Raw genomic sequence first — 259,970 nt, 5'->3', positions numbered from 1 at the left:
GAAAGTAAATTTGATGGATCCCGCATCACATGAACTTTTTTATACATATATTGAAATTGTTTATTGTTTTTATGCACTCTTGGGGGAGAGGGAGAGGAGGTCGAGGAGAGGACTGTATTCCTCACTTGTCTCGAGCTCACTGACACGGTGTCTTTTAGACCAGCTTTTTACCGCGGGAACGTTATAAACTTTCAATTTATCAATCAGTCGCAGAGATCATGACAATACTTATGGGACATGCCCCATATAGTATATGTGTATAAGAACGTACAAGATCTTATATGGAATATCCATTTGTTCATATACTCAACATGGAGCATCGAATGTAGCGCACACGTCCAATATGGTACATGGGAATATATGGGCTTTTATATAGTATCGCAACGCGTTCATGTGGAATTATTGTATGTGGGGCATGGTTTTTTTTTTTCAATCCGGGAGCACATTCGTTAAGCATATTATGTTAAATGTTATAGCAGCATGACAAAAGTACCAGTGGGAACATCGACACTTGTTGAGTTCTCGCTATTATTTCCATTGTTATTAGTTCTGCAAATCTCATCATTTGTCTGCGTTACACATGTCCCCCCAGAAAATTGAAGCAAAACCGCATGCACAGGTCCAGTAACTTCGCCGAGGATTATGTGGATTCGCCTGTTTCTTTCCTCGAGAAGGCAAAAGACGCGGCTGCCTTTTTTTTGGCCTTCCCGATACGATTCAGAGTTTAATATTCAATATTTTAATATCAGAGATCACAGGACAGGGCCTAAAGTTAGCATAAAAAAGTGAGAACTGCAACATAGGACAAGGTTGAGATTTAATCGTAAACTTCTCGCATTTCTTGCTTATCTTTACGTATCAGTTAACCATATTGAAAAAAGACATGTTATGTTTTTGTTACGTGATAAGTCAATATCAAACTGCGGGGTATGAGCTTATAACGTCCCGAAACTGGACAGCGGGTTATGAAGGACGCCGTAGTGGAGGAGGATATTAAGCACCAAGAGTTCTTTAACGCGAAAGCAAAAGCACGCTGTATACGAGGGTCTTTGCATTCAACCATCATCAAAATGCGAACGGGAATGCGTCGCAACCGTGAGTCGAACCCATGACCTCGTTCGGCCTCGTTCTCAGCGACAGGACGCCATAGTCACTAAGCTACCGCGGCAGGCTCATTTCATGATAGTTGCTAATGAAAACGTGATTATCAGCTTAGTAAGTGGCGCTCTGCGAACGTATACTTCCTTCGTAATGTCAACGTAACTCCGCAGAACCCACATGACAACATCCGTAGGCATCAAAGTTTTATTCGTCGCTGTCACTGCACATACTACCCGTTGACATTTCGTTCGCAAGTATAACAATGAAGGCGACCAAAGGCTGCAGTGATTTTGTCATCGTTTTATTGCTCGCACTTAACACAAAGCGCGTCCGATTAATATTTCCATCACATTGCTAACGCAATGAGATCATAAGAACTATTGCATCAAATATTTTTTTTCTAGCGAAAGCAGTCTTTCAAGCAATGAGCTGCATTTCCGTATTGCAATGACCGGCGTTACATAAAGGTCAATATGTAGGGAAGAACAGGCAACCGTCAAGCGACATACCTTTAACATGTAACATTATTATGCTTTTGCTTTTGCTTACGCGAAGGCTAAAATCGAAGTCATCTTGCGGTAAATAAAAAGAACTAGCTGTGACTATGCATGTGCATGGGCTGCATGAATTCACTCTTTATGGCAGGCTTGGCCGATGCCACTGAAGTTTACCCTGTTTCCGCCATTGAACTAGAGAAATAATACTTCGGTTCACAGGCCTGACCGACTCACAGCACTGAAAATCTTACTGCTGGGTCCCCGTATCGCGTTCTATCTGAAGATATAAAATAAGAAATAGCACATAAGTAGAGACTAGCATGAGCAGTCTGCATCAGGCCTCAGGCAGAGTGCTAAGCCTTATCATAACGATAAAAGTGTACATATTAATTTTAGTCGCACGACAAAAACATGTACACCCTGATGACACAGTTCTGCACAGACAACATACACTGGAAGCCAGCATCCTTTGTGGTTGGACGGCGGCCATAGGAACTTGTAGCCCAGTTTTTCACTGTGGCAAAGGCAGATAAATTCTCAAGCAATCAAAGAACAAGCAAAAAGAAGAGAGAGAGAGAGAATTGCAACGCGTTACCGCCACGTCATTTTGAGCAATAGTCGTCACAGAGTAATCACAACAAAAGACGACCTTTCTAAACTTGGACGGGTATGGTTCTACATCATAGGGAATGGCAGCTAGAATTAAGTGTCGTACAAGCCCTTAAAACAAGCCCGTGATACAAGGCCTTGAAACAGTGAATTCTGACCAACATGAACACTCGAAGTTACGCTGTCAAACTTACGCTACGTGTACTGGCACAAAATTTTTCTCGCACGCATGTAGCTTCGCAGAACTCAGTTTTATTTGAAGTAAACATGTTAATTTGCGCCTTTGCGCTAAACATGATATAATATAACGGCGAAGAGCTTCCTATTTTATTAAAGTACACAAAAACTGTATGCGTTTTGTTAGAAAAAAATGCGTGAACAAAATAAAAGCATCTATATGAAGGACATTGTAGAATTGAGCGCCATTAAACTGGAAAGTAGCGACGAAATTTGTGCTCTTTCTTTGTCTTTTGCAGGTTGTTTTAGCTTCCCTTGTCAAGCTCTTCAGAGCTAAAGGTACGCATTACAAATTACAGCCCTTTGCCAAGTACTTTCAAACCACTACCTCACCACTACGGTACTGAAGTCCAACAGTGTTTCCAATATGCGGCAGCCTGGCAGAAGCCTCCGTATTTTCGAGCAAAGACAATTCAGTACAACTGTAGACTGAATCCGACTAAACCTTCTCCACTTTCTTGGCAGAGCAGTCGCGAACATTTGCTTTCTGGCACAAAAATGAATGTGAATGACACAACTTACAAACATACACTAGAATGCATTGCGTATAGAAAAGGAGATATCAACGTCGAGTACAACTTGAGGACGAATGTATACTTCCATCACACACATTCAGCCTTCCCTCAACGTTTTCCTGTGAGTGCTCGTATTCTACAGTATTGCTGGGCTGGGTCTAACGACCTCTGCTCTTTATTTTAACTGTAAGATCAGCACAACGAAGACGTTAACGGGAGCACTCATACTTTTCTGTTGTTTTCTTCAAATGTTAGCCTCGTCTTTTTTGTTGCGCTTCGCATTATCATCATTCCAACGAAATAGTTTAGATTCTCACAGCTGATAAGCTAGAAAGTCGGAGAGAGCAAAGCTAAGGAAAGGCAGGCAGGATGTGACCAAACCAACATTGAAACAAGCCCTGTACGGAGACCTGTGAGGCACATCGAGTAAGATATGAGTAGAGTAAAAATACTAAACAACAATAAAAAAGCGCTGGATGAACACTTGTATGTGTCTACAACTTGGAAAGGAAAGCGAGTTGGTAAAGGAGAAACCCTGTTGCAGTTAGTGCCAGCATGGGCGGGCGCTTATTCGACTTTGTTCACTAGTCCAATGAAGAGGATATCTCCGATCCGTGTGTTACGGATGAAGAACAGGAACGGGTGGTCAACGTGGAACACGACCGGATGGGACGTGGTGCGCGTGTTGATCTCGACACCGGTAACGGCGGCCGCTTCACTGCCTTCCTCGTTGACTTCCACCACAGCCTTGTGCAACACCTGGTCCACGAAGAGGTCCCTGCCTCCATTGATTCGGGACAGGTCAGCCTCGCCCGCATTGAACACCCTTTTGATGCCCAACCTCTTCAACGGCTCCTTCAGCTTGTACTTCTCCTCCAGCCTGAACCTGCAACAGGCGCGGACAGAAACGCTCGTCATGACTGTGATCTCCGTGTGCGTACACTTTATGTTGTCAGTGTTATCAGAAACTGCCTATTTAAGACCGTTGCAAAGCATAGGTTACCACCAATGATCTCCGATTATCATTGTGTTGCATTAGCTGAGTGTTTCCTCTGCCTGCGAATTTTATAACTTCGCTGCACTACGTATAATCTTCTGCCACGTATGGCTTCGTTTCCCTTGTCTTGTGACTCATTCTGTTATTAAATAAACCCCCTGGCCATATTACTTTTTTCCACCTTCCTTTTCAGGAGTTACCGTTACGACGAAATACCTGTAGATATTGCATAACATACTCGCGATATCTTTCCTCTGCTCTTCCACGATGCAGTGCCTTCACGACCGCAGCTATTTATACTGAATCGCACGCGTTTTTGCAAACATTGAATACTTTTATGGGAGTTGGTTATAATATTACGCAAACATCTTCATTACCAGATGATGACGTGGCTGTAATTAAATGCGGAAGATGTATTTCCAACGTTCGCAAGTTTTCTGGGCTCGTTGAAATCAGCGGCTAGGCTACTGTAATTTTCTCCAAATCTGCCATGGTGGATTTTTTTCCCCAACTGAAATGAAGGTAGTAAGTCTATAACTGTGCAATTTGTTGTCATCCGCTTTCTTGTGAAACAGTATACGCCGATAATATCCTTCGCTACGGTTGCTTTTGAAGTCATGAGCACTGCTTATATATGGTCGCAATCTTCCCGAGTACAAGCACCTTCGCAGTCTTCTGTCAGATCCTCTACATGGTATTCCATTTTCTGATGTGTGAATGGCGTGTTTGTTACACGCGCGCAAACTCCTGCTCCCAAAATCGAACGCCCGCGCGTCATCGACAGTTCGTTGCTGGGCAAATTGACCTCAAAGTTGCCCGAAACACAGCCACCACCTTGGGCTATTCTGAAACCCGCCGTAGACTCCACGTGATGCATATATACGCCGCCTATACCCGAGCCGCGGAGTGCCCTTGAACGCAAAGTTGCGTTTCCACTGGCCGGCACCGTAGAGTGCTCGTCGGGGATTTTCCACAGCATTGAGGTGAAATCGTTCTTCATAGCAAGTAACTTCGCGTGAGAAAACAAAGGGGATTGCTTAAAGGAAGGTTTCGGTGAAAACATGGACTAAAGTTCTGTGGCCAGGCCACTTGACCACGCCTCGAGTGAGCAAATAGAGGATCACTAATTCATCGTAACTTTGCGGTGTATTATTCTAATCCAGCCTCATTCTTTCGGGTGTAGAACTTCATGTCCGTGTGGCGCGTATGAAAACTGGCAACATCTTAAGCACGACTCTCAATGCCGATGTTGAAACCCCGTAGAACACGTGATGAAAGGAACTCAATATTGGAAGAAGCATAGGCGTCTGAATAGAGAGAGAAAAAAACACGATTGGGAGAGGATGCAGAAACAGAAATTGCAGTTCATGCTTTCTACCTTCATTAACGTAATTTAGAAATTCGCGGAGAGTGGATTTCAGTTAATGGAAACGTACAGTTTTTTTTATGTAATTAAGCGATGCCAAGGAGAAATTTTCCCAGTTTATTCCGTGACCTCAAGCCTGTCTATTGGGAATCACACAACTTGCTTTAGGTGCGCTCAAACCTAATCATCGTGTTGATAATACAGAATGAAGAATGCACCTCCCGTTTTCCTATTTTCTTTAAGAAAGAAGGTATCGCAGCTTAATATAACAGACGACTGATTTCTCAGTTGAACAAACTAGGTTCGTGTCCCTGAAAAATAGAATTTCTAGACTGCGTCTTTATCGTGATACTACCTGCAGGTACCAGTAATCGCTAGTAATCGGTGACGACATTCTTATTGCTCGCAGGTAATATTTACAAAGCTAATAGAACGCAACACTGGCCGTATGATTTGCTCGTGCCTCGGCTATCGCATCGTCGCTTATTGTAATTTATTTCCCAGCGCGTGAGCGCTAGTCGGCAAACCGCTGCACTTACGTAAAATATATTTTTTTTGCGAATTTCTCCCCACATATGCACTTTTCCTGGTTATGAAAATGAACAAAGGCACTCTTTAGACTAGGTGGAGTCATATTACATACCTCTTTATTTCCTATATACTTCTTTATTTACTTTCTTTTCTTTTCAGCTACTCAATGGACGACGATACGCAATTCTTTTGTAAAGTGTCCTCTCTTAAGCCCATAAATTTTGTATAAGTGACGTCGGCTTCTTGTTTCAAAGGGGTTTGTAACGCGCATCGACGCGTGGGATGCGTCTCAGCCGGTGTCTTGGTGCCGGCCGGGAAACGCGGGAAAAATAAAAGTTGGGCGGCGCGTGCTCGATTCGAAAGCTCGGCCCGCGCAGTGCTGTTCTAGAAGGCTGCTTCGCTGGTCCTCTTGGTCGGGCGCTCGCGCGGGATCGAATCCCGGCCACCGCGGGCGCATTTCGATGGGGGGGGGGGGGGGGGGGGGGGCGAAATGCGAAAACGCCCGCGTACTTAAGACTTAGGTGCACGTTAAAGAACCCCAGGTGGTCCAAATTACCCCGGAGTCCCCCACTACGACGGGCCTCGTAACCAGAGCGTGGTTTTGACACGTAAAGCCCCCCTAATTAATTAATAATCTCATTCGACCCTTCGGTTCCTTACAGCTTCATAGTCCGTTAAACCAAACGAAACCAACAGACAGTCAGGAAAAATAAGCATAATGTAAGTTAACTGCGATATTAACATAAATCCAAGCATAAATTTTCAGTAAAAGCTAGTTATCTTCTCAGGCTTTCCTTGGCTTCATTACCTGTTCCCTTGGACTTGTGGTCACTTAGAATAAATTGAGACCTTCGCTCCTCCTCTTAATCTTATATTATAGCTGGTAGGCTGTCCACTGGGAAAATATTTACGATATGGAGGCTATAAGCAGGATGTCCCAACTATCACGCATCAAGTTTTAAAGATATACAAACGCGACTTAGCTGGACAGAACCAAGGTAATGTTGTTTGCCATCTCTTGGAGATACTCAGATTATTTTTTTTGCATTCCGTCTAATTACATAATTAGTCTTAAATATTTTATGAACTTATCCAATATTATAATTGGATGAAAAGTGTCAATGAGAAAATTGTAGGGCAACGAAAAACTCCCGCTACAGGCTTCTCTAGCTCAATATGTGCTACATAAAAGTGTTTTTTCCAGCGTGACAGATGCCCGCGAATTCACGCAGTTTCTTGAGCTTCCAATCGCGCGGCAATTTTGCGTGTATTCGCTGGTCACGGTGTAGTGGAGCACTACCGATTAATTTTGATCACTTGGCATTCTTTAACGTATGCCTAAATTTAAATGCAAGAGTGTTTTCTTTCAATTCCCCCCACTGAACGAAATGCGCCATGGCCGGAAATCAAACCGAGGACATCGTGCTCGGAAGCATCTATGTAAATAAATTTACAGAAGCAATGTACACCAATTCAGCTCCAGACACAGTGCTACACATACATCAATGGGGCACACGATTACGCAATAAACTATATGGTTCCACCACTGTAAATTTCACAAAGGGTGATGCCAACTTTCGGCCTGGCGAAAAGTAAGAAAAACATCCCAACACGGGTTGCTATTACGGTTATCTCAGATAAAGCCAACGGCTACCTATAAAACACGAAAACGCGCATTTTTGTAGAACTTACAATGTCCAGAGCCTTTGTCCTACATAAAAATAAAAACCGATCATCGTACTTCAATTTTTCTTTAACACCATGTTCGTGTCCGTTTTCTTTAACTTTAATGAAACTTGTTTAACCTCAGTGGAAGCATGCCATCTTACCTAGGGAGGTGAAGTTGAACCTTAATTTGGCGAAGCCGGGACAGAGCATTTCTAAGCACCTCCAGCTTCAGGGCCCTCTTCAGCACTTCGACATTAGTCCCGTTTCGGGGGACCAGTATCGACATGCTGTAGTCGAGGCCTTTGTAAGGTAGATCCAGCACTGTGGCTCCGATATCGCTGGCATAGGCGTATCCCGCCTTGATAATGCCCTGCATGGTGTCGACGCTGGTCGAGCGACCGTCGCCCGTGTAGAAGGGGGCCTTCGCCGTTTCGGACCGGTTGAACATTGTCAGCCACGTCCCTTTGAAGTAGACGGCGTCCACAAGCACCAGTCTGGTGTCTTTGGAGAGCGGTTCGTCGAACAACTTACTGATCTTCTGTTGCGTCTTCTGATTCACCCACGAGTTTATGACGTTCACGGCTGACTGGCCCGCTCCAATGAAGTCAACCTTGAGAAGCTCGGCCCCGAAGCCGGTATTCAGGGCGTTCACGTAGCTCGGCAGAGCGTTAAGCTTGTCGTCCAGTACCGCTGCGTTGGCGATCTTTAGCGTCGAGTTGGACGGCGCGAGCAGACGACCATTGTGCTCAGCGTGCGCGCTCAGGACTTTGTCCTGTGCGAGACTCACTATGTTGTACCTCAGGGATTCGTGTAGTTCTCGAAGCGTCATGCCGTCGGCACCGGCGTAAACCATGGCCAGGGCTGTGGTCACGCTGTACGGTGAGTAGAAGACGTTTTCGCTCTGGGAACCCGACAGCAGTGGGAGTAGTCGGAAAGCGAAGTCGTTGCTTGCGGCAATCACCCTGACGTGGTCTTGGGCCGAGGCCACAGCGAGGAAGACCCCGACCAGGCAGAAGACCGTGAGCTGCATTCTGCGAACCTTTCGGAGAAAACGGAGGGAAGCGCGGCGGATCTTAAGCACAGCACAGCTCTTGCATCGCTATGCGATTCGTCGCAAAACGTCGTCTTGCCATTCCTTTCGGCGTTTCCCGCAAAGAAGCTAGCATAAAGCGTGCCTCATGTTTTGCGGTTACATTGACGGCCTCGGTCGGCAGTGCCTGCACCTTCGCAGAAAAACACTTACCATACGCATTCCTGTCTGCGTGTGCGATGGAAAAAGCGAAATCGAATGACGCAGGGAAAGATTTATGCCCTCCTATGAAAGCTTCGCGCATGTTTTTGAGCGCTAACATTACAACACTATAACTTGGCGCCATAAAAGAACTAAGAAATATATCCCATCTGTTGCTTATTTGAATTGACAAATATTGTCACGACTATAATTCTGACACACAAGATACTTTTGACGCACGCCTCCAAAACGCTGAAAGACGGCCGCTTTCGGATGGTTCAAAAACTATCGAGCCCATAGTATAATGGTGCTACTCATTAACACTGTCGCTACACAACACAGCTTACTCTGGCACCTCAATTCATTAGGCCATCGGATGCTGCAGCCATCGAGCGAAATAGTTCATTTGTCCTCGTGCGACCTCCATCATTTTAGGCTTAGACGAAAGCTTTAGAGCAAGCTCCCTTGCTGCAGCTTGTTATGCAGCCCTGTTCCGAGAACGCCGCTGTAGATTAAAGATTACCGGCTAATTGCCCGTAGAGGCCCCGAGAGAGCTTACGCCAGCTTGAGTCACAGGGAGGGAGACAGAAAGCGACTATAATGTCGCCCGCGAAGGAACCGAGGCTACAAATAAGCAAATTGCAAGTCAGCGTTGATCCAATTCTCATACAGCCGCAGTAGCATTGCTCCTTTGGTCATTATTATCATCGCGTACTTCTCTCCATTGCTGAATCACGTCTATACTATACGTTTTATCATTCGTGAACATAGCTACAAGCAACGACAAATATATTAACGAAGCAAAACGCGAAATGCCCGTCAGGTACGATAAGCGAACGCCTGCAGTACCTCTACAATTACGTCACGGTACGGCTATAATTAGATGGCGAACTGGAAATCACCTCTTCGTTGAGGAAGCCACTGTCAGTCGCCTTATTGCTGGACTTCTAATGAGCAGGCTTTGCTGAATTCATGTGCACGCTACAGCCATGCGGCGCGTTTGCGCTCGAATATCGTGCGGCGAGTTCCTCACACCCCCCCCCCCCCAAAAAAAAAAAAAAGAACTCATTAACTTAATGGCAGCACCCGTCACAGCTATAGTCATGAATACTGTGCGCGCGCTCTCTCGCGCCTCGTTCGACATTCCGGCCCCGGGCAAAAGAAAAAAAAAACACGACGCACGGTTTTCTTTCACGCTGTCTTGGTGGTCCGTCACAGACGCTCTGGTAGGCACCGCGGACGGGACGATGTTCGACTCGAGCCCGGGTCCCGTGTGCGCTGGGTTGGGTGCCTGCGATGTGCAATGTGCGATGTGCGGTGGCCCACGCCCAGCTGTGAATTGTTGTACACCTGCTAGTCTCGCGCACTTGTCGACGCGCGTGTGCTTGCCGACACTGGTCGAAAGGGACCGGTTTCTTTCTGCCTTGCGGACGTTTCGCAGCGGTTGGAAAAGTGGAATGTGGGAGAAAGAGTGGCGTGTTGGGAGAACGGCAAGGAGGGTGCGTTGCGTCGTCGCGCCGTCTTCCTTTTCCCAGACGACAGGCAGCCGTGCTGTTGCTGCTTCGAAAATCCCCTGACGGGCACGCGCGCGGCCGGCGCAGCCTTGGATATCGACTAGTGTTGCGTAGATGAGTGCGGCCGCAGCCGGGCACACAACATGCCGTTCGTGGAAGGTGAACGCTGCGTGATTTTCTTTTTACGCTTCTTTTGTCACGTGCGCCCGGCATTCGATATCTCGTTTTTTCCGCTGCGAGAAGTAACGGGAGCCGCAGAATAAATGACGCTCGCGCAGGGCGCGTGATTTGGAAGGCCAGTTCGTTATTGCCCAGCATGGTCGTCGTTATATGGTCGATAAGTAAGCCGAAAAATAAATGGCCAACTAACATTTCCTCCCTCTTTTTCAATGAAGAGCAGAAAGTGAAGATGCTGAGAAGAATGATGCGCTAGTTACAAGGTTAAATAAATAGCCAAGACATTTGTTAGCAAGCGTACGTTCATTGTCTGTGCCACGTTTCAGCTGATTACTCATTCTTCTGTTGCAGTTATTTTCTCTTTCGATTTAACTTCTGTTTTCCACGTCACCTACTCTTTGTCACTCTTGAAGTTTTATTTCCGGTCATCACTCGTCATAGTCTCTTCGGCCAGCCTATTGGGTATGAGTCATATATTAAATAATGACGGCATTATCGTGTTCCGCACACTTATACACCACACGTATTTGAATTTTTTGTTGTCGCAGGAGCTGCGTATAACTGTATAACTTGAGTACTGCAACATTGATGGTGTGTCGAGTCCGAAGGTCTTAGCGGCAGCTCGGGGCCGGCAGCTGATACCTGATGATGATGATACGTATGCTAAGATGCAGGCGATCTCGATGACGAGTTTAGTGTAACGCATCTTGCAAAAAGGTCAGGTTTATCCACATTTAGAAGGTTAATCTAGAGCTACAAGTTAGTTTCGCGGGGTGAAAACGGGTTAAAAAAAATCCGGCAAAATATTCCGGCGTGGAACCTAAACTAACCGTGCATTGAGGGAGGCACGCAAAATAATTTGGCCATTGTTGTGGTTAAAATTTGGAAGCTTCTTTACGCATATGTTGTTACTTTCTAAAAAAAGAATCTTCTTGTAGCATTCTCTTTTGTAACAGGCGGCAATTGGGGCTGCTTAAGCTTTGCTGCCTGGAGTAAATTAGCAGGGAGTCACGCCATTGAAATGCCGGCGTGCTTGTGTTGTCCTTCTTGTTCTTTCTTGTGCTTGGGTTGTAACGTGCATCCTACGCAGCGGGTAGGGTTATCAGTGACAGGGTGAACTTTGTAGTTTTCCGGTTTTTGATGAGAGGGGCATGGAGGTGGGGGGGATGCATGAGTCAAGGAGAACTCCTCCATGGGTGTATACCTTGACAATGGAACATACATGAGGTACTCTGTAATTGCTGCGAATTTTTGTGTAGGGACTTCGGTTTGAACGGAAACACACGGTCTAATGGTCTGGTGCGTATACGTGGAGTTCTTCGCTTACCGGTAAACCCCAATAAAATCCAAATTTTGCACCCCGAACAAAATTTATAAAAATCAAGTTGCAGTAAAGATCGATTGCATTGTATTGGTAAAGAGTCAAAGACTGAATATAGTAAATTGTGGTTACTCAGTGGCTATGGCGTTGGGCGCAGAGCACGAGGTCACGGGATCGACTCCCGGCCACGGCGGCCGCATTTCGATGCGGGTGAAATGCGAAAACAACCGTGTACTTAGATTTAGGTGCACGTTAAGGAACCCCAGATGGCCGAAGTTTCCGCAGCCCTCCACTACGGTGTGCCTCATAATCAGAAAGTTGTTTTGGCACGTAAAGCTCCATAATAAAAAAAATATAATAAGTTTCGGCAAAGTTTACTGAGCCAGCGTGGTCCAAATATGAAAAAAAAAACTTCGAAATCCGTGACGTCACTCTGACGTTTCAAAAATTGAAACATTGACCTTCGTTTTCTTTTCGAACAATCAACCTATTATATCTAAATTAACGGCAATGTTTCTCACAGAATGATTTATCATTCTAAACTGAATTGGTATTAGACTTTAGTGTCCTTTTAAAGGATATTAAATGCAGTTATTACAAAACTAGTGAACGCTGCTTCACTTTTGGGACCAAATGATCCTGACATATCATATAATTAACATTAATTGTATATATATATATATATATATATATATATATATATATATATATATATATATATATATATATATATATATATATATATATTCATCGTCTGAGGCATTGCGTGAACTAAAGCTTGTTGCTTTTTTTTTAATAGCCACGCTTATATGAATGCGACGTTGGTACATAGCATTGCATTTTCCACACGTCGCGCTCATGTAAACGGCAGTAATGCTTTAGGAAGCGAATTAATCCAGCGCTGATGACCCTTTGCATTGCGAAAAGTAGCTGTGACGCTGGGAGGATGTTTACCCAAGTGCGTTACGTTCAAAGAAGTGTGGTTGATTTGTTTAGTTGGTATCTGATTAATTTGGTTGCAAGATGTTGCAAGAACATATGTTAGAAACAAGTAAAACAGCACGACAAATCGACAACAGACAAGAGCGACAGGCCCGACAGGTCTCTCCCTGGATGGACCCTTAAATGCTCTCATTGCATACGATAACGTACGTTAGTGAAAAAAAAAGCATCACACTTCCTGCGAAGCATGCCCTTGTGCACTACTCTTTGTGCATTTTTTTTTCATTTGGTAAAGAAGTGTAGAAAATAACATAATGATGGCATCGCCAAACCTGCCTTTATTTGTTCTCTTTTGGTAATGTGGTCTGTTTTAAATACATTAATACCACCTGTCAACAAGGATTTGTAGAGATGCGATCGTCACATGATTTGCGGGCACCTCATTTTGCCATTACCTGTTTATGCGAGTGATTTAACTTGTTTAAACAGAACGTCCGCATCCAGAAGAATACCATCCCTTGTAATAATAGTTCATAAAGGTTACCAGCAAAATCCGTAACGTTCGGCGACCAGACAACAAAACATTACATTTCTCCCAGTATCTCCTGCCAGACAGCAAAACGCCAGATTTCTCCCGTTTCTTTATTTTTCGTCGTTAACGATAACAGCCAATTTTTGCCTCTGAATTTCAAAAAATATGAAACCAAGAAACGAAGGACCCTACCTATATGCTACAGTGACGCAGGAACTCGGAGCCCAGCATCGAGGCCATCTACAGTTTGGTGCAACGATCTCGGAAACCGTTTGCTTCACCTAATACTCTTTCGCACTGTTCGCGTGGTAGCGCGGCATATTTGCTCGTTTCGCGATCCTTTTCAGGCTTAGTTCCAATACGAAAAGCGACTGCACGTATTCCGAACTGTTCATTCGATGTGGTTCACTATTCCAACGAAGATTATGTCTGCCGTTCTGGTATTGCGGATAAAAAACAGGAACGAGTGGTCGACGTAGAAGGTGACCGGGCCAGAAACGATGCGCGTCGCTGCTCCGGTAACCGCTGCCGCCTCGCTGCCTTGCTCGTTGACTTCCACCACAGCCTTGTGCACCACTTCGTCCACGAAGAGGTCCCTGCCGCCGTTGATGCTTGACAAGTCGGCCTCGCCCGCGTTGAACACCCTCGTGATGCCCAACCTGGCCAGCACCTCATTCAGATTGTACTCCTTCTCGAGCTTGAACCTGTATGGCGGAAAATAATTACTTCAATCACGCGCCTACCACTCATATCAGTGACGAGCTAGTAATGAATAGTCTTACGCCGTTTGCATACGCATTGACGAATAGCGTGATTAAGATTGCGCAGTTCGCTGCACGTGAGCACCCGTATTCGTGAAATCTGCTGCAATGATTCTAAAATTCCGTTTAGAAAAAAGAAACTTCTGCTATCAAGCTGTCAGGAATGATAAGTCTAACCTAGGCGCCGGTTTTTTCGATTGTGCTGGAAATGCGGAGTCTTATGTACCATGAGCCAATTTAAGAAAATAGAGAGAGGGAAAGCAAGCTGAAGCAAGGTAAAAGGAGGTCGACCAGACTAGCGTCGGGTTTCCTATCCTCAAAGGGAAATACGGGAATGCAAGAATATAAAGAGGAACAGAGGGAGAGAGTGACCACTGCGGACACGCAGGAGCATGCGCAGAAGGACTCAATCTTTAAATACTCCAGATCCGCGTTTCCCTCAGTATCTTTCTTACCCTGGTGACACTGCCATCTGCAGAATTGTTTATTTTATTCCTTTGCAGAACTTGCGCATTTTGTGAATGCACAATACAGGCGGAATTTAATTCAGAGGTTTTACGTGTCGAAACCACTGTTTTATTATGAGGCACGCAGTAACGGGGGAGCCCAAATTAATTTGGGCCACCAGAGGATCTCTAACGTGCCCCACCGTGCACAAGACGCGGGCGTTTTTGCATTCCGCCCCAATTGAAACGCTGGCACCGCTGTCGGGATTTGATCCCATGACCTCGTGCTCAGTAGCGCAACACCATAGCCATGAAACCTGATACGCAAACGCAGGAGATTTTCTTACACATTTCGGAAATACGCGAACGAGATAATTATTTTTGTCAGTCGAACATAGGTATCTGCTTTTCAGCGTAGGCTGATTCGCAAAACGTGAATGACTTTTAATATAGAGTTATCAAACAGCAATCTTCTGTCTCCAGTAGTTGATATGCCACGAGATTCCCGTGCCTGTAACCATTGTAACTAAGGTAGTGCTTACTGCTGTTTATACAGTGACACGTCAAATTGATCATTTTTGTACACATTATAAGTAAGGTCATTAGTGATCACAACAGCTCAGGGTGATACGTAAAAGGTGAATGCCTTGCTAATATAGCTCTATCAAACGTCAACTTGCAGTCTCCGGCTAAGAATAAGACACGAGATCTCTGCATCTATAACCATAGTGAATCGACCTGTACTTTCTACTAGAGTTACACGGTGACAAGCCCAGTTAAACATTTATTCTGCCCATTAAAGACGAAGCTTTTAAAAAGCGATCACAAATTTCCGCAGCGGTCCCGTAAGGCACCGCAGCCGCATTTGTAGCTGTGACTGCAATGTGTACGTTTATATGACTGCACAATGGTACGTGGTGTTTAATATTTTACAACGAAGTTGTTCGTGCGAGTAAAAGCACCTGACAACGCTATATGCGTATTCTTACGGTGTCCCCAAACAACTAGATTATTAACCGAGTCTATAGTTTGAGGAGATGGGGACCGTCTGAGGAGTGATATGGGGGCATATTTTGGGCCCTGGGCCCCGTCAAGCTGTTTTCTTGCAGCTTTTAGCCCAGGAGTCCAACCAGGATATTTTCTGGTGAATAAAGAAATTGAATTGATTTGAATTGAATTGAATTTAATTGAATTGAAGGGCGCGGGTTAATAGGAAATATATGGAAATTGCGTAACCCTCATATTCGCCTGTTCAGAAGCGTTGTGTATGAAACACCTATAAAGTTTCCCCACTGCCGTGAAAGAACCAAATGCAGCAGAAATTTTATATTTGAAGATAATTTGGGCGATGTGATGATTATGCCGAAAGTTTGAAACTTATAAGCTAATTACGTACTTTTAAAATAATTACTGCTTACTTGTTGAGCTGTCTAAACCACTCAGAACCGGCTACTGTGTATCACTCCTCATAGCCCGCGACTGGGTGCAGCTGTGCAATGAAATAACATTATAATTGGTTTTCACGTCTTACCACATGTTTTCGTTGCAAGTGTACCACTACAAAGTTGAAGCATACATGAGTAACTTCGTGTAGAGTTATGTGAACCTACCTTTTTTTTTTTTTCTAGCGAAGTGATCGAAAAGACGTAGTAGGATTTTTGGCACGATCCCGATAGAAATAAGAGTTCCAAGATTGCAATATCATGGAACACGCGAGCACAGAAGTGCAATTTTGGCATGAAAGAAGAGGAGTGCAAAAGAAGAGAAGAATCAAGATTGGACTTGGAAAATTTTGAAGGTCTTTCTATTTTCTTGTACAACTAAGCGATGTCTAAGAGAAACTTTATCACGTAGCTTATTATGTAACTATGTTACATGTCGAAGGACAGAAACCTATCAAGACAGCATTGAAAATTTTCTATGAACAAGTTTAGGCTGTCTACAAACTTACAAAATCAACTGTTCAGAAGTGATAGTGCACGTAAAATAAGGTACACATTCTCTTGATGCTACGCATTCTTTTTGAATGTAGACTGTAGACTGGTCGAGCGTGGACCGGTCCCAACGGAAGTGCGGTCTAACGCAGCATCTCAAACGGTGACTTAGGATCGCATTTGGAGCACACAGCTACAATCAAGCACCCCTATATCACTCAATGTGACTTCCAGACTCGGTAGAGCGTCGAGGAAACAATGTTCAATTCCTTACCGCTTCACAAAGCCGCTCTCAAATTCTAGGCGTAGCATGCACCTGGGTTCTTCCACGAGTACGCATGGGCCTCTGCAGTGACGCATATTGAACTTGGTATACCTTAATCGGTGAATCTACCAGTGATGTCACCGGTCAAGACGCCGTCAGAACCACAATCAGTGAACCCGATGGACATTAAGTAACTATGTTAAATGATGCACATACGCATAATTGTACATGCTCTAGCTATGTAAAATAGTAAAATACTGCATAATCATCCTCTCTAATAATGCACTGTCATTTAAACATTTCATCTTCCCAACCTGCGGTGTGCGTTTCTCTTCATAAAATCGCCATGGTTAGCAGGTGCTCTTCTACTATCAAACAGCAACGCTTCGCATTACGCGGCGGCATACTGGAATTGTAGCTACCAAATTGTTACGAAAGTGAGAAAGTTGAACAAGATAGAAAGAGGATCAGCGGAATCCACACCAAAGCGTGGTTATTCGGGCCCAACACACAATGGTGATGGAACTTCAGTGAGGTTAAGTTTGAAAGCCGGCAAACACTATATGTTCCCGCATTTTTCAAATAAACGTCACAAGCCACCAGACAAATAGAACAGGCCGTCAAGACCGCTCAGTGATAACCCGCATGGCGTCGCGCTGCTAAGCGAAAGGTCGCGGGATCAAATACCGGCCGCATTTTGATGGCAGGAAATGCAAAAAACGCCCGTGTACCGTGCATTAGGTGTACGATGAAGACTCCAGGTGCTCACAATTATACCGGAGTCACTCACAACGGAGGCAATCATAATAAAATCGTGGCTCTGGCTCGTAATGCCCTTGAATTTAATTATTTAATTTGGATATCTTCCTTATTACTTGACATCACCAACAGCTAACCACAAATGATGTACTGCATGCACGTGGCGATTCGCGGCCTCTTTGATTGCGCTTTTCCGTAACCATTTCCAGGCTTTCAGTGTGTACTTTCCCTCCACTTTATTTTCTAATTCTGCTAACCTGACTTAACTGACCCCAACTTCTTGCCAGCATCTGTTTCACTGCTCCTCTCGTTTCATCCTTCAGTACCCACTCACCTCGGGAGGCGAACATCGACCGTAGTCTCGTAGAGTTGGCGCACCGCATTACTGAGTCTTTTTAGAGTCAGGCCCCTCCTGAGGCTTCCGAAGTTGTCAGTGTGGTCGGGAAGCAAGATCGTCATGCTGTAGTCGAGGCCACTGTAAGGCAGCTCAAGTAGCGAAGCTCCGATGTCATTGAGGTAGGCATATCCCGCCTTGGCTGTGCCCTGCATGGTGTCGACTTTGGACACCCGACCGTCGCTCGTGAAAAAGAAGGCCTCCACCGTGTTCGACCTGTTGAACATTGTGCGCCACATCCCTTTGAAGTAGATGGCGTCAAGTAGCACAAGCTTTGTGTCACCGGGCAAAGGTGTGTCGAACAGCGCACTGATCTTCCGCTGCGTCTTCAGGCTCAACCACGAGTTGATGGAATTCACGGCCTCCTGGCCTGCTCCGGCGAAGTCAACCTTGAGAAGCTCGGCCTCGAAGCCAATCTCCAGAGCGTTCACGTATCCCGGGAGAACGTTCAACCTGTCGTCGACAACAACAGCATTGGCGATCTTTAGCGTCGAGTTGGACGGCGCCAGCAGTTGACGATTGTGCTCGGCGTGCGCGCTCATAACTTCGGCCTGCGCGAGTCCCGTCGAGTTGTAGCCGAGGGCCTCGTACAGTTCGTGCAGTGTCGGGCCCTTTGCGCCAGCGTAAACCATGGCAAGGGCGGTGGCCACGCTGTACGGTGAATAGAAGACGTTCTCATACTGGGACCTCGACATCAACGGAAGGAGCCGGAAGGCGAAGTCATTGCTTGCGGCGGTCAATTTGGCGTCGTCTTGTGCGGAGGCAACAGCGACGAGGGCCCCGACCAAGCAGAAGGCCGTGAGCTTCATTCTGATTCCTTTTGAGAAGTGAGATAAAGGCACGTCCTCTTAAATGCTGCTTCATTTTAGCCTTGTTATGCATTAGGCTCCGCTAGAGAGCCATATAGATAGGGAGATAGGGAGAAATGGAGTGTAATGGAGAGTGAGAAATTCAGTCTCACTTATGACAAGCTTAGAACGACAGAAAGCTGAGCTAGTTGGTAAGGATTCATAATGCAAAAAAGGTGAGGCGTGCAGACAGGACACAAGAGTAGAGAAGTGGACAACACGAACGCGTTCGAGTTACCCACTTCTCTGCTTTTGTGTCCTGTCTGCACGCTTCACCTTTTTTGCATTATGACAAGCTTTTCACATAAGTATACATCGAGTGGAAATGAGATAACGAAAACGAAACGATATAAAATAAAGGAAGAAAGAAAGACAAGTAATGTTTAAGGAAATTAAGGATACATTAGCAAGAGAAAAGAACAACCTAAAAGCTGCACTGACGTGAGGTCTTGAGCTTCCTTCTGGGGTCTTTTATGAAGCGAGAGAAACGCCAATCTTTTTAGTTGTCACAAATGGAACCTGTCATCATAAATACTTCGTAACCGCGTCCACAAAGGTACGCAAGCGCATGCCAGGAGCAATAGCGCTTGCGCTACACACTCTCAAGTACGCAGCCCTTGTCGAACCACAAGCTACGCCACTGCGTGACCAGGCGTTGGCGTCTAGTGGAGTCGAGTGTCCGTCCAACGTATAAACTCAGTGCACCAGCCAATCCGGCATGTAATGCAACGATGTTATTTCTTCATCGAACTTCGCCGAGTCTTTGAATGTTCATTATGCATAGTGAATACGAGTGGCTAATTGCCTGTCATTGCACATGTAGACTCCGCCCCTTATGTAATATCCCCACGAAGGCCTTTAAGGAAATAAAAAAGCGAAGTGGTTGATTAGGAGGCAGTGGAAGGAAAACCACGGTAAGTGTCTCGCTCAGTGATGGCCGCCTTAACCACTGTGCAAGACGGTGCAGGGAGTTGGAGAAAAATATATAGAAAACGGGTGGGACGAAAGAAGATAATGGTAACTGCGGCACGTGGCCAGTTCTATGGTCGCGGAGTGAAAGCACTGACGGAAGGAGTACATGCCAGTCCAGTACCGTCTTTCTGTATGGGCCGACACACACATGGACATAAACTCGAGTGGAAAGATTCATGTTGCTCGGACGTACAAGGATAACTTTCAATATGGCACTAGTCGGCTATCACTTTGGCCCTGCGGCTGCATTGCGGGACAGGTCAGTTGTATCACAATCCTTTTCCAAAATATGTGTTACAGCGGCAGATTATCATTTATGGATATATATACAGCATATACCTACAATCAAGGAGCGATAATAGTGGCGGAGTGATATCTAAGCAACGGGTGCGATAATCAAAAGTCGTGCATGCAGTAAGCCACGAACTCGAAAAAATTAAGCCACAAACTCGAAGTTGAAGATCCGCTGGGGAAGCCACTGGGGTAGCTCGATGTGTAATAATTAAACTTTGCTTAATACATTTATCCGCTAGCCATGCGTACGTACCTGCGCGCTTAGACGTACCTACATTTTTCTCACCAACAGCTCCATGCGTTAAGGGCAACGCCTTTTACAACGTTCACGAACCGTGTGCACACGCACTGTCTCGCACACTTCGCACTCGTCAACGCCAGAGAAAAAAACATTCAATCGAAGGGATTTCGTGTTGGCACTATACTGCAGTTGCGCCGGCAAACAGCTCAGACGTGTGATGTCTCGCTTGAGTCGCGCGTGATATGAAGTTGGAAGTGTTCGCGTGGACTAAACCGGACGAATAGGTGCACGCCGGCTCAGACGTTTACTTAAAGAAAGGCGCGTAAGACAGCAGAGCGAATAAAGAACAAATTATGTCGCTGTATCTTTCTGCAGCTTTCAACAAGAGTGAAGTACGTTGGAACACACTAAATAATTCTTGGTTAACCCCACCACCTTCCCACACTGATCACCTTCTCACTGTGCGCGACTTACCTGCGTACTTTTCAGTGCCACGCACTATAGCTGGCGACCACGAGTGCTTCTTGCATTTTGTGTGTTTGGTGACGCCGGCGCACATGCGCCGCTTTCTCGCCACTTGCGGATGCTTCGTTGCAGCGGGAAGTGTGCTGCGGTGAAAAGGTGCGAGATGGGAAAGGAGGTGGTGTTATTTCTCCCGTATTGCGGGGACGCTGTGTACGTGGTTCGTGGCGATGGGGCCCGGTCTTCCTCCCCGGGACGATAGCCGGAGAGGTGGTGCTGCTTTGGGTGCGACCGGCACGTGTCATCGGCGCGCGCCCCTCAAGTCTCGCGTCGATTCCCGCTGGCCTGGGGCGTCGCAGGTTTTTGCAGACGATTTTGCGCGTGCCTTCCTTCTCCATTTCCCCTGGGCAGAGTAGCAGTCCAGAGGCAAAGCTTCGCCAGCTGACCTCTCCGCTTTTCTACCGCATTAAAATGTTGACCCGCCGTGGTGGCGTAGTGGCTGTGACGTTGAGCTATACTAAGCCCGAGGGCCCGCGATTGAATCCCGACCGCGGCGGCCGCATTTTGATGGAAGTGAAAGGCAAAAGTGCCCGCGTACCATACATTGGATGCACGTTAAATAACCCAAGGTGGACGAAATTAATCTGTTAAAGTTGTGATTAGTGGCAGCAGAAAACTTGAAATTCTGCGGGCCCCTATTTTGACGACTTCGGCTCGTCGTTGTCTCTCTTGCGTGGTCTTATCTCCTTTCAAAAAAGAAAAAGAAACAACCTTCTCCGGGTCCCTGCTTGTAAACAGCTAAATAATCTATGGAAGAGCAGGGAAGGCTGTGGAGGCTTCAGATGGCTCCTTACGTATACTATTATTATCTTCTTTTTTTATTTTGCAAGGACAACTGCACAGTGAATGCTTTGCAGGATTTTGGGCACTGTGAGCTGTTAGGCGTGCGTATTGAAGTTCACCGGATGAGTCAAATTACGTTCAAACAGTGAGATGCTGCGGTAATAGCAGCCGCGTTGTGCGTAGTGGGAAACTGCGGACGCGTCAACTGCGTTCGTGACACGTGATCTTATATTCTCTATCTAGAAAGGCCTTTTATTCTATTCGCATTTATATGTTCGACCTTCATTGAGCAGTAAGAAGCGGTTTTCTCGCAAACCGAGCGATGTCACAAACGACGTCTCGCACATACACAATACACAAAGCACAGATACGCGCGCGCGCACGCACACATGCACGCACACACACATGCACGCACGCACACGCACGCATGCAACGCACACGAGTACATACACACAGAGAAAACGAGAAAAAAATCATGACATCATTCATGCAATTCTACCATATTTGGTAGTTTCATTTGCGTGAGTATCGAAGTTTTCATTTTGATTAACTGTACCTGCAGACATTGCGTCGCCGATCGCAAATTTCCTGGTCGAATAGTTGGCGACGAAAGCGGAGTTAAATTGGAGTCGAGAACATACTTGCATTTGATATCGAAGTCGATGTCGCAAGTAAGTCGGAGTAGTGTATACAGATGATATCGCAGCTCTTGGGATAAAGCCAAGGACTCCGCTAGTTCCCTCTTTTCTTTCTCACGAATATGGAGATGCGAAAAACGCACCTTGGAGCAGGATGCACGAAATCCTGTTGCCTAAACACGGCTCCGTGAAACTAAGAGAACAGCCGGCATCAACGTTGTGCCATAAATTAAACGTCACTAAAGAGAGCTTCATTAAAGAGTCACTGAAGGGAGCGAGTGAGTCAGTTTAGTTTGATTCGTAGGTCACTATTTGTGAACTCGATCTGTTTCGTTTTTCGTCAGAGAAGCCCGTATATGTCGTTTGTGTCTCACTTCGTGCTCGTCTGCTTAGCGCTGTAACCTATGTTTTTAAGCATTCATAATTTATTCAGAATAAGACGAGTCGACTTGTATACTTAACATCTTGCGTGCCAAGGGGCACACTGATCGCATCATTCGGCCTTTCCAAGGTATGTTCAAGCGTTTATGTGCTTTCTGTGAACAATCTATGCACGAATGTTTTTAGGTGGCGTCTTATGTAATATTAAACTACTTGCTAGCATTTTTTATGGGGTTTTACGTGCCAAAACCACTTTCTGATTATGAGGCACGCCGTAGTGGAGGAGTCCGGAAATTTTGACCACCTGGGGTTCTTTAACGTGCTCCTAAATCTAAGTACACGGGTGTTTTCGCATTTCGCCCCCTTCGAAATGCGGCCGCCGTGGCCGGGATTCGATCCCGCGACCTCTTGCTCAGCAGCCTAATGCCATAGCCACGGAGCAGCCACGGCGGGTTACTTGCTAGCATTCTAAAAAACATTAGCCTAACTATAGTTAGGCTATAGTGGCGTCGGGAGAGCTGCACAGTATGGAAATAGCAAGGGGCTTGCCGCCACCAGTCTTCTCATCACGCCGGCTATTTATTTATTTATTTATTTATTTATTTATTTATTTATTTATTTATTGTTCGAAGTTATCCACACAGTGTTCCGAGTTATAACGCCAAAGAACTCTATTAATCGTTCACCGTATACATTGCTGCAATAAGGAAGGTTTAAGTTAAAGTTAGTTGCTTGCCTGGTGTTTGCACGTGGGAATTTAAATATGGTGTTGGGTAAGGGAAAGTTGGTGTTGAGTATTTTGTGAACTAAACAAGTGATCTTATAATTTCTTAACGCCGTGAAAGAAAGAATACGAAGGTCAGTAAACAGAACGCTACTTGGGTGATGAACAGAGGAAAAAGTTATTATTCTTAGGGCGCGTGAGGCAGAAGAAGAAGAGGCCGAGGAGTGCGGATGTTTTCATGTCGGCTCCGGCTTTCTCAAATGTTATCGCAGATTTCTCTGTGATTAGCGACCTAAAGTTTTCACCAAACGATTCTTGAAGTTCTCCGGACTCTGTGGACACCTCGCTTTCAGGTGGGACTTTCCATTTTCCTGGGAACCGCACCTTTTCTCCGCCCGCCACGTCGCCGCCGCGCTAAGCCTAGCTGGCCGGTCGTTAAGCCTCCGACTGCACCGACTGGGTCTCGGCGGCGTGTCGCGCCTCGGCGCGCGGCGTTTGCATCTCCTACCAGAGTGATCCCGCACCTCTGTCTTCGCTATGGAGATCCAGGTCGCCGGCCAGGATATTTCGCCAGATGAAGTGACCGCCCAGTCTGGCTGGCTCACTGCACGATCCCGCCGCTCAAAACGCGGCACGGACAACTTGACCCCGGCCGATGAATCATCTCAAGCTCCAAGTAGCCGGCCCCGCTCTCGGGTGAGGCAGCCCGTTAAAGCTCAAGTTTTGAAGGCGGGCCGCATGCCGCCGCTTCCGACGGAGGATATCAAGATTGTCATCCGCCCCAAGGGCGCCCTTCATATAGCCAAGATCGGCAGTCCCGTGGTAACCACCGCCATTCTCCAAGCAGCCAACCTCACGGACGAAGAAAGCTCAGGAGACACTGTCTGCCCGAATACGCAACAAAACATCGTTGTCGTCAGCACACCTCGCCCGGACCATGCAGACCGGTACGCTCGCATCCGCTCTATCCATGTGAACGGCGTCAGCCACGAGGTCAATGCATACGAAACCGCAGCTGAGCACACGACGAAGGGGGTCATCCGTGGGATCCCACTCACGGAGACTCCCCGGCAGATCTACAACAAAATTGTCACTGCCCGAAACCCGACAGCCTTGGCAGCCAAGCGCATCGCTTCTACTAAAACAGTGATAATCGCTTTTGACGGACATCCGTAGCTGGATCTACATAGACCCTATCCCTAGAAATATGCACCCTGAATATAACAGGGCCCGGCGCCAAGCTCGGGCCGGAGCTATCATAAAAGCCCTTGCCCATGTACCTGGCGTCACATTTGTTGATGCAGCCCAATACTCCCATGGCACACGATTTGTGGCCGTCGCCACACGCGATGGAGCCCTACACCACGCCTGCAGCGTCACTACCCCCACTTCCGAGACGGCTGAAGAAGTGGCCATTGCCCTGGTCACTTTAGATCTCACCTGTCACACCATAGTGTGTGACTCTCGCTCAGCCGTTACTAACTTCAGCAAAGGCCGTATTTCTCCCCAAGCTCTTCGCATCCTCTGCCAGGCACCACACTCTAAAGACAGCATAATCTCCCTAACATGGATCCCGGCCCATGCGGGCCCTGTACACCCACACCTCCCCAATATCAACGAGGTCACCCACTCCATTGCGCGAGGTCTAGTCAACCGCGCCGGAGTCGCTGGAGATGAGTTGGACACCAGGGACAGTCTGACAACTTATAACGATCTCGTTAAGGCCTTTCACCTCAGTCGCCGAATCTTCCCCCCGCCTCACCCAAAGTTCAGCCGGACGCAGGCTACCACCCTGCGTCTACTACAAACAAACACGTACCCTTCACCCGCCCGCCTCCACCTTATATTTCCGGACGTCTACACTACCCCCAACTGCCGGTGCTGCGGAATTCACCCGGCTACGCTTCCGCATATGCTATGGGAGTGCCCAGCACAGTACACCCAGACTAACACCACGACTCTCTCGTCGAGGTTGCATGAGGCTCTGCGGAGCTCCGCCCTCGACGACCAAACCTGGGCGACCCAGCACGCCCGCGAGGCGGCGGCGAGGCAAGCCCTCGACGTCCCTTCGTGGGAGGCTTAGGCCCGGCCATCATAAAGTGCTGGTTCTACAATAAAAGTTTATTGCGTTTTTGCAACTGCACTATAGGTGTTAAGTAAGTTTTATATGTTAGGCCCCATATTTCACAGCCATAGCTCATGTGGGTATGAAACAACGAAAAGTATATGCAACGAAGCAAAGCACGAGGAAAATATTGCCGGGCACGGGCCAGTGTGCAACAGCTGAAAGCGATTTTTCTACAGACAACGCTAATTTGTTCTCTCCAGTGCAAGTGACTGTCTAAAGTAACACCTAAATATTTAAATGAATCTACACAATCCAGAGTTCGGTTCGGTAGAGTCAAAGTGAACTCACTGTAGTCTAGTATTTTCCTGTTAGAGTGAAATATGATATACTTAGTTTTATCAGTATTTAGGGCTAGTCTATTTTCTGAAAATTATTTAGCTACTTTTAGCAGTTCACCAGATATAGTGTCTTGTAATGACGAGAGGGAGTCCCCTGAGTAAACTAAGGCGGTATCGTCAGCGTACATCAAAACTTTTGGCAGGTTAAGTGCGCCCGGTAAATCATTGACCCGCGTAATCACAGCTTGTTGAGCTCTCCCACAAACAGAATGCCGTTGTTTTGTGTGCACCGAATGAGAAAGAGAAACGGGTGGTTATCGCGGAACAGTCGCGGAATCGCCATAGCTTTTTTTTTTATTATCCATCCCGGTGACGGCAGCAGCCGTGCTTCCGGCCTCATCCACCCTCACGACCACCTTGTGCACAACTTCGTCCAGGCTCAAACCCTTGCTACCCGTGATGCCACACATGTCGGCTTTCCTCGACTGAAAGAGGCGGCGCACCCTAATTCTGGCGAACGCCCCTCTAAGGTGGTATTCGGCCTTGAGTTCGATCCTGTGCAAGGCACAAAGACGACCAATGCAAGGTGAAATGGTGATCAGAAAAAAGAAGAAAAAATAATATTTCCAGATCTTCATAAACATCCATCAAACGGCGCACCTCAAACAGCGAATGGTCTCTTATCGCATTCATTCCATTGTGCCTTGGCTGTGTTCCTAATCACTCAATTTTTAAAATACATTACCGAAATTGCAATGACGACGACAAGGTGCGTGTTGTGCGCGTTTATGCTTGGCCGGATCGCCCGTTAGGTTGTCATGATTGTTTAGGGTGCCTCAGCTACTTTATTCGTTTGCAATGTTTATTTAACAGTGCGAGCATGAATGACAATGCTTGTAATTTTCATAAATGATATCTCTACTACGAATATACTATTGAATTAAGGCGAAAGCCTTAGATGAGATGACTCATGGGAAAGAAATCCGATGTCCGGCGTTATGGCACCAAAACTCATGGAACCGAAATTCATAGGGAGTCGAACCCTCGACCTTTGGTGGGAGAAAACAAGTAACAGGAAGTAACAATGTATTAGAATGAAAATGACAAGTACTATAATGAATGTCTCGTGAGCGGGCGGGATTTCGCCTTTGTCCTCTTTAGCAAACGCTAAAGTGACTGTCACCTTTTTATTCTTCTAAGTTGTATGCGTTTTGTTCAATATGTCGTTTTGTTTTTTCTTCGTCATTGTGCACAAAATTAGAAAGCTTTCTGTATGCTGTTTCGGGTCACGTAAATGAGCAATTCAATCCCAACACGTTCTAGTGCGTTATGCCCTATTTTAAACTGTTGAATACATGTTTATATTACACAACACCTTTGTTCAAAGCACTATCGAAAGTGCATTTCTTTAGAAGAATATTTTTTTCCACTAAGGCCACGTTTAGGTTTTTCATCTAATTACCTGTGCAAGTGATGCTATGAGTAACGTAAGGCAACGTTGGAAAATGTATGAGCGTTGCAAATGACATGCTCTGCGACTTTCCCCAAACACGATGTCAGAGAAATGGGTCTGCGATTTTCAAGGCCTATGGCCTTCCCATTTTGGGTATCAGAACAGTAGTTCCAAGTTTCCACTCTTCCGGGAAAGAGCCTTCCTTCCATCGGCTATTGATCTCCCGCGTAAGGAACTCAATTGACCCGTCGTCTAAATTCCGTAACATTTTATTCGTAATGTCATCCGGCCCTGATGCCGATCGACCATTAAGATTCTGCAGCGCCATCCTTATATCACTTTCAGTAAATTCCTCATCCATAGCTGCATTTTCGTCCCCACTATATTCCAAATTCACGTCAGGCGTATTGTGCCAAGTCTCCAACGGAAGGTATCTCTCAGCCAAATCCTTCAGCAACTCCTGCTTCGTGGAGTCCCGACACACCTGATAGACCAGCTTACCTATCACAGTCCTCTGATTAGATTTAGTGTTTGTCTCATCTATTACATGTCTGAGCAAACTCCAGGCGCCGGCCCTCTTAATGCGACCATCAATATAATTGCATACTTCATCCCATTGCTGCTTGCACAGTACCCGACAATGGTCTTCGATTTCCTGATTAACCACTGCTATACGCTTTCTAAGCCTTCTATTCAATCTCTGACCCTTCCATCTCGCTAACATCGACTGCTTCGCTTCCAACAAATGCGCCAGGCGACTAACCATGTGTTCCGTGTCAATATCGGTCTAAATAGGGGACGCATCAACGTCACTTTTAAGCTGACTAGTCTACTGTTCCAAGGTCAACTCATTTCCCTCATCTTCGGTTCTCTACGCTCTTTGTTTCCTAAAGGCGCCCCAGTCAACCATCCTGAATGTGCGCTCCTTTTTATTAGCCACTACCAAAGTAATCATAAGTATGTAATGATCGCTACCAAAATCTATATTACAATTGGACCAAGACGAATCCCCCACCCCCCGAACAAAAGTGAGATCAGGTGTCGAATCTCTACATGTCGACGTGCCACATCTGGTGGGATACGAAGGGTAGGCAACCAGAGTTAAGTCCAAGTCTAGTGCCTGCTGCCATAGCCTCTCTCCCTTAATAGTGCTATAAACATGCTTCCACACATGACAGGGTGCATTGAAGTCCCCTCCAATAAGGAATGGCGCATCCTTATCCAGATTGGTTGCCTTGGTCAAGAGAGATTTGAAACTCCGCTTCGTGTCCCGGGGGCTACTGTACCGGTTAAGCAGGTAAACGCTCCTCTGACATGACATTTGCTGACCTAAAATTACCTCCACCATAATATATTCAATCTTGCAATCCGCCATGTGTAGATGTTACGCCAGCCTCCTATAAATGAGAGTAGGCAGTCCTCTGCCCTGTTCATTATCCTTAACTTCCGCTTTGAAATTCGTTAAGGTCACGTTAGACGTCAGTGTTTCCTGTAACGTGATGACTTGAGGTTTCACACCATGCGTTCTAACAAACTGCTGCGGAAACGCCTTCTTATGGTTGAACCACCTACAATTCCACTGCCAAATACTCAATGAACTATTTAATAGAGCCATCTTGGCCACGGAAATTTGGTGAACTAGATTTGAGCTCCAGTCCACTCGGCGACTTTTTCTGCTGGGCTAGCGGCCGAGTGCACTCCCGCTCTTTAACAAGGACCACCGTCTCGTTTAGATATATTTCAATTTTGCCTAATCTCTGATCCGTGATATTTTCCCGCTCTTCTATCCGCTCCAGTCTACTAATGATCTGATTTACACTTTCTTGCAATGTCGCCATCATTGCTTTAAGCTCGGAACAGACTTTGCCCTGAATCCGCACCGTCGAGGATGGGGCCCTCTTTTTCGGAGAAGGCGTCTCCTCGTCCGCCATGTTCTCTTCTGCGACCACCACAGACCTCGGTACCTCAACCGAGTCATCATGTTTTCTAGCCTGTCCTGAGCTATCGCTGTTACCGGAATATAAGCCGTTGCTAAGTTCAGCTATCTCTTCGATAAGCCCGTCAATGGCTGCTTTTAAGCTATGGTTCTCTCTCTCCAATTGCGCAATCCTATCCCTATTCCTATTCCCATCCACATGCTCCTGGCGCTGCTCACGCGCTCGCCCGGTGCTGATGCCTTGACCTTGTCAGCCCAGGTGGTCTGGGCTCCAGCTGCGCCGCCGCCTCCACCAGCTGCAGGAAAGCGCACCCGGGCCTCCCTAGAAACGGAGCGGCTCCTGGTCGTTGGAGTCCCAGTCGATGGCCGCTGCCTCGACCTGGAGCGGCTCCTAGAGCGCGAGTGCCCCTTAGAGCGTTGGCGGGCGCTCACCCGCTGCACCATCTCGGCTGCCTCCTGTTCCGCCGTTAGCTCCGCCCTGGCTCTCTCCTGTCGGCCAACACGCACGACGTAGGGAAGCTGGTATCGTTGTCTGCATTGTTTATCCGCGGTCAGGTGTCGTCCGCCACAAAGCTTGCAACAAGGTACACAGTTGTGATCCTCTTCAGGATTCCGAGCCCCGTATCCTCGGCATTCAGAAGAATCGGGCACCGGACAGACATCCGTCCGATGTCCAAGCTTGCCACACACATAACATACATCCAACTGCTTTCGATACAAGAAGCACCGGACCAGGGTTGGCCCATATCTTACGAAATTGGGCACCTTTAACCCGTTGAAAACAATGATAACTGATTCTGTGTTCTTGATTCGTTTGACCGTCATAGCCAGCGGATTGCGATCGTTAACGATGTAGCGCTCAAGTGTCGCTGGGCCATCCATAATGTCTACATTGCGAATGACCTCCTTACATGTAGTGTGTGGGGCCGTCTCGTACGCACTGACTTCAATATCCTTGTCTGCCACTCTGATTGACCTGAGTTTCGCATATCGTTCAGCGTTGCTCCTTTCTGGCGTACTAGCCACCAAGATATTTTGCATAAAGTTAGGGCAAATAACATCTTCCCTAATCTGCTCAATACTGAGACCTGCCGCCTCTACAATTGCCTTGCCCACCGCTGTAGAGCTAACTTTCTCCAAATTCAGTCCACCCCGTGGGCGAATGACTATTTTGATGTGTGTCTTGTGGCATCGGTGGCGTACGCGGCGCCTTCACAATGCGATTCTTGATTGCCGAGCCTCCATGCCGTTCACCTGCGCCCCGTCATTCAGGCATCTCGCTTGGCGAACCGACATCACCCAATCCAGCCTCGTCGTAGCTTCAGATTTTCGGCTGGACACTGTCCGCCATTCTAGGTCTTCAGTAAAGTCCTCTGCCAGCAGCACTTCCCCTTCAACGTGCATTACTGCTATGCCGCGCTAGGTCTACCAGGCGCTAGCTCTCCGCCAGCCTGGCGTGAGCACAAAAGTTCCAATAAAGTCCAAAAAGGGATGGCCCACCTCAAAATCAGGTATCCGCTGAATCCTATCGTCTTCACGGATCCGATGATATCAAGTTTGCACGACTAGATGACCAAAAAAAGTTCAGAAGCCTCGAAAAAGACGGACCCATAAAAGCCCACAAGCCTCCTTCGAACTTCGTCGTCGTCGTCCTCTTCGTGTCTCGGTGTATATGGCATTATTGTGATTCATTTTGCAGACGGTTAAGTTTGGGGCTTTATAGAGAGCACCAAGTACACAGCTACGCGACGATCATACTTCACGATATAATTGATTAGGCGTAAAAATGTGTTTTCTAGATAGCCTACTCGCAATTTCGTGTTATCATGGCAGCACGTGGTCAATCTCGGTCGCAGATCCCGAAAGCCACTCTCTGTCATTGTTAATACATTCACTGGAGGTCGTTGTCATTGAGTGCGCAGAATCCATTTCGGAGTAGTGATTCACGGCCGCTACTTATTCTCTGCGGCGAACTTCTGGTTAAACAGGTGTGAGCATGCTGTTTATTTCCCACAGAAAAAGTGGTTATGTAGAGAAATTAATCTGATATACGTATTAACAGCCAATATAAAGTTGATACTTACAGAAAAATTGTGAATTAACCTGCGGGACCTGGCATAATCGTAACCCAAACCTCCCTCTTCCCCCCCCCCCCCCTCCACACTTTTTTCTCTCCGCGCTACCGCTGTAACTTTTGGTTCTTGGGATAGGCGCGGGCACTTTCAACTGGTTCGCGTTGTGCATTGGACGCTTTCGAATTTTACGTGAACGAGCTGTAGTTCCTTGTGGTCTCTCATTTAAAGCTGAAGCTTGAAATATTGCTGAATATTTTGCAAGATACACATTTTATTTTTTCAGCGTTTAAGTAAGATGCACCCACAAGTCGACAACTCTCGCGGCACCTCTTAAAAACATTGAAACGTCTGGGGCAAAAATTTTAAAAATTTTGAATAAGAAAGGCAACACAAGGGCAAGCCATTTCTGGTGCGTTACCTACTGCTACTTTTAACGGACGTCAAGCTTTCGCAAATATATGTTATCATTTCGCTCAATAATCAAACCAGTTGTGCATAAAAAACAGTAATTCAAATTCGCATAAATCGATGGAGTCTAGTGAGAAACGCGATACTATAAGCGCACAGCTTTAGTGTTCTTATCCCATATTGGTGTGCATTGAAACTTTTTACTGACGTCTAGTTTGAGGTCACAGGCGTGTTTTTCGCGCGCTATTCACTGACCCATAGGCAGGGATTCAAATTCAAACCACCGCAGAATCTAGAGACGTTGCGTGTGACATTATCTCGTTTACTGTATTATTCAATGTACATTTGGGGCACTGCAACATACGTATCAAAATGTAATGCCCGAATTTACGTTTATGTGGCAAAAGGTGCGGAGAAGATGGCGAGAATACTGTGCGTCGTTATCTCTTTTCCCTCCAGTTCCCAGGATATGGTCAGTTGACCGATCTTTTAGTGGTCGAGTTACCTAGAGCCATCCTTTCCGAGCCCTTGTTGTAGCTCGAAGCACTCCGGAAACATCTGTTCCTGACGAATTCTGTCAACTTATATCCAGACCAGGAATTCCGTTAACTTGCATACAATTTAAAAGTTCCACAACACTAGCAGAACAGAAGGTTCGTGCGTGCTTTATGTCACTACACCCTCAACTTGACTGTGAGTTTATTTTGGATGAATTGAAATGTGCTCTTTCGACATGCCGCACAAAGACAACCGCAGGCCCAGACGGTGTTACGTATGTGATGTTAAGGTACCTTGGTCTAGCTGGAAGAATGGCTCTTTTGGAGATATTTAATGATATCTGGACAAGAGAGACAGACTCCTTAAGATTCATGGAAATTAGCTCGGGTAATTCCAGTGCTGAAAACAGGAAAGACTCCCCTTTGTCTTGACTCCTACCGACTCGTCAGTCTAACAAGCTGTTTTTGCAAACTAATGGAGAAGATGGTATGCAGTCGACTGCAATGGTGGTGTGAACACACAAATCTGTTTTCCAACTACATAACCGGTTTTCGACAAAATTGGTGTGCAATGGATGCAGTATTAGACATTGTCACATGCGTCGAACATGAGCGAATGTGTGAAAATGTGACAATGGCCGTATTCTTAGACATTCAAAGAGCATTCGGCACTGTAAGTCACATGCACGTCCTTGCTGATATGTTATAGCTTGGCCTACACAGTCGAACACTGCGATGGGTATCAAATTTCTTGAACGAAAGAAAAATATTTATGGAAACAATTGAAGGATAGAGTAACTATCACAGCATCACGCAGGGCGTTCCGCAGGGCATTGTTCTCAGTCCGTTTTTACTGAACTGTGTCATGACAGCCTTACCACAAGAACTATCGTCTGGTCTGCAGTATTCTCTGTACGCAGATGAAATCTGCATATGGGACTCTGGATCTCATCTAAAAGACATTCAAACAACGCTGCAAGAGGCTCTTGATAGTATCGACACCTATTTAAAAGAAAGAGGCATGAGTCTTTCATGCGCAAAGACAGCCGTACTTCCTTTCACTAGACGACAGCTGAATAACTGCCAACTAACGTTTAGTGGGCAAACTTTGATGTATGTGAAAGAGCATAAATTTCTTGGAGTTATTCTTGGCCGTCAGCAGATATGGGCATCACACATCTGCGCAATTGAAAAGCAGATCAATGCTTTAATAAACGTACTTCGGCGACTCGTTGGCACAACGTAGGGGGGGATCAGTCTCTTCACTATTGCAAGTTCATAACGCACTGGTAGAACAAAACATTGCTTATTCGGCACCTATTCTCCGTGGTTTATCGCAAACTTCCGAGGAACGTCTTCAACGTGTACTGGCAAAGGGGCTGCGGTATGTCTTGGGGTTCCGCAGGCTACCTCGATTTCTCTAGTAATTGCTGAAGCTCGTCACCCATCATTTCCGGTCATACGAACGGTTGAAACATGCCGACATATTTATAGCATTTTAACCCAACACGAGAAGCATCCATTAAACCTCGCGCTTAGCGAACGAAACAAAAGCAAAATTCATATGTTTTTCAAGAACATAAAGCATTGTTACCAAGAGCTGAATTCTGCAAAGTGGATGTTAGTCCTAAAATAGAATTATCGGTCGACGGGGTTATATCTAATAGGCGCATGTTCATGGTAACCGCACAGCAATTGGCACTCTTCCGAATTTACTCATTATATCCCCACTATTTCCACGTGTTTACAGACGGTTCGTGTCAATTCCTCGACTTCAGCATTCGTCATTCCACATTTAGCGCTAGAGCAAACATTTAAATTATCCCGAGAGACATCTTCCACCGTGGCAGAACTATTTGCAATCCTGCGTGCTTTGCGTTTCATAACGTCAGAAAAGCATTCGCAAATATGGGTCATCTTTAGCGATTCGCAAGCCGCTCTCAGATTACTACAAAACAATAAGAAAAATTCTTTGAGCACTTTGCTATTGTATGAGACGCTCAGAGAATATACAAAAGCAACCGCAATGAACCATGTAATTTCACTTCGGTGGATACCTGGGCACTGCAATATTCCTGGTAATATTTATGCGGGCGCAGCTGTGAATCGGGTACGCCATAACGCAGAGACAACCAATCTTCCACTTTTGTGTAGTGAAGCCCGTCTGCTCCTGAGACAGATTCCCTGTCGCCTCAGCAAAACTACCTGGTTTGATGAGCAATCTAAGAACTCGGAGTTATACTTTCCAGACCCATGTATAAACCTGTCAGTTCCGGAAAATCTAAGAGAAAACAGAAAACGTTAAACATTGGTGTACCGCCTGCGGCTTGGTACTGCAGTTAGGAGACACTTCTTACACAGGATAAAACGTGCCTCTAGTCCGTAGTGTTCTTGTGGCCATTCAGACGAAGGTGTGCATCATTTCCTCCTCGAATGCACTCGATTCAAAGCGAACGGTAATTAAAGCAAATTTGTTGCTTTTAAACAGAAGACCATTCCCTCTCAAAAAGATACTTGGTCCATGGAGAACTACGCGTCTTCAGAAATGAGCACTTCTTGCTTTGAAGAAGTTTTTCGAGCACACGAACATTTTGGGCGCAATACAAAGTTTCAGTTGATATTCATAAGCTAAATTACTTATATGTTTGTTGTTCTGGGTCAAAGATCTTTTCATGTGGTGATCGTGATTTTTACGCAGTATGTGATTGTGTTCTGTACTTGCAGTGTAATTAAATGTGTTGTGTGCTTGGCTATTCGAAATATATGTCTGTATATGTGCAAATGTGCACTGAACTCATGCACCAAACTTTGCGATTCATGTACTGTTAGACTGTATAGTCTTTATTCATCTGGTGTACTACTGAGTGCCATATTTTGTGTCATGATTCCCCCTTTTTACGCAAATTTATTTCCTTTGCTAAGTTACAAGGAGTAGCCGGTGCCGCCATAAAGGCGCCGACCTCTCCTAATATTCACTTCAATAAAAAAAAAAGGCGTGGAATGTGATTCGGAGACTTCATACGCACCCCTACTACTGTCCAACCACCTATACGTTCTGTCAACGTTCCAGGGATAATATAACGGAGAAGCGCTCCTTTTTAAGCGACACTAGCCGTGATAACTATGAAGCGTTACGTATGGTGCGCGTCTTTTAAACTCGTTAAATCGAAGATAAATTTATCTGGCGAAATGCCGTAAATAACCCGAGCTCTACGTGACCCCCACTTCATGCAGCCTGTACACCGGTGGTTTTTCCTTCTCAGGTGATTACTAAGATTTGCTTTATTGTCTGCCACGCGTAGAACTGTTCCTTACTGTTAGAGCACTAAATGAGCAAAATGGTGTTCTCACTTTTGAGACGGCTATAAGTATAGCTGCTGACAACGTCATGATCTTGCTAGAATCTTTGTCCGACATTTGTTTCTTAGAATTATCAGTTTTGCATCCATAGTTAGATATGTGCATTTGTTCCTAACGCACTTTCCTGTTCAGCGCCTGCTTCACATTCTTTCACGTCTTACTACATATGTACGAACGAACTAGCCCACCAAGAAGTAGTGATAAATGCACATGCCTACCTTCAATCAGCGGTGCTGCACATTTATTTTTGTCCCCCTCAACTTCTACGTCTTGCAAAGAAAATCCGAAACGAAGGAATGTCCCGAACTATACAGCTTGAAGATATATCTTTTTGGAGATGAATAGAAAATTTTATCCCAATTTCGTAATTTCTGCATAATGGGGACGCTTCAGACTAAGATGCTTAGTACGGATAATGATGGGTCAAAAAGCTTCCAATCTGTTACACTCGGCAACGGCAACTCCGTGCAGTGCAGCATGTCATACAAAGGTTATCCCGCGATCGACTGACCAGACGGAAAGAGGAATTAACGAGGTGTTTTAGATGCATGTCACTGATAGATCTGTAAGGGCGATATGTAGACGACAGAGCAATTGTCAACAATTTCCCTGTTGAAATATATATATATATATATATATATATATATATATATATATATATATATATATATATATATATATATATATATATATATATATATATATAATTTATGGACTGCGTGCGCTAGCAAAGAAAGCGCAAATTACTTACGCAGACACGTTAAGAAGGAAGTAAGTTGTCTGACTTTAATCGCATGTTTCTTTTCTTTTGCGGCCTGTTTCTTCTAGTATATGTTGTTCTTTAGAACCGTACATAAAGCGCATGATGTTACCAATAAATAACCCAGTTGCGAGTTCGCCCCTTCACGTTGTCTTTCTATTCCTGACCAGTCCTTTGTTCCATCTAAGCAGAGCTTTCTAGCCGTGATGTCTCTCCAGCTATCCCCCGTCGCAGCATTACTACAGGGATACCAGTTGAACGACGGGAATCACGGAGGTATTAGCGGCCCATACGAATAGGCCAGGAACGGATTAGCCCTTTTTCTTTATCTGGGGGAACACAGTCGGTTCTGGTTAAGGGTTGACCGGCAGCCTCTCACTGCGTTTCACAGCGTTGGTGAGGCAATGGCGAAGGCAGATCCTCGGTGCTCTCAGATACTTCGGTCGTTCACAACCTGTTGACTTCTCCGACAAAGAGGATGCTGTTGTCGTTTCTTTTTCGAATGAGGAAGAGAAACGGGTGGTGCGCCCGGAACACGCGCGCGATGGAGTGAGACTTGCGCAGTATCGTTGCGGTGGCTGCGGCAGCCGTGCCTCCGCTTTCGTCCACCCGGATCACCGCTCGGTGCACCACTTCGTCCACGTGCAGGCGACCTCTGTGGCCCGTGATGCCCGACAGATCGGCTCTGTGCGGGTCGAAGATCCTCTTCAGGCCGAGTTTTGCGAGCGCCCCGCTTAACAAGTACTTGGTCTCGAACTTGAACCTGAGTTTCATAAAGAAGGGATGCGCGCAATTATTAAATAGATTGGGGAGACATTGCAGGGCATAAACACGATGACACGCATGTTCACGACAAAAAAGAAAGAAAGAAAGAAAGAAAGAAGGAAGGAAAGAAAGAAAGAAAGAAAGAAAGGAAGGAAGAAAGAAAGAAAGAAAGAAAGAAAGAAAGATAAAGAAAGAAAGAAAGAAAGAAAGAAAGAAAGAAAGAAAGAAAGAAAGAAAGAAAGAAAGAAAGAAAAGCAACTTGGTATGTCACTTAGGACTCGTTTTCGTCTTTGCAGCAGTCGACAGCGTGGAAAGTGACGATAAAAAAAGAAACTACCTATTTTGCGGTTAGTGTTTATGATCGTAGTTGATTCAGACTTTTAGGCCACAGCTGTCAACAACTACACCTACAGTCAAATTCAAGAAATAGATAGGCTTTATTTAGGTCATCTAAAGCCTAGCTGTATGAATTATAATTATTATTATCCAAATATTATTGTCTGTGTTGCAAAAAAATGCGCCTGTAGGCGGCGCCTACTACTTCCCTTTTCTCACCGGGTTATTCCGCACAGAACGCTGCAAGTAGTGCGAGCAAACACCCCCCCCCCCACCCCCTCTTTCACCCCACCCTCAAAACAGAAAAAAAAACACGAGCAACATTTCCAATTACACAATAAAATGTCCCTGTGCGTCTGCAAATGGGATCCTTGATGAGTGCCACATTGCAAATACGATTTCTTTGTTAAGGAAACCAGGAACCCGTAATGGTTCCATAATGTCAATCGTATCAGTAACTACAGTTTCCTCCTCTCATCATAACAACTGACAAAACTAACTTTCGTAGAACCCTTGAGTAAGAACACTTAAGGCAGCGCGCCTCACTTACATTCACCCGACTTGAATAGTCATAATTGTCACCACAACTGCCACTTCCTAGTGGAATGCGTATTCTTCTATCTCATGGCTGAATTCGCTTTCTTTTGTTTATATTCCCTGCACACGTACTTTAAAGGAGGCATTTACCTTGGAAGGTACACCTTGACAACTCTCCTGACCATGATCTTCAGCGCAGCTTGAAGGGAACCCAGCGAAAGACGCCTCAGCTTCTTGACGCCCGTTCTGCGCGAAGGCAGAATAATTGTCATGCTGTAGTCTCCGCCTTGAAAAGGCAAATCCAGAATCGCGGATGAAAGTTTCTCGGAATATCCGTGAGAGGTGTTAAACCGACCGCACATCGTCTCCGCAAGCACCGGCGTCTTTCCATCGTTGAAGAACGGCAATTTCATTGTTTCCGACTTCTTGAATTGAGTCTGCCAAATGCCCTTGAAGTAGATGATGTTCAAAAGCACCAGTTTAGAACTACGCGGGAAAGGACTTTCCAGCAGGTTCTTTATGTGACCTCGAGTTTGATTGAAGACCCATCGGTTGATACGATCGACGACTGTGCTTCCGTTCTTATCGAAGTCAATACACAGCACGCGAGCGTCGAACGCTCTTTTCAAGGTATCCACATAGTCACCGAAGCACTGAAGGCTTTCGCTAATTACTACCGCGTTTGTAGTGCTCACAGTCGAGTTTGAAGGCGCCAGCACGTTTTTGGCGTAGGTTATGTGCTCTTCAAGCACACGGTCCTTCGGGATGTGGGCTGACCTGTAGCCCAGGGTATTGTAAAGTTCCTTCTGCGTCGTTCCCCTTGATACAGCGTAGACCATTCCCATGGCGGCGGACAAACTATATGGAGAATAAAACACGTTTGGTGCCGTGGATCGAGGCAGAACGGACAGAAGGCGAAGGCCAAGGCAGTTACTAGCAGCTCGCAGTCCCGTAAAATTTCTTGCTGCGCATGCGCTGACAGCGGTGAGGACGAGTAACGCGACCTTCATCGTGTTTATTTCCTGAAACAAATCGGAACAAGTCACGATGAACATGACAGGAAGAGAGCAGTCAAATTAAATATTTGACGCTGTTCAGCTGGCTACTGCTGGCGAGAGGTTCAAAAGTTGGGGGAGCTTCAGCCCCAGGCACTGAATACCTTTGCAAACCCTCGTGTTTTCGGCGACGCACGACACGGATTGATCGCTGAGATTGCTGCGTGCAAGTTTCTGGCACATGTGCAGCTTGATTTTTGAACGTGGGTTCTTGCAAGCGCACTTACGTGTATACAGTCGTGCAAGCACAAATGTGCTGAACTGCTCTCTCTCTCTCTCTCTCTCTCTCTCTCTCTATATATATATATATATATATATATATATATATATATATATATATATATATATATATATATATATATAAGGCGCACTTTACAAACCGGTAGGAATATATTATTGGTAAGTCATAATGTCTCAGCAGTAAGCTCTGAGCTAACAAAGCTCTTGAGCGCTTCACTAAGTGAACATTAAACGTGTTTGAGTTACCATAGCTATGCCTGTAGTAACCAAGGATGCAACATCAAAGGGAAAAAAACCCAGTAGTTACCTTCGTGTATGGCACCTCATCGCAAATCTTATCTGTAGTTATCTTAAAACAGATGACATCCATCGTGGACGCAGTAAATAAAACGATGTGTACTTATACAGCAAGGTATTCACGGTGCGCAAGTGCTTTTATCGCGTTGAGATAAAAGGCTTCACTTAGTTTTGAGCAGGCTCAGAATAATATGGATAGGCGTAGCCAGCAGTAACTACGCCTAAATATATACATCAGCTTACAGCATGGAGCAATAGCTTCATCAGAGCATAAAATTCTTCAAGAAAACCGGAAATTAATTTCACGACTGGGTGCCAAACTTAAAGCACGTAAGAGCAAAACATTATCTCCAAAATTTTGCTGAATAACACAACTTGTAATGACACAACACACTGCTTGAAAACTTGCACAATGTATAGATTCACTACTGAGATTCGCCATCCTTACGTGAAGGCAATTCTGCAATATCTTTAGCAGTTCCTCTACGTTCACCGTTCAAGGCTTGGACGCTCCGATACACCGCCGTGTTGCCTACACTCCGTCCCAATGCACAAGGCACGTCGTATCCAAAGAATCGCTTCTTAGGCAACAAGAAAGCATCGCCTCGTGAGGAGGGAACGCGTCGAAGTGTGCTCTCCCAATGGCAGCTGTTAAACAGCGCGTGGGGCGACGTTCGCACGTTTGTAATTTATTGAAACCAATCCTCTTTATGTATAGAAGTGTCAAAAGTGAAAGTTCCCGTACGACGCTTTCAAGCTCTGAAAGGCCTGCGTGCATCACTTACCTGATGGCGAGTTCAGTGTCAAATGCGTATACATTGAAGCCACAGACGTCATCATTCGTGCAACCCTTTTCGGCTACTGGTGGCGCATGAAAAGGACGCGTTCGAATTATGGAGTCAATCTGCGCGCTATTTGTGCACCGCTTCAGGGATCAGCTGCGAACTGTGATTTACAACCATCTCATCCACAGGTCAATGGGGTCTTCCGGCTTTACTTCCGTCGTCTAAAGGTTATGCTAGCAACTGCTCAACTAAAACCGTTCATCTAACGTTCGTTTGCATTTCTGTGTATCCAGATGTGTGAGTTCCTTTCAAATATAACTTCACAGGCCTACTAAAAGCTATATATAAATATTACTCAAGAAAATTGGGATGACTAAGAATCACTCACTGGCTACTAGTGGATCCTCTCAGATGTGTTTGAGTTCCTTTCAAATATAACTTCACAGGCCTACTAAAAGCTATATATAAATATTACTCATGAAAATTGGGATGACTAAGAATCACTCACCGGCTACTAGTGGATCCCTCTGTCGTGATATCCAGCTACCCCGCGATGTTTTTATCGAAGCACTAGTGTGCTTGCACTTAAACGTTGTTTGTTGACCTTTAGTTTTAAAACGAATAGGTTGTGTGCAGTCTGTGCAAGGTTACGTTCGCCTTGCAGCCTCATCGCCTCCTTCTTTGAATGTCTTGTTTTCGAGCAATCAGCAATTATCCCCCATTGTTTCAAGGTAACCTTCGGCGCGTGCGCGACGACTCGAGCAAGCAAACCCTTATCTTTCTTGAGGATTTTTGAATTACCAGGTAACAAACAGGCTAGAAACCCCTCGCGCTTTCCGTACTCTTTTATATATTAGCGTACATGAAAGCTGCTAAAGGATGCAATTGCCTAGCGATAGTTTACTATCGCTAGGCAGGAAAAAAATACGTTATAGTGAACTGTAAGAGAAGAACGTTGATGCTCCGTTTCCTGCTCGCCATTTCGCGTGTTGCTGTCGTTGTTTTCCCTTTGAATGCCATTTTCGTCGTGCAATGTAGGCGTGCTTGCAGCGTTGTGGCGTAAAATAGCACCAGGTGTCTTCGTATGAGAAAGATGGCTGTCATATTCTAGTGTAGTTAACTCATTCATAAATTAAGCTATCAAGGTCCACATTAAGATCGCAGTTCGCACGTTATACCATTTTGCAAAAACAGGCATCGGTGAGTCATAATAGCGAGCCTAATAATACCGAGCCAAGGCTGGCGGGAAATGACAAAGAGTCCTTACGAATGCAAAACTTTACGAATTAAGTTCCTGAGCCCATAATCGCGAAAGGCTCTTACGCTAGACTTGTTCGTAAGGACACATTCCAGCCAATCATTATGCTGGGTGTATCATTAGCGTAGGTGGCTGGCCAATAGGAGAGATCATTTTAAAACGAAAAGCTTCGCGAGTTCAGCCGCAGAATGGCGCGGACTTAACTGCTTCGATCCTCATTTATTTCTTTTTTCTTTCCTTTTCTATTTTATTCCGGCAACTATCTTCAGTTTTCGTGGATACTGAAGCATTCTTGCATGTTCGCATCAATGTACGCTGTTCAAGGCTGCGGTCAGGGCAATAAGGAACACTCACTGAGCATTTTTTTATTTGACTTTCTTTTTTTACAGCGATAGATGCTGTGGCCTAACTCCCCTGTTTGTCGGCCGGTGCACTCCGACGTACCTCGCAGGAATTCCAAAATGATTTGCACGAAAATTGCAAAATAAAAAATAAAGAAGAAATATCATTGTGCCGCGAGAATTCGAACGAACGACCAACAAATTGAGTATGGTGCGGTATCTAAATATTGGTTAAAGTTCACTTTGGAGAATGTCCCCGAAGAACACGGCATACCTACAGTCTACGAAACAGCGATCAATCGTTTCAGCACGCGGGCACGAACGGCGGTTCATCGACCATGCCAGGAAACTGCCAAGTTTTGACGGGAAGGGTTGCCAAACCTAACGTAAGGGAAAAGTTTTTACACCTGGAGGAATGATGTTTCGATACACACGCTTAAGTAAATCTATAGTAATAGCATTCCAAGTAAGGTGCACGATAAAGGGGAACAAAGAGAGATATGTCTACGAGTGCAGCAGAAATTTCTTTGCAGGGGCGAGTAAACATAGAAACTAGGTTAAAGCGAGTCTTTAGAAAGTAAAAGCTTTCAGTAACCTCGTTCAAAAAGTTTCAGGAAGTCATTTGTACATTTGTGACAGTGGTGGTTACATTAGCGAAGTTGTAACATTTCTCTTAGGAATGGACTGTTAACATCATGAAATAAGAATAGACGGGAGACTGGTGTCCTAACAAAGGGGAACCAGGCCAAGGCCTGAACTCTCAAGAGGGAAAAAAGCTTGGTTGTCTTGTTCGCTTTGTACTTCAAACGGATTTTCACGCGAATTCCGAAAAATAAGTCTAACATGTTTATATTGCTATCCGATGGGGCTCGTGTATACTCGCCTACGCGGATGGCATCGCCTTGTCTCTGTGCTGATAAGAAAACCATAGAAAGTGCCCTTATCGTAACGTAGCATTTTTGTGCAATTTCCTGTGCAGCTTTCAACATTGTGAAGAGCTCATAGTTTTCGTTTGGTCTATGGCGTACGATGCCAACTCAATTTGCAGGTATTATTGTAATGGTGATCCTTACCGGTAATTAGAAATTGCAGACGTACAGCGTAATGTTAACACTCGGCAAGGGCGGCAGTTTTCTATATTTAGCCAAGCTGAAGTTCGCAATGTGTTCCTAGCAGCTCGAATGGTACATTCCCCGTACTGCCCATGGCTGAGATTGCGAATTTTCCATCGTGTGCTTGCTGCTTTTTGTCTGGAGATCAAGTGTTCAGGCCATGTGGCGTGACTTAGACGCTCTGCCGATGCCTCACCAGTGGGGGAAAAAAAGACAATGCTGGAGAGGGCGATGGCGCCAGCAGCTGCCATGATTGGCTAACGACCGCTCGACATCTGCGTATTTGGATATAGCTGGCATCCTCCCCTCCTTCGTGTTCTAGCGCGTCGCCTTCCGAGTTGCGGAGACGGTCCTATATTAAGTTTTCTTCTTCTAGATATAATGAAAACGAGTGAGCGCGTCTGCGTCTTCATTAGTCTTCCTCTAGCGCTCGGAATCTTCTCATTTTCACTGTATAACGCTTACGTCGTCTCGCGTTCTTCAAGGACAGCGTAGGTAGGAGGAGGAAGAAAAGCCCAGTCTTTCCACTTCAACATCGGGAGGCAAAACTTCCAAAAAGAAATATGACTCGCACTTTTACGCACTTTCAATTCTCGAAAGGAGGTTTCCCACGCGCTCGCTGCGAATGCTCACTCCAACAAAAATCGCACCAAGCAGGTTTACTCTGCATTATTCTTCTCCAGCTGTTGTGTCACTGCTTCGTATTATGGCCGAAACTTCTTTTTTTTTCTGTCATCTTGAGTTCTTTAGAGTGTTCCGTGGAAACCGCCACTCTGAGGCACCCAGCTAGCGCATTTACTAGTTCAGAATTCCTCCAATAAAAATATTCACCATGTGAATGAGGCTAGCGGCTCCTCCGCGGGCTTTCGTGATCAGTCTCCCGGAATATGCGGCTTCCCGTACCCCTAGCCAAGAGAAAGGAAAAGAAAAAAGAAACGATTAACCAACTGCCCTTTACTCTTACGATACGCATGCCTGTCACGTATGGGGCGCTGAGCTCAAAAGAGTCGTTGCGGACTTCACGAACGGCGAAGAGTCAATTAAGGGAGGCTGCCTCGGTGACACTAGCGCTGCAGTGGTAGCAGGGTGGTAGTGGTAGGGTGGTGTGCTTATGTAGGCGCTGGTTCGCGGTTAATGGTTTTTCATTGTCCCGCCACGGACACCAAGTGCTATCCAGGTGTATAGCGAGCAGCAGTTCGTGATGGATTTCGTTCTGGCGATTTGAGCCAGAAACCCTTGGTCGAAGCCACTACAGAAGCCTTCGCAGTGTGCCGCCCTTGCGCGCAATTGTCGCCTGCAGCCGAGTCACGCGGTCTCATTAGGCATTCCGCGAGGGCAGCGTGCGAGCGCGGTGGACATCAAACAACCGACAGACAATCGTTGCGTCATACCAGAGCTAAAAAAAAAGAAAATATGAGGTTTTACGTGCCAAAACTACGATTTCATTATGAGGCACGCCGGAGTCGGGACTCCGTAGTAATTTGGACTACCTGGGGTTCTTTTACGCGCACCTAACTCTAAATACACGGGTGTTTTCGCATTTCGCCCTTATCGAAATGCGGCCGCCGTGGCCGGAATTCGATCCCGCGACCCCGTGCTTGCCATCCGAAACCAGAGCTGTGTGCAGTATGCATGGAAACGGACAGTAATATGGCGCATAAGTTCAAGATTTGCATCAACGGCCTCTGTTGCCGTTAGGCAGTCACCTGAAGTTTTTACAACTGCTGCCTGGATGAGTTCATGCCCTCAGTTCAAGCTACTCTAAATGCTTGAATGTCACCCATCGACTGTTATCACTCAGTGGCTTCAAGTGCGAGATGCATAGGGGGGAGGGGTTCTCGTATAAGAAAGAATGCAGCATGACGCGACGAATAAATGTGGCAAATGCTGCACGTCAACTTTGCGACACGCCCTCTGCATTAGACTGATGTGTTCCGGCCCACTATGTCTACAGGGAGGTCGGCGACGCTGTGGAGTGAGTTTCGTTGAGACTGTAGGAACTATAGCGTACCAGCTATTTCTAGAGTGAAGGGATGGGGGGCCGAACTGCAGACGATCTGACTTATCATCTCTGTAATGTATTACAATTACTATTACAATAATTTAAAGAGCCTCAAAATACGTCTGTCAGTTACACTTACTTTTAACAGAAAGACATATGTATCAATCACACGTGGTGAACCATGGGGGCCCGTAAAATTATTTGAATTTGCATTTATTTCTTGCAACTATGTAAAATCTCAAGATGATACAGGGACAAAATGCAATGAGTACCCCACACTGGTCCCGGATCCCGCCCAGTAGCAGCAACAGCGTATATAAAAATGCACATTTGCTACAAAGTATGTGAACTTGAACAAAGAATTCTACTTGCTGTTTAAGACTACAGCATAAATGTATCACTAGTTTAAATAATAGTACAGTCGAGGTTATGCGCAACGATGCACAAGCAACGTAAATGACTTCCAATTAAAAAGAAATTGACTCGACAACCAGGCCTTGTGACAGTGGATGCCCAGCGAATCTGGACCCCTCCCCCCCCCCCCCACACACACACTCAATTTCCGCTAGATTTGGTATCTGTTGAGTTTACAGTTCTTTCAGAGCAACAGGATAAATTCTTTGTTCGCAAAACACATTCACAAAGCTCCGAATAGCTTACATGCGTAATTTACTACAACTGCCATAATTAGTCCCGTATCTTCGCAGTTTACCTACATATTGCCCATAACGCACCCTTTCGTTCGCCAAATATAGACAAAATTCTTGTTTAGCTCATCGAGGACATCGCTGAAACTAAGACGGGACGTGTTATGACACCTGAAAGTAGGGAAAGAAAAACGACGGCTCATTAATTATTTGCAATGCTTCTAACTGGACCCCGAAAGTAAAAATTTTGTCGCAGGTTACAGTTACTATGTCCCCCTTCCCTTTCCACAAAACATAAACTTGTTGTAACCTACAGCTATGTCGGGACACTGTGAAGCATAGCTGATAGCGGCCGTATCACACGCTCTAACACTTGAATAAGAATTTTATTGCAAAGGCTGTGTTTGGTCAAACCGCATTTAACTTCGCATAGACGGTTCCCATAGTGTACCACCAATTATCGCTAAATTTGGTCTTGGCGACATTTATAGTTCTTCCAGGGCAGCGGGCTCAATTCTTTCCCGCACAATAGACACGTTCAAACACTCTAGAGAGTGCTTGCATACCTAATTTATTCCGAAAGCTCCAATTACCCATCTGTTTCGACCTTCCCTTTCACAGCACTCATTTACCTTTCCTTACAGTCACCAAACATAACGAAGCTGCCTCGTTTAGTTCAGTGAGGACACCAGGCAAAATTAATATATCACGCATGAAAAAGTAAGAAGAAAAAAGATGAGGTTTCAATAATTACTGGTAACGGTTCTAAATAAGCCAAAAACGTTGAAACTATGCGATACATTGCACTCAAAATGCTGCCTATTCCTTCAAAGTACAAGATAACTGAATCGCAGAGTTCTCTTGAGACATTGGGAAACCTAGCTAATACCAGCAGCGCGACACTTTCGAACGTTTGCTTACAATTTTTTAACGCTGTATTTGATAAACACGCATTTACCATCGCACATAAACTTGGCGTATTGTTCCCCTTATGTTCGCAAAATTTGACCTCAGTTGTAGGTGTAATTATGCCAGCTCAGCCGTCTAAGTTTTGCACCGCTCGTAAAACAGACTAATAATGCTATGGACCACTTGCATACTTATTCTACTGGAAAAGGCGCATTTAATCCACCCATTTGCAGCATTGCCTACACCTTATTCATACCATACCGCTAATTTTCCATACATATAAGCAAGCTACCTTGTTTAACTCACTGATGACACCGGAGAAATAAACAACGAATCTCGTAATATCCCCTTCAGTCACGGCGTAAGCGTTTCCGAACCATAGCTTACTTACTAATAACTTACTTTGGCCGTTACTGTGCGGTAGTTGCAATGAATAGGCAATGAACATTAAACTTCGAGTAAATTGAACGTTCTGCTTCCTTAAGTTACACCCATTTCACTTCGGAGTGAAATGTATCGCTTCACACGACCGCTTTCATGAAGGCACTAGCGTCTTTGACGGGAAGTTTAAAGTGGGGCGTTTCGGAAGCAAGCGCGAAAGATTATTTCTTTCCTTGTTGTAATGCTTGTGCCCAATAATTAACCCGCGCATGTAATTCTAGCGGGTGATTCAATACATTCAATGAAGAAACATACCATAACTGACTGTACAATGAATTATATTTAATTATTATATAATTATGATGAGTGATTATAAAATGCAGAATAATTCTGCCACCTTGCTTTCTATATGGAGTATTCAGCACCTTGGGATCAAATTATGTGAATTTCACACATTTATCGACAGTCGTTCGTAATTCGTGACTGAAGGTATTTCACGAAAATACATGAAAAAACGAGGGCTTAGTAATCATCTGCGACACTTGCATTAAAAGCAGGAAAGTGAAACTGTCGAAACGCATTGCGCCTAAAATTTTCCTATTTTCACGGAATTTCACGTCCGCATCTCGTGCGTTGGATTAGGAGCCTAGGAAACGCCTAGATTAGCGGCAGTATGACACCCTGGAACGGTTCAATGAGTGACTTTCTACAAAGGCTGTAATGAACCCACACAGAATAAACATACATCGCTCGTCACAGGGAACATTATTTCGTACTTCGAATAAATATAAGCACCGTGTCCCACAAATTTTATCGGGGATACCAGGGGAAAACAACCAAATGCCGTATATAACGCATAAAAATTATAGTAAAACGACAAGTCAGTTACTATTGTCAGAGTATATAAGCAAACCACACAGTGCAACATTTCATTACACAATACCAAAAAGTGGCTCTCATTTTTTTTTTCAAAATACGATATATCTGCTGTGTTTGCTCTTGCCGCGCACCATGTAATAGCGTAACTCTTATTTAGAAACAGCCTGAAAATGAAATCGTCAGTCGGAAGCGATACACGTCTTTAGGAAAAAATTCAGGTCAGTGTTCTATCGGTATTAAAATGACTCTGCGAGTTCGATCAAGGTCATTTTCACTAGCACATCTTCAATGAGTCGTGATTACACCATGAAATTAGAGAGTTATACTTCTAAGAGGTTTGATTTTATTTTTGATGTTGATAAGATACTTAGACTGCAACACTGCAACAGACACACATTAAATAGTTCCAGCATTCGATAATGCAACAATTTCATGCCGTGAGGCACACCAGTCGTTGGGCGTGGCTGACTATAGTATTGATTAAGGCTTGCGTTGGGGCTAGGAGGAATATAATACTTGTGATTAAAAAGTAGTGCTGCAAAGTTGAACTACAGATACGAGAACCCCAAATACTAAGCGGATCTATCAGTATCTAGCTTTTGCTGCCCAAAATGTACGTCCCTTATTGTTTTTAACAAACAGTTGATAGATGTGCTCTGTATGTGGTGTTCTCGTCTTTGGTTCCACTTTGCAGCGCTGCTTTTAAAGCACAAGTATGATTATAATACTTCATCCGGACCTCCCACTTTTCCGCGTATTGAATATAGCAAGCTGATTGTGTTTCAGAATACGGATATAGTGGTCTCAAAAAACTGGGCATGATGCAAGTTGCGCAAGCTGACATTTTGTTGGGGCGGAAGCTGCCCAGTGCCAGGGGTTACAGGCAACGCGAACGTGTGTGGCGAACCCCATGCGTAATAAAAAACAATCGTCGTTGTCCAAGCAGGGATACGCGTAGTAAGGAAAGGCTTTATTTATGTGGTCACTCTACTAAGAAAGAAAATTTAGCTTCGACGGTAGTTTTAATGGGCTTTCCAGCGTGCAACCGAAAGTGCCAGTTCCCGCTTTCAAAAGTGAGAGGGGGCGCCAAATGACATCCTTTGCCCCCCCCCCACTTTTGACATTGAGGAGGGCACGCGCCCCTCTAGCCCCCCTTCCCCCTGTAGGTAAGCCTATGTGTAGGAATCACACAAAAGATTCGGCATTTGTATGAAATTTGTGAATGAGCAACATTAACCGACTGGTTCTTGGTACACGTTTTACGTTCGTGTTATGGGTAATTCTGCTGCAAGAGGTATGAGCCTGTTTTCTTCTCGCCATAGCCTCTCATTTTCTTTACGCTGTTTATTTTTTGCCCTGCCACACAAGTAATCTGCCGTTGCAGGACCTGTGAATAGCGAGGGTGACGTCCCCAGTTCTCGCGCGTCTTCCACTCCGTCACTATTGGTTGCAGTGATTACTACACTGCTTATCTGTTTCATTAACAGAACTCACTATGGAAACGTACTCGTACCTCTCGATTTCTGCTGAATCATTGTCATGATGGCTTCTGTGGCATTTCTTGTTCCTGCTTTTTCGAGATGCTCGTTTTCTTTTCTATTTATTATGAAAGCCATGAACAAGAGAAAGACATTTTGAAAAATTCATGTATTTCATGGTGGTGAAACTATAAAAGCTAGCGTGAAGAAAACATAAGAGATTTTCTTCAGCGTAACTGCGCGGAACAATTTCGTGCGATATGTTTAAACTATGTTCACTGATCTCTAGCGCTAAATTGCAATTAAACCCCTTTACTTTCAGGACACCTTTATTTTTTTTCGCGCTTTTTATTCTTTCATAAATTAGAGGCCCAGAGCTATGCCTCCTGAGAATTCAGAGTGCCCTGACTTTGTTCTCCTGCCAACAACTCAAAGCTTTGTTGCAATCAGTAATATGGCAGGTTTGGTAACAAATATTTGAAACAGGATCCTGTCATGTTCTCGTTTCCAACTTCAGTGCATATTCGTGGTTAGATCAATACCCGAGAAGACGCGACAATGCACGACGCTGAGGTCAATGTGTTAAGAAAATAAAGCGAAAGCATAGGAGCTTTCGCTGCAGGCTAGAGTAAACAAAAATTAAACACAAGGCCAGCTACTCCTCCGGGATTTGACATATTTGACTTAAGAAGTTGTGACTGGGGAAGGAGCCTCTGGTATATTTGCGGTTTTGTTAAAACGTTTGGCTGAACAGAGCAATAAAATCTTCCGAGGCTGCTATTACTTTTCGTATCTTGCCGATTATTCATTCCAGCATTCATCAGAATGGTGACCGTGCAATAAAAGATCAGGCGAGAGGCGGGAACATTATATTTTATTGGCGAATTTCGCACACCCTAGGAAATTAATCTTCAGCATCTAGTACAAAACCGCTTGAGATATCTGAAGTCGGAACCTACTCAGTAATTTGCATTTCTGGTGACATTCGCATCGAGACAGATGCACTTTGACATAACTCCAACACAAGCTGTGAAAAATAAAACCTCCTCAACGTGCAGTAGATGCAAACCACTTTTTTTTTCACACTTTTGCGTTCATGATAATGTATTGTTATTAATATTATTATTTGGTTTGAAAGCATATATACAGCGAGGAGCAGGATGGCAACAGCCACCGTAATGGGCACACGACGACCCATCTCGTCGGCCGTGTGAAACTCTATCCGCTTCGAAGCGGCGCGGTGGCATGTTGTTTTTTGTGCGCTGACGTGAAGCCCTCGAGAGCCTCTTACAACTGAACGTTCAAGCGAGGTTTTTCCCTGCTGCCCTGTTAACCTAGAGTGATATCCGGCTGCTCATCTTTCTGTGCACGTCAGCATAAAGGTTCTGTGTGACGTACACGGGAGACAGGGAATGCGTTCGTATTTGCGACTGTCGTTTGCCACGAGTCGTTTTACCGATGAAGACAGTTGTTTTCATTTGTTTCATAATGGGCTCTGCTATTGGACAGTGAGTGAGCTGAAGAGACAATTAGCGCTTTAATGCTGATAAGTATTTTTTTTTCAATAAGTTGCAATAAGTTAGTTGGATGAAGTCAGCCAACGCACCCTGACGCCACCTTTTGAAATTCTCTGAATTCCGCTGCGATTTCTGCTGCCACAGTTGCCGCGTTCATCGTTGCAGTAATCGTCCTGTCCCGGAATATGCCGAGCGCAGCTGTGATGCTTCGATGGGGGGGGGGGGGGGGGGGGGGAGGAGGGGGGGCGATGTGCAAAAAATATGCCCGTGCCCTGTGCATCGGGGGCGCGTTAAATATCTCCTGGTGGTCAAAATTAATCCACAGTCCCCACTACGGCGTGCCTGATAATCAAATCGTGGTTTTGGCACGTAAAACACCAGAATTCCATTCACTTCAGTTATGCTGATTGTAGTCGGCAGCACTGTCAGAAAGGGAGCTGACGACCGAAATTCTGGGGCAAATTTTCCAGATATTTTGTTCGTAATTGCTGTTTGCCGTAGGTCAACACCACGATTGGCTGGTATCGGTTCTTAGGAACAGTTCTAGTGTATGAAAGTTGTTGCGGATATGGCAAATGAAGGTAAGAAATAAAGACAAAAGCACCTAGTGCCGCCATATATGACGGCTTAAGGTACATAATTTTTTTGAGGTCAACCACGTCAACTGTAGTGTCATAGACTTCACTATTGAAGAACAACATCAAAAGTTGGACATGGCAGAGAGGACTGTACGAAACGGAGTGACTTCTGCGACTTCTGGGGCGAAGTTGCATTGAATAGAATATTCACGCCGTGTCTCTGAATTTAGGTGGGTAGCAGTGACCATATTAGAATTTTTCCGTCATATAACTGCAGGTGTAGTTTGTGAGGACTGTGCAGACCATTGGGGCGCACAGCCCAGAATACGATTTGCCGGAGTATGCTATTTTTATTATTACCATAAAGACCGTGTAGCAAGCGCTGAAGTCAGGCGACGTCGGCTGCTTGTCGTTCCTTCGCAATACAGAAGATAACACATGCCCACGCCCTCATGAAGCTGCAAAGAAAAGATTATTTTAGTCCACATAGAATCGGGGCACATCTGCGCTCAGTTCACAGAAATTTGAAACGAGCGCGCTAAGTAGCGCAAGACGTAAATCGTTTGCAGGAAAAGTAAGGAAGCAGTCACGTAAAGTTAAAGGTATTAGTACAACTGTCGTGGAACATATGGCCCACTCTCCGCCTTAAACCCATTTGTTAGCCTTCATAAACAGGATCGTCTCGACGTTCACGCCTTCCTTAGAAAAAAAATTGCTATTGAAGTGTGCTCACTTCGACGTTCCCGTGGCAGAGTCTGCTGGACAATAACGACGTGGCGAGTTCAGACTAGCAACATCGCTACATCGCTACTCCCGATTCGTACGAGCCCAGATCGAGCACCGAAACACTGTAGTTGTGTCTGGTTAATACACTGAATGATACACGGTAACGGCGCTACAAACATGCGCTAGGTAAAACGACTGCATCTTGCTACCTGCTTGCTACCTGCTATGTCACTTCCGGTATCTATATATTGCCCAGCCATAGAAAGATATGGGAAATGTGCTACATATGAAACCGCTGCCTATGGTATATCTTATATAGAGTCGCTGAAGGTGGCGTAGCAGTTTCATAGCTATTCGTGCTTCGAGCAGTGGCACATTCTTGGCTTGAGAAGTGCCCCCTGCGCGTGGCCAATAGGGAAGACTCGCTTCTTTCCTCAGGGCACAGGTCCTAATTAGGCTATGTGAAAACATTTAGGGCGCATATCTCGGCGCGGTGTCCGTGTTTTCACGATGGGTGTCGTCTCACATTTCACCCTGCACTTGGTATATGATGCCAGGCCATCGGGTAGGCTAATATAACTACGGTTGCCCGTTACAAACGACATCTCACCCTCTCTTGCCCAACCGTATTTGATGGTGTTGATCACTGTGACGCTCGTCCTGATTGATCGGGCACTGTTGTCAGGGCGGAAATGCTACCAACCAATCGTTAACTGAGCTTTAGACAGCGTTGTGGTGAGCCAAGCTTTCACGACAGTTTGGTTAAGTGCTCTCGGATGTGGAGAACAAAGCAGAAAACGCTTTCACGAAGCTCTGCGGAAAAGCAATAGCTGGTTATTACTAGTGAGCATTGCATGCAAGGAATCGCATGAGACGAGGCTTCGTGTTTAAACGAATGAAGACCCCCAGAGTACACGATGTATTCGACAAACGATACAGTCAAGCGATGACCCGGCAAGCCACCAAAGCATACTCAGCCCGAAAGCATTGGCAATGGAATCCGGAAAGGCTGCACCCTAATTAGAGAACGTAGCCAATACCAATTTCAATTAGGGATTTGAAAAAAAAATATTTACGTTCCTATTTGATAAATATTATACGGTGTGTTTAGGCACGACGTGGTTGCATGAAAAATACGTTCCTTTCTTGTAGCGAAAGGTCCAGAGATAAGTGATGAAACAGTCTGGACTAATTTATCTCTGTGATGAGGAGCACCCGTCAATAAAGACGATACTCCTGCATCCTGCTTTTAACGGTCTAATTTTGCGTGTTATAACATCGATACCATGCAGAACCTCCTGATTTCCTTTAAGTACTATTTTCGCGGAAAGCCCTACAGAGAAAGTGCGAAGCAGCTGGAGAAACCTTGCGAGCGTGTTTTGTAGCACGTTTAGACTATAGGTTATAACAAGCACTCTGTTCTCTGAGAATAGGGATATTGATGCATTGCAGAGAGAGAGAGAGAGGCAAAACTTGCCGCTTTTTTTTTTAAGAACCAGGGAAAATACTGCGCTGTTCCGACAAAACATATTTTGCACCTTTGCGGAAACCAGCCAATACATAATCATTTCTTTCACATTCCAGAGAATACCTAAGATAAACAACCGACCCACTTTACGAATGCGACTACCAAATTCCAACAGCTTTGTTTGGGATCATTATTGCAGTGGCAAGAAATCGAAGAAGTTGGCGAAATCGGAAGAGACCACGACACGCCATCGATGATCCTAACCACAACGTGTGCCCCACTCACAACGCCTGCATTAACATTAGCCAGTTCAGTAACACTTCTCCCAGCTCATACACACACACACACACACACACACACACACACACACACACACACACACACACACACACATATATATATATATATATATATATATATATATATATATATATATATATATATATATATATATATATATATATATATATATATATATATATATAAATATATATATATATTTCATAAACGCCATTTCATTGCAAGAGCAATAAAATCGCCATATGCTGAAACAGAAAAGGCATAAATTCAGCTGCACATTGTGGTGGTCCACTGCGATCGCGGCAATAAATCTTTCGATAAAACGGACGTAGTGCGTCCTCGTGTGTCTTTGTCAAAATGCGTGTTTTCACATCTTTACTGACGCCGTACTTTGGGTCTCTGGGTGCGCGGTGGAATAAAAAACATCTGCATTATGCGGTTGCAGTGCAAACGGCGGCATCAACTTTCCTCCGACATCGACCGTTTTCTCAAGGCGGACCTCCAGTCTCTATTTCCATCATCGTCAGCGACAGGCGTATACCTAAGCTCTCTTTCGTGGCGGAGGAAATAAAACGCCGTCTGCCACTGGCGCAGATAAAACGAAGCGCTGACAAGGATAGAAGCAATCGCGTACACTTGAGGCGGCGGGCGTTGAGCGTTGTGTCTCGCGAGAGGTGCAATCCGAGATCTTCGTCGGTGGTCGCGACACGCAAGAAAAACAAATACGACGGGCAAAAAAAGAAATGGAGGTCATCACGCATCAGTTTAAAAAGAGGAGTCTGCAGCCAACGGCCAGGCATTCGCAAGAACTCTAGCGATGCTCGCCAAATTTGTCCTCCTCGCGTCGGTTCTCGCCGTGGCCCACTGCGAGACCGACGACAACACGCTGCTCGCCAGGGCCCACAACCAGTTTGGCGTGAACCTGCTGAAGTACCTCGCAGCCCAGCAGCCCTCGTCAAATGTATTCTTCTCGCCGACCAGCATTGCCGCCGCGTTCGGTATGGCCTACGTCGGCGCCAGGGGAAACTCGGAGGCCGAGCTGGATTCGGTGTTCGGCCACACCGCTCTCGGTCTTACCGGCCGAGACAGGGTGCTCGCAGCGTACAAGAACCTCTTGGAACTGTCGACCTCACCCAACGTCACTCTGGATGTCGCCAACATGGTCCTAGCGCAGGAGGGCTTCCCCATATCAGACAGCTACAAACAGCAGCTGCGCGAAATCTTCGACGCGGATGTGAGGTCTGCGGACTTCCATAGGGACGGTCCCAGGGTAGCGACGGAAGTTAATGCGTGGGTGCGCGGAAAGACCAGGGGCAAGATCTCCGGCATCTTGCCAGAAGGTCAGCCGCTGGACATCGTGCTCTTGATCCTGAACGCCGTCTACTTCAAGGGCACCTGGGTGTCCAAATTCAACGTCCGTGAGACGGTGGACAAACCTTTCCTCAACCTAGGAACCAACGAAGTGAGCAAACCGGCGATGCACCTCAGGACACGTCTTCCGTACACAAGGGTAGGCGCCTATCACGCCTCTGCCGTGGAGATACCGTACGAGGGAGACAGGTTCAGCATGGTGGTCCTGCTTCCGGACAACCCAACTGGACTCGCGGAGGTCAGGGATGGCATGTCGCTCGACATGCTCGAAGATGTCGGTAGCAAGCTAAGCTTCAGACAGGTCGTACTCCAGATGCCGAAGTTTGAAATGAGCCTTCGTTACGGCCTGGTGCCAGCGATGAAGGCACTCGGTTTGAACTCTGTCTTCGGCGGATCGGCCAACTTCAGCGGTATCAGCGAAAGTGTCCTAGTGAGGATATCAGATGCTGTGCACAAGGCGGCCGTCGAGGTGAACGAGGAAGGTACCATTGCGACTGCAGTTACTGGGCTCACGTTCGTGCCCCTCTCGGCTCACTTCAACCCACCGCCGCCCATCCAGTTCATCGTAAACCGCCCCTTCCTCTACTACATCAGGGACAGGAGCACCAACCGGGTTCTCTTCATCGGAGAGGTTCACACGCTCTGATACGCCGAGTTTTTCCTTCGCACTCCGGTACGCCAGCAATTTCGAGTGATGTAAATGTGCCACTAACATTACAATGTAAGAAGACGCACCGTTTTAAATAAAGTACGCCCTTTTAGTACATTTCCTGTCTATTTTCATTAGGGATAGTAGAATGCCCTTTTCTTGCGTTTTCTTTTCTTTCCTTTTCGTCTTTTTTTTTCCTTCCAAGTACGGAAATTAGGTGGAAAAGGTATCAATGTGCGTAAAGCAATGGCATAAGGCTCGACTTCCCCCCTCTCCCATCCGTAATTTCTTCTATTTTCGTTCGAAATCGCTCGAAGCCTTCAACTTGCCTAGCCCCGTGTTTTCACGCTTGCAAGATGCTTTTTCTACAGCGTTTGGAAGCCAGACGCGATTAAGAATTAAAGGACGTGCGAAACATCACGAACATGAAAGATACGGTAAATACCGATACATTGTAAGCTGTAGTGATCACCCTTCTCTCTCCCCTTTTCTCAAAAATTATCTCCAACTACGCATAACCATATTGAAATATAGCGCAACGTGATTGCGCAACAGAAAGGACGATGAACACATGTTCGTCGTCCCCTCTGTTGTGGCTTCCCGTTGCTCTATATTTACACGCACACGCACACGGCCGAAAAACAAGCACACTCAGCGTCCTTGGTGTACCTGTCAACTACTTTGTATATCGTGCCATAAGTTTCCTTTCATGTTCTCATTTGCACGCGATCACGGCTTACTTACAGGAAAATGTTTTTAAATGTCATGGGACCAATCTTGCAAAATTCTAGAATTGTCTCAGTCGCTGTTTTCTCGGCAAAGGGATGAGTTGTTGCTTTTTTCCTGCTTTGGTCTTTGTGGCAATTCAACTATCTTCGATTCCGACGTTGCCGATCACGTAACCGGACCAACGCCGGGTGAGTATTTGCCTACGCCACACAGACGATGTCGCCTATCTGTCACCAGGCGGCTCAATTTATGGCCTCGATCATACAATGATCACACACGACCACCCGGCAGACAACGGCCAGAAGGTTAAACTACTGATTTGAAGTAAAAAAACGAAAAGAAAACATAGCGGGAGGGGGGGGGGAAGGGCGTAACAGGGAAAGGGTAGCCGCTGCGCTGTACTCTGCCTGAGTTGTGTGCACGGCGATGAAATCGAATCCCAGCACATGGGCGAATCGTTTGACGCGCGTGAGGGTGGATCGATTGGTCCCAACATTGAACCGCTGTCTCATGAATAAGTGCTTTATGGTCAGGACCTCCAGCATGCTCCTGTCAAGCATTTTCAAACGAAGTGATGCCATAAGACAGGCACTAATTTCTGCGATCAGACTATCTTTACAGTGATAACTGGTAAAGCTACTTCAGTCAGTTTTTGTAGCATATGTCGCGTATATCATCATTGCGTTTTCTTGGCTGAGGAAGTAGCGAAAGAGCTCACATTTTCTTTAACCTATTCGATCCCGAGTCGTCTATGTGTGAGCCTTTAGGCAGTCCCTGAAATTGTCGCGACATCATCGTAGCCACGCCGTAGTCATCGTCCGTCGTCGACACGATGTCGTTGTCGTCGTTTTGCTTGATTTTTGGTTCCCTGAAGCTATGCATGGCGTAATGAGTATAGGTGACCGGCTTGGCATGGTGGGTGAGTGGCGGGGGGGGGGGGGAGAGGTCCGTTTTTCGGTCCCCACCGCCGGGCACCTACCGGTCTACACAACGGGGACAAGCAGGCCCCCGGCCAGGTATCTGGCTTTGCGGGAGTGAGTTGCTTGAGAGAGGGTCTACGTTTTCCTTTTGACTAGCCATGCAGCATATTGAAAAATCGCAGGAGCAGAGGCTACACCAAAAGGAAGCCTATTAAAGCAAAACAGGCCTTTCGGAGTGTTTACGACCAATATCTGCTTCGTTTCTTCGTCAAGCGGCAACTGACTATAAGCGTCCTTCAAGTCGATGGTGCTGAATACTTCACCACCGTTTAGGTTTGCAAAGATGTCCTTTATTTTTGGCAATGGGTACTGCTCCGTGACACATGCAGCATTTGCGGTCACCTTAAAATCGCCACACAACAGAATGGAACCATTCTTTTTGATAACGGGAACCAAAGGCGTGGCCCACTCTGCACTGTCGAAAGGCGGGAGAATGCCATGCTAACAAGTCTGTCTATTTCGTTTGACACTTGCTCCCGCATTGCATACGGCACAGAACGTGCATTGCAGAACCGCGGCATCGCATTTTCCCGCAACCGCAAATGGACTGCGTGGCCATCAATTAGCCCTAGACCTGGCGTAAGCAAATCGCCGAACTCCTCTAAGAGTGCGCTAACCAAAGTACTGTCAGGGACATTCTGCTCACCGGAGGTTTCCTCGCCGAGAATGCTGAAGACGGGCCTTCCGCTACGCTCAAATGCGCTGATGACATCTCGCCCGCACAAGTTCGGGCCATCGCATTGCAGTACGGTTAGAGTTACATCTAGGGTCTTTCCCGCGTACGAGACCGGAAGTTTCAGCTGACCCCTCACGGGAAGCTTGCCAAGAAAGCAGGACAACTGCAAGGACGTGTCGCGGAGCGAAGGCCAGGCATGCAGATTCTTGCAGTATGTTTTCCACGTAATGATGGAGACAGGCGATCCGGTGTCCACTTGCATTGTCAGCGGAATTCCGCTCCCGCAGAGGGTGCGAACCACTGGCTTGACCAAGTTTACCGACGTAGTGTACAAACTCAGACAAAGTTCGTTGCCGTCGCTCTCTGAAGAATGCTCCTCACAAAGGGCCACCCCTTGTTTCCATGCACACATCTTAGCTAGGTGCCCTTTACGTCGGCAGCGACAACACTCCACCCGGCGAAACTTGCACTTTGCTGCCTTGTGCTTAGTGCTACTACAGCACGGGCAAACGACGTCTTCGCTTGGTCGAAAAGTGCTCGAATGAGTCTTGTGGTAATACGGTTGACCTTGCACCTTGCTCCTCACGGCATGGACGTCGCCATAATCCTGTGTCCTCTCCATGTGATCAACGTTGAGAGCTACCATCTCTGCTGCTAACGCTATATCTTCGGCTTCTTTCAGCGTCAGCGAAGGTCTGGCCAAAAGCTTCCGACGAACGCCGGCATCACGTAGACTTCAAACAAGTCTGTCTCGTAGCATCTTGTCCCGTGCCTCGCCAAAGTTGCAACTGCAGGCCTTCTTGCGAATTTCCACAATGAAGTCCTTCGTTGCCTCGTCGGGACGCTGGCATCTGGTGAAGAACTTCTAGGACTCCGCTATTTCGTTGCCCTGTGGCGCAATGTGTTCTGCCAGCAGTTCAAGCAGCTTCTCGTAGATAAGGTCTTGAATCTTCGCCGATGCGCACCGTACCGTTATTATGCCGACTGTTGCCGTACTTAAGGCTGCCGTTAGCAGGGCTCGTCGTTTCTTCCAGTCGACGATATCGTAAGCTTCAAATTAGGACTGCAGACGCACCTGGTAGGCCTCAGAACTGTCTTCCGTTTCGTCGAAACCCGGTGGTCCGGCGTGGGCCGCCATGGAGCAGGCACGGCCCGGTGGTGGGCAGCCTCGTCGCCACTGAAGTAACTCGAGAAGCATTTGGCAAAGAACGAACGCTTTATTAACGGTTAGTGTAGCTTTTATAGTCTTTATCTTGTGACGTCACCGCAGCCACTGCCGATTCACAAGAGGCATGGCCGGTGAATCTAACAAAACAAACACGTGTCAGCGGCGCATGCTGCTTTACAACAGGTATGATCTACGTCGGCGCCAGGGGAAACTCGGAGGCCGAGCTGGATTCGGTGTTCGGTCACACCGTTCTCGGCCTTACTGGCCGAGACAGAGTGCTCGCAGCGTACAAGAACCTCTTGGAACTCTCGAGCTCGGCCAATATTACTCTGGATGTGGCCAACATGGTCCTATCACAGGTGGGCTTTCCCATATCGGAAAGCTACAAACAGCAGCTGCGCGAAATCTTCGACGCGGATGTGAGGTCTGCAGACTTCTACGGGGACGGTCCGAGGGTAGCGGTGGAAGTGAATGCGTGGGTGCGCAAAAAGACCAGGGGCAAGATCTCCGGCATCTTACCAGAGGGTCAGTGGCTGGAAATCGTGCTCTTCATCCTGAACGCCGTCTACTTCAAGGGCGCCTGGGAGACCCCATTCAACGCCAGTGAGACGGTAGACAAACCTTTCCTCAACCAGGGAACCAGCCAGGTGAGCAAACCGGCGATGCACCTCAGGACACATCTTCCGCACGCAAGAGTAGACGCCTATCATGCTTCGGCCATCGAGATACCGTACGAGGGAGACAGGTTCAGCATGGTGGTCCTGCTTCCGGACAACTCCTCTGGACTCGCGGTGGTCCGGGACGGCATGTCCCTCGACATGCTCGAAGATGTCAGCAGCAAGCTAAGCTTCAGAGAGGTCATACTCCAGCTACCCAAGTTTGAAATGAGCCTTCGTTATGACTTGGTGCCAGCGATGAAGGAGCTCGGTTTGAACTCTCTCTTCGAAGGATCAGCCAACTTCAGCGGTATCAGCGAAAGCGTCCGGTTTGTGATATCCGACGCTGTGCACAAGGCGGCCGTCGAGGTGAACGAGGAAGGAACCATCGCGGCGGCAGTGACTTGATGACAGTGATGGGATGATCTTCGGCGAGCACGATTGTTGCAGTTATTGATGCATAGCGAGGAAGGCCTAAACACGTGCGCAATGCTTGGCCCTGTAAGCTCTCCAATGAGTGAATATTTGACTTGCACGTACTGGACAACACTGGAAGGCTGTAGAGTAAATAGCCTAAGAATAGAGCTCTGTACAACTGAAGCATGGAGCGTGCAGATGTACCCCATGTTTTCCCGCACATGAATCTAAGTACCTGGGCAATCGACCAGTTTTTTCTTCAGGTAAATACAATGAGGGCTCCAGGAAAGATTTCGGTCGATTATTACAACCAAGAATCGATGGGTCTTTTCATAGGTGATAGTGTTTCCGTTAATGGAGACTGGGTACGGTGTCATGGGTTTACGTGTGAATGCAATTAATACAAATTTCTCGGTCGATACAGTCAAGCCTTGTGTTTGAAGATATGCTGATGTAAAAGTTGCTGCCCGCTGTAATCGCGCGCGAACCTGAAGGCGAGTGACCGCAGACGTCCAAAGACAGATGTCATCTGCGTATAAGGTAGATTGTTTTAGGTAACCTGACAGCTAGGCCAATGAGTGTCACGTTGAACAACGTGGGACTCATTACTCCTCTTTGAGGCACGCTGCAGTAAGTGTAATATTCAGCTGTGGAGTCATCTTCTGTTTGTACAAAAACGACTGGCGAGTTATATAGTCGGATAACCAGTGAATCATGCGGCCTCCAATTCCAATAGCCTCCAGGGAGTTGATGACGGCGTCATGTCCAACGTTGTCATGCGCGCCTTTCACGTCTAGAAAGAGCGCAACTGATATGCGCTTACGGCTTTTCTCCTGTTGCACAAACGTTGTCAGGTCAGTGACGCTATCAAATGAGGCACGACCCTGACGAAAGCCTGCCATGGAAACTGGGTAGATATTGTAACGCTCGAGATACCATTCTAGACGTGCAGGCACCATCCTTTCCATCACCTTTCCGATGCAGCTGGCCAGAGTGATAGGGCGATATGCCGCCAAATCCAACGGAGATTTTACCGGCTGCAGCAAAGGTACCAGCCGACTCAACTTGCATTGCCGGGAAACTGTACCTCTATGCCATGAGTTGATGAAACTGCTCAGAAGCGTTCTTCTTGCTTCTTGTCCAAGGTGTCCCAGGGCAGCATAGGTGACGCCGTCAGGGCCTGGAGAGGATGATCGTTTCGAAATAGCCAAGGCAGGTTCGAGTTCTTCCATGGTAAAGGACACGTCCATTTCTGGTACCCGAGCCGCAGGGAGGTCACTCACATCAATGTTGGTGTTGACAGGCTCGCCAGTGACTCTCGCACAGAACTCCTCCGCCACACCAAGCTCACTTTGGCCAAGATGGAGGTCCAAACCTGCGAATAGGTGTCGCTGTTGCGGGGATGAACGAAGACCACGGACTGTCTTCCAGATAGGTGAAAGCGGCTTGCGAGGGTCCAGTGACTCACAGAATCTTTTCCATCGCTCACTCTCTAGTTTGTTTATGCGACGCTGAACTTTCTTCTGAATGCGTCCTACGTCTATGAGATCATAAACTAATTTAGTGCGCCTGCGTCGTCGCTCTGCACGCCGTCGAATAGCACGAACTCTCTCAAGTTCAATGTTGAAATCCGCTCGGTTTGACGACAATGATAATAAACACTTGACAGATTCCATTTCTTCTACGATGGTGTCGTCGACGTTGCCGGCGAAATCTTCCCGACACGCTTCTTCTATAAGCGACGGTACCATGAGGGAAAGACTGAGTGAGTCAATTAATCTTTAGGTATGTGAGAATGTGATCACTCCCGTGAGTCTCAATGTCGCAAAACCAGTTAACATGTGACATGAAGCTCCGTGACACTAAGGGCAAGTCGAGGCAGCTGCTCTACACCGGACCACGTAGATACGTCGGGCTACCGTCGTTCATGGTGCAGAGGTCACAATCAGAGGCAAGCGACACAACATTCCTTCCCCTTGAGTTGATCTTGGTGCTTCCCCAAAGCAAGTGATACGCATTAAAGTCCCCAGTGATGACCCAGGGGTCATCGGTTCCCTTTATTATATATTTCAGTCTTTTACAGTCAAACTGCCTTGATGGGGAGATGTAACAACCAATAAGAGTGAAAGGCACTCTGTTCTTTCTGACGCAGAGGCATATGTATTGGTTTTAGTCATGAGGCTGAACCGTATGAGAAACATAGGTGGATTCCGTGCGGATGTAAATGAGAACGCTGCTTCATTCATCGCATGTGCAATAAGCAAAAACTTCGTAACCAGATAATCTGTAAGGAGTTAGATACGTTCGGTTCGCCAATAACGAGTATAGCAAACTGATACTTCAAGACAAATTGGCGCAAATCCGAGATGCTATCTTGAAGCCTCTGGCATTCCATTAAAAAATCGTCGCAGTTCTAACTTCAGTGCGAAAAGAAAAGTTTGGGTAAGCCATGGGGCTTATAATAGGCTTGCAAGTACTGGATTCAGTGCATCCAGTATTTGCAATGCGCTTTGAGCTGTTGGTGCCCGGAGCCTGTTCCTTCCTGCGAATCGTATTCGTTAGTGATCGCACCAACATAACCACTTGCCGAACCTGTTCAGCCGATTCGCCGGCAGGACGCGCTCGAAGTAGACTACTTCCGTCGGCGGGCAGTGATTCTGCAGGTGGTTGCCGTGTTGGCAACACAGGCCAGGCTTCGGTGTCCACATTCTTCTCAGTGCCCTTGTCCTTTGTAGCCCTTTCTGATGTGCGTAGCCTGGGTGGCAGTGGAGGAGGTGACAGTGGACGTGGCACACGCGTCACCGACGCAGCTTTCCTTGAAGAACGTCAGCGATGGGAGTATCGCTTCCTGATTTTAGCGGTGGCTTCTCGATGAGAGGAATGATCTCTTGCCATTTCTTTTAAGATAGCAATTTCTTTCTTAATTTTTGGGCAGTCCTTTGATGAAGCCTCATGAGATCCGTGGCAGTCTGGATATTTCATGACAATGGCTGCCCATTTACCCGCGGCGTGTGGCTCAGCGCAGCGGGGGCACACTGTTTCGTCCGATGCCGCTCACGTGTCCTGGTTTCATGCAGTTGCGGCACTGCAGAGGTTTCGGAATGAAAAGCCGGGAAGGATGTCGAAAGTGGCCTACCTCAACGTGCGATGGCATGCAGTTGCCCTTGAACACAATCTTTACGCAACGTGAGTTCCCCAGGCGCAAGACATCAACAATGACGTCATGATCAATCGCTGCTTTGCCGAGAATCGGCAAGTCATTGCTGAGGATGGCCAGGTCTACGTCGTATATGACACCAGGGATGACATCAGAGCCCGGCGAGATGTGATAGCGCACCTGCATGCCATCCAGATGCGGATGCGCTTAGCGTCCTACCTTGCGTAGGACGCTAAGTGCACCCGCATGCAGAATATCAACCATCATCATCATCATCATCAGCCTGGTTACGCCCACTGCAGGGCAAAGGCCTCTCCCATACTTCTCCAATAACCCCGGTCATGTACTAATTGTGGCCGTGCCGTCCCTGCAAACTTCCTAATCTCATCCGCCCACCTAACTTTCTGCCGCCCCCTGCTACGCTTCCCTTCCCTTGGGATCCAGTCCGTAACCCTTAATGACCATCGGTTATCTTCCCTCCTCATTACATGTCCTGCCCATGCCCATTTCTTTTTCTTAATTTCAACTAAGATGTCATTAACTCGCGTTTGTTCCCTCACCCAATCTGCTCTTTTCTTATCCCTTAACGTTACACCTATCATTCTTCTTTCCATAGCTCGTTGTGTCGTCCTCAATTTGAGTAGAACCCTTTTCGTAAGCCTCCAGGTTTCTGCCCCGTAGGTGAGTACTGGTAAGACACAGCTATTATATACTTTTCTCTTGAGGGATAACGGCAACCTGCTGTTCATGATTTGGGAATGCCTGCCAAACGCACTCCAGCCCATTCTTATTCTTCTGATGATTTCCGTCTCATGATTCGGATCCGCCGTCACTACCTGCCCTAAGTAGATGTATTCCCTTACGACCTCCAGTGCCTCGCTGCCTATTGTAAATTGCTGTTCTCTCCCGAGACTGTTAAGCATTACTTTAGTTTTCTGCATATTAATTTTTAGACCCACTCTTCTGCTTTGCCTCTCCAGGTCAGTGAGCATGCATTGCAATTGGTCCCCTGAGTTACTAAGCAAGGCAATATCATCAGCGAATCGCAAGTTACTAAGGTATTCTCCATTAACTTTTATCCCCAATTCTTCCCAATCCAGGTCTCTGAATACCTCCTGTAAACACGCTGTGAATAGCATTGGAGATATCGTATCTCCCTGCCTGACGCCTTTCTTTATTGAGATTTTGTTGCTTGCTTTATGGAGGACTACGGTGGCTGTGGAGCCGCTATAGATATCTTCCAGTATTTTTACATATGGCTCATCTACACCCTGATTCCGTAATGCCTTCATGACTGCTGAGGTTTCGACTGAATCAAACGCTTTCTCGTAATCAATGAAAGCTATATATAAGGGTTGGTTATATTCTGCACATTTCTCTATCACTTGATTGATAGTGTGAATATGGTCTATTGTTGAGTAGCCTTTACGGAATCCTGCCTGGTCCTTTGGTTGACAGAAGTCTAAGGTGTTACTGATTCTATTTGCAATTACCTTAGTAAATACTTTGTAGGCAACGGACAGTAAGCTGATCGGTCTATAATTTTTCAAGTCTTTGGCGTCAACCGCTAGTACATTTTTGCGGGTATTCACTCTAACGTCCATGATTTCGTTGGGCACCACGGTCTCCAGCTGAATCGAGACAGACTGCCTATTAAGCCGCTTCATGTTACCGTTGGGTATCACAGGCATAAACAAGATAGTGTTGGCGCCGGGGCTCCGCGTGGGCTCAACAGTTTACTAGAGGACGAAGAGGTCCTGGGGTTCCTTCTCGTCATCCGAAGGGCCCTCGCTGCTGTGTGAGTAGACGTGGGTGCCTTCGCTGTCGCTGTCAGTCTCTAGCCCGATCCATTTCCTGGAGGCGGCCGTCGCTGACGCCACTAGTTCCGGCAGACGCCCTGGACGGTCCACGTCCATCTACACCGAACTAGGCGCGACGACTGTTAAGTACACTGAAGATATTTCACAAAAATAGCCAGAGGCAGAAAAACAACACTCCTCCAAGAGACACTTCGTCATCGTCGACTCCAGAGAGAGAGAGAGAGAGAGAGAGTAAAGGACGCATAGAAAGGAAGGGAGGTTAAGCAGAGGTAGTTCCGGTTCGCTACCTTGCACGGGGGGAAGGGTTAAGGGGGATAAAAAGAAAAAGAGAGTGGAAGGGGGAGATAGAGAGAAAGAGAGACGAGCACGAAGAAACCACGTACACTAAAGAGCGGTAGGGGGCGACGTTCTTAAAAACTATCGTGAAGCGCCGTAGACCTCAGGAACCTTAATAACACGAGTAAGGCCTTCAGCTCGGATGTTCTTTGGGAGTACTGACCTGAAGCTTTGAGTTCTAATAGTGGAAGATTGCCCAACTGGTCCAGTACTGTGCATATAACTTGCCTCTGGGCACTGTATCGCGGGCAGACACAGATAATATGTGCGAACGTCTCATCGCTATTGCATGTGTCGCACGTGGTACTGCTGGCCATTCAAATAAGGAAAGCATATGCGTTCATAAATGGAACGCCTAGCCACAGAAGGTACAGCATGACCTGTTCACGTCGTGGTAACCCAGGCCTTAGGTGCATTCGTATGTCCGGAGACAACGAACGCAAACGACATATAGTGAAAACGTTCGAGTCCCACAGGGGCAAAGTACGTTCACGGGACATCAATCTAAGCCCAGCCGCAGCGTCTGCTCGCGAAAGCGGAATCAAGATACGTTGACCACTTTCATGTGCAGATCGGGCGGCTTCGTCGGCGTGGTCATTCCCGCCGATGCTGCAATGTCCTGGAAGCAATTGAAGAATTATGTTGCGTCCTTTGTCATGGCTGCGATTATATATGTGTCGAATTTCTGAGGCCAGTTGTTCATTGGGTCCGTGACGTATTCGGCTTTGTATGCACGGAAGGGCCACCTTGGAGTCACCAACATGAAGAAAATGGTAAGCACCGATACACTGTAAGCTGCAGTTTTCACCCTTCTCTTTCTTTCTCCGTCTTGAAAGTTATCTTTAACCAGTACGATCAACAAAGCTATAACTATTCCGGGTGTGCCTACTGCACAATATCCTTAATTTTAACGCAGAAGCATTCCACGCCTCGATGTTCCACCATATTACTTGGAAACATATTTAGCGGGACATATTTAGCTGAATTACCGGAACCACGCCCGCACACACACACACACACACACACACACACACACACACACACACACACACACACACACACACACACGCACGCACGCACGCACGCCACGCACACACACACACACACACACACACACACACACACAAAGACTCAACACGCATGCGCGCTCGACCAAACATATGCATACCCAGCACACATGCGCGCGCGACCAAACATGCATACACAGCACATACACGCGCGCACGCACACAACGCAAAACACACCCGCAACACTCACACACAACAATCCTTAAACGATTATGATTTCGAATCAAACAATCTTTATGGTCCCGGACCAAAATAACCGGAGCCAAATGACATTCGACGCACTGAATGTCATCCGTCGATCTTCAAGTATCGCTAGGGTAAGAGAAGCCATTAATGACTGTGGTATCTTTCTTGCCAACCTTGTGCACCCCTGTACCAGAACACGCTTCCCTGCTGACTCAAATTTGAACATTTATGCTCTCTAATCAAGGGAGAGAGAGAGGGATAAAAGAGATGAGAAAGGCAGGGAGGTTAACAGGAAGATAGATATCCGGTTTGCTACCTTGCACTGGGGAAGGGTAAGGGGAGACAGAAATATATTTAAAGAAAGAAGAAAAAAGTGCACACACATGAAAAGAGTTGAAGAGGGGAAGGAAGAAATTAAAAAACACACACATACAAAGGAAAGCAGGAGTGTTACAGTCGTTCAAGCAGGTCGCTTGACCGGAGAAACCTCAGTAGCGCCTTCACCGCCTTCTGGTGTGAAGATAGCATCAGCCGGCACTCCAAGATTGTCTGCTCAGAAAGCGGTTCATCGAGGCGTGCCCACGCCGTCACGAGTGACTGTCTCTGGGAGGTGTAAAGAGGACAATGACAAAGGACATGTTCGGTTGTTTCTTCGCTACCGCAACTATCACAGGCAGCACTGTCAGTCGTTCCGATGCGGCAAGTAAATACATTCGTGGAAGACACTCCTAGCCGTAGTCGGCGGAGAACAGTTTACTTCACTCGGGATAGTCCAGATGGAATGCGTAGTCGGAGGGATGGGTCCAGGCGGTGCAGTCGAGTGTGTCGCAAAGCGGGCGTGTTCCACATGGATTGTGTCGCATCACGCGCTAGTATACGAAGCTTTGCTGCTGCGTCAGTTCTTGATAGGGGGATAGGTTTCTTCAAGGCATCTTTGTGAACCCACCTAGCAGCTTAATCGGCGTTCTCGTTGCAGTTGATTCCGCAGTGGCGTGGGAGCCACTCAAAAGTGACCTCATGTCCTTTCTGTGCTAGCTGGTGATATATTTGCCTAATTTCTAGAACAAGTTGGCCTTGTGGTTCACGATGTAGAGCGGATAGCAAACAATGCAGGGCTGCTTTCGAGTCCATGAATATGCTCAATCTTCAGGGTAGGTCTTCATGGATCATGCGAAGTGCGCTGCCAAGTGCAGCAAGCTCCGCAGCAGTCGAAGTTGTCCGGTGAGATGTTTTAAACTGAATGATCACGGCTTTCTCGGGAAAGATCACAGCTCCTGTAGATGGTCCACAGTTGTCGAGCCATCAGGGAAAATCTGGAGATGGTCCTTGTATGTCTCGTGCAGCATAAGTAGAGATAGCTGCTTGAGAGCTGGCGACGAAAGTCCGGCTTTCTTTAGAATTGGTGCTGGATATCGAACTTGTGAGCGAGCCAAACACCAAGGAGGTGCAAGGGGCCTCTCTGCAGACGTATAATCTCTAGGGATACAGTCACGGTACGCAGATATCTCCTGGCAAAAAGAGGCACTGGGCTGGTCTTTCGGTAGCGTGGCGACGTGCCTGATGTATAGCGCGGTAGCGCGGCGACGTTGGGGACATGAGCACCACGTTGGAGAAATGAGCAGCACGTTGGAGATCAGTGATGGGCGACAGAGGTGTTGAACGATTCTGCGTTTATCCATTGAATACTCTCAAGGAGTGAAAGAGGGAAGAAAAGGGCATAGAAAGCTTATTCGGTCGGCTGTGAATGAGGGAGACGCTCGGACATGCAATGACGCTAGCATAGTGTGCTCCGATAGTTGAAGCCGTGTTGTAAAACTAAACCATGTACTTTTTTTGATATAGTCCTTTTTTATTCTCTTCGTCGCTCGGAACCCTTTTTTCTGCCGGCACCTGGCACGGCACCATCCACAGAACTTTCGTTGGCCGCACGGACCCCGATTTCACAACAGTGGTGGCAGCGGTGTGATTGACCTCACAGAACTTGGGACGTGCCGACTTCACAACAGACTACACTTTGTCCATTCGGTGCTGGATCTTCTTTTGCGTGCGTCTGGCTATTCTTAGATCATGGATGGACTTTGTGCGTCGATATCTACGCTCTGCACGCTTACTAATCACCGACTAAACGCCGCACTCAGCAGCCGCGTCACATCAGAGAGGAGCTTCGCGCCGATCCTAACTCTGTTGCATGCGTAATCATGCGAACGAAAATAAAATTTGGAGTAGGATATCTCGAAGCACATACGTACTAGAAGAATTCTTCCAAGTGATACTGTGTAGAAATGCGACAGGCTCTAACTTTTCAATACGAACTTAGGGTCTGCAGGCACTGCAGTCAACAAAAAGCTAACTAATCAATTTTAGTTAATTAATTAATTACCCTAACCTTTCTTATTATACAGACCGTCGTTTCCATATATATTAAAAAATGCATAAGCAGTGCAACTTTGTTATTTTTCAACCTAGCCGTGTTCCCGCCTTCAGAGTAAGGTTACATAATGGTTTTTCTTTTCTGGTTGACCAACCTATTCACGTCTATTTCTCCCTCCACAATTAATAGGATCCAGAAAAGTGCTTTATGACGTTCGCAACATTGTATGCAAAAGTTAACCCGTTTATGGCGTCTTTCTAGTACGGCGAACTAATTAACGTTTAAACATATTGTAGAACCTTGAATATCAACAGCAGCAAAGCGGGCGCTAGGGCGTTGTTTACTTATGACTTCAGGGTGTATATCACGAGCAGGTCTTAAGCTCACAGATAAAACTACATGGCGACACCACAGCAGAATTAGCTCTACGATGGTATAGATGCCCCCCTCCCCGTGTCGGCCCCTTCTTCCGCTCCGCACGGCTTTGCACGGCGACGTTGCAGCTCTATGCGAGGCAAGAATGAGGCCTTCCAGTCACAACGCTATACCCTGTCTGCAAGCTGTGGCTTGCAAGCAGTGTGCGTGCGAGAGTGTGCTGCCCCGCAACGGTGAAGCCTGATCGCTATTCATGACGCCGCCGCACGGACGGCCGCGCTCGTTTATCGACGACAGTGGCTATACCCGCAAAGCCTCAGCAGCGCGAGGCACACGGATGTGAGTGTGCACAGAGCTGTCGCCGCGTTCCGCCACGTGGTTGACGCCACTGCGATGCTGATAACGTTTGATGACCTGCGAAGCTTCGAGTAATGACCGCAAAATTTATGGTTTCTTCTTACTTTAGTGCAAGAGCGGGGAAATACAAATGAATCAAGACCATCAGGTTTTTTTTTTTTTTGTACAGGGCGGCGACGGCAGCTGACACGACGGCTTCCTGGACTGAGGAAGCAGGCCAGAACAAATGCAACAACCGCTTCAATAAACGTTGATTCAATCAGTGAATCAATCAATCAATCAATCGCATGTACCCGATCCTATTGATGTAAATACAAATCAGACAGCTGACGAATCGCCACTACCGCGTACAATTTAACCATGTTGGTGCCCATTGAATTCGTATATCATCGGATGCCAAGCGTCGTTTAGTTAGCCCACTTATGGAGACTGTGAGGCATGTTCAAGATGAGCCGGGAATGTCCACCGTGGTGGCTCAGTGGCTATGACATTCTGCTGCTTAACACGAGGTCGTTGGTCCGGTTTCCCAGCTGCAGCAGCCGTGTTCCGACGAAGTGAGAAAAGTAAGCGGACAAAAACTCTCAAAGCCGTTAGTTGGCGAAAACTGTTTGTCATTCGTCGATCGTATTTGAGCTAAGGATAAAATTGAATCCTCCGTTTCGTTTTTTTTTTTTTTTTACATTCCACAGTGAGCTTAGTAACGGACCGTGCGGTTGAGAGACTCTTTTATCGTACAACTTTGAAACGTCGCTTCTACGCTTCGCCTTTTGCACCTGCAGTATCAGGAAACTAGGCACCACCAACATACTGATGCTTGCTGCGACACCTCGGACGCTTCCGTGGGGCATGGGTACACAAAAAGCCCCCAATACGACCGATTGTTGTGACTGTTTGTAAATGACTTTAGTGAGCCAAAGAACTACTGGGGACCGCATTCTTAATTTTTTACCCTTTAGCTGCGTTGACGGGGATAAATGAAATACTGGAGCTGAGTTTCCCGCATGAAATCCACGAGGCCAGCATTCTCTTTTGCTCCGGTGGCAGTGCCGTGGAGTGAATGCGTTTACGGAAAAATTAGGTCGTACCTCCATAGGGAGGTCTTAGGCTACCCGGTGCTGAATATCACCAAGGCCCGAGCACTCCCATATAAGGTGCTCCAGGTTCGCTTGTTCTTTTCGGACCGGGCACCATGCAGGACATGTCTTGTCCGTGTGTTCGCATCATTGTGCTTGTCTTAGGTTTTGTGGGCGACGTTCGTTGCGCTAAGCCGATGTTGGTCTACATGGGAATGGATGTTTGTCTTCCCGCTGATAGGATTTCTGCCTGTGGCAGTCAAAGAGCACTCAGAGCAGTCCTCTCCCAGTGCTTCAGCACATCATCTAAAACAAAACGGCCAACTGCAAGCGTCCTTGCATAGCAGTTTAAACAAACCTGGTATAATGTTCTTTCACCGCGGCTCGTTTTCTTAGACCACGGTCCAAGAACCGTGATCTTCGACTACGGACTTTTTCTTCTTCTTCTTTATTTAGCCAATGATCGGTTCTCTTCACCCACCGTGAATTATGCGCAATCTGATCTCCGTGTCTGTCATCGCATAGGTCCATGCTGAGCTGCGCATGTCACGGATGTCGCGCATTTTCTTTTAACTATATGCATGCGCATGTTCTGGTGTTCGCCTTTAATGTGACTTAACTGTTGCGATTTCATGATATTCAATGTTTATCAGACAGCGGAAGTTTCATTATGTACTGGATAGCGGTCTTCGAGTAATTCAGCGTAGCGAGCGGTATTAGTTCACGACCTGGAAACAGGGTGAAAGAAGTAAAATTAACAGCGTTATTTTTAAATAAATATATTCTCGTGTATGTGTGTAGGTGCTCTGTGACTGCAGAGTTATGGTACCACGGGCGTACTGTCGAAAACTATCATGTGCAAGTTTTATTCAATAAGTGCAATGGAAGCGTGCATGTACTTACGAAAAGGCACAGGAGACGCGTCCGGGCGCGCGAACCAACATTAGTTCGCTCTGCATTTGTATGCAGAGGAGAGTGCTGTATATCGTGCTACGCCGCGCGAACTGGGGCCAGCCTCCGACGAAAAAAAAAGATAAAAATAAGCCTTTCTGTCGCCGACCTAATAATAGGCCGCGTTTAACGAGCTTTACAGCTGGACCATGAGCGAGTGCGAGGATCAGAAATAATTTCGACCACCTTCGTTCTTGTTTCTTCTTTAATATGTGTTTAAGGAGTAGTTGGTGCTTGTTCGAGGCGCTGGCTAGCTGTTCTGTGGTCTGTTGAAGAAATGCACAAAAGTGTCACAGATATCTTACAAGCAAAGCTAAATCGGTAAGAACTTCTGTGGTCAAATGTTACGAAAATACCCCGCGTTCAGGGATCAGAAATGAACAAAGTCTTGAATAAGTGTCCCACCATAACGACACACACCCGTAGTCAGAGCGCGGCCCTGTTGTATTTTGTCTTCATCTGATCGTGGCCTCAGCGGCTTCAAATATAAACCTCCAATTTGTACTCGATATCACAAAGGGACGGCCGCTGGATGCATGGTGTCAAATCCTCACGATGAGCCATCGGTGGAACCATGTTTTTTTTTTTTCTCGTGCTTAGGTCCTCGTGGAGATCTATCAGGGTGAAATATGGACTGGAATTTCTTCTTATAATAGTATCAAAATTAACTGCCTTGAGCCTGCATGTTAATTTGCGTTGGCAAAGAAATGACGTAAGATATCGAAAGACCCTATAAAAGCAAGAGCGCTGATGTCCTTGTTTTTGCTACTCCCGTCACATGCGTGTATGTGTTTGCACTTTTCTTTCTTTTCTTCTTCACGACAATTGAAACTAAGGTACCAGTGCGTAAAGGTGCCGGGAACGAAATTGATATTTGCAAAGCCTAATGCAAGGTCAGCAAGATTGCACTTAATCATACTGGTGACTGCTTCCAGTGACAATGCCGCGTAGGACAATGCCGCCATTTGCCCTCTCTTTTTTTAGCCGAACTAGACACATGCTTATAGCATCAGGGGCCGTGTAAGGCAGAGGGTGTGTCTCCAAGTATGGACGCCTCTTTTTACAGCGAGTACTTAAGCATACGAGGAGTGACACCGCCGATGCGGGAAGCTATATGGCGGGTACGGGACAGAGCCGCACAGCTCTGCAGTTTGAGCATGTCCGCAGAAGGGCACCCTCGTTTGTTGTGGCGGGCGCACAAGAACACACACCTTTCGAGTGTGCAAAACAGCCGCGCGTACAGCACGCCCGCAGAGGAGATACCTGAAAAGGGTGGGGGCGACGCTGGAGCAGGGAATTTTTTCTATTGACCGCCCGTTTTTGCGCGTTGCTTCCTACGGTCGGACGTCCTTTTAATGTATCTCTCTCTCTCCTTCCCACCACCGAACAGCCCTCCTCTCCTGCCTGGTAACGGCATTCGTTCGCTTCTCGTATTGTTTGCTTCTTTCTCGGTTTGCGGCAAGCCCCGCGGTGAGCGCCGCGCGCGCACTCAAGGTACGTGACCGACGACGGGACGTGACCACCGCTCTTTCAGCGACGGGTTTCGGAAACGGGGTCGTAAGCATAGCCGCCGCCGCCATGTCCTCGGCAAATTACGCATAAAACGCACAGCGGGCTAGAAGCGGGTGAAGAGGGGATAGAGGAGGTGACCAGGGAGGGGCGCTTAGCGCGAGTCCCTGTGGCTGTCTGCGAAAAAGCCAAGGCCCACTCTTCCTTCCCTTATTCTTTTTTTTTCTTCGGACTATCCAGTCGCTCATTTTCCATCTCCTTCTTACCCTTCTTTACTTTGCCTGCAACACGCGCTCTCTCCCTCTCTCGCAATGCTCGTGCCGTGACGTCATGGGTGGGCCCGCTTTATTCTTGCCTGTAGCGGGGCCCGTGGCCGATAGGACAACCCCTGCTGTCCAAACGCTCTGTTCGGGATGGAAGGGTCGCTGCGTCGTCGTGCGTCCATTGCACGGGCGCCCTGGGTTTTTCGCTGTCCGTCCACTGCGTAACTAAGGCCCGAATCAGTTCTAGGAACGCCATCGGCAAAGCGTAAATGAAGTTTCCTGCGTCGTGACTCATTGGTCTCTCGGTACGCCAGTGAGAAGAGTGTGTCGTCGAAGCTTCGGTGCTCGGCCCTGAGTCCCTCTGGCACCAGAAGGGTTCTGGTGTCGCCTTGCGCGTCGATCACGAGCTGCTGTCCGCGAAACAATGTGGGCCGTTCAAAACTAGTGGTTCGAGTCGGTCGTTCGCCGACACGCTGTCGGTGTGTTGTTGGTGCTTGCGAAGTGGAAAGTGCGCGCTTGTGTACGTGTGTCCCATAGCGGTCTTCCGTAGCACGGTCGTCATCGCGTGCAGGAGTTGGTGCTCGTGAGTGATGGCGCTCTTCAAGTGAAGCCAACTGTCCGACTCGATCATCATTCAAGGAATATGGGTGCAAGAGAAGTGCAGTGCGTGTGATGGTGTGAGCACCTAAATTCGTCTTTGTGGCGAAACGACGGATTCAAGAAACAAAAAAGAAAAAGTAAGCGTAGGTTCGGCTGAATGACAGCCCGACCAGAAAATGTGAATTTATTCCGCGAGATCGGGGCTCTGACGGGCCTTTCCAAAGTTCTCGAATCAGGATACCTTGGTCCTGCGCAGCAAGCTAAAACGCTCAAAGGACATCTGAGGCAGAGGTCTGTGATAGACTAGCCAAGGGACGGACACATTTGTACGCAGCTCGTCGTTTTTCGTGCATTAGAGATAAGTTTTTGTACGCTCTTTAGGTGTGATGACATTGGCGCAAAAACCTAAAAAACATACCCATGCATCTAAGAATTACTTCCACGGCGCACTGAAAACTCCGTCGACCTTGCTGCTCTAACCCGCCAGTCGCGCTTGCCTGAGCACTCGAAAAGAAAAATGATCGCCCAAAAAAATGAACTAGAAACCGCGTTTCGGCCGAACGGGTACATTAGTATGACGCTCGTACATTCGCGTACTTGAAATAGCCAGGAACAATAAAAGAAAAAAGGACCGCTGAGCGATGGCGTCTGACAACAGTCCTTCGCAAGATGGCGGCCGTCGCCTAGGTAACCGATGGAACTCAGAGGAGGCCATCATGGATCCGATTCGTCTGCTCCAGGAGCTCGAGCGAGAAGCGAACGAAAAGCGGCGTGGCCTGCGCGCAGCCGCAAATGCTGTAGACGCTTCGGCCGCGCAGAACAAAATTTCCAACGGTCCCTTGTTGTTGCTCGACGATATGGCAGCGTCGAACGACAAGACATCGCTACTCAAGGAAACTTCAACACTCAACGGGCCGATCGGACGACGAAAGACGAAGAACAAGTCGCTGCCTCCGCGAAAGAAGCATCCGAGTGTCAAGGAAAAAACAGGTGTCGGTGGTGGAGGTCGTGGTGGTTCCACGTTACCCGTCAACAAGCATGCCAAGACGTCGAACAAGTCCGGCAAGTCGGCGTCGATCAAGCCCGTGGAGAACAACATTCCGAAGGTGAGCTTCGAGGAGAAAAAGGCGCTCACCCCGGTTCCCGAGGAACAGCAGAAGCAAGAGACGCTGGCTCAGCTCGAGCTCAACATTCGCGAGCAACCCGACCAGCTCGTTCAAGAAGGCGACTCTAAGACTCCAGCGATGACACTTGCCGTGCCGGAGGCTCCCGAAGTAGTGTCCGTGGAGCCGAAGCCCAAAGAAAAGACCAGCGTCCTCTCGAGAATGCGGGACGCGGCCAAGAAGATCAACGTGGCGCCGAGCAAGCTGCAGCAGACCGTGATGAACGCCAAGCTTTTGCACAATAGACTGTCACATTCCAAGCCCAATGCCCAGCAGGACTCTTCTGACACGTCGCAGGCCGACTCCGGAAGTGGCCAGCCGGCCCAAGATTCCTCCACCGCGGCTCCCTCAATGGACTTAATCTTCGCGGACTCACCGGACTCCCTGGGCGAAGAGGAAGCTCCTGTGGAGGGCGGAGAGAAAAAGGAAGGCGCCGAAGATGCGCCTGCTGCCAAGCCACCTGAACAAGAACGGCCCAAGGGGGCCACATGGACGGGTACTACGGCAAACGCCGAGCTAGCACTGAAGATCTTGAACATGTCTAGGAGGGGAGACTGGCTCGGTGTGGATGCCCTGCTCAAGCACGTTGAGAAGGGAGACCTTCCCGCAGATCTTGCTGATGAGGTGAGTTCAGTAGCGAGTTTTCGCTACATCCCCACTTGATTATATCGTTCGCGTGCTTCAATGAGGCCAATTAAGCCGCTGTTTGAAAGAGCGACAGCCAGACCGGATTCATGCTACATTGATCATACTTGGCGATATAGAAAGTTAGGTCCAGGCTTTTCCATGGGCTATCTTGTGTCTACTACGAGTGTTTCCCTAAAGTTTTCATAACGCGTGTTAAATTTTTCACGGCTTTAAGTATTGTAGATGCTGAACTGCGTGACTGTAGTACTCGCAGGCAGGAACTGAAACTTTTGAATTCAAATTTCTCAAAAAGAATCATTTGTGTGACAATGGAGAAAAATCCAGTTCTGTACGATAACTTCACACCAAATATGTAAATACCTACCTCCTTCACAATATTGTAACAAGTTCGTTTTATTCCGCGTGTCTCAGGGTTATCTCGCCTATTATGCTTTAATAGGATGCTTATTATGGTGTAATAATATTAGGCTTCACGTCCTGTTACACTTAAATAAGTATGAACCAACTAGCTCAGCAATAAGTAGTAAAAGTTATATTTTCTAGCTTAATACCAAGAAAAAAAATTTGCGGGGGACATCGACCGCGGCACTGAGAAATGAAAAAATGTGTCCTAATCAGACGATGAATGAACAGCTTCTCAATACTATTTGGTCGCCAAATCACGTTTTTGTATTTTCCATGATTGCCAACCATGTATACACATGGAAAGAGCTAAATTGGTAAAGTAATACAGTGGTGCAAAGAAGAAAAGAAGCACATAATTTAATTATTTGCACAAAAGAACTTTACTTAACCTGTCTACATAGAAATGCCAAGAAATATGAAGCAAGGCTGATCATTCTGTAACCCTTGTTTCTCTGTTTCTGCGCAGGCCACTGGATTTACTCCACTTATGTACGCCGTCAAGGACAGCCGTGTGGGTTTAGCCGACAAGTTTATTGACCTCGGTGCCAACGTGAACGCCAAAGCCAAGGTAAGCGCGCGACGTAGAGCAGAACATTCTGAAGTCGAATATGCAAGTCTTTGTTGACATGCTCTAGGTTTTTCATGTAAACCACTGTGCAGTCTGCATGACTTTTCGAAGCTGGATAAACTTTTAACGTCAAAATGATCACACTCATATACCTACATCTATAGCTTCTTATCTTGTTTAGAAGAAGTTTATGCACACCATGCAAGTAGGAACCAATACTACTGTTATATCCGAGTCTCGGCTGTTGAAATCCGTCTCATATATCGAACTCGCATGTACCGCTTGATATTCTCAGCATTTGTTTACACTCTAAGATCCGTTTCAGCGGCATTTTTAACTTTCCGTTGCAAGTCTCCGCTATTTTCCACCAGCCACTGCAAAGGGGAGCGGGCCAATCGCACAAGCGGGCACTTCCCTCCGCATGCAGTTATCTACTTTCACAGCGCTTCCTCGGACCCATCGAAACCCTCTCCACTTCTGCGTGCTTCTCGCTTCTTCTCCACCAATTAGATAAGAAAAGCCTGTCAAGGAAGCAAATGCTATTTGCTCTCAAAGCAAACTAAAGTGACCTCCTTTAAAAAATAGAGAGCATTCCTTCCTTCTCTTCCTCCTTCTCCTCCTTATAACTTCGATAATTTCTTTGTATGCTTCAATGAAACGAATCGCATCCTCAACGGAGCAACTTAGGAATTGCTCCGGCTATGCTGGTGATAGCAGACGACAGCATACTGCGACTCCTATTCAGCTGGTACGCCAATGCGAAATGTGGCAGTCCGTAGTACTTGTACAACAGTGGTGGCGGCGCCCATGACCGCAATGCGCAAGAACAATTTCAGGAATCGCCATTCTCATCTCATTATGACAGACTTAAAATCAGAATGGTTCGGGTGAGATGGTCATTCATAGTGAAAATGTTAAAACGCTTGCAGACGCAAACGCAAGAATGGGTTCAAGACACACGAAGCGCTTGTTCTGGTTTCCGGCACCTGATTTGTTTTAGCACCACTTTGTTGTATTTCCACTGTTTATTTCAAATATCGTAGCATATTTATGAACAGCGGCACCTACGTATATGAAACCAAAACCGAAACCACAACATGTTCCCTTCCTTCTTTTGAATAGGTTAATAGACCAATCCGTTAGGAGATACGTTAGTTGGTCAAAAATATTTGTAATATATTTACATCATTTAAACTCACAGAACAAACGCTAATATAAACAAGTCCAAGCGAAGCAGAAACTAATTCAAACAAGCAATACTTCAATAGCCGTCCCGAAACCCGCCTTCCTGACGGCGGTTTCTTTTTTGCTGGCTATACGAAGTTCATGAGAGGTGTCCATTGTTGTCAATGCATTCCTTTAATCAGCGCAGAAAATGGAGACAACACAAGAATGAAATACACAGGACGAGCGCTCGCCCTGTGTCCTTTCTTTTTGTGTTGCCGTCGTTTTCCGCGCCGATTCAAAGAATGTATCAATTCCAACTTGCCCAGCTTTCCAGCTTACTGTCACTGTACTTTACTGTCCAGCTGATGGCCGCCGGTGTAGTATTGGTGGTGACTGGAACTCGCGGCGCCGACAATGCTGTGTGCACCGGTGTCCAATGTGATGACAATGCACAAAGATTTGACCAATGTCCTGAAATAACTCGAGGTGCACGCAAAATTGACGTTTTGAAGTAGACTGGGCAATTTAAGCGTGATGCTTGGGCAAAGATTCTAGAGCGTCATTTCTTTATACGGCCTTTCGAAAAATTTCTTTACACAAGGGCTCGAAAGCGTTATACGGCAGTTATCAGCTATATTGCCCTGTGTTTTGAAAGAAATCTACGTCACACCGTGTTTACATATGGTGAAAATGGGGCGCATATTGAGTGTAAAATGTGACGCAGCTTCGACGCTTTTGCCTTAATTGAGATATTTTCAAATTAATACCGAACTATTATTTCCTCTCTATTTTCATCCGTTATGCAAGAAATGTAGCTTTCCACTATGTCATCAATGAAATAAAGGAGACACATGTTTATATTAGGGGAAAATAAGGGGAAGGATATAGGTAATGTAGGCGAAGTACAATGTGTGTGGGTCAGTTGTAGCCGTTGCATTAAATCACGTTTGGAAGGGCTCGGGAAAGCTATAAGCGTGTTTTACGAAAGGCGCAGCATGGCAGCCCGAAAGCGTTATACGGTCGTTATCAGCTATGTGTCCTAGTGTCCCGAGAGAACTTCATGACATTCGATGAATATTGGGGCCATGTCTTGTACGATGCATCGCAATACTTCAACACTTCTTGATTGACTAGCAGCTTTTACTAAACCCTCAATTTCGGCTGAGAGAGAGAGAGAGAGGTTTTTAATGGATCCTGGAGAGGTTTGGCTAACGGCATGCCTAGCCTGCTACTCCAGAAGGATAGGTTGAAAAATGAAATGGTGTGCACAATTCCCAACAAATATACACAACACGCACAATACACAACGATTAATACCCGATTTAAGAGTGTCGCTTAGACCCGTGCACCCTTAAAAACGTTTACACCTTTTGGGGCTTATCTTGTCCCGCAACAGTATATCGTCCTCTGCCTCGCTTGCGTTCCCTTCCTTGAAAACTCAGCGCTCGCTACTTTCCTGTCGAGAATGATGTGTCAGGCTGATAACGCACAAGCCGTTCGCGACTTGGAAGTACCGGACTTGCACAGCGTTAAAGAAAGGAACTATGGGCAATACAGATGACAATTATCGTTGGGGGACAAGATAAACCCCAAAAGGTGTAAACGTTTTTCAGAATGTGTCTCTCAAGAAAAAAACAAAAGTGACTGTTTCGCGATATGCACAGGTAGTGCTAGTCTATGTGCCAAGGTCGTGTCTTAGCTCAGGGAATGACAGTCCTTGTCGAATGTTACGTGCAGGCGTTGAGGGCATTCCTGTAGTGCAAACAGCCCGCAAGCGCAGATTATGTGGGCTAGGTCTGTGCCCACTGTGCCCCCACGCTTCGCACTCGGGGCACAGTGGTGACCTTATCCGTTTTTTTCAAATGAAAATAGGAAATATGATGCAATGAAACATATCGCGTGACTAACCGTCTGCCCGTATCAAAAAACAGCGCCCTCAAGGAAGCTCCACAGCAGTTAAGTGAGAGAGCTGGAGCTTTATCTGGCGCTCCGCCCCGCCGGCGACAGCGCGGCGCTTTGGTGTTGACAAGGAAAGAGTGCCGATAACTGTTGGTTGATGCGTCGTGAGGAGAGTGCGCGGAATGACTCCAGTGTAGCGTGTTTGAGGCCACTACTTTTTTTTATGCGTGCGGATGGTTAGTCGCGTGATATCTTTCATTATTGCGGGCTTTCGTCAGCCAGAAAATAAGAAACGGACAAAAAAAGTAACCGGTTGAAAACATGCCAGTTTTAAGTTTCATTCAATTTTCTACGAATTATTCGTTGCCCTCACACCATTGAGATCAGTAAGTTGAATGAATTTGCGCATTGCAATTCTTTAATAAATTAACTGGCATCCATAACAACATTACTGGCGGCTGCTCTACTCGACTGTGAACAATATGCACGTTGTTATAAACGCGATGCGTGACAGCTGGGACACCCTGTATCCAGGCAGGTGGGGCAAGAAAGAGAGGAGACAATCGTGCACCACCGCTGTTGTTGGCAGAGTCAAATAAGACGCGCTTTCTCGCTTTCTCGTGCCAATTCGTTCAGTTTTTCGCAAGCAAAATTATTTAGTTTAGAGGGTTCCTCGCATGTAACTGAGGTCTCTTACTAAAGGGCCACTGGGGCTCATAGCCTCCGCTGGGTGCCACCGGGGAGCAACGGTAAGACCAGCAGCTTTACGCCGGTGCACGGATCTATAGTGGTATGCATGTGATGCAATATCGCTGCATGTTGAAAACGAAAACGAAGAAAATGACAAACGATTCATCAGAGTAGAAAAGTGCGAGGAAACTAGAGAGAAAAGGCGCCTTCACAAGTACCAAGAGAGACAATTTTACCATGGCGTCGCGCGACACGACTGTGCCGACCCTGAGGTGGGAAAACGCAAGATGGATTTTTACTCCAGTCACTGAGGCCCCTTGGAGCGCTGTCGAGTCCAATCCGGATTGGGTGCTTCTGCAGTGGAATTTTCGACCCCGATTTTTCATGATCTGGCATGAGTAGATCGCGATCGATCGTAGGCTGTCGTCTGCACCTTAATGCTGAATGAGCTCAATCAACTCGATCCGTATATTGTTGGACCGTGCAACATCTACCATTTTTTGATCGCGACATAAAAATACAGGCAGACTCCCCCCCAGCTCTAGTTGACATCTGCATAAAACGAATCATGCTTGGTGTCGTAGGCTCTTGAAGCATGTGTGTGCGTTTGTATGTAGTATGGTTTCCGAGGTATAAATATTAGTATGAAAGAGCAGCATGCTATACGACGAAATTATGTTGTTTGCAGTGAGTTATGAACAGGCTGGATATTATATGGACATATTTACATGCAGTACATCATACATATATATTTCCTCCTTACCTGCTAGAATTTGTATAGTTTCTTTTTTTTTGTATTCATTTTCGCTGTTTCATTCAGTCTTTTTTGTTTTCTTTGTTGCGTCATTCATATATTTGTTGGATATTCGTTCTTTCATCATTACCAGTTAACATTGTATCATTTCGTTGCGCTCCTTTGTTTTTACTAATTCCGTGTATCCTCCCCTCACACAATACTCCTTCGGGAGCCTGTGAGGTAATGGCATAAATGAATGAATGAATGAATGAATGAATGAATGAATGAATGAATGAATGAATGAATGAATATATTATCTGTTTAAATTTTCAGTGGTAATCCATGTGTCGTGTTGCACACGCGGTGTTTCTGCTGAGTCGGTTTCTTCCAGTGCGACTGCAGATCGAAACGCGCCACGCATCTCAACGCGCTGGCTTGCCCGCAAGACAGGGTGCTCTATGCCGCTTGCCTGGCGCATGCGTCCGTGACATAATGGTTTCACTGTCGGGCTTGCGTGCTCGAGGTCCTGCGTTCAAATCCCGAGGTTGAACAATATTATCAATGCCTTATTAGTAAGGCCGCTGCCCTCCTCTCGCAGAACAACTCGCGCAGTCAGGCTGCCGCAAGGTATACGGTCCGCATTCTCTTTTACAAACGGGCTACCCTAATCATACGCCTGTGCTAAAGCGCTCCGCTGCTTGCAACTTGCTGCTGCAGAAATATCACCGACCAAGCGCGCGCTGCCAAACAGACACGAGAAAGCACAATGTGCGTCTCACGTACGAATGAGCCGACGCTCAATGCCTCATTCAAAGAACGTCAAAGTAGAGCAGCAAGCGATATTCTTGTCGTCACGAGCAAACCTTCATGACTGACCTACAAGGCGAAGCAACAACGTTAATAGCGAGCATTAAGTAAAACGGAAAACTATCGCATTGTCACTTTTACTTGATTCTGCGGACGGCGGCTACCCGTGCCCGCATGCGTCCCTTTTCGTGCCAAACACCCGGAAAACTGTAGAACTTGACAGGCGGCTGCAGGCCCCGAGTGTTTTTGTCACTGTTGTGGCAACTCACCACGCAAGAGTACCGTGCACTTTGGCTACCCGACCGCCGGACCGTCGTGAAACTATTAAAGGCGACGCGAGCAGCAGTTTTGTAAAAATCGTGGGCACCGCGAACGCCGAATACGCAATGGCGCCACTACCGCTATGGGAAGGAATGACGCTGGCGTTTGTCCGCAAACTTGAGGTTGGCCGCCCTGTAGCCTTTCGGACAGTCACTGCCAGTGCCATGTTATGTTATTTAGAGCGCGTCGCTCACCCATCGTGCACAGAACTTGCGTGTTCCGAGAATGTATTACAAGGAAACCGTATACGTCAACGAGTACACGAGCGCTGGTGAGAGAAAGTTCAGTGATAACTAGAGAAAGTCGCCGAGTGAAAGGCTTGGCACGCTAATACATGCTTAATACACACAAGTTAATACACACAAGTAATACACACATGTTTACTGTATTCGAGAGCTCAAAGAAGGAGAGGAAAGAAAGACATACTGAACTCTACTCACACACAAACACGGAAAGGTAGGCAACAGTTCACACCATGACATGAACGAAGTGGAACCTCAGTGTTCTTGTAACAAATAAAATTAATCGATCGACCAATGAAATGTGGAGCTTTATGGCAAAGTCAATAAACAAAATTTTATCCATCCCTCTCTCCTTGGCTGTATACCAGCGCACACCCTGTTTTATAGTACCAAAAAAAAAACTACAACTACTTTCTTTATTGAAATGAAAATAAACGAAAGAGGTTTAATCAACTTATAATTGTGATGGCTTCTCCTTTTCACATAGCGGACATAAAACAATATAAGAAGATACATGTAAGAAAATGAAAAGAAACCACGTCATAGAGTCAGAAATGCACAGCGCACAGTCCTATGCGCTCATGAACATATCAATATAACAGGCAAAGGCAAGTTGCACCACATTGAGTTTTTAAACAAAGTCACAAACACACACAAGCGGCCGTGATGTAGACTGCGGTAAGTGCATAAACAGATGAGAAATTACACAGAGTTAAAATAATGCACGCCCAGAATACAAAAAAGTAACTATTAGCGCTTGTATTAGTAGTTGTATTAGTAGTATTAGTAGTAGTATTAGCTTGTATTAGTAGTAGTAGTTATTAGTAGTTGTATTAGCTACAACTACTAATAATTTAGAAACGTAGGTAATGAATTTTTCACTGAACACCACGATATCATATTACCGTTCCACTAATGTGCTTGCAGACGTAATTATTGCGATAGCAATTACAGGAGTTCTCGAGGCTCATTCGTGCCATCGGCGCCGCCGTTGTCGTGCTGTCCCGCGGACGGCCGGTGCGTGGCTCGAGCGCGGAGGGGAAGAGGCTCTCCAGGGACACGGATACAAAAGCGACGAAGCGGGCGCACCATCCGCGCTACGTTCAATAGCTTCAGGGGCGACGTACGGCCTCCCGCGGCTGGGAGAAAACGAGATGCAGTACTCTCGCGCACACTTACGCACACCAGCGTCCTTGTCAGAGCAGTAAACGTGAAGCTAACGTTATCTAATATATATGTACTTTTTTTTTCATTTCGTGCACCTCCGTGGTGATGCGCTTGCAACGTCACACTGTGAGCCAACTAGTTCTTTTTTGCCATGCGTAAGAACTTTGCTCTACATCCCCGGTTGTATTGTTGTAGTTTAGTGCAGCGTGCTCATACATGGTATTGGGAAACAGAATTTGGTTTGTGAAGTAGAAAGTGGTTGAGAGTTTGGTTGGTTGGCTGGAGGTTCGCTGACTTGGCTGGCTTGGCCGTGTGGCTCAAGTAATTGAGCTTGCTGGCCCAACTACTTGTCTCTTGTACGCCATGGTCTCTATGTTAGAGTAGGTTCTCTTTAAGGTTCCATTTTAGAAATAAGGGCGTTTGCAGAGAAGTCCAGACATGGAGAGTGCTGATTCAATGACACCCGTCTGACAAGCGCTTCAGGAATAGCCCTCTGCGAAGCATGCGCAAAGTGAAGCATCTCATAGTGGTTGCGAGCCATAAAAGATCTGGCTTGCAATCAAAAAGCCCATGGGTTCGAAAACACTGGTTCGAACCAAAGCAATTTTATTATTTACTTACGGCCACATGTTTTAAGGAATCTTTCCCGTATGTACAATCGGTCACAAAAGTTCACTGGACACGGATTCTACGACAAATGTAAATTTCATCTCTGTTTATGCTTAGTGCACTTAAATTAATTAATTCCTTTATAGGTCGCAAAATCTATACTACAGTTATTTATAAAACAAATATTTCGAGGCTCTTTGCACAGGCCGCAAATTTCCATGTCCCGTAAATTGTTGCGACCGACTGTACATGGACTGTACGCATGAAAATATAAAATCCGCTATGTCTGCTCGTCTGGCTGTGGCAATCTTTTGGCGATCGCCAGACGCTCCTGATCAGCGAAAGTGGATGTGTGAACAGCTTATGCCAATACGTGTGCGAGTCACGTGGCACCAAAGAGGCGAGTCCGGTCAGGAGATGAAGAGACAGAACAGCAGATGACGCTGTATAATAATTTTGCATTTTCATTGAATTGAGTATACAATATTTATCTGCTCAATTCTGCAGTGAGTCTTTGTGTGCGCAGTTTCGATATCAAGTGCTATTGCGCCATTTTTACATTTGTGAAACATGATTTCTCCTAACTTTTCTTACTTCTAGCAATAACTTATCTCCATCCTCGCTGGATAATCGCAAGAACAGTGTCAGTCGTTAATTATCGCGTTGTGGCTGCGTTAGTTTAGAGCATTAATGGATTACTTTGTTAAGTTCTTTTTGCTGAACTATTTCTGTGCATCCCGTATCACAGATACTGCACTACATTGCGTCACAGAATACGGGCCCTGTTTGTTGGTCTCTTTCTTTCTTTCTTTCTTTCTTTCTTTTTTTCTTTTTTTGTTGGCTTGCTTGCTTATTGGTTTGTTGGTGTGTTTGTTTGTTTGTTTGTTTGTTCCCGTGGAACACTTTTTTTTCTTTTCATTGACAGATGTTCCCTCTTCAGGTCGAAATTGTCAAAATGCGTTACAAAACTTATATTATCTCTGGCAGTGGAAGAGAACAATTCAGCGAGATTTATGAAATGAAAAGAAACGCTTTGCCTAATCCAGATTTTAGCCACACATCTCTTTCGTAGCTCCGTGCAAGTAGTTTTAATAACCAAAACTTTCGCAAGAGTTCTTTCTTTTTTTCAGGTCACATCTCACTTCGCTTCGCAATTTGTTTTCACATTCTCGTTGTGTCCAGTCTCGTGTTGGGTGTTCTTCTTGAAGTGTGAGTGCTTAACAGCCAGGACCCCCGCTAACTTCCTTCAATATGTTGAAGTCTGTAACAGAACTTAACGGGTCTATGCCGCACAAAAGTGTCTCGTACTGCCTAGATCTGCTACTTTTCTGTAAAAAATCTGTGAAGCTTACGTTACCATTTGCTCAGCATAGAATCATCAGGCTCTCTTTGCCACTCTATGATTTTCTATGACTTCCTTGAGGTGTTCTGAAAATTATCATCATGAGTGTCACTTCTAAGTACACGTGTTCCACTGTAACATCACATAGTCAGACTCTTAGTGTTAACAGAAGATATCTACCGGTGAAAACACGGCAATGTGGTAATAATGAAGGGTTGTATAGTATGTTAAAGCAATTCTAAGGCGAAATACTTAGTCACTTTAGATTACTAAGATATTCTTCACAAGCCGTATTTACATTTATTTGGTAGGAAACGTTATAATCGAAAATGAAGGACAAAACGCGATGACGATGACGGCAGTCCAATGTCAAGGACTTCACAGTATTTTTCACGTACTTTGGACGCCTTCGAGCCAGAACCTTTTTTCCGTAAATTGCCATACACGCTCCTTATAACTTCATAATACAATGTAACCTTTCTTTTTATTGCCGCTTTTATAGACGCAGCTAGCTTTCAAAAACAGCGTTGCAGGGACCTAGTGCGGGAAACGCAATGTAGCGTCGCGATCAGTGTTTCGCCCTTGCCTCCTTTCTGTTTTGTGTGTCCTCTATTCACAATCCGCTTCACTCCCTGACCTGTTTGGCAATTTAGACGTGCCTTGTAACAATCCAACTTTACTTTCAATTTGTGTTTAATTTTTCCTTCAAATCAAAACAATTGTTTATCGAACCGCAGAGTTAGTCAGGCCTTTTCTGAAGCGAGCGCTGTGCCGTAGTATTAACCTGTGCCATGCAATCGCCCTCTTTTCTGACACCCTTGGCCCCGCCTGGTAATTCATGGGAAGCGCCCATAGGCCTTTCAGTATCTTGCTTTTGTTTGGTTCGATTCCTTCTGAAGCCACGTGGTGGTAACGTTGGACCGGGTCAGAGGTCACGGCCGCTTATATTGGAGCCGGCTGTGTGCGAAGCTTTTGGCGCGAACACATATGGCGGAATACGTTTAGCGGGTGTGCCTGTGTGCTTCTCAACGAACGAACGTGACCATCATGCATATTAGGACCTGACAAAGGACGGGTCGGAAAATGGAAGAACGCAAAACTAAACATCGCGCCTAGCGTTTGGAACTTACTGTCCTGCTCAAAACATATACCAGACAGAAATACGCCGGTGACATCCATGTGCTCCGTCCTATGGCATTTCTCGTCATCTGACAGAGGCTTCGTTTTGGTTAAACAAATGTATACAAATTGACTTTTGGTTCCTAATTTGCCTCACCGCTATAATCTATCCCGATCACATTGGTTTATGACAATTCACGTGCACTCTACTCTTCTTCAGCCCGCGCTTATTCATATTTGCAGAACCAAAGTGCTGTATAAACCACTTTTGAGGGTCAGTGCGTTTGTTGCAGCAACGCTCAAATACATCCTTGTGTGCACTTTGTAATACTATTGTTTGTTACGATCATATAAGAAATTATTTGCCTGCGTGCGTCACATCGACATTTCTCCTGCCGATCACAACTGTTGGAGAAGCGATATTAACTAATCGAACTAATCTTTTCTCATCCTTTATCATTCAATAATAATTAAAGTTATTCTGTTATCTTAACGTGGCGTAATCGATACAAATGTCTTACAAATTTATCTATGATAGCCGAAAGAAAGGTTGAGAAATATGTAGTAAAGAATACTAACTAATATCATGCAGCCCCTGGGCACCTTAGAGCGACTTGATCTGGCAACATTCGGGAATTCCATCGCTCTCTATTTTTTCTTACTTCTTTATTTGTGTCCTATTCTTGAGATTTCTCCTTATTCTTCTTTTATTTTTACCCTTTGCTCTGGGTACTTGAAGGTGTCTTGTCTCTTCCTTTTTGCGTACTTTTTTACTCGATGCTTCCAAGTGCTTCTTAGAGTCATCGGGGACTGAAACTATTCTCGAAGTCCAAGGACGGCTCAAGGTTTCCTGTTTACGTTTAACACCGGTGCTTTGTGTTGACGCTTCCGCACCGAGGACCTGTGCACATCGTGGATTACATGGGGCCCTTACACAAGGTCTTCTAAATCACGTGTATGTCTGCGAGTCCTTAAAAACGGTATCGCCTAAAACAGCGTGCCCTCCTTAATCACCAACTGCGTGAAACACCAATGTATACTAAGCCGCCCCCCCCCCCTTTTGGAGAAACAAACATTATAACTCATGCGAATTTCCCAATTTTTGCTAAGTCAACGTATCTTGTGCAAGTGGCCGGCTTTTATTTCTCAATTTCAGCATTGAGTTTAGCTTATTGATTAAAGGCTTGTACTGAAACTTTGTTATTGAAGAAGCTTCCTCGCCATACCATCCAATTTATGATGTCCACCCTTGCCATAAGTTTTGACAAACAAAAAATAATAATTTTGTCCTTAATATATGCCCTGTCTCTATCATGTAAGAGGCAGCTTTCGCTCGGGCCCAACTCCGACGCTGCCTATTCAAATACATGTAAAACGAAAAAACGTTTTTCTGAGATAACCCCTGGACCGAGTTTGATGAAATTTGTTGAATTTGAGAAAGAAAACTAAATCCTAGTGAATGTTGGAAGCGGAATTTCGATTTAAGGCCTGAATTTTGTTACAAGAATTTTCAAAAATTCGGAAGTTAAAAAAATAGAAGTACGAAGTTTACAATTAATATCTCTGTATTAACAACAGATATCCTGGTTCTGTAAACGGCATCCATTAGATCATTGAAAGTGGACAAATTTGATATGTCATTTCATTACTTACGTTAATTTGTTAAGTTGTGTACAAGGGTTTTGCTAAAGCTGTATTTCGATATTACAAAATTTTTAAAGATTCATGTGTAACATATGAATTTTTCAGCTTTAGATGTACTATTAGATGCAATTCACAGAATTATCGTATAATTTTTCATTGTTCAGTTACAGACTTGTAAACGTGAAAGTTTCGTTTTCTGAAAATTCGCGATTCTTGCAAATTTTTAATAAATTATTGATGAGCTAAATTAAACATTCGAAACGAACAGTCGCTAGATTTTAAGTTTTTCTTTTAAATGTAATAAACCTCGCAAGGTTTCGTGCAGTTGTTGCCGATAAAGACGAATTCTCTGTTTGCATGGATTTAGATAGGAGCACCCAAGCTAAAGCTTCCTCTTAGCGCCTTCGCTGGATCACCCGGTTTATATCAAACGTGACGCCAAGCGAGCCCCACATTCATTTCCCTGCTCTTGCGAGAAACCAAGCACTGTTGTAGTCTAACGGGCGACACCTTTCGCAGGTTGGCGTTTCGGTTCGACTGCTAACGACTCGGCCGGAAAATGAAAGCGTCACTTTCATCAGAACCCAAGTGTCGGTTCGCGACCGACCGCGCAGCCTGGCTTGAGTGTATGGCTTCGCCGCGATCGCAGGGCGTGTCACTGCTTGTCCACCGGTGTGTAGGTGCGGGCGCCGGTAGCGGTGAAGCCGCAGTACACCGGTGGCTCGCTTCGAGCTGTGCTCTAAACCATTACGACGCAACGGGGGTGGAAAAAAAATTTACAGCGCGCTGTGCTCACGCTTGGCTGGCCACACCGCAGTCACCAGCCCCACAGGACAAGCGCTCTGACGCTGCTTTTGTTATCATCACTATTGGTTCCCTTATTTCGCCGTGCATGGTGTTCGAGAGGCAGAACGGGTTTTAGGTCGTATGCCCCTCAAAATGTCCTGGGATCCGACAGAACGGATATAGGTGGCTGAAATGGTGCACCTGTATCCTATATCCATAGGCGATCGAGCTAGTTGGTCTGCTAGTGCCGCAAGTATTGGGCTCCCATGATAATATCAAGTGATCGACGCCTGTTTTTTATGCGTCCTGAAACTCCGGCGATCTCAGAATTTAAGAAAGTCTGGACTGAAGCCAAACATACCTGAAAACTACGACCGCTTGGTGATGGACAACAAGTTTGCAAAGACATTGCTGCAGTTCTTGCACTATGCAGGGCTGGAAGTTTTTATTTAATGTTCTTTTATTATTGGACCTCGGTACTTTGGTGTGAGTACTTGAGTAGTCTGCGGATCTCCTGACAGATATGTAGGTTTCTTGTTACTTGCTTAACATTGCACTAAGTGATTCCGTGTAAATTTGCACTCTCCTAATGTTGGGTACTGTACTAACTGTCTTGATAACATCGTGTATGCGGTCTTCTTCGGGCGGTGAGCCTCACCGCTCGACTAGGGAGGCCTCCTTCTTCTTCTCTTCTTTTATACCCCTCACCCCTCCCCTATGCATTGCTGTTGAGGTGTCCTCACAGTGAGAGACAGTTACGGTGCTGCGCATTTCTCTTCAAATGTCTTCCTCTAAAAGTCATACTACTACTACTACTACTACTACTACTACTACTACTACTACTACTACTACTACTACTACTACTACTACTACTACTACTACTACTACATCATATATGCCTTGCAATTCAAATAATAATAGTAGCGGTTTGGGCGTTTCTGTCTAATAAGTGAGAGAAGATTAAATGACGGGGTGAGGTGGGCGTACGAAGGCTCACGAAGGAGACTCGACCCCCCCTTCCTCTTTGCGAACAAGCCGTCGCATCTGTATTCACTACACAGTGACCCTCAGGGATGGTAGTCTTACTAGAAGGAACTCGATGGCCATCTAGGGGGAGCCTCGTAGTTTCGTTTGTGGTGGCCGATGTATAACACCACGGGGGAAGCCTGTCCTTCGGCGTAATCTGTGGAGGCCGTCCAGAGAAATGGCACTGAAGTGACGCTACCGCAGCACCGGGGCATTCAGTTGTTCGCGTTGTGTCACTGCTTAGATACACCATGTGAAACTAGTTTCTTTGTATTCTTGGAGTTTGACGTCGGAGCCTCGCCGAGTATCTGTAAACGCAGCGGGCGATGCCTCTTACACCTTTTTCGCTCACTTTGGAAATGCTTGCGTTCTGGAGAGTGGCGGGGAGGTGGGCAAATCTAGATTCGTATCCACAAACAGTTCTTACGACATACAGTTGAAACTCGATTTAACGAAGTGATGACCATGCTCGAATGATTTCGTTAAATTGCGAAGTTCGTAAAATCGGGAATGAAATTTTCAGGCCCTTCAAAACCTAAAACTGTAACGTAGTGACACGCAAAGGCTGCCACGATATTGTATTTAGTGCTAATCCAGCGGTCTGTCACATTTACTATGAAATAACGAAAGCAAGCGTCGCCACCCCTCCGAGGCGGTGTTAAGTCGGCTGTTCCGTGCATGGGCGCTGCGTGCAACCTCGTCCAAACAAAGCTAGGGATGTGACCATGGCGCCTAGATGTTTTAACGCGATAGCTGTAGAGCGCATGCTCGAAGAAGCCGTCTGTGTCAAAACTAGAAAGAAATCACCGCTTTTTTTTTACACATTTATTTCAGGGAGAACTTCGTGAAATCAAGTTAGGCCAATTTTGTTTCATTAATTCCGGTTAATGATAACATAGAACCCTATGGGTACCTGCCGAGGAATGTAAACTTCTTCGTTAGATCGGGAACTTCGTAAAATCGTGTTTCGTTAGATCGAGTTTTAAGTGTACTTGTTCGTAAGAGTAAATCACAGTCAATTCTGTTACTGATCATATTATTAGTGAAAGCTGCGAACCGATGGCAAAAAGCCTTACGAAATAAGAGCTTTGTGAATGCAGCCCCCTGCGTAGCGGTGCTTATGTACGCATAACAGCTCTGCCGTTGCCGTAGATAATTTTGGGGAGGAAGCACTTGCGTAGTGGCGCAAAGTCACCAGCAATGATCAGATAGTTCAATGCGACCCAAGAGGGGCACTCTCCGGTGTCTCAGTTCTTAAGGGCAACCGATCATGTCCTTGGAAGTAGCGTAAAGGCGCTAAACGTCATCATTACGTTTCGCACATTCAGTACATACACCTCCACTTGCAATTCCACCTGAGCCGCGACGTTTTCTCTGTTCTAAGAGTGGGATGGAAGCCACCGACGGGTATGGATATATTCTTGAACGCGAAACAGTTATGATCATTCAATTTGTTCAAGGAATAAAGAAGACAGCTTAGTTAATTCTCTTGTACCATAGTACCTACATTATGCAACATCACATAACGTCAACATATTTAAGAGGAAGCTTTAGCTCAAGTGCTCCTATCTAAATAAATGTAAAAGGAGAATTCGTTTTTCTCGGCAACCACTGCACCAAATTTGACGAGGTTTGTTGCATTTAAAAGACAAACCTAAAATCTAGTGACTGTTGGTTTCGAATTTTTGAGCTAGATTGTCAATTTTTTATTAAAAATTGGCAAAAAGCGAAAATTTTCAAAAAACGAAACTATCAAGTTTAAAACTCTGTAACTTAACCACTAAAAATGATAATACAATTCTGTGAATTGCATCTAATAGTACATCTAAAGCGGACAAAATCGATATGTTACACATGAATATAAAAAAATTTAATCATAGAGAAATACAACTTTTGCAAAACCGTTGTAACCAACGTAACAAATGCACGTAAGATGTAAAATGACATATTGAATTTGTCCGCTTTGAATGATCTAATGGATGCCGTTTACAGAACCGCGATATCGGTTCTTGATGCAGAGCTATGAATTTGTAAACTTTGTGCTTCTATTTTTTTCAAACGGTCAAATATTTGAAAATCGTTTTAAGAAAATTCAAGCCCTAGATCGAAATTCCGCTTCCAACAGTCACTAGAATTTAACTTTCTCTTTCAAATGCGACAAATTTCATCAAAATCGGTCCAGGGGTTATCTCATAAAAACGTTTTTGCGTTTTACATGTATTTGAATAGGCCGCGTCGGAGTTGGGCCCGAGCTAAAGCTTCCTCTTAACATGAACGCAAGCACCTAGATCAAAGAAGCTTCGCGCACACCCGTTCCTGCAGTGCATGGGATCCACAGAATCTTTAAGTGGATGCAAGGTTAGTTGAATGTTTGCGATAAGCGTAGCTGCTTTTAAAATATGCATCTTAGCTTTGTTACTCGCCAACTCTAATTGACTTTTCATACATATTATATAGTAACTTGGAGAGATGAATGTTTCTTTAAATGTTGCACATTTGTTTCGCTACACTGTAATTGTATATCCTAGCAGATAAGTTTCTCGTATGTTGTACGTGTAGCGATAGAAGACTTACTGCTGCCATTTGAGGGCCTTCAGGTACATTCAAGCTGTATGTTGCAGCATTTCACCTGGAAGGCCCTAAAAAAATTGCTGGAAATAAACACGTTTCTGATTCTGATCCTGATGTATGATGTGCGACCTTCTAAGTTGTGTACTTTGGACTGAGCTCGAACTGGCCTGAATATTTGGCGTGTATATCGCGTTTGTGGGGAAGTATGGACACCGATTAGATTATTGCAGTTACACTGGTGGAGGCCTTAATTTTATTGTAACTTTTCTTGTACTGTCGAACAGAAAGAAATGTTGTACCCGAGGTATCTTAAATCTCTATACACGAACTCACTAATGACAGAAGACGAGGAGCAATCTGTACTCTCGTCGTCGTTCTTCACATATTATTATATGAAATGCGTATTTAAGCATTTTATATATATGCCTATTTGAAACCTTTTATTCGTGTTAGCACTTCTAACATGCTATTTCATTTATACTTGACTTAAAACGCAAAAAAAAACGAGTACACAAAAAGGAATGTCACACAGGAAGAGCGCTACTTCAAACTAAGTTTATTATCGGAAAAAACGCGCCTGTTTCTGAGTCGACACAGATCAAAAGCAAAGTACATCATTGGGCAAGCGCGCTCCAAACACCCATCCTCCCCCCAAAAGTTAAGAAAGCTGTGAAATCCAATGGTGACACGGCTAGGCTCAATTATTTAATTTATTAGAAACTCAATTATTTAATTGACTCAAACTCAATTTATTTAATCGAGTTTTGCTACATTCCTTAAGCTGACGGACAGGCTTTACGTTCTTAGGTTGGTCAGCGAATGCGGTTTGACAACCAAGTTAATATACATGCATGGTTCGATTTGATTAGAACATATCAGCAGCATTTTCTATATAGTTTGTTACCACTTGACGCAACTATTTCCCGCTAAGTCATGTTCTTGGTCTGAAAAAAAAAAAGAAATACTAAGGGTTCTTTTTTTTTCTTTTTTTTTCGTAGCGAGTTGTGCTGAAGACATCCTAGCTCCGCGGTCAGGTAGATATATTGGCAGAGGCCGCTCACCGTTTCTGCAGAGCGCGTGGTAGCCAGCTCGGGCTTTGAAGTTTTCGCGAATGTACAACAAGGATCCGTGTGACAGTGGCGGTAGAAGCTTTCTTCTTTCCTTTCTTTATCCATAAAATGTCACTGTGTGAAATGTGTGTGCGTGTTATGCGTTATATGTGTGTACTGGAATAGCCTTCTCTGATTGATCTATCCTATACCTTCCCTCTCCTCAACAATTATTAAACAACTTTGAGATAGGTGACAATAGAGGAAGCACAGCGCGAGCGAGAAGCCAATTTGGCACGGATTGTACCATGCATGCTTCGCGATAACGTGGCACTGCAGCGGAAGCTCCGGCCGACGTCGTGCGCAGCCAGTCAGGATCCCAGTCGTACGAATGCATACGTGCGCCAACCGCCCTGTGCCCTATGCGCAGTCTACCGTTCTGTTCACTATCCCAGGCACTTCTAGAACAATCTCGGGTACCAGAACGTACCTCTCCTATTCTATAGACTCATAATAATGAATCCCCGAGAAGCGCTCCAAAAACATCAGCATTATGGAAATACCAAATAATTTTCGTGCATTCTGCCGTACAGTGTAAGCATAGTGTAACGCACTCACATGCTACACGTTTTATCAGGATCAGGGCATGCAACGGTATTCCCGTTAAGAAGAACGATTCCCTAAATCGAACGGTGCTATCCATCGTGTGCTTTCGCCCAACTTGAAATTTGTTGTTGTTACGCGCTCTTTGGAAGCGAGCCAGTCGGCTGCCACCCTGATGTGCTCGACTATCCGCGTAAGTTAGCGACTCCCTGCACGGCTCCTCTTGTTCGCGCAAATTGGTCTCGCAACAGCGGCCCTGCGCGTATATAGCGACGCCGACCGCAGGCAAACGGTCGGCTCGTCGAGCCGTTGAGTTCCGCCAGAGCGCGCCCCTGAAACTGAGGCAGCGAACTGCGCACCACGCAAGGCCACCGAAAGCATGCATCAGCGTTGGCCAAGAGCCTTCTCTCGCCACGCTGAATGTTAATAGAGCGCCACTGCGCGCGTCCTAGCGATAAACTAATTACCTTCGAAGACATAAACTATTAGAGCTCGTCCCCGTTCACTGGTACCCGGTGCATGCCACAACGGCGTGGTATATGGAGTGATGTTTGTTACCGAAAAGAAAACGAAAAAAGAAAAGGGCACACCATTAAGGTTAGTTAAGAGTCATGCATAACAAGTGAGCGAACGCGAGAAAACGAGGTTTCAACATTACGTGCATAAATTATTTCTCTGCACTTTTCGAGTCACAGAGAGTCATGCACGGTGTCGCACGGAGGTGAAACCGAGCGTTAGGGGCTCACCGCGCGATAAAGTGGTAAGCGGGGTGTTCCACCGCATGGCCACAGCAAGTGCGCGCGTCCTTCCACGGGTGAAAAAGCACCGGGAACCTGCTGGTTGAGACTCAGCCTTCGGATTGGACATCTGTCTGAAACTCGACCCGATTCGCAATCACTATTTCTCTCAGATCTTCATTTCCAAAGTGTGCGGTTTGGGCCTATGATGCAGTAATCCCAAGGCATCCTCGCGTTTGGAGCTACTAGTCCTGCTATAGGTCGCCTGTTAACACAGAGGGCGCCTTTCTTCCGCCAACCTTTCTTGCACCATACGAGTGAAGATATAGTGCTTTGAAATATTACTTTTTTTTCGATCTAAGGCTGGTTTAGTGCTGCTCATCACTGTATTCTTTCTTTAAGAGCTCTCCTACGCGCGTTCGCCTCCTCCAGATCCGTAGCTACGTTTGCATGCGCAGGCGATTTTCAATATTGCCGGAGGCAGACGTGAAAACTCATAGTAGTGAAACTGCGCCGAATCTGAGCAGACCTTAACATTCAGCTTTATTTCGCATTTTCCTTTTTACAGCAAAAGAAAATGCAAGGGAAGGAATAAAAAGCTGCACAATCATAGCTTGCCGAGGTTCCTGTCCCCTGGTTTTCACAAGCAGTTGCAGCATATTCACAAATAGAATGTTTTACTTATGTACAAAACGAATTCATATTATACATACATCTGTATTCACATCTGTATAACCGGTCACAACAATTTACGGGAAATGGAAATTTGAGGCCTGTGCACATAGCGACCTATAAAAGAATTCATTAATTTAAGTGCACTAAGCCTAAAAAGAGAAGAAATTCGCATTTGTTGTAGAACGCGTGTCCAGTGAACTTTTGTGACCAATTGTACATACGGGAAAGATCCCTTAAAACGTGTGGTGAAATTTCAAAGGCCGTAAGTAAATAATAAAATTGCTTTGGTTCGAACGAATGTTTTCGAACTCATGGGCTTTTTGGTTGCGAGCCAGGTCTTTTATGCCTCGCAACCACTATGAGACGCTTCACATTGCGCATGCTTCTCAGAGGGCTAAACCTGAAGCGCTTGTCAGACCGGTGTCAATTGAATCGGCGGTCTCCATGCCTGTGCTTCTCTGTAAACGCACTTATGTCTAAAATCGAACCTTAAAGAGAACCTACTCTAACATAGAGACTATGGAGTACAAGAGACAAGTAGTTGGGCCAGCAAGCTCAACTACTTGAGCCACACGGCCAAGCCAGCCAAGTCAGCCAACCTCCAGCCAACCAACCGAACTATCAACCACTTTCTACTTCACAAACCAAACTATTTAACAATACCATGTATGAACGCGCTGCACTAAAGTACAAGGATACAACCGAAGATGTAAAACACAGTTCTGACGCATATATATATATATATATATATATATATATATATATATATATATATATATATATATATATATATATATATATATATATATATATATACATATATATATATATATATATATATATATATATATATACTGTAGTGAAGAGGAATGCCCAGCATATATATTTCTGTATATAGTCCCACATACGTACCTACAACAACCCAGCATCTATGCATATTTGCATCTGTACATGTAGACACACATCTATATCCAAAAAAAAGGGGGAAAAAAGATCATGCATAAAGGATAAGCAACACCTGATAAAATACACGTTACAAATAATACCAACAATTTTACTCAGAATGTAACGGCAATGTTCAGCGGAACATAAAAAAAGAAATGCGGAACGATGGAAAAGCGAAAGATTTGGGAACATGACAAAAATTTGCAAATCTTATCATTTATAAAATTTGACCATAATTAATTAAATTTAATTTCAGTGCATTTCTCGTAGTGGCATTTAGTTCGGTATGGGAAGCATGTGCCACGTTTAATATTCTCGGCAGCTGGTACTGCGACCGCCTGAAACTGTAATCAGTTCTTGTGGAAGGTAACACCCACTGGCTCAGTTTTCTAAATTCATATAACGCTTCCTTTGATTTGACTAAGCTGCACAAATCTATGAAAGCCTTGTTGTTACACCGAAAATATTTCTTTTAATTTTTAAAACTAGGTTATAATCATGAAAATATTCAATAGGGAGCACATTAAGAGCGCGAAATATCTCGAGTGTATGTGCAACAAACGTTGCATTAAGAACATGTCGGACAGTTTCCTTTTGTAATGTTTTTTAAGCTTCGTATTTTTGCTTGCGATGTCGTACCCCACACTAGATTGCAATAGCTAACATGTGAAAGGAATAGACTGTTATATAACAACAATTTTATCTTAGAGGGCAGTCGTTTTCGACAGATTATTCGACATGCTCTCGCCAAAATGGATATAATACGCTCAACGTGTGCATCCCAAAATAAATGTTTGTTAAAAATTACACCTAACGTTTTTACATGATCAACTAATTCTATCCTTTTTGTGCCGAGGTGAAGAACAGTATTGCAGTTTACCTGTCTTTGTGGTGGCGCAAACAACACAGCCTTCGTTTTAGTCGCATTAATTGCTAATGAGTTTAGATTACTCCACTTTTGTAATAGGTTTAAAGTTTTATTTGCCATATTTGTAATTTGGGAAATATCAAGTGATCTGAAAAAAAGGCCAGTATCATCCGCATAGACTGTGAATTGTGCATGTTCACTAATTTCGGTTATGTCATTATTATAAATATTAGATAAAATCGGACTAAGTACACTTCCTTGTGGAACGCTTTGTGTTAATTCCCTTGCTGGTGAAAGTGTTGATCCAATTGCGGCGCACTGCCTTCTGTGCTCAAGATATTGTCACAGACAAAGCCACAAAAGACTTCGGTCGACGCTAGAGATCTTTTATATCTATCGCTGTCCTGGCACCTTCGTCGTTCTCTTCTTCTCGGAGCCACCCAACGTGCCTAGCATGTGGCACCGACTTGCACCGAGTGGCTGTCAGCTGTGTCGAGGTCGTGGCATTACCCCCCTCTTCATCAAAGTCGTATGGCGACGGTTGAAGTGGAGCACGTGACAGGCAGTCGGCGTCGGTGTGTTTACGCCCGGACTTGAACGCTATCGTCATATCGTATTCTTGCAAGCGAAGACTCCAGCGTGCAAGACGGCCGGATGGATCCTTGAGATTGGCGAGCCAGCACAATGAATGGTGATCTGTCACAACTCGAAATGATCGGCCGTACAAATATGGTCGGAACTTAGAAATTGCCCACACAACGGCCAAGCATTCCTTCTCCGTAGTGGAATAGTTCCTTTCAGCTGGAGACAAAGTGCGGCTTGCGTACGCAATGACGCGCTCGGCTCCATCTTGCCACTGTACGAGGACGGCACCAAGGCCAACGTTGCTGGCATCCGTGTGCAACTCGGTGTCACTGTCTTCGTCAAAGTGTCCTAGAACAGGAGGTGTGTGCAGACGTTTCTGGAGTTCACAGAAGGCCTCTTGTTGGTCCTGCTCCCAGACAAACGGAACATTATCCTTAGTCAACCGTTGCAACGGTTCGGCTATTCGTGAAAAGTTGGCCACGAAGCGTCGATAATATGCGCAAAGCCCTAGAAAACGGCGGAGTTCGTGTTTGTTCGAAGGTGTTGGAAACGAAGCAACAGCAATGGTTTTGTCGGGATCTGGTCGAATGCCCTCGTAGCTGACGACATGGCCTAAAAATTTGAGTTCGTCATACCCAAAATGGCATTTTTCAGGCTTTAAAGACAGGCCAGCAGTACGAATTGCGTCTAGAACTGCGTGTAAGCGCTGGAGGTGCTGCTCAAATGTTTCTGAAAAGACAACGATATCATCTAAATAGACAAGGCATGACTGCCACTTGAGACCTGATAGAACCGTGTCCATCATGCGCTGAAAAGTAGCAGGCGCAGAGCACAATCCGAAAGGAAGGACCTTGAATTCGTAAAGTCCGTCAGGCGTAATAAATGCGGTTTTCTCACGGTCACGCTCATCAACCTCTATTTGCCAGTAGCCGCTGCAAGGTCCATCGATGAGAAGTATCGAGCATTTCGAAGGCGGTCCAAAGAGTCGTCGATGCGGGGAAGGGGATAAACGTCCTTCTTCGTAACGTTGTTAAGCTTGCGATAGTCAACGCAAAAACGCAGTGTGCCGTCTTTCTTTTTCACCAGAACCACAGGTGACGCCCATGGACTGGTGGAGGGCTGTATGATATCGTCGGTAAGCATTTGTTGGACTTGATTTCGGATGGCGTCTTGCTCTTTACGAGAAACACGGTAAGCACGTTGGCGCACGGGTCTTTCATTGGGATTTGTAATAATTCTGTGTTTCGCAATAGGCGTTTGGTTGACCTTCGATGTTGAAGCGAAACAGTCCGCAAAAGACTGTAAAAGGCTTCGAATGCTAGCCTGTTGTTGACCCGATAAGTTAGAATTCACATCAATATTGCTGTTGGCTGGTACGTCACAGTTAGAATCACCATCAGTTTGCCCTACAGTTAAACAAGCGGGAAAATCACTGACTGGCTCCAAATAGGCGATGGCAGTTCGTGGGGCGAAGTGCTGGTATTCACGACTGAAATTGGTCACTAAAATCTGAGCAGTCCGTGACGACAGCTGCAAGATGCCGCGGGCTACGCAAACCTGTCGAGCCAACAAGACTGACAGATTGCCTTCAGCGATTCCGAGACGGGGAGGATCATCGTCTGTCTCTACGGTGATCAACGCAGTACTCCGAGGTGGTAAAGTAGCACAGTCACCCGAAACGCGTAACACCGTGGACTGTGGGTGGTAGTCGTCCGAAATAGTTGCGTGTTCGCTGGAAAATGTGACAAGCAACTCGCGAAGGTTTATGATTGCGCCGTACTCCCGAAGAAAGTCCATGCCGAGTATAACCTGCCTAGAGCACTCTTCCAGTATAATAAATGAACCGACAAATGTGACCTCACGAATTTGTACCCTCGCAGTGCATTTGCCGATCGGCGTGAGGACATGACCGCCGGCTGTACGGAGCTTAGGTCCTGGCCACGGTGTCGTCACCTTGCGAAGTGCCGTAACCAGTTGTCCGCTCATGACAGAATAATCGGCGCCAGTATCGACAAGAGCGGTTACCGGGTGGTTATCGACAGAAACGAGTATGTCGGCTGAAACAGGCTCACGGTTTTCGAAGGAAGGTGTCGAAGGTACGCAGTCGTCGTTGTCTTCGTCGTTATCGTCGTCGTCGGGGTGTCGCAGCGGAGGATCTTTCGAAGTGCGTTGGACAGCGGCCCCACCTCCGGAGGTCGCTGTTCTCAGTTTCCCCGACTTGGGCTCGTGGGCCGGTTGCCCACGGAAGCGGAGAACGTAGTGTAGCGGCTAGGTGACGCCGATCGTCGAGGAGGTGGTGATCGTGACTGGCGCCTCTGCGGAGACGGAGATCGGGTCGTTGGCAGGGACTGTTCAACCGGTGGGAACTGCGCGTACGGCGACGAAGGTTGACTGGCCAGATATTGCTGGATTTCTCTCGGACGCTCTCCCTCACGTGGGCGACGAGCGCCGGGGTGATAGCCCTGGAGTCCAATTCTTCGGTAGTAGCAGGCACGGTACAAGTGGCCCGCTTCGCCACAGTGGAAGCAGAGTGGCTGATAGTCAGGTGTGCGCCACACGTCTGACTTTCGCGTATTGATTCGGGGGCTCGTGGACCCGTACATATTTGTACGTGAACCTTGGCCCTGGAAGTGGCACAGCGGTTCTTCAGAAGAAGGCGGGTTACGGTGGTTCCCGGGTTGCGCAGGTAGCCTCACTGCTTGCGCATAAGTCAGTACGGGGGCGGCTTCAGGTCTGGTTTGCACGAATGGCTGTGCTGCCTGGCGAACTTCTGCGCGGACGATATCTGTGAGGGATGTTACGGTCGGTTGAAATCGCACTCCCTGTAGCCGGTCGAGCTCCTCACGCACGACACTACGCACAAGCTCTCGAAGCGCATCGGTGTCATAGGGTAACGAGAGCGAAGATGCTGATCCCAGATTGATTTGGCGATCGTAGACCGAGGAGCGTTGTTGAAGGGCTCGCTCCATTGTTGTCGCCTCACTGACGAACTCAGCTACTGTAGCTGGAGGCCTTCGCATCAGTCCAGCAAACAGCTGTTCTTTTACCGCACGCATCAGTAGGCGTACTTTCTTCGCTTCTGTCATGCCAGGGTCAGCACGCTTGAAAAGCCGCGACATGTCTTCTACGAACATGGCTACGCTTTCGTTCGGCCTTTGAACCCTATTCTGAAGGGCTTGCTCTGCTCGCTCTTTTCTTGCGGGGCTGCTGTACGTATCGCGTATCTGCCGTTGAAATTCTTGCCAGGTGGTGATGGATGGCTCGTGGTTAGCGAACCATGTTCGGGCAGAGTCCTCTAGGGCGAAGTACACGTTCCTTAACTTTTTCTGCTCGTCCCAATAATTGACGTCAGCCACACGATCGAAGTCGTCGAGCCAGTCTTCCACGTCCTCAAAAGGCTCACCATGGAACGGCCGCGGCCAGCGTGGGGTGTGGAGAACCAGCGACGCAGGAGGCTGTCCCGTACCGTACGTCTCCTGTGTCTGGCTTGCGGTTGTGGTGGACATCCTCGGCAGATCTTGCAGGCCGTATTCCGGAGGCAGTCTTTGAAGCCGTCGGCTTTTGCGTAGGTTGTCCGCTCCCTGTTCCTGGGGGTCAGAGTACATAGACGCGTACCCCGCACCTCCACCAGTTTGTCACAGACAAAGCCACAAAAGACTTCGGTCGACGCTAGAGATCTTTTATATCTATCGCTGTCCTGGCACCTTCGTCGTTCTCTTCTTCTCGGAGCCACCCAACGTGCCTAGCATGTGGCACCGACTTGCACCGAGTGGCTGTCAGCTGTGTCGAGGTCGTGGCAATATGATTTCAAACGTTTAAGAGGAATGCCGTGAAAACCATAGTGGTTTAATTAGTAAATAGGGTTTTACAGTTAATCGAATCGAAAGCCTTGGAAAAGTCATCGAATTCACCGAGAGTTAACATTTTGTTCTCAAAGTTATTTAAATAAATTCGTTCTTTTTGCGTCAACAAGGCAAGCTCTGTAGACATTCCATACCGGAAAACCAAACTGCATATCTGATAGGATGCTATGTTTATTACTAAATGACTTAATTCTCCCGCAAATGATCTTTTCAAGACCCTTCGAAATTACAGGAAGTATAGATATTGGCCTATAATTTGTTAACTCGTTTTTGTTGCCGGACAAATATAACAATCACTTTCGCATCTTGCATTTTCGCAGGGAAGACGCCGTTTAATAAGGAAAGGTTAAAAATGTGAGTAAGCACATGTCACAAAACAAGCACAACTTTAATGGGTTTAATCTGCAATCCATCTATATTGCGTGATGTGCTGTCTTTAAGGACATAAAGGTCGAATTTACTTCTTCTGGTTTTGCACATTCAAAAAAAGCTCTGTAAGTGTTGGGATTTCCCAGAGAGGAAGCTGCATTTATATATTCTTGCTTAAGGTTAAAGATTTAAAGTGTTTGTTAAATTTGTCAGCTAATTATTCACCCCTAATAGCTTTGTTATCAATTTTCAGCTCTAACTCTTGCTTATTACGAGATTCCGGCTGTAGAAGTTTATTTTCTTCACGCCAAATGACATCGCTCCCAGTTCTCGCTCTATTAAAAACGTTTTCAAAATATCTGTTCCTGGCATTCCTCAGGAATTTATTTAAACAGTTTCTGTATTTTTTAAAGGAAGTGAAGTCCGCAGGATCCCGAGTCTTAATAAACATTGCATACAAAGAATTTCTTTCGCGGATCATTCTCAGGCATTCATCAGTACGCCATTGTTTCCTAATTTTTTTCGACCTTGTGAACGTAGTGGTACGCACCGATGAAAAAGCACATCGCAGCGAAAGTGTACAGGAATTGAGCAGATCTTAAGCTCTCATTGGCGAGAGTCCTAAAGTATTTTGTGGTTAAATCCTAAAGCCCTTAATTGATTATCAGGGGAAAATTTATTTGTAGAAAGACAGCGAGGTCGACCTGAGCTTATGCGTTCTAAACTGCTATTCTACACTGGGGAAGGGGGAAAAGGGAACGAAAGAGGAATTGATTATTATTATTATTATTATTATTATTATTATTATTATTATTATTATTATTATTATTATTATTATTATTATTATTATTATTATTATTATTATTATTATTATTATTATGACGACGACGACGACGACAAGTAGGAGGGTGTGATTAATGCTGGTCGTTAACGCAGCGAAGTATTTGAGCCACAGCCTCAAATCCACTCCTCTGTCATGCAGATATTGTATCATGGCCCATACTGTATAGTGCGGCACGTCTTGGGTGGAGCCAAGGACCCAGAATAAAGCCGTCCGAGAATGGTATAGCGTTCATCATCATCATCATCATCATCATCATCATCATCATCATCATCATCATCATCATCATCACTATTATTATTATTATTATTATTATTATTATTATTATTATTATTATTATTATTATTATTATTATTATTATTATTATTATTATTATTATTATTATTATTATTATTATTAGTCTGGTTACGCCCACTGCAGGGTAGAGGCCTCTCCCATACTTCTCCAACTACCCCGGTTATATACTAATTGTGGCCATGTTGTCCCTGCAAACTTCTTAATCTCGTCTGCCCACCTAACTTTCTGCCGCCCCCTGCTACGCTTCCCTTCCCTTGGAATCCAGTCCGTAACCCTTAATGACCATCAGTTATCTTCCCTCCCTCTCCCTCTCTCTCTATCTTCCCTGATGGTTGCTAAAGAAGAGACTAAAGTCTGTCGTTCCTGCGTATTGCGGAGCCGGCGCAAAATGTGTGCGTTAGTGTCTCGGGTACGTGGCAGCTGTGGCACTCTGGGCTGCTTTCGCTACCGAATGTTACAAATTTTTCAATAAGCTGTATTGATGACGCGTACGTCGCGCAGACGACGGGGAGCCTTCTGAATATTCCCAGCAGTGCCGGCGTAAACTTTGCAGACTTGCATGAGCGATGTGTACTACGATATCAGCTAAATATTGCATATGCCTTGCGGGCCTCTAGATATATATGCCTATGCTGAGTTCGCATTAATAGGGTTTCTGAAGCTGCATATATATATATATATATATATATATATATATATATATATATATATATAAACAAAGACCATAATACTCTGTCCTTCCGTACAAAGCCTGCGGCTCCGGTAAAGCACTCGGATGACACGTAGCCGCTATGTAGCAGGCTTGCCGTTCGGAGGTGTGTGGAAAAACTACTGTGCTTCCTGGGATCAACTGGCCTGCATGGGCGCCTGTTCTACACCATCATCTTGTGCCTGCTTGCCTGCGGGCTGGACGGTTGGCTGGCTTGCTCGTTTTGTTTCGTTTTACGCTGTCGTACACGTGCCTGTTATGCTATATCTTTATCTCCCTTCTCCCGTTGTCCCCCGTGAGCATCAAACGAGAGGCTTTCCCCTGAATAATTTTCTTGCCTATCCGCTATCTCTCTCTCTCTCTCCCTCTCTCCTTCAAAGCTGCTTTTTCGTTGACAGGCAGCATCATGGGACGGTCTCGTCCGGTGACTGCACTATAGTGCAAATCTACCAGTTTGTTAGAAGAAGAACAAAACGAACAGGGGAAATGAAAAGAAAGGGAGAAAAGGCGTACGAATGTGGCAACAAAAAACTACAGGCGTAGTAGACGCTCTTGCAGCATCGATCAGTTCTTCTGGGCACGTGCGAGCCCGGGCTGCTCTTTTCTCCCTCTTTTTTCTTTTTGTTTATTCTCTGCTTTCTAGTCGTCCCCTGTACGTACGCGCGAAGCCTGTATCGATCCCCTAGCGGCTTTGCGTTGAGTACAGCGACGGACACGAGGTAAAAGCCCCGAAGCGGCGCCGTCAATCTGGGCGTCACACGCCGCGGACGCGTCACAACTTTGCACTCTAGCGCAATAAGTTCGAGGAAGATGCCGCTGCGTAGCGCGTCGGTGGCAATGCGTACAACGTGTAAACGTGCGCTTGTCCGCTGCCGCTGGCGATCTTTTGTTTCTTTTTTCTAACAGGTGGCGCTGCGAATGCTTGCCCGAAGAGGAATGCGCTATAAGAGCGGGAAAGCTTCTGCTGTGTCTACTGCGACAAAACACGCATAATGGCCCGGTTGCTTCGTAACTTGTAAAATAAAAGTGAATTGCTGCGTTGTGCATAAATAAAACTCGGGCCGGTGTTTCTAGAATGTATACTAGCCGGCTTATAGAGTGCGTTTTCTGCTTCAGCGTCAGTTTCGCTAGGTTCGCTTAGCAGCGAGGGCAACGCCACATATTTAGTTGGTAGATCGACGAGACGCAGCAACTGTGCAACATTGAGGGGAACGGCGAAAGAAAAAAGAAAGAACAGGTGTAATTTCAAGCTATAACGTAGTGATTGCGCGCTCACTTTTTTTTTCCCCGGCTCACCAGAGCAGCGTTTTCCCAGTCCAGCACTCTTTTGTGGCTAACATTCACAAAATATTGAGCCACGTTCTTCCTTTTCCTTTTTTTTTTCTTCTTTCCTGCCTTTGAAGACACATCACTGCCTCAAGGGCGGTCTTAAAGACCACGTTAAACCTGAGTCGGGACAAGCTCCTCGACGAGCAGGACGTTCTCGGAGAACCGCGTTATTCTACCTCTGCTGCGCGCACTACTGAGCTACTTCTAATGCTGTTGGGAAATGCATGCAGGCTTCAGTGACAACCTGTAAACTATTACCCTGCTAGTGCGTTTCACCTGTGTTTGTGTTTGTACCCTTCTTTGTTTTGTTGCTTTTCTCTCATTTTTCATCGCTCATCATACATTACATCTGGTGTAGCCAGGCCAAGGCTACCCTATCAATTTTTATTAAACCATATATATATATATATATATATATATATATATAGATTCGTTGCTTTATTTACTTGTCCCACGTTTTCATGGCATGTCGCCATATTCCTCATGTGTCTCACAACTTTTCAATGGTGAGAAAACTTACAAACTAAGTTCACCTCGGTGGATTGGCCCTTGCGGACATTCCATGCTTCCATGCGCCCAAAGTGAACTCCCTGATTTGTATGCGCAGTAGGATACGCAGATGGTGAATAAGGCGCCTGCTAAAAACGGCCTTTGTGTATTTGTGTGCAGTGAGGGTACCGAAAACATATCTGATATAGCACCGGTTGTTGTGCACCGTACAGAAATGGTTCTCGTTCGCGAACTATGCTGTTGCCGAAGACCTACATCTCTTATTTGTTGGACTGCGAACGACCACGCTGGGCAAATCACGTTGGCGCTCCAAAATTAGTTTCTCTTTAGTGCATTTCCGTGCACCCGAATCATCATATACGTGAATATGTCAGTTCTGTCTACATTGGAAGTCCACGAGAAAGAAGCTACTCCTCCATTGTACGGAAACGCGAGAAAGCCGTTGGCGTGCTTCCGTGGTTGGTCGAGAGGAAATTTAGGTGACGTGCTTCTACAGCGGCTAATCAGCTCGAATTCGCTCTGCCGAGGCATACTCTAGCATCCCTGTTGACATGCTTTGAAGTCGTTTTTTCCAACTAGCGTGGGAGGCAGTGCAGAATGACTGCGGAATATGCCGTTCTTGTTTCATAAGTGCATTGTAAATTGGTGTAGAAATGAAATTCCCCGTCTCCTTGTTACACCCTCAAAGCGCGAAGTTCATTTGTCATTTGGCTTCTCTTGCTGTACAAGCTATCTGATGTGTGTGAAAGGGAAGACACCTGTATCCAGTGTAGATATCGTGATGTCAGATATATCTAGGATAACACTAACAAACCTATGCTGTTTTCGTAAAGTACACATGCTGCACTTCAAGATACAGGTGAAATTCTTTCAACTGCCCGTTAGTGAAAAGTGGTACACAGATGTCTTAGTGTCTCATGGACCTATTCTCGTTTCCATTAAGGAACTCTCGAAGGTTCGCAGCGCTTCCTGTAAGTGTTCAGTAAATACTGAACATAGACAAAAGTGTCAAGTGGAGACATCATAGACCTGTAGTTAGCATTGGAACTACGGAAGATCTAGGCCGCTGGTCGCAACACTTTTATTAGGTCCTAGGGTGGAACAAGAGGCAGGGTTCGAACTTTATTTTGACCTAATATATTTTTATCTGCCAGTGTTGAACCTGTGTAGTTGTGCAACCCCACTGTTCTCACTCAGAAGCCCCCTTCCTGCATCATTTGGACTACACGGCTTTAGATACCGCTACCTGACCTCCCTCACTAACTACAAGACAGCATGTGATATGGTCTTGTTGTCGGTGCTTTATTTTTTTATCCTTTATTCAGAGATTTCCACACTTTGCCTGAAGGCCTTACAGCAGGTTCCTTCCGATTCCACTGAGTGGTTGTTTTTACAAAAGAATAACTCGCATGCAGGTTTGTCCTCGCCTGGTATATTCCTCAATTTTGGACGCGTGGTCAGCACACACAAATATACAAATTAGTCATATGATCCCTCAATAAATAAATAAATAAATAAATAAACCAATCAATCAATCTTACTAATTTCTAGTTTGTAAAAAAAACGACGTATGTTATTTACTTAAAGCAATCACAGAAAGCTATTTCAGTCTATTCCCTAACAACTGCGAAAGAACATTGAGGCACCATTTTTTTTTTTTCAGAGCCGCGTTGCCACTCCGGTCAGTGCCCTGTCGAATCAGGCCACTGACGATATAATTGCTTGTCTTCCGTCTATCTGTGCAGGATGGCCAGACCGCCCTTCACCTGGCCGCTGTCCACGTGCGGGAGGACATGGTGCGCCTGCTGCTCAACCGGCGCGCCGACCCGACCGTCACCGGAGGGGCAAGCACACTTTCTCGTCTTCTTCTGCTTGGGCTCTCACTATAGCGCAGACACTCTTCCATTTACCACGCAGCTTTTGACTGCTGCGAAAGATGCATTACGTTGCTGCATTATTTTCGCTGTGCCAAAATCTTCCAATGACGCTCTCTACTAACCGGAGGCTAGTAGGAATAGTCAACGTTACCGTCACTAAGTCGACGGTGTTCCTTAAGTACCAGTTAATTCACGTGTGCTAGGTTAGAGAGGAAGGGGGGGATACGATAAGACCTCTTGAGAGTTCTTGGTTTGGATCCCCTGCATGTATACCACTTCTCGCAATGACCTAAATTGTTCAGCGGCGTGTGTGAACGGGCTAGAAAGTGTGATTGGTGGACGAAATCTTTTCTTTAGCAATACTTTCTTCCCTGCCGCTCTAAATTGGGTGTCGCCACCGTTTACATTGTGGCATTGAGCCTTTAACGCTGGTGGAACTAGTGTATCGCTTCCGAAGCACGACCTCACATTACCTCTCTATCTGCACTGAGCGATCCTGCATTCGATACCATCAATGTCTCGTGTATAACAGGCTGAAAGGAAAACTCAGAGCCGTGACGTTACGTTATGGACCAGTGTTCTCAAGGCACACAGTGGCGGAAACAGGAACACAAAAGAAAGTCGAAGTTTCCGCCTTTGCTATTGCCATTGCTAACACTTTGCTATTGATAGCAATAGCAAAGTGTTAGACAAAGTAAAATTCATGGTTTTGTCGACCGTATGAATTGTAGCAATCGTTCCCTTACTAAATAAATTAACAAGCGTGGTGTCACGTGCGCGCAGACAAACGTGAAGAGATTTCACTCGATCACCGCGACCACTAGCTGGCACAACCAGTCGCAACGCTGGCATGACGCTGGCGTGATGGACAGCGCCGGCATCAGGCAGCGAATGCTTCCGTGCTGCTGATCGCCCAACCGCTTCACCGCGTCTCCGAAACAGGTTACGCGACCTCCAACACTGGGCGTGCGAAATGACAGCGCGCACGAAGCCACCAGCCAAGTCGGCTTGTCCTTAGGTCAGGACAGCGAGAAGCACGGAGCCAGTGTGGCTTTGCGCTCGCTGCAGCCGCCCTGTTTCTGTTTCGCGCGCTCTGATAGCCGAAATTCATTGTGTTACAGTTCCGCGGTTAATCGCACTTGTTCCAGATCCAAAAGTTGATATGGCTAGTGCGGATGGCTCGCTTCAATTTCCCAATTACGATGAGCCCACAAAAACTAAATGTTAGAAAAGTAACTAAACATACTGTTAATTAGCGACCAGTTGCCACCGACCCGTCACCCCGTGGTCGCCGCCACTGACGGAATGTCTCCGTCCTTTTATTAAAAATGGCAATTCCTAAATATTGTTTAAAGAGTTCGTAGAAACGTCCGATAGAAATGCAATCGCACGCACCATTAGGCGTCACCGCTCAATCACCGTAATTCCCCGGTACATGTATGAGCTCTAACCACACGGCTTCAAGCTCCTAAAGTTCGTTCTTTCTAGAAGGCGTTGGCATATGGCGTGTCAGTCGATTCTACTAATTCGTTTTGGCAACTTGTCGTTGTCACATTTGCTCGCATTTGCCGTATCACTGCAAGGTGTGCACGTGTGAACCTTTGCTGGTAAACACATGTGTACTGCGGAAAAGCAGAGATACGATTGCACGGGAACTAGCAGAGGCTGCGTATGTGAGAAAATTTGGAGACCAGTGTATCAACGTTCCGTGGTTGTTTCTTTACTAGAATGAGGTTAGTTGTCTTGCCCATAGGATGTGATTAAGCTTGGTGTCGTTTTCATGTAAACTTATTAGTTTACGATCTTGTGCGCATGCCTGAAGGTATGTGAAGCGAAGTATCGGGGAAAATATAAAACAGTTGCGGGAGTGTGCGCCTGTCCGTGTCTGTTCCTTGTCGGTGTCTTTATATCGCGCCTCAAAACCATTTCTAGCTATGCCAGGAATTTCATACACCAGAAGAAATGCCGCGTTTACGTGAACACCAGGGTGCAGAGCACTGTCGCATTCACGTAAGCGCGTTATTGATCTCCTGCAAATGTTTGAAAGCAACGGGACTAAGTGCCGTCGCATTCGTTTAAACGCGGTCTGTGTCACTCACAGTGTTCAATCCCAAACCCTTCTTGACGAAAGCTCCCGTGCTGCGCAGCCCAAGGGCCAGCTGCCTATTCACGTGCTGAGTGCCCGGCCGACGGGCGCGGCCATCGTCCCCTTGCAGCTGCTGCTCCGGGCTGGCGACAAGAACGTCCGCATGGTGCCCGACATGGTGCGTATCCCGATGCAGACCACACATTTTCTATTCCTATAGGGTGCTTTCTGTACATACGATGTCTCTATACACCACGAACAATTTGCGCAAATATACCGTCAAAGTTCCACGCGCAAAACGAAAGAGGGACGATTTCATGGTCTCAATGAACGAATCAATTAAATTAATTAATAGGTGATAAAATTTCGCCCAAAGGGGCAAAACTCCTTTTTATTTCTCTATGATATAGCAGCGGAAGAGAGAACGCCGTGCTGCCTCCGCCACGGAGTCGATTGAGCGGAACGTTGATGTGCGTGCGTGCGTGCGTGCGTGTGTGTGTGCGTGCGTGTGTGCGTGCGTGTGTGTGTGTGTGCGTGCGCGTGTGTGTGTGTGTGTGTGTGTGTGTGTGCGTGTGGGTGTGGGTGTGTGTGTGTGTGTGTGTGTGTGTGTGCGTGTGTGTGTGTGTGTGTGTGTGTGTGTGTGTGTGTGTGTGTGTGTGTGTGTGTGTGTGTGTGCGTGTGTGTGTGTGTGTGTGTGTGTGTGTGTGTGTGTGTGTGTGTGTGTGTGTGTGTGTGTGTGTGTGTGTGTGTGTGTGTGTGTGTGTGTGTGTGTGTGTGTGTGTGTGTGTGTGTGTGTGTGTGTGTGTGTGTGTGTGTGTGTGTGTGTGTGTGTGTGTGTGTGTGTGAAGGGGAAGTGGCGCTATTTTCTGCAGCCCTTGAGGGAGCACGACTCAGCGCCTGAACGTTGACGGTGCATCCGCTTTGATTCGTCGTTTATGCCGAGAAACGCCCTCCGCGTCCCTCAAGACCATCTAATCATCCCCATGCAAGCGGCGTGTGTGCCATTGATAGCGTTACATCGTGACGGTGGCGGCGCCGCGGCGCCAACGGCGACGAAGTGAACGTGCCTCGAACGTCTGTATAATTGCTGTCGCAGTAATAAGTAAATAAATAAATAAATAAATAGAGTCCGTGCATATGCGGTGAAGCAACTCATGGTTGCTTTGTTGCGTAAGACAATGAGAACTTACACAATGTTCTGAGATACTTCGTTGCCCAAATAATTGCGGAAGAAAATTGGAGGTATCGAAGTTAGGTGAAAACTATTCGACGAGATCTATGCAACGGCGAGATCTGCGGCAGCAAACGATTGTTACGCCTCGGTATGATGTGACGACACATTAGCGATTACACACGTTGAAATCCAGATGTTTGGGGGCCGATAACATCTGCTATCGCGAGGTATACTACAGACGGGGGAGTTTCTCAGGCTGATTCTTCGCCACTCCTCCTTGCTCACTAGAAGGACATAGCCGCAGCGTAGCCGTGGCAAGTAAAAAACAACTACCGACTTTCTCAGTAGTAGTGAAAACTTTATTGAAAATGTCCGGCGAATTGGGCGGGGTGGGGCCATGAGCACCCCAGCCTAGGTGACGGCCTCGAGTCCTTGGACTCGGGCGGCTTCCTCGGCGTGCCGGACGGCCCACAGTTGATCGGCGAGGTCGTGGCTGAGCAGGGCCGCCTCCCAACGCGCCCCTCGGTGCGAGACTGCCATTTCTATCCCGTTCGTCGGGAACTCCTGCTGAATCACAAAAAAATGCCGCAGGATGACATTCATTCAAAGCGGGAACCGCGAGGAACGCGTTACGATGAGTGAAGAAGGAAGAACGAAAAAAGTATCGTGACACAAAGTTTACTTTCGGGAAAAGGGGGGCACCCCCTCAGAACGGTATTTCGGGCAGATTGGCCTCGTCGTAATTGAGAGGGCGGCAGACGCCGAAATCGGCAGCTTGGTGGAAGACGCAGCGGCACTCGTCCACGCACCTGAACCCTGCGACGCCGCCGCAGTTCTCACCACACTCGGCCCGACCTTGGGAAGTAAACGAGGTCACTACACTGCCCTGCCCCGCCAGCAGCGTGACCATCAGCAGACAGCGCACCAGCGACATCAAGGAAGGCGCCATGGTAGACGAAGAGGCAATTGCGGAACGCTCCTAGCAGTCAGGTCAAATCCGCTTGTGAAGACGAGCGCCTGAAAGCGTACAAGAGGTTGTTTGCAGTGGGCCAGTGAGCAATTGAAGCAAGGAACATTGGGCCATACATAGCATACGTGGCTGCGCGGTGAAATGTAGATGTAAGACGCCACGAGACGTCGTAACGCGATGATAACACGATAATTGGATCACTTTCTTTGTGTCTGTTTGGTCAAATCTTACATAGGGTTAAGGAATATACGACCTCATAAAGGCTCTGCACGTCAGGTGCCTTACTCTGGTACGAGTGCAATCCGATCTCGCCCTCAGACAAGTTGCCTTTTCTGATGCGATTCGACATTTGGTTTGTTGGTTGGTTGGTTGTTCCTCAGTGAAACGACGCAACCCACTCTGGAGGAGAGGCCATGATTCGGGTGGTACAAAGGTAAAGAACATTCCTTTTAATTAAGGAAATTTTTTGACACAAAATTAGTAACTTGTAATTGTAAAACGACATGTTAACTGAAGTATATAGTAATTAAATAGTACAGTAAATAAATATGTGAACGCAAATAAAAAAGGAAAAAGAGAAATGTAACAGGTAATTATTCTTGCCTCGGGCTGAAAATTGAAGAAAGCATCACAAACGTTCCCGTGGATAAAATCTTGTTTGGTAGCACCAAATAAAAAGACTACTGGAAGAGTCAAATTCAAGCCAAGTCTTCGGAAGAGTTCCTCCAAAAATATTTTTTTTCCTTGAGTAGGAAGCCGGCGACGTGCTATAAGGAAATTTTGTAAAGATTCACTCTAATAGAAAAATAGACACAAGGTGACAAAGCGAGAACTAAAAGGAAATTTTGCAGATATTCACTCTAATAGCAGAATAGACACAAGGTGATAAAGCCAAAACAAACCTGACAAGGTCTAAATGTTTAGTGGGAGGAGCCGTCAACGTGGTATCGTAATTGATACTTCAGACTTTCTAGTACAGCACCCACGGGCTGCCCCAAGGGAAATGTATGTGCGGAAAATCAAAGGCGGACAATGAAGATTTGGGAAAGTTATTTGCAGTAGCAAATTTTTCTTAATCGCGCCGCGGAGACAAACGCCGACGTTGGTTAAATACGAATTGCAGGGCCGTTACGGGATGCTACTGCGAGTGCATGCGCATACTCATTTCAGACAAAACCTTAGTATTGAATTTCGTTCCTCTTTCATCTTCCCTAACTGAAAATAAAACCAAAGACGTGCGTTCTAAACGCCACCGAGACACGTTTTTTCGCTTTCTAACACCGCCCTGAATGCCTTTGAGTGTTCACGTGATATGCAGACGAAAACAAAGCTGGATTACATTGCTGGTCCTCTCGTTCGAGGAATTCTAAGGTGCATTCTTCCAAGAAGTAATTAGGCACGTATCTTCTGCGTACACTCACTCAACACTGAAAGTCGACAGGGTTTGGTGCAGCCTCTTTCTCTGTGCCTTTTAAGTCTCTCTCTCTCTCTCTCTCTCTCTCTCTCTCTCTCTGGCCTTCTATTGTTTCTCTCTTTTTCGTCGACAGATAAGCGCCTATTCATTGCAATTTTCGAGTCGATAGGTTTCGCGTAGAAGTAGTACGCTCCTGCAAATTCCTTGATTTGTCATGCCTTCTCGGTGTTCGCGAGTACATGGCCACCATTTCGAAGCAGAAGTTTCAAGCGACCCGCAATTTGTACAACGCGACACGTTGCTCATGGTCGGTCTAGGAGCACGTCGGTGATATTAAGGTCAACGCTGGTGCTAGTGGTTTGGCGGAATTCCTAAGGCGAGAGCTAATATGGCGGACTGGTTTCGTTTGACAAAATCGCGATGCTTCACCTTTAGGCTATCACATCATCATCGCCATGAAAAAGACATTTTGCAGATTCAACGCACATTTTTGGAATCTATGTGAATAGAAGCTTCCGTAAAGTGATTCTATGTATTGAATAAACATTACTTTGACAACCAGGCGCGTGTTGTTGTAGTTGGGGGAGGGGGGCTCTTTATTCCGGGAAATCGAGGCTCCCTGCCTACAGCCTGGCCCTGTCTACCAGCCGAAGCTTATTCTCACGGTACTGGTACGTCAGCAGAGCCGCCCACTGGTCTTCTGATGGTTGCTATGCTTGAGGTGTCTTCGGGTCGCTTGTGCAACACCATACCACGTGGCAGAGGGTTTGTGCGAAAACACCCGTGTGGTTATATTTAGGTGCACGTCAAAGAACCCCAGGTGGTCCAAATTTCCGGAGTCCCCCACTACGGCGTGCCTCATCATCAGATAGTGGTTTTGACACGTAAAATCACATCACTTAATTTTGTTAAGGTTAATGAGATGCTATAAATGTGTCCGTTTCATTCCCGCGTCTTTGGCGCGAGGTAAACCGGCGCGCGCTTATGTGCTCTCGCGCACTCCTGCTACGCAGTCTGAAAACTTTTACATTGGCTCGTATTCTCTTCACTTCTTCTTATTTATTTTAAACGCACTGCTGCCTGCTTCTTGGTCAATTCCTCCGTTGTGTTTGTGCATCACAATACGGAAATCATAATCAGGAAAACGCGACGATCATGTCAAAGAGCTATAGTTGGCTTTAGCGCGGTTGGACTATACGTGTGATTGGGGCCAAATGGTTGGGAAAGTAGGTATAAAAAGTTTAGAAAGGTTTCTTGTATTTAAAGAAATGTGCTCTTGGTGACGCATATTTGTTGCACTGAGGATATTTAAGCGTCATTTGTTTTGTCCCAAGTAATTTCGCAGGAAACAAAGAAATCAGCCTGGACATCCGTAACGGTAGTTAAGGTGGTATACTAGTGCTGTTCTGCGCGGAAGATATTCGTCAAGACAGCAGCCATGGTCAGATAAGCTTTATTCGGTTGTGTAGTCGCATCAACATTGCGGCGCCTTTTGAACCGCTTTTTCTCGGGTCGCTCAACGCACGTAGCAGTGCGCGGAATCGGTTTATTGACTTACTCTTGTCTGTTGGGGCATTTGCGATCTGGAAAGAGGGATCTGGTTCTGCAGCTTTGAGAGGACGACCACAAAGGGCCACGTACCCCTTGCTGTTGCGGCTGCTTGCGCGTATCATTGGATATTTGAACAGCAAACTTGTGGTTCTCGGGAAGGAAGAGTTTCTTCGACGTTGGTTAACCCGCTTTGTGACAATTGGGAACAATCGTGGGCCGTTGCTCATGCTGCAGTATTAGAGGGACTTGTGTACTGCACACCACTTTTGCGTTCGCGACGGCTTTCTTCGTTTGCAGTCCTTGAAAATTCTGTGAGTGCCGGTAACCATTCTATTCCTGGACTATCCTTCAAGCTCTAGTGTGCAATATGAACTTTTGTAGTATGTTCATTTCTATTAGTAGCCTTTAGGAACTCTGTTTTCGTGTCTCTTGTCATGTCACTGTCACGAATTGCTGACCTCTCTCGATTCAATATGTGATGTTAAGTCTATTAAACTTCTCTTTCCGCCACAGTCAGAAACAAACGGGTGGGTTAGAAAAGACAGTTTTTCGTTAAAAGAAAGACCTAGCCTCTCCACCACGTCGCGGTCCCGTTGGACTGCCCATAGTTGGTACTTAAAATTGGGAGGGCGAAGGGCAGCCTCCCACTTGGACGACGTAAGATCTTCGTCGCCCCGCAACGCGGGGCACCGCCAGAGCATATGATCTAAGGTGGCAAAGTCTGAGCAAATGGTGCAAGGTGTCTGACGTATCTGCAAGGTGTCTGACGTGCAAGGTGTCTGACGTAAAAGGGCGGGGCTAGGGTATGCCCCGACTTGCAAGAGTCTCAGTGTCATTGCTTGAGGCCTGTTCAATTTACTGTGCAGCACCTTTTTAGCAAGGGTGCTAAAAAGGTGCCAGTAAATAACACGCATTTCAGTAGTCAAACCATCTGAATTTAAGTAACCAACAGTGTTACCATATGTTAGCTAACCACCAAAATTATAGTAGAAATGTCTTTTTTGCTGTTTTAATGTTTGCCTAGCCACGTAGATTATATGTAAAAACATTATTTTATGTCCCGCAATGAAAAAGATAGCAAGAACCACCTGCTATAGATACCTAAGAAATCAGTTAACACACAACTGCTGACATTCTCACTGGCAAAATGCCGCAGGACGACATGCATGCAAAGCTGAAACCGCGATAAATGCATGATTATGAGTGAAGAAAGAACATAATAATGTTGTTATACGAAGTTTATTTTTGGAGCAAGAGCCTCGGTGCCCCCTCAGAACATCACTTCAGGCAGGTAGCTCTCGTTGAACATGTGCCCCAGGCAAACGCCGTAGTCGCTGGCTGGGTAGAAGACGCAGTGACACTCAGCCACGCACATGTAGCCTACGAAGCCACCGCAGTTACGACCGCACTCGACCAGACCGTCGGGGGTTAACGAGGTCACGACACCGCCCTGCCCCGCGAGCAGCGCGGCCATCAGCAGACAGCGCACCAACGACATGGAAGGAGGAGCCATGGTGGACGAAGAAGCAAGCAGAACGCTGCTAGCAGTCAAGTCAAACCGGCCTGTGAAGACCTGCGCCTGGAAGCGTACGAGAGATATAGTTCGCAACGGGCCAGTGAACCGACTGAGGCGCGAGCAAAGTGCATGCGTGGACGGTGAAGTATAGCCGTAAGACGCAACGTTGCAACGTGATTTTATAATCCGAGAATGTCGCAAGCCCCTGAATCAAAGGAATCCACAGTGTAACTAAAGCAGCTTATCTTTTTTTTATTTCTGCCTTAGTGAAATCATAAAAAATGTCAACTAAACCACCCCATAACGCTCCTGGCATAAATGGCAGGAGCGTTATGACATAAATGGCAATCCAATAAATGTTGTCTGGCGTAAATGCAGTCCAATAATAGCCGTCATACACGTGGTCTTTTGCGCTGCAATACGACACTTAATATTGGTATTCCTCCATCTTTCGCATTCCTCTTTTACTGAAGAGAAAACCAACAAAGTCGTGCGTTCTAAACATTTCCGGCCCGTGTTTCGCTTTACAACGCACTCCCTAAAGCCGGTTATTGCACACGCGATTTGCACGTGCAGAAAAAGCTGGCTTGCGTTGCTGGTCATCTTGTTTCACGAATTCTAGTATGCCGATAGGTAATTATGCACGTATCGTACATGCGCTCAACACGACAAGTCAGCAGGATTCGGCGGCGTTATGCATAAAGCAGCCTCTTTCTCAGTTCCTTCTTTCTCTTTCTTTCTCTTCATCCGCTTCTTTCTTTTTTGTCAGCAGGTAGCCTCCTCCTCGTTTGCATTTTCGAGTCGATCGGTTTCGTGTAGATGTTGGACGTTCTCGAAAATCCTTTTATTAGTCACGCGTCGTAGGTGTTCGCGAGTGCATGGTCACTACTTGGGAGCAGGCGTTTCAAGTGTCGCGAAATTCGTAGAACGTTGTTTGCTTGATCGTGCTTGGTCTAGGAGCATGCTGGCGATATGAAGCTCACCGCTAGCACTAGCGGATAGGCGAAATTCTTGAGACGAGAGTTAACATAGCAGACTGGGTTCATTTGAGAGGGGCGCGACGTTCCACCTTTTGTCGCTCACATCATGATCACCATGAGAAAAAAAAGGTAGGGGAGGGGGGGCGGCAACACTTACCACGACAAGAGGAAACAAAACGTTGGAAGAATCAACGTGTGTGCTTGGAATTCTCGCTGGCGGGTAGATGATGGTGATGACAATAATCCTCCGCTATGACATGTACCCACTACAGTTGCTATAGGTCAAGAATCAAGCGTTCCCATAACGCGAAATAAAATCGAGAAATGCTATACAAAGAAAACTTTCAAAGTAATAGTGCTAGCAAGGTGCTAGGAAATAACGCGTGATTCAGTAGTCAAACCATCTGAGCATAAGCTACCAAGAAGTGTTAATTAGCGTATTTTAGTTAATTACAGAAATTAGTATCGAATTGTTTTTCTGGCTGCTAATGTGCGCCTAGCCACGTCGACTACATTAAAGAACGATAAAGTTCCATATATGACTGTTCCGTTTTTTAAGTGTGTTCCGCGAGAGAAAGAAACACCGGGTATATTAAAAGAAAACAGTTAAAACACAACCACTGCATTTCTCCGCCACAAAAGTCAACAGGATGGCATGTTCTCGAAGCGGAAACCGCGATGAAAGCGTTGTGATGAGTGAAGGAAGGAAGAACAAAGGAATGTCGTGACACAAAGTTCATTTTTGGGGAAAGAGCGGTGGCCTCTCAGAAGAACTTCAATTCAGGCAGGTTCGTCTCGTTGAATATGAGCGGTAGGCAAAGGCCGAAGTCGCTGCTGGGGTAGAACACGCAATGACACTCGGCCACGCACATGAGCTGCACGAAGCCGCCGCAGATATTACCACACTCGGACATACCGTCCGAGCTGGCCGAAGTCAGTACACCGCCCTGCCCCGCGAGCAGCGCGCCCATCAGCAGACAGCGCACCAACGACATGGAGGGAGGAGCCATGGTTGACGAAGAAGCAAGCCGAACGCCGCTAGCAGTCAAGTCAAACCGGCCTGTGGAGACCTGCGCTACAAGAGGTTGTTCGTGATGAGCCAGTGAACCTATGCCCAGGAAATTTGGACATGTGCCCACGTGGCCAACTTGTCGAACTTCACGGTAATGCACTAGCGTGACTCAACTGGCAGCATTTTTAAAAATCATATTTCAGAAAGGCTGCCTGAATTTCAACAACTTTCCATTAGCAACATCGAGGTCAGGCCCTTTAAACAACGCGCGCATTTACGACACTTATTCGCAAATTGCCTGCTGCGTTACAGGAGTGTTCGTATCCTGATCAAATTTCTGTCATAACGTAGCAAAGACGTTGCGACCAAGTGCCGTAAATACGTATGTTAATAAAAGGGCGTAAACTCTCAACGTTGCCGAATGAAAGTTGTTGAAATTCGGGCGGCCGTCTGAAATTTCATTTGTTGGAAATACTGCCCATATTGAGTTACACTGATACAAGGCGGTCAATTTGTACAGATATCCGAAGCGACAATCTCCAAAATTACTGTACATGACTGTACATGAATGCGTGGCTGCATGGTGACAATGTTGATATATGACACGATGTTGCAACGCGGATGTATTATCCAATGTCGAAACCCCTGGAGCCAAGAAATGCGCATGGTAATTAAAGCACCTTCTTTGTGCTTCTTTGGTTAAAGCTCAGAGGAGGTAAATTAATACGACCCCATAAGGCTCTGAACTTGAGGTGCCTTGCTTTGGCATGGCATCATACAAGTGGCGTTTTCTGCTTTGATTCGACACTTAATATTGAATTTCCTTCATGTTTCTAGCTCTCCCCTTACTCAATAGAAAACCAGCAAAGACTCTTCGTTCTAAAAATCATCAGCAAGTTTTCTTTGGGAGCTTCATCCAGCTTGCGATATGTCTCTCTGTCTGCATGTTTTTTCGTATCTAACTCTCCAACTTGGGTCACTGGTATAACGGGTAGAGCATCGTGCTGCTGTAGGGAACCAGTTTCGGAACCAACCGTCGGACCAACTGAGATGCGACACTGAGTGTGTGACACTGGTTACGCGCCGCTCTTTAAGGAACCTCTTTCACGCTACCTTTGGTCACTGGCTATGTGCAGTGGCCCATACTCAGTGACCCCCTTTTACGACAACTTGGGTCATCGGATAGCCCACGGTCTAATGGGTACAACACCAGGCTGCTGTGCTAAATGAACCAGTCTCGGAACCAACCGTCGGACCAAAATGAATCACTTTGTATGTCACACTGGGTACGTATGTCACACTGGGTGTATGTCACACTGGGTATCACTCTTCAATGAGCCTTTTTCACGCCAACTTGGGTCCCTGGGTATGTGCCGCTGGGCATGGGCCACTCTTTGGCAGCAAAAAATTGCGGCAGAACCCATCCCACGATGACTGTCTACGGCAATGAGTTTAGCATTGAGTCAATATAGCGACACAATTTATTGCCACCGTCGAAACTAGTTATGTATGAGGCGTGCACTGTAGCGGGACTCCTCTTTCGTGCTTCCTTAAGAACACAGTGCCATCTAGCAGCGACGCCACGAAGCCTGCGCGTGGCGTCCGAAATGCACGGCGCGCCGATGCTTGCGAATGCTTAGAAATCTGGCAACCGGGCTCCTGGACACCCACCATTATCTACAAGGGCGCTGCCTTGAAGTCTGCGCGTGGCCTCCGAGACGAGAAGCGTGGCGCGCCGGTACCTCCGAACGCTAGGAATTGTTCCCTCGCTTGGCTGCACATTCAGTGGCACATACTCAGCAACCAAAGTTGGTGAGAGGTTCATTGAAGAGCGACACATACCCAATGCCTCCGTGGCTAAACTGGCTAAACTGAGCTAAACTGGCTAACCTCCCTGCCTTTCCTTCTCCACTTTTTCCTTCCTTCCGCTAGCACTAGTGGTTATGCGAAATTCTGAAGACGAGAGCATACATGGTAGGCTGGGTTCCCATTTGAGTGAAACGCGAGGCTTCACCTCCTGACTGTCACGTCATGATCCCCATGAAAAAAAAAGCAACACTTACCACGGCAAGCGGAAATACCTCTTCGAAGAATCAACGTGGAGGCTTGAAATTCTGGCTGGAGGGGTAGCGATGGTGATGAAATTGATCCTCAACTATGGCACGTATCCACTACTATTGACAGGTCAAGAATAATATGTTTCGAGGACAAGACATAAAATTGAAATATACTGTAAAATTTAAAAAATGTGCTAGCAAATTACGCGTAATTCAGCAATCAAACCGTCTGAATGTAATCTGTAAGTGTTTAAAAAACGAGAGAGAAAGAGCGGGTGCATTACAGAACGTAGTGAGTAGCGGGGAAAAAAAGAGGCTACACATTTCTTGCGCAGTACACTCCATTTCCTGCCTTTTCCTCGCGCAATGTCTCCGCAACCGAAGAAATTTAAGTACACTTGATATCCTCACGCCAAAAAGCATGCTGTACCATGGCGTTCTCTCAGCCACCCGGTTGACATTGGTTCCTCGCGGAGAAGCTACATATATATAGGCTGTTTCTTCGGCAGACGGCCATCTTGAACTCTTTAATAGAAGTGCAGGCATTCTTCTTTGGCCCTGCAAATTGCACCATTCAGTCGACAACGCGCATCCTTTCATTATTATTAATATTATTATTCTACAGTCAAACGGGCTGTGTTATGTCTAATTTGCGAGCAGTCGATTAGTTTTTGCGAACGTGTTCGACAATGCATCAGTGGGCCAACATCAAAGGAAAAGGAAGGGATGCCATTAGCAGCGTGACAATGTCTATGAAATAAAATAAGGATGGTCTATACATGGAGGCTGTGAGAGAGGAGGCGAGACATTAATGTTCATAAAGCTACAAAAATTAGGTGAGGCCATCTTGTAGGAGCGTCACACACTTTATTTTCAGAACGACCCCAATTTGTTTTAACGCGGTCTTCCTACCGTTTCTCCTTGCTATGAATCACTGCACTCGCCTTCGAAAACGGCCCACTCTGACACTCATGCAGCCTCTTGTTCAGCGAAAATCGTGTGTACGCTATAGAGTGCAAACTAGAGTCACCGCGCTGCTGCCGGCTGCCAACCACACACTAGACAAGGACGTGGCTCGCGAGTCCGTGGCGACGCTCGAAACAAACCAATCCCCGCGACCTGCTCGTTCTCTCTTCTCCCGGCGTTCGCCGCGCGCAGGACGGCAACATCCCTCTGTTCCTGGCCGTGGAAGCGGGCAACCACGGCGTGTGCCGGGACCTGCTGGGCGCCATGACGCGCGAGCAGGTCTGCTACGTGCACCCGGCCACGGGCAACACGGCGCTGCACCTGGCGGCGCGGCGCCGGGACCTGGACATCATGCGCTTCCTGGTCGAGTGCCAGAGCCCCGTGAACCACCAGAACGCCGAGGGTCAGACCCCGCTGCACGTTGCCGCCCGCGAAGGGGACGAGCAGGCCGTCAAGCTGTTCCACCACGCGGGAGCCAACCCGAACCTCATCGACCGCGAGGACCGCACGCCGTTGCACATCGCCACGCAGCTGGGTCACGTGGGCGTTGTCGAGCTCCTCATCGACAAGTACAAGGCGTCTGTGCACCACCGCACCAAGGTGGGTTTGCGCTCGTGCATGCGTGCATGTGCAGTGCTTGAACACGCCGCGTTCCTTGACAAATTTGTCTTTTGCGTGGCGACAGGCCTGTCCTCCAGCTTGCTCTGGATTGCTTACAAGCGCGTCTTGATTGTAAGGAGCTAAAGCACTTGAGCTAAAGCACTTGAGCTAAAGCTTCCTCTTAAGAGGAAGCTTTAGCTCGGGTGCTCCTATCTGAATACATGTAAAAGGAGAATTCGTTTTTCTCAGCAAACACTGCACCAAATTTGACGAGGTTTGTTGCGTTTAAAAGAAAAACTTAGAATCTAGTGATTGTTGGTCTCGCATTTTCGAGGTAGATCGTGAATTTTTTATTAAACATTGGCAAAAATCGAAAAGTTTCAAAAAACGGAACTATGAAGTTTACAATTTCGTAATTCATCAAGAAAAAATGATATCGCAATTCTGTGAATTGTATCTGATAGCACATCTAAAGCGGACAAATTTGACTTCTTACACATGAATCTCAAAAAAATTATTACTATGTAATTACAAATTTTACAGAACCCTCGTAAACAACGTAACGAATTCACGTAAGATGCAAAATGACATAAAATTTGTCCGCTTTGAATGATATGGATGTCGTCTACATAACCGCGATAGCTGTTCTTGATGCAGAGCTATAAATTTGTAAACTTCGTGCTTCTATTTTTTTTTCAAACTTCAAAATTTTTGAAAACCTTGTGAACAAAATTCAAACCCTAAATCAAAATTCTGCTTCCAACAGCCGCCAGAATTTAACTTTCTCTCTCAAATGCAACAAATTTCATTAATATTGGTCCAGGGGTTATTTATAAAAACGTTTTTGCGTTTTTACATGTATTTTGAATGGGCCGCGTCGGAGTTGGGCCCGAGTTAAAGCTTCCTCTTAAAGGCGAAGCTTAATCGTCCTCCATCTTTTCTTGTTATCTAAATAGGTTTAGTAATAGTGGGATCGTCAGTTTTGTTGTTTCTGTCGGACATCATTACAATAGATCTAAGACAGTGATCCGCAAGCTTCTGCTTTACGACACACGAAATATTTCGTTGGCTTTCTACACCAACAATAACATAATCAATGTATGACCTTGTAATGCTGGTACCTAAATGACGCTCTCTACTGTAATCATAAATAACATTTGAAGTCCAAATACTGCCAAAAAATTAAGGTAGTCTCTGACGGGCTTTTTCATCTCTAGCCTAATGTCAGTATTATGATCTCCAATAACGACCAGCTTCTTTTCATTCATGTATCTGTGAAAAAAGTGACATAATTCATTTAAAAAATACGTACATTCTTATTCGGGAGCCTGTATTCAGAGGCTTGCACAAAGGGTATAATCTGTTTATTTTGCACAAAAATACAGCGACCACTTCAGCGTGATCAAATGTTACATTTATCATACTAGACAGCCGTACATCCTTGACGAACACCATAGTGCGTACACCATAGTGCGCCCCGACATAGTGCGTACTGTGAATAACCAGACAGATGATAAACATTCTGTCTTGACATTGCTATGTTAACTTCTGTTAGCACTATAAGTTCATTAGGAACTAGTGAACTATTAACATGCCCAATTCATCCCAATGCCTGTTGGACTTCGTATGTTCACATGAAGTAAGGAGAGCTCTGGGTTTAACTTTGCTTCAGCTCTCCGCTGTGAAAACGAATTGAAACACGTACTCATGTTAGCTTTAGGAGATCTCTTTCAGTACCGATTTTAACTACCTGAGCGCCTTGTGCTATCCTGACCAATATTCTGCAATTTCTAATGCAGACATACTTGTACCCTCGCTGCGTGGCAGGCTGGCGGCACTGCCAAAACAATTATCTTTGAACCTTTGTCAGATTTTTATGTACGAATATACGCTCACTGCGGGGGCAGGGCACTTTGCCAGCTATTTATCTCTACGAGCTTGAGCGACAAACAGGACAATACTCGGTGCGATCTTATCCGGTCACGCTTTCAATTGATGCACAGCTTCGAAATCATGTCGACCTGGAGCAGGAAGTTGCATCTTCGTGTTAAATTCTGTCAAGATACGATAGAGTCCTTGGTTAGGTGACTCTGGTATGCCATGTACTTCTTATTGTTCAGCGGTTTCAACAGAATCTCGAAGTTTTTAATAGCCTTCGAACAACAATAGAACTGATGCGACGCCATGTCTGAACACTCTTTGGGCAGCCTAATAGAGCGCAGTGCATAAAAATGGCTTCTGCTACAGTAAAAGTGATCTTCCCTAAGAGCAACAAGAAAGTCAGTCCTGCAAACGGTGCTCCGCCAGACTGCAAGGCGGCATTCCTTGGCTCTCACTTTTATGTAGTTCAGGGTCTCGTGGTCCGTGACGTCAGCCTCGTTTCAACATGCAATGGTGAAGTTATCTTTCGCTGGCTTGGGCTTCACCTTGCTTCTTCGGCATGACGGGAGCAGAAGGTCAGGGATAACGTACCGTCGCCTAAGAGCAACAAGAAAGCCAATCCTGCAAACGGCTCCCGACCAGACTGCAGATAGACGTGCTTAACACCATCAGGCGCCCAGAGCCTAAAGTGCTGAGCAATAGTTTTAGAGTCCAAAAATACTGCGAAAAAAAAAACATTCTTTTTTCCACTGCATTGTGGCTGAAATCAAATCTGGTAAACAGTACGCGTGTGCGTTCGACTAGTGCAAGGTGTTGACAAAACTCCATGTTACACGGCTGTGCTAAAGGAAACGTTAAACTTTTTGCTGATGCCCTGGTCTCTAAATATTTGCTCCCAACAGTACGTATTTCCGGTGACGTCATCGACAAAATTCCTTTGAGTGTATAAATACTAATTCACAGAAAAGTGCACAGAGCGTCGTGACGGTATCAACTTTCCTCTACAAAGAGCACGCAATCAAAAAAGTATTAGAGGGACGCAAAATATTGCATTACCACAACTGCGAACGACGTTGTGAGTACGAATTCAAGTGTAAGCATTACCAACCTAGAAAAAGTACTCGCTAGTTGCGCACCAACAGGGCAATCTAGTGAGCGACATATTCTTCTTGCATTGTGCGGCATCAGGTCGTTGTTAATATTTAATATTTACGTTAATAGGTCCTTTCCTTCTACAGGATGGGAGCACCTTGATGCACATTGCTGCTGAAGCTGGAAGGCCGGAAACGGCCATGGTCTTCATGAAGAAAGGCGTCCCGTTGCACATGTCGAACAAGGTGAAGCAAGAACCGTAAAACGCTTTCTTTTATTTTTTCAAGCAATCCAGAAAATTGACGCAACGAACGGCTCTTTTCGTAGGCTGGAGCCAAGTGTATTCACACAGCGGCACAGAAGGGCTACGTGGACATCGTCAGGACGCTGCTACAAAAAGGGGAACACGTAGACGTCAAGACGAACGTAAGTTAGACAAGGACAAGCGCTTGTCCTTGTCTGTCTTCCTTGTGTCCGTGGTTTTATTTGCGCTAAACGTAAGTTAGGCGCAAGAATCTATATAAAGCTTTTCTTTATAATATATTCTGTTAAAGAACTATTACCTGAAAAAGTCTGTGGGCAGTACGTGGCTTGAAAAACTTGTGATCGCATAGTGTGGTGTTACTCGAACACCAAGGGCAGGAAGGTAGGATTTTCTTTGCTTGTTTGAAATATTCAGGCAAGCGATATCGTACCGTGTAATATAAGTCGTCAAGGGCGACATTTATGTGAGAATATTGTCAACTAGTAAGCTTTCTTGTATTAGAAAAAGGAAAAATAATCTGTTACGTGTTTCTTGCGGCAAGTTTTCTTACTTGTATTTATGGACTTTCACTATCGTTTTTTTTTTCGTTTTTTTCTGTCAGAATAAGATATAGCGATTGTCTGCATTAACCACTTCCAGACCTGTAAATGCTTGGCGATGGTGAGGTTGAGTGGTTCCAACCAATAAAACAATCTGGTACTCCCTTTAACAATCACTACTGATACTTGGTTACTGCATTCAAGAGGCAGAGAGACTGCGGATATCTCCCTTGACATGAACTCAGGGTTTTCAAAATGCGCTGTTAACCCATCGGTGATTCCAAGTTGAATCTACCTGAATTAGGGTTCCCAATTTGCCGTTTTCGTGCGTCTTATCACAGAAAGCTCGAAAACTGTCATCACCGCTATGTTTATTCCGCGCTACCTTTCCATATTGTAGCGGTGTCTTGTAATGCTTTCGAATGCATGAGTGTCATTAATCGTGCTATCTCGAGAAACACCCAATTCTACATCTTTATTTGTCCGCTCGAGACCACTCACCGAGGTTTGTTCTGTCTCCCCACTGACGCGTTCTCGAGATGTCCATCACGCTGCTTTACAAGAAAAAAAAAAGATGCAGCAGTCTAAGTCCTATATACCTGTAGTCACCTATATAATGTTCTAAGTTAGAGCCAAGTTTGTACATAGCTTTTAGCAAAGCAGAGATGCGCTAAGGGGGCATTGCTTAGGGCGTTGCCTGCGGACAAAATTCCGTGATGCTGACTCGCGTCCGTGCTGGCCTATACCGTGTGGTGCCTTGTGGGTACGCAGGACGGGCACACGGCCCTTCACGTTGCCGTGTCCGCGGGTCAGGCGCTGGTCGTCGAGGCACTGCTGGGGCACGGAGCACAGGTCCAGTTCAAGGCCGGACCCGTGAGTATATAGCCTACTCCTTCATTACTGACGCGTCTTTGATGTGGGGAACTTTTATCTAGCCCACAGAGTGACCGCGGACAGGACCTGACCACTTTCAGAATGCTGCTGTGTCATGTGCCTGCGTATATTGACTGTGAGCTATTACGGAACGCGGGAGTTGTCGCATAGAAAATTTTCTTCTCGCAGTCAGTGCACCAGCCATAGAACAGTAACGAACGTCTGTATAAGTTATCTGCACGACCGCCACGTTGTGCCTGTCAGTTCCCAGGCAGCGCACACTAACAAAGAAATACCTTTCTTTTTAACCACTCATCTGGCCTCAAAACTATGGGTGTGCGAATAGTGATTTTTGAAACCGAATATAATTCAGATAGAGTATAGTGTCAGAAGCAAATCGAATTGAATCGAATATCGAGTAGTTTTCGAATAATCAACAACCATTGTCACAATTAACATAAAACGATGTCCAAATCCTGGTATTCTTAAAGCTAGCATGTTTCTGTCATTACATAGCACGTTCTTTATTAAAAGCATAAAAGGAGCGTTATGAGCAAACAAATAGTTTCTTCGCATGCACAGATAGGACTCTTCAGAAAGTGCGAATGATCGCTGTATAGCCTGTAAAGTATGGCTACCTAATTGACATAGCCTGCTCCATTGCGGAAGTTCTCATGTTTTATGTCTGTACATGCCCGCGGGGGTGAAAATTCCACCTACTTTTGCTGCAGTTTTTTTTTTTATGTTTAATTGGGTGCATTTGATGTTTTGAAATATCCGAGAAGTATTCAAAAAATACTCGCATTTACGAATAATGACTATTTGATTCGATGACCGAATCGAATAGAGCAGTATTCGATTCGTTATTCGAAAATTTCAGATATTCGCACGCCCCTACTCAAAACCGTTTCAGTGGCTCCAACCGCATCACTCTGTCGTCATTTATTCACTGCTTCTTTCCATTTCCACCTTACATCCCAGAGAGTAAGTAAATACAGGGCTATAGGGCGCGCCGGCTTATGCCGGTAACCCATCTGCCCATTTGTAGTCGTTAAATGCCCACCGCATCCGTTTAACCTATAACGAGGCGCAGCTGGCTGAGGAAAGACGCAGCGATACTCGGGAGGCTGTCCAGGGGAGGACACGCCGCTAGCCTTGGACGGCATAAGGCACGTGGGCGTTATCAGGACTCCGACTCGAGTCGATCGTGTTTCCGCTGCGGTTGCTGCGCTTTGGTTCCTCCTTCGGCAAGTGCATTCATACTACGCTTCACTAAGTCTGTGCGGCGCTGTCGAAGCTAGAGCCGATGCAACCTACAATGCAAATTCAATGCACAAGAAGACAATACAACTATTGTAACCTGTGTATGTTCGCACATCGTATCGATGGAGCGTGTGTATGTTCACAGAACATGTAGGAACACCGACACAGCGAGAAAATGACACAAGCACGAGCTATGAACTGACTAGACAAGAAGTGTGCTTTGCTAATAAGTACGCTTTAGTTTTTCCCCAGCCTATACGTAGTACGTCTGCGCTGTAGCTGCTTTCAAAAACTTTCGCAAACAGCAGTCGAAGAGCGATTACTTAAGATTCGCGGGCTTTAACATGTAATCCGCCCTACATTAGGCGCTTTTATTTCACGAAGTACTTTAAACATTGCATGCTAATATTACTCTTTATTCGATCACATTACTAGAGGCGTTCATTCTTGGCCCTACATGGAAAACGAAGGAGGAGCATGAGATAACGGAAATAACGACTATACGGCAAGCCGGATTCTCACGACGGACCGAACTGATGGTTAACTCCGCGGACAAATGTAACGTAGCTCAGTGCCACCGAATCACGCTGCCCACAGCGGCTACCAAGGATCGCTGCCCGTGATGCGATTTGCTGCAGTTCAGTCACGTCACATTCATTTGCGGACTTGAATCTGCCGTTCGGCACGTCGTGTGAATGTAGCTGTAAAAGCGTGCGCATGTTTTATACGGCTACTAGAGCGTAAATGGCCAACTACTACTACTAAAATTTAATTATGAAGTTTGGTGTCACGAGATGGGACGCCGTATAGTAGAGGGCTTCGAGTTCAGTTTGACCATCTGGAATTCTGCACACGCAGCACGGCATACGAGCGCTCTTTTATTCTCGATCCGTCTTTTCTTTTATTTATTTTTTTTCATTTCTCTACATTCCGTTCACACCGAAATGCGGCCGCAGCGGCCAGGAATCAAACAATCCGCGACTTTCTGCTTAAAAACAAACCGCCATAGCCACTGATCCATCGCGGCGGATCTATAGTTACTACTAAATTAGTAGCAGTAGTAGTAGTACTAACTGCTAATACTAGCGGTAGTAGTAATGAGATAAGTAGTCCTACTATCACAAAAGTATCTGACAACTACTATTAATATCTAAATATCTATCTAAAAAAATTATAAGGTTTTACGTGCCAAAACAACTTTCTGGTTATGAGACACGTCGTAGTGGAGGACTCCAGAAATTTTGACCACCTGGGGTTCTTTAACGTGCACCTAAATCTAAGTACACGGGTTTTTTTTTGCATTTCGCCCCCATCGAAATGCGGTCGCCGTGGCCGGGATTCGATCCCGCGACCTCGTGCTTAGCAGCCCCACACCATAGCCGCTGAGCAACCATGGCGTTTCATCTGTCTGTCTGTCTGTCTGTCTGTCCGTCCGTCCGTCCGTCCGTCCGTCCTATTCTATTCTATAGAATAGATTAATGCTGCGCTTGATGGCGAGTATCTGAATGTCTATGTGCGCATATCGTTCGACAGCTCCGATACTTTAGTTTCGCCTTGCTTCGTTGTAGCGAGGTTGTGTCACGGCGGTGCACTGATGCGGATGTGAATGAAAGAATGCGCTTGTATTGCAGAACAACGAGACACCGCTGCACATCGCTGCCCGCGTGAAGAACGCCGACGACTGTGCCGAGCTGCTCATCAAGAGCGGCGCGGACGTGAACGAAAAGGACGCGGTAGGTCGCTCAGAAAGGCGCACATTTACCGGCTTTCTTTTTTATGCTATAGGTGTGATTTACTATCTTCAGCTGCCATTGTCATTTGTGACTCACTTTGTGTGTTGTGATTTTAAACGACCAGCGTCGTAAATGTGTAGACACGCGCTGACCACGCATATTAGTTTGGCGTGTTTACAACCAGTGTGTACAGCATGTAATTCTCACACTAACTAAATTCTCTCCCCACCCTCCGGTTTATTTTCTTTTAAGAACGGAGAAATACCATTGCATTTCGCTGCACGGGAGGGTCATTTGAGGACTACAAAGCTGCTCCTAGAAGACAACACCATATCCGACCTGCTCAACAAGGTGAGCATTCTTGCCTTCCTGCCAGAGTTTGGATTTGTATGCGCGCAGTGATGTTTGTGCATGTGCCTGCAAAGGTGTTTTAATGCGTGGTGAGGGTTTGGGGAAAAGTAGAGGAGTGTACTTGCTGCCTTGGATGCTTGCGTATTGTGCCAATACTTCTCACGCACTCATCGATAGCAACAAGTCATTTCAAAATTTGTGCATTTTCATTGGTCCGATGGTTCATGGCTAACGATGGTCCAAGTAGAGAGGAGTTAACTTAGAGGCTAAAAGCATGCTGTGTGCTGGTGCTGTAAAGTTCGTAGAGCGAGTGGATAGTAATTAGTTATATGGCTGAAAGATTCATTCATTCATTGTGGCAGGACGGAGAGAGTCCTCTTCACGTGGCGGTCAAGAACTGCCATTTTCCGGTAGTGCAAGCACTACTAGAAGACTGGGAAAAGAAAAACTCGGACCCGGAGGAGAAAAAGAAGTTGGCCAATCAGAAGAACATGGTAGGCGCGTCATGGCATGTTCGAGCCACGCTTAATCCACTGTTGTCTGCGTCCTTCCTTGCGTCCGTGAACATTGCGTCACTGAATTGTTGGTGGCGCGGCTCGCAGGAGGGTGAAAACTCGCTACACTACGCGGCCACCATAACTGAGAAGCAGAAGCACTACGCTACCGAGGACCGCGACATCATGCGGATCCTGCTCAAACATGGCGGCGACGTGAACGCCGAGACACGGACGGTAAGCCTCTCCCACGTTCCAGTTTCCTGTTGGCTTCGAGAACGCATTGTGGACCGTTCACCTCACCATAGTTGGTCCAACAATTACTTGGGGAATGGGGCACCTGTTTATGTTCTTTGCGCCAAGCCAACCGTATACCATCCGAAAGGCATGTTACAGTACTGAGAAAAAGGAAGGCCAGATTCGCGACTCCACGTCCGAAACACGCCTTCTAGGCACTGCCCAGACGCTATGCCTTGGAAGCGATCGGTGTACATATCCAACGTGGTTACGTACCGTTAAATACATGCTTCGTAAGCTGTACTGCCACTGTCCATTTTGTGGGGCCTTGCAGGCCACACAAGATGTAGGTGTGGGCGCGGAGCTTGGCGCAGCTTGAATAGGCGACCACTGAGCTTCGCGTTCACGTTGATTCGTGTCATCCATATATTTATAAATGCATCTGTTGTCTCAAGGTGTGACTGATCAAAATGATTGTTGCACGTGGGATGTAAGTTCGTGCGTAGCCCTTCGTGTACGAGCCTGTTACATTATACGCATGTATAGCTGGAAATCTAGAGGAGTTTTGTTGTGGGCACAACCAAATTCTGCGGTATAGTCGAATTCGCCATCCTATTTTCGCTGATTGGCTCACAAGGTGGCTACGCCTTTTCTGATTGGCTCAAAACGTCAACATTGTGGAATTAAACAACATGCCGGAATCTGAGAATGTCAAGAAAAGCAATCCGCTGATGGAGTACGTCGTTGAACTTATTCTGGGCAAAACAAACATCGCAGGTCAGGTCGACACAAATCGGTTTGCAGTTCGCCGCGTCTGCTCACAACTGGGTTGCAATGGCGAATTCCATTCTGCTTTCTTATTCCTTTCTGCCTACAAAACAGACGATGGAAACACCTATCCACCACTGCTCCAGGACCGGGAACGTGGCGATCCTGCAGGAAATCATCGACACCATGCCTCCAGCTGCCGTAATGATTTCTTGCAACCAACAAGCAAGGGTGAGTAGACGGTACAACACTAAAGACGTCAAATCGAGTGCAGTGGTGAATCCCTCAGGTAGGGTTGAAAAATACAGTGAGACCTGTAAGCAGGTATCTCTAAGCTCGTTATCCTGTTTTCCAATCCCTCATATTCGCGCCACTTTCGCAGAATGGCTGGGCCCCGCTGCTCTACGCCTGCGACGCCGGTCATCCGAGGGCAGCGAGTCTGCTCATTCAGAACGGAGCCAGGGTGGACACGTTCGACGAGGTGAGCTGGCTTGCAGGTTCGCCGGCCTGCGACCGCTTGCTTGCCGCTACGCACTTCACATAGTTTGCATTCGCACCGCGCCAACTTTACCGACTTGTGGCAAATCAACTACTTCGAGAGAGCGACATGGGCAGCGGGTCTGTCTTGTTGATTTCGCGTACTCAGCCATCTCTTTTGACATAGAGATACAAAAGAAAATGCGCGCAGGGCTCTCGCTGTAGACATCAAATGCAAAGCATATAGAACGCAAGCAAGAAGCGCTAACAAGAAATACAGTTTTGCTAGGACACAGCCAGTTATTCAGCGTGTCCTGCATCGACCCACAAGTACATCAAGCGATGTTCACTGCATCACATCACCGAATTCACAAGGTGCTCGCCTGAAAGTCAAACTTGCGCTCCGAAACGTGTTACATGTTCACTTTCTTGTGCTCCTTTCTTCTGCGCTAGCGAGATACATTCGATGGCAAGGTGGTTTAAGGTGGTGCCGTCTTTCCAGGTAATCGCAAAACAGCAGTGTAGGCGTGATTCGTGATGCCGTTTCCCTGTCCCCACGCTTCACACGCAGACGGGCAAGGCGGCGCTGCACTTGGCCGCCGAGAAAGGCCACGAGGAACTGGCCGACATCCTGCTCAGTGCCAAGGCGTTCGTCAACGTGCGATCTCAGCGGGGCCTCACGCCCCTTCATCTGGCCGCCGAGAAGGGATACGCAACGCTGGTCCGTAAGCTGGTAACAGAGCACGGCGCCATCCTGGACGCCCTCAGCCTAGTGAGTATTTGCGCGTTTAACGCGAGACACGTTTTGCGTGCACCCTGTGCAGGCAATGCCTCCTTCCAAACCATGTGTTGCCTGCAGTATTAATTTGCGAACTTTCAGTAGAGAAGCACCAATAAGAGATTCCAGGGCTAGACTCAGAAGCATCGAATTAACCCTTAGTTATCAGGGTCATTTGTGATTTCCTATACGCGAAAATTCTATTGGTTCTCGCCTGTAGGAAAGCTAAAAGGGTCTGTGTGTCTCAAACTATCCTTTTTTTCTTTTCTTTTTTTTTGTCAGAAGCCGAAAGCTTATTGCATGCATATACCATAGGGTCTGTTGGGAGGGGGGGAGGGGCAGCGTAATGGGATTCCTTTGCCCAAAAGATATGAATGGTGAGGCTGAGGCGTTCTCGATCACTGTGAGTATATCATGAGACCCCCAACGCACTCTTATCGAGTGAGCTTTAGTTATCCGATGCGTGTCTATTTCACTTTTGAGTAACAGCTAGTGTATACAGTTTTGCCATCAATTTCTCGTCGTCTTGATCATGGATGCTTGCTGCCTCCCTTTGACACTTCAATCTTCCGCGAACATTGCGCCGTTACGCACAGCACGGACCTCGAGCGAAGCTAAAGGATGAGTCTCCTCCGCCAATGCACACGAAATAGAGTGTATGTGTGCCATAGAGGTATACGCATCCACGTTCCCCGTTCGCCTTTCGACCATTTTGCGAAGTCCTCTTAAATGCACAAGTCCTCTTAGACTACCCTGAAGTATGCTTTTCCTCTCGTTTCGCAGAACAAAAAAACTCCGCTCCATCTGGCAGCCGCGGAAGGGAGATTGGACGTGTGCAAAATTCTGCTCGAGCTCAAGGCGGATACAAATGCTCTGGACGACGTGAGTGCAGACCGTGCGAGATCTTTCCTCCGTTATTTTTCTGAGTGATTGATTGATTTATTCATTGACCGAGCAAGCGAGCACGCTAGTTATATAAAGTAGCATTTAACCGACATAACATCTTTACACTTTTCTTGTTGTTACCATCCGCACCTAAACAGCAAGGACAGACTCCCATGATGCTGGCCATCGAGAATGATCACTCCGAAGTCGTCAAACTGTTTTTGAGGGTGAAGCCGGACCTGGCGATGATGTCGAACGCTGTGAGTCAACGAATTAGTAACACTTTAATCCCGAAAAGCATCTCCTTCTTTTTGGCATTCCTTTTATCTTCACGCCCCTTATGTTATTATTATTATTATCTTCTCTGTACCCAGAAAGGGTTTACGTGCGCCCATATTGCTGCAATGAAAGGCAGCACGGCGGTCATCAAGGAATTGATGAAATTTAACAAATCTATTGTGACGAGCTCGAGGAACAGGGTAAGCCTTGGTCACAAGAAAAGCCCGTCTACTCATCATTTCTATCACTGTGCCAAGGAGTCGGAAGTAGTGACCTGTATTTGCGTTTCTTCCAGACGACCGACTCAACGCCCCTCCATTTGGCCTCCGCCGGTGGACATGCGAACGTAGTCAAGATGCTGCTTCAAGCAGGAGCCGATGCCAAAGAAGAGAATGCTGTACGTGATCTCGTTACGGAATTTCTTTTGTTTTCTTTAAAATTCACAAGAAACTAGATATATCACTCAGTTGCGATGCTATAGCTTATCCCATGCAAGTGAATTATCGAAACCGAATAGCCAGCTTTTGATACCGCGTAATTATTAGTTTTTTAGTAACTATACATCATACTAATGTACAGCTATGAAGTGACACTTTTTCCCTATACTGCGTATGTCTTCCACAATTTTTTATGCATCTGCGCCATCTTCATATACATCAGCACGCCTGCGAGAGTGAAATCTACCAGGCCAATGTAAATAAATGCTTCGTCGTTTGTAACCTAATTATGTGAACGTAACATTGTTCAGTATGTACTGACAACTGCTGTTATTTCCTGTGACACTCGCACTTAAACGGATTCTGTAGCTAATAACGAGTTTCATTCTGTAAGTTTACGGAACAAATACGACTGTTTTGGATTGCGCGAGCTTTAGCCCTGTCAGTTTAATTGACGCGCAAAGCTACGAATCAAATGCAAAGTCACCTCTAACGTGTCGGACCTCCGGTTTGCTTCTTCATTTGCTGCCTAAGGACGGGGACACTGCGCTGCACTTGGCCGCTAAGAATGGTCACGTGGCCGTTGCCAGGGTACTGAGCGCCATCGTGCCCTGGTCCACAACCAGTAAAAAGGTGAGAGCAGTCTCCGCATGGGACTCTCGTTGCTTCTTTCTCACATCTGTCAGAGGTGTCCTCGTGTGACCACCGAGTGCGTTTCTCTTTTTTCTTTCTCCGCCCTCTCACAGACGGGGCTGACGGCGTTGCACGTGGCAGCCAAGAACGGTCAGATGGACTTCGTTAGGGAGATGTTGACGGAGGTTCAGGCGGCTCTTGCCAGCGAACCACTTCCGGACGGAGGAGACGTAAGTACCGATAAGCTCTTGTCTGCTCTCTTAAAAGGGCTCTTGTAACCGTTTTGTCCAAAGCTGAAACTATTTCACTCCTTCAGGCGAAATTAATTGTTTTCTCGTGTCAAACGCGTTCGACGCACGAAAGTGCGTCACGTACTATCAGCATAAATTCAGACGTGTACAAGTCGAACGCGAAAATTGACTGCGGTGTATTTGTGCCAAGGGTGGCTTGATTCCAGCTCCAAAATGTGCTTTTCGATCCACACCACGTTTAAAGATCGGCTCTGGCACAGTTGCGACTACAAGGAGCAGGTGTACCGAATTACATGTTTCTTTTTCTCGCCTTTTACTTTATACTGTTAATATACAAATGGGGGGGGGGGGGTGCAGGGGGGCACGGTTTTTGTTCATCGCCCATGCACTTGCTCGCGTGGCCTTTATGCAGTATACTGCCGTAGAAATGGAGAGTAACAGTGGCTTTCATTCTAAGCGATTCAGCTGGAGGCTTGTTTGCTCAGCCAGCTGAAGCAACAGATAATTGCGTAGTATTGAAACGCAGCAAAGGGCGGGAAAGCATGTTTTATCGGCTGTTCGACTGCTTATATATCCCTACATTCCGTATGTTTCCGCATAATTCTTATGGAATCTTTATGGATTCCGTATAGATTCCGTGCAACTTCCATAAGAATTATACCGAATTATTCCAATGCGTACAGAACGTTTCATAGGATAACTGAACTGTCAGCTCACGGGAACAAGCTGACGCTGTTTTGTTTCACTGTTTCCCATCCGCTCACTTATTCGGCGAGACGTTAGATTGCTCACCGTCCCCATTGAGTATGTTTCCCACCGACACTTTTTCCACGCTACGACCTTTCGTTAACCTTGATTAGCTAGCATGCCAGTTTTCTCCTTGGGCCGTGTCGGAGGTGTAGTGAACACCTCCAACACGGCACAGAGACGTCGAGACAAGGCTTTAGACATTGTTCCGCGTCTGCATTGTTCGTTGCTTGAGTGCATATCAACAATCACATTTTTATTATATGTAACACTTCCTCTTGATGCCGCAAGGCAAACTAACGCAAAAGAGGAGCAAGCTCATTTTCACGCATTATATATTGATTCCTTTGTTTTGTTGTCTTGCTTTCCCAATCATCAATCAAACTACATGTCATCACAAGTGCTCAGTAATCAGTAGATGAGAAGGAACTAAAATTAACTGGCCGCGCGATTTGTAAAGCTCACATGATCAGTTTGACGAGCAGTTCGCTCCTCTTTTCTCATCTATCATAAGCCGCCATGTCGTCCCACTCTTCTGTAATGATGCATAGCACGGCACTTGCACTTTAATGCAAGTGCCGCGCATTCGTCACAGCAATACACCCGCCATGGTTGCTCAGTGGCTATGGCGTTGGGCTGCTGAGCACGAGGTCGCGGTATCGAATCCCGGCCACGGCGGCCGCATTTCTATGGGGGCGAAATGCGGAAACACCTGTGTACTTAGGTGCACGTTAAAGAACCTTAGTTGGTCGAAATTTGCGGCGTCCTCCACTACGGCGTTCCTCATAATCAGAAAGTGGTTTTGTCACGTTGAACACCATAATTTATTTTTTCTTTTCATCACAGCGATAATTTGTGATGGCGACGCGTTCTCACTCTCGTCTTCACGCTTGCGTGTTACAAAAAGACTTGCAGCTCAAAATATACATGTGGTCGAGCCTCAGCACACCCTGTCTCGTTTCAGTACGGAATGACAGCATTGCATATGGCGGCAGCTGCGGGCCACGAGGGTGTCGTTCGGATGTTGCTGAACAGCTCCGGAATACAAGCCGACGCGCCAACCTTTCAAGAGGTGAGCGGCTCCTTCCACGAAGGTTATTTTAATAAATCATTGTATGCACCGTTATGTTTAGTGATAATGCGAAATCTAGCTTTCTCTGAGAAAAATTTCACGCTACGAGAACAAGCCGCCGACATTAGCAAAAGGTGTTCTTAACTGAACCACTCCACAGGCGACGCACAAGTCACGTACATTTTCTGTGGCGGGTCACGACATGTTTCCCGGTATAGTTATAAGAATTTTTGCCACTATAGGATACTATAAGAGTCACAAACAAACTCGCCTAGCAAACATTTCTTTTTTTTTTCTTTAGTGCTGCTACTGCTGCTGTACGCGGCATCACAGGGCCCCACGAACTAGCCGCTTGCGAACAGTGCTGGCCGAGCTGTTCCTTGGTTGGAAGCGTCCTGTAACAGCGTTCGTTGCATCACCCAACGAACGCTGTTACAGCCTGCCCGTAAGCAGCGCAAAGATTACGAAGGCGGCTCGGCGAAATAATTTAGAGCCGTCAGCCGCAATTACGACAGAATGCCGTAAAAATAATTTTTTTTCTTTTACTTCGCGATTCATTTGCTCTCGCGCGTCGTCCTGTCCGCATCAAACGGTTTAGCACGATGCTTAAATGCAGGGCATGTACCCTCTGCACTTCGCGGCGCAAGGTGGCCACCTGGCCGTGGCCAGCATCCTGCTGAGCCGCGCCGAGTCGCAGCTGCAGTGCGTCGACAAGCTGGGCCGCACGCCGCTGCACGTGGCGGCAGCCGCCGGCAAGAGGGAGATGGTCGGCCTGCTGCACAGCCAGGGCGCCGAGATCAACGCCGCCGACAACGTCAGTTCGCGCAACGAAACACGCGCATGCGTTTGCATTACGTGCATCGTCTCTGCGCGTGCAATGACGAGGACGATCGCTACGTGTATATGTACCCCGGTTTTCGTCATCGACAGGACACGGGCCTTTTCTTCCGCCGTCGACAACAAAAAAACTAAAAAACTTATAAGGGTTGTTTGTTGGACAACTTGGTAAATTGCTATAAACGGGGCAGCCAGCAAGCTGTAGGCTTCTTGGGGGGGGGGGGGGGGGAGAGAACAACACCCGTGAAGAAAAGTTGTGCAGAAACCATCGACGATAACTGTCAACGTAAGCTAATAGCCGAACGCTTTAAATTTGTTCGCTTCGTTAAAGGAATGGTGCACTTGACGACATGTAATTGCTGCAGTGATGACATTTATGTGGCGTTTGTTGTTTGATTGCGTAATTCCGCAGAGAATAGAGCCGTTAACCAGCACATAAGACGACACGCACGTCTCGAAGATCTGACAGTTAAGAGGAAGCTTTAGCTCGAGTGCTCCTATATGTAAATACATGTAAAAGAAGAATTCGTTTTTCTCGGCAACCACTGCACCAAATTTGACGAGGTTTGTTGCATATAAAAGGAAACGTAAAATGTAGTGACTGTTGGTTTCGAATTCTTTATTTAAAACGTCAGTATTTTATTAAAAATTGGCAAAAATCGAAAATTTTCAGGAAACGAAACTACTAAGTTTACAACTCTCTAACTCAGTAACGAAAAATGATACCACAATTCTGTGAATTGCATCTAATAGTAAATCTAGTGCGGACAAAATTGATATGTTACAGAGGAATATTGAAAAATTGAGTAATATGGAAATATAGCTTTTGCAGAACCCTTGTAAACAACGTAACAAATTCGCGTAAGATATAAATTGACCTATTGAATTTGTCCGATTTCGACCGTGAATAAACCGTGATATCTTTTCTTGATGCAGAGCTATTAATTCGTGAACTTCGTGCTTCTATTTTCTTTTCAAACCTTCGAATTCTTGAAAATCATTTTAAGAAAATTCAGGCCGTAAATCGAAATTCCACTTCCAACAGTCACTATAATTTAACTTTCTCACTGAAATGCAACAAATTTCATTAAAATCGGTCCAGGGGTTATTTCAGAAAAACGTTCTTTACGTTTTACGTGTATTTGAATAGGCCGCGTCGGAGTTTGGCCCGAGCTAAGGCTTCCTCTTAAGCCAGCAAACGCGCGCCGCACCACAACGGCGCCTTTGTGCCAACCTCCAACATGCCGACCATGCACCAACCACGAAAAGGGCAAGATAGCCAAAGAAAGCAATTCGCTTTGACGCTCAGACGTAGACAGGAATTAAATACCGGTTACTTTCTGCTGTTTACCACACGAGACACACTGTAGACAGGTATATATACTCCTGCGCGCACGAATTATGAGCTTCAAATGTTGACCCACACACTGCAAACAGTATAAAATGCTAAACGATAACTGTGCATCATGCTGCCTGTAAGAACGAAAAAAAGTACATTAACTCCAATGTTTCTGGTTTTCATATTGATCCTTTGTGCATAATTTGCCTTTTAGGAACCATTTGCATGCTGCAGATCTTACTGCATTTTTATCGTCTTTCTTTTTATGTATTGGCTTGGTTTTCAATATCAAAGTTTTGTTGATGCCATTGCTTAGGTATTTCTTTTTTTTTTTGCACTAGCAATTCCGCCTAACTGCAGAGACATTCTATACCATGTATTTGGTGCCAACTACCTGTATGTGATACATGCACGTTTTCGCTATAGATTGTACTCATTGATTCATGTACTTATTGCCCCACTATAGTTTTCTATGCGGCTAGTATTTGTACCTAACGAGGCGCAGGCCCCGTAAAGCCCAGCTTTCAAACTATTAGCTTGTACCCTTGACGTCTGTAACTGTTGATGTCAAAAATAAATTGATTTGATTTGACTGGTCTTTTAACAACAACAAAAATAATGATAATGGCCTCTTTCAAAAACAAGCCCAATTTCACATTGAATGCTAGTAAAATCGGCATGCTGTACATTCTCAATATAATAGTTGTAATTAATGTTGTTTTTCTCTTCTTTTGCGGTTCCAAGGCTTTCTGTTGTCGATTTACTTATGGTTCTTACTGTACTGTATATAGCTGCAGCTGTCAATGTTGCAGACCCTACAGATGACCTGACATGCCTTCGTTTAAAAGATGCCGAGATATTACATACTTTTCGTCTCCTTTTGACTCAGTCACTTTATTCGTTTATTTATTCGTTGCCACGATCAACGGAGAAATTAGATCGTTTAGTGATCGCTAGGACATCTCACGAAAACGCCGCGAGAATCGCCAGTGCTCACGACATGTCCTTTAACTAGACTCACCCTTGCAGATGGGCTGGACAGCTCTGCACTTCGCGGCGCGCCACGGATATCTCGGCGTCGTCAAGATATTGGTGGAGAACGGTGCCTTCGCAAAAGCGGTGACCAAGGTGCGTCCAACGCGTTAGGCCTTGCTAAGACGGCAACGTTTTCACCATCGGTGCATTCAACTGCGCTGCCTTAATTTCTCCGTATACATGGTATGCACGTACGTCATTCAACGATACTCCGCGACTTCCGGTTTACGGCAGCGCCATGTTGGGGAGCCCATAGGCCTATGCGCGCGCCTGTTGATAAGGTACCCCAAAATGGCGGAAGGTAGCGGAAGCAGACGACAGCAGCGGATGTGACGTCACGTGCATACTGTGTATACATGCAACACGAGCCGAAACCGTACTCGACACTACGCAGGATGGCAAAGTACCACTGTGCCTGGCAGCGGCTGAGGGTCACTATGACATCATCAGCTACCTGCTCAAGAAAGACCACGATACCACTGACCTTATGGACGACAAGCATGTAAGTATACGTTGGGTATAGCTTTCTCATTGAGCCTTAGAGCGTCATTGCAACTTGTTTTGGCATAGCTTTACAGCGGCACACCGGCTTCGTGATAGTTGAGCGAGCTCTAGCTGATTGGCGCCCCGCCTGCGCAGATGGTACCTAGAAGTTCTAACGTCAAGCCGTAGCATTATGCTAAAATATCATACCACCGCATGCCCAAAAACATGGCGTGGGGAAGAAGCAAAATTATTTCAATGAAGGCGGCGGAGCCAACACCAAGTCCAGTGAAACGTCCGTAAAGATAAAGAGCATACCATAAGGAAGTAATTGCAACTAAATCATTGTGATTACCCATAGAAGTAAGACTTTAGATACGATCAGCTATGTCTTGAGTCAAAAGCCAGAGGGGCACTCAAACGAGAACATCCGGAAAAGTTCCGATGACAAAAAGATACTTCCCCCCACCCTTTGTACATGACTGCATTACATACGCTAGCTACTCCCAAACAAGTTACAAAAAAATATTGCTTCCGACTTCTTCCTAATGTTTGTTCGCAATATCACTTAAGCTGTAACTTCTAGTACGCTGAATCTTTATTTGTAATTTCCTATAGCGGCGTTCAAAAGGGCGTCATACACTTCAATTCCGGGAAATTGAATTTGCTACGGATCTACTGCGCTCGCCGACCTGTTGTGTGGCTTGGCGCCTGACGCATCTGGAGGAGCTGCTTTGCCTTCGATGTGCGACGCTTGCCGCACTGCAGCGTGGCGTGACGCCGGAAGCGTCTGGTGCGCCGCTTTGCCTTCATGGAGGAAGGAAAAAGTTAGGAAAGAGTATTACGTCACGCAACCAGCCTTGGCAAGCGAGCCAGCGAACGCTCCGTGAAGCCAGCCCTTTACTTAGTGGCAGCACAACACGTGATCTCTTGCGTCGAGATCGCGGAGCAAGAATCGAGATTTGCTGAGATGTTTGGTCGCGCCTACTCACGGTGTAGGAAATATAATATTCTTACTCCGTGCGCCTGCTTCAGGCGCTTTTCTTCTAGCTGGACAGTGCGCTCGGTATCCCTGGCGGCTTGTCCAGGATGTGTCGTTTCCCCACCACCTCACACGTTACGGTACAATGCACCGCTCCTTGCTCCTCCGCTTCCCATCCCTTCCCCGTATCCTTCTTGCATCCCGCATCACAGAGCAGTGGGAAGGCGTCCTTCGCGACGGCACCTCCGAGGTCCGTCGGGCGCTGATCCGACGGGCAAGGGCCATCGCCGAAAGCGTCATAGGGGCCCCAGACTTGGAGCCCGTTTCCAATTTCCCATTACCTGTCAATAAAAGATGTGCTCATCATCACCATTTTTCGCTGCCGGTCGTGCCACCTTCAGCCAGTTTTCTTCTTCTAGCTAGGCAGCGTTCACATGGACCAGTGTACAGTATGGCATGGTGCGGTGTAGTGTGGTAGGGTTTGCCGTTGCGAAATGCATTACAGCCAATTTAAGATTGTGGCTAGTATTATCTCCAACCAATCTGCTTTGCCGGTTGCCATTTCATGCTTACATCTATTCTCGATTACGGAACAGCCATATATTTACAGCGAAGCTGTATACCTCTACCGTCCAAGGAAATTTTCGTGTCATTGTGGTAAGCGAAAAACTCCCCATACGTGGGCCTATATCCCGAAGTTAGTGCAATAACGCGCCGATCCGCGGCGGAGGTGAAGCAGGCGTTAAGTACTCCCTACACGTGGGCTGATCCCGAAGATAATGCAATACCGGCCCGACCCGCGGCGGAGGTGAAGCAGGCGTTAAGCACTCCCCATACGTGGGCCGATCCCGAAGTTAGTGCCATGCCGGGCCGACCCGCGGTGGAGGTGAAGCAGGCATTAAGCACTCCCCATACGTGGGCCGATCCCGAAGTTAGTGCAATGCCGGGCCGACCCACGGTGGAGGTGAAGCAGGCGTTAAGTACGCCCCACACGTTAGCTGATCCCGAAGATAATGCAATACCGGCTCGACTCGCGGCGGAGGTGAAGCAGGCGTTAAGCACTCCCCATACGTGAGCCTATCCCGAAGTTAGTGCAATGCCGGGCCGACCCACGGCGTTAGTGTAGCAGGCGTTATGTACTCCCCACACGTGGGCTGATCCCGAAGATAATGCAATACCGGCCCGACCCGCGTCGCAGGTGAAGCAGGCGTTAAGCACTCCCCATACGTGGGCCGTTCCCGAAGATAATTAAATACCGGCCCGACCCGCGGCGGAGGTGAAGCAGGTGTTAAGCACTCCCCATACGTAAGCCTATCCCGAAGATAGTGCAATGGCGGGCCGATCCGCGGCAGAGGTGCAGTTCGTCATTAAGGGGCCCACATACACAGCTTTGCTGGTCATCTTTCTTCACAGAGTAGAAGGTCACTGAGATTTTTTTTTCAGACTATTTATACTTTATTTAGTGTTCCAGTAAGCGACAATTGCATTTGTAAAACAAAGGTAATTGCAAACGAACGTATTGCGCTAAAGCCTATCTTGTTTTCTCGTCTTCAGTTCCTGATTGACCTGATGGCCTCCGGCAAAGTGCACCAGAACCGGCCTATGGTGGACTTCATTCTCGCCTCGAAGGCGCCCATCGACACAGCTGTCAAAATGGCCCGCAGCTATGAGCTGTTGTCGCTGAAGGAGAAGGAGCGCGCCATGGAACTCGAGGAGATGGCCGGCTTCTGCGATAACTTGGCCAACGAGCTCCTCTCCATCGCCGCCTCGAACAACAACACGGCTGCGCTGCTCCGGGCGCTGGACGCACGGAACACTCCTTTTTTAGACGTTCTCATAGAACTGCAGCGCAAGACAGTCGTGGCCCACCCAGCGGCGCAGAAGTACCTCACCGAGCTCTGGATGGGCAGCTACCACTGGACCACGTTCAAGATAGTCATGCTATTCTTCGGCTTCCTGCTGTGTCCCGTGCTGTGGGTCGCCTCGTCGCTCGTGTGCGGAAATCACTTCTCGAACATCCCCATCGTCAAGTTCATGTCCTACCTGGTCTCGCACATCTTCTTCGTGATCGTTCTCAGCGTGACCATCATCAATCCGTGGCAGCCGTTGTACACGTCCACGCACCTGGTGCCCCACTGGAACGAGTGGCTGCTGATCTTCTGGCTCTTGGGCATGTTCATCACCGAGATCACCAACCCATCGGACCGCGAGGGCCTGGGCTACATCAAGACGGTCGTACTGTTCATAAGCGCGATCGCCATCACGGTTCACCTGGTGGCGCTGTTCTTCCGCGAGGAGTACTACCGGCTCATATGTCTCTACATCCGCAACCAGTTGTTCGCTGTCGCGCTGCTCTTGGGTTTCCTCGAGTTCCTCAACTTCCTGACCTTCCACCACCTGTTCGGCCCGTGGGCCGTCATCATCCGGGACCTGATCAAGGACCTGATGCGGTTCCTGGCCATACTGCTCATTTTTCTGGTGGGATTCTCGCTGAACATGTGTGCCGTGTACCAGCCCGTGTTCGTGCCGCCGCGTGGGGACAACATAACGCTGCCCATCTTCGGGCAGGAGTTCCAGTCTCCGATCAACACGTTCGAGATGCTTTTCTTCTCGCTCTTCGGGCTCGTAGAGCCGGACTACATGCCGCCGCTGCACCTCAGCCCACCGTTCGCCAAGATTATCGTCAAGGTGGTCTTTGGCGTGTACATGATGGTGACCGTGGTTGTGCTCATCAACCTGCTCATTGCTATGATGTCGGACACCTACCAGCGAATACAGGCGCAGTCGGACACCGAGTGGAAGTTCGGCCGCGCAAAGCTCATCCGCAATATGAAGCGCGCCTCCCCCGCGCCGGCGCCCCTCAACTGCCTGACCTTCGTGCCGGAGCTGATTATGAACAAGTGCTCCCTCAAGAAAGGTACTTGCTTTCTACATCATCATCATTTGGCGAAAGGCCAGACAAACTCGGGCTTTCGGCACTGTTAGGAAATATCGCGAACGCACCATGCAGGCCACATGGAAAGGATTATCTTCATGCAGCAGCCGCCCTGGGTCAATATGGTAAAATAGAATGCAGCTGTCAGATTTCCGGAGTTGCTATGTCAACCAAGCACGCTTGCGCTTGACGCTACCAGAGAAGGCGTGACAATTGCCGCAAGAGTCACTGTATCCGAGATTCACGCCTTCTTGTGTGATTTTATTCTTCTAGTGCTATCTGGTTGTCCGCTTGCCGTTGACACTAATGGATGCTTTATCCCCTGGGCCTTAAACGATGTTTAGTATACGACGCATTGGGAATATGTGTACAATCCTTAAGGGTGAACTGTGGCGGAATATAATAAACAAGCAGCCTGTGGGTATTGCATGTGCGCCGTGGCAGCTACTGTAATTCGAGTCCAAGCATGGCAAATAATTTAGTGAAGCTCAATACAATATGCATGGTGACTGGGAATGTGAAATTTTTCTGGCGTCAGCGAAATAGGGGTAGTGCAACAGATGCGTTACTGTGCCACCAACGAATTCATGAACAGAAAAAAAAGTGTTTTCCACGTCCTGCTGAGGCAATTATTAAGAACATGCAATGGCTATAAACCTTTAGAGGCTTCGTACACCTGCTACAGTGCTCTCAACTGATGCATTCGGTAACCTTCCGCTCCCATCGAACGGTGTTTCGCACATATTTCATAATGTTCATATTCTTCCAGATGTATGTCCGACAACCAACCACGCCACATCTCGCCTCCACAATTTTTCGCTCCAATCTGCTAGCAACGTCTTCGATGCGCCCCGCCCCCTATGACGCATAACTTCCTCACTGGTCAACATTCTGCGGATAGGAGCATTCATGCATTCGATGTTATGGCGGTGCGAAGGGAATCGCAAAAGCAGCCTTCTCTGCGTGAGGCCTCATTGTGCGGAGAAGCCAACGTTGAGGAAGGCTTTTTAGACTTTTACGCACGCAGACATGCTTACTCTCTAACGAAATAATGTGGCACTGGAATGGAAGCTACAGTTAGTGTCAGCCATTCAGCATCGTAGTCATGTAAACTGGGACATCTTCACGATGTGCGCTTCTGAGTGAGAACTTTTCTGCTCAGTCACAAATGGAGTATTGCCACAGCCCCCCTCACAATTTCTATCCCAGTTCTGGCTACCATGCATAGGCTGTTATCGGCAAAATTTTGACCCGTACTATCCCACGTGCACTTCCTTCGAAGCCCAACGAATTATCATGCCTCCGGTACAAACGTACTTTCAAAAAATTGGCTGAAGGCTTAGCTTGGTTAAGCCTGGAAGATTGTGAAAGCAATACCCTTGGCTGCGCCTTGGTTCGGCTGATGGTGTGGACATGGTTGCCCTTTGTTAAACTTATGGCTATACATCATCCGACATAGCGCAAGGCAGCGCGCCGACCACTGCGAGGAGCCGAGCTGTAGCCCCATTTATCCTCCTACCGTGACGTCACACCAGCGAGCGCCCTCTCTCAGTAGCGCCGCAGCAGCGGCGCGCAAGGCTTCGCCTCCACCATCGATGCCGCGAGCTGGGCCCTGTCTCTCGGTCTGGCGTGACGTCACACGGTCACGTGACGCGCAGCTGTGTAAGGAGGCGCCATGACCACCGATGGGCCGAAAGTGCGAGCAGTATTGCTTTCGCAATAAAAGTATTCGGTGCTTACATCACAGCGGCGCTCATATTCGTTTTGGCAATGCAACTATTTGCATTGCCTATTGGATTGGATTGGAGTGGATTGCCTATAAGGCAATCCACTCTCTCACACTATTTTTCGCACGCTACATTGCAATTCCACCAGCTCCGATGGAATTTCTTTCGCTTAATGACAGAGCATTTCCACAGTATATGCCACATATGCGCGAATGTTTGTGACGTCACAGGACCACAACAGTCACCCAACATTGTCACTGGAGACTGCGGCAGTTTTTGCTTGAATTCATCATAGCTCCACTACATGCCACCCAGTAATTGCTGTCATATAAAATCATGACTCGGCGCTCGCACATTTCATTCGCTCACCCTCCAAGCCCCTATCAAGGCCTTTTTTTTAACTAAACCCTTATAACAATCACATCTTTATAGCACTAGCATGCACTTTATTCGTTCACCATGATGGGTGCTGATTCTTGGCATTTGTTCTTTCACTCTTGCTGCATCGTCATCCTTCACCGACGCAGTAAAAGGTGGCAGCACTCTCTCCATGCTAAAGGACATGGGCTCCGGACAGACGCAGAGCAGGACAAACTCTGCTGCAGGTGCTCGTGGCAACCGAAGGATCATGCCACTTGGTAAGCATACATTCATTTCTAACAAGGCACTGACTAAACTGAGCAGAAACGCTCGATCGCCCACCAGCTTCGCAGCATTATTCTATGCATGTCATCACTGCTCACCTGTTGTCCAAGTGTCACTTTTCCTATATGGTGACACGTTTGTTGAGAGCTTTAATTGCCTGAAGGGCATGCTTTTGCCAGTGTCTAACAAAGGCACTGATTGCATGGTAACGTTACTGCATTCTTCTATGACAAATGTTCTTCAATCAAGTCATGGTGGCCTCATATTAATGCATCAGCATTAAAAGTGTCAAGGTGGAAAAGTGTGTGTAGTGCGACTGATAGTGGGAGCGGACCACCGTCGGTTGTACATTGCTCCTCGAAGAGATACAACATGTGTCAAGTGAGCTCCTGAACCATACTTGTCAATGCAGTAAGCGTGGCTTAGATCATGGGTCCGGGACCTCAAAGAACTCATGCATTTCTATCGCATTTACCGCTAAATCACCACTGCCTCTTTTTTAAGGATTGGCAAATATTAAAAAATTTCAGATAAAGCTATAAATTATTTCTTAGTTCATTTCAGGGCATCTGCATTGCAAAGTGAAAGCAGTGCAGCTGTTAATGCATGCACTGCAAGAAAGCCTTCTGGAAAACCTACAGAATTTTTTAAAGTGTCTATGCCACAGTGCCCTAGATGATGCAGTACTGCAAGGCATACTAAATCCTCTGTCATCCTTCTTTTCCAGAAGAAATGATGCAAGGCATGAACAAATTGACAAATGTTGTCGACTGGCCGTCCATATCGAACAAGTACCTGGAAAACTTCGAAGTGCGCAGGGCATCACTGTCAGTTGTGGAGACCTTGCAAAAGGCTGCTGGCAACAAGAAGGAGTGAAGATGCCCCAAAATGCCAATGAAGGCGAGTTGTCAAACTTGAGGCGTTAACCTCAACCCCTTATGCTGGACAAGGCACACTTCCTGGCCTCCGAGCTCATCCACAAGGGCTTGCCAGCAAGCAACCATGCTTGAAAACTTGTCTAAAGGCATTAAGTGAGCCAACCGAGGCTGTTTGTTGCTGTTGCCAGCAGTCAGTCTGCACAAGTTGGGTGAAGGTGAGGTGGCATAATGTACAATCTCAAAGTCTGTTGAGTTATCCTTCTACTTTACAATGCACTCAGGATGTTAAACACACAGCAAGAAGTTTTGCAGAAAAGCATCACATAATGCACAATGACACAGTTTTAATCTTGAACACTCAATGAGTCTGTTTAGAAGCATGACAATTACAGCAATGCCTGCTAGCTTTAAAACAATTTGTTTTGTATATAATGTTTACATCTAGAAGGGACCATTTCCTTTTTCTTCTATTTAAACATTGAAGATTTTCTAATTCATGTATTTTGCCCAGCTTAATATTCATTGCTCCCAGCTACAAACAGAACAGAAACATTTTTATGAATGTATGTCGCGAGCAAAAGCAGGTGAACAAGTTTACAAGTATGAGCTATGTATTACATGCCAAGGAGGCTATCCACAAGGACACAGCTCTTTACTTCCAAGTATTTGTAAATATATACCAGTTTACTAATGCAACATATATTTGATCAGACTGCACACACTGCTCAGTCTAAACGGAGATTTAAGTGTATGTACAGTAATGTAGATAAATTAAGGTACATTAATTTGTTTGGAGTGTACATTATGGCTTCAGTAATGAAATGCAACTTTTTCCTAGAGCCTTCCTGCCACAAAATTAAATGCTTAGCAAAAGCATTAGCTGTAAAAAATTTGTTAGAGATAGGGTGCAGTGCCCATCTATGCTTTCAACGTTCACCTTAACTTCCCTTGATAGCTTACGTAGGTCACTGAAATATATAACTGGCCGAGTTGTATTTTCAGTTGCAGTGCTGATGTCCCAATAGGTGTAAAACGAAGAAAAGTAGCAATGCTATGACTTGGCTGCATGCTGAACAATTACGTGTGGGTGTAATTAATCTTCTCACTTTTCTGATTGAGAAGCTCTGCAGATACCATTCATGAAAAGTGATATGGAATGCGTGCAGTTCAATAAGAAAGTGAATGGTTGTATCCCACAATAACTGCTGTACAAGTTATTAGCAACGAACAATGTAATTTAACACAGGAAAGAAAGATTATGTAAAATAACACTTTGTTGCAACAAATGGAATCTTCTGCAAGCCTGAAGGACACTTTAATTTACACAATCCTGTTTGTGTATAACATTGCAGTTGTTTCTAATTCAGTTCCCTGGAAGTGAGACTACTCTCCTTTCTGTGTTCCTGTGTGTAATCAAGCTTTACCTTCGACCAATGAATTCCTGTTGCATCGTGCAAGAAAAATTTTATTCCTTAGACTCTGTGGTGTCCCCTTTTTTCTCATCTTTCTCATCTTTTTCATCCTCTTCTTCACTTTCTTCATCAGAATCATCATCATCATCATCCTCATCGTCTTCATCGTCATCGTCCTCCTCATCATCTTCATCCACATCACCTGCTCCACCACCTGCACACAAGATTCGCTTGGTTTGACACATACCGGCATTTAAGACTAAGAACTAGGCCAATGAAAAAGCAAATGAAAGGCCATATGCAATGGCAATAATGGACAAAATGCTGACATATCATCTTTTGTTGTTACTAACATATTACATAAAGTAACAACAAAGGAGCACAAAATAGGAAAATTCAAAGGCCGTGCTTGATGCAAGAAAGATACTACGTACAGTGAAACCTTGGTAAACAGAAATCACTTAATTGGAACACCATCCCCAAGGTTAGTTGGTTTTGTATTCATGCAACTGTATTCAGCTTTGTCTCTCGGCAAATGGAAGTCCTGATAAATGCAACCAATTTCCCTTGTCCCTTGAGGTTCCATTTAAAGAGAGTCCACAGCACTTGATTAGAACTTTGCTGTGCAGCACATCACTCAATGTGACAGTACATGATAATAAGGTACTCTGATTTGGCGTCAAACAAACAGACCTATTTTTCTACATTAACACTTTAACTGCCACAATGTTGTTTCATCGCCTGCACAAACATCTGTTGTGGCATCAGAGGTTTACCATGATTAAGACAAGTGGAAAGGAGTGACCAACACAGAAAATGAGTTGAAAAGCTAGGATCTTCTGTGTTGGAGTCTCAAGGATCAACAAGTAAACATGACAGCCATCAGGACTCCAGCCAAAAACAAACTGGTACCTTGTGCTTAGCGTTGATGAGACTAGCACCCTATAAACTGCCACTACATAAAATGCAGAGCCACAGCATCAGGCTAAATGGTGGATACCAACGCAGTGGAAGTAACCAGGACCAAGTGCTTCAGAAAGCAGGGCAACATTTGCACAGGTAAACTTACCTTCCACAAGGCAATTTAGCCTCCTCGATGTGCTAGATTATCACTTGTAATAGCTATGACAAAAGCAATGTGTTAAGAATGCAAATTTTACATAAAATGGCATTGTTTTAAAGAGATGCATTGCTCTGCCTACTTGACATTGAGTGCCATCGACTATAATCACTACCTCAACTCCTTGTTTCACATATTAGTTCACTCATGTTTCTTAACTACCTACGCAAAATAGACACATCAAGAAACCACAGAGCCCTAGTACTGTGCCAAGGATGACAAAGTTGCCTTGGCAAATTCAAATACACCCACAGAAACAGATCCCCTTCACTAGGCACTTAAACATGGACCTCACCAAAGCATGCAACCCAGCTAAGCCCTCATTATAACTAAAGTCTTGATATGAAAAAAGAACTTCACAATAAGCTGTGTCTCAATAAATTTGGAAAGGCAAGAAAATCCAAAGCCAAAAGGCACCATATGTGTGCATGTGATAATGCTTGTGTTATAAATAAAACTGCTAAAGTAATATACTACTGTCTTCGATGATTAAGCACTCTAAGGTATGTTTTAAATAAACCACAGTAGTGCCATGGTTCATTATGTGAACCTTCCAACGTCTAACAGTATCATTTGCAGTTATGCATGTCACGGACAATATGAGCCATAATAGTGCTTACCTGAACCATAATAGCTGTAGCCAATTCCTCCATAGCCACTGCTGGTACCATAATCATCATCATCGTCATCACGAATCTGCTGTCTTCCATAATTATGATGGCGAGCTAAAAGATATATTAAGGCACTTTACCGTCAGGTATATCAAGCAAAATATTGTTACGCTGATGTGACAATGAAGAGCAAGACAGTACCAAAACTGTGAGTAACAAATTATTGGGTACGCGTGTGCCCAGAAAAAACAGGTAACACTCAGCACAGCGATCTAGTTGAAATCTGATCTATGGGTTAAATTTGTCAGCTATTTACACATGATTCATCGTACATTCCAGCATAATCACTGGTGCTCACCTACATTCCAGAATGTGCACAAAATCTGACTAGACAAGATTCCTTCGCTATAGAATCACTGACAACATTCACAAAAGTTGCAATACATGTAGGTGTGCTTTGCGGTGAGCAAAACCTTTTAAGCAGGGGTTAGTCAGTGAAAAACGGTCACCAGAAAAAGATAAACAATGTACACAAGTTAAATGACAGCGTTTGCTCAGTTCATAGTTTGGTTCGGGTCCTCATATTTTGACCATGATACCATTGTTCTTTGTTGCTAAAATGTAGCAAGGAGCACCAAAAGATAACAATATGTGGTTATTTCAGCACTAGGGTATGAACTGCAGACCTGGCAGCTAAATACATCTACTAAAGCACACTGAGCCACTTCATCAGTATTGATGGCTGTGCTCTGTGACTAAAATGAAACATGTACAGCACAGCGTAAAAGACAAAGCATGCTTTCCTGAGGCAAAGACAAGGAGTAGGCATAGAAATTTATGTCAGCAGCATGTTGCCTGCAGTGGTATAAAAGCGCCCGATGGGAAACAAGTGTTGGCCTTTCACATCTTGGTTGCCACTCAAATACAAAGAAATCAACACGTTTCTGCACTGCATGGTCTTGTAAAAGGCACGTACATGCAAGTTTATTTTAGTTGGCGTAGATAAAGGTCTGCTTAAGTGTGCCATCAGTGACAACAATGCCAACAAACAATGATGCAGTACACTCCAGTAAGTATCCTTAGCACTTAAAGTGATCCCCAGTGGTTGAACAAAAGACATCTCTGAAGCCAAAGTTTGGACAAGGGGACTTGGCCTTATCAAAGACCTGTACTGCCGAGGGCTTGATAAGTCCCCTCATTAAAAGGTTGACTCCAGAGATGTTTCTTGTTCAACCACTATGGATCACCTCATCTACCTGTGAACCTGCCTTGTCAGGACTTATCACTTGAAATACTTCTGAATAATAGAAGACTAGTGCTTTGTTTATTGGTGTTCTATGTGAACTGCACCAGCTTCAGTAGTGAATTAGTCCCTTACAGGAATTTTTGACTGATAAAGAAAGACAGACCTTCCACTAGAAACACAAAACTACATTTAAAAGGGTTGATGTTCGGCCTTATTGGTATGGCACTGCAACAGGTATAAAAGCCTTGAAAAAGACAGGGACAAAGGAGGACACACCACAAGCGCTACACCTTGTGCTCTACTTCTTTGTCCCTGTCTTTTCAACTACATTAAGAAGGCTGATGAATTGTTCACCCAGATCAATGTGAAAGAAATGCATTCCCTTTAGACAAGACATAACGAAAAATGTGTTGAAATTGCTTGTGCATAAGTCTTCACCAATTACAGCAATAACTAAAACACAGTGACTGTGCTCATCACGTATGTGCCTTTCATTGTCTGTATATGTTTGCAATACTTTTTGAGTTGAGCTACGTGCTACATTACTGCTGACTCTAGCAATAATGAAATATACATGCAAATTGAAGTATTTCTTTAAAACCAACTCATGAAAATAATTAAAATTCAGACTATCACTCTGAAACAGTGTGGTAAATACTGCCCCAAATGTAGTGTCTTAGGAAATTTACTCGGGTAAAATGCAGCTGTTCAGTATACAACTTCTGGTGCCACAACCAACTTGCTGCTTAAAATGCATATTACCTTCAAGTGGCTGTTTCAGAGTGCTGCAAAGTGTGCTTAAATGTTAGAGTACTCTGACTATGCTTGGGCAAGTTCCTGCTCTTATCTAGGGCTGGGTGTACTCCAGAATAAGCTCAGCTTAGATGTCACCACCAGTGCCAAAAGCAATCACCCATACACGTTTCCCATAAAGGCTTAAGATAGGAATGGCTATGAGCAGATGTGCGAGTTCAAGGGGACAAGTGGCTGCTTTAATTCATGCAGATGTTTGCATGCTCAAGTTTCACTGGAATTTGGCACATGCTATCTTCCACAAATGCTTGTGCATGTGTCTCAGGTTTACCACTTTTCTTCACCTTGTCTATTAGTGGCGTGGTAGTACAGTGGTGATATGAAAAGTAAAATCACCAGCGCTTGCTCAGATGCAAAAAGCTTGGCATGGCACCAGGGTTCTGGTCTGGCTACCAATGACAGTACAGCCTTACGGCATAGTAACAGTTAGGTGCTGTGCAAAAATAACCTTACTGTTTTCCCTAGTACAAATGCTCTATCAAACATCCATCTCGGCAAACTTAAAGGTAGGTGCACAGTGCTTTTGTGGCATATAGTAACAGCAATACTGGGTCCAATTTGACATCCACACAAGTCATACACAATGAAAGAAACTTAATTTCTCTTGAGAGCCCCATAGGAGCCCATGCATTAATTGACTCACATTAAACGAAATTTCCCCATTAATGGATCTAAACTATTTCTTCCCAAGTTTAAAGTAATATAACTATTCCTGCTTTATATCTTGTTAAAATGTGGTAGACGTTGCTTAGCCTTCAAATTCTAATTTGTATGATTGGGATCCATCGCTTGGTTTGACAGGTGTTCCCTACATTTAAGTGCCGCATAATGAAGAAATGTAATGTTATATGTGTCTGCAGAATCGACAAAAAAATCGTGCTAGCTGCCATCAGTGCACATGTACTGTGTGATCACAAAATCATTTGCAGATGACAATTGTTATCAAACTGTGAAGTTGTAAATTTAACAAATGAATGTGCTAGACACAGTATACCACAGGCCTCGTCAGTATGCACTAAACTGGTGAGTATTGTCTCAGCAACTCAGCTTTGCAACAAAGAATTAATCCCGAATGTGGTCAGTAAGCCATCAGATGTGCTGCTGTGCCAGCTCCGGTTTAAATGATGTGGATAAGACTTCACAATGCAATATTGAAGCCAGTTGGGGTCAGGTATGGTCATAATAAAAGTATTAGTGTCAACATTAAAGTTAATGCTACATCATCCTTAAGTTCATTATAACAAGATTAAACTGTCATGGCTATCATGTCACATTACATCCTGGCAGCACATAAATGAGTGTTGCAGTGAGAGCACGTTATCAGAGCCCACATATAAGTATCATTTCACCAGCCACTTCACCAGCCAAAACACGGAAGGCAAAGTCGGCCAAAATTTCCTCTTTGGCATGCTTACTTGACATGCTGAGATCCTTTGTCTGTTGTGTTTCAAAGCCACATTTTGGGCAAGGCATAGGCTGGTTTCGCTCATACTTGAATCCCTTCCGCTTGACATGGTCATCACAGTAACAAGACTGTAATACAGAGAGAAAAATATGTAGGTGGGGCAACTTATTTTGCTTGGATGATGACGATGGCAATAATGCATAAAGAATCTAACAGACAAAGGGTGAATCATCGCATAGCTGTGGAAAGGGGAAAGCAGCAGCTGAGAAAGATAACAAAACAACAACAACAAAAATGAATGCCCAATAGATAAGCATACAGGCAGTCAGATGGCGTAATGCCACCTAAGAGACAGCAGTTTCTCCTTATATAAAAAACTCACTTTACTCGCAAACAACTTTGCGGCAATGAAGGAGAGCTGCAGAGCCTACATGTACGACTGACCAATGCTCCTGAAAATAGTCCCACAGTCTCATTCATGTTTAAGATGGGCAAGACAAAACAAACACCTTATTTACAACAGCACTTCCCTTAAAATGACACAATGTACTCCACTCAGAGTTATATTTAAATATTTTTTTTTACTTTGTTCTCCAGTGTTTTAGCATATAAAGAACTATGACAATCAGTAAGCTACACTGATTCTGCAAAACAGAAAGCACTGTCGATGTCTGCCAGACTACTTGGTGCAGTAACACATGAACAGAAGCTCTTCCCCAGTAGCTTTCCCTTCATTGCCACAGAGAGAAAGTCCTAGAGGCAGAAGCCCTTTGCTGTTTGGGACGACCAGGCTCTGGGACTGGGGGAGGACGATATGCTTGAAAGTGGAGAACAACAAGTCTTCCCAAGCGTTTACAAGTGAAGTTACCACCTCGCGACCAGCTCTCAACATATTGCTTCTGAAAGTTTATCGCAAGACTTTCGCAAGTATAGCCGCCAGTGTGCGCATATTCACATTACACATAGGGCCCTTTGCTTTCGGGATTTAGCATATTTCTTAAAATTCGAGGGTAAAAATTGTGTGTTATTTTTATAGGGGAAAACCAGGGAAAATTGTGTTTTTGCTGTTGGCCAACCCAAGGTTCAGGATTTTCCTGGTAACTTTCACAAACGATTAACACAGGCAACTGTCTCTTTTCTGTACACAAACAGACTTAAATAAATTAAATCACTCAAGGGAACATGTAATGACAAAGAGAGCTGCTCGCAAGTCATTTGAACTAATTTATGAAAATCCTTGTTGACAGGTATCATTTATACTTTTAAATGAAACCACATAAACTAAAACAACAAATAGAGACGTGTTTGGTTATCGCTTCTTTGCATTTTATTTAATAAAGAAAAAAAAAGGTATAGTAGTGCACACAGACATGCTTCGTAAGAGGTGACATGCTTTTTCTTGTCTGATAACCCCTTGTTGATGTACATTATTATATGCATGTGAGGCATTTCTATGTCCATCCTAGACCTGTTGTGCCTGTCATCTGTTGTTCTGTTTTACTGCTTCCCACCTTGCAACAAAAGAATGGAATACTAACTAGGCCAATTTGCCACCCTTTTTTGAATGCAACATAGTTGAGTAAACGCCTTCTCAAAATCACAGCTACCATTTGCAATGCAGAGCAACGTTAGCCTCCATTCGTTTCCTAGTGCATTACGAGTGTTTACACACATGCAATATGTGGGAAATGCGATGGGGTGGGTCATTGTCACGTTCATGTGAACGTGGCTACTAAAGAAGCAAGATGCTTTCATTCACTTAAGGCTGGCAGCCACTGATTACATGTATGCCGGTTTTTGCTTGAGCATTTAGCGAAAAGTAAGTGTATGACACATTCATATCTGAAGAATATTTTTAATATGATAAATCTTGACCACTTGTTCACACAAGGTGGGCAGTGTTCATCAGTTTTGTAACCCTTGCATTTATCCTCATTAACGAAGGTGCAAACCTTAGGGACAAATCGGGTTTAACACGTTTTTTTTTAAACTTGTTCAGAGTGCAAAAACAGTAATTATCAGGTTGTACCCAAGAACAAAGGACCCTAATTATACAGGAGCAATTACAGCAATGCAACTAACACAAAGCTCTGTGATACTGACTACTTAAGGAATGCAAATGCAAGTTTAATGCCAGCCACCTGAAGTGACATAAGGTTATCAATGCGATTACTGTTCTTTGGGAACTTCACACACTTTTCGGTATGATTTCTATTTTTAACCTTTTTCATGTCAATTTAGGCCCCTGGGTATGTTCCCAAATAGACAACCTGGGACAGTGGGTTAGGTGCAACCAGGCATGTGACAACTGCTAGGTAGGTGAACATTCTTGGCCAATGCTCTGCAGAATGGTTACGTGCCACTAGGTAGGTGCTCAGATAGACAAGCAAAACAACAGGTAAGAAGTGAAAAAGTCTGCAACAGAAGATTGAAGAAGTCGATCACAGAGAAGTGAAAAAGTTGGCATCAAAAGCAGCAGAGTGTGGAGAACGAAGTGAAGTGAACAGAATGGGACCAGAGTTTGCATTGAGCAAGGAGCCTTCCGCTATAAAGAAGTGAAGAAGGTGTCGGTAACGGAAAATTGAAGAAGTCGGTTACACAGAAGCGAAGAATTTAGCAATATGGCCTGCCCCTGTATTGCTTCAATGCTGATGAAAGTAACATTGACATTCATATTGAGATGGGTTCTGCCACAATGTGTACAGCAACCAAATGAAATCCTACAACTAGAGGGCATGTCGTGGGCTAAACAGAAGGATAGGCAACTAATCAGCCTAGAAAACAGAAGCCACCAATGAATTTGCAAGAGCATGGTGCTCGAGAAGCCCAAGCATGGTGCAGAAGCATGCCCAAGAAGAGCTTAAGGATGAAGAATACGATGGGACCACTAGACTAGCCAAAAAATATGCTTGTAAACAACCAAGAAACCTAAGCACTAACATTAAAGGGAGATGACTCACCTTGCAACGTAAACAAGAATGGTGACCAAGACGATTGCAGGAGACACCTGAAGAGAAGGAACATTTCATTAAAGCATAAATAGACCTCAGAAAAAGGGCCTGAAAAATTGTTCCACACAATGCACAGTATAGCCATGTAACACACTGAATGGCACAATCTGCAACAAAGTACCCCTTTCCCAATACAAAGTCTTTCAGACTCATTTTTGACATGAATGAACAAAAAGGGACAGAAAAAAAGTCATGCAGATCCCACACACTGTGAGAAACAGTTTTAGTGACAATTTCTTTAGTGTCTGTGCGGATTCACGCTAATTGGCCCAGATTTTTATGTTGTTCAGCGGTTGATGCAATATGACAGTGGTAAAGTGATGCTAAACATTACCTTGTGTTTGTCTGTGCAGTACACAGAACACAAAGCTAGACGTGTTTCTTAATTGCATTGTTGTGCATCACCTTACTCTTGAGCAAGCTAGCACCACCCTGTGGTACATCTGAAAGTTAGCATTCCAGAGAAATTGTTTCGGGTGTCAAGTTGCAAAATTCACCAAAACCACCTCCAGCTTATGTTCCTTAATGCAGCTTTGTGTTTCCATGTCCTGCGTCTGTTCTCCGCATGGAAAAACTTTCATACTGTTTATTTTCAGAAATAACAGGAACATATCATACCGCACCTAGAATTTACTATTTCTCAGTTTGCCTGCAACTGCTGGCACGTCCAGTATAGTAGCAAAAGTTGATACAATATACACTTCTGTCACATTTATGTAAATGCAGCTTATAATATGTTTTGTGATATAACGTGTTTCACTTTGGCGCATTCCTGCGTTTGCAAGTGTTGCCCTGCAAATTGCTATAAGCGAAGAATGGCAAGGTTGGTATTCGCTCGTTTTGTAACTGCACTGGGGGCCCAACGGGTAGAGCATCCCACAACTGCGCTGGAGGGTGCTGGTTTGAATCCTGCCACCACAGACTTTCTTTTCTTATTATTATTTTATAGAAGAGACCTCAAACAAAGCATGCTTTATGACATCGCCCTTCCCTTCTCTATCATTTCTCTCACGTAGATCCTACACACTCTCAACCACCCCCAACATGCAAGGCAGCAGTGGGAAAGTCGAAAGATGAGGCAGAGAAAGCTTCACTTTATAGAGACATTCGTGCATGTGCAACTGAAGACAGAGTGTTTCAGGGGCCATATTTTGTAACAACTGATTTCGTTTTCCATTGCTTATCATCCAGCAAGCCGATCGCAGTGATAATGATAGCACAAAAGCATCACAGCCAATGACAAAAACAGTATAAAATTCTATTTAGTGTAACAGAATATGACCAGAGAACTCCAATTTCTACTGTACTTTTCTGCACACATTTGCAAATTGTCAATTTTGTTTTCTTCTAATAACGACCTTAAGGCATCGAAAGTTCAGCAGGAAAGTTTTGCTTGCTGCAGGCACCTGTAATATGAAGCTTTCCCATCCTGTGAGAACCCAAAAGTGTGCAGTAAACCTCTATAGCTACCTGCTGTAAAAACAGGACTGAACAGAAGAGCCTATTGTTGGCAAAAATAACCTTTGTGTAGGCCATCTGGCAGTCGTGGCAACATATGTTGCGACAACCATATCACATTGAACCCTCAGTGAAAGAACATTACCATAATGCTCATAAAATCATCAGTCCACAAGTCAAAGCGTGCAATGCAAGAGAGACTGTCATCTCAATGCGACTTACACTTGAGTGTCTCGGCTTCCAAGATTTGGCAACTGGCTTGATGCTCAAACTGGTCATCCTCACAAAGGAAGCTGTCACAGAAGGAGCACTTGAAAATGCGGCCTCCTGGGAATGCAAAGCAACCGCGTGAAGAGACAGCAGCATAAGAGGGCATGGTCGTACACCCCATTTCAGTGGCTTTCTCTGCACCTACCATGCTCCCACACATAGCGCTCACATTCTATGCACGTGGCGTCTTGGAGTGGACAAGTGCAGGCATGTGTGGTCAGGCACTGCCTCCCATGGCACACCCATGCTTCGCAGTAGTCACATATTGCACCCTGAAATTGAAGACAGCCACAGCTAACACCATGCCCATGTCCCAGAAAGTCTAAGTAAAGCACAAGTTTGGGGACACCCATCAAAAATATAGTGCAGCAACATATGCCAGCATCAGACTTATAGCTTTTTCTCAAGAAGGGTGAAATGCCAGTGTATTTTGCAAATGGGTATCTAACTGCGACACTCAGGTTTTTTACTAAATTGATGTGCCTCAATTAACGATCAGTTTCAATGACACCATAGTAATGTGCACTTTGAAGCATTTAATTAAAATTTCAGTGTCCAGAATTTTATTAAGTAGCTATATTAACCTTGTTTGTCACCTAAGTAATGTGTGCCCCATCAAGCAAAGCAACAGACGAGATGGTGTATACTGCGTGTACTGCCACCATCAGATTTAACTTGAATGTGCCAGCGCATGGACCATGTAGCCAACAGAGCCGCAGAGCCTTGGCCACTGAGTCATTGCCACAGGCAGGCAAGTCAGGACTGTCAAAAGCTAGCAGCCACTGCGGGCACGTCCACTGTCAATAGGTACCGCATGCCAACCTGAGGTGCAGTGTTTGATGCAGCCAACACTTCGTGCTGTTGGCTCCTAAGCAAGCAATCTGCTCGAGCGTTTGGGTTACATGTGATAGTGGCGGTACACGCTGCTACAAATTAGTAGTACTAGTACAGCATGTTGTGTGTACCTGATGTTTGTGTCTAAAGCAGTCAATTTGTTTTTTTTTTTTATAAAAGCCATAAAGCAAATAAAAACTGGCGATATAACAAGATAAGGAATGAGCCATGACAGATGCATGCAACGTTATCGTTTTTATAACATTAAAGACCTACTTGGATTATTAGCAAAAGAATGCACTGTTCATAGGCCATTGTGTCTGTGATGAAAGCTTAGTTTCGAGAAATAATCCTTAACTTACAACCATGCCCAGTCCAGTTGTGAATTGGCCTGAATGTTTCACAACACAATCACCAGTCTTCATCATACATTTCATTTTTCCTGGAAAATAATAAGACGATTTATAGCAACTACGGGAGCGCAAAGTATATTCATCTTTTTAAGGCAAATTCTTTGCTGCGCACCGAGTTCTGGCTACACGTGTGCATGAAAGAAAAATGTGTTTGCAGAATCAATTACTGTAATCTCACCGCACTTTGCGCATACTGGCAGTCGTTGAACAGCGGAGCAAAAGTAGCAGAAGGCCCGGTTCTTTTGCTTCCTGTGACAGCAGTAAACAGCGCGGCTTAACGTCTCGTCACTGCTCCACGTAGAATTCGTACAAAAGTCCACGAACGCATCAAATCGGAAAAGAAAAGGTTGTTTACCTGGCACACTTGTCGCACTCCTGCAAGAAGAACGCATTGATTATTATTATTATAATATTTTTTATTCGGACGCACAGCCAGAAAGCTGACGCGAAGTACACGAAACCTACCATGACGGCGTTGCACGGATGATCACCAAGGTTAACCCTGGCCGCATTACCGCGAATGGCTTTCTGGCGAAGCTTCTGCTTCTCTGCCTTTTTCCTTTGACCAGTTTTCTTTTTCGGCATGATCTGAGTAGAAACAATAAGCACAGTAATTCAGTTTACGCCAGTTTTCCGAAATGTGCGGCTAGCAACGCATGGAGGTCAAGAGCTCCGAATTTTTTGCGACTGGATTAAAAACAAGCTTACGCCTTTCTTTTATATCTCAAGCCTATCTATTTAGTAGCTTAAGTTACTCTGAACTGAATATGCAGCTCATAATAACGTGTTATTAAATCGTGGCAGCGGCTGCACCGGCTGCACTTGTTGATCGTCGGTCAGTGCGCCGCCATTGCTGATAACAATGATGATAGCCCTTGTCGGTTTTGCGTTCATGCGTCAGGTTTATTGCGCTTACAAAATACATTCTTTGTACGTTATAACACAATCACACAAATACAAACACAAAATGCATAATATATATATTACAACAATAGAATTTTATAACACTCTACTGAATGAAACGTTTGCCGCATTCCTCGAGCTTTAGCAGGTCACAGACGTTTCTCGTTTAGCAACAATGCGAGTGCGAACTTGGGTTCGTGTGGATGGTGCAGTAAACACAAGTGTGCTATGTTAACTTCACGTTAAGCTCGATCATGGGCCTGTTACCGCTAGAGTTCACAGACTGTCTCACGGACAGCCCGTATTTCCGCGAAAATCTCCATGCGCACGAAAATGAGCTGGACCGGACGAGTCAGGCAATCAAAGGAATCATCAAGGAGGTCAAGGATCTGCTGAACGCTGCTCGAAGTAAGTTCATCTGAATATTCCCCTTTGCTTTGATTTCCGTTATATATGCCTATCAAGCAGAACTGAATGCATATACGCAAGGTTGCAGAAAAGCACGATGAAGTTCTCGAATAAAGTAGCATTCGCACGGACGCCTACCAAATTTTCATTGCCGCGTCGAGGGTCCCACCCACATCGGCACCTAACATTTGTGGGTGCCAAAGTTCGTACTGGGTGTTGTTTGACGAGTGTGCCGCGTTTAGATCGGGTTACCCGGTGTTGAAGCACGTCCTTCCGTTACGGGATAAACAAATGCCATTTACGGCGTGTGCGCCGGGCATGTTGTAAACGAGCGACGCTCAAAGCGATGGTGCGCGCGTTTCAGCTAGCCGGAAAAAGTTGCAGCGTGCGCGCGGGAGTTTGTTCCCATTAGCGAAAGCCGCGGGCTGCAAATGATTTGGAACGGCAAGGCCCGCATTCTATGACGGCTCGAGTGCAGTGCAATTTCGGTTAGCGTTATCTTGAGCATTTGCCGCGTCTTTCGAATTGCGTCGTGGAGAAAGGTCGCCAGGTTTGATCGCAATGAAGCAGTCACGTGAAATCGATTACTTCGAAAGTGTAATGATATGATTTGCTCCTCACTTCCTTTGGTTTCGTTACCTCAAGCTTATGCTTACATCGATGTATATTTGTGTACGGTCTACGCACGCAGGTAACATTTTGTGAAGCAAGCAGAAAGCCCAAGTTGGCTGAAGTCACCCGTCGTTCTCTCGCATAAGCGCGTACGTTTGTAGTAGCCTATATTGATCATTCAGAGATTTGAGTACATGCAACGAGAGCGCTTAGCAGCGAGTAGTGTAGGCAGGAAGTTCTTAATGCCGGCTCATAATTATGTCAAAGACACATCAGTGGAGCTGCACTAGTGTCTCGCTGTTTGTCGTCATTAGCAAGAGAAGGGTGAGAAGCACGATGGTTTCTTCTATTGGAAGCATTTGTAAGACAGCAGATTGGCCGCACGAGCACATTAGAATCGATGTCAGGACGAGAAAGCAACAGCACATATGTCCTGAAACTGTAAATGTGACTATCTTATCGAAAGTATCGCTTACTCTTACGCTCTTATCAAAGGGTGGTGCAACCGTAAGCATGATGCATTCTGCAAAGGTAAAGACACCGCGAGAGCGATAGAATAATGGCTCCCCTTCACTGTAGCATCAGTCATACATAGGAAATTTATTTAGAATGTTTAGCAACGTTAACTTAGATGGGCTTTTAACACTGTCTGTGAAGTAAATTGGCTGCATCACTGCGGCTCAGACGACAGTGAACAGCGTTACCACTTCCAGATAATTAAAGTGCTTATGCAGAAAGAAAAACAGCAACGGAGGATAAAATAGCGATAAACATGGTTTATTGCCTGGGTTTTTCTAGACTCATAAATCATAGGTGCGAAGTTTCTAGTCCGAGCGGGGCCTTCGTACATGCGATGCGTTTTAGCTGGCTGCCAAAAATAACGCCCAACATTCGTCTGCGTGTGTTGCAGTAAAGATTTGGTCTGAAATGTTATTTTTTTATAAATGTTAAATTATTTATCTGTTCAAGATTTTGAACACCTCAAGTGCACACACTAGGGTAGGCTTTTTTTTTTTTTTTCCCCTATGTGAGTAGCTAGCATTTTCAATTTCCCTGGTTCTGACATAACCAAAAAAAAATATGTATATAAATATAGCTTGCAAGCAATCCTAAGCTTTCTATTTATACCAATTTTTTGTGCACCTCTAATAACCATATGGTCACGAAAAATTTTCACACTGAGGTGCATAATTCAGCCAGAATCGAAAGTTACATAGATACGCAGAAGTTGGCCATAACTGCATAACAGCTGCTGCCACTATACTGCGTTCCATACATAGAAGTCAATGCTGTGGAGGCTAGAGAGACTTTTTGCAGTGGGGGGTGGGGGGGGGGGGCTTCGTTCGCACTTGGATATAGTACGGTGTTTTTTGGTCGCAATTGTGTGCAACTGTTTTTTATACATGCTCAGTATTGAATGAAGCAAGTTTTAACCCTTCGAAACAAACACACTGTGTATACGGCAGTTAATGTGTTGTTTTAGATCATTTTTATTGTTATTGTTCTTCTCTGGGTTGCTTTTTTTTTTTTTTTTTCCATTTGCAACTTGTCGTGAGGAGCCTCACATGCATGCTTGCACGAGCGAAAGCTGTTGATGTGCAGCGAAGCATAGACGGAACACCTGGAGTGGTAGCTTTTCTTGGTGGCCAAACTTCTTGCATAGCTTCCACAGCGTTGACTGCTATGTAGGGAACGGAGAGATGCATTTCGTACTATAGTCATGTGACGTGGAACAAATGCTTGCCCATTTCAACAACTGCACTGTTAATTTTAAAGCAAGACAGTGTTTTCGAGATGTTAGGCGAATAGACTTTTCCATGCTAGTGCCAGATCATTTTGCACAAATGCATAGAGCTCACGTCATTGGGATGAGCTTTTAATTGGTTTTAATGCACACAGTCTTTTCATGGCTTATCAGCATTTGACTATACACCTCACCTAGTCTTTGGAACCATTGCTGTCTGCAAATTATACCTTATTTTCTATAACTTTTTTTTTTGTTTATCTCCAATGCAGTCAGCACTGTTTAGACACAGCAGCAAAATAAATACCTACTGTTTCTAGTGTTATCTAGAAGCCTTTTAATTCCATTTAATCATCCATGATCAACAAGCCTCAACTCGGGGCTCATCGATAAATGGCCTCTGAAAGAATGTGCCACAATCGGCTCGGCTGGATGCCCTAAAAATCTGACATGAAGAATTGGCACGCTGGCCTCTTCATCCACGTGTCCCATACAAAAAAAAACTTGCTGAAAGAAAGCTGTTTACTGTATTCTTGACTGAAGGAAGTTAGCCCAATTGTATTGGAGCACTTGTTCTGAATAAACTTGCTTCCGTGCATCTACATGTAGAGTACACTATCAGTTCCTTGCATGTAAAAAACAGCAGTGCGCTTGCATGAAGTCCTGAAGAAAAGAGAAAAGAAGTATTCTGCTTTAGTTAGAAGAGCAGTGCAGTTAATGCGAGTTCTTTTGTTAGAAACAGGTCCAGAACAAAATTTGCCTGGGGTGTTGCCCCAGTGTCCAAGTATCCTAACCCATACACTGTGCATTGCTCTGGACATGTTATTACGTGTTATGTGTTATGTTATGACTTGTGTTATGACGTGTTATGGACGTGGCAGCTTTGTGTGTTTCTGTGCACTGAACTTGAGTGACCATCCAAGGCACAGTAATATCCTCGTAACCGCATGTTACTCTTTTCTTTATATTTAATAGACCTCTCAAGGGCACAACGAAGCCTCGCCAACAGTTTCATAAATTTTAGGCTGGAATGCATCGGCAACAGCCAGACTGATGATGAAATTGTGATTGGTAAGTGCGTTTCATTGGTGACAATATTTGAGCTAGCTGTGTATGTCCTACATTTCACCACAGCTATGGCTACTTGAGACTTGTGCTGACACATTACTTCAGATGCACCCTTTGAACATTGTTTTTAATTGCCATTGTATTCAGAGCAAAACTTGCAGTAGGAATGATACCTAGCTTAAGAGGAGGCTTTAGCTTGCAGCCAACTCTGATTTTCCTATTGAGGTATGTATGAAGCACAGAAATGTTTTTATTAGGCAACTGCTGAACTGGCTTGAATTAAATTTATTGCATTTAAGAGAAAATTAAGACTACTGACTAGTGAAAGAAAAAGCTTGGTTTATGGCCTCCAATATTTACATGATTTATCGAAAGTTAATAGACCTTTCAGAATTCCTAAACAGAGTTTTTAGAAATTTTGAAACAAATTTCCATAACGCATCACCTTAAATATGTAGGTCTATCAATTCTGTGCACTGTATCTGTTAGATAAGTAAAAGTGGACAAATATGAGTTGTTTTTGTGGTTAATTTTAAAAGATATATTGCATTTTGGGGGCTACTAAAGCAAACTTTTTGGTTTACAAAAACATGCAGCATATGCTTCACATGCATACAAACTTACTCCAATGAGTATTGGCGCCAACAAACGACTATTGCTTACTTTAGCTTGATTAAGCATGAGTTTAATAGTACAAAAGCAGGCAACGCCATTTCCTTGACGTACCAAGACGCAGTGATGTCACAAAAGGAGCCGGGTGTTCACTCTTCGACACCTTCTGGGCTTAACACCACTTCACAACAAGACAAGTTATAGCACAAAAACCCATGAGAACACAAGAAGACCCACACGACGTTACTTTCGATAGCTGTCATTATTTCCATCAGCAAGTCGAACTAAAACACTGTTTTGCGCTATAGCTCGCCTTGGCATAATGAACTAACCAAGCCCTTATCACAACCTCGGTTTCCCGAAAGCAGGAGCCCTGTGCACATTGGGCCATGATGTTATGTGCAAAGGTCGATATCCTGATCATTTCAAAGAGAAATGCTGTGACGTCACCATGGAAAAATAATATTGTAAGCATTTTAATTGAGCAATGGAAGCAGCATTTAGGGCTTTTCTTTTTCCATTTTTTTTTTTAATCCCCAAAGCACGGTTTTCAGTGAGACGGCCAGCCTTCCTAAATGACGTCACAGTCCCATCACGGAGGCCTTCTATTAACTAGCTGGTGTTGTACACTACTGCAGCTGTCGTCGCATTTCACTCCTGTGTTTTACATTCAGTTCTATGCTGAAACAGACCGTAGATGCTTTAGTTGAAGCATATTTTTTTTCGTACAAGTGTATGGTATCTTTCGTGTACGAGCAGAGGGGGTAACTTCAATATCTGTGCGTATTATAAAGCCAATTGGCAATAAAGCCAAGAAACGCATAGGGTTATTTAGCTGGGCTTAAAATTGAAATGTAAAAGATAATACGGAATAGGGAAATTGAAAGTAGACAAAAAGATAACTTGTCGCCAGTGTGAACTGGACCCACAACCACTGTATCACACATGCGTTGCACTACCAGTTGTGCTGCAATGACGGCCATCAATGTAGCCACTATCTTGGGTATTTATGTGGGCTAGACCTAGAGTGTTAGTCAGGGCCATGGCAGGTGGAGGCGGGACATAATTTTTGCCCGATATTCTTGTGATGTGTGTGTGTGTAAGAACTACAACGCTTTACACACTGACACGCGACGCAAACACGGCTATCTAAAGAAACGCACAATAACAACAGTCCACAGAAACGCGGTGATACAGGACCACTGCATCAAAGCAAACATAAAAGAAAATAAAAAAAGGTACAGTATAGTACCATCTTTACTATTAGGTTGTGAATCATGTGAATGACTAGGAAAAATCGCACTTTCCGAATGATCCGCATTTGCTCCCAATGGCACATTACGAGGGCGTTGGAGGCGGATCGGAACAGTTGGCAGACATTACCCGCAGCCGACACCCCACCGGCAAGCGTCGACTGTATACTGGTATACTTGAGGGCCAACCCACTGTCTGCAGCTCTTGCAGAAAAGCTCGTTTTGTTGATGTCGGTCGGCACGTTTCCGCATTATGAATAATACTTACATAATACATAAGGGCTTTAATACTTGATCCCGATAACTGATAAGCCACAATCTTCGTCCCGGAGCGTGGTAGAGAGACCCTCGATTTTGCTGCCTGTGTGTTGTCACCCCGAACGTGGTGGCCTCTTTGTTGGCGTCGCCGATCAGCCGACATGCGATGTAATGAGATCTGCCGGTGACGCGCTCGTGCCTCTATACCGGACGCGTGCACAACCACCGGCTCGCGCGTGCTCTTTGTGGTCTTCGTCACCGAGGCTGCCTTCCCCCCCCCACCCCGCCCCACGGAGGACAACACGAAAACGCTGTAAGGATGACGTGCACACTGTAAGAACGACGGGAGAGCCGGCGCTAACCATTTGCGGGATCAACTGCGTCCGTTATTTGACCCCATTTCTTCACTGGTTATCGTACTCCCCAAAGAATTTCGCGTTCGCGCGCATTAGTCCTGATTGGAGTTAAGATCGTAGTGAACGTACAAGAATTTTCGAAATATTGTTGACCAGCGTATCCGAGCGAGAAAGAAATAGGCAAACACGCACAAAAGGAAATACGAGGGCAAGCGCATGACTTCAACATCGTTCTTTCTTTGTGTGGGTGTGGACAGGCGTCATTGCTCTATTGCTCATTGCTCGAGGAAAATCTTACGCGTGTACTCCCTCATAAAGAAGTTGCCGCACATTATGACCATCTATACTGGCTTCGGCGCTGGCCGTGCTGGTAACTGAGGTGTTTCAGCAGTTGTGCGTCTACTATAGTGGGTCACTACTGAGGTCATTTTACCGCGTGCCAATCTCTGCTGGAAATACAGTTTTAGTCCAGAAAACAGGGCTTCGCTAGGTTATACATTGCCGAAAACAGCGTGGTTTCGAAGTGCCACTTTCCGTCTGTATGGCCATACAGCACATGCAGAGTCGGCATCCTTCCTAACGTGTCCGGCCGCTGTCGACCCATCCGTATTCCTTATTGGTCGTTCTCGGCGAGGCATTCCCGTCAAATCGGCAGCGCAGGGCGGAGGACCAGAAGTGCCACTTAAATAAATTAGTTTTCTCCACATTCACCCAAAAAAATAAGCGGCGTTGGGTCACATTATTCCCGATGCCGACACGAAGGCCGACACGAAGCCGGCGACGGCGCATGGCGACAGACTTATAGTACGCCACTGTACGCGTTGTCGGAAGCAAGCTCGTTGCATGCAGTGTACTACTCCGAGCTGCAACAGTGCACGCGCCAACAACTGTGTGCATGCTGACAACGAACAGCTGCGACGCATGCATGCACGTGAGACGTGACGGCGCGTCAGGTATCTCAATGTACACTATCCATAGACGGCGGCCGGGATGCGGTTGCCCGTAATCTGTGCTAACCGTCACGACATTTGTTTTTCAAGTTTTTCTCATAGTTGGGCGCACGAGTTAGAGGGACATCCTCCGTTACTTGCGCTGCGGCAATTCGTTGTGTGCTAGTCTGGCGACGTCGGATCGAATGCAACGTGCACTGTACGGCGGACGGAAGCGGGCGCCTTCCACACACGCCGTGCTGCTCGTGCCCAATCCCCGCAGTTCGCTTCACCACATATCGCAGCGCTGCACAAATTTAGGGTGCTGTCTTTTTGTTTAACCCGCTGAAATTGATAGTCGGAATGCTATTTCTGACACTGTCGCAATCTGCCGCATTGGCAGCGTGGACCAATCGAAGAGCGCGCAGCCAGGGCTACACAGAGTGGCGAATTGGAAATTTTGGCGTAATTCGACAGATTCGCGAACTGTTTTGGTTCAGGGCAGCTTCAAGAGCTGTTGCGCCCGGGCGCGCCTAAACTCGGCAGACAACTGTTTGCGGCTGGCCTGAGGTGCGCGATGTTGTGAAACCTCGCAATTACCCGAGTTGCTGACGCATTTCCTGCGCCATTCTATTGTTTACCGTATACCAGATGCAGCCGCCGTCACCAGTCGCCGTGTAAGGCATGGTGTAAGGTGACAGCTATGCGGTTGGTCGGCAAGGAAGTGCCGCCCTTTCGGACTCGGGTGTGTCTGACACAAGCGCTTTTGTTTCGTTCCAGCCGGCTCGCTGAAGGAATTCGGTCGACTGCTGATGACCATCGAAGACGAGCGGGACCGAATGGTACGTGCTGCTTTCTCGAGCCCCTCAGTATATGCGGGCCTCTACGCGAAGGCGCCGGTATAGATACTGATAGAAAAGGGAACCTGGATGTAAAACATGCAACGAATCTTTCTCAACCCTCTTTCACTCCGACTCATCCGCTAGTTTCTCTATGGTTGCGAAAACGGCTAGACCGTCATTGTCCTTATGAGTACTGACATGAAATTTTTCATTCTTATTGTTTATTTTTTAGTTTATTTTTTTATTATTTATTTATTTAACTGGCGGTTCTCAACCTCGAAACCGTAAGAGAGAGAAAAAAATCCTGGCGTTCCTCACTACGATAACATTCCTGCGTACCAGTTTCGGTTTCACCGGCGTTGCGCAGCTGAGCTCTAGGTCCCGGTTTCGATTCCAGCCACGGCGGCCACATTTTCGATGGGGGGGCGAAACGGAGAAAACGGCTCGTGTACTTAGACTTAGGTGCACGTTAAAGAGCTCCAGGTGGCATAAATTAATCACTGCAGCGTGCCTCGTTATCGTGTCCTGGTTTCGGCCCGTAAACCCTCGGAGCGTAATTAAATTTAAGATTTAGTTTCGGTTTCGTTTCCCAAACGGGGTACGTGTCGTGACGCAGAAGATGGTCGCATGAGAACAGACCATCGCGACGTTTCGGCACTCGCTCCGGCTCGCTCGGTCGTCTCTTACATGCTGCTTCATCGAGCCGCGCAGCGATTTGCTTGCGCGAGACTGCAGCTTCGGGTTGCGTACCTCGGGAGCGCACCAGCGTCCGCTCTCGGCGCGATGGCCCCGGTTGCGTTTGTCTTGTAAACGGTGGGTCGAGTGGGGACGGTGGACGAGGAACAGATGCTCGCGCGAGAAGGGAGAGAGAAAGACTGAGTGGCACCGCCCTTGTCGATCCACGTGGATCTTTTACACGAGTTAGGTAATTCAGGGTCGCAAAAACATGAATTTCGTTCATTCCTTCATTCGCATTATCCAGGGGAAAAATACTCGCATCGATAAAGGTTGACCCGCTCTCACACGATATTTTACATCCATAGCCAATGGCTATAGTACGGGGTCTAAATGCGACATGTGTTTCCTCTCGTAACCTTCAAAATTTATTCGTTCGTGCGGCGGTGCCATTCAACTCTCCGGGCGCATTGTGCGAAACTATGTGAGTGGATGCATGTGACAGGTTGTCCGTTCGTCTCGGCTCATTGGCTCCCCTATATCACGTTCTCGATGTAGCAAAATCTCCTCGCCTCCGTCTCGTGGACTCGAATTCTTTGCCGTTGGTCTTCTCTGTATAGCGCGTCCATTTGCGGAACCGTGCATTCCCGGGACCGTGTAGCCGCGTGTTTCTCGTTTTGTTTATCGTGCGCGCAGCGCCGACGCTGGGCCTCGGCACACGTATACGTTTATAGCCGCGGCCGGAGCGGAGTTCGCGCGCGCTGTTTATCTTACTCCGCCTGCCCGTGTGCAGGGACTGAGCAGGCCAGTGCTGAAGAGAAGAAAAAAAAAAGAAAAGAACGATGGAAAGGCCCCGTAAGGTTGCGGTCGACCGCGCGTCTCACTATTACGCCGCTGGTCGCACGGCTAACGGAAACCAGACATTCGCATGTGTACCGAACGGCCCGATTCGCTCGAAGGCTAGATTCAGTTGTGCCAGTTCCTGTCCCATTTCCTTCGCGACGGATGCGGGGGGAAAAAGCGCGCGGGTGTCAAGGGCACGAGCGCCGACGACCAGCCGGCTTTTTTTTTTTTTTTTTTTTCCTGCGCCGCGCCGTAATTCTGCGCTTCCCACTCGTCGCCGTGCTGCGCTCTCGGGAGTATCTCCCGAGTTCGGTGCAACTGTCCGGGTCGGTGGCGTATAGGCTGCCTTCGCGTCTCCCACGCGAGAAACGCTGTAGAACTGTTTTCGATTAGAAGTGCGTAAGCGTCGGCGGCACCGGATACCTTCAAAATCATTCGGATACGCTTTCGCGGCGACGCGCGCATTTCGTTTGCGCCGTCTCTCCATATACCGCGCGTCGGTGGGCTTCGAAGTGGTGGGGGTCGTCACGGCATTCGAGTCGACCAGCTCTCGTTGCGTGCAGGACGTTGCGAGGTATGCGTGGCCCGTTACGCCGCTGGATTTTTGCGTTTGGAAGATCACGCATGATCGCGCCCGAGATCTTGGGAATCGATTGGCCTATGCCGTGGAGACGTTCAGCGGCTGCGCTGTATGTAGCCTTCGGTGAAATCCTCCGAAAATCCTGCGATCGCACCTCTCGACGCACGGTTGTGTAAATATTCTTGGCGGAACCGGGGGAACGAACTTTGAACTATAGTGGCACTCTGCGGAGACCTAGCTTTGCAGAGCATAACGTTGAGCATGCCTCGCCTTCCCCCCTCCCTCCTACTCTCTCTCTTCGTTTGGGTGAAAATAAATAAATTGAGGAGAATGTTTTTTTTTTCTTTTTACTTAAACTCTTTCTCCTTTGTATGCCCGAATGTCCCACGTTGTACTTTTAGATGGCGACGCTGTCCCGATGTTGGTAACTCCTTGAATGTTTATCAATCATTTGTCTCATTCAAAAAGTTGCCGCGCTGCTCTTGCCCACATAGGCTCATATTTATTTATCTAGGACACTAACTGATGAATTAAGCTTGGATTTTGTTCCTCGAATTTCAAAGTGGTAAGCAACACCGAAGCAGCCATCACCGGCTTCTAACAGCTGTAGCGTGCGAACACGTCACCACTGTGTCATGTTCAAAGCAGGAAGTAAGGGCACTTATCAGCATACTATACGTGAGCAGAGAGAGAGAGAGAGAGAGAATAAGTGAAAGGGGCAGGGAGGCTAATCAGCACTGCCGGAAGCGCCTAGGAGCTGACGCCCGGTGTAACACAGGTGTCACGAAGGAACGTCATCTATCGGCATTTTTATACGCGCATAATACTTCGACAGCAGCTTGTACAGTGAACACAATTATGTGGTGTGCTTACATACTCAGCTGTCAAAAGGCTTCTGACATATCTGTTGTTGACACGTGTCAGGAGGCGACATAGGAGTCACCGTCGAAGGTAGCAATTGGCAGAAATATCGCAATGAGCTTGTCGTCAAACAGCATGATAAGCAGCGGCCGTGTGAGCGTGGCCAATTATTGTTTTTACTGTAGCCCAACGTGCACGCTTAGTGGTGCTCAAATATGTGCAACCTGACAGTATTTTGCGGCACTGAAGGTTCATTAGAACTTCGGAACGTGGAAAGGCGTTAGTAGATGCATTCAATTGCTAAGTATCTCTCTTCTAAATTCGCGTTAGTCGTTTAGCAGGCAGTGAAACCGACGACGTCATTTTGTGACTACGTATATATCTCTAGATTGTGGCGGTCTTTCTGTGGGTGCTGATCGTTCTTGTGAACACGTTCCTAATGCGCATCAGTTTCCTTGCGTAGTATTACAAGTAGTTTATCAAATAGTTCTGCAGGAAGAGAAATGTCCAAGAGAGACATAGTTATAGACATAGTTATAGTTATTAGACACGTGGAAGCTCATCGCCTAGTGGCGATGAGCTCCCACGTTTATTGCAAGAGCCGGCATGGCCATGCACGCGGGCGTGTTGTTAAAGGCTACGGAATTGGCTTCTGCTTGCGGGTGGACTTTGGTTTCGGTTTGGGCCGATTTTGACTGGGCTTGCGGTTGTGACTTTGACTCCGGTTGCAACTGCGGCTACTGCTACGGCTGCAGTCGGTGTCGAGTGCCGAATACCGGTTGCTGGTTGGCACGCCGGAGTCTTCTCGAGTGAGAAGACTCCGGTCGTGAGAGATGGTGGGCTGCTGAGGAATCCGAAGGTGGCATCACCCGCTATTTCTTTCACCGCTGCGCTTTTTGATTCTGGCATAGCGAACGTCCGCTCTCGTTAATTGTGACCCGCTTGCTATCTTACTTCAATGCACAGAAAATGGCAGCCTACCTGCCGCAATGGCTTTATGCCCACAGCATTTTGCTTCAGAGCGCTATCACGTGGTATTATTTTTCATATATCCAAGTATCAGCGTCCGCGTGTAGATATTGAGTAGAAATGGCATAAACGCCCGTGGCGTTGAAATTTAGGAGGTCCGTACGGAGTCTCGGTAGAGGTGCAGCCGACGTCTAGGTATACTTCCAAGAGAGCGACTCGTCAGTGTATATGACTTGCGACATCGAATATTCTGTATATTCTATATAAACTGTGCGGCTACGGTTGCAACATCAGGCGCTTGCGCATCGGACGGCGCTGAGGAGATGGTGTGCAACCGCAGGAGACACGCCGGGTGTGGTGCCATGGGCGTACGGGCGACCCACGACACGGGGTGCGGTCACTCTTATCGGCAAACCTGCCGCGAATGACACGCTTTCTGACGCGTACATTGCTCGCACCACTGCGCTTACGTGGCTGCTGTATCTTTCCGCGACGCCCCCGAGGCTACGCCCGCCCACAGCGTCTCCGGTCAAATTTGGTCGGGGGGGGTATGTGGATTAGTACGAATCCGCCCCCGTCGAGCTTGGTTGCCTCGATGCGCGGGGGTCGGTGCGCTCGCTGTACGTAGTGGCAGTATACCATACCGCTAATCGAGGGCGCGCACATCGAGGCACCCTGCGTCGAACTATCGTACGTCGGGCCGCAACGCAGCTAATGGGAGGCGCTTAAGAAAGGAAGGGGGTGGGTGTACGGGCCAAAACCACGATCTGATTATGAAGCACGTAGTAGTAGAGCACTGTGGATTATAATTTTGACCAACTGCCGTTCTCTAACGTGCACCCAATGCACGGTACACGAGCGGGATCTTTTTTTTTTTTTTTTCGTTCCGCCTTCATCGGAATGCGGCCAGGAATTGAACCCGCGACCTCGTGCTTCGCAGCGCAACGCCGCTAGCACGGCGGTTCCTTGTCGGGCGGTGTCGCGGGGCGTTTCGTACTTCAAGCTTTCCTCTGTTTGCGGCGATGTCGACGTTCCGCGGCTCGTGCACGTCTCATGGCTCATTCGCCACTGGTTTTTCTCGATTCGAGCTTTATATTGAGAGTAAAGAAAAAAGTTTTCTCAAAAGTACGTTAAAAGTGCTGTTCTCTACACCATAGAGGGAAATGAGGCGTCATACTGTCCGTGCACGCGCCTCCGGTACAGCGCTTCGTTCGTGCACGCATTTCTCTAAACTTAGTCTCTTTGGCTTCGAAGAACCTCTCGGTTTCCCTCTGTAAACTTTTATTGCTTAAGTATCTTCACTGCCAGGGGGACCTCTTGTCCCCCTGACAGTTCTTACTTTGGGACCTCCTTCTGTAATACATTTCCTTTGTAATTGTAATGATGCCTAAGAACAATATGATTGATTGATTGATTGATTGATTGATTGATTGATTGATTGATTGATTGATTGATTGATTGATTGATTGATTGATTGATTGTCGCATGAAATTTCCGGCATAGTAATGATTAGCCTCGGTTTTCATCTAATTTATACCATTATATTGTTTTCGACATATTACACGTAAAGGAAACGCCATAAATTGGCGAAGATACTCACCCTTGGTGAACTTCATTGTTCGGAAGTCATCAAAATCTAGCGACAAGCGGACTTAGGCCGAGGCTGATCTAAACAGTCGAGATTGACATGCGAGAATGAAGCAGTTGTCAACGTAGATCACTCCACGTCTTTGGAGAAACATGCGACTAGCACGTAATTCACACCTGAACCGCAAAGAACAATAAAGCAAGCCGCACTTTACTTTCTCAACGAAGTCCTGCCGACTTGTATCGCTATAGACCGTGTGAGACCCATCATTTCCCATTGTGGTTGTCCGACTGCTACGCCAGATTTCCTTCACACTTCAGAAAACCGCCATACTGGAGATTCTGGTGCAGGTGAGTCAAGTGAATTGCAGCGCTGAGGCACCCTTTGCTGATCGAACGCGTGGGACAGCAAACTTCCGCTCGATGTGTTCCAGTCATTCAATAATGGTGCTTTGCCTTGAGGCGCGCTTACGAAACTGCTTTATCAGTTTAAGTAAAGCGTTTTGTTATTTGCCTTGTCGCCGCGCTTGAATTGGACGGTATCCAGGGTAGACCCCCCCCCCCCCCCCCCGTGTGCGTATACAGCGGTACGAGTTGAACGGACAGTAAACGTCGAGCTGAATCTATCTAATGATTTTATTGGGCGCCGGCGAACGCCGACAGTTCTTCGTCGGGCCTGCAAAACACGAAGAAAGTGCCGCGCGGCACTTTTCGCCTGATTTGCGGGCTTCGTTGAACGTTTGGACAAAATTTTATGTAGCGCGTATTGAACAACAGGAAGGTGAACCGGGAATTTCGCTCCGAATGTTTGCGAATTTTAATTAATAACTAGTTAGATAATTAGGCGAAATACAAAAGAAAATGTCTGACTTGCTCCAAGCGACGGCAAACGGCATTACCTTGGTTCTGTCGAGCTACGTGGCACCCGCATATTTCTAAGTTTTGGCATACGTTGCGTGGGACACCCTGTATGTGTCAGATGACCAGTACCGACACATTTCTGAAGTTGTAGAAACTATGCCGCATCGCACTTATTAGGATCACGCTTATCAAGTGTGGATACTGGGAAGGGTTGATATTTTAATTTGGTACTAAAGTTGGTCTCGTTGCGCCAGGCCTGGCGTCATTGACATAATCGTGACGTCATGAGGAATTCACCGATCCTGGGTACCGAAACTGGCTTCGTATTCGCAAGAAAGGCTGTTACTCGATAAGTGTTCGTAAGGACAAATTCCAGCCGATCGTGTTGCTGGCGCTCGGCCAATGGCAAATAGCACTTGCCAACGAAATTATTTGTGAATTCAGCCTTTGGTTCGTATATAGTAACAAGCGTTATAGTAAAGTACTTAGGGCGCTATGGGAAGTTGCCAGTGGCTTTCCTTTTTTAGGTTAAAAGCGTTTCGGTATTCATTTAACGTAGAAGAAATAAAGAGTCGAAAATAGCATGTTAGTACTCCTTTGGGTTCGCGTCGCGCGCAAGGGCTAGCGGGATTGACTGACGCGTGACCCGAGGGTCGCGACACGCTTATCCTCGCACTTCTTTTGCCGCAAACATTCGGTCTCCTTCACCCGACACATCTATATGGCTTCCCGGTGTCGTAAGTTTCGTTGTCGTACGGCGCTGCCGTAAACGTATTTTATGAGCGCGCCAGGCGCGTGAGCTTCGGGAAGGGCGCTTTGTGGACTCCAGAAAGCCTATAGAGACGGCGGGAAATGAGAAGCGTTTGGTGCGCCTTTGTGTAGCTACGTTGTCTCTTCGTGCTACATTAGTCTGCTTCGGTCTGCGTACAAAACTTCCACGGCTGAAGTCGTGCGATGTAATTATTTATGCGTCGACGTACACGAACGATGTGGTCTTGACAATTAACCGCCCTATACTGCCAGCGGTTTTCGTTGTCGAAGAAAAACTCGACATCTCTTAGCGTTCAGGGAATCTTCTACTGTGGACACCCTTATGGAGGTTATTTTGGAGGCGCATGTGTAAAGGAATGCTGAAGGCCAACGACGAGTTGAAAAACATGTATTCGTGCATCCTTTGGTGACTAAAATTAAAATAAAAACAGTTTTTTTAATTCTTTATTTTATTTTTAGCCGGGACAATGAAGTGCGAACTTGTAGGTTGAGTCTTTTGCGTGTGTGCGCGTGTGCCTGTATCAGTTTTTTTTTTAGTGAACACTCCACTAGCCTCAAGCAAATGCAGATCCGTTACGTCACAGAAATTTTCTTTATGGAGTCACCAACCGCGCTATTACCGGGCTTGAGGTTAAACCGAGTTATTTGATAACCTGCCCCATATCTACTCCGACCTCATATTTATCTTCATTGTCGCCTTAAAAAGGGTTAGTTGCTTTTGCTCCACGAGTGCCAACCAACCACGCTTATGCGCGCGTCTATACCACCGCCGCAGTTGGAGAACGCCCACAAGACGTTCATCGAGCCCATCGAGCGGTTTCGCAAGGACAACATCGGTGAGGCTAAGGTGAGTGTGGCACGGGCATTGTGCGCGCGTTGCGCTGCAACTTTGCTGTGCGCGCGGGCTCAACAGCGGAGGGGGTAGGGGGGGTAGCTAATGCGCCGTAGTGATGCGCAGCGGTGCTCACGTCGAGGTCGCAGGTTCGCCTATCATCACGCGTTGGCTGCGTATTTGGCGGCAAGACGCGCTGCAACGACACACTGCACGTCGTCGCCGTCGGAGAATGCAAAATGAACCCGTGTCGCGAATCTCGGGTCAATGCTCTTCGCGCCAGAACTCTGCAACACTTTCCCAGCTGCACACACTGCTGTACACATTTTATCTTGTTTGTACCGGTTGTATTTGACTTTGGTACGCGGCACGCGCTATATGCAGCGCGGCTTCTGTAGTTCGTAGACCTGCAAGGCCTGAATGCAATTCGTCTGAGGTTGATTCGTGGCCAAGACGTGTTTATAACATCCGAACTTATAGGACACGAGACAAAAGGGACACGTTCTTGTGTAGTGTCTCCTGGTTTTGTTCCGTGTCTTCAGTTCAGCTCTCGCCTGAGCCTGCAACGCGTCTGCTTTCCTTCGCAACTGGTAGCGTGCATTCTCTGCAACTCGCTTTCAAGCCGCGCATTGCAGTTTGGTGGAGGCACAATGTAGTCGGCACCAGCAGTTGCACAGACGATTGAATGGAGTTCGCTGTATTGCTTGTCTCCTCTGACGCGCGCTTCGACTTTTTTTCGCGTGCAGGAGCGCAAGAAGAAGTTCGACAAGGAGACCGCCCGCTACTGCCAATCGCTGGAGCGGTACCTGGGACTCTCCGTCAAGAAGGGCGATGCGCACCAGAAAGAGGCGAGTGCCACATGTGTGCACCGCGAGCACGCTGCGTATAGCGGACGTCGCGTAACCCTGGGAATTCGCGGACCACGCGTGGCAACGGAACCTGTGTTTACTGAGGTCCGAGAACCTGCTATAGTCTATGGGAGCTCCCGTAGAGTGTCCATGGCGGCGGTACGGCTAACGGCTCTTCTCGTTCACGCGTCCGACAGCGGCAGTATGCTGTGTCCTAACGAGGAGCGTGGCGGAGTGTGGTCTCTGCATATAGAGCGAGCCTTTGCGCACCAGAATCTCCGCGTACACGCGGACCGCGCGGTGTCCCGATCCGCCGCTCAGCGGAAAAACTTTTTTGCTATATGTAGCGGAACAGTCTGTATACGGGGTGATCGTTTTTATAAGCTTTGTGGAATTTTTTTAAGAACAGTCTGTGGCAGATGGCGTAATTCTTGTCCTTGAGCTTATTTTATTATTCGAAGAGGCGGGCGTTATACTAGCACGAGAAATCGAAACACATACTCTTTTAATTAACGAAGATCCGCTGATTAACTTCCTAATTAATTATCTTGCGGCGCGTATCGCAGTTTACGAATTGTAGCGGCGAGTTATCAAGGCGTATCCACTTGAATTTAATTTCCAGAATGACACCAGTTCCGTCATATCTATAATAATACATAAGCGTTCCAGTTACTTCCGTGCTTCAGTGCACAAGGAAGCGTTTTGGTAAAATATTTAGTAGAACGGCGCATTTTTACCGCGAGTTTGATGGCGCATATCTCCTAACTGGTGTCATTCTGGAAATTCATTCCAAGTTGATTCGCCTTGCAAGCTCACCGACTACATTTCATAAATTGCAGTGTGCTCCATAAAGTAGTTAATAAAAAGGTAATTAATGTTTTTTTTTTTTTTCAAATTAGAAGAATATGTGTTTCGATTTTGTCCGCCTCTCTAAATAATCCAGCTCAAGGTCTAAATGGTATCTTCAACAGGCTATTTTTAAAGATTCCGTAAAACTTAAGAATGATCACCCTGAAGTGTATATACATAACGAAAGTATGGCTCCTGCCGCTTGATGCGGTCTACGAGTAGCTGCGGCCGGCCTGTGCCACTTGTGTCGAAATTGTGTCCGGAGGACAAGTCTGTGAAACGACGCACGCTTGGAGCGCGGTGTTTCCTCCGTTCCCCGGTCCTTTCGTCTTCGCGTCGTTGTTATTTTCGTTTATATTCCCCGTGTGGACCCGCGAGCCAGTGCGTCGACTGCCCCCCCCCCCTCCCCCCGTCCCTCCTCCGGGAGGGTCGCGTCAGCCAAGCTAACACGCCCTTTGCGCACGCGGTGTGCGAGGTCCCGAAGTCGTAATTGCCTCGGGAATCCTGTTAGGCCTGCTGTCTATAGACCATGTGGATACACAGCGAAAATAACCATTATCGGACGCGCTTCCTTCCCATTACGAGAGGCTGCGTACCGTCGTACCGTCGCCTTTTTTTTTTTTTTTTTCCCTGCAGACAGGGCGTCATCGAACAGGGTCGACCAGTGTAAACATGGTCATTGAGACGGGTCGCCGTTGTTCAGTACACAGCTGATCTAGGCTTTGCGCTTCGCAGCTCGTAACGACGGCGTAGTGACGTGGGTAACTTTACTCCTCTGGAACTATATTAGAAAAAGTCACCTATCGTGCGCCAGTGTTTCCAGCGGCAACCAGCTATTCGCATCCGACTGAACACACACATTGCCGCAATTCTTTTTCTTTTTTCCCGGTATGGTGATCTTGTGTAGGGCTTTGGGAATACTGTTTGCGGGGGGGTCTGCGCGTTTCGTTGTAAGGCAAAGTCGTACTTCATTCGAACGTGCACATCGAAGTCGTAGGTTTCTATAATGAGACACCTGAACCGACGAGGACCCGGGAGACGCTATAATACGAACTTTCGGAAAAGAATCATTCGTTCCATAAATTTCTTTCCCCTAGTTCCATGCGTTCCACGCGGCACGTAGTAGGTTTCCCCGATGTCCTCGGGTAACTAAACTAGGCATCTTGTTTGTATACGGGGCAAGTGGCGAAACAGGTGCGTGAAAGCGCTCAGCCCTATAAACATTGCGGTCATTCCTCGTCGGTGAAAACTTGGATAAATCAACCGTGAACGCTGTATCGAAAAGTGCGCTTTACTGACTGCAGCCTAAGCATATGCGAGCCTAAGTATTACTGTCGGCCTGTTTGCCTTTAGAACACGCCGATAATAAGTACACGTTTTGTGGCAACGTTGTCGCCTGCTTGTGTCTCCACTGTTGGCGAGAGGAAGAACGCGCGAAGGAAAAACGCCAACGTCAGCGCCGCCGGCCGGCTTTCGTCGCGCCGGCGGTTTCGATTTTGCGCGGCGACGGCGTCGCCACCGCCGGCGTCGTTCGAGGGTAGCGTCGGAGCATCCATGGTCGGAGCGCTATCGACTGCCGCTCCGCGTAGCGGTCGTTTAGCGTAACGCGTTGGCTGAAGGGGAAAAAAAATTAAGCAACAAAAAAAAAAAAAGATATGAACGTTTCCGTTTCGAGCGAGGACCGAATGATGAAGGCCGTCTTCCCCGCATCGCTCCCGCGTCAGGCGGGGAAGTAAGCTTCGGCGGGGCGAAACCCCGCGCGCGCGTTCGCGCTCTCTTGCGATGGCGTGGCGGAGGCCCGCGATCTGCCGCCGTCGCATGGCGTCGGCCTCTGCGATTGCGCGGCGAAGGTAAGTGGGTGGCGGCCGTTCGACGCTCGCGTGCCGTCGCAGCTGTGAAAGGGGAGCAGGGGCGACCTGCGTAGAGCTTCCATTTTTGGAGCGTCGTCCTTTCGCGCGTTTTGTTGGTTAACGCGTCTAATACGGGCGGCAGCGGACCTTTTTAATTTTATCTTCTTTTTGTGTGTGATCTGCCGTCGTGTTTGCTGTGCGTTGGCTCTTTGGAGGCTGTAATTAATGCGACGCCTGTGGACTGCGAGTCCTCCTTCCCCGCACCCACGTTTTCGTGGCCTTGACATCTAGCGTTGGAAGGACAGCGCTCCGCCTCGCTTTTGGTCGGGATAACGAATCTTTGTTTAGCCTTCGCTGGATTCGCGTGTTGTCTGCTGGATAAGGGTCTCTGGTCACCGAATGGTGCCTGCGCATGTCTTTAAGGCGCGCAACCTGACGTTTCTCAGATCACGGCCTCGCCGTTGACGTTTCGGAATTGCTCGAAATGCTGAATTATACGTGCGGCGGGGATTCACTGTGCGTCTGAAATTTAATAGCTGAAGATTTCTTAAGGAAATACTAATTTCGTTGCAAAAGGGGTGTACTGTCGCATAAAAATATACACAGTGACATCGAACTTATGGCACCAAGTCAGTTACAATAAACAAGGTGCCAAGTTTACTTTCTCTCGTGGCACTCTTTAGCCTGCGAACAGAACAATTTTGCTTGCAGTGAATGACGTTGCTTTTATGTTGTATTCCTAATCTGGCAGGTATTTGCGGTGCTTGAAATGGAGAAGATCCACTTCTTCAAAGCATCACTAGAATATGTACTGCTCCTTCAGAAAGTTCAAGAACGCAAGAAGACCGAATTCGTCGAAACGGTCAGTTAGTCATGACTGTTTACGTTTCATGCATGTTGTAGCCCACGTGTTAATGCTCGGGTACCGATTGTTTATTCTTCTCTTAATTGGCAGATACTGAGGTTTATGTACGGCTGGCTGACCTTCTATCACCAAGGTCTGTACTACATTGTTCTTGGTTTAAATAACTTTAATTTGTATCTTTCATTTGGTGCTAAAGTAAGTACATCAGTGTTTAGAGCAGTTCTCAAGCAATGCAAAGTTGCTTTGAAAATTCTTGTATGACATTTTGCTGCTCCTAGTTCAGTCTTGTTGCAGCTATTGTGTCTGGATGCAGTCACCAATACATGCTTTTAATTTAATGGCACAATGATCAAACTCCCATTTTCTATTCTTTCCCCCATCCTCTTTCATTTGATGCAGGCAGTTATTGTGTCTCTTTTAGTGGCGTTTATCACGTTTCCTTTGATTCTAGTTCGTTTTTCGCCTGTATTATTGGTAATAATCAAAAGCTCATTGTGGACTCTAAAATTTAGATTTTATAAATTCGTGTTTACGAAGCAGCCATTGTAAAGGTAAAAGTTGTCTTTTTCACCACAATCACCTCAACACCCAACGAAAAGGAGTAGTACGTTGCTAAAGGTGATGTGCCTTATAGCAGCAAATATTTCCAGCTCCTTACTTTGGTCATGTTTGCACATACTTATTAACAACATAACAAGGGAATGTTGTACAAACTGTATCTCTTTGAGTGCCTTTAATGTCAAAGTAGATTCATCTGTTTGTTTCATCACTGACCTACTTCAGGCCATGAGGTAGCCAAGGAGTTCAACAGCTTCAACACAGACCTGCAGGTTCGGCTTCAGAAGGTGAGCTAGCACTGACAAACACTCTTTGTTTCACGATAATACCAAGGGCCAATTTGACCAGCAAAAAAAGAAAAGTAGTTTAATGTAGTATTAGGTGTAATATTACGTTGAAGGATTGATAGAGTTCTATTGCCAGTTCTATTGTAATGGCATTTCGCCTACAAAAGCACAGAATACTGAAAGTAGGGTGTAAGAAGGCACAAGTCAATATAAAATTCCAAAATATGAGTGAAAGAAAAAAATATCTCTCAACTCAAACTTTGGGGACTTTCATTATTGAATTTCACTCCACATTAACATTATTTCATACAGTCAAATGCTACAATGCAACACACATACTTGGAAGAAATAGGCGAGCCATGATGGCCAAATCAGACTCACATCAGTGCCAACAAAATCAAAATACTTACTTTATTGACTTCAGAGCACTAGCGTGCATCATTAAGGGTAACCAATAGCTACAAGAGAGATGCAAATTAACACACATATCCAGGCAAAGTAGACAGGACAAGCACTTTGTTTCACCAACTAGCACAACAAGAAGTATTCCTGGTGAGATAACCAAGCATGCAAGTTGGGGCTCACATGGACACTGTTATTTCTACTGCTTATGAGAAGCCCCACATGAACTTGGAACTAGGTAAAATAATTGGATAGAGCAAATGATCTAGAATTAAGAATTCTACATGCATTTAATCAGTTTGCTTTTTATGTCTTAACAGCAGTCAGAACCTTAGCTTCTTTTTTTTTTCATCTTTACTCACAAAACAGACAAACCTGTATCCATAAGTGGCTGTATTTTGTTCAGTATCAGTGATGTCACCAGCAAAAAAGCAAGAAACTGTTTGCTCTGATGTTACGTACAAGCCTTCTTACGTCTTCACGCAGATAATTCAGTTACCCTATCACCATAGACTTAGAACGACAGAAAGCTGAGCTAGTTGGTAAGGATTCATTATGCAAAATAGAAGTGAGGCGTGCAGACAGGACACAAGAGTAGAGAAGTGGACAACACGAACGCCGACTATAGACTTGTGGTAAATATCCCCTGAACTGCATAAAAGAACGAAATTATACTTTGATGTCCGAACTTGTGTGTATGGAATCTGTGTTTGCACAGGAACACGACATACAAGTTGGAACAATAACATGAGGTGTGCACGGAATATTCACCTGCTTGCTCTTACATGCAGGGTATGCAGAAAAGAACAAATTAGTGTGGCTCTGTGATTATCGTCATTTTCGCAGATTGTCTCTGTAGTGATTGGAATGCAAACACATAGAGAGTCTCATAACTTTGATAAATTGTCTTTATACATGTATGAAAGTCTGGTAACCTATCTCTTTATTTTTCATTTTTCTGTCCACTAAGTGAAGCTGTGTTAATGTGACTTGTTCTTGTCCCATGCGTGACTGCAGACAAGGGAGAACTTTGAAGCAACACACAGTGAAGCAGAACACTTGATGAAGAAAATGTTGGAGGTGCGTACAACGGTAATGCTCGCTGCTTCATCCATCCCATGTCATGCACATTGCTTTAGATGCACGACCTTGTGGTTTGTCTTGATGAAGTGTGAGTTTTGAGCCAACTTTATATTCTTTTTGTTTTTTAACTTGCATATCAAATCATGATTTTCTGGCATTTCCTGCCTTCATTTGTCATGCTTGTTTGATTCAAAGTGAATGCCACAGGGGTGCAGTGAATGCCATTCATTATATAGCAGTTGCAGCAGAGTAGGCACTGTGTATTCAGAAAAAGAATCTAATCACATTCTCGTAATTTAGTCAAATAACCTGGCTATGACTTCTGTACAAACTAAGGATCAGTGAATCTCATTGGATTTTAATTTTGGGCAGAAAGATACAGAAACTGTGTTTGCATAACAACCTCCCCGAGGATGAATTGCATGTTCTGGTGGCCTTTTACACTGTAGTGCAGAACACTTGTGCTTTGGCTGTTATTTAGTTGCACTTTATCATCTCTGTGCGAGATAATATTGTACTTGCATTAGACTTTTTTTTATCTCAGACAGTTTGTTACTGAATGTTTGTATTGATGAACATCAAAATTAAAATTTTAAGTGAATGCGTAAAAACATAGTGAAAGCTTACTGCCTGCACAACTAAGAATCTTGCACAACTTAGAATTGTCATTTTGCACCATGCATATGTAATGTTTACTACTGCATACTTCATCATTTATCACATTTTTGCATTTTGTGATTCATTTTCATTTGTTCAAACACATTTCACCTCATGCAAAACTTTTTATTACTTTGTCAATATTTTGCTTGTTCTTAATTTTGCATGCTCGTGACTGTTCAATGATGCGCAGGCTTTTTTAAATTTCTTTTGTTATCCACTGCATTGTTTTAAGAATATTTCATTTCTGTTATTGTTATTTACAATGTTTGTTTACTGCATGTCTGCTGAAAACAAAACAGATCAGTTAGCCTTTTTCCTGCTTGATTAATTGTACTGATGAATGATAAAGATATGCTGATGGAGGCAAAACTGTCCCATTTTAATTACAGTGTTGCAAAATTGTCATAAGGTAGCTTTTGTCTCTTTTGGCTTCATTCACTAAAAAAAGTGCTCAACAGTCCAGCACATTGCTTTCAAAGTGCAGAAAAAAATTCAACTCATTCTGCCATTTTATTTGTTTCAGTGAACAGAATTACCTTAAGTAAGCACAAATGAAGGTGAAAGCACTAAGTTTCATATAAGCATACATGCCTGATTTTTTTGTTTTGTTCAGTCTGTGTGACATGCTTTAGAGCTGTGGCACCTGCTCCTCTATGTTGCTTTCACTTTGTGGCATCCTCGTTGTCAGTATTCAGTAGGGCAGGCTCATAATGCTAGTGTCAGTAGCCTCTTGCTTGGGCTACGGTTGATAGTCAGACTCTTGGAGCAGTGAAAAAGAATGTTTATCTTGACCAATTGGCACAGGGCATCTAATTGAAGAATAAAAATAATTGGGGCACATTTGGGCAGGAACTCCAAAGTTGCAAATAGCATATTGCCAATATCCTTCAAGAAAAAGACCATATAATCACCATATTCTGCCAGTACCAACAAATGTGGCTGAAACCTTAAGGCCAACAAACTCTGAAGGAAACGTGTACTGAGCAGTGGGAAGGCAGTGTTTAAGGTATATAAAGGAGGTGGTATGAGATGAAACTTCAAGCATGAATGTTATTTACTTCAAATTAAGAAGAAACAGAGTTGGGCAACTCATTTTAATGCAAAGAACAGATAACTAGAGGTGTAGAGAGCAACACAATCAGTAGTAAACTAAGGGAAACATAGTCAAAGTTGATGTTTGAAGAGTCGCGTGAAAACCTACGGGGGACAAAAGAAAAATACAGAATGACGCAATGTTGTTTTGTGTCTTCTTTTCATCTTGTGTAGATTTTCATGCTACCCTTCAAACACTAATCAGTACCAACTTGCCCAGTTTACGATACTACTATGTCAAGGTTGTCAGGTAGTTAGATGGAGCGATGAGGCTGGGAAATTTGCAGGAGTAAAATCGGTTCACTTGGTGCAGGGCAGGGAGGATCGAATACCTCAGGGAGAGGCCTTCGCCCTGCAGTGGACCTAAATAGCAGCCATGCCCTCCTAGTTTGCATTATGCTTGTGTATGTGCCTGTACAGCTGCTGCCATGCATGTGAATGTATGCTAGGGGTGTTGTGCACAAATACTACCTCGGTGTGTGTGTTTGTGTGTGCATGTGTTCTTTTTCTTTTGTTCTTTTTGGCTCACGCACTTGGCCTGCCGTGTGGAACCCTCCTGATCCTTCCCTCAGAAGCCCCAGGACTCTGGTTGCCTAAACAAAATGTATACTAGGCAAGGTTACCTCTTCCTCATGGAAAAAAGTGAGTCCTTTGTCAAGTCTGCACTTGGATGGCTTCCAAGGCAATACCACTGTTACTATGATGGGTACCACTGGGTTTACTGCTTATGTCATTACATGTATGTATTGACAGCAGCATTTTACCAGTACTTTTGCCCAGGGTTTAGACTTGGAGGCTGACAAAAAGATACTCAAAAGTGAGAATGGTGGAATGAGTCAGGGAAAAGGAAAGGATGCCACTAACATTTAATGGTAGGATGCAAGCTGGTAATAAGCTTTATAATTATTAGTTGCATAGCTTGATAATTTGTAGACCTGGACACTAGTATTGAATTGCCATTTTTATTCAGCAGTTAATCAAACATCTATTAGTGTTAATTTACATGCAAAACATCTAAAAAGAAAGGTAAGACTTACACACTAGTGTATGCAGTTATTCTTACTTTCAACACTGTGGATAAAATGGCATTTACAAAACAGCCACCTTCTAATTGTTCCTTGCTAGTGCTTTACACGTATAGTTTACACTATTAAGCTCTTTGAAAGTTCTGCTGAAATGTGAAAATTACAAAATACCTCGCTACACCAGGGAAGTAGTGTGTTTACATGGAACCTATCCCAAGACAAGCATTAGCAGAATTTTAATTAACATTTGACTTGCATGGCTTCATTTGATGAAATAGTTAAAAAACATTAAATATACCTAATGCATTAACAATACCTTTCTTGGTCCTTTCTCCTGCATAATGTTCTGTCTAAAATGAAGTGACAGAAAAGGTAAGCAAGACATGTGATACATTGAAAACAAAACCGGTGGTCTCAGTGTCACAAAATTTCTACGAAGGGAAGGGAATTTCGTTGCGGCTGGCATAAAATCTGGTGGAGTTAGTGAGATCAAGAAATCAACAAGTATAGCTAATGAAAAACACACATTGAAAAATGCAACATGTGTATAGGAGCAACTTTTTGAAAGGGCAAATATCTACAATTTAATATGACGCAAAGAGGAAGGAGTGTTAATATATAATTTCTGTTAATACATCCTCAGACATTTTGAAGAACCTTCACTCACGTGGTTTCAAATAAAAAAGGCTGTTATCTTTTTTGATGCAGGACACATTACAACAATATGGAACAAGCACTACTGTCAATACCAGAAGGAAAACCGCAAGTTCACCATGATACCGTACTCCCAGACAGTGGGCAAAATTGTAAGTGCTCGCCGGCTTCATTTTTGCCGCGTGTATGTTATTGTTTTTCTCTTGAGCCACTGAATTTGTTGAACTGGTAAGTTGCTGCTGTAATTGGCTCACAGATGCTGCACCCTGTGGTTTATATTATCTAGCATCCTTGTTTGCATGCCGACCCTTACATTGTGTTCACTTTGTACTTTGTGGGGTGTTTCAGACAACAACAGACACCTTCTGCCTCAAAGAATGCATCAGGTAATACACTAAACTTTTTTTAACAAGCGTGGATAATGTTTTAATGTGGGATTTACCTTTAATAGTTACACCAGATACCTTGGTTTGCATTTCTGTAGCTGTGCTTTATTTGCAATTCATTTGAAACTTTTATTTATGACAGCGATAACATTTTTAATTATAATCAAAAGAAATGTTTAAAGTACATAATATAAAATATATATAAAGCACAGTGTTTTTACTGGCTTTGTTGTGTTTAGTATATTCTTTTGCTTTGATTGTCGTTAGTGTAGCTTCAGTTTGACGTGCATGTATTAACCCTTACTGTAAATAATCTAGTACAAACAGACCTGAAGCCTGAGAATTTACAGGTACCACCGATGATCGGAGATTCATAGCTAGTGGATTAGCTGAACCGAACAACTTTTGCCTTCACATGTGTGTGCTAAGCCATCGCAAATCACTGTTCTGTATACAGGGTGTCCCACCTAAATTTAGCCAAACCTTAAGAATATGCAAATTCCACATGGCTGGACAGAACCAAGGTAACATTGTTTGCCATCGCTTGGAGATTATTTCTTGCATTCTTCCTAATTACATAATTAGTCTTCATTCATTAATTGACATCTCAAACATTATAACTTGAGCAAAAGTGTCAGTGAGAAAATTGTAGAGCAACATGAAAAACTCCCGATACAACTTTCTGTTGCATAAAAGTTTTTTTTTTTTTTAGCATGAAAGAAGCCCGCGAATACACACAAAGTGCCTCGAGTGACCAGTCACACAACAATTTCGCACATAAACAGATCAAGACAGCCGATTCAGAACAGCGTCGTGAGTTTCTGTGAAGCTAAATGCACGGAATAGTGAGCGCAAGTGTCATATTCCTTCATTTGTGATAAATATTCTTGAATGGCTCGCTTTGAGATTCTTGGCAAATTTTCACATGACTACTAACTGATAGAGAAATATTGGGAGCTGGTGAGAGTACCAAGTGGGTAGAGAGCTACAGCGTGACGGTTAGGTCACACCTGACTCCTAGCAGGCAACCCTGTGTGGACCATAAATGACATGGATGTTACTGAAGTTGCTTTATGAACTGTACATCTTCAGGACATGTTTTGTGCTATGTCAATGGCTGTAATAACCCACTGCGGTGACTCGGTGTTTGTGGTGTTCTGAGCAAGAAGGCATGGCTTCCATGCTCAATCGTATTCCGATGAGCACAGAATTAAAAATGCACGTGCGCTTAGAATTTGGTGTACGTTAAAGAATTCCAAGGTGTTCAATATTAATCCGAAGCAGCCAACTGTGGCATTCTTCATAGCTTACTGTGCAGCGTCTGGGTAATAAACCGCACAATTTTTTTTTTATCAGCTCTAATATAGAGCAATGGTTGGCTTGCTTACACATACTTTCAGTTGACTAGAACGCTTCTGGAAAAGCTCTACACTATCAACAAATATTCTCTTGTATTCACAGAAACAGCATGAGATTGACAGTTAAATAAATAAATCTTAATGTTATCTTGACAGAAAGATCTGGCAAAGCAATTTGATGTAATGCTCTGCAGCAGTAACTGTCAACAAGTACTGTACATACGCTCCAAGTGTTCAAACACTGTTGTAGATTTCTCACTTATATTTAAACATGCAAAACAGTTTAGTTCATAAGTATGTGCTTCACTTCTTCATTCTTGTTAATACAGTCTTTTACTATAAAGCTTCTGGGATGATGCACAGTCCTGTCATTGTGTGATGTTTGCCTGGCCTTGGAAATTGGTGATACTTGACACAGGCACTCTGCTGGTGCTGTGTTGTGATACTTTGAGGCTGTGCAGATGAAGGCCATGCTGCACCCCTTTGCAGTTGACATTGTCTTTATGTTCGATCAGCATGCACCTAACCCTGCAGAAAAATGTTAATTGCATTCTCATAATTTTGTGATGTATTTGCATGGGGGCATGCAAACATTTATTTCATTGTCAGTTCTGTCATTTCTGTACGAATACTAGCAGAGGAAATATGGAATTATGAGAAAACTCGTATATAGCCTTTTTACTTAGAAAATGCTGACAACAGTGGTTGAAATATGTTGTATGAAAATTCTTAACTGTCTTTAATTGAATATTCTTTTATTAGTTCCTTCGAGTGCTTTTTGGATTGTAGCTCTAGCGGCAGTTGAGTGTTGCATATGTTCTTTATACTCTCTTTTTTTTTAGACGGATGAATGACAGCATAGACAAGCGCTTTTGCTTTGACTTGACAGCATCAGATCGTCCCGGCTTGACATACACATTCCAGGCGCTGAGCGAAGACGATTGCAAACAGTGGCTCAATGCCATGGATGGCAGGGAACCTGTGAGTCACCTAGCTCTTGTTCCACTTGAAGGAAGTCAGAAACACTAGAAATCTGGGTCACAGACATGAGGGTAACATCAAAGAACGCAGCACCAACTTATCCCTAGGTCCCTTTGTTTTTGGGTAAAACCCAATAATGCCAGATTTTTGTATGCCAAACAAAATTTCTGAATACAAGTTAACCCCAATTTCTCCCCGATGTTTGCCCTTTCATAAACGGTAATAATAAATGCAGGTGTTACCTGCCTTGGTGGCGGAGTGGCTTTGCATTTCGCTGCTAAGCCTATGAATGTGCCAGCCATGGGGGGACCATATTTCGATGAGGACAAAATGCAAAAGCACCTGTGTATTGTGCATTGAGTGCACGTTTAAAAAAAAACCAGGTGGTCAAAATTAATCTGGAGTCCCCATTGCACCGTGTCTCCTAATCATATCATGGTTTTGGCACATAAAACACCTGATTTAATTTAACACAGGTGTTACAAACCTAATGAACGCTGCCCACCTTTTTACAAGTGGTCTAGATATATTGTATTATACATCGATATTATTACTGCATGAATGTGGTGTATCTTTCATTTTTACCTAACACTGACGCTAACACCGGCATATATAAAAATACGCATTCAGCACCTGCCAGGGCATTGAGTGATTGAAAGCTTGTTGCTTTTAGTAGCCGTGTTTACAAAAATATGACGAGATATTACACTGCAATTCCCACACATTGCATACCTGAAAACAGCAGTAATGTGCTAGGAAGCAAATTAATACAGTGCTGATGATCTTCTGCATTGTGAACAGTAACATTGACATTAAAAGGTTGTTTCCCCAGCTACATTATGTTCAAAGAAGAGTGGCTGACTTGTCTAGCTGATATTTCATTGATTTTTTTTGCTAGAGCATATATTGGGAACCAGTAAAACAGGGTGACAACAGACAAGCATGAAAGGCCTGACAGGTCTGAGATGGACACATAAATGGTTCCAGTGTGTATGATAACGTATGTCAGCAAGGGCTTATACAAAGCATCACACCTCCTGTAAAGCATGCTTGTGTGCACTACTTTTTGTATTATTTTTTTTTTTTCGCTTTGTTAAAATAGTGAAGAGAAGAAAGTAAGCAAGGGGATCCCCAAACCCATCCTCATTTGTTGTTCTTGTTCATATGGTTTCTTTTAAATGTATCAATAATGCCCGACAATGTGGATTTGTAATGACAAGTTCGTGACATGATTTGCTAGCACGAGAGCTCATGTGTGACGTTCCCCTCCTCTCTCTCTTGCCCCTCCCCACAAATCAGTTGTATGAGAGCAGGTGCCCTTTCCATCAGCACCTTTTATTTATTTATTTATTTATTTATTTATTTATTTATTTCATGTACTTTCAAGGCCTGAAGGCGTTACAGAAAGGAGTGGAGTCAAAACAAGAAGTAATGCAGTAAAAATACAAACAAAAAGTGTTAACAAAAAATATTAACAAAAGGCATTCTGAACAGCGGCCTTGAAGTTGGTAGAGTCGGTGATGAGTGCAATTGATGCTGGAAGTCCTTGTATTGCAAGTCCCATCATCGACCACTCCCAACCATGAAAACAGGCAAAAAGGGCAAAGAAAGCAATTTGCTTTAAAAAAAGTACTTTCAGTACTAGACACCCTGCATTGATTACAATTTAATTTATTCTTGAAGTGCAGTAATTGAGGTTACACACTTTGACACAGAGCGTGAGTTCAATGAACGTGCTCGCTGGTTTTGCAGAGAGTTTCGCTAGGTCTTCTCAAGCCTGACAGGCTGCAAATGGCACTAATGGCAAAGTGGTCTTGCTCGAAGTGACACTAAATTTGCCTGTCTGACTTGGCCAGCCAACTGTGAGGAAACAATGTCCACCGTGGTGGCTTGGTGGCTGTAGCATTCTGCTACAGAGCTCAAGGTCGCAGGTGTGCTTCCCAACCAACACCACCACCACACTCCAATGGGGACTTATTGCAAACATGCTCGTGCACCGTGCTTTGTTTTCAACTTAAAGAATTTCAGGTGGTCCAAATTAATCCACAGCCCTCCACTACATTGTCTCTCATAACCTGCGTGTTGCTTTCCATCACTAAATTACTCATTCAGTCACCATATCAATCAATCAATCAATCAATCAGAAAATGATAACAAAACATTGGATGTGGTGTGCAGTAGGTTCAGATGTGCCTGCTAATCGGGGTTCACGAAAAGGTCAGAAACAAGAGTTTAAATTGACGTTGCCAGGTCATCCTGTCAACAAATTATGAAGCAATTTACTTAACACTGTATTAGCAGCACAGGTTACAGATGTTGCTTTGGTATTGATTTGCTTTACAACTCTTGTGCAGTTTATTGTTGTGTGCTACTTGGAAATGTTTGTGTGAATGTTATTGGCTGCACCAGACAAGGCCTCGTTTTGTTTTTGCAGACAACTGCACCACCAGGACGAGCCGCACGGCAGGAAGGATGTGAGTAGCACTAGCTTTCTCTTTTTTTTTTTTTACTTAATGTAGAAAAATGTAATAACAAGCAGTTGCTTGATTCATCCAGGGCTTTGGCAAATGTAGCTCACCTGCACAATTTTATTGATACTATTTGTTTTTGTATGAGTACAGCTCGCCCATCGTAGCTGTGCCTGCTTGTCATGTTTCACACGTGAAAACACATGAACTCTTTGGTCACACATGAACCCTTTGGTTCCGTTCATTGATCACAGGTAGCAACATTATAGTGTCAGCACAAAAATTTAGAGGGAAATGTTAGCAGGACGCAACTGCTTCATGTTGCAGCCTGCCAGTATGTGATGCGCCCTCAACAATAACAAATACTAAAGGGTAATAAATCTGTGGCTATGTGCCGTTGCACTCCTAGTGATTCCGAATTGCAGGTTTGATACTAAAGTGAAAAACACAGAATCATAGCATGCAGTGAGGCAAAGCAAAGCCAGTACTTGTATCAACACACCGACTGAATTTCACTCTATTATCTCCTCAGTAAATTGCACTTCTGCAGCTTTGTCTGTAATGCTGTCAGCCTTCAAAACACAAAATCATTATTTTGGTCGCAGGCATGAGAAAAAAAGCATGGCAGGGCTTGCTTAGTGATTAACATAATCAACCAGGCTGGACTGCATCGGCTGTAATCTCTGTGGAGGCTTTACGGTTTGAACAGATGTTCCACCCTTAAGGTGGACCCAGGTAGCTCTGAACTCATTTATGCTCCTGACTTGATGCTTTGTCTCTCATTTTCTTAGCACTTTACTCCTTTTGTTTTCGTAAAGCATGTTCCCTCACTGTGTGCCTCATGCAGGATACTCTCCTCCTTTCTATGTGGGGGCTGTCAACTCTCTGGTACGCCTTCGCCAGGTCTGCCCCGACATAAATATAGTCTCCACTCCACTTAAACTACCATATTTACTCGAATGTAGGTCGAGCGCTATATATTGAACTTGCAGAGAGTTAAAAAATAATAATTCCAATACAGGTCGACTCATATATTTCTATAAGAAACAGAAGCCTTGAACATTACGCACCTTTATTTACCGTAAGCTTGGCTGCTAAATCTCGCTAGTCAATGCCACAAGCTGTATCCTTGGCACCCCAAACAATGTCGTCTTCGGTGCCGTCGAATGCATTGAATAACATGGCTATTATGTGTTATTGTTTTAATTATTTACCTCATCTAGTAGTCGCTGTAGTCCTTCAGCAGTTATCTTTAGTGTAACCATGGTTGCCATTCTAAATTCATTATGTGTATTTCAAGGATTGCCCATTGTCAGTGAATGAAAAAATCTAATAAAACGCTGATTTTTTGCTTGCAGGCCTGCTAGATGAAACTGGCTTTGCATTTGTCCGGAGCTGCATTGAAGCTATAGAGGCAAGGGGCTTGGAAGATCAGGGCCTCTATCGAATTGTGGGTGTGAATTCAAAGGTTACCAAGCTCACACAGATGGCATTTGGTGAGACTTCTTGTTCTTCATAAGCTCTAATTTTGCTAGAAGTACTGGAATACCGGTTCTGGATGTCATGTTTGTGCAGTGCAAAAAAGTGTGAGGTTAATATAAATTTCACATACATGCTGTTACTTGTATTTGATTACCTTTGGCTGAAGGGCAACATAGCTTTTACAGATCACAATGTCCAGTTAATTAAACATTCCCGTAATTATGTCTCAATTACCATGAAATTGTAGTACTTCAGAAGAAGGCATGCTGCACTTAAGTGGCCCTGCACCAGGGCAGACAGACAACCGAGTAGTGCAAATATAACGCGAGGGTGATCATGTCTGCAAAGTATCAAGTCTGCAAAGCATTGCACTGCTCTTGGAGAGTCAGCTCTCCTGTTTCCCCATGAACAGTGATAACATTACACGAATGGCATTTCCATGTCACATGAATGCTGCCTGCAGTATATGAATAGCCAACAGCAGTACAAGCAACTCGCCGATTTCCGTAAAGCACAGAATGCACAAGGAGGCCACTTTCCCTCCTCGCACCATGTCCTTGTAACATTTCATTTGCTCCGCTCTCAGCTACTATTAAACCCTTTTCAAAAATTGTTGCAATAGAACACTCCTTGGACAGTGCTACATCTTCTAGTGAAAAACCTAAATATCTTACAAGGGCTGCTAAGAGGGGCCTTTAACATTTGTACCTACATTATTCAGTTTGAGGTTATAGTTTAGGAGTTGTGCGCACGATTTCTTGCTTGAATCTAAAAGAGGCAGTTGAAGCTATTACTTACTTTGTTGCATGACTTGGAAGTTCCGCAGCATTTTTTTGCAGCCTTTAAAACTTGTACATTCATCATTCCAGTCTGTATTTTTTCGTTTGGTGAAAGAGTGATAAGAGAGTAGTGTGGACCATAACTTAATAAAGTTTGTAAGAAATTGAAAAGAAATGAATGTCAAATTTTCAGTAATATGTGTTTAAACCACATGTAAAATGCCAGCGTTACGCTAGTTGAAGTTCTTCTTCCATTTCTTTCTTTCTTTCTTTCGTTTTATATGACGAATTGTGCTTTTTGCAGCACGCAGTACAGAGTGGACCAACAACTTGACCAGCAGCTTGATGTGTTTTCTTAGTTTATCATTTATATTGGTGCTTTCGTTTTTTGCACTCTGCAGACCCAAAACGAACGGAAAACCCTGATTTCATGAACTCCGAGGAGTGGGAGGTCAAGACAATTACGAGTGCGCTTAAGAATTATTTCAGGTAAGTGTATTGCAATGCCTGCTATGCACGTGCTGGACTTGTAGTGTAGACCTACCTGCTTGGGCATGTTAGCAGAGCAAATGGCTCTATGTGCTAATGCTTAATATCATAGTTTTGCATTCATGGGGGCTTTCAGCAGAGGGTGAACAATTATTGAGATCTAGTGGCCAGTTTCTCTGTACCAGTTATACGAACAGTAGGGACATATCCTGAAATGCGGAAATGTTTTGGCACCGCTATTGTTTCATAGGGAATGGCCTGGCCTAGTTGCCACAGCACAGGGAGTTTTGCAACTCTTACCATTATTAAGCATCGAAATTGATTGCCTTCATGAAACCTAAAGTTCTGCATACTGTTGGATCTTATTCTGCAGTCACACTTGTGAGGCTATGGTAGTTAATTTTTAGGGCTTAACAGTATATATCATAACTGTGACATGGGAGCTCATACTAACATGCCATACACTGACGTATAAACAGTCACCTTTCAAATATGCCTTTGCAGTTATCAAGCATCATCATGTTATTCAGTAGAATTTCAGATATCCTTTGTCTCTTTTGAAATGTTACAAAATTTTGCTGTTTTTTTTTTTCGTTGAGACAAGCAAAAGAACATTATGCAACTTTTCAAGTTTCACGTAAAAATCTGTAGTGTTGATAGGTCTGTGATATATTCATTAAAAGTACTTTATAATGCTGTCTTGTACTTCATTTCACCTAGGCACTTATTCTCAAACTGTGATTTTCTGAGAACTCTCGCACTACAGCTTTTATTTATTTTAGAAAATTCTCTTAAGGTGTTGACAGCTCTTTTTATTTAACATATGCCCCATACCAGTATGTTGTTTTCTCTTGGCTACATGCCATGCTGTGACCTGCTGCTTTTTAAGCGCTTTGTTTCCTTCACCTCTGCCTGAAATTTGCAAAAAGCAAATACAGTGATGTGTTCCTGTATGCCAGGACAATGCCACCAATTGATTGAGCATCGTGTGACGCATCCCATAGCCAATAATTTCCTGTGCCTCCTTTCAGAAACCTGCCTGAACCACTGATGACGTTTCGTTTGCACACTGCCTTTATTAGCGCAGCGAGTAAGTCCCCTTGCTCTGCATTAACAAACCCGCTGCTGGCTGCACACAGCTCAGCCTGTGCCTGCATCATGCAGGGCTGTAGTGCTTCAGAGAGTCCCCATTGCAGGCTGCATTCTCTGGCGCAGTGTTTCTCAAACTTTAGTCTGCAGGCTCCCAGAAGTTGCCGAGACAATTCTAGGGCATTCACAGGGGACCTATTACAGAGACGCGCCATTGACAGGCATTGTCTATCAAAGGCAGAGCAAAACAAAACTTGCAATTACCATATTTTTGCATGTATGACCCACATTAAATGTTCGGAAAGTTTAGTAAGTTTAACTCTTTCTTTGTTGCTGAGTATATATAGTAGTCACTGGAATTTGTACCAGCATAGCCAATGACAAGTGTAGTCATAAAAAAAAGGGCCTCTCAATGTGGACCAGTGACAAGCATATTCGTCAGCTTGCTTCTAGCTGCAGCTTTCAATGCTACTAGGTGGCTGCACTTACCATTGCTAGTGGATTTGTGTGTAGTATTCCTCTTTATTATGGACTGCTTAAATGCTTGCATTGGAAACATGGCTGCCTGCGCAGCACATTTCTGAGAAATTTCTGGGAAATTTGGTACTGCTATTTTCATCTATTTTTGCTATATGGAAAGTGTTAAGTACAAAGTGGGGTGGGGTGGCAAGGGCCATTGTGCTAGTCCAAGCACAATGGTGTGCGCATTTTTTTTAAAAGCGTGCATACAAAGCATGCATACGAACCATGCTTTTCTTTGCATGCTTTTTGGCATTTAAGGTTAGTGCAGGATCCATAGAGAGACCACGACAAAAGTTTGAGAACCACTTGTCTACTGAAATGATGGTTCATAAGCCTTGACTTATTAATGCTGCAGAGAGTTCTAATTATAGTTTGGTACACCAGTGATGAATAGTTCATGTAACCTCAGATGAGACCTCCATGCATTTTTCAGCATTGTTAATTGCGCCAGCACTGAATTAGTTATGCATGACACATTGTAATGCCCTGCACTGTCTGTCTGTTGCTGTGCTGAGGCTGTTTTTTGCATGCCTTTTGCAGGCAACTTTTAGAATACTTACACACAATAAATCTAATTTGTTTGCTCTTTGCTAGTGCAAGAGTTGCAGGACATACTACTGCAGTCTGCCATTATGTGTCATAGTATTCTTTCTGTAGTTTCTAGTGGTCTGGTGCTCATCTATAAATTGTAAGTTGTGATTGTTTGTAAATTAAGTTGTGATGTTGTTCTCAGAGTAACCTATGGAAACATTCACATTGCAAGCAATTAGTACCACTTTCTGATGCACAGAAGTGCTTTGCACTTCTTTTACCAAAATTGTATGTAAATATGTAAATATTGCATATTTTAAAATCTAGGAAATGTAGTGACAAACTGACATTCTCATTTTTTTTAATTAAGAGTTTATTTTATGGCTTCGTTAAATAGTCTGGAATTTCATAGTGTTATGCAAGGTGACAAGCAAGGTGGAGAGGTTCTGTGGCAAGTGTCTGGTCACTGTAAACCCATGTAGTATTAAGATCGTGTTTCAATTTTCAGTAACCTGAGATTAGGCTTGCCACGGTGGCTCAGGGGTTACTGTATAATTGAACTGCTGAGCAAGTCACAACCTCTCCAAGTGCACCAAATATCCTGGTGTAGCACCAGAACATTTGCAATTAATAACTTAATTAAGTAGACATGAACTGTTCTTGCATGTATTCTTGCCTGCATGTATTACATGTATTCTGACGTACTAGTTCTGCGAAAACCCGCAAGGTGGAGAGAAGTAATTAATAGAGGGAAAATCAGACATCCACCCACCCGTTCGTAGCAATTGCTACAAAGGAAACCCATACGGGTTCCTGGAAAGAAAAGCCTCACAGTTGAAGAAAAATTCGCCCTGGTCCGAGACAAATTTTTCTTCAACTGTGAGGCTTTTCTTTCAAGGAACACATGGGTTTGCTTTGTAGCAATTGCTATGAACGGGTGGATGTCTGATTTTCCCTTTATTAATTACATGTATTCTGTGGGACTTGCTATATGCTGAGATGTCCATATGGATTGTGGGGCCATAACTTTTACTGAATTGCAATTTAGCACTGCACTGTAGTTTACAGTAAATACAGTAGGCTCCATTCAAAGTGAACATGGAGGCTGCTTGGAAACTTGTTCATCTAATCAAAATTTTGCTTAGAAGAATCTACTGAAGTTGTGGGAAAATGAATGAAAATAATTTGCTTTAGCTGCATCGCTTCAGGCTATTGAGCTGACTGTTCATTCTAGCGCAGTATGCTACTCAATAGAGTTCATAATAAAGGGAGTCTAATGTATTTCTCGTAGTCCATGTTTCACGCTCAAGTGTCCCACCTGACATGCCATTTTCTTGAACTTGGGTGTAGAACAAGAAAACAAGGCCAAGAGGACAGCAGCTATAGAAGAGCTAGTCTCTCAGCTGCCGCCTGATAATCAACGCATGGCTGCACTGCTGATACGACACTTGCAGAAGTAAGCTTGATTGGGTTATCAGTTTCCTCTTTGCTTTGATTCCTATTACTAAATGTAATAACGTCACACTCAAGACCAAATCCTAAGAAATAATATTAAACTCTTGACCAGCTCTTCATAATTACCAATGAATATTTAGTACCTGCCGTGGTTGCTTAGTGGCTATGGTGTTGCGCTGCTAAGCATGAGGTCACCACGGTGGCCACGTTTCGATAAAGGCGAAATGCAATAACACCAGTGGTACTTAGATTTAGGTGCACGTTAGAGAACCCCAGGCAGTAAAAATTTATCCGGGGTCCTCCACTATGGCATGCCTCATAATCAGATCATGGTATTGGCACATGAAACTCCATAATTTAAAAAGTAAGTAAATCAGTCAATCAATCAATATCTGTGAATTTCATAGGTTAGAATAACTCATCTAGTCAATTGTTGGACTTTTGTTGTTAATATTTTGTCACAGGTGTCTCCTTACCCAGTCACCATGTCAGTGAACTTTGTAGCAAAGGAACATTACAAATAATTAATTTCTATATTCATTTATACAATCAGTTCTGGTGTACATTGGGACAAAACACAGTGAGCAGGTTTTTTTATTGGACTTTGTTCATTGAAGATGCCGTGGAAGCATATGTAGTGTCATTTGATATTGAAGGCTGCAGGAAGGTTTGAAATCAAAATACAGCATTTTCAGCATGGCTTGTCACAGAATTATTGCACTATATTTGCTGTTCAATTTGATATCTTGTTTTCATTTGTGGTAGGTATCATTAGGACACAAAAGAAAATTATTAGGAAAACTAGGCTTTAAAATTTTGAAGGCTCATTTGATAAACAAGAAAAAGGTAAGAAAAAAAAAAAGACAGTGAGCTTCATAGGTTGTCGGGCCTAGTGTTTGTTCTGTTACTAAGTTTCGTGAATATAATGCAAAGTAGAACTTTTAATTACATGAGGTGTTCCTTCATGCTCATATTTTCATGCGCACACACGTAAAAATAAAGGCTTGTGTTGTAATCATTCAAATATGTACGATAAAGTGTGCTTTGATGCTAATTCACTGAAAGGGCATATTTTTGGGCTGTCAGGTGAAAGGATCGTAGGTCAGCAAACACTCACGAATCGACTCATTCAAACTCGTACCGACCTGCAAGTCTGAGTGAACATAGCCGCATTGCACTTTGGTCAGTTTCAATCCAAGTAAGCTTGGCTGTTTAGAATTCTAGTGAGTCTGAGCCTGAGTGAGCCCTAAGCAAAAAGTACATCTTGTGAGTGAGTAAGTTCTGTTTGCTTTCGTATGAAAAGGATGTAAATAAATTGTTTTGTATACTGCACATTTTCCTTCAATTTTCAGGGTCTCTGACTATGCATCATCGAATTTGATGACCGTGTCAAACCTGGGTGTTTGCTTTGGTCCAACATTACTTCGGCCAGAGGAGGAAACTATGGCAGCCATCATGGACATCAAGTTCTGCAATGTGGTTGTTGAAATCCTCATCGAAAACTGTGATAAGGTAAAGTTCAACCAGAAATTCATTCACAATTACAGCAAAGTAAGAACGTGGCAAAACTACTTATTTCTTAATATTGCAGCTCTTTCCCTTTCAATACAGATTGGTAGAATCTATACATTATTTGTTCCACTTCAGTGGCTAAAGGATGCCGAACAAAAATTTACAAACAATGCAACTTGATGAGTAAGTCTAGGGCCTTGGAAGACATTTGACAGGGTACAGTAGGGATACACATCATCATCATCATCAGCCTGGTCACGCCCACTGCAGGGCAAAGGCCTCTCCCACACTTCTCCAACAACCCCGGTCATGTACTAATTGTGGCCATGCCATGCCTGCAAACTTCTTAATCTCATCCGCCCACCTAACTTTCTGCCGCCCCCTGCTACGCTTCCCTTCCCTTGGGATCCAGTCCCTAACCCTTAATGACCATCGGTTATCTTCCCTCCTCATTACATGTCCTGCCCATGCCCATTTCTTTTTCTTGATTTCAACTAAGATGTAACCTCCTATATGAACACAACAGTGGGGATACACATTATGAGATTACTTCATGATCATTATTAAAAATTACAAAAATGTGAAATGAAGGAAAGAACAAAGTAAAGCATATAAGTTAAACCTCGGTGTAACGAAATGCTTGACATAACGAAGTATTTAACTTTTCATAACCTCTTGTCCATAGAACACCATGTATTTAGAACCTCAGTATTACAAAGTGTGTTTGTATGCTATTTCAATGTAACGAAATTTGCTTCACCCGCAAAGTAATGCCGAGACAATAAATGGAAACTTCTGCTGACACAGATGGTCAAATGATTGAATTACAAGCGGCTGCTTGAAAACACACCTCTCAAATTGCCCCCACATTGACCTCCTTGCCCCCCCACCGACCTCCGAAGTGGAGCCGCATCATGTTCCATATAAAGTCTAAGTGCGATAAGATCCTATCGCGGCCCACACTTTGTGCTTTATGTGCGAGTGAAAGTGTGCGAGGGTGAGACAAGAAAGATTGTGGCTTCATGAGTGCTGCCTTCCCACGCGAGCAAAGTGAAAGAGGGGAAGGTAAGTTGTCGCTTCACAATTTCTGGCGCGTCTCAGCCGTGGCTGCGCATGGCTGTAAGTGCAGCTGAGCGCATACACAGCCACGCATTCTGGTTTAGAAGTAATCTGCCGCGTATGCAAATAGTGGGCATGCCCAGACGGTGTGACATCATGTTAGCTACTTTCCTGCGGGTTTAGTATTGGAGGTCGCGTAATCTAGAGTTTTGGTGAATCGTTGGAGCAAGAGGCAGACAAAGCATTCGCTCGCCGCTGCCAGCGCGTTTCATGATAGTGTCATCCCAGTGCGGGCAACACTATCAGCTGTGGGGACCGAGTGCACGCAAAAGTGTGGCTGGCTTCACATAATTCATGTGGCTGATGTGAAGATATCGTCGATGTGGCTTGAAACCGTATCATTCGTCGCACGCTTCCTAATTCATCAAAATAAATTGTTTTCTCATTCAAATTCACTTTTTTTTTTATTGCCCGATAATTCGGAAAATCCTGCTGCCCCTTTCCTTGTAAGAAAAATCTATCGGTGACTATACTTATTTGCATAAAAGGTCGAATTTCAATACAACGAAATTTTGATATAACGAAGGAAATTGCCGATTTTACCTACTTCCTTATATAGTGTATTTTAGAAACAAAATAAGCACGAAAATTTTTAAAGAGCAGCTCATACACATAGACAAAGAAAGAATATACATAGCTTCAATGACAAATTCAATATGTACAGGCATTACCATGTAAAAAATTAAAAATGGAAAGGCATTACTATGCAAAATTCTACACGTTCACACTGATTAATTAATACCCTTTAGGTTAGTAACATTCCAATTCCAACTTCTCTTTATTTTTGTATTGAAGTGAATTTACAAACGCTCTATTCGACATCTGGAAAACCAATACAGTCGACTTCCATTAATTTGACCCTGACAGGACCGACAAAACTGATCGAATTATTCGGCGTTTGAATTAAACAGGATGCAGTAAACAAAGATGCCAAAACACACCACTGATTCATTTGGCAGTATTTGTCCTATTGGAAGATGCCCTCGAATCATATGCACGCTCACTTTTTATGTGTCTAAAGCAGAAAACTAAAGCAGAAATGACTTTACATCTTCTAAACACAGTAGAAATCCAATGCGCATCTGATTCTTTAGCAAGAAAAATGGGCAAGGGTTGCTACGGGCAAGGGTTGTTGATACATGTTGCTACGGTGGCCTCTTTCCTAAAATCAGGTTCGCCACAATAGATCCATTTTATGCAGTAAAGCATGCAAGTGCCATGAAAGCTGTTTTGATTTCATTTTTCTTGCATGATGCAGGCAATCTCTGGCCCAATTTTCTTGCTGCAAATGAAGTGTGTTGGCATATTGCAATACATGCCCTTGGTCGGTCAAATATGCATGAACCAAGATCTACGTACACAGATTAAACATTGTCACTAAACAATGCAGAAGCATTTCAACATTTCCCTAAAAGCATTTTTCCCATCTATTTTAGCAGAAAAAGAAATATTCAGTCAGCACACCACATAAGCGCAGAATATAAACTTCGTCCTTTGGTTAAAGCTACTGAAGTCCTCACTTTCAAATGCAGCAATGAAAAGTTTGCACGCTTATTGCAGAAACATTGCAAATCATTTTCAGTGAAGTGGCTTCCTGCAGTCTTTCGAACTGCTTACAGGAGAACAGAAAGATTGACCTTCGACGTGTGCCTTTTGCGTGCCTTGGCAGGCTGAATGTTGCAGCACTTAGGCATAGCACACACTGGGTCACCATCACGGAGCAAGAAATATTTAGGAGTGGAAACTCCGCTGTTTGCGGCGACCAGTAAAGGTCACAAGCCCGCGGATATATTTTCATGCTGACGACACCTGGCGGCATGGGAAGAAATTAACGCCGTTTATGTTGCCAGGGCAACCGGTTGAGCGTGTTGCTCCCGTTCGGCCGCGCGCGCCTGTCTTCTACCACGGAGTGGCCGGAGCTGCCGGAGTCGCCGAGCCGCCTGCCAGGCGCTGCTTTTTTTTTTTTTTTCCGCTGCGGCTTCTACGACGCGCCGCATGGTGCCGCCACTGTATACGGTAGCATCGGCGCATGCAACAATTGTGACTTTATCTGGTCGCCCGCGCTCGCTCGCGCTGACGGGAGTTTCACCTCCTATATGTCTTACTCCGTGGTCACCATTCAGCAACAGTGAGGAGGAAGCATATGGCAACTGGAAAAATAGTCCCAGATTTAGAACATGCACATTGCCCGGCTGTGCCATTGTGTTTTGCAGTTGGCAGTTTTCAAATTTTTGTTTTCAGATGTTGCACGCTGACGGAAGTCCAGTCTTTCATAAATTCCCCCGTGCAGTGCTTGTGATACCTGCAAAAACACATGCATACATAAATGTGTATGTGATTTTGCAGACATAAGACAGTACCGCTATAATCTTGATGCATGTACAATGAAAGTGCTGTTACAACATTCATGTACTCGTATCGTATTCGTGAGAAATTCATTTTTACGCATTTTCTAATGAGCTGAACACTTTTGTCCCATTTAACTGTGTGGTGCAGATATTCAAAGCTTTCCCACATAAAGAAGAGGCCAAAGTGTCCACTCCAGCATCCCGGTCATTAGATAGTGGGCAGGCAGCAACACCGTCGGAAGTAGTCCTGAGAGAACGATCGTCAGCACATCACTCCTCACGTGCACACATCACCGAAGGCCCTGGCTACACCTCACCTCTAACAGAGCTGGTAAGCGTACCACTTGGCTGTCAACTTAATTACCATACCAATTAAATCTGCTCAATTTTTCTTACAAATGTACTCTCCATAACCACAAATAAATGTTAACGATTTGTTCTCATTTTCTTTGATGTGGGATGGTGTTTGGGCTTGGTGGAGGTTAAAAGGTCACCAAAAATAAATCCTAAATTAGCCTAGTTGAGCTTTTCTTTCTTTAACTCAGTTTGTTTTTCATTGGTGTGATGTGTTTGATTATTGACAAAGGAAATGTAGGGCAATGTTTCCTTTCCTGAATTTTGCACCTGCATCGCAGTGCCAGTACATCAATATATGGCATTGTGACAGCTTTGAGTGACAGCTTTGAGAACTACCGTATTTACTCATATACAGTAATAAACGCACCCCCAACTTTGCCACTACACAGTCCCATGATCGAACGGCCGTGCTGTAGCTTTTCAAAGAGACTACAATCTTTGCCTCTGGTACGTGTGTTTAAAGCAAGCGCACTTAATGCTTAACGCATCCTTTTGCCAGCGCCAGCCGAAAGGCACCTCGCAGATTTGAGAGAGGAAAAAACGCAACTGGCTCTATGCAACATACGCAGTTTACGTGCATTATGCTGACGCAATAGGAGAGCACGCGCACGGAATGCGCATTGCATGGTAGAGTTGAAGTGAAGAAGTGGCGGCCAACACTTTATCGGCATAGTGGTCATACTCGGGCGTAGTGTCTAATTCGTGTGTCTGTGGCTCGCTTTTATGCCTGCCTTGCGTTACGATGTGTGTGATGAGCCTTAAGTCGAGTTATACACCTGCTGCGGGACGTAGAGCTTATCTGCCCACAAAACTGAAACGACGATCAGACACCAATAAACTTTGACATGCCGATGAGCAGGACGGTCGAGGAAAGAGATGCACATAGCGTGCTTGTCAAAACAGGTGCGCGCTTCAACGTGATGCTTGCGATAATGGCAGATGGCCGGAAGCGGCTGCAACAATGAGCTGGGGCGCGATCACAGATCGCTGTTTGGAGCGCGCATTCAGTTTCACTGTGCGCAATTGGTCTAGGCCACGCCAACTTTGCATGGCTGACGCGTTGGTTGTTTATACTATGGTGGAACCACGATGTAGATGAAGCGGCCAGTGGCCTCGGCAGCAGGTGTCGTGGTTTCGATGCTGAGTGAAGTTTCGGTTTGCAAATGGTACACAGGTATTTTTACTGCTAAGATAAGTTATCTGATGCATGTTCCAAATCATTACCGTCTTAATTTTCAATTCTTTCTGTTTTGAAAATGCCTCCATGAAATTTACCTTGCATAATAAATGCACCCCCCCAACTTTGCTTCGTTATACGTATTGGGAAAAAAAGTGCGTTCATTATCCAGGTAAATACAGTACCCCCGTGCAAAAACAGCCTGAACACAAGAAAATACTCTGAGACCACTGACATTAAGCTGATGTACCAACACTGTGCTTTCAGTGCAGAATTCAAGTTTCGTCTTCATTTGCTCTGCCAATTGTTGAATTTTATTGTTGAATTGAATATTGAGGTTTAAAGAATAATTTACCAATCAAATCTTCTTTCAAGTTGCTTTTTAGTGTCGCTTTCATATGTGACCCTTAGTACCACATTAATCAATCAGTCAATCAAACAATCCAATTTTATTGATGAATAAGTTAGTGCAGAAGCAGTTGTATTCAGGAAGGGGTCTCAAAGTAAAAACTGCAGGTGGGACCCCATGATAAAGCCAAATGACAAGACAGTCTCTCTATTATAAGTACTAATTGTGGGATTGTTCCAGAATAAGGTGGCACATGCTCTTTGTGTCAGTGATGATGCCATTTCATTTGCAGCAGCGGGTCTACCCGGGGAGGCCCTACTCCTCCCAGCCTCATGTGGAGGCCAAGCGATTCAATTCATTGGCAGCGGCCACCCAAGCAATCCGTGCCAGCCAGATGTCGACCGTTCTGTCCCATCCAGCTGCTGTCACAGCTTACAGTGCTTCCCGGTCAGGTGTGTGTCCTCGTATATTGTACTACAACCAATATGGAAAGGACAAGGAATTGTGATGCTGAAATTTCAAACATTCTCCATCTTCGCTACACAGAGTGCAGAGTTTTCCAATTTTGTGTCTCATACACTGTCGGAGATACAAAGGAGGTGTATGAAATGTGCAGTATGCTACAGATTCTCATGAAGGGAGCGACATTTTATGCCATGGCCCTATCATGTATTGAGCGAAGAGCCTCCCTTTGGACTTAAGTCAATTAGTTAGCAGACTATTTACGTAGAAAAAGGTCTTGGGACCCTGCCCTTAGAAGTTTTTATGGAGAAAAATAGTGGAATGCTGCTGTTAATCTTAAATGTCTTGAGGGCTATGCAGCCATCTGTTGCTGTGCAGTGGCTGCTCATACGTGCGTTTAGTGACCATACTCTTTCCATTTCCTACTATTCTTTGTCCTTTTTCTATTCTCCCACTGAATGATAAGGTAACCAACAGGCGGCTTCTGTTGTAACCTGCCTGCTTTTCCTCTCTGTGTCTCCTTCACGAAAAGAGAGAGAGAGTGAAATCATTAAATAGAGAAAAGCAGAGAAGTCAGTCTCAGCCAACCCGCCGTGGTTGCTCAGTGGCTATGGTGTTAGGCTGCTGAGCACGAGGTCGCGGGATCGAATCCCGGCCTCGGCTGCCGCATTTTGATGGGGACGAAATGCAAAAACACCTGTGTACTTAGATTTAGGTGCACGTTAAAGAACCCCAGGTGGTCGAAATTTCCGGAGTCCTCCACTACGGCATGCCTCATAATCAGAAAGTGGTTTTGGCACATAAAACCCCATAATTAATTCAGTCTCAGCTAGCAGGATCTGTAATGCTACCGTAAAAACCCACGTTATGATACGAACCCGCATATAGTACGAGGTGAAATTTTGGGGACGCGGAATGAAAAGAAAAAGTTTTATCCACGTATAATACGGGTTAGGAAAACATTTATTTAAATTGCACTCCGCACTCCATTTGCTGTCCTCCTCAGCTGCACTCTCTTCGGATAATTCCTTGTCGGACATATCTTCCCAGAGGTACTCTTCCCATGAACGGGAACGACAACAGTGCGCCGAGCCGCCTACACCAGACAGACTTTATCTAGTCGAGCTCAAGATTCTCGTTCATCCAGCCTTTCTCACGGCATCTCATGACCACATTTTTTGGCAGCTCCTCACCTTTAGGCATTGTTTTGCTCTTGAAGACCACATAGGGCGGGAGCTTGCGCCCGTCTGCCGTGCATGACAACATGACGGTAGCTCGCATTTTCTCATTGCCAGTGGACCAGACATAAACTTGTTTAGAGCCCTTTTTGTGCATGGTGAGGGGCGATGGCATGTCCAGGTAAACCGGCGTTTGGTCAGCATTGTCGATTTGCCCTAGCTGGAAGTTCTTTGACTTTCGCAGCGAAATAACATGGCACTGGAAAGCCACGAGCAGCTCTTCGAATGATTCAAGCAGCTTTTGCCAGAAGGGCTTCCTTCTGTCGACGCCATCTGCGAATGCTTCCCTCGTTGACTCCAAACCGCCTCCCAGCGGCACTGTTGCCGATGTCCTGTGTGGCTAAAGTAACCTTTCTCTTGAAAGCAGCCGAGTACTGTTTTCGTGACCCGGACATCTCGGTCCTTCAATGCGAAATAAAAAAGATGCACTTTGCGAAGCGTGGTTTGCACTTGTTATGGTGGCTACATGTGTGCTGCCAAAATTTGCCAAAGTGAGGTGAAAATTTGGGACGCTAATAATAGGAAAAAAGCCTCGTATTATAAGCGGGTTTTTATGGTACTCTGCTTTGGAGAATTGCAAAGGAAAGGAGTGCTAAGGAATTAGGACGAAAGGAAGAAGGTGCGTATGTACTTTATAAGTGCACAATTGCGGCATCACTGCTAGAGCTATGAGTTCAGTCTGATAAAGCGAGCTGCTTCGAATTGTTGGCATGGCATCTTCCATTCTTGTTTAAGTATGCACAAAGAAATACATAGATACAGAAAAGGACAAACACATAAAGCGCCCCTTTCCAACAAATATTTATTACGAAACTATGCCTGTCATATTATGATCTCACATAACCCGAAGATAGCAGAGGCATGCATTCATTGCTAATGGAAGCAGGCAAAACCAGATATCTTTGGACAGCACATACCATAATAAATATCAACCGAGTATTCAACACATGCACAATTCTTTTTTTTTTTTTTTCTCTATCTCTCTCTTCCTCTCTGTCTTCTTTTTTCCAGATAGGTCTCGGGCAAACAATGTCTTGATAATGCACCATTCTTTTGGTTCGATTATGCAGTTTGCTTCTATAATGAGCTATGTCATTACATTCAGTGTTGTGTTTAGTAAAGAGTGCAAAACAGCCCTTGTAGTCACAGCTACCACATGCTGTTGAGGACATTCAGTCTAGTGTTTAGTCTAGGGTAGCATGGCCTTTCTAGTCACTGCTGCTATGTGTTTTATTTTATTTATTTATTACAGCTCAAAGGGCCCAGAGATGGGGTATTATATGCGGGATGGGCTGAGTTTAACGAAACAGTAATTCGACAACAGCCTTGAATTTATGTGCATCGGAATGGTGCATGGCGTTGGCAGGCAGACCATTCCAGTTCCTTGTAGTTTTCACAAAATATGAGCATAGATGGCAGGTAGTCTGCGCAATGGGTGGATACACAACTTTTCTGTTATTAATGTGGCTGGACTGGAAATGAGCTGGTAATGTAGCTGAAATTTGAAGTGGCAAGTGACAGAATTTGTAAAAAAGACACAGTCGGGAAATATGACGTCAAGATTCGAGATGAGCAAGACTAGCACGGGTTTTTAGTTCAGAAATGCTTGCATAATAAGAATATTCAGAGTAAGTAAACTGGGCTGCACGGTTATGAACTGATTCAAGTGTATTAGATAGGTCCCAGACAGAGCATGCACATTCTAACTTAGGACGGACATATGAAACGTAAGCTAGTTATTTTACTGATGGGGGAGCGAGTCTTAGGTTCCAGCTTAGAAAACTGAGAGTTCGATTCACGGCATTGGTTATGTTAAAGACATGATGTGACCAAGTTAGGGTAGCTGAAAAGGTAATGCCGAGGTATTTATATGATTCAACGGATGATATTTCGGAACCGTATATGGTGTATTTCCCTGGTTGATGATGCTGTCTGTGATAGAAAGAAACTAGTGAGGTTTTTTTAGTATTTAATGTCATCAGCCATTCATTATGCCATTATTCAATGTGTTTGAGGTCATATTGAAGCAAGTCCATATCTAAACTGTTATTTACTCGTCAATAAATTACACAGTCTGCGAACAAACGAATATTAGATGTCTCAGTAGGAAGAGCATTAATGTAAATTAGAAAGAGCAGTGGCCCGAGAACTGTGCCTTGTGGTACGCCCGATAGTACAGATGATCATATTGACGAGTGCATGTTAGCAAATACAAACTGCAGCCAGTTATTGAGGAAGCTACGTATCCAGTCTAGTACAAATGGATTAATGTTGAGATGGGAAAGTTTTAGAAGTAGCCGTTGGTGTGGAACCTTGTCGAACGCCTTTTCAGAATCTAAGAAAAGAGCATCTGCAGGTTATAACTTAAATCGTGAAAAAATAAAGCTAGTTGAGTGTCACATGAAAGGCCTTTACAAAAGCCATGTTTAGCAGGATGAACTAGGTTATTGGATACTAGAATGTTTACCACCTGTGGATAAATAACATCTTCCATTAATTTGCAACAGACACTGGGGAGTGACGTGGGACGGCAGCTACTGCACAACGATGGAGGACCTTTTTTGGGGAGACCAACAATCCTGCCTACTCTCCAGTCATCTCGCACCACTCCTGATGACAATGATTGCTATAAAATAGCACATAAAATCGCGTTCACAGTTGTTTTGGTGTTTTTGAGCATTTTTGCATTTATTTTACGCCAGACGAGGACTTAAGTTTTAATTAATCAATTAGTTTATGAATGCCGTAAGGACAAAAGGTAATATCAGGCATGACAGCATTATCGAAATAAGGCAAGAAAGGTAATATGTTATCAGGTTCAATGGTGAAAATGGAAGAAAAATCACAGTTAAATTGTTTGGCAGTTTCGTGATCGGGAATGCAGCGGTTTTGTTCATCAAACAGAGCTAATGGCTGGGAGTTATTAGGGTTAATAACCTATCAGTATTTTGGGGGTATTTTTTAACAGAGTCAGCAGCGTTTGCGAAAAAAAATCGTTTTTCTTTATGTTATCACCATGTTATTGAGAATTTAGAGCCAAAATGAAATCCTTCAGCAGTGGTGAGCGGTCCATGCATGCAAAATACTAAAATATTGTAAGGGGACAGTGGGTGGTTGTGATGTGAAGGTGCTTGTGTGCCAATTTGTAAATTCTTCTAACCTCATGGTCACAGGAGTACTGTAAAAGCAGAACATGTTAAGGAATCAAAGATTCAGGGGAGGGAACTCAGAAAAGCAGTGGCGAAGATATCCTCACCTTGGCTTATCTTGTGGAATCGATTTGTTAATGAAGCCTTAGTGTGTCAGCAACAAACACTATGGAGAGGAAACAGAGAAACTTCAAAATATACTTATTTTACCCACATAGATGAGGCAACAGTAACTAGAAAAGAAAACAAATACACAGAACAATATGCAAACCACTCCTGCATAGGCTGTTCATTCCTTTTTCAATATGCAGTACAACTTTTTTTTAATGTGATAGCAATTATATGGACACTCCAGGCATATCTCTGCCGTCGCCGTCGCCTTGAGATTCCGTATAAAGTACAAGGGGGATGAAATCATAGCCATGCACCATATGCTGTATGTGTGATTAAAACGTGCAAGGGTGAGCCAGCAATCGCGGCTCAATCTCGCACATGCATGGGAGGAATGCGAGATGGAAGCACGCTGTCTTTTGTTACGTGCAAGGCTCTGGGGGGAGTTTGGGGGGGGAGGCGCATTCTACTCCAGGCACGCCTGTGCACGCCTGTCCGCTGTATCTTGATAGCCAACTGCGATAGGGACAGAGTGTACTGCACGCTGTGTTTTCGCGGGTTAGTTTGCATTCATGCGAGATGGAGCACGAAGGTCAATTCATTCGCTGCTGCCACGCTTCCTCACTCCAGCGTTGACAGCGAGTTCCCGTGGTCATCGAGTGAGATGTGTTCATGTATGCTTGTGTGCACATGGCGCAATGCTTGTTAATTTAGTTAGTACGTCTATGCTTACAAGTTTATACGGCCAATAAAACTACTATCCTTGCTTCATATATCTATCCACGAATTTGCTATTGCAATCGATGCTTCACCTTTCAGCTGAAACTGACCTTTTTCATTTTGTATTGCTTATTTTGCTCTGTTTATCAAGTCTGCTGTGATGACCGAGCTCATAGAATTAATGCAGTGGTGATGCTTTGCTAGTGGAGCAGCTCACAGACTAATCATTTGGTGGTTTATTGATAGTTTTTTTTTTATTTCCCATTATACATGTATGCATTGCTTTGTGTGCCATAAATGTGTGCCATAGCCAACCCACAAGCAAGTCGTTTATGTTTCATCCAGAGACAAAGCATAAGGAGGTGCTTTTGGACTTGTTTGAATTTTTCTCCCTGCTTCTGTTGCAGCTCCCACTGGAGGTTTTGGGCCCAGGGACAATAGTCACAATGTGAACTCGAACAGCAGCAGCACAGAGTCCCTAAGCTCACGTTCAAATGCTTCCATCAGCCACCAATCACCAGTTCCCGGTGAGTGCTGCGCACAAGGCAATGCTTATTGAAGGCACACTTCCTGCAATCAGAATCAGTTTGTTAATGACAAAAATGGGGATAATTACTTGATAAGTATATACAGATGGAGGTCCCATAGTTAGAAACTGAAATGGGACCTCCTGTGCATCATAACAAGAATTAATAATATAAACAATGGCAACATGTAAAATTTACTAAAATAAAAGTTTATAGGAGACAAGGCGTAAATGAACAGAAAAGCAGCAGATGAATGCATTAAACAATAACAAGGCTTTGGATTAGTCAACAAAAGGTGAAACTACAAAGGGAGCTTATAGGAAAAAAAGTGTGCAAGACAAATATAAAAACAAAGTTAAAGTTAAAAACTAGAACACATACTACACTCAAATAGGAAAGTAGGAGGAAGCTACAAAAAAGTGCGTAAGAGGAGGAAGCTTTAGCTCGGGTGCTCCTATCTAAATACATGTAAAAGGAGAATTCGTTTTTCTCAGCAACCACTGTACCAAATTTGACGAAGTTTGTTGCATTTAAAAGAAAAACTTAAAATCTCGTCACTCTTGGTTTCAAATTTTTAATTTAGGCCGTCAGTTTTTTGCTAAAAATTGGCAAATATAGAAAATTTTCAGAAAACGAAACTATCAAGTTTACAACGCTGTAACTCAACAATGAAAAGTGATGTCACAATTCTGTGAATTGCATCTAATAGTACATCTAAAACGTACAAAAGTGATATGTTACACATAAATCCTAAAAAATTTAGTAATATTGAAATACAGCTTTTGCAGAACCCTTGTACACAACCTAATGAATTCAGGTAAGAAATAAATTGACATATCAAATTTCTCCACTTTGAATGATCTGATGGATGCCGTTTACAGAACCACGATATCAGTTCTTGATGCAGAGCTATTAATTTGTAAACTTGGTGCTTTCTTTTTTCAAACCTGCGAATTTTTGAAAATCTTTTTGACAAAATTCATGCCCTAAATCTAAATTCCGCTTCCAACAGTCGCTAGAATTTCTTTCTCTGTCAAATGCAACAAATTTCATTAAAATCAGTCCAGGAATTATCTCAGAAAAACGTTTTTGCATTTTACATGTATTTGAATAGGCCGAGTCAGAGTTGGGCTCGAGCTAAAGCTTCCTCTTAAGTTCTGTATGAAATCTGTGCGCTTTGAACAATTTTAAAGGAAATGGTAATGTGTTCCACAGAAATAAAGCTGAAAAGTGTAATGACTGCTTACCATAGTTGGTATGGACAAAGGATAAAATGTAGGGGACACGGGACGTGGACTCGCGCTTCTGATGGTAGCAGAAGTTCATATTGTGTGCAAATCTAGTCTTGTTTATATTTGTAAGGGATGTCTTTGGTATGATAGTTACAGGAATATCATTGTTTAATGTCCTAAAAATAAATATGACCAGGTTATATTTAACAAGATCAGTCACATTCAAAATATTATGTGCATGTAATAGCTGATTTGCACTAATGCTATGAGGTGAAAATGTTATTAGGTGAATAGCTCGATTCTGAATGAGTTGCAATGAAGTTAAGTGACTGTTATAAGTGTTTCCCCATGATTCAATGTTATAGTTAATATGAGAATGAACAAAGACATAAGAAAGCGCTATTTCTGTTACGCTACAAGACTGCTTACTCAAGGATAGTCTTTTGCTTTGACTTTCATTTTAAGTATAGAAAGCTTCTCATTTCATTGTGCACACTTTCAGAGGGGGAATGCACAATCCAATGCAAGCACTTGTGAATTTAGTGAGAATTGAATGAATATGTAGTTAGTAAAGTTCATTGTTTACAATGAATTCAAGAAAAATGAGATTTTGCTCGCCAGTGCCAATAGGAATGGAACCCATGATACTGCAGGAAGGTGCTTGGAGACGCACAGTTTAAGAGCCAAGCGCTATCACCCAAGTTTCACGCTGGGCGGTTCATGCTGTATGTATATAACGTTTGCAACACACTGAGAAAATGGCGTCATGTACGCATGTATTCTGAAAGCAACAGCAAATAGTACTTTCACACAGGTATTGCTGGCAATGTCCAAAACTTGTGAAGTGAGTATAACTTGAAGTGATGCGAAGATGAGTACAGTAATCGAAAACAAACACAACAGGACGATTCGATTCCTGTCTTTGTCCTCTTCGAGCTGCTTCAAGTTATACTCAAGATCAGCCAACTCACCAAGATCAAGTTGTTGCTACTTGTAAAATGAGTGCCTGGTATTTTAGGGAGTATTGATGCAAAGAAGATTCCCTTTTCTATAGCCTGCATATACAATAATGTTGAAGGTTTCATGAACAGGCTATCCCTGGAATACAAGTCTTATCAGCAAGGTCTCTTACAGCTCTATGTGGTAATTAATTAAGTAGGGAGAACTTCCTATTATGTGTCCAGGTGTTCAGACACCTGGGGAGATATTCTGTACGAGTCCACCTAGTGGACGTGTCCATTTCGTCTGCTGTTGAAGTTCTGATTGTGGCTGGGTTGGGCTGGTGCGTCCCCATCAGCGACGTGCCACAACCAATCAGCACTTAAGCAGCAGACGAAATGGACATGTCCACTAGGTGGACTCTTACAGAATTCCTCCCCTGACAAAATGCATGTACTGAAGCAATCACATAGCAGTCAACATGCTATAAAAATGTGTATGCTTATATTGTTCAGAGTGGCATATCATGCTCAAGCTTACTTCTGCATGTGGGACAGAACATTCTTTATGGTATTTGGTGTGATAAGATAAAAATTCAGTCGTCAGTTTTTTCCTCTTTTTTTTTATCACTCCTGGGGACTGCGAAACGTCAGAAATATCGGGCAGTCTGAAAAAAATGAGTGCATGCCTTTAACTGCCCTAAAGGGCTCAAATCGCCACAGCCGTGCCCAAAATAGCTTTAAAGGCCTTCCAGTAGAATTTTTAGACATCTCGGTGCTCATACTGTGACAGGATACGGTCAATGTTGCTCATATAGCATGCTAAAAATAGCTTGCAGTGTAAGCGGTTCCATGCAATTTTCTAAACCTGCTGGTAGACTGCTTGGCAAAGTTTGCAGGCAGCATACACTGGCACTCACATTTCTTTTTAGTCCCCGTGTATGTAATGTAGTTTTACGCTTTAACTGTGCAAAGATTTGCTGTGGTGTGTACATGTGAACACAGTGACTATTTTCACAGCCAGCTTTTGATGCAACATTGCTTCTCTAACATTGTTGTTGCAGCTACAAGAGAATTTCACTCATCATCACGTGTCCTAGATGCATCAAAGTGAGTAAACCTATTGCCACCTCCAGAGCCATAAGCTGGTGAAATGCCTCAATTTTACTAAATTTCATTGGCTCTTTTTGTCCAGGTCTAGTCAGTCGTCCACTCCAACCCATCACTACACAGGTGGAAGGTAAGCTTGCATTGTTTTGTATGGCAAATGAAACTCTCATATTGAAACAACGAGTATAACGCTGCACCATCTTGTCTTTGTTGCAGAAAAGTGAGAACCCTGTACGCATGTGTCGGGGAAAATAACTCCGAACTTTCATTCGAACCCAACCAGATCATTGATAATGGTAAGCTGCATAGCGTTACTGTGTTGCTTCACAGTGAAATAGACATTTTCTAACTTTTACTTTTTCATCTTTTTTCATTGCCTCAAAGCTATTCAAAGCAATAGGGAGTTTAAGAAATAGCACGCCCAAGTGTCTTCATGTACCCAAAGCCCTGTTTGCATTCTTGTGTGTACCTTTTTACATTCTTTTTTACACAATGCAATTTGGGTCCCATGATTTCCAGTGCGCAAAGCCTAAAAGGCTCCCCATGTATTTGTGCTGCAAAATCTTGTGCAAAAGGAATCTCAGATAAAAAAAGGCTTTCAGCTTTCTTATTTTGGCAGCAATAAACTTACTACATAATGTAGTTATTGGTTTATTGTTTGATTGATCATTTAAGCTGATTGATAACACCATCAATTTAATTAATGGAATTTTGTCGCCGAGGTCTACTATACCTCTGCTATAAGAGCCATAAAATAGGAGCTACAAATTAAGTTTGACCATCTGGATCATTGAAATGACAACCTATGTCGTGGTGCACTTTATTTCACGCTTAGCATGGATTGTTGTGAATAATAGCATGACTTTTCACACTGCCTGCATCAACAATAAAAAAATTGTGCATGTGTAACTCCAAGCTAGAAATGCCAGTGATTATTTGGATCCAATATTAGCAGATGCATTATTACTGTACTAGGTAGAGTTAGTACAGGGGAGGCATATATTGCAGCTGAACCTCATTATTATGAAGTGCTATCTGGCATTAAAATACCTTAGTTATATCCCTTATTTGGTATAAACACATATTTATAGTATGCTGGTATTGCCAAAAAACATTCTCTGGTTACATTCATGTCCAGTATAACGAAGTTCTAGTGTGATTATTTTGCACCATTCTTTTCTGGCTTTGGCTACTGCTATAAAATTGCTGCTGTCAATTTTGGCACATATCAAGCCTGGCACCCCCATAGCTATAAGAAAATAGCTTTTTCAACAATCTGGAACAGTTTTTTGCATCAACTCTTCTTGTTAACCTTCGTACAAGTCCGTGAAACTCTAGTGCAGGCAAGCGCTGTCATAAACCACATGGTACAGTCTCTCACTGGTGAACAAACTGCTTGGAATTGTAATGCCAAGACAGCATGTGTTGTTTAATGCCTTAGGCATCCAATAACTTCAATGCGATTAGTTTTTGCTTGTGCCTTTATTTTGCTTGTGCCTTTATGTTGTTTTTGCTTGAAGCCTTGCATAGTATTTCTTTTATCTTGCTGCAGCCATAAAAAATTATCGTGGATTAAATTTTGTCTACAACAAGTTAAAAAAATGAAAGGGTGTGAAAATTCAACCCTGTGGGAAGACTCGAGGTCTCATGGCAGGCATGTTGCATTGACCCACAAGACACCAGAAATCACTGATCAATATTGCATTTCACAACGTTGCTACCCACATAGCCTCTGCAGCTTTGCATGCCAAGCATGAAAAAGAGTTATTGCTGCTCTTAGTGTCAGGTGTTGTGGCTGATCGTTCCCTTTCTGTTTGTTCCTTTATCATCCTTTGTCTCCTTATCTTTCACTTCTCAGAACAGCATAGAAAGTTTTGTAAATGCAAGTTTAGAGCTTGCTTCAAACTGTGCAATTTTATGTTTCCAGTCCGGCCATCAAGGGAGAGAGGCTGGCTTGAAGGCTACCTGAATGGGCGCTGTGGTCTTGTGCCTGAAAACTATGTTGAATTCCTGCCGTGAACAGGCCAAGCTTTTCGAGAGAAGCAAACCTCTCGATTGTGGTATGAAAGCACCTCTACAAAAGGACAGTGCATACCACATACTACAGTGATTCAGTGTGCCCTCCAACTCACCTGTGAGATATTTTTATTGACCGTAAGAAAAAATGAAAAATGTGTGACTTTCGCGTGACTAGAAGCGCAGTGACAGTGCTTCCCCTTCCATATGCCAAGGCATCAAGTTGCTCAGAAGCTCAAAACAATAACTGGACTCCATGCTCTCTTGAGGACTTTGCCTGCACGTTGACTACAACAGTGGCAAACAGAAGTGTGTCTTTAGGTCCGTTATTATTTTCTCTTGTTCTGAATAGAAGCACATGTTTGCTCCGTATTTTAGCCCAAATGGCGGTGATGTTGGTTTGGAAGGGATGTTTTCTCTCTCTCTCTCTGTGGTATGTCGTCCATGTCCTCTGTACGTGTACAAATGCTTGTTGTGTCAGTAGTAATTGTTGCTTGGCTTCCTCTCAAAGTGTTTTCTTTTTCTTCCCACCTCAATTTCTCTGCTGCCAGCCATTCGCAGAGAAAGGACGATGCACACACCGAATGTCCAGTGCAATAGGGCGCATTTCTTGCTTTTAAGTCGTTGAAGAGTATGTTTTTATCATTAACTGAAGGAATACTAAAGAGAAATATTAAATTAAGCTACATTGGTAGATGATTGTACACCTTATTGCAGACAGCCAGAAATAATGAAAAAACAGAGTACAAGTGGTCTTTGAAATTTCTAGTGACTTTGGGATGTCAAACATTTTTGATACATCTTTCACATTCAGAAGTAAGCAGAGAATCAATCTAGCAAATTCTTCAGACATTTCATGCACAAACGGAGCCACAATATATTAAAACACGTTAAAATTCATGATTCATGCTGATGTCAATGGCCCCGCTGTTCGGGCATGAAATTCAAGAGGAGAAACTTGTCTGCTAATGATAAGGCTTTCCTGCCAAAGAAATACAATTGGAGTTTTGAAATTATGATCTACCATTCTCAATTGACTTACTGTTTCTCTCTAGTGTGCCTCCATTGAATGCCCTGTGGAATAGATGATACTCTGTGAAGTTCGTCTCGATGTCGGACATGCCAAATGATATGTTTCAATGCGCCATTAACTCTTCTCATTCTGTATTTGTACAGTGGCTGTTCTTCTGTACATAATGCAGCACAGATTTCACCATTCTTTAACTGTGGTGCACATCTTGCAAAGTGGGGTTGCCAAAATCACACTCGTGGAGCCTGGTGTATATAGTGAGAGCATATCTTGTTAAAAATCTGAAGTTATAGCTGTTTATTTTTGACTTGCTTCTCTAAAGCATCTAGTTAAAGCCATCTTTTATTTTTACTCAACTCTTTTTTTTTGCATAAAAATTAGTAATGCATATATGCCTCGCATATGTTCATGCTATGAATGTCATACATGAATTTCTTGCAACGAATTTATTTCTTGAAAACCGATCACTTGCATGGCCTTGCTGTTGATGTTGCATTTTAGCTCTATGTTGGTTTTGCTTTGAAATGACGTTGTGAGTTTTGTGTTGGCAAGAATTTTCGTTCTTTTGCATGAAGCACAGAGTGGTTGGGACTTTGTTGCCAGTTTATTGGACGAGATGTATGCTTTTTAGACCAAACATCGAACCACTCACTGTCATGACCAAGTTGATGTCACGGTTGTGCAAAATTGTCAAATAAATTATTGCCGTGAGTGTTTTTCTACAAGCAGCATTCCTATGAGTTGTGTGATAAAAGGTGAAGTATCTGTCAAAAGTCAGTGTTATTAGAGCCATTTATGTGTTTCCTAGCAAAGGGCATATCAAAGTAGCTCTTCATGCAGGATCTTATCACTAGAAACCTGGACATCTGCTGCAAGACACAGCTTCTGTGTGGAACTCTTGCAAGGTAAAGGATCCCACCAACAGATCACTTTGTATACTGCAAGCAGCTAGTTCACTTCATTTTTCAGCATTTTTCAGCAGATTACAATGAGAAGTACTAACAAAAATATGTACTATTTGATTTATAGGTGTTCCAACTGTCATTGCATCAAGTATATCTCAATCAAGAAACTATTACATCAAATGCATTTTTGTCTTGTGCTTAGACTCATAATTTGCAGTAACATGTTATCTCCTATCCATGTACGTTGATGCTGAATATTCTTGGTGTTTTGCAGTTTATTTCAGTATGTAAGTTAGTGGTTACAACTTACCTGTACGTGCAGAAGCAATTTCTTATTTCAGTATTAGGCACTTTCCTTTTCCATGGGCTCCTGGGAATTATCATAGGAGTGGGTATACTATACAGAGAATACACAAGCAAATAACAATGCACTTGATATACAAGCAAAGAAACAAAAGGCAAAAATAAAATACTCACAAATGCCATGGCACACATGTAAAATACTTATCACTTTGCTGGGAGAACAGGCAATATACGTTGCTCAATTTCATCTCGGATATGTTTCTCAATCGCATCTGATCAAGTGCATTCCAGTCCCTGAAACTTCTTAATGAAATAAATGTGAACTAGTGAGCAAAGCAGAAGATACAAGGAAACATGCATTCTAGACTGCACTCGTAAAATTGCAATAGACCTGAAATAGTACTCAGATGGGCAGCTACAATGTTTAAAAATAAACGAACTGATATGTATCAGTGCTACAAAAAAAAAAAACAGCGCCCAAATGCAAGACTGCAACTTAGAAATGCAGCAATAAGTGAGTCCATTAGTGCACTAAGGATATTTTTCTTAAGAGAGGGTTGAAGTTTCGCGAACAATTTACATAACCACACAGGTGGTACCACATACAGGTTTAGTCTGTAAAGTAATGAGACTGGGTCTGATAAAAAAAATTTATTGATCCAATTGGTACATATCATTAAAATTCTTCAATATACCCTCCTTGGGAGTCGATACACCGGGGCTAACGCGATTCCCATGCCACAAAGGCTGCCTGGAAGTCGGCTGCCATAGCCTCTTTCAGAGACTCTGGGACAGCCCGTTAAATTACGGGAACATCGTTGAAATGCTCACCTTTCAGGCTTCTTTTGAAATTTGAAAACGTGAAAACGCCTGCTGGGCTCATGTCGGGGCTATATGGTGGTTGCAGCAAAGTTCTGACCCCTATCCAGGCCAGGTAGGCATTCTCAACAAAGGCGGTGTGGGCTGAAGCGTTGTCTTGGTGGAGATCCCACCGATCGGCAATCTCCGGTCATTTCCGTTTGACGGTTCCATGAAAGCATTCGACGACTTGTTTGTAGAGCACGGCGTTGACAGTTCGTCCCGGAGGCACAATTCCTTTGCGGACTACCCCACGTTTATCAGAAAGGACAACGAACATTGTCTTTACCTTGGCTTTCAACATTCTCACTTTCTTGGGGCGCGGGGCGTTCACAGTGTGCCACTCTGACCTTCGGTGCTAGGTTTCGGGGTCGTACTGGAACACCCGTGATTCGTCACCTGTTATTACGCCATCTAAAAAGTCCCGTTCACTTTCTAACTGCATCTCATGGGAAACAAACTTGTCATTTTTGTTCATCACTCAACACCTTTGCCACCAATTCGAACAAACCTTCCGCATGTTCAAATTCTTAGAAATAATTTTGTGAGCCATTTTGTACGTGTTGGAGGTCTTCAGCAATTAATCTGATACTCAAACGATGGTCGGGGTCAACGAGATTTTTTTTTCTACTTAGTTCACATTTTCATACAAACTACTCGTTGAAAGGCGTCCAGATTGCTCCATATCTTCAACGGTTTTCCATCCATTCTTGAACTCGCTGAACCACCGGAAAACCTGGGCATTGACAGGGCATCGTCTTTGTAAGCCTCCTTAACCAAGGCAAGCGTATCGGAAGGGGTTTTGCCCAGGTGATAGCCAAATTTCTGCAATTTCTGATAGCAAAAAGCTCCTGCAAAAAATTTACACCAGCAGCGAAGAAGAATACATTTTGTTACTGCTACTGTGTGTGGTTGAGCTCTATGCCACTAGGTGGCTGCACCGTGTACCATACACATTTATGTTTCTGCTCATCCCATGAAACGACACGGTTAAGCGGCCAGGTACTGTCCTCTTGCGCTTGCCCTATTAACGGACTCGTGAAACGCTATTGCATTAGTAATCTTCCAGTGTAAAGTGACAGCCGCAAACACACTAATCCTGGCACCAATCAGATAGTGGCAGCCTGATGCGCTGCAGCCAGTCCACTCGTCTGCTGCCTCGCAGAGGGACATGATGTCGCAGCTTGACATATTACCAGTTGCTACGTTTGCAGTCCACAACGCAACAAAGTCGAATCATAGTGCTTGCGAAAAGACTGAGACCGACTCTGACTGCGGAGCTCTCGTCAAAATGGAGCACATTCTAACACAAGCAGACGACGCTTGCTGCGTGCCGGAAGTGCCTAAGCATAGTGAGAAATCATTCTTCTGCATTCTTTTTCTGTTACTTTCTTTTTATAAAAACAAATTAACTAACATTCCAACTATTACGAACATCATTTGTTCATCATAAAGGTCGAAAAATTATAGATGACATGCCCTGGGCAGCCAGTCGGATAGCTCACCCGCATGTTGTCAATTGGCTGATTTTAGATCAACGTTACTAAGAAGTAATCTAGTAACGATGATTTTAGATCATATGGGTAGGGACGGCTGAAAATTTCGCCGAGCAGCGTGCTGGGATCAGCAGCGATGTACATTTTTAAAACCTTATAATGAATTACATGCTTTACGCGGAGTACTTAGATGCGTCAATTAATTATCAGAAGGCCCTACTCTAACTACTCTGTACATTTGTACAAAATCGTCAGAATCGTTTCAGGGTCCCTTTAATACTCACCACTCATCCCAATCTTGCTTACTGCCAGGTTTGAGCGATCATTCCATCTTAATGTTCGAAATAGTTATCGTGGCCTAAGTACAAAAGCAAAACTATTTGTAATTTCAAACATGCAAACTTTGACACAATCAACAGAGAATTGTGTGCGTTTATTGATACTTTTCTGACCAACTTTAACAGCCGTAGCGTTCAAAGCAACTGGGATTTATTTATGAACAAAGTTAAAGCCTTACTTGAGAAATATGTAACCGTTCGCTTGATGACTTCAAACAAATTGCCGCTATGGCACAACAGCCGCATAAAGCGTCTATCAAACAAAAAGAAGCATGTCTACAGATCAGTGAAACGTTCTCCTCGTGACTATCACTGGAATACGCATAAACTGGTTTCTGAGGAATATGTATCTGCACTCCGTTGCGCAACAGCACTGTTTGGAAAGCACTCTTCCGTTCGTGATCGCTACCGACACTAAAACATTCTGGCGCGTCATAAACCCAAGAGAGGATGACGCTATAAGCCTTGTGGATAATGCGGGAGACCGTATGCCTTTTGAACAGTGTTCTAACTTTTCTTCAGTGACAAGTGTTTCGCCACCGCTTATACACTACCAATATTCCACTTCATTGTTTCCGATTACAGTGGGCCCGTGTGGCGTAGAACATCTAATCAATAAATTAAAATTTTCCTTCTTCCCCAAGTTGCGATGCGATCAGTTTTGAATCAGTTTTTGAATCAGTTTTCGAAAAGCACGAGCGAGTATAGTTCCATTATATTAACCAAAATTTTTTAACAATCACTTGACACGAATTCCATCCCTGCGGAATGGAAGATGGGAAAGGTGATCCCACTTCTTAAAACAGGTTGTAGGCACACTCTACAAAACTATCGTCCCATTTTGCTCACTAGTATCCCATGCAAACTTCTTGAGCATACCTTATTGTCTAATCTTGCTAAATTTCTCAAATCCAATTCCTTCTTCACACCCACTCACAACATGGCTTTCGCAAAACTTATTCATGTGAAACACAGCTAATATCGTTTACACATAAGCTGCATGCCATCCTTGATCGTTCGCTTTCTTGCGGATTGTATATCTCTAGATTTGTCATAAGCGTTTGGTAAAGTATGTCATAATCTACTAATATAAATTACATACGCTAAACCTTGATCCCCAATTACTTATTTGGCTTGAGTGTTTCCTTTCGGGCCATTCTCAGTTCGTTACTGCTAACAGCATTGACTCTCCCTCTAATCTGTTTTTTTCGAGCGTGCCGCAAAGCTCTGTCCTTGGACCGCTGCTATATCTAATTTATGTTAATGACTTACCTTGTATAACATCTCATATTCATCATATTCAACGACTGCGTAATATTTCTAGAAGTAACTAATAACCATGATACAGCCACTCTTCAATCTAATCTTGATGCTATCAGTGCATGGTGCAAAACATCGCACATAGAACTACACATAAGCAAATGTAAGTCAATGCAAGAATCCAGATGTAGTAACACTTCACCAGCCTGATAAATCGATACCATCCCACTCGATTGTGTTTCATCCTATAAATACCTCGGTGTTCACGTCTAATCTGACCTTACATGGAAGACACACATTGCAAACATAAAAAACAATGCTAATAGATTGTTAGGTTACCTCCGACGCAATTTTTTCACATGCACCACAATCTCAAACAGATGCTCTATAAAACACTCATCCAGCCTAAACTCGAATATACCGCCTCAGTTTGGGATCCTAGTCGAAATAATTTAATTTATTCAGTGGAAATGGTGCAGAACAATTCCACACTATACATATTTTCCAACTATAACAGATCAGCCAGCATCACCAGAAATAAGTCTAACCTGCAGTTAGCAGCATTAGCATTGCGGCATTAACACAAGGCTCTCTCTCTTTCATAAGATATATCATCATCCCGTACTACGAAACGAGCTTCTTTCGACATGACATTACATATCATCTCGGCTTGATCACCAACACAAAGTTGGTATTCCATCTTGTAGACTCTTCCTTACACTCATTTGTCCCGCAGACAGCTGATGAGTGGAATCACCTTCGTGTAACTGTTACCTCCATAAGTGATACCGACCGTTTTAAAGAAACCTTACGCAACATTTTGTTTTGAGTATACTTGTTTTCCCTGTGTTTATAACTACACTCTAAAAAAAGTTTACATCCTTTGAGTCGTATCTTGCCACACAACAATAAACGCCATCTGTCTTGTCCACATTTCCTTTCTTTAACGTTGCGAGCCCGGTACTTCCCAGTTACGAACGGCATGCGCGTTATCAGCATGACATAGCATTGCCGACAGGAAAGTAGTGGGCGTGGCATTTTCAAGAAAGGAAATGCAAGCAAGGCAGATGACGATTATTGTTGTGTGGCAGATATACACCCCAAAAGGTGTATCTTATGGTGTATCTTAGTAATTACCTTATGGTCCATAAAGTAATTACTTAAAACTTAATTAGTGAATATTGTTATATATTCGATCGTACATTTCAATTTTTTGTGCATGTCCGCCCCTTCGAGTAGACCAGCTCACTAACTAGAATTGTGCTACCTGCCACAAGGAACCTTTAAAAATTTTTGAAAGTGTTTGCTGAAACACCCTGTATATGTGAGTACTTCAGTTTTGCAACAGTTCCGGCTTGGGACCGGCCTTCTCGGTGGTCTACAGCCTAAACACAGAGGACCATCACTGCTAACTTAAAGTAATATTTTGGAAGGTTGCAGCATAAATATTTTCACAAGCCTGTACCACGCTGCAAGATTGAAGTTGAAATGTGATTCAGTTTTCTTGACATGATTTGAGGCCAAACATCCCTTCAAACTTCCGTCCACGGTCTGCTTAAATTTAATTGCTGTAGCATAGATGCAGTCGCTACCTTATCCGAGCTGGAGAGATGATGCAAGCACACAGAATATCCATAGGCATTTTTTCTGATTCAGTTTATTTGGCATTTAGTTACATGAATAATTATGTGCGCATTGCTAAGTTGCTGATTTAAGAGCAGCAGTTGCTGCGACCTTACATACTTGCTGCGACCTTACATCCTGTTGCTTTCAAAGCGAGCTCTCGGGGAGCCCCCAAAGATCGGTCTCTATAACCCGCCACAGTGCAATGACAGAGACCAATCACGATCTTCGTTGACCAAACAATGATTCGACGACAGCCGTAAGGCATCCGTCAAACAGCAAGGGGGCGAATGGGAGACAGACTTGTTGTGCATGGCACAATGAACACGTGCGCCGACTCCGCCTGGATCGCTCGACCTTGCGCAAGGAAAGTCTTCTCAGGAGAAAAATTATGCAGATCCCATGCACTATGGGAATCTATGTAAACGAAGCTCTGTGCTGATCGCTTTGATTGATGATAATTGGCAGTGACGTTGATGGCGAATGTTTAATTTCTTCAGCATTTCGTTCCATACGAGAGTGGTAAGTTGATGTTAAATGTTGCCCTGCGTGCACCACTTCTGTTTGTCCGCGTGGTAGACAGAACACACATGGAGACGTGTTGGCTTGAAACGTTGTTGCACGCCTTTGCTCATGTAACCTCTGAGAGGGTGGAGCATTCTCATTGCCTCACATGGCAGATCGCGTCGCGGCAGAAGTGTTAAACTTTAATTATGGGGCCGTACGTGCCGAAACCACGATCGGATTATGAAGCACGCCGTAGTGGCGGACTCCGGGTTATTTTGAACACCCTGGCATTCTTTAACTTGCACCTATATATCAAAATACACGAGTGTGTCTTTCTTTTTTTTTTTCGTATTTCGCTTCCTTTGAAATGCGGCTGCTGCGATCAGGATCGAACCCGCAACCTAGAGCAATGCGATAGCCACAGAGCTAAGGTGACAGGCCCAGAAGTGTTGATACGACACGCAACCGCTACTGTATCCTGGACCCTACGGTGATTTAGTGTCGCTTTATGTCTGCATGCCTTGAGTCAGTTCCTTACCTTCTCACGTCACCTTTTCCCTCTCCCCCTCCACTCTACCTATTCTCTGCCTCCTCTCTACCATTGTATGAGGGCGAATAAGTCCTTGCCCCTATTTTTATTAGCCAAAATAAAGTACATACACGTAATTACAAACGTACGTACTATTATACGTACCTTACATTAGTTTTCCACATAGTCCTCGCACCGGTTCAGAGATCTGTCCATCCCTGTGGTACAATGCGGCGTACGTGGCCTTCCCGAACGCTCATTGTCATGCAAGTCTTCGCGGCCTTTTGCGAACCCACAACACCACCACCTCGCACTTCTCAAAGCGAGACACCTTTCCCCATACGTGGGCTGCATTTTCCTGTGGATTTGGATGGGCGTTTGTCCCTCATTGCTCCATAGAAAACGAGTCACACTTCGTTGCTTGAGTATTTTTCCTGCCTCCATGGTTGCTCGTACGCCGTGGAAATGTGGAGCACAACCGCCATCTTCAACAACTGACAGCAGCGCCGTGCCGCGGAGCTTACAGCAAATAAGGCCGGGCCGTTCCAAGAAGTGTCCACACTGAGAATGGATATGTTCGCGTTTACAGCCGTAATTTAGCTAAAAAAAAAGAGAGGCAAAGACTTTATAATTCGCCCTTCTATCTACCTGCCCTCTGGACTTAGACGCTAGTAGAAGGGTAGGAGCTGCAGTTCCTGCAATGTTCTTACCTGGGGTTGCACGTAATTACAGCTCTCAAGAGCCATAATGTGGCGACGCCCAGGGACATCTAGAGGACATTGTGCACGTGCGGCACGATGGAAAAGTCCAAACAAGTCTCTCGCGTCGCCTTTTCTCTCTGCCACACTCCTTCCATGCATTTGTATACGCGCTCTGAACACCCCCCCCCCCCCCCCGACGCGGAGTGCAACACAGCAACAGCGGTAGCAGCAGCTGTGGAAAAGAGAGGCAAAGAAAGCTTCGCATCAAAAGAAATGAAAACAGACAGCTAAGCGACAATACCGTGACTTTTTCTATCTTGTTTTAGTACAGCTAAGCTTTCTTTGCCTCATCTGCTGCTGCCGTTACCTTTCACGCCGCGTCGGGGGGAGGGGGGGGGAGAGAGCTCCCGGCGGGCGTGCGGGAGACGACACAGGCGACGTCAACGACGTTTCCGTGGGGCGGGGCCACTATGCACTCGGACGCGCTCTGGGGGACGCAACAATGCCCTCTGGACGACACCGCCCCCTCTCCAAAAAAGAAAGCATTTCAGGAGCGGCCCCGCTCGCCAGCGTGCTCATGTGCAACAGCAACGATAGTTCAGGGAGGAGGTAGAGATAATGTTAGGGAGTACAAAGTAAGGAGGCAGGGAATGGGTACAACCGGATCCCGCAGCGACGCAGTCAGGAAACGCGGGATTAACCTTACCCCTCTGCACTCGTGGCAGTTCACGAAGAAAGAAAATGCGTCGTCAGAAAGTAGGGTTCATTTGGGCTCTCTTCGGTAAAGGAATGAGTGAATGAATGGCACGTCTCTACGTGTTCGCGGTGTACTACGAGGGGTGTACTACGAGGAGGACAAACACAAGTGGTGGCAAGGTAACATTTAACATCACGACTGTTGTATGCCGTCAACATCACCGCCAAATGCCGTCAAAGAACGCGAACAGCACTGACAGCTTCGCTTACATCGATTCCCACAGTGCATGGGATCTGCATGTTTATTTTTCTTCCTTTTCTTTCTTCTTTTTTTTATGGTGACCTGATTATGTCAACGGAAGCTTCCATGGGTACCTTCCACTCGGTGAACCTCGATGGTCAGTTGATCTTGCAACCCCACCCCACGTCCTTTTGGTGCGCCATTGAATGTGTCAATGTTTCATATTATTCCAATGCGTTGCAGATGCCACTGAAGTAAAGTCAATGTGTTTGAGTAATTATGAGCTAATTTTCTAGCGAGTCCTCGTAATTACGCGAAGGAATCAAACAGCTGAGTGTACAATGTTAAAAAAAGAACAGCGCAAAAGAGACGGGGACAAAAAGAAAGGTGCAATGGTCGGACGCTAACTTCCAACAATATTTTTATTTGGAGAAACATGGTTTATATACATGAAAAAGAACTGCATCACCGTGACGTCACGAACTCTCAATCGCATCAGAAAGGCAACCTCTTTGTCGGCAAGTGCCACTGACGGGCAGCTAATGCACGTGCCCTCGGCCCTCGCAATGTAGAAGGCTTCCGGTATCCCCTATTCTAGTCTATCTCCTGAACGTGCAAGGAACTGTGTGTGATTAAGGTTTGGAGGTCATTTGCTACGCTTACAATTTTCAGCCAAATGCCCGCCCGCATTGTTATTTACAGCCCAGCTGCGCTCTCGCGCCCTTTCATTGTAACAACGCCCATATTTCCAATATATGCAATTCATAGACGACATTTCTTGTGCATTGCGTGTACTGCACTGATGTTTCTTAGAGCAAGGGTCTGGTTTTGTTTGGTCACCACAGGGCATATCTTGGCAAATTTACACGGCACACTGCACAAGACAATATTAACATTGTGCCTTTGCGCAACCTTCTTGAGGTTGTAGGACACCCTGTGCCAATGTGGGATCACGTGTACCTTCCTCCGATCACCTGGTTTTTCTTTGTTTACTGTACAATCACTCATGTCACGTTTCTTTTTTTTTTTTTTTTCCACAGGAATGAATCGGCGACGCAAGAAAATATCCGCTCTAACAAAAGAAGACCAACCCTTCCCCTACCGCAAAATAGGGGTAAGCGAAGCATTTCCTGCGTTCGCCTGGCCTTCGTCATGGTTAATTAACCCCCATGGTAACGGTGACGGATTGTTTCGGCCTCCCGCTCCCTCAGCTCGGTATCTTCCCATTACTGTCGGATTTAAAGCCCCTCAATCTCCCAAAGTAGCGCTATTCGCTTCCCTCCTCCTCCGCTCGGCGCGGCCTCGACGGTGGCGCCGCCGGTGGTGGGCCTGCCGTAGCAGACGACGGCTAACACGCTACGGGAGGAAATCCGCAAAAAAGTTCGTTCGAGCCCTGCGGAGCAGTTTTTTCAATCGAGATCTTTCTTCGTCAGTCGCTAACTGGCCTTTAGAATTTCGTGTTGGAATGGCGGAAGAAATTGTGAAAAGGACCATTATTCAAGGCGTATTTAAGGCGTAAAGCGCGCGACGTTGAGAGTTCGTGTTGCTGAAACACGACGCAAGCACGCGGTGTACTCAAACACGCGCGTAATTACCAAAGTTTCAGGTGCTGACAGCGTGAAAGTGTGTGTGCGTGGTTTCGTAGGTTCATTTACGTACCTGCAGGATACTTTTGTTCGGCCGGCGCGTGAGAGATTCCGGCTGTGTGCGGTCAGCAATGCCGGGCAACAGGGCCGTTTTTTTCATTGCGGGGTGCTTTGGTAACCGTTACGATATGTTTTTTTTTTCAAGTACTGCTCCACGAGGGCACATGTAATGGCTAACGGTGGCCTCTAAAGAGCACGTGACGTTAAATAATGCAGGCGTCGCAGGGAGGGTTCGCATACAAAATTGGCTGTCCGCGATCTTATACCCCCTTGGCATGCACAGGCTTCGACGAGCCCCATCCAGCCCAGGTTCTAGCTTTGGTGTTCCCGTTGCCGCTTTGGTGCCCTGGAGGCGCCGTCAATAATACGGAATAATGACAAGTTGTTACAAGTAGTAAATAAAATTTATTGAAGAAATACAATCGCGCCGAAGCGCCAACTTCTAAAGCAGCGCTAGCACGCGAGTATTATGAAACACCAACGAGGAATTTACCGGCCCACGTACGACTCTACGATCAAAGTGCACGTTAAACATCCCCAGGCGAGCTAGATAAAGTTATCCGGAGCCATCCACTACGACCTCCATTCTAGCCTTAGTCGCTTTGGAACGTTAAAAACGTTAATCACCACAAACCAAATCAATACATGCGGGCGTACATTCGAGGCTAAAAGACTGCATCGTAAGTCATAGTGAGCATTGCAAAAGCGTCGAGAATGTGCTAACTTCTGGTGGAGCTCAAAACACACCCTGAATAAAGTCGCTTTTATGTCACAGGCCAGCTGCAGATGCGTGCATTTTACCGCAAACGAAACTACATGAAACAAAGAGAGCACATTCGAAAAAAAAAAGTCAGACAACGCGCTAAAATCCACGCAGACCATGAACACACATTTTTTCGAAGCGGAAGGCGTGAACTAGGCTCATGGTAAGAGGTTGTGAGTAGCCGTGGCCCTTACTTCACTCAGCCGTGCGTTCTTTGCCACTTCCTTGAAGTCAGCCCGCCCGATCCTGCGAATCCACACTTCTTTTTGCGTTGCCCCCGCCGGACGGCAAAGCAAAAAGCTTTCTGCCCTCGCTGTGTCTGTTGCGGCAACCGAAGGCGCAGCAGCATGGCATCGCAATTAAGTTGTCGGCCCTACACATTCTATTACGCTAACGCACTCCGTCAGTCCGCCTGCCGTACTTTCGTCGCGCAGGCCCAACAATGGAGGTCGACGCGCGCTGGAAAGAAAAAATATACAAAAGCGCGGCGACTGCTCCGCGCTGGAAAGAAAAAATATATAAAATCGCGACGCTTGCTTCCACGTGACACAGATTGGCCAATGGGGGAGCGGAGGAGGCTGGAGCGGCAGGAAGCGTGGAGGAGGACGCGCCAGGGTAAGCGGGGTGGCGGAAAGATCTAAGAATGGCGCTACTTTTGAAAAATTGAGGGGCTTTAGTCGGATTGCCAGGGCTCGGGTGGCTCTGAAGGCTAGAGCGGCGCGCCGACGGCGAGCCCTTTCACGGGCGAGTTCTCGCCGCCGCTCGTCCAACGCTGCCCGTTTCTCGGTGGAACGCACAACACGTGGCCATCCCATCCGTTTTCCGAGACTCAACTGAACGGAAAGCCGGCGCAGCGCGCGCGAAACGCATTTCCTGTCCTTTCCCTCCCCGGCGGAAGCGAAACGGCTCTGATTGGTTGTGCGCGTGGCGTGAGCACACGGCTGTGCAGCTGGAATCCTTGCTAATGACTCACGTTCCGGCGCCGGCTCAGCTGTCAACTCATCAAACTGCCCTTTCCCGCAGCTGCTCTGCTATGGGAGCAACTGGGTTTTTGCGTGACCACGAAAACGCCACTTGTGAGCCAATAGAAGCTTCGCTTGAATTTATACGATTTGGGGCTTATTCCCTATGCAACGATAACAGTAATCAATCTTGATACGTGTCCTTTACTTACCATTATGTTGTCGTCATATACTTGCCTGTCAAGAACGCCTTGCCACGCTTATATGCGCGTGCGCCGTTCGTGACGTGAAATTACTGGCCAGAGGAAGGAATTGCGTAGCTGACTGTATCTTTTGGGGACAAGATGGCCACCAAAGCATAGAGTTTCCCACAAAACCGACGCGTCAACGCAGAATGCAGAGAAGCTGGCGTCTCAATGCGTGGCAAATTTCATCTTAGACATGTGGTCGAAATTATTCAGCGGCCCTCCGTATACGCGTTGTGCACCGCCTATTCGCGTAGTGCACTGCCTATAGTATAGAGGCATAGGTGTTCTGTGATAGAGGCGCCACTGATAGCCACCTAGCGGGCGCTTCCAACAGTATGCTCGGGATCAGCAGCCAACGACAACCCTTTGCAGCAAGGATGGCTGAAGTTCGCGGCTGCGATTTCTCCTTTGTTCGGGTGCCAGACTGCTTCTCCTGCGGCGACAGCTGTAGGGAAGACGCTGACCTCTGTGGGAGCGGGTATGAACACGATGTTACCGGTGTTTGGGACAACCCTGCCCACATACGCGCCAGGTGCATCCCGCAGGCAAACGCCATGAACCCCATTTACATGAAGTGGAGCTCATGTTAACTAGCCGCTAAATTTCGTTGAGTAATGCGATGTCTCAATCGTTTTTCTTTTTTTAATTCTACCCTTGCCGTAATGCTGCTTCTGTAACTCAATAATAAGCACCCGTCGTTAATGCACTTATATCTCAAACAAATCCGCACGGTGCGATATCTGCACATGCCGTTGTGATCTTTCTGCCGATGAATATATGTGACATTGCCGAATAAGGGCAGTCAAAGTCGCCTCAAGAAGAGTAATTGCGAATTTATTGATGGGAACGCGTACACTAGTCAAGGAAGTCGCCAAACGCACGAGTTAATATAAGAGCGCGTGTTAGCGCTGTACCGCCGATGCAATTCTGCTTCTTATGCCGATGAACTGCCGTTCCCGCTGCAGTTTCTGCAATTTTAAATTCCCTAAGGAACGAACAAAACTAAAGTTTGACAAACTTTTCAGTACTTTTTTTAAGACAGAGAAAATGATAAATTAAAAATAGGGAGGTTAACCAGGACTGAGTCCCGTTGGCTACCCTACACTGGGGAAAGGGAAAGGAGGACGGAAAGATTAAAAGAAGAGAAAGTCCACTGGGGATATCAGTCGGTCACTCAGTCCGGATCACAGACGCTGACTCAATCCGGTATCTTTCAAATATCGCAGCAGCGCTTTTGTGACTTTTTGTAGCTGCGATATGCGAGGCCATGGTCCCAAGATCTTGTTCAAGGTGAACGGCTTTCCATCTAGCTGATTGAGAGCTGTGCAGAGGTCTTGCCTTTTATCTTCAAAAGATGGGCAGTAGCACAGTAGGTGTTCTATGGTTTCCTTGACACCGCAGGCATTCACTCGGCGCTATCAGCCATTCCAATCAAAAATGCATATGCATTGGTGAATGCGACGCCCAAACGTAAGCGGCACAGCACTGTTTCCTCATTTCGCGGAAGACCTGGTAACAGCCGCAGTTGCATAGAGGGATCGAGGGAATACAATCGATGTTGAGTGAATACAGGTGTGTGCCACTTGTCCAAGGTCAAAGAGTGCGCTAGCTTGCCTAAGACTTTTTTTTAATGTTACTTGAGAGAGATGCGACATGATATATTTAAAGGCTGAGCAGCGCCAGTCAAAGTAGATGAGCGCTGGCGGCAAGGCCGGGTTTAGTGCTCTGCGGCGTAAGCATAATAAGAAAGAATGCAGTTGAGTACAATATTCTCATGCAAAAAGGGCTACGTCGTAAAACAAACAAATCACTCGGTGTGTTAAGTCTACTCAGACAGCATCAAGGAGTAAAAACTTCCCACATGTGACGCGAACTGTTCAGCGAAAATGGAACAGAAATACCATACGCAGCAACTATTAGCAATTCTCGCTCTGAACTACCTATTTGCTTAACACATTCCCAAGAAACCACAATATCTAAGATGACTTCGGGTTAAAATAATAAAGCTGTTAAAGAAGCACTTGCCTGTTAACATTTCGATAAGACACAGCGTGATTTAGTCCCTTTACAAACGAAGCAAGGTGAAAACCTCGCACTTAGAAAAATAAACATTTCTGCATGAAGTAACTAGCAATAGTTAAACATGCGCGATGCCACGCATGAAAACTTGGAGGATGCTTAAGCTTCGCCTTCAAGAGTGGAACGCGATATCGTTATCGCACCCCGTTCGCACCGCCCACTCATTCGCTCGACATGCTCTCGAGTCTCACAAAGACAAAACGTGCGCCTGAGCAAGCGGAACGAACCAAAGAACTCGTTGTCTCGGAGGGAGAAACGATCTATGCGAGGCAAACGTCGTGATCGGCACGGACAACCGGGCCGCGACGCGCCATGAAGGCGGACGCGATCATGGGGCTGACGCCTCGACGGGATCGTCCTCTATCTCGCTTGGGAGCACCACGCAGACGCGTGACTCCTCGACAGCAGCACAGCACACATCGCAGGGGACACTTTCCCATCAGGCGCGCTACAGCGCAGCGATCACGTCAGAGGCGTCCCGCATCGGACGCTGCACCTAGGAATCGCGCTGTGAGCGGAAAGAGGAGCCGCGTCGCCTAAACACGAGGGTTCTAGTGACGCACGCTGGAAGTTGGAAGGGGAGAGAGCGAGAAAACTTATTAAACGCAAGGGTATTGGGGCATCCTCGCACCGGTCCGCGCACGGCCCCAATGCGCTCAAACGAGACGAAGGGGAAAAGCGGTAAAGCCCCTGAATCTCCCAAAGTAGCGCCATTCGCTTCCCTCCTCCTCCGCTCGGCGCGGCCTCGACGGTGGCGCCGCCGGTGGTGGGCCTGCCGTAGCAGACGACGGCTAACACTCTACGGGAGGAAATCCGCAGAAAAGTTCGTTCGAGCCCTGCGGAGCAGTTTTTTCAATCGAGATCTTTCTTCGTCAGTCGGTAACTGGCCTTTAGAATTTCGTGTTGGAATTGCGGAAGAAATAGAGAAAAGGACCATTATTCAAGGCGTATTTAAGGCGTAAAGCGCGCGACGTTGAGAGTTCGTGTTGCTGAAACACGACGCAAGCTCGCGGTGTACTCAAACACGCGCGTAATTACCAAAGTTTCAGGTGTTGACAGCGTGAAAGTATGTGTACATGGTTTCGTAGGTTCATTTACGTACCTGCAGGATACTTTTGCTCGGCCGGTGCGTGAGAGATTGCTGACCGCACACAGCCGGAATGGCTGTGTGCGGTTGTGTGAACAAGTACTGCTCCAGGAGGGCACATGTAATGGCTAACGGAGGCCTCTGAAGGGCACGTGACATTACAATAATGCAGGCGTCGCAGGGAGTGTTCACATGCAAAATTGGCTGTCCGCGATCTTATACCCCCTTGGCATGCACAGGCTACGGTGAGCCGCATCCAGCCCTGCTTCTAGCTTTGGTGTTCCCGTTGCCGCTTTGGCGTCCTGGAGGCGCCGTCAATAATACGAAAGAATGACAAGGTGTTACAACTAGTAAATAAAATTTATTGAAGAAATACAATCGCGCCGAGGCGCCAACTTCTAAAGCAGCGCTAGCGCGCCCGCACGAGTATTATGAAACGCCATCGAGGAATTTACCGGCGCACGTACGACTCTACGATCAAAGTGCACGTTAAACATCCCCAGGCGAGCTAGATAAAGTTATCCGGAGCCATCCACTACGACCTACATCCTAGCTTTAGTCGCTTCGGAACGTTAAAAACGTTAATCACCACAAACCAAATCAATACATGCGGGCGTACATTCGAAGCTAAAAGACTGCATCGTAAGTCATACTGAGCCTTGCAAAAGCGTCGAGAATGAAAACACACCCTGAATAAAGTCGCTTTTATGTCACAGGCCAGCTGCAGATGCGTGCACTTTCACCGCAAGACGAAACTACATGAAACAAAGAGAGCACATTCGAAAAAAAAAAGCCAGACAACGCGCTAAAACCACGCAGAGCATGAACACACACTTTTTCGAAACGGAAGGCGTGATCTAGGCTCGAAATAAGAGGTTGTTAGTCGCCGTGGCCCTTACTTCACTAAGCCGTGCGTTCTTTGCCACTTCGTCGAAGTCAGCCCACCTGATCCTGCGAATCCACACTTCTTTTTGCGTTGCGCCCACCGGACGGCAAAGCAAAAAGCTTTTTGCCCTCGCTGTGTCTGTTGCGGCAACCGAAGGCGCAGCAGCATGGCATCGCAATTAAGTTCTCGGCCCTATACATTATATTACGCTAACGCACTCCGTCAGTCCGCCTGCCGTACTTTCGTCGCACAGGCCCAACAATGGAGGTCGGCGCGCGCTGGAAAGTAAAAAATATACAAAAGCGAGGCGCCTGCTCCGCGCTGGAAAGAAAAAATATACAAAAGCGCGGCGCCTGCTTCCACGTGACACAGATTGGCCAATGGGGGAGCGGAGGAGGCCGGGGCGACAGGAAGCGTGGAGGAGAACGCGCCAGGGTGAGCGGGGTGGCGGAAAGATCTAAGAATGGCGCTACTTTTGAAAAATTGAGGGGCTTTAAAAAGCGGGCGAGTGGCGTGCCACCTGTGGGGGCAACGCCGTACATTGCGAGGAGGGGGTCTTCTGTGTTTGCCGCAAGACGGCTCTGCGTGCGTGCCAAGCGCAGAAGAAATGTAGCGGAAGCGTACTTCGCTACGCGTTTAACTGCGACTTCTGTAATTTACATGCTCATAATTACCGATGTACACCGCAGTATAACTTTCTACAGCGCGTTTCTAAGGCAACAACACATTCACTAGATGCGCTTTTGTCCCGCTTTGAATCATCGAACTCATGGCTGAGTAGCCAGTCCTTATAGGACTGATGGCATGTATGTCCTTTCAAAATGTTTTGTAGTTAATTGTGTGTTGTAATCTTGTTCTGTATTATATGCTCTGTACAATCTCGAAGACCGACAATAAATAAAAAAAAATCATGGTTGAGTGGTAGCGTCTCCGTCTCACGCTCCGGAGACCCTGGTTCGATTCCCACCCAGCCCATCTTGCAAGTTGTTTTTCTTTATGAATTGCCTTCCGCCATCTTTCGCTCACGGCCAACGCCGCCGACACAGGCTTTTCTGCGACACGAACTCCTTAACGCTGTCGCGTTAAAATGGGTGCAAAAACATAACGTGTGTGACAGCTGATGCGAGGATTTACCGGGCCGCATAAAACCAACAATTTCAGTTCTTGCAAACTTAAGTAGCTTTAACATACAACACGATGCACTCATGCAGTCTAGCTTGCGCAACGCGGTAAAGAAGCGTCAAGTGGCATTCAGAACTTTAGTGAAACGCCTTTAAACCGCCATGCTGCGCTGCGCACGAACCGAACAAAACATGACCAGGCCGTGATTAACTTCGTCGCCTACCCAATTAAGTATGCTCGAGAGCAAAAAACATCGACACGGCAAAAGAAAGCATGAGAACAAGAAATTTTCCGCCGAACGGCGGCGATCCGTTGCTACCGTTGATCCCGCTGATTAGGCTTTGCGGGGAATGATTAGAACCGTATCGCCGGCACGTTTTCGGCGGAATTTGAGCACCCCACCCTGCAACGATTCTTCTTCAACATGCCTTGACGCTTTGGCCACCACACACATGCTAAGGGTATTGCTTATTTTGCTTGGCAAACATGGGGCGCTATAACGTAAAACTATTCCAAACTTTTCTATTCCAATTCTGCTATCAGCCCTCCACGATTGGTCAAAAACTTTTTTCGGCCACCCCCACTTCACCTACCTGTCACGCGACGTCACGAAAACCGCGATGCCTCCCCATCTGATATGATGTGTACACACTGATTATGCATGATTTGACAGAAAAAAGAAAAACAGTTATTTCTGGTTCGACTCCTTTTCGCCATTAGCCCTCGGCTATTGGTAAAAAGTTTTCGGGCTGCACCCACTTCACCTGCCTGTCACGCGACGTCACAAAACTGGAAGAACTCACCGCGTCAAAGTGACGTGTACGCGATAAACATGCATTAATATGCCGAACAAAACTGAATTTTCTTCGGAATAGCCGCAGGCTGCCCCTTTCCGAAAGGAATAGAAGATGACTGCCGCCGATCGCTCAGACGCTGGCTACTCGCACCTGCCGGAGAGCATGGGTGTATTTGCGTATAATAAAACTTCTTGCGTGGCCGTGTAACGTTTTCGAGCACTTTCGGCACGTTTACCCCGTCATTCTGCCAATTCTTCTTTGCTGAGGGTCCGTTTTAGCGTCATTCTTGAGCTTCCGTTGCATACCGCCGCGATTTTCGACCAGCCACCGCAAGCTAAGTAAGGGAAAGCCGACCAATCGTAGACGCCGGCGCCACCCTCTTCATCCGGTTATCGACTTTGAGTGCAGCGGCTCGGCCCCATCGAATCCCTCTCCACTTGAGTGTTCTCTTCGCCTCTTGTCAGCCAATTAGACACGACAAGCCGCTCAGTGTAGGCAATGTTATTCGTTTTTCAAGCAAACAAAAGTGACCTCCTATGAACGAGGAGAGCGTTTTATTGGTCTGTTCAGACAACCCTGCGGATGACCGCCCGGTGCTTGCGTTGGTAGTTACGCAAATTTGACGTCAGGATATTGGAATAGAAATATATTGGAATAGTTTTACGTTATAGGGCCCATGCACTACCAACGACGCAGTAAGCTACGGCGCGCCGGCAGCCTCTTTTCCTGAATCCCTAAATGATCTAAAAGTAACGGCATCTCCTCTCTCCTAAGCCGGCGCTCCTTCTCTCGGCTCACCCCGGGCGCCGACGGTGGCGGCACCTAGGCAGGGTACAGCTAGTAGACGCTCCCAACGTTCGGCCCTTCGGCGCGCAGTGCACTGCGCGCCCATGCGCGCGTGAAGGGTTTGGTTGTTGCGTTAATGACAGGAGAGGTTCATAAATGAGTTACGCCAATAACTGCCGGGATCCACGTTGCACTGCTTTATCGAAGCTCCTTCCGCTGCTATCACTTCGACTGTAGTGTCAACGGTGGAGGTGGTGTGCGCAAGTGAGCTAACGGAGTGTTTCTTCTTTTTTCTCGAGCGGCGCCTTTTAATCAGCTTCATTTGAACTTCAACGCCACCAAGAGAAATTGGAACAACATGCGCTTTGCATGTGGATATTTGCCTTTTACTTTTTTTAAAGTCAGACGTGTGGTCTAGGCTTTATTAACCGATGCTGGTGCTTCCATAATATGTTCTGTCAAAGGCGCGTTTGCTCATACTACAAGAAGGCTTGGTAATGCATTTGATCTTAATTTCTTGATGCCGAAATTCCGAAGGATTTGCCTTTCAAATTGGTCTTTGGTGAAGAGATCCTAACATGAATAAATTAAGATATCGTATGGCACAATTTTTTGAAAAATGATACAAAGCACGGCCTCTCTGTCCCGATCAGTCCCAGACTGAACCCTCAGGTGCTAAATAAAGTTCTTCATATACCATACCACACGGAAGAAAATGTACACCGCGGCATTTCACAAATTTAGTTTCGAAAATAAGAACTGTTGATATGTCAGCCCGCCGTGTGCGTGGCCATAACAATTTTATAAACGTCGAACGTTGAAAATGGCTTGGGTCAGTGCATGCCTCTTGGTTTCTTTTACCCGACCTGTCAGCGTTAAAAATGCTTCAACCAGCTTAGATTTGCACGACATTTTTGAACCCAATATAATTTCGGCTGTGTTTAGCAGATATCTGCATTTTGATTTATTATGCGCGCAGATATGGCGAACTCGCGATATCGCTGCCCGTTACTGTGCTTAGGCACAGTAACTGCCGACTTTGGTAACAAACCCGCAAACACAAATACGTGCACCAATGCGCGCTACATAGAAGCTAGACCTGCACCGCGAGTAGCATAAACAGCGGGAGCTCAAACGATGACAACCGCCGTTTTCGTATCGAGTTCGTCAGCGGAGTCCAACTCAAACAAATGAACAAAAAATACGTCTAGCAATGCACGTCACTTCTGTATGCAATACGCTTCACTGTACGGCTGGTCTAATTAACATATGAAGCGCAACTTTCGTGTCTGAGCCCAGCAACGGTTTCAACTACAACGAAACGAGTGCGCCTAGCAATGTGCACAACATGATAATGAAGCCTGCCGAACCAGAAGCGTGAACTGCGAAGCACGGCTTTCGTAGCAGCGAGTGAACGTTTCCAACTACAACCATGTCGAACGTTATTTAGTGCGAAGAAAGGCTGCAGACGCTCGCGCTTCTCACCAAATAATGAGGATTAAATAAGGAGCGGTAATGACAGTGTTACATGAGTACAGAATGTGTTCTGTGCCTGGCCTTTATTTCCGGACAGTTGGGGCAGTGAGCTGTGCTATATGCCAACCGAGGTTGTAGAGCATTAGTGGCGTGAGAGGAGTGTTCGTTTGAACTTTGCGAAGGACATGTGCTTGTTCCGTGTTGAGGGAAGGATGAGGTTGGGGCAAAATAGTGCTGTTTTCCTTGATGTTCTTGTAGTGTTGAGCTATTTGCTCTTCGTACGTGGCAGCGTCTTCCACTGTCGTTGGATTTGGCAGGGAATCGAGGGCGCCCGGAGGTTAATTTCGCGGGCACGTTGATGAACCAACTCATTTCCCTCGATCCCAGCATGACCAGGCATCCAACGCAGGGTGATTGTAATGTTCGGTTTGCGGTTACAGGATTCTATTAAGATGTCATGTAGGTGTGTTTCCAACAGTCGGTGTTGTATGTTGCGAATGGCTTTGCTGGAATCGGTATAAAGGTTGATATTACTGGACTGGTGCTTAGTGAGTAGAGAGACTTCTTGTATGGCATATATTATCGCTTGAGTTTCCAGAGTGGCCATGTTGGGAGAATTGGAAAATGACCCAGCTGTTTGGATGATCGGTGCTGTCTGTCCAGGTGTATATATTGCATACGCGTATGATCCCATGTTAGAGCGTATGGCGTCCGCGTATATTGTGGTGCATTTTTTTTGTCTATGTGGTGATGTTTTGCTTGCGCTTGACGTCGACCGTCATGTAGGTGTGGCATCATATTTTTTGATATTTTTGTAAATGTAATGTTGCGTGGTAGCGGAGGGCTTTGACTAACAGGTGTCAACTGGATGGGAGCGATCCCTGATCGTTTCAGGATGTCGCATCCTTGCTCCGTACAAGACAAGCGCGCTACTTGTCTGTCTCGGTGTTGTGCTAGTTCTGCGAAAGTGTGAAAGAGGCCCGTGTGTTGAAGGCGATGATTTGAGGTGTATATCGGTAGACCCAGGGCGGCCTCGTGAAGGGTGTTGGGTGAAGACTCGAGTTTTAGAGTTTGTGTTTGTGTCAGTGTTAGGAATGGGGTGGTGTACACAAGCCTACTATACACGAGCGCAGTCACGAGCTGTGTTGCTTGTTCTTCTCTCAGTCCGTGTTTTTTGCTAATGATCCTTCGCATTAGGTGCGTGAGATTTTGGCAGTCTTTTTGATATTGTATAACGTTAGAATTAGCATTGTTGTTGTGTTTTATGATAAATCCGAGTATTGGACACGATGTTACCTTTGGTATCTGTTTGCCTATAATAAGGTGAGTTGTATTAGAGCGTTTGTTTTCTTTTGATATTGTGTTCGATTCATGATGAGAAGTTCCGACTTTTCTGCTGAAGGTTGGAGTCCGGCTTTGTGTAAGTGGTCAACTATGGTGTCGACGGCTCCCAGGAGGGTCATTTCGACGTTCCCATAGAGATCCGGTTTCGCACCATAGGGTAATAGCGTCGGCGTAGAAAGTGTGGTGAAGGTTAGGAATTGTGGATAGCTGCCTTGATAGCACTGTCATGCAAATATTAGCAAATTTCAGAGGAAGTCGCTATCTCGCATAGTGTTCCTGTATGTGCTCCCGCAGGAAGCAGAGTCGCGCACAACTTTCCCGGCGCTGCTCGCATCGCTATTCGTCAAGCGCTATCGCGTGGTGCAAAATAACGTCAAACGTTCAAATGCGCCGCTGCAAAGCCAACTTTGAAGAAGCGGTGCCAACTCGCCGTTTCCGTCAGTGCCATCGACAGCGGACTTTCGAGCGTGCGCTGCAATCTTGGATGCATTCGTCGGCTCTGGGGTGTAACTACGGTATTCGGCGATATTAAGTCAAGTGCGTTGGTGAAGTGATGCGAAACACATCATATTGACACTTGTATACCAGTATGACGGGATGCTGCGCACCGAACTGCACAAACCACATGGAACGTGGCAAAAATTTTTTTACGTGGTGCTTGCGGAAGGACAGACGTGCGCCGGCGACTGGTATGGCTACTGTGTATGGGCCGAGGCTGGGGCTCCGAAAGGGACCAGGATATGCGAGGTGCGTTTGCCTTGTTTACAGAGGTGAGTTTGCCTTGCTTGCACTGAAGTCACATTTATCTCGAGTGACACCCCTGTTAACGCTGAGATGCGTACGGGTGGGACAAAAGATTGTTCACTTGTACGATTTTTGGCGCATATATGTGAAGCGCGACACAGACGCGGGACAAAGAATGAACGACACGTCTGTGTCGCACTGCACACATACGCCAAGAATGTTAACTTACCAACAAGCCCCATTCACTGTGTTGCTTGTACGATTGTTCTGACTATGCGGCTCTAGAACATTATTTTCAAAAAAAACTAAATACTAACGGATGCAATTTGCCCGCTGCCCCCTGGTGTTTCGCTCCTCTGTATTTTTTTTTTGTCAACGTTATGATTTTCCATGTAGCGTTCAATGATGTGATAATGTGCATTTTTTCCTGGTAAGTGAAAACCTCGTGTGCCTTCGCTTATGAGACAGTTGTGATAGCTTCAACATTTACCACCCGCAATATCTTGCTTGTTCGATCGGCGTTAGTCGACGTCAGGAATGTATAATTCTGCCTGTATGCTTAATAAGCGCTCTGTTATAGTAAAATGACCTGAGTAGTATGAAGAGATCAAGAAAAATGTGTTGTCGTATTACAATCTGTAATATGTGAATAATTTCTTTGCAAGTTTGCCATCTTTATGTAGTGCAATAAAAATAACCTGTACTCTTAATAGCTTGTTTGCCTTTCCAGTTGCTTTGAATTCTGCCCCCCCCCCCCCCCCCAAGGCTCCGAGTACCAGCACTATTGCCCTGCTGCCAGCAGCCATTGGTCATCCATTCCCTTGTACGAGATAAATTTGATCTAGAAGCTAGTCCATCTTGAATCCTTTTACACTTGAAGATTTGCTGCTACGAAGCAGCTGGCTAGTCTGCAGTATGAATGAATCGTAAAAGTAATTAAGCCTTGCATAAAAGGTGCTCATGTGAACATTTGAAATGCGTGTCAATCTACGTGTCTGCACCGCATAGATCGAAAACGTGCAGCTGCTCTGAACGACGGTTAGTTATAAATGACGCTCTGTTAACGGTCACTGAAGTAACTGCAGGCATGATAGTTCTCTTGGCGACGATCATTAATTGGCTGGTTTCGGGAGCCATAAAATGACCTTACACAATTGTCCATTTTACATGTATGAAGTTTTCTTAAAACACCCCTTAAAACATTTCCTGCATTCCAGTTTCGGCGAGAAAACTTCGTGTGCATGCTCGAAAACATTGCTCCGCTTTTTTGTTGCAAGGTGCAGTGCGTTTGCGCGCGAAATTTTGAGCTGTTGGAGCCAAGGGCGCTGTTAGGATATCATTTCAGGGGATCGACGTGGGTCCTATCCCCTATATGTACGTTCATGCGTGTTCTTGTATTTGTACGTGTATATACGTACATACAAACAAAATTACGGGGGGTTGGAACTCTAACCCATTCCGGCTACGCCAATGGTTCTAGCGTAGCCTGCACTAAAAAGTGCCATTTTGTTCAGCGCTTGCGAACAATTGGCACTTGGCAATTGGCAATTGGAACAATGGAACGCTGCGCGGAGCGTAATTTGCCTCCTGCGCGCGCGAGGAGTGGCTTCACTGTATAGCTGGAACATACTGGCGGGCCTATACATATACATATACAGTAACTCTAGCCTCGCACACACTTGCGCTCCCCCTGGCGACGACACAGTGGCTCGGTTCGCGCTAGCATCCGCATATGGCATGCGTTCGTGTGTTACAGGGCCTGGCTGAATATGCGAGCGTGCTTCCCATAAGTACCGGCGGACTTCCGGGAACCGGGCGGACAGCCACTTGGGCGTGTTTTCTTTTTCTTTTTTGCGTTTACCGCCATTCCCTCTGAACCCATAAGGTATGTGTAATATATCGTCGCAAACATTCTCCGCGCTGACTCCGCTATTTCAGCTTCATTTCCTTTGTTTGTGCAACACTATAGACGATAGAAATGACCTGCCGAGATGTGTACAGCATTATAGCCCTTTACCAAGGCATCAGAAGACATCCACTTCAAATCCTATTTGGTAAACGAAAAAGGGCTGCGTACGAATGATATGTAGAACAAACTGCACTGTGAGCAGGCGGCCTGCTATCTGCGTTATTTTATCTGCCTCCATAAAAAATTACTTTCGAACATGTCCATTTATTGATTTGTTCTCGGAGAGACAAATGTTTGATATCTCGGGCAATGGCTTTGACAGGCACAGGATATCTTCGCATATTAAAAAAAAAAAAAAGAACGACCACGAGACCGACGTCGAATTCGATTTGCAGTGTTGTTCCACGCATATACCGTCTCGATCAGGCAATTGGGAAAAAGCAACTAAGCTTCTTGATTGATTGGTATGGTTAACGTGCCAAAAAACACACGTTCGATAGAGCGGAAAACAGTACATATATTGAAAGATTAAGTAACAGGGCAGTGTGGACCGGAGAGCAAGCGGGTGCAGCTGATATTGTAGTAAATCTTAATCAATCGAGTCTGTCAATGGGGCTATGAGGGACGCTGTACAGAGTGCAGGGCTCCGAAATAATTTTCATCACCGTGGGTGAAGTGCACGAGCTCTTTTTTTTTTCCTTACTTTTCTTTCTTACTTCTATTCATTTTTTTTTTTCATTTGGCCTCCATCGTAATGCGGGCGCATTTGGAATGGCGTTAACACAGGTGGAATGGCGTTAAGTAACCATGAAATGCATAGAGTAAGTAACCGCGGTATAAGCTACTATATATACAGGGTGTCCCAGCTAAGTTTAACCAGAGCTTAAAAATATGCGAAGGCCGTGTAGCTGGACAGAAGCAAGGTAATTTGTTTGCCGTCGCTTGGAGATACTCAGATTCTTTTATCATTCGACCTATTTACATAATTAGTGCTAATTAATTAATCAACTTCTCAAGTATTTTAATTAGATGAAAGGTGTCATTGATAAATTCTAGAGCAACATAAAGAACTTCCGATACAGCTTTCTGTTGTTCAATACATGCTGCATAAAAGTGTTTTCCCGAGCGTGAAAACCCCGCGAATACACGCAAATCGTCTCGAGTGGCCAGTCGCGCAGCAATTTTGCCTGCATTTGCGAGCTTCTTTCACGCTCAGAAAAACACTTTTATGCAGCACGTATTGAGCAACATAAAGCTGTATAGGTAGTTTTTCATGTTGCTCTACGATTTTCTCCTTAACACTTTTCATCCAATTATAATATTTGAGAAGTTGATTAATTAGTTATTTAATCGATTAATTAATAAGACCAATTATATATTTAGGCGGAATGGAAAGAATAATTTGAGTATATCTTCAAGCGACGGCAAAGAACATTACCTTGGTTCTGTCCAGCTACGTGGAATTCACATAATTTTAAACTAATTATATTATTATTGTTGTAATTATGTTATTATTATTAAACATATTATTGTTGGCGTCATCAGCTTTTAGCTCGTTTCCTAATTTTAACTGGTTATAAAGAGCGCACTTCTTGGGAATGCTCTCGACTTAGATATAACCTCCTGTGGTATATAGCGTCTGTGTGTGTGTGTGCGTGTGTGTGTGTGTGTGTGTGTGTGTGTGTGTGCGCGTGTGTGTGTGTGCGTGTGTGTGTGTGCGTGTGTGTGTGTGTGTGTGTGTGTGTGTGTGTGTGTGTGTTTGTGTGTGTGTGTGTGTGCGTGCGTGCGTGTGTGTGTGTGTGTGTGTGTGTGTGTGTGTGTGTGTGTGTGTGTGTGTGTGTGTGTGTGTGTGTGTGTGTGTGTGTGTGTGTGTGTGTGTGTGTGTGTGTGTGTGTGTGTGTGTGCGTGTGTTCGATGTGTTCAACTCGTTCAATCAAAGCCGTGCTTCCGTTCGTTTTCTAAAACGCTAAGCAAATCATATTTCTCATCAGTAAAGGGCATCTTATAGAGTGCGCCAAACATTCTGAAATTAAAGTGGTATGTAATGGAACTATCAATATCCCTGGAATGAGAAGTAGCTGACGTTCTCGATAGTCCAAAGAATCAGAATGAGTATAATACAGTTCCTCGTTTCGTGGAATGGAAGCAGCATTAACAGCTGTGTCTCACTCAACTCTTTCCAAACACAGCAATTACACAAGCACCTGGTAATGGAAACGATGCAAAAAAAAAAAATGAGGAGAGAGACGTGAAGTCATGCGGGCACCATTGCCTTGGATCGCGACCGATAGCGCTCGCACTGTCTGTGCCATTCGCGTGACATCATCTCAAGGACACTTGCAACTGGCTCGAGATAGAGCCGAGCCTGCCTGCAGCGTTTCCGCCAGTTCGCCCTCGCGTGGTGTGTTTACGAGCGTTCTGACTAATGGCGTCTGCTTCTGTGTCCTCAACGTCATTTTGCGATCTTTAATCTACCACACGTGCGCAGATTGCAGTCGGGAATACCAATAGAGCTTCATTTCGTTCTAACGCCAACAGGGGGTGGGGGTGGGTGCGGGGGGGGGCTATTTAGGTCTTTCAGGCATAACCTATTTGCCGAGGAACGTCGACGTTAATGCAATTAGCACTAAAGCAATGTAGCGACGCACCGTGTTGCCAAATCGTTCACTTCTGTGCAGGCAACTGCTTCAATTTTCTTTTGCCGACATCGTGTTTTCTTTGTAGCTCAACACTACGATCGCGGAGTGGACAGAATGTGGACAGAAAGTGAACAGAATGGGACCAGAGCGTGCACAATTCCAGTCCCCCCCCCTCCCCCCCATTCTGTTCACTTCCTTTCTACACACTCGGGTGTTCATGGTGCCGACTATTTCACTTCTCTGTGGCTGACTGGTTCAATTTTCTGCTGCCGATTTCTTCCCTTCTTGCCTCTTGTTGTGCTTGTCTATCCGGTCACCCAGCCAGGAGCACATACCCATTCTGGGAAAATGGCCAAGGATGTTCGCATACCTTGTGTCACATGCCCAGTTGCATATAACCTGTCGCCCAAGATGGCTTGAAACCGGTTAGATCTCCTGCCCACAATGGCGTTGCAACCCGAAGATGTCAACAGTTTTGCAGCTCCTGAAAACGTTATTGGACTAACGCGCTTGCATCTAAACAACAGAGCTGCCTACCATAGACAGGACTTGCTAAACATTTACTTGGGCGAATTTTGTTTTAAATTCGACATAATTATGCCAACTGAAACGTGGCTGAATTCGGACTGCGACACCACAGTGAATACTAATTACAACACGTTTCGTCTAAGCCGCAGGGATAAACGTGTTGGAGGAGTGTTACTGAATATCAAAAAGTGCATTACTTGTGATCAACATCCTGGATTTGATATTATAACACGTGATGCAGAGTGCCTTGCTATTGTGTCACAGAAATATATTGTAGCTGTAATGTACCGCACTCCAGATGGAATTGTCGGCACATTCATTGCATATATGGAAGGCTTATTGAACTATGCAAGTCGAAAAGACCTGGTATGCTATCTAATGATGGGTGGTGATTGGACCCTGCCAAATTAAACTTAAACAAACATATGTCGACGAATGTGACAGACCGGCTCTTGGTTCCTGATTCAAAGGAGATAGTAAAGTTCCTAATGAAGGATAACCCAAGAGAGTGTTCCGGTTTCAACGTGGACGTAGAAGATTTGTAGAAAACTATGAGCGTGTATTTCCAAGTGAATCAGGAATTAACACTGGATCCTTTCTACCTCAACAATATATACGTTGTCTGGGAAGGCCAAACATTCATGGAAATGTCTGGTGTGTGTATAGGTGCATAAGTAGCCCCAGTCCTAAGTAACATTTTTCTTAGCCACGTTGACAGAAGTGAAGAAAGACTTGGCCGGTGATTTAATACGTTTCCTTAGGTATATAGATGATTTTCTTGTGCTTGTCGAATGCCTCGAGCATGAAAGTGTGCCGCATGCTCTTGATGTTTTCAAGCAAAACGGTTGCGGACTCAAATTCACACATAAAGTTTCAAAACATAGCATACTGCAACGCTTAGATTTAAAGCTAACCTTCAAACGAGACCACCTGTGTTGGCAGTACTCCCCTAGGAGCGAGAAGCCCTTGTTAAACTACAGTTCATTCATGCACTCAAAACTTGTAAAAAAATGGGATAGTTCGCAGCTGCATGTGCATGGTAGTCAAGAAGTCTTGTCGTCGTAAGATGAGCAGTAGTATCGAGGCACAGGTACATCGATGCAAGGAGACCGGTTTCAGGGACTCGTTCCTTGTCTCATGTGCGGGTAAAATCCTCAGGAAATTAAAACCCTCCAAACGCGACTTGGGGCAGTGAAACTTGGAGTCCGGTTGAAAGGAGTAAAAAAGTAGCGAGCGGTAATGCCCTACGTTCATTCTCTCTCGCACATATTTAAAAAAGTAGGGACCAGATATGGCGTCTAACTTTTGTTTTCAGCTCTATATAATAAATTTGGTAAGGTGGGAGCAAGGGAAGTATTCTGTAAGAGTCCACTTAATGGACTGTCCACTTCGGCCGTTCTTGATTTGCTAGGGCTGCTCGTCTCCTCCTCGCTAGTACAGCTGCATCCAATCAGCTGCGACCGAAATGGGCAGTCCACTAGGTGGACTGTTACAGAATACCACCCCAGCTGTCCAAAGAGAGAGAGAAAGAAGGGGAAAGAACACAGGCAGTGAAATAAATCATGGAAAAAAGCCCGTCCCCTGTAAGTATGCTGTCGTCTAACAAAACCGTTTGCCCTGCGGCCTTACGTACATTGGGCACACACGCCGATGCATTAATCAGAGCACCCGAATTCTTTAGACAAGAAATCCCCAAATCTTGCAAAGCACTGTTTCGAATGCGAGTGTAAACTGTTCTTTGATGACGCAAAAGTCATGTTTGTGCACACTGATAGCAGTATAAGAGAAGGGGCGGAAGCATTTCGCATAACGAGAAAAGGCAGTGGCTGTGTTAGTCAGCCTTCCGTAGCCTTATCTTCGAAGGAAATGGGCTCTTCGAACAGGGATGAACAATGCTGTTAATCTCACCCGCGACCACGAGGCAATGTTTTGGGGATGACAAGTGTTTTTATCGACATTGAACATGCGCGCACGCTTGATGTATAAGGCTTCAAAAAGCAAACGTGTTTTTCCAATAAACGCAGTTGTAAGTCAGCGCCGTGTGATGCCCCATCTTCTTTTCTGTATCCTGTGTCTTTAGCGTTGTTTGTAAACAATATGGAAAGCCACCAACTCGCCCAATCTGCTGTTCGTCAGATCATATTTAAGTTCTATGGAATCTTTAAAATTGCGTGTTGCAGATAATGTAATTCTAGTCGAGCTGGACTAGTTCATTCAGAGAGGCGGACATTGCTTGCTTGAGAAACTGAAACACATATTCAACTAACTTATTAATTAATTAACTTACAGCACAAATTGCAATTTACGAATTGTAGCGGGCGAGTTTGCAAGGCCTATTCAATTGAAGTGAATTTTCAGAATGTGATGAGTTTGGACATATGTGTTATCGAAATCGCCATAAACATGCACTGTTGCTCTACTTTTTTTTTATTATTAACAAAACACCATTTTATGCATCGAAGCACAAAAGTAACTGGAACTCCCATGTCTTCGTCCCACACTTTTGGAAATGTATCTTGAAACTTATGTCATCCTGGAAATTGGAAATTCATTTCAAGTGGATACGTCTTGCAAACTCACCGGCTATACAATTTGTAGATTGCAATATGCGCCCTAAAGTAATAATTAAGGAGGTACTTATAGTGAATTTTCGTTTATTAGTTGAATATGAGTTTCGTGCTAGTATTGTCCGCCTCTTCGTGTATAGTCCAGCTCAAGGACAACATCTATGTTATCTGCCATAGTCGATTTCCAAAAGGTCCGCAACATTGAAAAATGATCACCCCGTATAGGCATCTATAGTATATAGGTATATACCTTTAAAGTCGGTGTGAGCACTTTGCGTCGAGCCATGATGAAAGCGCTGATGTTAACTGCCGCAGTATGCTATGCATCAGAAGCTTAATTCTGCAAGAGCACTAAATGAGCGCACAAAGCATGGATCAGGGAGCTCCGTTCTCTTCCTCTGTGATCCTCCAGTGGCGTCGGCATGCCTCCTCGCAACAACTCAGTCAAGAAAGATCCGGCAAGGGCAACGCCGACGAGGTCACACTGAAATGAAAGCTTCCGCTGCACGGCCGGCACTCTGTTCTTTCTTATCGCTTTGGAGCCGTTGAAGTGCGCACTGACGTGCAAGACGGAGTGCCTATATAGCACTTGCTCGCGCTTCGAATTTTGCAATCTTCTTGAAACTTTACAAACAGAGCGATCGCATATAAACTCATGTAATTAGTGCAATCGTTGGCAGCAGCGTCGCGGGCCAACTTACGACGTTGTCAGGCAGTTAGTATTGCGGTGCATTTCGTCATTCATGTCTTGTCTATGGGGCGCTTCATTGCGATCCCTTCCTCCCCATGCATCAACACTTTTCCTCTTATGTATACGCTGGCGAAGAAACGCAATGGGACCCCACTGAAACGGTTGAGGCAGTGCAATATACATGAAACCACACAAGCTCCAGACTTGCAGCTGAAGGATCCTGTGAAAAATCCGGGAGCACACTTATGACGATGATGAGATGTGTCCGCTACACATAAGATTGCGCATGCTTACAGCGAGCGAAACGCTACGTTTTCTTTTTTGCGAATCAAAACAGAAATCAGTAACGACCGAGAGACAGAAGGTGACTTATCAACGTTCGCTCATTTATTTATATCCACGCAAACACTCCGGTCGAACAGTTATTGATCATATATCAAGAAGAGGAAAAACGAGCAATACACGTATAAGAACAGAACTTATAATTACGATCATTTTAATGCAATTAACACTATATTTTGGAACTTTGAACACATTGCGTTATGTTTGTATCTAACCTATTTCACGCCACAACTTGAACCACTCAGTATGAGCCCTTAGATCACTGGGTCTGTGACCATTCTTGGTTAGTCCTCCAGAATTGGATATACCACATTCTTTAAAAAGAAGGTCCTTTGAGATTTATCTAGGGCTTGGCGGAATCAAACGGTTTTCTCAAACACAGCTGTCCGATGCTTGAGCGCCGCGCTTCAATTTTTTTTCTCCTTTATTGCCGAGCGACGTTATACACAAACAAAAACACAAAAGATAAAACGTATCAGCAAAATTTTTGCCATGCCTTATAATTAGATCGTGGTTTTGGCACGTAAAACCCATATCTCGAGCATATCGAAGGCGCAGTTAGACAGCTATGAGTCAAGGACGCCTATAGTGTCACTTCGTATGGCTCACGTGTGTATACATAGCCCTGAGGATAGGTAGAAGGACGGCGAATGAACAGAGCCACCTATGGCGAAGGTTTTATCCGTGGCATGGGAGGCGGACGACAATCCGAGGTGCTGAGCTCGGGACGCAATCGTATATTGTTGTGCCGCAGTATTGGAGTTAATTTTCATAAGCATCTTTCCTGGGCTTCAAGCATTATATATGCTGCTTTCCGCTCGACTGCATGATGACGTGGTCGCGAGATGAACGCGCGCTTAGGGGACACCGCATTCTGAGTGATCATTTCAGAGGTGCAGGTAGACGACGGCCGCGCGCTAAATGAAATCAAACAGAATGCAATGAACAACTTTTTGCAAGTGATGATCAAGCTCTATTGAACTAAGGATCGAGTTTAATTTCATAATCATCTTTCCTTGGCTTTAAATTATATATGGTACTTTCCGCTCGAGTGCGAGGGAATAGGGCGGTTAATTAGCTGCATTAGTGAAAACAAAGCTTCTTCCCCTTATACTTTCAGACACGAGTTCATTTTTACACATCGTCTTCATTTCTCTGCACGCATTTTTGAACCTTGCAAATACCCTTCCGACATAACACGGCTCCAGCCTTGCAGGCACATGCGGTGATGCAACTCGCCGTGGTTGCTTTAAGCACGAGGTCGTGGGATCGAATCCTGGCCACGGCGGCCGCATTTCGATGGGGGCAAAATGCGAAAACACCCGTGTACTTAGATTTAGGTGCACGTTAATGAACTCCAGGTGGTCCAAATTTCCTGAGTCCCCCACTACGGCGTGCCTCATAATGAGATAGTCGTTTTGGCTCGCAAAACCCCATAATTTAATTTTGACATGCAGTGATGCACAGCTTCACGGATCGCCTCGCACAGATCGCAGCATTCAGTACCTCGTTCGCACCTTCTTGTTCTCATAAACCTTCAAACAGTTGTGTGGGCAGCGACTTTATTACTGCCCGAATTATACGACGTCACTTAAGAACTATGTAAGTTCTAAGATGACGCCAACACACGTTGATCGCGCACTGTGCTCTCCTCTACACTGTCGTCTTCTGTCGTCTTTTCTGAATAAAGGGAAAATCAGACATCCACCCGTTCGTAGCAATTGCTACAAAGGAAAACCATACGGGTTCCTCGAAAGAAAAGCCTCAAGTTGAAGAAAAATTCGTCCTGGTCCGGGACTCGAACCCGGGACCACCGCCTTTCCGGGGCAGCCGCTCTACCATCTGAGCTAACCAGGCGGCTAGCAGATGGCAGCGCGAAGTCGAATTTGTCGACAACACGAAGCAAGGGCAAGAGTTTGACATAGATGGTAGAGCGGCTGCCCCGGAAAGGCGGTGGTCCCGGGTTCGAGTCCCGGACCAGGACGAATTTTTCTTCAACTTGAGGCTTTTCTTTCGAGGAACCCGTATGGGTTTCCTTTGTAGCAATTGCTACGAACGGGTGGATGTCTGATTTTCCCTTTATTCATTACTTCTCTCCACCTTGCGGGTTTCCGCAGAACTACTATGTCGTCTTTTCTGTATCACTATATACGGCCGGACCGGACGTGCGCGAGTTCCACTATATCCATGAGCCGTGGGAACGTTGGGCAACTAGTCCCGTTGCGCGCATGTGGCGACGTGAGCACGGGCATCACGCGACCACGAGTTTCGGCCAATTATTTGTGTCTGCTGTAGAAAAGAACACATACACACAGTACGACAAGGGCGATCAATAAACATATCACAAAGAGTGAGCATTAATTGAAATTACAAATAATCGATAAATAAACACGTACGTTTTGTGCTTAATCAGTTTATATGCTTTCTCGTTTTCGGCGTCTATCTTTGGCACTTTCTAAACACGCTATTTTGTTTTAGCCGTGCATTCTTTTTCTTTTAACACTTGGGTTGCTACGCGGCACAGTGAAAGAAGTATAAGCATATTATAGGCCCGTTCCATGCAGATACTGCAAAAGCGACTTATAATATGTATTGTCCATGAGCCGTCGTTCATAGTCGTCAGGTTGGCCACTTCTCAATTTCGCACCCCTAAGTAAACTTTCGCGAACTGTCTTTGGCCCAGGGCACGTCCAAAGTATACATGGCGGGCATCCGCTGCAGACGAAAGAGCGGATCACTTCGGGCACTGGACATTCTCTTCACGGTCGACCCTAAATAAAACTGATGGCTAGTGTAAAAGCCGCCCTCGCTGGAAGTCTCCGGAGAGCATTTCCCTTCCTCCACCCGTGACACACGCACAAGGCCCATAAGGTCATTCATGCATGCGCACCCGCGTAATCCAATACGGACGTTAGCTCCTACGTTTCGGCTCTGCAAATCGATGTGTAACAACTATGGTAGAGTCCGTATATCAATAATGTAGCTATAGAGGCTAATGCGGCGGTACTTTGTGACGCTATGTTTAACAAAAACGCGCACAACTGTTACTGCAATGGTCTACTGCATGTAATGCACTTTTAAAGGGCCCCTCACCAGGCCCCATAGCAAATTTTGGTTATACGCTGGAAGTTGTTACGTGTGCTCTAGGAAGCGTTCTGCCGCAAAAATTTTTCAAGTCGGCTATTAATAGCCGAGATAGAAATATTTCAGTGCCGCGAACGCATGATTTCAGCAGGCGTGCTCCACTGCATAGCGAGACTCCCTCTCCACTCGCCACGTCTAGCCTCCGCAAGCGAAATTCCTTCCCTGCGTTCTCCCATGCCGAACCTCGATGATCGCGTGACACATACGTCACGAACCCCGCCTTCACTTTTTTTTTTTTTCTTTCCGGCGATGCACACTTCCGCTAGCGGCGTTGTGCGCGAGCTGTTATCGTATCGCGCAGCGCACAATTTTGCGCGCCGTGCACAAGGACACATGACTAGCGGTGTAATTCAGTGCTACACGAATACTGAAGTAGAACAAGCGGATCGCAGAGCATAATCTCGCAGTGGAACCCGGTAGAAAATGGCATAGTTTCGGTACCTCCGCACGTGACCGCACGACCGTGGAAACAAGCAGACGAAGTGGAAGTACATCTCTCTTGCTTCGGTGCGAAGTAAAGCAAAAAAAAAAAAGAAAATAACACGCAGACATTCCGTTTGTGTTTTATTATATCTCTAAACTTCAATTCGTCAATTCAAGCAACGGATCACACCAATAACAGATGGTGCCTTGAATATTTCTCGTAGTCACGTGTCACCACGAGCGACGTCACACTATACGGACTCGAGTACGTAGACGCAGGGAGGCGAGTACGTCATTCTCCGGCTTGAAGCCAACACCACCTAGTTGGAGCGCGGCGGCCGCGAGGGGAAGGAAAAACGGCGTTAGGTTTGAAATTGCAGATATTTCCGCGGCGCGTAGCGACGTAATACATTGCAGACACGATCGTTATCACGCAATGTATGTTCTGCGCTTGTCAGCTCAAAATGGCCAGACCTGGTGTGGGGTTTTTTAAATGCGAAATCATTATATGCTCCATTACGAGAAAATCCGGCGTTGTAGTCGGTGGCGTGACCGGACAATGGTACCAAAAATGACCGACAACAAAGAGTAAAACCACATAAAAAGAACTCAAATTGACGTCAAATTTATCAGAGAGGCTCCTGTAAACAAAGTAAATTGATGCCTTTCAAAATAATATTAGGCAAATCTCGATCTGGGTGCGAGACGAGCGTGCTACACCGACGCCACGACGGCTCCACGACCCTGGTTGACTAATGTGTGCTTAGTGCGTGGGTCATTGCGCACTTCACGTGGCAGCCATCTGGCTGGCTAAACGTGTGCGGCATTGGGCATCATCGCGCGCGCAGGCAATGGGTGGAAGGTGGCGCCACGTCATGAGTGTATAAAATGAGTGTATAAAATAAAAAGCATTATTATCCAATTGAATACCGCGCTCCTTCGAGTTATGAACTCCTTGTGGGCAGGCGAGCGCGTTGAGACGCTTGGCGCTTTTTCATTTGGCCTTACCGAGACGCAGTTAAAACGCAGGCGAGAGCTTGCGCGTACAAGGAACACGCGGAAAGAAACATTTCACCAAAGTTCCACACGTAAGCGGTCCTAAGTGTCATTGCCGAATTTTTTAAAGCGAAAGCTTTACTAACCTCGTCGAACCGAGTTTCACCGTCGCTGCAAATTTAACCTTAATTTGACCGCAGCTGCGCCGTAGCCTTGGCAACGCATCACGGGGCTCGCCGCGCCGGGACAGAGAAAAACTTTTATTTTTACGCCACCAGCGTCCAGCGCTCACCCCTGGTCGGTCAGCTACTAGTCCTCACCCAACACCTCTTTGATGTGCCGGATAAGCACCGACAGGAGGATGTTAGTTGCATGGAGTGGTGGAGTGAGCCAGTACGTCCATAACCGTGGCTGATGAGATCCGGCTCCGCCGCGTGCGCTAACCGCCGCCTGACCACGTGACTCACCGCGTGCCTGGCTAATTTAAGAGCAGCGCCGCGCTCGCCTAGTGACTGCGAGCTTGGCCATGGATAAGAGCGAGGCCGGGCCGTCTTCTCTGAGCGTTGAGCGGGAGCAGGAGGCTTTGCGCCGTCGTCGCGCCGTCGTCGCCAAGCGGCGTCTGACCACCCCGCGGATATCGCCCGGCGAACTGCTTCACTGGAGAGGGTCCGGAATGCAAATTCGGCCTCGCACCGTCGAGATCAATGTATAGCGACCGCGTTCGCGCCCTGTCCGTTTGTGCTCGGACGCTGCGCATGCTCGCGGTGTCTCTTTGCATGTCTAGCACTTGCGCTTTCCCTGTGCAACGCCACCCTGTGGCACAACAGGCGTCGCACCGTCGAACGATGCATGTCTACCCAAGCCTAATCACAGTCATGTCTAGCCACCGACCTAACCACAGCCGTCATTCCTGGCTTAACGATTATTGTATGACTAAGAATAATCACAGCTAAATCAAAGGTTAACCAAGTGGAACCAAGACTTAACGAGGCTAAACCAAGCTTTCGCTTTGCATATCCAGGGTTAGCTGAGCTAAGCCGCAGCCATTTTTTTTTGCATTCGGGAGTAATAAGAGCTCCTAACTCTGCATCATGCAGGAACTGCAGCAATTTCTTTGCAATCTGATTGTCCAGCATCCAGAGCAGGTGTCAAGCATCTGACGTTGCCAAAAGAGCCGAGCACTTAGGGCACGTTCCTAGGTCGTATTTTGCCGACCCCCACGCCTAGGTAACAGTTGGTATTTCAGTATTAAAAAAGAAAAGTTGTGGCAGAACTAATCTCACGGTGAATGTAGGCGTTGCAATTAACAATAATGAAGCATTGTAACGACACACCGTATTGTCACCGCATATAAACGTCATGTGTGGGGCTTGTAAGCAGCCGGGCTCCTCTCTGGCGCTTCCCTCTAGGCACTCTATACAAATGATTCAGCGGTGCCGCCCAGGGGCGTAGCCAGGGGGGAGGGGGCTTATGGGGCTTCAGCCCCCCCCCCCCGAAATTGTTTCGTGCTGTCCATGCACCGCCGTCCAAAGCAACCCCCGGCGCCGGAAATCATTCTGGATTTTGTCTAGAACGTCTTTTTGCGGTGAAAGCCATTTCACCGCAAAAATTGCGAACTCGGGCTGGATTTCGCGTCAACGCCCATGCACCGGGAGTCACATAACGCAAGCAGCCCCATCCGAGCACAAAGTTTCAAGGACGTTTTGATGGCGAACGGGCTCGCCGCGGAGGCCGCGGAATCTACACTCTATCATCGCATTTACGGAACGCGTGGATGTCAATTCCGAAACTTTATGGGTATAAAGTTCTCATAAACTTTTGATGTGAAAGGTGCATTGACATTTCCAAACGTATTCTTTAGATTTTCAATTGGGGAACTTTGTAAGTTTAATGTTCCCATAAATATTTGACGCCAAAGGTTCATTAACTTTTCCAAAGTCGTACATCGGGCCATACAACGAGACAAGCCAAATCAACACACTATCAGACAAGTTGACAAAACCCGCAGCGAGGCCCGATGAGACGAAGCGTTGTAGTGGTTCATTCGTGCCGTCATTTCACATAAAAAAAATATCAACATCTTTTTTTCACCTGCGCCAAAGCATCCAGTGAAAACACTAAAGCCAGCCAAGGTAACTACGTTCTTATTTATTTTTTCTGCTTTGACTTTTAATCGCGAGGACACATTGAGCCTCTTCAATCTTTTTGTTCTCGCTACCCGCGGGCTGCCAGAGCCAGCCAGAGCGCATGCGTTTTAACGCGATAGGGTTAAGGAGCTCGTGTCGCAGAAAAGCCGGTGTCGTCGGCGTCGGCGTCCGCGGCGTTGGCCGTGAGCGATAAATCATGGCAGGCACTTCATAAATAAAAAGCAACTTCCAAGATGGGCTGGGTGGGAATCGAACCAGGGTCTCCGGAGTGTGAGACGGAGACGCTACCACTCAGCCACGAGTTCTTTTTTCTTCTTTATTACATGGAAAACAAAACTTAAAGTGTATTACAATGCTGACACAACTACACACTTAAAACTCAGGCAAACACACACATATGCGTCCAACAAGTGCATCCAGTCTGATGGAGATTCCTGCTCAGCGTACACACTTCTTACATAGGCAGCACTTTCACGAAAGAAGGACTTTGTAGATCGCGGGCTTTCGGCATGGCGATCACACAGTCTACTTCTCCACAGACTATATAAGCCAAGTGTAATGAACATGTCATAGGGAGGACCACCCGTAACCTTAAACGGCAGAAACCTAATTGAATATGGAGTTATGTCAATGTCCTTTTTAAGCGCCCATTGGAGAATGTCCCAAAAAAATACAGCGTCCCTACAGTCTATGAAGCGGTGATCTATGGTTTCGGCACGTGGACAGAGCCACGAGTTCGATGCTTGAAAGCGGTACAAAAGCGTTTCTAGTGAATACGGTGTTGCCTTAGAAACGTGCCGTAGAAAGTTATACTGCGGTGTATATCGGTAATTATGAGCATGTAACTTACAGAAGTCGCAGTTACACGAGTAGCGAAGTACGTTTCCGCTACATTTCTTCTGCGCTTACCGCACACGCAGAGCCATATCTTGCGGCAAACACAGAAGACCCCCTCCTCTCAATGTACGGCGCTGCCCCGACAGGTGGCGCGCCACGCGCGCATTGGGGCTGTGCGGGGACCGGTGCCAGGCGCGTCGCGGCCCCCACTCCCTCTCCCCTGACGACGCTTCGCCGTGCTCCCACACGGGTTGCAGAATCAAGCGCCGTTCCTTTCTTTAGATTACTATCTATCTATCTCTCTGCCCGTGCCGATCACGACGTTTGGCTGGCGTAGATCGTTTCCCCTCTGAGACACCGAGTTCTTTGGTTCGTTCCGTTTTTTATCGTGCTGCCCCGACCTCCGCGCGGCGCACTTCGGTGCGCGTTCGGTTTTCTCTGGCCGAGTGCATTTTCGCCTGCCAGAGTTTTGGACGCTTTCTAGCTAGCAGACGAGAGAAAGAAACAATGGTCGCTGGTAGTGGTGGTAAACATTTATTACCTGAGCCTTTTTACAACATTACTTGTGAGGGGGCTCAGGAGCGCGTAGGGTGGTCCGGGTGTTCGTGGCCCTCAGCGACCCTCAGAGCCCAGTCCACCAGCCGTATTTGGTCGGCAGGTCGCTCGCCGCCATCACTGTGGGTACTCGACGGATTGCACCGCGTTCGCTTGAGCGCAACCTCTCCAGAAAGTCTTGTCTCGCTGGTGTAGGATACCGAGCAGTATGCGCATGGTTCTTGGTGGACCAAGCGTCTCGTGTTTTCTTCGATATTCCTTTAATAGCCACATTAGTTGCCCAAAGTAGGCATTCGATTGTGAC

General features: G+C 45.5%; 8 protein-coding genes across 12 annotated transcripts; 4 read left to right on the top strand and 4 right to left on the bottom strand.

Moving 5' to 3' along the window:
- Positions 1–1,386: 1,386 nt before the first annotated feature.
- On the bottom strand, positions 1,387–10,258 carry LOC142579231 (iripin-2-like). Of its 2 annotated transcripts, XM_075689227.1 has the most exons (4): positions 10,103–10,258; positions 9,935–10,043; positions 7,683–8,560; positions 1,387–3,845 (listed from the first exon to the last, which is right to left on the bottom strand). In XM_075689227.1, exons 3-4 carry the CDS (start codon positions 8,549–8,551, stop codon positions 3,527–3,529), a joined length of 1,188 nt encoding a protein of 395 aa, XP_075545342.1. In that variant the 5' UTR covers positions 8,552–8,560; positions 9,935–10,043; positions 10,103–10,258; the 3' UTR covers positions 1,387–3,526. The 2 variants fall into 2 exon arrangements, with proteins under 2 accessions (XP_075545342.1, XP_075545341.1); XM_075689226.1 differs by having other exon boundaries at positions 9,935–10,258.
- Positions 10,259–13,021: 2,763 nt separating this feature from the next.
- LOC142579230 (iripin-1-like) lies at positions 13,022–20,857 on the bottom strand. Its single transcript, XM_075689225.1, has 3 exons — positions 20,627–20,857; positions 17,738–18,614; positions 13,022–13,942 (listed from the first exon to the last, which is right to left on the bottom strand). Exons 1-3 carry the CDS (start codon positions 20,709–20,711, stop codon positions 13,630–13,632), a joined length of 1,275 nt encoding a protein of 424 aa, XP_075545340.1. The 5' UTR covers positions 20,712–20,857; the 3' UTR covers positions 13,022–13,629.
- Positions 20,858–36,121: 15,264 nt separating this feature from the next.
- On the bottom strand, positions 36,122–39,936 carry LOC142577778 (iripin-3-like). The gene is made up of 3 exons (XM_075687231.1): positions 39,774–39,936; positions 37,884–38,755; positions 36,122–36,858 (listed from the first exon to the last, which is right to left on the bottom strand). The coding sequence occupies exons 2-3, from the start codon at positions 38,741–38,743 to the stop codon at positions 36,543–36,545; spliced, it is 1,176 nt and encodes a 391-aa protein (XP_075543346.1). The 5' UTR covers positions 38,744–38,755; positions 39,774–39,936; the 3' UTR covers positions 36,122–36,542.
- A 14,553-nt stretch (positions 39,937–54,489) lies between these two features.
- LOC142579228 (iripin-8-like) lies at positions 54,490–55,843 on the top strand. Its single transcript, XM_075689224.1, has one exon. The coding sequence runs from the start codon at positions 54,524–54,526 to the stop codon at positions 55,721–55,723; it is 1,200 nt and encodes a 399-aa protein (XP_075545339.1). The 5' UTR covers positions 54,490–54,523; the 3' UTR covers positions 55,724–55,843.
- A 3,621-nt stretch (positions 55,844–59,464) lies between these two features.
- On the top strand, positions 59,465–60,343 carry LOC142577777 (intracellular coagulation inhibitor 3-like). Its single transcript, XM_075687229.1, has one exon. It carries the CDS (start codon positions 59,465–59,467, stop codon positions 60,341–60,343), a length of 879 nt encoding a protein of 292 aa, XP_075543344.1.
- A 13,559-nt stretch (positions 60,344–73,902) lies between these two features.
- Positions 73,903–150,301, top strand: nompC (no mechanoreceptor potential C). Its single transcript, XM_075689223.1, has 28 exons — positions 73,903–76,204; positions 77,100–77,201; positions 108,453–108,551; positions 110,732–110,848; positions 122,503–122,910; positions 126,030–126,128; positions 126,211–126,309; positions 127,459–127,560; positions 130,455–130,556; positions 130,809–130,907; positions 131,270–131,401; positions 131,510–131,638; positions 132,521–132,637; positions 132,789–132,887; positions 133,455–133,655; positions 134,445–134,543; positions 134,705–134,806; positions 134,921–135,025; positions 135,121–135,222; positions 135,797–135,895; positions 136,009–136,125; positions 137,858–137,965; positions 138,582–138,779; positions 141,171–141,269; positions 141,571–141,678; positions 144,196–145,558; positions 147,831–147,941; positions 148,676–150,301. Exons 1-28 carry the CDS (start codon positions 75,059–75,061, stop codon positions 148,822–148,824), a joined length of 5,811 nt encoding a protein of 1,936 aa, XP_075545338.1. The 5' UTR covers positions 73,903–75,058; the 3' UTR covers positions 148,825–150,301.
- Positions 150,276–162,278, bottom strand: Noa36 (zinc finger protein 330 homolog Noa36). The gene is made up of 11 exons (XM_075689222.1): positions 162,128–162,278; positions 161,885–162,007; positions 161,775–161,794; positions 161,598–161,668; positions 161,369–161,448; positions 160,318–160,444; positions 160,125–160,229; positions 158,394–158,440; positions 155,444–155,561; positions 151,979–152,083; positions 150,276–150,452 (listed from the first exon to the last, which is right to left on the bottom strand). Exons 2-11 carry the CDS (start codon positions 162,002–162,004, stop codon positions 150,292–150,294), a joined length of 954 nt encoding a protein of 317 aa, XP_075545337.1. The 5' UTR covers positions 162,005–162,007; positions 162,128–162,278; the 3' UTR covers positions 150,276–150,291.
- Positions 162,279–162,482: 204 nt separating this feature from the next.
- On the top strand, positions 162,483–220,216 carry Graf (GTPase regulator associated with FAK). Of its 4 annotated transcripts, none has more exons than XM_075689221.1 (26): positions 162,483–162,730; positions 166,062–166,157; positions 170,343–170,404; positions 178,327–178,398; positions 179,130–179,231; positions 182,682–182,792; positions 182,886–182,928; positions 183,579–183,640; positions 185,060–185,122; positions 187,453–187,519; positions 188,611–188,708; positions 188,905–188,942; positions 191,143–191,281; positions 193,716–193,755; positions 195,108–195,245; positions 196,412–196,499; positions 197,531–197,589; positions 199,992–200,097; positions 201,449–201,608; positions 205,224–205,406; positions 207,251–207,410; positions 213,046–213,165; positions 216,400–216,445; positions 216,531–216,575; positions 216,662–216,741; positions 218,373–220,216. In XM_075689221.1, the coding sequence occupies exons 1-26, from the start codon at positions 162,577–162,579 to the stop codon at positions 218,462–218,464; spliced, it is 2,424 nt and encodes an 807-aa protein (XP_075545336.1). In that variant the 5' UTR covers positions 162,483–162,576; the 3' UTR covers positions 218,465–220,216. The 4 variants fall into 4 exon arrangements, with proteins under 4 accessions (XP_075545336.1, XP_075545335.1, XP_075545334.1 ...); XM_075689220.1 differs by having other exon boundaries at positions 187,450–187,519; XM_075689219.1 differs by having other exon boundaries at positions 185,060–185,134.
- Positions 220,217–259,970: the final 39,754 nt, after the last annotated feature.

This window comes from Dermacentor variabilis, chromosome 4, assembly GCF_050947875.1.
Source record: "Dermacentor variabilis isolate Ectoservices chromosome 4, ASM5094787v1, whole genome shotgun sequence".
Taxonomy (NCBI): Eukaryota; Metazoa; Arthropoda; class Arachnida; order Ixodida; family Ixodidae; genus Dermacentor; species Dermacentor variabilis.
The sequence above is the reverse complement of the archived record's forward strand: the minus strand, read 5'-3'. Positions and strand labels throughout refer to the sequence as shown.

Bases quoted from the DNA above. Each gene is read 5' to 3' on its own strand.
- Graf (XM_075689218.1), top strand. From the start codon at position 162,577: ATGGGCCTGTTACCGCTAGAGTTCACAGACTGTCTCACGGACAGCCCG. The intron at 166,158-170,342 runs GTAAGTGCGTTT...GTTTCGTTCCAG, and splicing joins TGATGATGAAATTGTGATTG to CCGGCTCGCTGAAGGAATTC. The intron at 196,500-197,530 runs GTAAGTGTATTG...GCCTCCTTTCAG, and splicing joins GCGCTTAAGAATTATTTCAG to AAACCTGCCTGAACCACTGA.
- LOC142577778 (XM_075687231.1), bottom strand. From the start codon at position 38,743: ATGAAGGTCGCGTTACTCGTCCTCACCGCTGTCAGCGCATGCGCAGCA. The intron at 36,859-37,883 runs GTAAATGCCTCC...TATGAAACTCAG, and splicing joins GTCAAGGTGTACCTTCCAAG to GTTCAAGTTCGAGACCAAGT.
- LOC142579228 (XM_075689224.1), top strand. From the start codon at position 54,524: ATGCTCGCCAAATTTGTCCTCCTCGCGTCGGTTCTCGCCGTGGCCCAC.
- LOC142579231 (XM_075689226.1), bottom strand. From the start codon at position 8,551: ATGCAGCTCACGGTCTTCTGCCTGGTCGGGGTCTTCCTCGCTGTGGCC. The intron at 3,846-7,682 runs GTAAGATGGCAT...CGCCTGTTGCAG, and splicing joins GTTCAACTTCACCTCCCTAG to GTTCAGGCTGGAGGAGAAGT.
- LOC142577777 (XM_075687229.1), top strand. From the start codon at position 59,465: ATGATCTACGTCGGCGCCAGGGGAAACTCGGAGGCCGAGCTGGATTCG.
- Noa36 (XM_075689222.1), bottom strand. From the start codon at position 162,004: ATGCCGAAAAAGAAAACTGGTCAAAGGAAAAAGGCAGAGAAGCAGAAG. The intron at 161,669-161,774 runs GTAAACAACCTT...CTGCTGTCACAG, and splicing joins GAGTGCGACAAGTGTGCCAG to GAAGCAAAAGAACCGGGCCT. The intron at 160,445-161,368 runs GTAAGTTAAGGA...CTTCAATTTCAG, and splicing joins CAACTGGACTGGGCATGGTT to GGTGCAATATGTGACTACTG.
- LOC142579230 (XM_075689225.1), bottom strand. From the start codon at position 20,711: ATGTGCGCCGGCGTCACCAAACACACAAAATGCAAGAAGCACTCGTGG. The intron at 18,615-20,626 runs GTAAGTCGCGCA...ACTTCTCAAAAG, and splicing joins TGGCACTGAAAAGTACGCAG to GAATCAGAATGAAGCTCACG. The intron at 13,943-17,737 runs GTGAGTGGGTAC...TCCGCCATACAG, and splicing joins GTCGATGTTCGCCTCCCGAG to GTTCAAGCTCGAGAAGGAGT.
- nompC (XM_075689223.1), top strand. From the start codon at position 75,059: ATGGCGTCTGACAACAGTCCTTCGCAAGATGGCGGCCGTCGCCTAGGT. The intron at 130,557-130,808 runs GTAGGTCGCTCA...TTTTCTTTTAAG, and splicing joins ACGTGAACGAAAAGGACGCG to AACGGAGAAATACCATTGCA. The intron at 145,559-147,830 runs GTACTTGCTTTC...TCACCGACGCAG, and splicing joins CAAGTGCTCCCTCAAGAAAG to TAAAAGGTGGCAGCACTCTC.